Consider the following 288358-nt stretch of genomic DNA (forward strand, 5'->3'; position numbering starts at 1 on the left):
AATCTAATGCTACCCACCAAGTCTCAGTATGGGAGCCTGATTTTGTTTTACAGTCAAATGGAACATTGTTGATTCTTCTCCGAGGCTCATATTGAAAAGAGAAGGGGATGTTTTTCAAATAAAGCAGGGTGCAGGTTGTTGTTCGAACCACACTCGCAGTTTTCTCAGTGCAATATTTTGTTTTCAGTGTCTGACAACAAATGGCCACAAATCGGTCAATGGAGAAAGTGATGGTGAAGCACACAGAGCAGTCCATAGCAGCAAGTATCAGGATTGCAGTGACATTACACACAGGAAAGACAGTGGGTAATAAGAAAAGCGAAATCTCCACAGTATAGCATCAGTAACAATGAACATCAGATCGGCAGCTGCCATAAATACCAGATAGCGAGTAGTGCAAGGAGAAAGACCACAGTTTCTCTGGGAAAGGATTGCAATTGCCATCAAATTAACTGTGGAAGACAAATGGGAAAATACAGTGAATTACTGAGCAGACACTCCCCCAACCCAATCCAGGGAACAACAATAAGATTTTACCAGCAAACATCGTGGCAGTGTGTGAGTGGAAGTAGTGGGGTTGAGTGAGATTTAATTTTAAAATGTTCACACCCACCTCAGATTGTCCTCCAGCCCAGTCACTACAGAGATTATGGAGTTTGGACAAAGACTGAGCTCACAGTACCTCCTGGGAGAGCAGAATGAAGTCTGTGATGTTTGTTTGGTTGCAAGCTCACTATTTGAATGAGTGCAATACATTCTTAAAGATGTCATCTCGAAATCTGATGCAGAATCCCATCAGAAACCTTTCTCCCTCCTCAGTCATTATACTGGTAATTGGACTGTCGATTGGACTGTCAATAACAAAAACTCTTCCCTTCTCCCTGGATCAAGTCATTTCCTGAGAAAATTCGTAAAGCCATAGTACAGAGGGATCTGGGAGTGCTAGTTGAGGATTCTCTAAAGGTAAACATGCAGGTTGAGTCCGTGATTAAGAAAGCGAATGCAATGTTGTCAATTATCTCAAGAGGGTTGGAATATAAAAGCTCTGTTGTGCTACTGAGACTTTATAAAGTTCTGGTTAGGCCCCATTTGGAGTACTGTGTCCAGTTTTGGTCCCCACTCCTCAGGAAGGACATACTGGCACTGGAGTGTGTCCAGCGGAGATTCACACGGATGATCCCTGGAATGATAGGTCTAACATATGAGGAACGGCTGAGGATCCTGGGATTGTATTCATTGGAGTTTAGCAGATTAAGGGGAGATCTAATAGAAACGTACAAGATAATACATGGCTTGGAGAAGGTGGACGCTAGGAAATTGTTTCCGTTAGGCGAGGAGACGAGGACCCGTGGACACAGCCTTAGAATTAGAGGGGGTAAATTCAGAACAGAAATGCGGAGACATTTTTCAGCCAGAGAGTGGTGGGCCTGTGGAATTCATTGCCACAGGGTGCAGTGGAGGCTGGGACGCTAAATGTCTTCAAGGCAGAAATTGATAAATTCTTGATGTCACAAGGAATTAAGGGCAACGGGGAGAATGTGGGTAAGTGGAGTTGAAATGCCCATCAGCCATGATTGAATGGCGGAGTGGACTCGATGGGCCGAATGGCCTTACTTCCGCTCCTATGTCTTATGGTCTTATGGTCTTAGCATTGGACCAAATCCTAATTGCAGCCACAATAGGGCCAGGGAACAGGTAATCAGAACATGCATAAGATTTCAAACAAGAATAACAGAGCATGCAGGTCTCCCTTAGTGACAATGTGTGAATGTCACAACGCTGTGATATTTACAAAGCAGAGTTAACTTCTCGTGTCTGGCTACCCTTCTTCACAACTAACTTGCCTGATCTCTCCTCATACCCTCACACCGTATGAAACTGGAACAGATGACAGAACACTGAGATCAGAGAATGCTGCAGCAGCAGGGATGTTGGGAGTCTCTGTCAGTGGAGAATTGTACCGAGAATGCTGCTCAGTGAATTTCCGTCACTGTTCCAGTGTCTGGATAAGGCTGACCAATCAGTGAGCTGGAGACATTATTGTTCATAAGATAAAACCAGAGAGCAAATTAAAACAACTTCAGTTCTCATAAGTGAGAGATGATCTGTCCCTTCAGGCAGTTGACAAGCTCCTTGTTTGAGACTCTGAGCTGGTGCATTCCCAGAGACGGTGCCTTCTCCTGTGCGGATCTCCATGGGGAGATCGAGGTGACAGCGTTCCTCAGCTTTGTTGCTGTTTTTTCAAATTTCTGTCAATGAACAAACTAATTACAATAACAAGTTTAATCCAAAAATGAAGGAGTGTTGCTGCTCAGTACTTTGTAATGAAATAACAAAAACAGAATCTGGAACCTGCCATTGATAACACTGTCCACCCAAACACCCTGGGCCCCATCCCGAGATCATAAAATATTTCAACCAATGCCTCATCCGGAAGAGTTTATTCCAGTTTGAAATGATGTCTCAGAACTGTCCTTCTGCATTCTCGGGTAGGAGCTGCCCTCTTCAAACAAGAACATTTTACTCTGATTGAAATGGGAATCTTCTCACACACTGAATGTGTACATTGCTGCCAAGGTCAGGATTTATTCCCCATTCCCTATTTCCCAGGATCCGGCGTCACATGACGGACCAAGGGAGTAGAACACACTGCCTTTCCTGAGGGAAGGTGACTCAGTGAACACGTTGGGCTTCCTACAATGGAGACTGAGCTCTCTCTTAACATCACTGCCCAACTGCATAGACCACTGACCTCTCTGACCGTATTGTCACTGCCTATTCAGATACTTTACTGATTTCTCTGACCTTACTGTCACTGTCCAACCCGATACATCACTGACCTCTCTGACCTTACTGACACTCCCTATCCACATACATCACTCTAACATTGCAGCTACAACAGCTAACAAGGAAGGCAAATGGAATTTTGATCGTTGTTATGAAAGGAGTACAAAAGTTGGGAAGTGTAGCTGAAAGGATACAAGGCATTAGTGCAAACTCAGCTGGAAATTGCAAACAATGAGGCAAAAGTGAGGACAGCAGATGCTAGAGACTGAGGCTAGAGAAGAGTGGTGCTGGAAAAGCACAGCAGGGTCAGGCAGTATCTGAGGAGCAGGAAAATCAACGTTTCGGGCAAAAGTCCTTCATCGGTCATTCCTGATGAAGGGCTTTTGCCCGAAAGGTCGATTTCCTGCCCCTCGGATGCTGCCTGTCCTACTGTGCTTTTCCAGCACCACTCTAATCTAGACCGTGCATTGCAAACAATGTCTGTCTCTTTACATGTGAAAGGATATCATTGCATTGGAGGCTGTTCAGAGGAAGATCATGAGATAACTCCAGGGATGAAGATGTTGTCTTATTCCTCCTTCAAACAAGTTTAACAACTTGTCGATGTTCTTCATGAATGTGCCCAGGTGTCACGCAACACTAAAACGGTCAAACAGTCTGAACACAAGCCGATACCAATATAAACAGTCCCTTCTTCATTATGTAATTGTTACAATACCCTTTCAGTATGGACATACTACCTCGAATTCTATTTGGTCCCTTAAGCTTACAATCCTTCCCAAGTCCCACTCTCTCCCTGTCTCTCTCTCTCTCTTACACATATACACCCTCTCTCCCTCTCACTCTCTCCCTCTCTTTCTCTCTCTATCTCTCTCCATCTCTGGGTCTACAAAGCTGCTTTCTCTCTCTCTCTCTCTCTCGGTTCCCCCACCCCGCTCTCTCTCTCGCTCTCTGGATGGTCAGCTGGCTTCTGCCTTTTGCTGTGCTAGTTTCCTTGTGATGCCTCCAGAAGATTCAAGTTTTAGTAGCCAGTAGGCTGCTACCTTTTCCCCTTTTCAAATGGAAATATATTGATGCAATTTTACAAACCTAATTGTAAAACTTGGTTCGGTTTGTTGTCGGGGCAGCCAGCTGTTTGTACAAAAACCATTCGGTATATTGGTCAAACCGCTCATCATTCATCTGAGAAGGGATATCATAGAATCATAGAAGTGAATCATAGAATCTCTTCAGTGTGGAGGCAGGCCATTCAGCCCATTGAGTGCACACTGACCCTCTGAAGAGATTCTGGTTAATTGTCTTGGAGTGACCCTCCAGGTTGGTTACTAAGTGATTTCTAGCCTGATTCTCCATGGGCTGTCCCATGGTCTCCTGTTGATTGTCTGTGTTCAGTTCTTCTCGGGCTCGGTTAACTTGTTGGCTCAGGATCCTGAGTTTATTTTCCAAATTCGCCAAGTCAAGGCCATTGACCGGTGACACTCCTGCCCCGTGTGCTTTGGCCAGATCATTAAAGGGTTCCCTTCTCTTTGGTCAGTTAACTGCCGGTCTGGTTATTCCCACATATTTCCCTGTCCCTCATCCCGTTATCCCGTGGCTCAGTTGGGAATGCAATCATTTTAATGGTGAAGGACCCCACTCCAGTAACTGTAACCCTGATGTTATGATGAGGGTTGGTATTAGTCTGTGGTGAATGTTATTGAACAGGGTTTTCCCTGGGAGTTTAATGACTAGTCCATTGTGAGGGTCTGGTGAGGGAGGGACAAGCTGGAGGAGGAGACTTCACTCCTGGTCTCAGCCCGTTTTTAATTTTGTTCCCAAGGAATTCTCCCTGGCAGGCCTTCCCGGGACACCACTGTTCTCTAATTTATACACATGGACTGCTGTTCTCTGTATTTCACACATTGGCTGTTTTTCTTTGTATTATACACAGTGACTGTTGTTCCCTATATTAGACACAGGGACAGCTGTTCCTTATATGGGACACAGGGACTCATGTTCTCCATATTATACACAGGGACTGCTGTTCTCTGTGTTATACACAGGGACTGCTACTCTCTATCTTCTTCACTGTGGCTGCTGTTTTCTGTACTACACACAGGGACTCATGTTCTCTCTGTTATACGCAACGACGGCTGTTCTCCATAATAGACACAGGGACAGCTGTTGTCTATATTATACACAGGGACTGCTGTTCTCTGCATTATACACACGGACTGCTGTTCTCTATAACATACACAAGGACAGCCTTCACTCCTGGTCTCAGCCCGTTTTTATTTTTGCTCCCAAGGAATTCTCCCTGGCAGGCCTTCCCGGGACACTGCTGTTCTCTACTTTATACACACGGACTGCTGTTGTTTATATTATAAGCATGTACTGCTGTTCTCTACATTGTACACATTGGCTGATGTTCTCTGTACGACACACAGGGACTCATGTTCGCTATATTATTCGCAACGACTGCTGTTCTCTATAATGCATGCAGGGACAGCTGTTTTCTGTATTATACGCAGGTACTGCTGTTCTCAGTATTATACACAGGTACTGCTGTTCTCTGTATTATACACACGGACTGCTATTCTCTATATTATACACAGGGACTGCTATTCTCGATATTATACACAGGGACTGCTATTCTCTATATTATACACAGGGACTGCTATTCTCTATATTACACACAGGGACTGCTATTCTCTATATTATACACAGAGACTGCTATTCTCTGTATTATACACAGGGACTGCTATTCTCTATATTATACACAGGGACTGCTATTCTCTATATTATACACAGAGACTGCTATTCTCTATATTAGAAACAGGGACTGCTTTTCTCTGTATTATACACAGACTGCTATTCTCTATATTATACACAAGGACTGCTATTATCTATATTATACACAGGGACTGCTATTCTCTATATTATACACAGAGACTGCTATTCTCTATATTATACACATGGACTGCTACTCTCTATATTAAACACAGAGATTGCTATTCTCTATATTAGACACAGGGACTGCTAGCCTCTATATTATACACAGAGACTACTATTCTCTATATTATACACAGAGACTGCTATTCTATATAATATACACAGAGACTGCTATTCTCTATATTATACACAGGGACTGCTATTCTCTATATTATACACAGGGACTGCTATTCTCTATATTATACACAGAGACTACTATTCTCTATATTTATACACAGAGACTGCTATTCTCTATATTATACACAGGGACTGCTATTCTCTATATTAGACACAGGAACTGGTATTCTCTATAATATACACAGAGACTACTATTCTCTATATTAGACACAGGGACTGCTATTCTCTATATTATACACAGAGACTGCTATTCTCTATATTATACACAGAAATTACTATTCTTTATATTCGACACAGGGACTGCTATTCTCTATATTATACACAGAGACTGCAATTCTCTATATTATGCACAGAGACTACTATCCTCTATATTAGACACAGGGACTGCAATTCTCGATATTATGCACGGAGACTACTATCCTCTATATTAGACACAGGGACTGCTATTCTCTGTATTATACACAGAGACTGCTATTCTCTATATTATACACAGGGACTGCTATTCTCTATATTATACACAGAAACTACTATTCTTTATATTAGGCACAGGAACTGCTATTCTCTATATTATACACAGAGACTGCAATTCTCTATATTATGCACAGAGACGACTATCCTCTATATTAGACACAGGGACTGCTAATCGATATATTATACACAGAGACTGCAATTCTCTATATTATACACAGAGACTGCTATTCTCTATATTATACACAGGGACTGCTATTCTCTATATTATACACAGGGACTGCTATTCTCTATATTATACACAGAGACTACTATTCTCTATATCATACACAGGGTCTGCTAATCTCTATATTATACACAGAGACTACTATTCTCTATATTATACACAGAAACTATTATTCTTTATATTAGACACAGGGACTGCTATTCTCTATATTATACACAGAGACTGCAATTCTCTATATTATGCACAGAGACTACTATCCTCTATATTAGACACAGGGACTGCTATTCTCTATATTATACACAGAGACTGCTATTCTCTATATTATACACAGAGACTGCTATTCTCTATATTATACACAGAGACTGCTATTCTCTATATTAGACACAGGGACTGCTATTCTCTATATTATAAACAGAAGCCGCTATTCTCTCTATCAGACACAGGGACTGCTATTCTCTATATTATACTCAGAGACTGCTATTCTCTATATTATACACAGGGACTGCTATTCTCTAGATTGAACACAGAGACTGCTATTCTCTATTTTAGATACAGAGACTGCTATTCTCTATATTATACACAGAGACTGCTATTCTCCATATTATACACAGGGACTGCTATTCTCTATATTATACACAGAGACTGCAATTCTCTATATTATACACAGGGACTGCTATTCTCTATATTATACACAGGGACTGCTATTCTCTATATTATACACAGAGACTGCTATTCTCTATATTATACACAGAGACTGCTATTCTCTATATTATACACAGGGACTGCTGTTCTCTATATTATACACAGAGACTGCTATTCTCTGTATTATACACAGGGACTGCTATTCTCTATATTATACACAGAGACTGCTATTCTCTATATTATACACAGGGACTGCTATTCTCTATATTATACACAGAGACTGCTATTCTCTATATCAGACACAGGGACTGCTTTTCTCTGTATTATACACAGAGACTGCTATTCTCTATATTATACACAGGGACTGCTATTCTCTATATTATACACAGAGACTACTATTCTCTATATTATACACATGGACTGCTATTCTCTATATTAAACACAGAGACTGCTATTCTCTATATTAGACACAGGGACTGCTATCCTCTATATTATACACAGAGACTACTATTCTCTATATTATACACAGAGACTGCTATTCTCTATATTATACACAGAGACTGCTATTCTCTATATTATAAACAGGGACTGCTATTCTCTATATTATACACAGGGTCCGCTATTTTCTATATTATACACAGAGACTACTATTCTCTATATTATACACAGGAACTGCTATTCTCTATATTATACACAGAGAGTACTATTCTCGATATTAGACACAGGGACTGCTATTCTCTATATTATACACAGAGACTGCTATTCTCTATATTATTTTCAGAAACTACTATTCTTTAAATTAGACACAGGGACTGCTATTCTCTATATTGTACACAGAGACTGCAATTCTCAATATTATGCCCAAAGACTACTATCCTCTATATTAGACACAGAGACTGCTATTCTCTATATTATACACAGAGACTGCTATTCTCTATATTATACTCAGGGACGGCTATTCTCTATATTATACGCAGAGACTGCTATTCTCTATATTAGACACAGGGACTGCTATTCTCTATATTATACACAGAAGCCGCTATTCTCTCTATTCGACACAGGGACTGCTATTCTCTATATTATACACAGAGACTGCAATTCTCTACATTACACACAGGGACTGCTATTCTCTAGATTACACACAGAGACTGCTATTCTTTATTTTAGACACAGAGACTGCCATTCTCTATATTAGACACAGGAACTGCTATTCTCAATATTATACACAGAGACTACTATTCTCGATATTAGACACAGGGACTGCTATTCTCTATATTATACACAGAGACTGCTATTCTCTATATTATACACAGAAACTGCTATTCTTTATATTATACACAGAGACTGCAATTCTCAATATTATGCACAAAGACTACTATCCTCTATATTAGACACAGGGACTGCTATTCTCTATATTATACACAGAGACTGCTATTCTCTATATTATACACAGGGACTGCTATTCTCTATATTATACACAGAGACTGCTATTCTCTATATTAGACACAGGGACTGCTGTTCTATATATTATACACAGAAGCCGCTATTCTCTCTATTCGACACAGGGACTGCTATTCTCTATATTATCCACAGAGACTGCAATTCTCTATATTACACACAGGGACTGCTATTCTCTAGCTTAAACACAGAGACTGCTATTCTCTATTTTAGACACAGGGACTGCTATTCTCTATATTATACACAGGGACTGCTATTCTCTATATTATGTACAGAGACTGCTATTCTCTATATTAGACACAGAGACTGCTATTCTCCATATTATACACAGGGACTGCTATTCTCTATATTATACACAGGGACTGCTATTCTCTATATTATACACAGGGACTACTATTCTCTATATTATACACAGAGACTGCTATTCTCTGTATTATACACAGGGACTGCTATTCTCCATATTATACACAGAGACTGCTATTCTCTATGTTATACACAGGGACTGCTATTCTCTATATTATACACATGGATTGCTATTCTCTATATTAAACACAGAGACTGCTATTCTCTATATTAGACACAGGGACCGCTATCCTCTATATTATACACAGAGACTACTATTCTCTATATTATACACAGAGACTGCTATTCTCTATATTAAACACAGAGACTGCTATTCTCTATATTATACGCAGGGACTGCTATTCTCTACATTATACACAGGGACTGCTATTCTCTATATTATACACAGAGACTACTATTCTCTATATTATACACAGAGACTGCTATTCTCTATATTGTACACAGGGACTGCTATTCTCTATATTGTACACAGAGACTGCTATTCTCTATATTATACACAGGGACTGCTATTCTCTATATTATACACAGAGACTGCTATTCTCCATATTATACACAGGGACTGCTATTCTCTATATTATACACAGCGACTGTTATTCTCTATATTATACACAGGGACTGCTATTCTCTATATTATACACAGGGACTGCTATTCGCTATATTATACACAGAGACTGCTATTCTCTATATTATACACAGGGACTGCCATTCTCTATATTATACACATAGACTGCTATTCTCTATGTTATACACAGAGACTACTATTCTCTATATTAGACACAGGGACTGCTTTTCTCTGTATTATACACAGAGAGACTGGTATTCTCTATATTATACACAGGGACTGCTATTCTCTATATTATACACAGAGACTATAATCTCTATATTATACACAGGGACTGCTATTCTCTATATTAAACACAGAGACTGCTATTCTCTTTTTTAGACACAGCGACTGCTATTCTCTATATTATACACAGAGCCTACTATTCTCTATATTATACACAATGACTGCTATTCTCTATATTATACACAGAGACTGCTATTCTCTACATTATACACAGGGACTGCTATTCTCTATATTATACACAGGGACTGCTATTCTCTATTTTAGACACAGGAACTGCTATTCTCTATATTATACACAGAGACTACTATTCTCTATATGAGACACAGGGACGACTGTTCTCTATATTATACAGAGACTACTATTCCCAATATTGTACACAGAAACTACTATTTTTGATATTAGACACAGTGACTGCTATTCTCTATATTATACTCAGGGACAGCTTTCTTTATATTAGACACAGGGACTGCTGTTCTCTATATTATACACAGAGACTGCTATTCTCTATATTATACACTGAGACTGCTATTCTCTATATTATACTCAGAGACTGCTATTCTCTATATTATACACAGAAACTATTATTCTTTATATGAGACACAGGGACTGCTATTCTCTATATTATACACAGGGTCCGCTATTTTCTATATTATACACAGAGACTACTATTCTCTATATTATACACAGAGACTGCTATTCTCTATATTATGCACAGGAACTGCTATTCTCTATATTATACACAGAGACTACTATTGTCGATATTAGACACAGGGACTGCTATTCTCTATATTATACACAGAGACTGCTATTCTCTATATTATACACAGAAACTACTATTCTTTATATTAGACACAGGGACTGCTATTCTCCATATTGTACACAGAGACTGCAATTCTCAATATTATGCACAAAGACTACTATCCTCTATATTAGACACAGGGACTGCTATTCTCTATATTATACACAGAGACTGCTATTCTCTGTATTAGACACAGGGACTGCTATTCTCTCTATTATACACAGAAGCTGCTATTCTCTCTATTCGACACAGGGACTGCTATTCTCTATATTATACACAGAGACTGCAATTCTCTATATTACACACAGGGACTGCTATTCTCCAGATTAAACACAGAGACTGCTATTCTCTATTTTAGACACAGAGACTGCCATTCTCTATATTAGACACAGGAACTGCTATTCTCTATATTATACACAGAGACGACTATTCTCGATATTAGACACAGGGACTGCTATTCTCTATATTATACACAGAGACTGCTATTCTCTATATTATACACAGAAACTACTATTCTTTATATTAGACACAGGGACTGCTATTCTCTATATTATACACAGAGACTGCTATTCTCTATATTATACACAGGGACTGCTATTCTCTATATTATACACAGAGACTGCTATTCTCTATATTAGACACAGGGACTGCTATTCTCTATATTATACACAGAGACTGCTATTCTCTATATTATACACAGGGACTGCTATTCTCTATATTATACACAGAGACTGCTATTCTCTATATTATACACAGGGACTGCTATTCTCTATATTATACACAGAGACTACTATTCTCTATATAAGACACAGAGACTGCTATTCTCTATATTATACACAGAAACTACTATTCTTTATATTATACACAGGAACTGCTATTCTCTATATTATGCACAGAGACTACTATCCTCTATATTAGACACAGGGACTGCTAATCTCTATATTATACACAGAGACTGCAATTCTCTATATTATACACAGAGACTGCTATTCTCTATATTATACACAGGGACTGCTATTCTCTATATTATACACAGGGACTGCTATTCTCTATATTATACACAGAGACTACTATCCTCTATATTAGACACAGAGACTGCTATTCTCTATATTATACACAGAGACTGCTATTCTCTATATAAGACACAGGGACTGCTATTCTCTATATTATACACAGAAGCCGCTATTCTCTCTATCAGACACAGGGACTGCTCTTCTCTATATTACACTCAGAGACTGCTATTCTCTATATTATACACAGGGACTGCTATTCTCTAGATTGAACACAGAGACTGCTATTCTCTATTTTAGACACAGAGACTGCTATTCTCTATATTATACACAGAGACTGCTATTCTCTATATTATACACAGAGACTGCTATTCTCCATATTATACACAGGGACTGCTATTCTCTATATTATAAACAGAGACTGCAATTCTCTATATTATACACAGGGACTGCTATTCTCTATATTATACACAGGGACTGCTATTCTCTATATTATACACAGAGACTGCTATTCTCTATATTATACACAGAGACTACTATTCTCTATATTATACACAGAGACTGCTATTCTCTATATTATACACAGAGACTGCTATTCTCTATATTATACGCAGGGACTGCTATTCTCTATATTATACACAGGGACTGCTATTCTCTATATTATACACAGAGACTACTATTCTCTATATTATACACAGAGACTGCTATTCTCTATATTGTACACGGGGACTGCTATTCTCTATATTGTACACAGAGACTGCTATTCTCTATATTATACACAGGGACTGCTATTCTCTATATTATACACAGAGACTGCTATTCTCCATATTATACACAGGGACTGCTATTCTCTATATTATACACAGCGACTGTTATTCTCTATATTATACACAGGGACTGCTATTCTCTATAATATACACAGCGACAGCTATTCTCTATATTATACACCGAGACTGCTATTCTCTATATTATACACAGGGACTGTTATTCTCTATGTTATACACAGGGACTGCTATTCTCTATATTATACACAGAGACTGCTATTCTCTGTATTATACACAGGGATTGCTATTCTCTATATTATACACAGGGACTGCTATACTCTATATTATACACAGGGACTGCTATTCTCTATATTATACACAGAGACTGCTATTCTCTATATTATACACAGGGACTGCCATTCTCTATATTATACACATAGACTGCTATTCTCTATGTTATACACAGAGACTACTATTCTCTATATTAGACACAGGGACTGCTTTTCTCTGTATTATACACAGAGATGAAACTTTATTGCTGGAACAGCACAGCAGGTCAGGCAGCATCCAGGGAACAGGAGATTCGACGTTTCGGGCACAGGCCCTTCTTCAGGAATGAGCAGAGAGTGTTCAGCAGGAGAAGATAAAAGGTAGGGAGGAGGGACTTGGAGGAGGGGAGTTGGAAATGTGATAGGTGGAAAGAGGTCAAGGTGAGGGTGATAGGTCGGAGTAGGGTGGAGGCGGAGAGGTCAAGAAGAAGACTGCAGGTCAGGAAGGCGGTGCCGGGCTGGAAGGATCCGGCTGAGACAAGGTGGGGGGAGGGGGGATGAAGAAACTGGTGAAGTCCAAGTTCATCCCCTGCGGTTGGAGGGTTCCCAGTCGGAAGATAAGACGCTCCTCCTCCGACCGTCGGGTTGTTGTGGTTTGGCGGTGGATGAGTCCAATGACCTGCATATCCTCGGTGGAGTGGGAGGGGGAGTGCACAGAGAATGCTATTCTCTTTTTTAGACACAGCGACTGCTATCCTCTATATTATACACAGAGACTACTATTCTCTATATTATACACAGAGAGACTGGTATTCTCTATATTATACACAGGGACTGCTATTCTCTATTTTATACACAGAGACTATAATCTCTATATTATACACATGGACTGCTATTCTCTATATTAAACACAGAGACTGCTATTCTCTTTTTTAGACACAGCGACTGCTATCCTCTATATTATACACAGAGACTACTATTCTCTATATTATACACAGAGAGACTGGTATTCTCTATATTATACACAGGGACTGCTATTCTCTATTTTATACACAGAGACTATAATCTCTATATTATACACATGGACTGCTATTCTCTATATTAAACACAGAGACTGCTATTCTCTTTTTTAGACACAGCGACTGCTATCCTCTATATTATACACAGAGACTACTATTCTCTATATTATACACAGAGACTGCTATTCTCTATATTATACACAGAGACTTCTATTCACTATATTATACACAGGGACTGCTATTCTCTATATTATACGCTGAGACTGTTATTCTCTATATTAGAAACAGGGACTGCTATTCTCTATATTATACACAGAAGCCGCTATTCTCTCTATTCGACACAGGGACTGCTATTCTCTATATTATACACAGAGACTGCAATTCTCTACATTACACACAGGGACTGCTATTCTCTAGATTAAACACAGAGACTGCTATTCTCTATATTATACACAGGGACTGCTATTCTCTATATTATACACAGGGACTGCTATTCTCTATATTATACACAGAGACTACTATTCTCTATATTATACACAGGGACTGCTATTCTCTATTTTAGACACAGGAACTGCTATTCTCTATATTATACACAGAGACTACTATTCTCTATATGAGACACAGGGACGACTGTTCTCTATATTATAAAGAGACTACTATTCCCAATATTATACACAGAGACTACTATTTTTGATATTAGACACCGAGACTGCTATTCTCTATATGATACTCAGGGACTGCTTTCTCTATATTAGACACAGGGACTGCTATTCTCTATATTATACACAGAGACTGCTATTCTCTATATTATACACTGAGACTGCTATTCTCTATATTATACACAGAGACTGCTATTCTCTATATTATACACAGAAACTACTATTCTTTATATGAGACACAGGGACTGCTATTCTCTATATTATACACAGAGACTGCTATTCTCTATATTATACACAGGGACTGCTATTCTCTATATTATACACAGAGACTGCTATTCTCTATATTAGACACTGAGACTGCTATTCTCTATATTATACACAGAGACTGCTATTCTCTATATTATACACAGAAACTACTATTCTTTATATGAGACACAGGGACTGCTATTCTCTATATTATACACAGGGTCCGCTATTTTCTATATTATACACAGAGACTACTATTCTCTATATTATACACAGAGACTGCTATTCTCTATATTATACACAGGAACTGCTATTCTCTATATTATACACAGAGACTACTATTCTCGATATTAGACACAGGGACTGCTATTCTCTATATTATACACAGAGACTGCTATTCTCTATATTATACACAGAAACTACTATTCTTTATATTAGACACAGGGACTGCTGTTCTCCATATTGTACACAGAGACTGCAATTCTCAATATTATGCACAAAGACTACTATCCTCTATATTAGACACAGGGACTGCTATTCTCTATATTATACACAGAGACTGCTATTCTCTATATTAGACACAGGGACTGCTATTCTCTATATTATACACAGAAGCTGCTATTCTTTCTATTCGACACAGGGACTGCTATTCTCTATATTATACACAGAGACTGCAATTCTCTATATTACACACAGGGATTGCTATTCTCTAGATTAAACACAGAGACTGCTATTCTCTATTTTAGACACAGAGACCGCCATTCTCTATATTAGACACAGGAACTGCTATTCTCTATATTATACACAGAGACTACTATTCTCGATATTAGACACAGGGACTGCTATTCTCTATATTATACACAGAGACTGCTATTCTCTATATTTTGCACAGAAACTACTATTATTTATATTAGACACAGGGACTGCTATTCTCTATATTATACACAGAGACTGCTATTCTCTATATTATACACAGGGACTGCTATTCTCTATATTATACACAGAGACTGCTATTCTCTATATTAGACACAGGGACTGCTATTCTCTATATTATACACAGAAGCCGCTATTCTCTCTATTCGACACAGGGACTGCTATTCTCTATATTATCCACAGAGACTGCAATTCTCTATATTACACACAGGGACTGCTATTCTCTAGCTTAAACACAGAGACTGCTATTCACTATTTTAGACACAGGGACTGCTATTCTCTATATTATACACAGGGACTGCTATTCTCTATATTATGTACAGAGACTGCTATTCTCTATATTAGACACAGAGACTGCAATTCTCTATATTATGCACAGAGACTACTATCCTCTATATTAGACACAGGGACTGCTATTCTCTGTATTATATACAGAGACTGCTATTCTCTATATTATACACAGGGACTGCTATTCTCTATATTATACTCAGAGACTGCTATTCTCTATATTATACACAGGGACTGCTATTCTCTAGATTGAACACAGAGACTGCTATTCTCTATTTTAGACACAGAGACTGCTATTCTCTATATTATACACAGAGACTGCTATTCTCTATATTATACACAGAGACTGCTATTCTCCATATTATACACAGGGACTGCTATTCTCTATATTATACACAGAGACTGCAATTCTCTATATTATACACAGGGACTGCTTTTCTCTATATTATACACAGGGACTGCTATTCTCTATATTATACACAGAGACTGCTGTTCTCTATATTATACACAGAGACTGCTATTCTCCATATTATACACAGGGACTGCTGTTCTCTATATTATACACAGAGACTGCTATTCTCTGTATTATACACAGGGACTGCTATTCTCTATATTATACACAGAGACTGCTATTCTCTATATTATACACAGGGACTGCTATTCTCTATATTATACACGGAGACTGCTATTCTCTATATCAGACACAGGGACTGCTTTTCTCTGTATTATACACAGAGACTGCTATTCTCTATATTATACACAGGGACTGCTATTCTCTATATTATACACAGAGACTACTATTCTCTATATTATACACATGGACTGCTATTCTCTATATTCAACACAGAGACTGCTATTCTCTATATTAGACACAGGGACTGCTATCCTCTATATTATACACAGAGACTACTATTCTCTATATTATACACAGAGACTGCTATTCTCTATATTATACACAGAGACTGCTATTCTCTATATTATACACAGGGACTGCTATTCTCTATATTATACACAGGGTCCGCTATTTTCTATATTATACACAGAGACTACTATTCTCTATATTATACACAGAGACTGCTATTCTCTATATTATACACAGGAACTGCTATTCTCTATATTATACACAGAGAGTGCTATTCTCGATATTAGACACAGGGACTGCTATTCTCTATATTATACACAGAGACTGCTATTCTCTATATTATATGCAGAAACTACTATTCTTTATATTAGACACAGGGACTGCTATTCTCTATATTGTACACAGAGACTGCAATTCTCAATATTATGCACAAAGACTACTATCCTCTATATTAGACACAGGGACTGCTATTCTCTATATTATACACAGAGACTTCTATTCACTATATTATACACAGGGACTGCTATTCTCTATATTATACGCTGAGACTGTTATTCTCTATATTAGAAACAGGGACTGCTATTCTCTATATTATACACAGAAGCCGCTATTCTCTCTATTCGACACAGGGACTGCTATTCTCTATATTATACACAGAGACTGCAATTCTCTACATTACACACAGGGACTGCTATTCTCTAGATTAAACACAGAGACTGCTATTCTTTATTTTAGACACAGAGACTGCCATTCTCTATATTAGACACAGGAACTGCTATTCTCGATATTATACACAGAGACTACTATTCTCTATATTAGACACAGGGACTGCTATTCTCTATATTATACACAGGGACTGCTATTCTCTATATTATACACAGAGACTGCTATTCTCTATATTATACACAGGGACTGCTATTCTCTATATTATACACAGAGACTGCTATTCTCTATATTATACACAGAGACTGCAATTCTCAATATTATGCACAAAGACTACGATCCTCTATATTAGACATAGGGACTGCTATTCTCTATATTATACACAGAGACTGCTATTCTCTATATTATACACAGGGACTGCTATTCTCTATATTATACACAGAGACAGCTATTCTCTATATTAGACACAGGGACTGCTATTCTCTATATTATACACAGAAGCCGCTATTCTCTCTATTCGACACAGGGACTGCTATTCTCTATATTATCCACAGAGACTGCAATTCTCTATATTACACACAGGGACTGCTATTCTCTAGCTTAAACACAGAGACTGCTATTCTCTATTTTAGACACAGGGACTGCTATTCTCTATATTATACACAGGGACTGCTATTCTCTATATTATACACAGAGACTGCTATTCTCTATATTATACACAGAAACTACTATTCTTTATATGAGACACAGGGACTGCTATTCTCTATATTATACACAGAGACTGCTATTCTCTATATTATACACAGGGACTGCTATTCTCTATATTATACACAGAGACTGCTATTCTCTATATTAGACACTGAGACTGCTATTCTCTATATTATACACAGAGACTGCTATTCTCTATATTATACACAGAAACTACTATTCTTTATATGAGACACAGGGACTGCTATTCTCTATATTATACACAGGGTCCGCTATTTTCTATATTATACACAGAGACTACTATTCTCTATATTATACACAGAGACTGCTATTCTCTATATTATACACAGGAACTGCTATTCTCTATATTATACACAGAGACTACTATTCTCGATATTAGACACAGGGACTGCTATTCTCTATATTATACACAGAGACTGCTATTCTCTATATTATACACAGAAACTACTATTCTTTATATTAGACACAGGGACTGCTGTTCTCCATATTGTACACAGAGACTGCAATTCTCAATATTATGCACAAAGACTACTATCCTCTATATTAGACACAGGGACTGCTATTCTCTATATTATACACAGAGACTGCTATTCTCTATATTAGACACAGGGACTGCTATTCTCTATATTATACACAGAAGCTGCTATTCTTTCTATTCGACACAGGGACTGCTATTCTCTATATTATACACAGAGACTGCAATTCTCTATATTACACACAGGGATAGCTATTCTCTAGATTAAACACAGAGACTGCTATTCTCTATTTTAGACACAGAGACCGCCATTCTCTATATTAGACACAGGAACTGCTATTCTCTATATTATACACAGAGACTACTATTCTCGATATTAGACACAGGGACTGCTATTCTCTATATTATACACAGAGACTGCTATTCTCTATATTTTGCACAGAAACTACTATTATTTATATTAGACACAGGGACTGCTATTCTCTATATTATACACAGAGACTGCTATTCTCTATATTATACACAGGGACTGCTATTCTCTATATTATACACAGAGACTGCTATTCTCTATATTAGACACAGGGACTGCTTTTCTCTATATTATACACAGAAGCCGCTATTCTCTCTATTCGACACAGGGACTGCTATTCTCTATATTATCCACAGAGACTGCAATTCTCTATATTACACACAGGGACTGCTATTCTCTAGCTTAAACACAGAGACTGCTATTCACTATTTTAGACACAGGGACTGCTATTCTCTATATTATACACAGGGACTGCTATTCTCTATATTATGTACAGAGACTGCTATTCTCTATATTAGACACAGAGACTGCAATTCTCTATATTATGCACAGAGACTACTATCCTCTATATTAGACACAGGGACTGCTATTCTCTGTATTATATACAGAGACTGCTATTCTCTATATTATACACAGGGACTGCTATTCTCTATATTATACTCAGAGACTGCTATTCTCTATATTATACACAGGGACTGCTATTCTCTAGATTGAACACAGAGACTGCTATTCTCTATTTTAGACACAGAGACTGCTATTCTCTATATTATACACAGAGACTGCTATTCTCTATATTATACACAGAGACTGCTATTCTCCATATTATACACAGGGACTGCTATTCTCTATATTATACACAGAGACTGCAATTCTCTATATTATACACAGGGACTGCTTTTCTCTATATTATACACAGGGACTGCTATTCTCTATATTATACACAGAGACTGCTGTTCTCTATATTATACACAGAGACTGCTATTCTCCATATTATACACAGGGACTGCTGTTCTCTATATTATACACAGAGACTGCTATTCTCTGTATTATACACAGGGACTGCTATTCTCTATATTATACACAGAGACTGCTATTCTCTATATTATACACAGGGACTGCTATTCTCTATATTATACACGGAGACTGCTATTCTCTATATCAGACACAGGGACTGCTTTTCTCTGTATTATACACAGAGACTGCTATTCTCTATATTATACACAGGGACTGCTATTCTCTATATTATACACAGAGACTACTATTCTCTATATTATACACATGGACTGCTATTCTCTATATTCAACACAGAGACTGCTATTCTCTATATTAGACACAGGGACTGCTATCCTCTATATTATACACAGAGACTACTATTCTCTATATTATACACAGAGACTGCTATTCTCTATATTATACACAGAGACTGCTATTCTCTATATTATACACAGGGACTGCTATTCTCTATATTATACACAGGGTCCGCTATTTTCTATATTATACACAGAGACTACTATTCTCTATATTATACACAGAGACTGCTATTCTCTATATTATACACAGGAACTGCTATTCTCTATATTATACACAGAGAGTGCTATTCTCGATATTAGACACAGGGACTGCTATTCTCTATATTATACACAGAGACTGCTATTCTCTATATTATATGCAGAAACTACTATTCTTTATATTAGACACAGGGACTGCTATTCTCTATATTGTACACAGAGACTGCAATTCTCAATATTATGCACAAAGACTACTATCCTCTATATTAGACAAAGGGACTGCTATTCTCTATATTATACACAGAGACTTCTATTCACTATATTATACACAGGGACTGCTATTCTCTATATTATACGCTGAGACTGTTATTCTCTATATTAGAAACAGGGACTGCTATTCTCTATATTATACACAGAAGCCGCTATTCTCTCTATTCGACACAGGGACTGCTATTCTCTATATTATACACAGAGACTGCAATTCTCTACATTACACACAGGGACTGCTATTCTCTAGATTAAACACAGAGACTGCTATTCTTTATTTTAGACACAGAGACTGCCATTCTCTATATTAGACACAGGAACTGCTATTCTCGATATTATACACAGAGACTACTATTCTCTATATTAGACACAGGGACTGCTATTCTCTATATTATACACAGGGACTGCTATTCTCTATATTATACACAGAGACTGCTATTCTCTATATTATACACAGGGACTGCTATTCTCTATATTATACACAGAGACTGCTATTCTCTATATTATACACAGAGACTGCAATTCTCAATATTATGCACAAAGACTACGATCCTCTATATTAGACATAGGGACTGCTATTCTCTATATTATACACAGAGACTGCTATTCTCTATATTATACACAGGGACTGCTATTCTCTATATTATACACAGAGACAGCTATTCTCTATATTAGACACAGGGACTGCTATTCTCTATATTATACACAGAAGCCGCTATTCTCTCTATTCGACACAGGGACTGCTATTCTCTATATTATCCACAGAGACTGCAATTCTCTATATTACACACAGGGACTGCTATTCTCTAGCTTAAACACAGAGACTGCTATTCTCTATTTTAGACACAGGGACTGCTATTCTCTATATTATACACAGGGACTGCTATTCTCTATATTATACACAGAGACTGCTATTCTCTATATTATACACAGAAACTACTATTCTTTATATGAGACACAGGGACTGCTATTCTCTATATTATACACAGAGACTGCTATTCTCTATATTATACACAGGGACTGCTATTCTCTATATTATACACAGAGACTGCTATTCTCTATATTAGACACTGAGACTGCTATTCTCTATATTATACACAGAGACTGCTATTCTCTATATTATACACAGAAACTACTATTCTTTATATGAGACACAGGGACTGCTATTCTCTATATTATACACAGGGTCCGCTATTTTCTATATTATACACAGAGACTACTATTCTCTATATTATACACAGAGACTGCTATTCTCTATATTATACACAGGAACTGCTATTCTCTATATTATACACAGAGACTACTATTCTCGATATTAGACACAGGGACTGCTATTCTCTATATTATACACAGAGACTGCTATTCTCTATATTATACACAGAAACTACTATTCTTTATATTAGACACAGGGACTGCTGTTCTCCATATTGTACACAGAGACTGCAATTCTCAATATTATGCACAAAGACTACTATCCTCTATATTAGACACAGGGACTGCTATTCTCTATATTATACACAGAGACTGCTATTCTCTATATTAGACACAGGGACTGCTATTCTCTATATTATACACAGAAGCTGCTATTCTTTCTATTCGACACAGGGACTGCTATTCTCTATATTATACACAGAGACTGCAATTCTCTATATTACACACAGGGATAGCTATTCTCTAGATTAAACACAGAGACTGCTATTCTCTATTTTAGACACAGAGACCGCCATTCTCTATATTAGACACAGGAACTGCTATTCTCTATATTATACACAGAGACTACTATTCTCGATATTAGACACAGGGACTGCTATTCTCTATATTATACACAGAGACTGCTATTCTCTATATTTTGCACAGAAACTACTATTATTTATATTAGACACAGGGACTGCTATTCTCTATATTATACACAGAGACTGCTATTCTCTATATTATACACAGGGACTGCTATTCTCTATATTATACACAGAGACTGCTATTCTCTATATTAGACACAGGGACTGCTATTCTCTATATTATACACAGAAGCCGCTATTCTCTCTATTCGACACAGGGACTGCTATTCTCTATATTATCCACAGAGACTGCAATTCTCTATATTACACACAGGGACTGCTATTCTCTAGCTTAAACACAGAGACTGCTATTCACTATTTTAGACACAGGGACTGCTATTCTCTATATTATACACAGGGACTGCTATTCTCTATATTATGTACAGAGACTGCTATTCTCTATATTAGACACAGAGACTGCAATTCTCTATATTATGCACAGAGACTACTATCCTCTATATTAGACACAGGGACTGCTATTCTCTGTATTATATACAGAGACTGCTATTCTCTATATTATACACAGGGACTGCTATTCTCTATATTATACTCAGAGACTGCTATTCTCTATATTATACACAGGGACTGCTATTCTCTAGATTGAACACAGAGACTGCTATTCTCTATTTTAGACACAGAGACTGCTATTCTCTATATTATACACAGAGACTGCTATTCTCTATATTATACACAGAGACTGCTATTCTCCATATTATACACAGGGACTGCTATTCTCTATATTATACACAGAGACTGCAATTCTCTATATTATACACAGGGACTGCTTTTCTCTATATTATACACAGGGACTGCTATTCTCTATATTATACACAGAGACTGCTGTTCTCTATATTATACACAGAGACTGCTATTCTCCATATTATACACAGGGACTGCTGTTCTCTATATTATACACAGAGACTGCTATTCTCTGTATTATACACAGGGACTGCTATTCTCTATATTATACACAGAGACTGCTATTCTCTACATGATACACAGGGACTGCTATTCTCTATATTATACACGGAGACTGCTATTCTCTATATCAGACACAGGGACTGCTTTTCTCTGTATTATACACAGAGACTGCTATTCTCTATATTATACACAGGGACTGCTATTCTCTATATTATACACAGAGACTACTATTCTCTATATTATACACATGGACTGCTATTCTCTATATTCAACACAGAGACTGCTATTCTCTATATTAGACACAGGGACTGCTATCCTCTATATTATACACAGAGACTACTATTCTCTATATTATACACAGAGACTGCTATTCTCTATATTATACACAGAGACTGCTATTCTCTATATTATACACAGGGACTGCTATTCTCTATATTATACACAGGGTCCGCTATTTTCTATATTATACACAGAGACTACTATTCTCTATATTATACACAGAGACTGCTATTCTCTATATTATACACAGGAACTGCTATTCTCTATATTATACACAGAGAGTGCTATTCTCGATATTAGACACAGGGACTGCTATTCTCTATATTATACACAGAGACTGCTATTCTCTATATTATATGCAGAAACTACTATTCTTTATATTAGACACAGGGACTGCTATTCTCTATATTGTACACAGAGACTGCAATTCTCAATATTATGCACAAAGACTACTATCCTCTATATTAGACAAAGGGACTGCTATTCTCTATATTATACACAGAGACTTCTATTCACTATATTATACACAGGGACTGCTATTCTCTATATTATACGCTGAGACTGTTATTCTCTATATTAGAAACAGGGACTGCTATTCTCTATATTATACACAGAAGCCGCTATTCTCTCTATTCGACACAGGGACTGCTATTCTCTATATTATACACAGAGACTGCAATTCTCTACATTACACACAGGGACTGCTATTCTCTAGATTAAACACAGAGACTGCTATTCTTTATTTTAGACACAGAGACTGCCATTCTCTATATTAGACACAGGAACTGCTATTCTCGATATTATACACAGAGACTACTATTCTCTATATTAGACACAGGGACTGCTATTCTCTATATTATACACAGGGACTGCTATTCTCTATATTATACACAGAGACTGCTATTCTCTATATTATACACAGGGACTGCTATTCTCTATATTATACACAGAGACTGCTATTCTCTATATTATACACAGAGACTGCAATTCTCAATATTATGCACAAAGACTACGATCCTCTATATTAGACATAGGGACTGCTATTCTCTATATTATACACAGAGACTGCTATTCTCTATATTATACACAGGGACTGCTATTCTCTATATTATACACAGAGACAGCTATTCTCTATATTAGACACAGGGACTGCTATTCTCTATATTATACACAGAAGCCGCTATTCTCTCTATTCGACACAGGGACTGCTATTCTCTAGCTTAAACACAGAGACTGCTATTCTCTATTTTAGACACAGGGACTGCTATTCTCTATATTATACACAGGGACTGCTATTCTCTATATTATGTACAGAGACTGCTATTCTCTATATTAGACACAGAGACTGCTATTCTCCATATTATACACAGGGACTGCTATTCTCTATATTATACACAGGGACTGCTAAACTCTATATTATACACAGAGACTGCTATTCTCTATATTGTACACAGGGACTGCTATTCTCTATATTATACACAGGGACTGCTATTCTCTATATTATACATAGAGACTGCTATTCTCTGTATTATACACAGGGACTGCTATTCTCTATATTATACACAGAGACTGCTATTCTCTATGTTATACACAGGGACTGCTATTCTCTATATTATACACATGGATTGCTGTTCTCTATATTAAACACAGAGACTGCTATTCTCTATATTAGACACAGGGACCGCTATCCTCTATATTATACACAGAGACTACTATTCTCTATATTATACACAGAGACTGCTATTCTCTATATTATACACATAGACTGCTATTCTCTATGTTATACACAGAGACTACTATTCTCTATATTAGACACAGGGACTGCTTTTCTCTGTATTATACACAGACAGACTGGTATTCTCTATATTATACACAGGGACTGCTATTCTCTATATTATACACAGAGACTATAATCTCTATATTATACACATGGACTGCTATTCTCTATATTATACACATAGACTGCTATTCTCTATGTTATACACAGAGACTACTATTCTCTATATTATACACAGAGACTGCTATTCTCTATATTATACACAGAGACTGCTATTCTCTATATTATACACAGGGACTGCTATTCTCTATATTATACACAGGGACTGCTATTCTCTATATTATACACAGAGACTACTATTCTCTATATTATACACAGGGACTGCTATTCTCTATATTAGACACAGGAACTGCTATTCTCTATATTATACACAGAGACTACTATTCTCTATATGAGACACAGGGACGACTGTTCTCTATATTATACAGAGACTACTATTCCCAATATTATACACAGAGACTACTATTTTTGATATTAGACACAGAGACTGCTATTCTCTATATTATACTCAGGGACTGCTTTCTCTATATTAGACACAGGGACTGCTATTCTCGATATTATACGCAGAGACTCCTATTCTCTATATTATACACTGAGACTGCTATTCTCTATATTATACACAGAGACTGCTATTCCCTATATTATACACAGAAACTACTATTCTTTATATGAGACACAGGGACTGCTATTCTCTATATTATACACAGGAACTGCTATTCTCTATATTACACACAGAGACTACTATTCTCGATATTAGACACAGGGACTGCTATTCTCTATATTATACACAGAGACTGCTATTCTCTATATTATACACAGAAACTACTATTCTTTATATTAGACACAGGGACTGCTATTCTCCATATTGTACACAGAGACTGCAATTCTCAATATTATGCACAAAGACTACTATCCTCTATATTAGACACAGGGACTGCTATTCTCTTTATTATACACAGAGACTGCTATTCTCTATATTAGACACAGGGACTGCTATTCTCTATATTATACACAGAAGCTGCTATTCTCTCTATTCGACACAGGGACTGCTATTCTCTATATTATACACAGAGACTGCAATTCTCTATATTACACACAGGGACTGCTATTCTCTAGATTAAACACAGAGACTGCTATTCTCTATTTTAGACACAGGGACTGCTGTTCTCTATATTATACACAGAAGCCGCTATTCTCTCTATTCGACACAGGGACTGCTATTCTCTATATTATACACAGAGACTGCAATTCTCTATATTACACACAGGGACTGCTATTCTCTAGATTAAACACAGAGACTGCTATTCTCTATTTTAGACACAGAGACTGCCATTCTCTATATTAGACACAGGAACTGCTATTCTCTATATTATACACAGAGACTACTATTCTCGATATTAGACACAGGGACTGCGATTCTCTATATTATACACAGAGACTGCTATTCTCTATATTATACACAGAAACTACTATTCTTTATATTAGACACAGGGACTGCTATTCTCTATATTATACACAGAGACTGCTATTCTCTATATTATAGACAGGGACTGCTATTCTCTATATTATACACAGAGACTGCTATTCTCTATATTAGACACAGGGACTGCTATTCTCTATATTATACACAGAAGCCGCTATTCTCTCTATTCGACACAGGGACTGCTATTCTCTATATTATCCACAGAGACTGCAATTCTCTATATTACACACAGGGACTGCTATTCTCTAGCTTAAACACAGAGACTGCTATTCACTATTTTAGACACAGGGACTGCTATTCTCTATATAATACACAGGGACTGCTATTCTCTATATTATGTACAGAGACTGCTATTCTCTATATTAGACACAGAGACTGCTATTCTCCATATTATACACAGGGACTGCTATTCTCTATATTATACACAGGGACTGCTATTCTCTATATTATACACAGAGACTGCTATTCTCTGTATAATACACAGGGATTGCTATTCTCTATATTATACACAGAGACTACTATTCTCTATATTATACACAGAGACTGCTATTCTCTATATTATACACAGGGACTGCCATTCTCTATATTATACACATAGACTGCTATTCTCTATGTTATGCACAGAGACTACTATTCTCTATATTAGACACAGGGACTGCTTTTCTCTGTATTATACACAGAGAGACTGCTATTCTCTATATTATACACAGGGACTGCTATTCTCTATATTATACACAGGGACTGCTCTTCTCTATATTATACACAGAGACTGCTATTCTCTGTATTATACACAGGGACTGCTATTCTCTATATTATACACAGAGACTGCTATTCTCTTTGTTATACACAGGGACTGCTATTCTCTATATTATACACATGGATTGCTATTCTCTATATTAAACACAGGGACTGCTATTCTCTATATTATACACAGCGACTGCTATTCTCTATATTATACACAGGGACTGCTATTCTCTATATTATACACAGCGACTGCTATTCTCTATATTATACACCGAGACTGCTATTCTCTATATTATACACAGGGACTGCTATTCTCGATGTTATACACAGGGACTGCTATTCTCTATATTATACACAGAGACTGCTATTCTCTGTATAATACACAGGGATTGCTATTCTCTATATTATACACAGGGACTGCTATTCTCTATATTATACACAGAGACTACTATTCTCTATATTATACACAGAGACTGCTATTCTCTATATTATACACAGGGACTGCCATTCTCTATATTATACACATAGACTGCTATTCTCTATGTTATACACAGAGACTACTTTTCTCTATATTAGACACATGGACTGCTTTTCTCTGTATTATACACAGAGAGACTGCTATTCTCTATATTATACACAGGGACTGCTATTCTCTATATTATACACAGAGAGTATAATCTCTATATTATACACATGGACTGCTATTCTCGATATTAAACACAGAGACTGCTATTCTCTATATTAGACACAGCGACTGCTATCCTCTATATTATACACAGAGACTACTAAACTCTATATTATACACAGAGACTGCTATTCTCTATATTATACACAGGGACTGCTATTCTCTATATTATACACAGGGACTGCTATTCTCTATATTATACACAGAGACTACTATTCTCTATATTATACACAGGGACTGCTATTCTCTATATTAGACACAGGAACTGCTATTCTCTATCTTATACACAGAGACTACTATTGTCTATATTGGACACAGGGACTACTGTTCTCTATATTATACAGAGACTACTATTCCCAATATTATACACAGAGACTACTATTCTTGATATTAGACACAGAGACTGCTATTCTCTATATTATACTAAGGGACTGCTTTCTCTATATTAGACACAGGGACTGCTATTCTCTATATTATACACAGAGACTGCTATTCTCTATATTATACACTGAGACTGCTATTCTCTATATTATACACAGGGACTGCTATTCTCAATATTATACACAGAGACTGCAATTCTCCATATTATGCACAGAGACTACTATCCTCTATATTAGACACAGGGACTGCTATTCTCTATATTATACACCGAGACTGCTATTCTCTATATTAGACACGGAGACTGCAATTCTCTATATTATGCACAGATACTACTATCCTCTATATTAGACACAGGGACTGCTATTCTCTATATTATACACAGGGACTGCTATTCTCTATATTATACACAGAGACTGCTTTTCTCAATATTAGACACAGGGACTGTTATTCTCTATATTATACACAGAAGCCGCTATTCTCTCTATCAGACACAGGGACTGCTATTCGCTATATTATACTCAGAGACTGCTATTCTCTATATTATACACAGGGACTGCTATTCTCTAGATTGAACACAGAGACTGCTATTCTCTATTTTCGACACAGAGACTGCTATTCTCTATATTATACACAGGGACTGCTATTCTCTGTATTATACACAGAGACTGCTATTCTCCATATTATACACAGGGACTGCTATTCTCTATATTATACACAGAGACTGCTATTCTCTATATTATACACAGGGACTGCTATTCTCTATATTATACACAGGGACTGCTATTCTCTATATTATACACAGAGACTGCTATTCTCTATATTATACACAGAGACTGCTATTCTCTATATTATACACAGGGACTGCTGTTCTCTATATTATACACAGAGACTGCTATTCTCTGTATTATACACAGGGACTGCTATTCTCTATATTATACACAGAGACTGCTATTCTCTGTATTATACACAGCGACTGCTATTCTCTATATTATACACAGGGACTGCTATTCTCTATATTATACACAGCGACTGCTATTCTCTATATTATACAGAGACTGCTATTCTCTATATTATACACAGGGACTGCCATTCTCTATATTATACACATAGACTGCATTTCTCTATATTATGCACAGAGACTACTATCCTCTATATTAGACACAGGGACTGCTATTCTCTATATTATACACCGAGACTGCTATTCTCTATATTATACATAGAGACTGCAATTCTCTATATTATGCACAGATACTACTATCCTCTATATTAGACACAGGGACTGCTATTCTCGATATTATACACAGGGACTGCTATTCTCTATATTATACACAGAGACTGCTATTCTCTATATTAGACACAGGGACTGTTATTCTCTATATTATACACAGGGACTGTTATTCTCTATGTTATACACAGGGACTGCTATTCTCTATATTATACACAGAGACTGCTATTCTGTGTATTATACACAGGGATTGCTATTCTCTATATTATACACAGGGACTGCTATTCTCTATATTATACACAGGGACTGCTATTCTCTATATTATGCACTGAGACTGCTATTCTCTATATTGTACACAGGGACTGCTATTCTCTATATTGTACACAGGGACTGCTATTCTCTATATTTGACACAGGAACTGCTATTCTCTAAATGAAACACAGAGACTGCTATTCTCTATATTATACACAGGGACTGCTATTCTCTATATTATACACAGAGACTGCTATTCTCCATATTATACACAGGGACTGCTATTCTCTATATTATACACAGCGACTGCTATTCTCTATATTATACACAGGGACAGCTATTCTCTATATTATACACAGCGACAGCTATTCTCTATATTATACACAGGGACTGCTATTCTCTATATTATACACAGCGACTGCTATTCTCTATATTATACAGAGACTGCTATTCTCTATATTATACACAGGGACTGCCATTCTCTATATTATACACATAGACTGCTATTCTCTATGTTATACACAGAGACTAGTATTCTCTATATTAGCCACAGGGACTGCTTTTCTCTGTATTATACACAGAGAGACTGGTATTCTCTATATTATACACAGGGACTGCTATTCTCTATATTATACACAGAGACTATAATCTCTATATTATACACATGGACTGCTATTCTCTATATTGAACACAGAGACTGCTATTCTCTATATTAGACACAGCGACTGCTATCCTCTATATTATACACAGAGACTACTATTCTCTATATTATACACAGGGACTGCTATTCTCTATATTATGCACAGAGACTACTATTCTCTATATTATACACAGGGACTGCTATTCTCTATATTATACACAGAGACTACTATTCTCTATATTATACACATGGACTGCTATTCTCTATAGTAAACACAGAGACTGCTATTTTCTATATTAGACACAGGGACTGCTATCCTCTATATTATACACAGAGACTACTATTCTCTATATTATACACAGAGACTGCTATTCTCTATATTATACACAGAGACTGCTATTCTCTATATTATACACAGGGACTGCTATTCTCTATATTATACACAGGGACTGCTATTCTCTATATTATACACAGAGACTACTATTCTCTATATTATACACAGGGACTGCTATTCTCTATTTTAGACACAGGAACTGCTATTCTCTATATTATACACAGAGACTACTATTCTCTATATTATACACATGGACTGCTATTCTCTATATTAAACACAGAGACTGCTATTCTCTATATTAGACACAGGGACTGCTATCCTCTATATTATACACAGAGACTACTATTCTCTATATTATACACATGGACTGCTATCCTCTATATTATACACAGAGACTACTATTCTCTATATTATACACAGAGACTGCTATTCTCTATATTAGACACAGCGACTGCTATCCTCTATATTATACACAGGGACTGCTATTCTCTATATTATACACAGAGACTGCTATTCTCTATATTATACACAGGGACTGCTATTCTCTATATTATACACGGAGACTGCTATTCTCTATATCAGACACAGGGACTGCTTTTCTCTGTATTATACACAGAGACTGCTATTCTCTATATTATACACAGGGACTGCTATTCTCTATATTATACACAGAGACTACTATTCTCTATATTATACACATGGACTGCTATTCTCTATATTAAACACAGAGACTGCTATTCTCTATATTAGACACAGGGACTGCTATCCTCTATATTATACACAGAGACTACTATTCTCTATATTATACACAGAGACTGCTATTCTCTATATTATACACAGAGACTGCTATTCTCTATATTATACACAGGGACTGCTATTCTCTATATTATACACAGGGACTGCTATTCTCTATATTATACACAGAGACTACTATTCTCTATATTATACACAGGGACTGCTATTCTCTATTTTAGACACAGGAACTGCTATTCTCTATATTATACACAGAGACTACTATTCTCTATATGAGACACAGGGACGACTGTTCTCTATATTATAAAGAGACTACTATTCCCAATATTATACACAGAGACTACTATTTTTGATATTAGACACCGAGACTGCTATTCTCTATATGATACTCAGGGACTGCTTTCTCTATATTAGACACAGGGACTGCTATTCTCTATATTATACACAGAGACTGCTATTCTCTATATTATACACTGAGACTGCTATTCTCTATATTATACACAGAGACTGCTATTCTCTATATTATACACAGAAACTACTATTCTTTATATGAGACACAGGGACTGCTATTCTCTATATTATACACAGAGACTGCTATTCTCTATATTATACACAGGGACTGCTATTCTCTATATTATACACAGAGACTGCTATTCTCTATATTAGACACTGAGACTGCTATTCTCTATATTATACACAGAGACTGCTATTCTCTATATTATACACAGAAACTACTATTCTTTATATGAGACACAGGGACTGCTATTCTCTATATTATACACAGGGTCCGCTATTTTCTATATTATACACAGAGACTACTATTCTCTATATTATACACAGAGACTACTATTCTCTATATTATACACAGAGACTGCTATTCTCTATATTATACACAGAGACTACTATTCTCGATATTAGACACAGGGACTGCTATTCTCTATATTATACACAGAGACTGCTATTCTCTATATTATACACAGAAACTACTATTCTTTATATTAGACACAGGGACTGCTGTTCTCCATATTGTACACAGAGACTGCAATTCTCAATATTATGCACAAAGACTACTATCCTCTATATTAGACACAGGGACTGCTATTCTCTATATTATACACAGGGACTGCTATTCTCTATATTATACACAGGGACTGCTATTCTCTATATTATACACAGAGACTACTATTCTCTATATTATACACAGGGACTGCTATTCTCTATTTTAGACACAGGAACTGCTATTCTCTATATTATACACAGAGACTACTATTCTCTATATTATACACATGGACTGCTATTCTCTATATTAAACACAGAGACTGCTATTCTCTATATTAGACACAGGGACTGCTATCCTCTATATTATACACAGAGACTACTATTCTCTATATTATACACATGGACTGCTATCCTCTATATTATACACAGAGACTACTATTCTCTATATTATACACAGAGACTGCTATTCTCTATATTATACACAGAGACTACTATTCTCGATATTAGACACAGGGACTGCTATTCTCTATATTATACACAGAGACTGCTATTCTCTATATTATACACAGAAACTACTATTCTTTATATTAGACACAGGGACTGCTGTTCTCCATATTGTACACAGAGACTGCAATTCTCAATATTATGCACAAAGACTACTATCCTCTATATTAGACACAGGGACTGCTATTCTCTATATTATACACAGAGACTGCTATTCTCTATATTAGACACAGGGACTGCTATTCTCTATATTATACACAGAAGCTGCTATTCTTTCTATTCGACACAGGGACTGCTATTCTCTATATTATACACAGAGACTGCAATTCTCTATATTACACACAGGGATTGCTATTCTCTAGATTAAACACAGAGACTGCTATTCTCTATTTTAGACACAGAGACCGCCATTCTCTATATTAGACACAGGAACTGCTATTCTCTACATTATACACAGAGACTACTATTCTCGATATTAGACACAGGGACTGCTATTCTCTATATTATACACAGAGACTGCTATTCTCTATATTTTGCACAGAAACTACTATTATTTATATTAGACACAGGGACTGCTATTCTCTATATTATACACAGAGACTGCTATTCTCTATATTATACACAGGGACTGCTATTCTCTATATTATACACAGAGACTGCTATTCTCTATATTAGACACAGGGACTGCTATTCTCTATATTATACACAGAAGCCGCTATTCTCTCTATTCAACACAGGGACTGCTATTCTCTATATTATCCACAGAGACTGCAATTCTCTATATTACACACAGGGACTGCTATTCTCTAGCTTAAACACAGAGACTGCTATTCACTATTTTAGACACAGGGACTGCTATTCTCTATATTATACACAGGGACTGCTATTCTCTATATTATGTACAGAGACTGCTATTCTCTATATTAGACACAGAGACTGCAATTCTCTATATTATGCACAGAGACTACTATCCTCTATATTAGACACAGGGACTGCTATTCTCTGTATTATATACAGAGACTGCTATTCTCTATATTATACACAGGGACTGCTATTCTCTATATTATACTCAGAGACTGCTATTCTCTATATTATACACAGGGACTGCTATTCTCTAGATTGAACACAGAGACTGCTATTCTCTATTTTAGACACAGAGACTGCTATTCTCTATATTATACACAGAGACTGCTATTCTCTATATTATACACAGAAACTGCTATTCTCCATATTATACACAGGGACTGCTATTCTCTATATTATACACAGAGACTGCAATTCTCTATATTATACACAGGGACTGCTTTTCTCTATATTATACACAGGGACTGCTATTCTCTATATTATACACAGAGACTGCTGTTCTCTATATTATACACAGAGACTGCTATTCTCCATATTATACACAGGGACTGCTGTTCTCTATATTATACACAGAGACTGCTATTCTCTGTATTATACACAGGGACTGCTATTCTCTATATTATACACAGAGACTGCTATTCTCTATATTATACACAGGGACTGCTATTCTCTATATTATACACGGAGACTGCTATTCTCTATATCAGACACAGGGACTGCTTTTCTCTGTATTATACACAGAGACTGCTATTCTCTATATTATACACAGGGACTGCTATTCTCTATATTATACACAGAGACTACTATTCTCTATATTATACACATGGACTGCTATTCTCTATATTAAACACAGAGACTGCTATTCTCTATATTAGACACAGGGACTGCTATCCTCTATATTATACACAGAGACTACTATTCTCTATATTATACACAGAGACTGCTATTCTCTATATTATACACAGAGACTGCTATTCTCTATATTATACACAGGGACTGCTATTCTCTATATTATACACAGGGTCCGCTATTTTCTATATTATACACAGAGACTACTATTCTCTATATTATACACAGAGACTGCTATTCTCTATATTATACACAGGAACTGCTATTCTCTATATTATACACAGAGAGTGCTATTCTCGATATTAGACACAGGGACTGCTATTCTCTATATTATACACAGAGACTGCTATTCTCTATATTATATGCAGAAACTACTATTCTTTATATTAGACACAGGGACTGCTATTCTCTATATTGTACACAGAGACTGCAATTCTCAATATTATGCACAAAGACTACTATCCTCTATATTAGACACAGGGACTGCTATTCTCTATATTATACACAGAGACTTCTATTCACTATATTATACACAGGGACTGCTATTCTCTATATTATACGCTGAGACTGTTATTCTCTATATTAGAAACAGGGACTGCTATTCTCTATATTATACACAGAAGCCGCTATTCTCTCTATTCGACACAGGGACTGCTATTCTCTATATTATACACAGAGACTGCAATTCTCTACATTACACACAGGGACTGCTATTCTCTAGATTAAACACAGAGACTGCTATTCTTTATTTTAGACACAGAGACTGCCATTCTCTATATTAGACACAGGAACTGCTATTCTCGATATTATACACAGAGACTACTATTCTCTATATTAGACACAGGGACTGCTATTCTCTATATTATACACAGGGACTGCTATTCTCTATATTATACACAGAGACTGCTATTCTCTATATTATACACAGGGACTGCTATTCTCTATATTATACACAGAGACTGCTATTCTCTATATTATACACAGAGACTGCAATTCTCAATATTATGCACAAAGACTACGATCCTCTATATTAGACACAGGGACTGCTATTCTCTATATTATACACAGAGACTGCTATTCTCTATATTATACACAGGGACTGCTATTCTCTATATTATACACAGAGACAGCTATTCTCTATATTAGACACAGGGACTGCTATTCTCTATATTATACACAGAAGCCGCTATTCTCTCTATTCGACACAGGGACTGCTATTCTCTATATTATCCACAGAGACTGCAATTCTCTATATTACACACAGGGACTGCTATTCTCTAGCTTAAACACAGAGACTGCTATTCTCTATTTTAGACACAGGGACTGCTATTCTCTATATTATACACAGGGACTGCTATTCTCTATATTATGTACAGAGACTGCTATTCTCTATATTAGACACAGAGACTGCTATTCTCCATATTATACACAGGGACTGCTATTCTCTATATTATACACAGGGACTGCTAAACTCTATATTATACACAGAGACTGCTATTCTCTATATTATACACAGGGACTGCTATTCTCTATATTATACACAGGGACTGCTATTCTCTATATTATACATAGAGACTGCTATTCTCTGTATTATACACAGGGACTGCTATTCTCTATATTATACACAGAGACTGCTATTCTCTATGTTATACACAGGGACTGCTATTCTCTATATTATACACATGGATTGCTGTTCTCTATATTAAACACAGAGACTGCTATTCTCTATATTAGACACAGGGACCGCTATCCTCTATATTATACACAGAGACTACTATTCTCTATATTATACACAGAGACTGCTATTCTCTATATTATACACATAGACTGCTATTCTCTATGTTATACACAGAGACTACTATTCTCTATATTAGACACAGGGACTGCTTTTCTCTGTATTATACACAGACAGACTGGTATTCTCTATATTATACACAGGGACTGCTATTCTCTATATTATACACAGAGACTATAATCTCTATATTATACACATGGACTGCTATTCTCTATATTATACACATAGACTGCTATTCTCTATGTTATACACAGAGACTACTATTCTCTATATTATACACAGAGACTGCTATTCTCTATATTATACACAGAGACTGCTATTCTCTATATTATACACAGGGACTGCTATTCTCTATATTATACACAGGGACTGCTATTCTCTATATTATACACAGAGACTACTATTCTCTATATTATACACAGGGACTGCTATTCTCTATATTAGACACAGGAACTGCTATTCTCTATATTATACACAGAGACTACTATTCTCTATATGAGACACAGGGACGACTGTTCTCTATATTATACAGAGACTACTATTCCCAATATTATACACAGAGACTACTATTTTTGATATTAGACACAGAGACTGCTATTCTCTATATTATACTCAGGGACTGCTTTCTCTATATTAGACACAGGGACTGCTATTCTCGATATTATACGCAGAGACTCCTATTCTCTATATTATACACTGAGACTGCTATTCTCTATATTATACACAGAGACTGCTATTCCCTATATTATACACAGAAACTACTATTCTTTATATGAGACACAGGGACTGCTATTCTCTATATTATACACAGGAACTGCTATTCTCTATATTACACACAGAGACTACTATTCTCGATATTAGACACAGGGACTGCTATTCTCTATATTATACACAGAGACTGCTATTCTCTATATTATACACAGAAACTACTATTCTTTATATTAGACACAGGGACTGCTATTCTCCATATTGTACACAGAGACTGCAATTCTCAATATTATGCACAAAGACTACTATCCTCTATATTAGACACAGGGACTGCTATTCTCTTTATTATACACAGAGACTGCTATTCTCTATATTAGACACAGGGACTGCTATTCTCTATATTATACACAGAAGCTGCTATTCTCTCTATTCGACACAGGGACTGCTATTCTCTATATTATACACAGAGACTGCAATTCTCTATATTACACACAGGGACTGCTATTCTCTAGATTAAACACAGAGACTGCTATTCTCTATTTTAGACACAGGGACTGCTGTTCTCTATATTATACACAGAAGCCGCTATTCTCTCTATTCGACACAGGGACTGCTATTCTCTATATTATACACAGAGACTGCAATTCTCTATATTACACACAGGGACTGCTATTCTCTAGATTAAACACAGAGACTGCTATTCTCTATTTTAGACACAGAGACTGCCATTCTCTATATTAGACACAGGAACTGCTATTCTCTATATTATACACAGAGACTACTATTCTCGATATTAGACACAGGGACTGCGATTCTCTATAATATACACAGAGACTGCTATTCTCTATATTATACACAGAAACTACTATTCTTTATATTAGACACAGGGACTGCTATTCTCTATATTATACACAGAGACTGCTATTCTCTATATTATAGACAGGGACTGCTATTCTCTATATTATACACAGAGACTGCTATTCTCTATATTAGACACAGGGACTGCTATTCTCTATATTATACACAGAAGCCGCTATTCTCTCTATTCGACACAGGGACTGCTATTCTCTATATTATCCACAGAGACTGCAATTCTCTATATTACACACAGGGACTGCTATTCTCTAGCTTAAACACAGAGACTGCTATTCACTATTTTAGACACAGGGACTGCTATTCTCTATATTATACACAGGGACTGCTATTCTCTATATTATGTACAGAGACTGCTATTCTCTATATTAGACACAGAGACTGCTATTCTCCATATTATACACAGGGACTGCTATTCTCTATATTATACACAGGGACTGCTATTCTCTATATTATACACAGAGACTGCTATTCTCTGTATAATACACAGGGATTGCTATTCTCTATATTATACACAGGGACTGCTATTCTCTATATTATACACAGAGACTACTATTCTCTATATTATACACAGAGACTGCTATTCTCTATATTATACACAGGGACTGCCATTCTCTATATTATACACATAGACTGCTATTCTCTATGTTATGCACAGAGACTACTATTCTCTATATTAGACACAGGGACTGCTTTTCTCTGTATTATACACAGAGAGACTGCTATTCTCTATATTATACACAGGGACTGCTATTCTCTATATTATACACAGAGACTGCTATTCTCTGTATTATACACAGGGACTGCTATTCTCTATATTATACACAGAGACTGCTATTCTCTTTGTTATACACAGGGACTGCTATTCTCTATATTATACACATGGATTGCTATTCTCTATATTAAACACAGGGACTGCTATTCTCTATATTATACACAGCGACTGCTATTCTCTATATTATACACAGGGACTGCTATTCTCTATATTATACACAGCGACTGCTATTCTCTATATTATACACCGAGACTGCTATTCTCTATATTATACACAGGGACTGCTATTCTCGATGTTATACACAGGGACTGCTATTCTCTATATTATACACAGAGACTGCTATTCTCTGTATAATACACAGGGATTGCTATTCTCTATATTATACACAGGGACTGCTATTCTCTATATTATACACAGAGACTACTATTCTCTATATTATACACAGAGACTGCTATTCTCTATATTATACACAGAGACTGCTATTCCCTATATTATACACAGAAACTACTATTCTTTATATGAGACACAGGGACTGCTATTCTCTATATTATACACAGGAACTGCTATTCTCTATATTACACACAGAGACTACTATTCTCGATATTAGACACAGGGACTGCTATTCTCTATATTATACACAGAGACTGCTATTCTCTATATTATACACAGAAACCACTATTCTTTATATTAGACACAGGGACTGCTATTCTCCATATTGTACACAGAGACTGCAATTCTCAATATTATGCACAAAGACTACTATCCTCTATATTAGACACAGGGACTGCTATTCTCTTTATTATACACAGAGACTGCTATTCTCTATATTAGACACAGGGACTGCTATTCTCTATATTATACACAGAAGCTGCTATTCTCTCTATTCGACACAGGGACTGCTATTCTCTATATTATACACAGAGACTGCAATTCTCTATATTACACACAGGGACTGCTATTCTCTAGATTAAACACAGAGACTGCTATTCTCTATTTTAGACACAGGGACTGCTGTTCTCTATATTATACACAGAAGCCGCTATTCTCTCTATTCGACACAGGGACTGCTATTCTCTATATTATACACAGAGACTGCAATTCTCTATATTACACACAGGGACTGCTATTCTCTAGATTAAACACAGAGACTGCTATTCTCTATTTTAGACACAGAGACTGCCATTCTCTATATTAGACACAGGAACTGCTATTCTCTATATTATACACAGAGACTACTATTCTCGATATTAGACACAGGGACTGCGATTCTCTATAATATACACAGAGACTGCTATTCTCTATATTATACACAGAAACTACTATTCTTTATATTAGACACAGGGACTGCTATTCTCTATATTATACACAGAGACTGCTATTCTCTATATTATAGACAGGGACTGCTATTCTCTATATTATACACAGAGACTGCTATTCTCTATATTAGACACAGGGACTGCTATTCTCTATATTATACACAGAAGCCGCTATTCTCTCTATTCGACACAGGGACTGCTATTCTCTATATTATCCACAGAGACTGCAATTCTCTATATTACACACAGGGACTGCTATTCTCTAGCTTAAACACAGAGACTGCTATTCACTATTTTAGACACAGGGACTGCTATTCTCTATATTATACACAGGGACTGCTATTCTCTATATTATGTACAGAGACTGCTATTCTCTATATTAGACACAGAGACTGCTATTCTCCATATTATACACAGGGACTGCTATTCTCTATATTATACACAGGGACTGCTATTCTCTATATTATACACAGAGACTGCTATTCTCTGTATAATACACAGGGATTGCTATTCTCTATATTATACACAGGGACTGCTATTCTCTATATTATACACAGAGACTACTATTCTCTATATTATACACAGAGACTGCTATTCTCTATATTATACACAGGGACTGCCATTCTCTATATTATACACATAGACTGCTATTCTCTATGTTATGCACAGAGACTACTATTCTCTATATTAGACACAGGGACTGCTTTTCTCTGTATTATACACAGAGAGACTGCTATTCTCTATATTATACACAGGGACTGCTATTCTCTATATTATACACAGAGACTGCTATTCTCTGTATTATACACAGGGACTGCTATTCTCTATATTATACACAGAGACTGCTATTCTCTTTGTTATACACAGGGACTGCTATTCTCTATATTATACACATGGATTGCTATTCTCTATATTAAACACAGGGACTGCTATTCTCTATATTATACACAGCGACTGCTATTCTCTATATTATACACAGGGACTGCTATTCTCTATATTATACACAGCGACTGCTATTCTCTATATTATACACCGAGACTGCTATTCTCTATATTATACACAGGGACTGCTATTCTCGATGTTATACACAGGGACTGCTATTCTCTATATTATACACAGAGACTGCTATTCTCTGTATAATACACAGGGATTGCTATTCTCTATATTATACACAGGGACTGCTATTCTCTATATTATACACAGAGACTACTATTCTCTATATTATACACAGAGACTGCTATTCTCTATATTATACACAGGGACTGCCATTCTCTATATTATACACATAGACTGCTATTCTCTATGTTATACACAGAGACTACTATTCTCTATATTAGACACATGGACTGCTTTTCTCTGTATTATACACAGAGAGACTGCTATTCTCTATATTATACACAGGGACTGCTATTCTCTATATTATACACAGAGAGTATAATCTCTATATTATACACATGGACTGCTATTCTCGATATTAAACACAGAGACTGCTATTCTCTATATTAGACACAGCGACTGCTATCCTCTATATTATACACAGAGACTACTAAACTCGATATTATACACAGAGACTGCTCTTCTCAATATTATACACAGAGACTGCTATTCTCTATATTATACACAGGGACTGCTATTCTCTATATTATACACAGGGACTGCTATTCTCTATATTATACACAGAGACTACTATTCTCTATATTATACACAGGGACTGCTATTCTCTATATTAGACACAGGAACTGCTATTCTCTATATTATACACAGAGACTACTATTGTCTATATTGGACACAGGGACTACTGTTCTCTATATTATACAGAGACTACTATTCCCAATATTATACACAGAGACTACTATTCTTGATATTAGACACAGAGACTGCTATTCTCTATATTATACTAAGGGACTGCTTTCTCTATATTAGACACAGGGACTGCTATTCTCTATATTATACACAGAGACTGCTATTCTCTATATTATACACTGAGACTGCTATTCTCTATATTATACACAGGGACTGCTATTCTCTATATTATACACAGAGACTGCAATTCTCCATATTATGCACAGAGACTACTATCCTCTATATTAGACACAGGGACTGCTATTCTCTATATTATACACCGAGACTGCAATTCTCTATATTATGCACAGATACTACTATCCTCTATATTAGACACAGGGACTGCTATTCTCTATATTATACACAGGGACTGCTATTCTCTATATTATACACAGAGACTGCTTTTCTCAATATTAGACACAGGGACTGTTATTCTCTATATTATACACAGAAGCCGCTATTCTCTCTATCAGACACAGGGACTGCTATTCGCTATATTATACTCAGAGACTGCTATTCTCTATATTATACACAGGGACTGCTATTCTCTAGATTGAACACAGAGACTGCTATTCTCTATTTTCGACACAGAGACTGCTATTCTCTATATTATACACAGGGACTGCTATTCTCTGTATTATACACAGAGACTGCTATTCTCCATATTATACACAGGGACTGCTATTCTCTATATTATACACAGAGACTGCTATTCTCTATATTATACACAGGGACTGCTATTCTCTATATTATACACAGAGACTGCTATTCTCTATATTATACACAGAGACTGCTATTCTCTATATTATACACAGGGACTGCTGTTCTCTATATTATACACAGAGACTGCTATTCTCTGTATTATACACAGGGACTGCTATTCTCTATATTATACACAGAGACTACTATTCTCTATATTATACACAGGGACTGCTATTCTCTATATTATACACAAAGACTGCTATTCTCTATATTATACACAGCGACTGCAATTCTCTATATGATACACAGAGACTGCTATTCTCTATATTATACACAGGGACTGCTATTCTCTATATTATACACAGAGACTACTATTCTCTATATTATACACAGGGACTGCTATTCTCTATATTATACACAGAGACTGCTATTCTCTATATTATTCACAGGGACTGCTGTTGTCTGTGTTATTCACAGGGACTGCTATTCACTACCTTCTACACTGTGGCTGCTGTTCTCTGTACGACACACAGGGACGCATGTTCTCTGTATTATACGCAGCAACTGCTGTTCCCTCTAATGTAAGCAGGGACTGCTGTTTTCTGTATTAGTTACAGGCACTGCTTTTCTCTATATTAAACACAGGGATTGCGGCTCTCTATGTTGTACACATGGACAGCTGTTCTCTGTATTATACACAGTGTCACATATTCTCTATATTAAACACAGCATCTGCCGTTCTCTGTTCCATAGACAGGTAGATTATAGTCACATGGACAGCAGTTCTCTGTATTATTATACCCAGGGACAGCTGCTCTCTGCATTGTGCACAGGAGCTGCTGTTCTCTCTGTTGTATGCCGGGACTGCTGTACCCTTTATTATACACAGGGGCTCCAGTTCTCTATATTATACACATGAACATTTGTTCTCAGTATTATACACAGGGTCTCACGTTCTCTATATTAAATACAGCCTCTGCCATTCTCTGTTTCATAGACAGGCACTGCTTTATCTGGATTATACACAGTGACTGTAGTTCTCTACATTATAGACAGGGACTGTTGTTCTCTTCATTAAAGACAAGGACTGCTATTCTCTATATGAAACACAGAGACTGCTATTCTCTATATTATACACAGAGACTGCTATTCTCTATATTATACACAGAGACTGCTATTCTCTATATTATACACAGGGACGACTATTCTCCAGAATATACACAGGGACTGCTATTCTCTATATTATACACAGGGACTGCTATTCTCTATATTATACACAGAGACTGCTATTCTCTATATTATACACAGGGAGTGCTATTCTCTATATTAGACACAGGGACTGCTATTCTCTATATTAAACACAGAGACTGCTATTCTCAAAATTATACACAGGGACTGCTATTCTCTATATTATACCCAGAGACTGCTATTCTCTATCTTATACACAGAGACTGCTATTCTCTATATTATACACAGGGACTGCTATTCTCTATATTATACACAGTGACTGCTATTCTCTATATTATACAGAGGGACTGCTATTCTCTATATTATACACAGAGACTACTATTCTCTATATTAGACACAGGGACTGCTATTCTCTATACTATAGACAGAGACTGCTATTCTCCATATTATACACATGGATTGCTATTCTCTATATTAAACACAGGGACTGCTATTCTCTATATGATACACAGAGACTGCAATTCTCTATATTAGACACAGGGACTGCTATTCTCTATATTATACACAGAGACTACTATTCTCTAGATAAGACACAGTGACGGCTATTCTCTATATTATAGACAGAGACTGCTATTCTCTACATTATACACAGAGACTGCTATTCTCTATATTTTACACAGGAACTGATATTCTGTATATTAAACATAGGGACTGCTATTCTCTATATTATAGACCGAGACTGCTATTCTCTATATTATACACAGAGACTGCTATTCTCTATACTGGACACAGGGACTGCAATTCTCTATATTATACACAGAGACTGCTATTCTCTTTATTATACACAGGGACTGCAATTCTCTATATTATACACAGGGACTTCTATTCTCGATATCATACAGAGACTACTATTCTCTATATTATACACAGGGACTGCTATTCTCTATATTATACACGGAGACTGCTATTCTCTATATTATACACAGCGACTGCTATTCTCTATATGATACACAGAGACTGCTATTCTCTATATTGCACACAGGGACTGCTATTCTCTATATTTTATACATTGGCTGTTTTTCTTTGTATTATACACAGTGACTGTTGTTCCCAATATTAGATACAGGGACAGCTGTTCCTTATATGAGACACAGGGACTCATGTTCTCTATATTATTCACAGGGACTGCTGTTGTCTGTGTTATTCACAGGGACTGCTATTCTCTACCTTCTACACTGTGGCTGCTGTTCTCTGTACTACACACAGGGACGCATGTTCTCTGTATTATACGCAGCAAATGCTGTTCCCTATAATGTAAGCAGGGACTGCTGTTTTCTGTATTAGTTACAGGCACTGCTTTTCTCTATATTAAACACAGGGATTGCGGCTCTCTATGTTGTACACATGGACAGCTGTTCTCTGTATTATACACAGGGTCACATATTCTCTATATTAAACACAGCATCTGCCGTTCTCTGTTCCATAGACAGGTATATCATAGTCACATGGACAGCTGTTTTCTGTATTATACACAGGGACAGCTGTTGTCTATAACACGCAGCGACTCCAATGTACGCAGGTACTGTTGTTTTCTTTCTTAGACACATGGACTGCTGCACTCTTTATAAAACACAGGGATTGCTGTTCTTTATATTATACCCAGGGACAGCTGCTCTCTGAATTGTGCACAGGAGCTGCTGTTCTCTCTGTTGTATGCCGGGACTGCTGTACCCTTTATTATACACAGTGGCTCCAGTTCTCTATATTATACACATGAACATTTGTTCTCTGTATCATACACAGGGTCTCACGTTCTCTTTATTAAATACAGCCTCTGCCATTCTCTGTTTCATAGACAGGCACTGCTTTATCTGGATTATACACAGGGACTGCAGTTCTCTACATTATACACAGGGACTGTTGTTCTCTTCATTAAAGACAAGGACTGCTATTCTCTATGTTATACACAGAGACTGCTATTCTCTATATTATACACAGAGACTGCTATTTTCCATATTATACACAGAGACTGCTATTCTCTATATTATACACAGGGACTGCTCTTCTCTATAATATACACAGGGACTGCTATTCTCTATATTATACACAGGGAGTGCTATTCTCTATATTATACACAAGAACTGCTATTCTCTATATTATACACAGAGACTGCTATTCTCTATATTATACACAGAGACTGCTATTCTCTATGTTAGACACAGGGACTGCTATTCTCTATATTAGACACAAAGACTGCTATTCTCTATATTATACACATGAACATTTGTTCTCTGTATTATACACAGGGTCTCACGTTCTCTATATTAAATACAGCCTCTGCCATTATCTGTTTCATAAACAGGCACTGCTTTTTCTGGATTCTCCACAGAGACTACTATTCTCTATATTATACACAGGGACTGCTATCCTCTATATTATACACAGAGACTGCTATTCTCTATATTATACACAGGGACTGCTATTCTCTATATTATACACAAGACCTGCAATTCTCTATATTATACACAGAGACTGCTATTCTCTATATTATACACAGGGACTGCTATTTTCTATATTATTAACAGAGACTGCTATTCCCTATATTAGACACAGGGACTGCTATTCTCTATATTATACACAGGGACTGCTATTCTCTATATTATACACAGAGACTGCTATTCTCTATATTATAGACAGAGACTGCTATTCTCTATATTAGACACAGGGACTGGTATTCTCTATATTATACACAGAGACTGCTATTCTCTATATTATACACAGACACTACTATTCTTTATATTAGACACAGGGACTGCTATTTTCTATATTATACACAGAGACTGCTATTCCCTATATTAGACACAGGGACTGGTATTCTCTATATTATACACAGAGACTGCTATTCTCTATATTATACACAGAGACTACTATTCTCTATATTATACACAGAGACTACTATTCTCTATATTATACACAGAGACTACTATTCTCTATATTATACACAGGGACTGCTATTCTCTATATTAGACACAGGAACTGCTATTCTCTCTATTAGACACAGGGACTGCTATTCTCTATATTATACACAGAGACTGCAATTCTCTATATTACACACAGGGACTGCTATTCTCTAGATTAAACACAGAGACTGCTATTCTCTATTTTAGACAAAGAGACTGCAATTCTCTATATTAGACACAGGAACTGCTATTCTCTATATTATACACAGAGACTACTATTCTCGATATTAGATACAGGGACTGCTATTCTCTATATTATACACAGAGACTGCTATTCTCTATATTATACACAGAAACTACTATTCTTTATATTAGACACAGGGACTGCTATTCTCTATATTATACACAGAGACTGCTATTCTCTATATTATACACGGGGACTGCTATTCTCTTTATTATACACAGAGACTGCTATTCTCTATATTAGACACAGGGACTGCTATTCTCTATATTACCCACAGAGACTGCAATTCTCTATATTACACACAGGGACTGCTATTCTCTAGCTTAAACACAGAGACTGCTATTCACTATTTTAGACACAGGGACTGCTATTCTCTATATTATACACAGGGACTGCTATTCTCTATATTATGTACAGAGACTGCTATTCTCTATATTAGACACAGAGACTGCTATTCTCCATATTATACACAGGGACTGCTATTCTCTATATTATACACAGGGACTGCTATTCTCTATATTATACACAGCGACTGCTATTCTCTATATTATACACAGAGACTGCTATTCTCTATATTGCACACAGGGACTGCTATTCTCTATATTTTATACATTGGCTGTTTTTCTTTGTATTATACACAGTGACTGTTGTTCCCTATATTAGATACAGGGACAGCTGTTCCTTATATGAGACACAGGGACTCATGTTCTCTATATTATTCACAGGGACTGCTATTCTCTACCTTCTACACTGTGGCTGCTGTTCTCTGTACTACACACAGGGACGCATGTTCTCTGTATTATACGCAGCAACTGCTGTTCCCTATAATGTAAGCAGGGACTGCTGTTTTCTGTATTAGTTACAGGCACTGCTTTTCTCTATATTAAACACAGGGATTGCGGCTCTCTATGTTGTACACATGGACAGCTGTTCTCTGTATTATACACAGGGTCACATATTCTCTATATTAAACACAGCATCTGCCGTTCTCTGTTCCATAGACAGGTATATCATAGTCACATGGACAGCAGTTCTCTGTATTATACACAAGGACAGCTGTTTTCTGTATTATACACAGGGACAGCTGTTGTCTATAACACGCAGCGACTCCAATGTACGCAGGTACTGTTGTTTTCTTTCTTAGACACATGGACTGCTGCACTCTTTATAAAACACAGGGATTGCTGTTCTTTATATTATACCCAGGGACAGCTGCTCTCTGAATTGTGCACAGGAGCTGCTGTTCTCTCTGTTGTATGCCGGGACTGCTGTACCCTTTATTATACACAGTGGCTCCAGTTCTCTATATTATACACATGAACATTTGTTCTCTGTATCATACACAGGGTCTCACGTTCTCTTTATTAAATACAGCCTCTGCCATTCTCTGTTTCATAGACAGGCACTGCTTTATCTGGATTATACACAGGGACTGCAGTTCTCTACATTATACACAGGGACTGTTGTTCTCTTCATTAAAGACAAGGACTGCTATTCTCTATGTTATACACAGAGACTGCTATTCTCTATATTATACACAGAGACTGCTATTTTCCATATTATACACAGAGACTGCTATTCTCTATATTATACACAGGGACTGCTCTTCTCTATAATATACACAGGGACTGCTATTCTCTATATTATACACAGGGAGTGCTATTCTCTATATTATACACAAGAAATGCTATTCTCTATATTATACACAGAGACTGCTATTCTCTATTTTTTACACAGAGACTGCTATTCTCTATATTATACACAGAAACTACTATTCTTTATATTAGACACAGGGACTGCTATTCTCTATATTATACACAAGACCTGCAATTCTCTATATTATACACAGAGACTGCTATTCTCTATATTATACACAGAAACTACTATTCTTTATATTAGACACAAAGACTGCTATTCTCTATATTATACACATGAACATTTGTTCTCTGTATTATACACAGGGTCTCACGTTCTCTATATTAAATACAGCCTCTGCCATTATCTGTTTCATAAACAGGCACTGCTTTTTCTGGATTCTCCACAGAGACTACTATTCTCTATATTATACACAGGGACTGCTATCCTCTATATTATACACAGAGACTGCTATTCTCTATATTATACACAGGGACTGCTATTTTCTATATTATACACAAGACCTGCAATTCTCTATATTATACACAGAGACTGCTATTCTCTATATTATACACAGGGACTGCTATTTTCTATATTATTAACAGAGACTGCTATTCCCTATATTAGACACAGGGACTGCTATTCTCTATATTATACACAGGGACTGCTATTCTCTATATTATACACAGAGACTGCTATTCTCTATATTATAGACAGAGACTGCTATTCTCTATATTAGACACAGGGACTGGTATTCTCTATATTATACACAGACACTACTATTCTTTATATTAGACACAGGGACTGCTATTTTCTATATTATACACAGAGACTGCTATTCCCTATATTAGACACAGGGACTGGTATTCTCTATATTATACACAGAGACTGCTATTCTCTATATTATACACAGAGACTACTATTCTCTATATTATACACAGAGACTACTATTCTCTATATTATACACAGAGACTACTATTCTCTATATTATACACAGGGACTGCTATTCTCTATATTAGACACAGGAACTGCTATTCTCTCTATTAGACACAGGGACTGCTATTCTCTATATTATACACAGAGACTGCAATTCTCTATATTACACACAGGGACTGCTATTCTCTAGATTAAACACAGAGACTGCTATTCTCTATTTTAGACAAAGAGACTGCAATTCTCTATATTAGACACAGGAACTGCTATTCTCTATATTATACACAGAGACTACTATTCTCGATATTAGATACAGGGACTGCTATTCTCTATATTATACACAGAGACTGCTATTCTCTATATTATACACAGAAACTACTATTCTTTATATTAGACACAGGGACTGCTATTCTCTATATTATACACAAGACCTGCAATTCTCTATATTATACACAGAGACTGCTATTCTCTATATTATACACAGGGACTGCTATTTTCTATATTATTAACAGAGACTGCTATTCCCTATATTAGACACAGGGACTGCTATTCTCTATATTATACACAGGGACTGCTATTCTCTATATTATACACAGAGACTGCTATTCTCTATATTATAGACAGAGACTGCTATTCTCTATATTAGACACAGGGACTGGTATTCTCTATATTATACACAGACACTACTATTCTTTATATTAGACACAGGGACTGCTATTTTCTATATTATACACAGAGACTGCTATTCCCTATATTAGACACAGGGACTGGTATTCTCTATATTATACACAGAGACTGCTATTCTCTATATTATACACAGAGACTACTATTCTCTATATTATACACAGAGACTACTATTCTCTATATTATACACAGAGACTACTATTCTCTATATTATACACAGAGACTACTATTCTCTATATTATACACAGGGACTGCTATTCTCTATATTAGACACAGGAACTGCTATTCTCTCTATTAGACACAGGGACTGCTATTCTCTATATTATACACAGAGACTGCAATTCTCTATATTACACACAGGGACTGCTATTCTCTAGATTAAACACAGAGACTGCTATTCTCTATTTTAGACAAAGAGACTGCAATTCTCTATATTAGACACAGGAACTGCTATTCTCTATATTATACACAGAGACTACTATTCTCGATATTAGATACAGGGACTGCTATTCTCTATATTATACACAGAGACTGCTATTCTCTATATTATACACAGAAACTACTATTCTTTATATTAGACACAGGGACTGCTATTCTCTATATTATACACAGAGACTGCTATTCTCTATATTATACACGGGGACTGCTATTCTCTTTATTATACACAGAGACTGCTATTCTCTATATTAGACACAGGGACTGCTATTCTCTATATTACCCACAGAGACTGCAATTCTCTATATTACACACAGGGACTGCTATTCTCTAGCTTAAACACAGAGACTGCTATTCACTATTTTAGACACAGGGACTGCTATTCTCTATATTATACACAGGGACTGCTATTCTCTATATTATGTACAGAGACTGCTATTCTCTATATTAGACACAGAGACTGCTATTCTCCATATTATACACAGGGACTGCTATTCTCTATATTATACACAGGGACTGCTATTCTCTATATTACCCACAGAGACTGCAATTCTCTATATTACACACAGGGACTGCTATTCTCTAGCTTAAACACAGAGACTGCTATTCACTATTTTAGACACAGGGACTGCTATTCTCTATATTATACACAGGGACTGCTATTCTCTATATTATGTACAGAGACTGCTATTCTCTATATTAGACACAGAGACTGCTATTCTCCATATTATACACAGGGACTGCTATTCTCTATATTATACACAGGGACTGCTATTCTCTATATTATACACAGAGACTGCTATTCTCTATATTATACACAGGGACTGCTATTCTCTATATTATACACAGGGACTGCTCTTCTCTATATTATACACAGAGACTGCTATTCTCTGTATTATACACAGGGACTGCTATTCTCTATATTATACACAGAGACTACTATTCTCTATATTATACACAGAGACTACTATTCTCTATATTGTACACAGGGACTGCTATTCTCTATACTGTACACAGGGACTGCTATTCTCTATATTATACACATGGATTGCTATTCTCTATATTAAACACAGAGACTGCTATTCTCTATATTAGACACAGGGAGCGCTATCCTCTATATTATACACAGAGACTACTATTCTCTATATTATACACAGAGACTGCTATTCTCTATATTATACACAGAGACTGCTATTCTCTATATTATACGCAGGGACTGCTATTCTCTATATTATACACAGGGACTGCTATTCTCTATATTATACACAGAGACTACTATTCTCTATATTATACACAGAGACTGCTATTCTCTATATTGTACACAGGGAATGCTATTCTCTATACTGTACACAGGGACTGCTATTCTCTATATTAGACACAGGAACTGCTATTCTCTATATTATACACAGAGACTGCTATTCTCTATATTATACACAGGGACTGCTATTCTCTATATTAGACACAGAGACTGCTCTTCTCTACATTATACACAGCGACTGCTATTCTCTCTATTATACACAGAGACTGCTATTCTCTATATTATACACAGGGACTGCTATTCTCTATGTTATACACAGGGACTGCTATTCTCTATATTATACACAGAGACTGCTATTCTCTGTATTATACACAGGGATTGCTATTCTCTATATTATACACAGGGACTGCTATTCTCTATATTGTACACAGGGACTGCTATTCTCTATATTATACACAGGGACTGCTATTCTCTATATTATACACAGGGACTGCCATTCTCTATATTATACACACAGACTGCTATCCTCTATGTTATACACAGAGACTACTATTCTCTATATTAGACACAGGGACTGCTTTTCTCTGTATTATACACAGAGAGACTGCTATTCTCTATATTATACACAGGGACTGCTATTCTCTATATTATACACAGAGACTTTAATCTCTATTTTATACACATGGACTGCTATTCTCAATATTAAACACAGAGACTGCTATTCTCTATATTAGACACAGCGACTGCTATCCTTTATATTATACACAGAGACTACTATTCTCTATATTATACACAGAGACTGCTATTCTCGATATTACACACAGAGACTGCTATTCTCTATATTATACACAGGGACTGCTATTCTCTATATTATACACAGGGACTGCTATTCTCTATATTATACACAGAGACTACTATTCTCTATATTATACACAGGGACTGCTATTCTCTATATTAGACACAAGAACTGCTATTCTCTATATTATACACAGAGACTACTATTGTCTATATTAGACACAGGGACTACTGTTCTCTATATTATACAGAGACTACTATTCCCAATATTATACACAGAGACTAGTATTCTTGATATTAGACGCAGAGACTGCTATTCTCTATATTATACTCAGGGACTGCTTTCTCTATATTAGACACTGGGACTGCTATTCTCTATATTATACACAGAGACTGCTATTCTCTATATTATACACTGAGACTGCTATTCTCTATATTGTACACAGAGACTGCTATTCTCTAAATTATACACAGAAACTACTATTCTTTATATGAGACACAGGGACTGCTATTCTCTATATTATACACAGAGACTGCATTTCTCTATATTATGCACAGAGACTACTATCCTCTATATTAGACACAGGGACTGCTATTCTCTATATTATACACCGAGACTGCTATTCTCTATATTATACAGAGAGACTGCAATTCTCTATATTATGCACAGATACTACTATCCTCTATATTAGACACAGGGACTGCTATTCTCTATATTATACACAGGGACTGCTATTCTCTATATTATACACAGAGACTGCTATTCTCTATATTAGACACAGGGACTGTTATTCTCTATATTATACACAGGGACTGCTATTCTCTGTATTATACACAGGGATTGCTATTCTCTATATTATACACAGGGACTGCTATTCTCTATATTATACACAGGGACTGCTATTCTCTATATTATGCACAGAGACTGCTATTCTCTATATTGTACACAGGGACTGCTATTCTCTATCTTGTACACAGGGACTGCTATTCTCTATATTTGACACAGGAACTGCTATTCTCTATATTATACACAGAGACTGCTATTCTCTATATTATGCACAGGGACTGCTATTCTCTATATTATACACAGAGACTGCTATTCTCCATATTATACACAGGGACTGCTATTCTCTATATTATACACAGCGACTGCTATTCTCTATATTATACACAGGGACAGCTATTCTCTATATTATACACAGCGACAGCTATTCTCTATATTATACACCGAGACTGCTATTCTCTATATTATACACAGAGACTGTTATTCTCTATGTTATACACAGGGACTGCTATTCTCTATATTATACAGAGACTACTATTCCCAATATTATACACAGAGACTACTATTCTTGATATGAGACACAGAGACTGCTATTCTCTATATTATACTCAGGGACTGCTTTCTCTATATTAGATACAGGGACTGCTATTCTCCATATTATACACAGGGACTGCTATTCTCTATATTATACACAGCGACTGCTATTCTCTATATTATACACAGGGACTGCTATTCTCTATATTATACACAGCGACTGCTATTCTCTATATGATACACAGAGACTGCTATTCTCTATATTGCATTCAGGGACTGCTATTCTCTATATTTTATACATTGGCTGTTTTTCTTTGTATTATACACAGTGACTGTTGTTCCCTATATTAGATACAGGGACAGCTGTTCCTTATATGAGACTCAGGGACTCATGTTCTCTATATTATTCACAGGGACTGCTGTTGTCTGTGTTATTCACAGGGACTGCTATTCTCTACCTTCTACACTGTGGCTGCTGTTCTCTGTACTACACACAGGGACTGCTGTTCTCTGTGTTATACACAGGGACTGCTGTTCTCTATCTTCTACACTGTGGCTGCTGTTCTCTGTACTACACACAGGGACGCATGTTCTCTGTATTATACGCAGCGACTGCTGTTCCCTATAATGTAAGCAGGGACTGCTGTTTTCTGTATTAGTTACAGGCACTGCTTTTCTCTATATTAAACACAGGGATTGCGGCTCTCTATGTTGTACACATGGACAGCTGTTCTCTGTTTTATACACAGGGTCACATATTCTCTATATTAAACACAGCATCTGCCGTTCTCTGTTCCATAGACAGGTATATCATAGTCACATGGACAGCAGTTCTCTGTATTATACACAAGGACAGCTGTTTTCTGTATTATACACAGGGACAGCTGTTGTCTATAACACGCAGCGACTCCAATGTACGCAGGTACTGTTGTTTTCTTTCTTAGACACATGGACTGCTGCACTCTTTATAAAACACAGGGATTGCTGTTCTTTAAATTATACCCAGGGACAGCTGCTCTCTGAATTGTGCACAGGAGCTGCTGTTCTCTCTGTTGTATGCCGGGACTGCTGTACCCTTTATTATACACAGTGGCTCCAGTTCTCTATATTATACACATGAACATTTGTTCTCTGTATTATACACAGGGTCTCACGTTCTCTTTATTAAATACAGCCTCTGCCATTCTCTGTTTCATAGACAGGCACTGCTTTATCTGGATTATACACAGGGACTGCAGTTCTCTACATTATACACAGGGACTGTTGTTCTCTTCATTAAAGACAAGGACTGCTATTCTCTATATTATACACAGAGACTGCTATTCTCTATATTATACACAGAGACTGCTATTTTCCATATTATACACAGAGACTGCTATTCTCTATATTATACACAGGGACTGCTCTTCTCTATAATATACACAGGGACTGCTATTCTCTATATTATACACAGGGAGTGCTATTCTCTATATTATACACAAGAACTGCTATTCTCTATATTATACACAGAGACTGCTATTCTCTATATTATACACAGAGACTGCTATTCTCTATGCTAGACACAGGGACTGCTATTCTCTATATTAGACACAAAGACTGCTATTCTCTATATTATACACATGAACATTTGTTCTCTGTATTATACACAGGGTCTCACGTTCTCTATATTAAATACAGCCTCTGCCATTATCTGTTTCATAAACAGGCACTGCTTTTTCTGGATTCTCCACAGAGACTACTATTCTCTATATTATACACAGGGACTGCTATCCTCTATATTATACACAGAGACTGCTATTCTCTATATTATACACAGGGACTGCTATTCTCTATATTATACACAAGACCTGCAATTCTCTATATTATACACAGAGACTGCTATTCTCTATATTATACACAGGGACTGCTATTCTCTATATTATACACAGAGACTGCTATTCTCTATATTATAGACAGAGACTGCTATTCTCTATATTAGACACAGGGACTGGTATTCTCTATATTATACACAGAGACTGCTATTCTCTATATTATACACAGACACTACTATTCTTTATATTAGACACAGGGACTGCTATTTTCTATATTATACACAGAGACTGCTATTCCCTATATTAGACAGAGGGACTGGTATTCTCTATATTATACACAGAGACTGCTATTCTCTATATTATACACAGAGACTGCTATTCTCTATATTATACACAGAGACTACTATTCTCTATATTATACACAGAGACTACTATTCTCTATATTATACACAGGGACTGCTATTCTCTAGATTAAACACAGAAACTGCTATTCTCTATATTAGACACAGGGACTGCTATTCTCTATATTATACACAGGGAGTGCTATTCTCTATATTATACACAAGAACTGCTATTCTCTATATTATACACAGAGACTGCTATTCTCTATATTATACACAGAGACTGCTATTCTCTATGCTAGACACAGGGACTGCTATTCTCTATATTAGACACAAAGACTGCTATTCTCTATATTATACACATGAACATTTGTTCTCTGTATTATACACAGGGTCTCACGTTCTCTATATTAAATACAGCCTCTGCCATTATCTGTTTCATAAACAGGCACTGCTTTTTCTGGATTCTCCACAGAGACTACTATTCTCTATATTATACACAGGGACTGCTATCCTCTATATTATACACAGAGACTGCTATTCTCTATATTATACACAGGGACTGCTATTCTCTATATTATACACAAGACCTGCAATTCTCTATATTATACACAGAGACTGCTATTCTCTATATTATACACAGGGACTGCTATTCTCTATATTATACACAGAGACTGCTATTCTCTATATTATAGACAGAGACTGCTATTCTCTATATTAGACACAGGGACTGGTATTCTCTATATTATACACAGAGACTGCTATTCTCTATATTATACACAGACACTACTATTCTTTATATTAGACACAGGGACTGCTATTTTCTATATTATACACAGAGACTGCTATTCCCTATATTAGACAGAGGGACTGGTATTCTCTATATTATACACAGAGACTGCTATTCTCTATATTATACACAGAGACTGCTATTCTCTATATTATACACAGAGACTACTATTCTCTATATTATACACAGAGACTACTATTCTCTATATTATACACAGGGACTGCTATTCTCTAGATTAAACACAGAAACTGCTATTCTCTATATTAGACACAGGGACTGCTATTCTCTATATTATACACAGGGAGTGCTATTCTCTATATTATACACAAGAACTGCTATTCTCTATATTATACACAGAGACTGCTATTCTCTATATTATACACAGAGACTGCTATTCTCTATGCTAGACACAGGGACTGCTATTCTCTATATTAGACACAAAGACTGCTATTCTCTATATTATACACATGAACATTTGTTCTCTGTATTATACACAGGGTCTCACGTTCTCTATATTAAATACAGCCTCTGCCATTATCTGTTTCATAAACAGGCACTGCTTTTTCTGGATTCTCCACAGAGACTACTATTCTCTATATTATACACAGGGACTGCTATCCTCTATATTATACACAGAGACTGCTATTCTCTATATTATACACAGGGACTGCTATTCTCTATATTATACACACCACCTGCAATTCTCTATATTATACACAGAGACTGCTATTCTCTATATTATACACAGGGACTGCTATTCTCTATATTATACACAGAGACTGCTATTCTCTATATTATAGACAGAGACTGCTATTCTCTATATTAGACACAGGGACTGGTATTCTCTATATTATACACAGAGACTGCTATTCTCTATATTATACACAGACACTACTATTCTTTATATTAGACACAGGGACTGCTATTTTCTATATTATACACAGAGACTGCTATTCCCTATATTAGACACAGGGACTGGTATTCTCTATATTATACACAGAGACTGCTATTCTCTATATTATACACAGAGACTGCTATTCTCTATATTATACACAGAGACTACTATTCTCTATATTATACACAGAGACTACTATTCTCTATATTATACACAGGGACTGCTATTCTCTAGATTAAACACAGAAACTGCTATTCTCTATATTAGACACAGGGACTGCTATTCTCTATATTATACACAGAGACTACTATTCTTTATATTAGACACAGGAACTGCTATTCTCTATATTAGACACAGAGACTGCTATTCTCTATGTTATACACAGGGACTGCTGTTCTCTAAATTATACACAGAGACTGCTATTCTCTATACTATACACAGAGACTGGTATTCTCTATATTATACACAGAGACAACTATTCTCTATATTATACACAGGGACTGCTATTCTCTATAATATACACAGAGACTGCTATTCGCTATATTATACACAGGGACTGCTATTCTCTATATTATACTCAAGAACTGCTATTCTCTATATTATACACAGAGACTGCTATTCTCTATATTATACACAGGGACAGCTATTCTCTATAATATACACAGAGACTGCTATTCTCTATAATATACACAGAGACTGCTATTCGCTATATTATACACAGGGACTGCTATTCTCTATATTATACTCAAGAACTGCTATTCTCTATATTATACACAGAGACTGCTATTCTCTATATTATACACAGGGACAGCTATTCTCTATATTGTACACAGAGACTGCTATTCTCTATATTAGACACAGGGACTGCTATTCTCTATATTATACACAGAGACTGCTATTCGCTATATTAGACAAAGGGACTGCTATTCTCTATATTATACACAGGGACTTTCTATTCTCTATATTATACACAGGGACTGCTATTCTCTATATTACACACAGAGACTGCTATTCTCTATATTATACAGAGACTGCTATTCTCGAAATTCGGCACAGGGACTGCTATTCTCTATATTATACACAGAGACTGCTATTCTCTATATTATACACAGAGACTGTTATTCTCTATATTATACACAGAGACTGCTATTCTCTATATTATACACGGAGACTACTATTCTCGATATTATACACTGGGACTGCTATTCTCTATATTATACACAGAGACTGCTATTCTCTTTCTTCGACACAGGGACGACTATTCTCTATATTAAACACAGAGACTACTATTCTCAATATTATACACAGAGACTACTCTTCTTTTTATTAGACACAGGGACTGCTATTCTCTATATTATACACAGGGACTGCTATTCTCTATATTATACACAGGGACTGCTATTCTCTCTATTATACACAGAGACTACTATTCTCTATATTAGACACAGGGACTGCTATTCTCCATATGAAACACAGAGACTGCTATTCTCTTCTTTAGACAGACGGACTGCTATTCTCTATATTATACACAGAGACTGCTATTCTCTATATTATACACAGAGACTGGTATTCTTTATATTATACACAGAGACTGCTATTCTCTATATTATACACAGAGACTACTATTCTCTATATTAGACACAGGGTCTGCTATTCTCTATATTATACACAGAGACTGCTATTCTCTATGTTAGACATAGGGACTGCTATTCTCTATATTGTACACAGGGACAGCTATTCTCAACATTATACACAGAGACTACTATTCTTTATATTAGACACAGGGACTGCTATTCTCTATATTATACACAGGGACTGCTATTCTCTATATTATGCACAGAGACTGCTATTCTCTGTATTAGACACAGGGACTGCTATTCTCTATATTAGACACAGGGACTGGTATTCTCTATATTATACACAGGGACTGCTATTCTCTATATTATACACAGAGACTGCTATTCTCTATATTATACACAGAGACTACTACTCTCTATATTAGACCCAGGGTCTGCTATTCTCTATATTATACACAGAGACTGCTATTCTCTATATTATACACAGGGTCTGCTATTCTCTATATTATACACAGAGACTGCTATTCTCTATTTTATACACAGGGACTGCTATTCTCTATATTACATACTGGGATTGCTATTCTCTATATTACACACAGAGAATGCTAATCTCTATATTATACTCAGAGACTGCTATTCTCTATATTCGACACAGGGACTGCTATTCTCTATATAATACAGAGACTGCTATTCTCTATATTATACACAGAGACTGTTATTCTCTATATTATACACAGAGACTGCTATTCTCTATATTATACACGGAGACTACTATTCTCGATATTATACACAGGGACTGCTATTCTCTATATTAGACACAGGGACTGCTATTCTCTATATTATACACAGAGACTGCTATTCGCTATATTAGACACAGGGACTGCTATTCTCTATATTATACACAGGGACTGCTATTCTCTATATTATACACAGGGACTGCTATTCTTTATATTATACACAGAGACTGCTATTCTCTATATTATACACAGGGACTGCTATTCTCTATATTATACACAGGGACTGCTATTCTCTATATTAGACACAGGGACTGCTATTCGCTATATTATACACAGAGACTGCTATTCTCTGTATTATACACAGGGACTGCTATTCTCTATATTATACACAGAGACTGCTATTCTCTAAGTTATACACAGAGACTGCTATTCTCTATATTATACACAGCGACTGCTATTCTCTATATTATACACAGGGAATGCTATTCTCTATATTATACACAGGGACTGCTATTCTCTATATTAGACACAGGGACTGCTATTCTCTATATTATACACAGAGACTGCTATTCTCTGTATTATACACAGAGACTGCTATTCTCTATATTATTCACAGCGACTGCTATTCTCTATATTATGCACAGGGACTGTTATTCTCTATATGATACACAGAGACTGCTATTCTGTATATTATACACAGAGACTGCTATTCCCTATATTATACACAGAGACTGCTATTCTCTTTATTATACACAGGGACTGCTATTCTATATATTATACACAGAGACTACTATTCTCTATATTAGACACAGGGACTGCTATTCTCGATATTATACACAGAGACTGCTATTCTCTATATTAGACACAGGGACTGCTATTCTCTATATTATACACAGAGACTGGTATTCTCTATATTAGACACAGGGACTGCTATTCTCTATATTATACACAGAAACTGCTATTCTCTATATTAGACACAGGGACTGCTATTCTCTATATTATACACAGAGACTGGTATTCTCTATATTAGACACAGGGACTGCTATTCTCTATATTAGACACAGAGACTGCTATTCTCTATATTATACACAGGGACTGCTATTCTCTATATTATACACCGAGACTGCTATTCTTTATATTACACACAGAGACTGCCATTCTCTATATTATACACAGGGACTGCTATTCTCTATATTAGACACAGGGACTGCTCTTCTCTATATTATACACAGGGACTGCTATTCTCTATATTACACACAGGAACTGCTATTCTCTATATTATACACAGAGACTGCTATTCTCTATATTATTCACAGCGACTGCTATTCTCTATATTATGCACAGGGACTGTTATTCTCTATATGATACACAGAGACTGCTATTCTGTATATTATACACAGAGACTGCTATTCCCTATATTATACACAGAGACTGCTATTCTCTTTATTATACACAGGGACTGCTATTCTATATATTATACACAGAGACTACTATTCTCTATATTAGACACAGGGACTGCTATTCTCGATATTATACACAGAGACTGCTATTCTCTATATTAGACACAGGGACTGCTATTCTCTATATTATACACAGAGACTGGTATTCTCTATATTAGACACAGGGACTGCTATTCTCTATATTATACACAGAAACTGCTATTCTCTATATTAGACACAGGGACTGCTATTCTCTATATTATACACAGAGACTGGTATTCTCTATATTAGACACAGGGACTGCTATTCTCTATATTAGACACAGAGACTGCTATTCTCTATATTATACACAGGGACTGCTATTCTCTATATTATACACCGAGACTGCTATTCTTTATATTACACACAGAGACTGCCATTCTCTATATTATACACAGGGACTGCTATTCTCTATATTAGACACAGGGACTGCTCTTCTCTATATTATACACAGGGACTGCTATTCTCTATATTACACACAGAGACTGCTATTCTCTATATTAGACACAGAGACTGCAATTCCCTATTTTACACACAGAGACTGCTATTCTCGATACTATACACAGGGACTGCTATTCTCTATATTATACACAGAGACTACTATTCTCTATATTATACACAGGGACTGCTATTCTTTATATTATACACAGGGACTGCTATTCTCTATATTATATACAGAGACTACTATCCTCTATATTAGACACAGGAACTGCTATTCTCTATATTATACACAGAGACTGCTATTCTCTATATTATACACAGGGATTGCTATTTTCTATATTTTACACAGAGACTACTATTCTCTGTATTAGTCACAAGGACTGCTATTCTCTATATGAAACACAGAGACTGCTATTCTATATATTAGACAGACGGACTGCTATTCTCTACATTATACACAGAGACTGCTATTCTCAATATTATACACAGAGACTGGTATTCTCTATATTATACACAGGGACTGCTATTCTCTATATTATACACAGGGACTGCTATTCTCTATATTAGACACAGGGACTGCTATTCTCTATATTATACACAGAGACTGCTATTCTCTGTATTATACACAGGGACTGCTATTCTCTATATTAGACACAGGGACTGCTATTCTCTATATTATACACAGAGACTGCTATTCTCTTTCTTATACACAGCGACTGCTATTCTCTATATTATGCACAGGGACTGCTATTCTCTATATGATACACCGAGACTGCTATTCTGTATATTATACACAGAGACTGATATTCCCTATATTATACACAGAGACTGCTATTCTCTATATTATACACAGGGACTGCTATTCTATATATTATACACAGAGACTACTATTCTCTATATTAGACACAGGGACTGCTATTCTCGATATGACACACACAGACTGCTATTCTCTATATTACACACAGAGACTACTATCCTCTATATTAGACACAGGGACTGCTATTCTCTATATTATACACAGAGACTGCTATTCTCTATATTAGACACAGGGACTGCTATTCTCTGTATTATACACAGAGACTGCTATTCTCTATATTATACACATAGACTGGTATTCTCTATATTAGACACAGGGACTACTATTCTCTATATTAGACACAGAGACTGCTATTCTCTATATTATACACCGAGACTGCTATTCTTTATATTACACACAGAGACTGCCATTCTCTATATTATACACAGGGACTGCTATTCTCTATATTAGACACAGAGACTGCTATTCTCTATATTATACACAGGGACTGCTATTCTCTATATTACACACAGAGACTGCTATTCTCTATATTATACACCGAGACTGCTATTCTTTATATTACACACAGAGACTGCTATTCTCTATATTATACACAGAGACTGCTATTCTCTATATTATACACAGCGACTGCTATTCTGTATATTAGACACAGGGACTGCTATTCTCTATATTAGACACAGGGACTGCTATTCTCTATATTATACACAGAGACTGCTATTCTCTGTATTATACACAGGGACTGCTATTCTCTATATTATAGACAGAGACTGCTATTCTCTATATTATACACAGAGACTGCTATTCTCTATATTATACACAGCGACTGCTATTCCCTATATTATACACAGAGACTGCTATTCTCTTTATTATACACAGGGACTGCTATTCTCTATATTATACACAGAGACTGCTATTCTCTATATTATACACAGGGACTGCTATTCTATATATTATACACAGGGACTGCTGTTCTCTATATTATATACAGAGACTACTATCCTCTATATTAGACACAGGAACTGCTATTCTCTATATTATACACAGAGACTGCTCTTCTCTATATTATACACAGGGATTGCTGTTCTCTATATGAAACACAGAGACTGCTATTCTATATATTAGACAGACGGACTGCTATTCTCTCCATTATACACAGAGACTGCTATTCTCAATATTATACACAGAGACTGGTGTTCTCTATTTTATACACAGAGACTGCTATTCTCTATATTATACACAGAGACTGCTATTCTCTACATAAGACACAGAGAATGGTATTCTCTATATTATACACAGGGACTGCTATTCTCTATATTATACACAGTGACTATTGTTCTCTATATTATACACAGAGACTGGTAGTCTCTATATTATACACAGAGACTGCTGTTCTCTATATTATACACTGGGACTGCTATTCTCTATATTACACACAGAGAATGCTATTCTCTATATTAGACACAGAGACTGCTATTCTCTATATTAGACACAGGGACGAATATTCTCTATATTATACACAGAGACTACTTTTCTCAATACTATACACAGAGACTACTATTCTTAATATTAGACACAGGGACTGCTCTTCTCTATATTATACACAGGGACTGCTATTCTCTATATTATACTCAGAGACTGCTATTCTCTATATTAGACAGAGGGACTGCTATTCTCTGTATTATACACAGAGACTGCTATTCTCTATATTATACACATAGACTGGTATTCTCTATATTATACACAGAGACTGGTATTCTCTATATTATACACAGAGACTGGTATTCTCTATATTATACACAGGGACTCCTATTCTCTATATTAGACACAGAGACTGGTATTCTCTATATTAGACACAGGGACTGCTAATCTCTATATTAGACACAGGGACTGCTATTCTCTATATTATACACAGGGACTGCTGTTCCCTATTTTATACACAGAGACTGCTATTCTCTATATTATAGAACATAGAAGAATACAGCGCAGTACAGGCCCTTTGGCCCTCGATGTTGCGCCGATCCAAGCCCACCTAACCTATACTAACCCACTATCCTCCATATACCTATCCAATGCCCGCTTAAATGCCCATAAAGAGGGAGAGTCCACCACTGCTACTGGCAGGGCATTCCATGAACTTACGACTCGCTGAGTGAAGAACCTACCCCTAACTTCAGTCCTATATCTACCCCCCCTTAATTTAAAGCTATGCCCTCTTGTAATACCCGACTCCATACGCGGGAAAAGGTTCACTCTGTCAACCCTATCTAACCCCCTAATCATCTTGTACACCTCAATCAAGTCACCCCTAAACCGTCTTTTCTCTAATGAAAACAGCCCCAAGTGTCTCAGTCTTTCCTCATACGATCTTCCTTCCATACCAGGCAACATCCTGGTAAACCTCCTCTGCACCCGTTCCAGTGCCTCCACGTCCTTCCTATAGTATGGCGACCAAAACTGCACACAATATTCCAGATGCGGCCGCACCAGAGTCTTATACAACTGCATCATGACCTCAGGACTCCGGAACTCAATTCCTCTACCAATAAAAGCCAGTACGCCATATGCCTTCCTCACCGCACTATTTACCTGGGTAGCAACTTTCAGAGATCTGTGTACATGGACACCAAGATCCCTCTGCTCATCCACACTACCAAGTATCCGACCATTAGCCCAGTACCCCATCTTTTTGTTATTCTTCCCAAAGTGAATCACCTCACACTTAGCTACATTGAATTCCATTTGCCACCTTTCTGCCCAGCTCTGCAGCTTCTCGATATCCTGCTGTAACCTGCCACATCCTTCCTCACTGTCAACAACTCCTCCGACTTTCGTATCATCCGCAAACTTGCTCACCCAACCTTCTAACCCCTCTTCCAGGTCATTTATAAAAATGACAAACAGCAATGGTCCCAAAACAGATCCTTGCGGAACACCGCTAGTGACGGCACTCCATGAAGAAACTTTGCCATCAACTACTACCCTCTGTCTTCTTCCATCCAGCCAATTCCTAATCCAAACCTCCAACTCACCCTCAATGCCATATCTCCGTATTTTCTGCAGTAGCCTACCATGGGGAACCTTATCAAACGCCTTACTAAAATCCATATATACCACATCCACCGCTTTCCCCTCATCAACCTCCTTCGTCACCTTTTCAAAGAATTCAATAAGGTTTGTGAGGCACGACCTGCCCTTCACAAAACCATGCTGACTATCCTTGATCACATTATTCCTATCCAGATGTGCATAAATCCTATCCCTTACAATTCTCTCTAAGACTTTACCCACAACAGAAGTGAGACTCACCGGCCTATAGTTACTAGGGTTATCCCTACTCCCCTTTTTGAACAAGGGAACCACATTTGCTATCCTCCAGTCTTCTGGCACTACTCCTGTAGACAAAGAGGACATAAAAACCAAGGCCAATGGCTCTGCAATCTCCTCCCTTGCTTCCCAGAGAATCCGAGGATAAATGCCATCAGGCCCAGGGGACTTATCTATTTTCACTTTTTCCAGGATTTCCAACACCTCTTCTCTACATACCTCAAAGCCATCCATTCTACTTATTTGTGACTCAGTATTCGCATCGACGACAATGCCCTGTTCCTGAGTAAATACTGAAGAAAAGTATTCATTCAGTGTCTCCCCAATCTCTTCCGCCTCCACACGCAACTTCCCACTACTATCCTTGACTGGACCTATTCCTACCCTAGTCATTCTTTTATTCCTAACATACCTATAGAAAGCCTTAGGGTTTTCCTTAATCCTACCGACTAAGGACCTTTCATGTCCCCTCCTTGCTGCTCTTAGCTCTCTCTTCAGGTCCTTCCTGGCTACCCTATAACTCTCAATCGCCCCAATTGAACCTTCACGTCTCATCTTGAGATAGGCCGCCCTCTTCCATTTAACAAGGGATTCCAATTCCTTATTAAACCACGGCTCCCTCGCACGACCCTTTCCTCCCTGCCTGACAGATACATAATTATCAAGGACACTCAATAGTTGCTCCTTGAACAAGCTCCACATATCATTTACCCTCTTGCCTTGGAGTCTACTTTTCCAAGCCACACATCCTAAGTCATGCCTCACCGCATCATAATTTCCCTGACCCCAGCTATAACTCTTGCCCTGTAGTACACACTTATCCCTCTCCATCACGAGAGTAAAAATCACCGAATTATGGTCACTATCCCCAAAGTGCTCACCTACCTCGAATTCTAACACCTGGCCTGGTTCGTTACCCAGAACCAAATCCAGTATGGCCTCACCTCTTGTTGGCCTGTCTACATATTGTGTCAGGAAACTCTCCTGCACACATTGAACAAACACTGACCCATCTAACGAACTTGAGCTATAGCTTTCCCAATCAATATCAGGAAAGTTAAAGTCCCCCATAACAACCACCCTATTACTGTCACTCATCTCCTGAATCACCTTCCCTATCCTTTCTTCAATGATTCTAGGACTATTAGGAGGCCTGTAAAAGACTCCTAACAGGGTGACCTCACCTTTCCTATTCCTAACCTCAGCCCAAACTACCTCAGATGGCAAGTCCTCATCCATCGTCCTTTCCACCACTGTAATACTATCTTTGACAAGCAATGCCACACCTCCCCCTCTTTTACCCCCACCTCTGACCCTACTAAAACATTTAAATCCTGGAACCTGCAACAGCCAATCCTGTCCCTGTTCTAGCCATGTCTCCGTAATAGCCACAACATCGAAGTCCCAGGTACCAACCCACGCTGCAAGTTCACCTACCTTATTTTGTATACTTCTTGCATTGAAGTATACACACTTCAAGCCACTTTCCTGTTTACAGGCACCCTCCTTTGAAATTGATGCCATGTTCCTAACCTCCCTACACTCCAGGCCCTGCACCCTGGAGCTACAATCTGGGTTCCCATGCCCCTGCAGAGTTAGTTTAAACCCCCCCCCCAAGAGCACTAGCAAACCTCCCCCCAAGGATACTGGTGCCCCTCAGGTTCAGGTGTAGACCATCCTGTTTATAGAGGTCCCACCGTCCCCAGAAAGAACCCCAGTTATCCAAAAACCGGAATCCCTCCCTCCGGCACCATCCCTGTAGCCACGCATTTAAGTGTTCTCTTTCCCTATTCCTCGAATCTCTATCACGTGGCACGGGTAACAAACCAGAGACAACAACTCTGTTTGTTCTAACTCTGAGCTTCCAACCTAGCTCCCTGCAAGCCTGTCTAACATCCTCGGCACTCCTCCTACCTATGTCGTTGGTGCCAATATGGACCACGACTTCGGGCTGCTCCCCCTCCCCCTCCAGGACCCGGAAAACACGATCAGAGACATCACGTACCCTTGCACCTGGGAGGCAACATACCAAACGTGAGTCTCTCTCGTTCCCACAAAACCGCCTATCTGTGCCCCGAACTATCGAGTCCCCAATTACTACTGCTCTGCTCTTCTTCACCCTTCCCTTCTGAGTAACGGGGGCAGGCTCTGTGCCAGAGACCTGAGCCCCGTTACTTACCCCTGGTAAGTCGTCCCCCCCACAAGTAGCCAAAACGGTATACTTGTTCTTGAGGGGAACGGCCGCAGGGGGTCCCTGCACTGGCTGCTTCCTCCCAGTCCCCCTCACTGTCACCCATCTATCTGCCATCTTTGGAGTTACTACCTCCCTATAACTCTGATCTATGACCCCCTCTGCCTCCCGAATGATCCGAAGTTCATCCAACTCCAGCTCCAGTTCCCTAACACGGTCTTGGAGGAGCTGGAGATGGGTGCAATTCCTGCAAGTGTAATCGGCAGGGACGTCGATGGCATCCCTCACCTCATACAGGTTGCAGGAGGAATATTGCACTGCCTTCACTGCCATCCCTTCGCGCTTGTAAAGGGTGAAAAAACCTCCCCAGGTAAGCTTACAATAACTGCTTCCGGGTCTCGGCTGCCCCTCTGGTCGTCGTCACTTCCCCCTGGTGCTCCCGCTCTTTCTGTGAAGAGAGAGTGAAAGAGAAAAAAAAAACACCGCTGCCCGCTACCGGTAAGCACTTTTAAAACCAAACGGTCTTACCTTCGCTGCTGCTCGCACAGGAAATGCCTGCTGCTCGCACTGGAGACTACTATTCTCTATATTATACACAGGGACTGCTATTCTCTATATTATGCACAGAGACTGCTATTCTCTATATTATACACAGAGACTACTATCCTCTATATTAGACACAGCAACTACTATTCTCTATATTATACACAGGGACTGCTATTTTCTATATTTTACACAGAGACTACTATTCTCTATATTAGACACAGAGACTACTATTCTCTATATTAGACACAGCGACTGCTATTCTCTATATTATACACAGGGACAGCTATTCTCTATATTATACACAGAGACTGCTATTCTCTATATTAGACACAGGGACTGCTATTCTCTATATTATACTCAGGGACTGCTATTCTCGATATTATGCAAAGGGACTGCTATTCTCTATATTATACACAGAGACTGCTATTCTCTATATTATACTCAGGGACTGCTATTCTCGATATTATGCAAAGGGACTGCTATTCTCTATATTATACACGGAGACTACTATTCTCTATATTATACACAGAGACTGCTATTCTCTATATTATACACGGAGACTAGTATTCTCTATATTATACACAGAGACTGCTATTCTCTATATTATACACGGAGACTACTATTCTCTATATTATACACAGAGACTGCTATTCTCTATATTATACACGGAGACTAGTATTCTCTATATTATACACAGGGACTGCTATTCTCGATATTATACACAGAGACTGCTATTCTCTATATTATACACAGAGACTGCTATTCTCTATCTTAGACACAGGGACGACTATTCTCTATATTAAACACAGAGACTACTATTCTCAATATTATACACAGAGACTACTATTCTTTATATTAGACACAGGGACTGCTGTTCTCTATATTATACACAGGGACTGCTATTCTCTATATTATACACAGAGACAGCTATTCTCTATATTAGACACAGGGACTGCTATTCTCTATATTACACACAGGGACTGCTATTCTCTATATTATACACAGGGACTGCTATTCTCTCTATTATACACAGAGACTGCTATTCTCTATATTATACACAGGGACTGCTATTCTCTATATTATACACAGGGACTGCTATTCTCTATATTAGACACAGGGACTGCTATTCTCTATATTATACAAAGAGACTGCTATTCTCTGTATTATACACAGGGACTGCTATTCTCTATATTATACACAGAGACTGGTAGTCTCTATATTATACACAGGGACTGCTATTCTCTATATTATACACAGAGACTACTATTCTCTATATTAGACACAGGGACTGCTATTCTCTATTTTATACACAGAGACTGCTATTCTCTATATTATACACAGGGACTGCTATTCTCTATATGAAACACAGAGACTGCTATTCTCTACATTAGACAGACGGACTGCTATTCTCTATATTATACACAGAGACTGCTATTCTCTATATTATACACAGAGACTGGTATTCTCTATATTATACACAGAGACTGGTATTCTCTATATTAGACACAGGGTCTGCTATTCTCTATATTATACACAGGGACTGCTATTCTCTGTATTATACACAGGGACTGCTATTCTCTATATTATACACAGGGACTGCTATTCTCTATATTATACACAGAGACTGGTATTCTCTATATTATACACAGAGACTACTATTCTCTATATTAGACACAGGGTCTGCTATTCTCTATATTATACACAGGGACTGCTATTCTCTGTATTATACACAGGGACTGCTATTCTCTATATTATACACAGGGACTGCTATTCTCTATATTAGACACAGGGACTGCTATTCTCTATATTATACACAGAGACTGCTATTCTCTATATTATACACAGAGACTGCTATTCTCTATATTATACAGAGGGACTGCTATTCTCTTTATTATACACAGAGACTGCTATTCTCTATATTTTCCACAGGGACTGCTATTCTCTATATGATACACAGGGACTGCTATTCTCTATATTATACACAGAGACTGCTATTCTCTATATTATATACAGGGACTGCTATTCTCTATATTATACACAGGGACTGCTATTCTCTATATTATATACAGGGACTGCTATTCTCTATATTTTCCACAGGGACTGCTATTCTCTATATTATACACAGGGACTGCTATTCTCTATATTATACACAGAGACTGCTATTCTCTATATTTTCCACAGGGACTGCTATTCTCTACATTATACACAGGGACTGCTATTCTCTATATTATATTCAGGGACTGCTATTCTCTATATTATATACAGAGACTGCTATTCTCTATATTTTCCACAGGGACTGCTATTCTCTATATTATACAAAGGGACTGCTATTCTCTATATTATGCACAGAGACTGCTATTCTCTATATTTTCCACAGGGACTGCTATTCTCTATATTATACACTGGGACTGCTATTCTCTATATTATATGCAGGGACTGCTATTCTCTATATGAGACACAGAGACTGCTATTCTCTATATTATACTCAGGGACTGCTATTCTATATATTATACACAGAGACTACTATTCTCTATATTAGACACAGGGACTGCTATTCTCTTTATTATACACAGAGACTACTATTCTTTATATTAGACACAGGGACGAGTATTCTCTATATTATACACAGAGACTACTATTCTCAATGCTATACACAGAGACTACTATTCTTTATATTTGACACAAGGATTGCTATTCTCTATATTATATACAGGGACTGCTATTCTCTATTTTATACTCAGAGACTGCTATTCTCTATATTTTCCACAGGGACTGCTATTCTCTATATTATACACAGGGACTGCTATTCTCTATATTATACACAGGGACTGCTATTCTCTATATTATACACAGAGACTGCTATTCTCTATATTATACTCAGAGACTGCTATTCTCTATATTTTCCACAGGGACTGCCATTCTCTATATTATACTCAGAGACTACTATTTTCTATATTAGACACAGGAACTGCTATTCTCTAAATTCGACACAGGGACTGCTATTCTCTATATTATACACAGAGACTGCTATTCTCTATATTATACACAAGGACTGCTATTCTCTATATTATACTCAGAGACTGCTATTCTCTATATTTTCCACAGGGACTGCTATTCTCTATATTGTACACTGGTACTGCTATTCTCTATATTATACACAAAGACTGCTATTCTCTATATTATGCACAGGGACTGCTATTCTCTATATTTTACACAGGGACTGCGATTCTCTACATGAAACACAGGGACTGCTATTCTCTATATTAGACACAGGGACTGCTATTCTCTATATTATACACAGAGACTGCTATTCTCTATATTATACACAGGGACTGCTATTCTCTATATTATACACAGAGACTGCTATTCTCTATATTATACACAGGGTCTGCTATTCTCTATATTTTACACAGGGACTGCTATTCTCTATATTATACACAGGGACTGCTATTCTCTATATTAGACACAGGGACTGCTATTCTCTATATTATACACAGAGACTGCTATTCTCTATATTATACACAGGGACTGCTATTCTCTATATTATTCACAGAGACTGCTATTCTCTATATTATACACAGAGACTACTATTCTCTATATTAGGCACAGGGACTGCTATTCTCTATATTATACACAGAGACTGCTATTCTCTATATTAGACACAGGGACTGCTATTCTCTATATTATACTCAGAGACTGCTATTCTCTATATTATACACAGAGACTACTATTCTTTATATTAGACACAGGGACTGCTATTCTCTATATTATACACAGAGACTGCTATTCTCTATATTATACACAGAGACTACTATTCTCTATGTTAGACACAGGGACTGCTATTCTCTATATTATGCACAGAGACTGCTATTCCCTATATTATACACAGAGACTACTATTCTTTATATTAGACACAGGGACTGCTATTCTCTATATTATACACAGGGACTGCTGGTCTCGAAATTAGACACAGGAATTGCTGTTCTCTATAATAGACACAAGAACTGCTGTTCTCGATATTATACACATGTGCTGCTAATAGACAGATTGACTGCTGCTCTCTATACTATACATACGGACTGTTCTCTATATTAAAGACAGGGATTCATGTTCTCCGCATTATACAAAGTGACTGTTGTTCTCTATATTTTCACATGGACTGCTGTTCTCTGTATTAAACACAGGGAGAGCTGTTCTGTTTATTGTACGCAGAGACTGCTGTTCTCTATACTATGTCCTGCTGGTCTCGAGAATAGACAAAGCAACTGCTGTAACATATTATACGGAGTGACTGCTGATCTCTACATTATAGACAGGAACTGCTGATCTCTGCATTGTACACAGCTACTCCTGCTCTCTATATTATACACAGGGCCTGCTATTCTCTATATTATACACAGAGATTGTTATTCTCTATATTATACAAAGATACTGGTATTCTCTACATAAGACACAGAGACTGGTATTCTCTATATTATACACAGAGACTGCTATTCTCTATATTATACACAGAGACTATTGTTCTCTATATTAGACACAGGGACTGCTATTCTCTATATTATACACAGAGACTACTATTCTCTATATTAGACACAGGGACTGCTATTCTCAATGTTATACACAGGGACAGCTATTCTCTATATTATACACAGAGACTGCTATTCTCTATATTATACACAGAGACTGCTATTCTCTATATTATACACAGAGACTGCTATTCTCTATATTTTACACAGGGACTGCTATTCTCTATATTATATACAGGGAGTGCTATTCTCTATATTACACACAGAGAATACTATTCTCTATATTATACTCAGGGACTGCTATTCTCGATATTATGCAAAGGGACTGCTATTCTCTATATTATACACAGAGACTGCTATTCTCTATATTATACACGGAGACTACTATTCTCTATATTATACACGGGGACTGCTATTCTCTATATTATACACAGAGACTGCTATTCTCTATATTATACACAGAGACTGCTATTCTCTATCTTAGACACAGGGACGACTATTCTCTATATTAAACACAGAGACTACTATTCTCAATATTATAAACAGAGACTACTATTCTTTATATTAGACACAGGGACTGCTGTTCTCTATATTATACACAGGGACTGCTATTCTCTATATTATACACAGAGACTGCTATTCTCTATATTAGACACAGGGACTGCTATTCTCTATATTACACACAGGGACTGCTATTCTCTATATTATACACCGGGACTGCTATTCTCTCTATTATACACAGAGACTGCTATTCTCTATATTATACACAGGGACTGCTATTCTCTATATTATACACAGGGACTGCTATTCTCTATATTAGACACAGGGACTGCTATTCTCTGTATTATACAAAGAGACTGCTATTCTCTGTATTATACACAGGGACTGCAATTCTCTATATTATACACAGAGACTGCTGTTCTCTATATTATACACAGGGACTGCTATTCTCTATATTATACACAGAGACTACTATTCTCTATATTAGACACAGGGACTGCTATTCTATATTTTATACACAGAGACTGCTATTCTCTATATTATACACAGGGACTGCTATTCTCTATATGAAACACAGAGACTGCTATTCTCTACATTAGACAGACGGACTGCTATTCTCTATATTATACACAGAGACTGCTATTCTCTATATTATACACAGAGACTGGTATTCTCTATATTATACACAGAGACTGCTATTCTCTATATTATACACAGACACTACTATTCTCTATATTAGACACAGGGTCTGCTATTCTCTATATTATACACAGGGACTGCTATTCTCTCTATTATACACAGGGACTGCTATTCTCTATATTATACACAGGGACTGCTATTCTCTATCTTATCTCCAGGGACTGCTATTCTCTATATTTTCCACAGGGACTGCTATTCTCTATATTATACACAGGGACTGCTATTCTCTATATTATACACAGAGACTGCTATTCTCTATATTTTCCACAGGGACTGCTATTCTCTATATTATACACAGGGACTGCTATTCTCTATATTATAAACAGGGACTGCTATTCTCTATATTATATACAGAGACTGCTATTCTCTATATTTTCCACAGGGACTGCGATTCTCTATATTATACAAAGGGACTGCTATTCTCTATATTATGCACAGAGACTGCTATTCTCTATATTTTCCACAGGGACTGCTATTCTCTATATTATACACTGGGACTGCTATTCTCTATCTTATATACAGGGACTGCTATTCTCTATATGAGACACAGAGACTGCTATTCTCTATATTATACTCAGGGACTGCTATTCTCTATATTAGACACAGGGACTGCTATTCTCTATAATATACACAGAGACTGCTATTCTTTATATTAGACACAGGGACGAGTATTCTCTATATTATACACAGAGACTACTATTCTCAATGCTATACACAGAGACTACTATTCTTTATATTAGACACAAGGATTGCTATTCTCTATATTATATACAGGGACTGCTATTCTCTATATTATACTCAGAGACTGCTATTCTCTATATGTTCCACAGGGACTGCTATTCTCTATATTATACACAGAGACTGCTATTCTCTATATTATACACAGGGACTGCTATTCTCTATATTATACACAGAGACTGCTATTCTCTATATTATACTCAGAGACTGCTATTCTCTATATTTTCCACAGGGACTGCTATTCTCTATATTATACTCAGAAACTACTATTTTCTATATTAGACACAGGAACTGCTATTCTCTAAATTCGACACAGGGACTGCTATTCTCTATATTATACACAGAGACTGCTATTCTCTATATTATACTCAGAGACTGCTATTCTCTATATTTTCCACAGGGACTGCTATTCTCTATATTGTACACTGGTACTGCTATTCTCTATATTATACACAAAGACTGCTATTCTCTATATTATGCAAAGGGACTGCTATTCTCTATATTTTACACAGGGACTGCGATTCTCTACATTATACACAGGGACTGCTATTCTCTATATTTTACACAGGGACTGCGATTCTCTATATTATACACAGAGACTGCTATTCACTATATTATACTCAGAGACTGCTATTCTCTATATTTTCCACAGGGACTGCTATTCTCTATATTATACTCAGAAACTACTATTTTCTATATTAGTCACAGGAACTGCTATTCTCTAAATTCGACACAGGGACTGCTATTCTCTATATTATACACAGAGACTGCTATTCTCTATATTATACACAAGGACTGCTATTCTCTATATTATACTCAGAGACTGCTATTCTCTATATTTTCCACAGGGACTGCTATTCTCTATATTGTACACTGGTACTGCTATTCTCTATATTATACACAAAGACTGCTATTCTCTATATTATACTCAGAGACTGCTATTCTCTATATTTTCCACAGGGACTGCTATTCTCTATATTATACTCAGAAACTACTATTTTCTATATTAGACACAGGAACTGCTATTCTCTAAATTCGACACAGGGACTGCTATTCTCTATATTATACACAGAGACTGCTATTCTCTATATTATACACAAGGACTGCTATTCTCTATATTATACTCAGAGACTGCTATTCTCTATATTTTCCACAGGGACTGCTATTCTCTATATTGTACACTGGTACTGCTATTCTCTATATTATACACAAAGACTGCTATTCTCTATATTATACACAGGGACTGCTATTCTCTATATTTTACACAGGGACTGCGATTCTCTACATTATACACAGGGACTGCTATTCTCTATATTAGACACAGGGACTGCTATTCTCTATATTATACACAGAGACTGCTATTCTCTATATTATACACAGGGACTGCTATTCTCTATATTATACACAGAGACTGCTATTCTCTATATTATACACAGGGTCTGCTATTCTCTATATTTTACACAGGGACTGCTATTCTCTATATTATACACAGGGACTGCTATTCTCTATATTAGACACAGGGACTGCTACTCTCTATATTATACACAGAGACTGCTATTCTCTATATTATACACAGGGACTGCTATTCACTATATTATTCACAGAGACTGCCATTCTCTATATTATGCACAGAGACTACTATTCTCTATATTAGGCACAGGGACTGCTATTCTCTATATTATACACAGAGACTGCTATTCTCTATATTAGACACAGGGACTGCTATTCTCTATATTATACTCAGAGACTGCTATTCTCTATATTATACACAGAGACTACTATTCTTTATATTAGACACAGGGACTGCTATTCTCTATATTATACACAGAGACTGCTATTCTCTATATTATACACAGAGACTACTATTCTCTATGTTAGACACAGGGACTGCTATTCTCTATATTATGCACAGAGACTGCTATTCTCTATATTATACACAGAGACTACTATTCTTTATATTAGACACAGGGACTGCTATTCTCTATATTATACACAGGGACTGCTGGCCTCGAAATTAGACACAGGAATTGCTGTTCTCTATAATAGACACAAGAACTGCTGTTCTCGATATTATACACATGTGCTGCTAATAGACAGATTGACTGCTGCTCTCTATACTATACATACGGACTGTTCTCTATATTAAAGACAGGGATTCATGTTCTCCGCATTATACAAAGTGACTGTTGTTCTCTATATTTTCACATGGACTGCTGTTCTCTGTATTAAACACAGGGAGAGCTGTTCTGTTTATTGTACGCAGAGACTGCTGTTCTCTATACTATGTCCTGCTGGTCTCGAGAATAGACAAAGCAACTGCTGTAACATATTATACGGAGTGACTGCTGTTCTCTACATTATAGACAGGAACTGCTGATCTCTGCATTGTACACAGCTACTCCTGCTCTCTATATGATACTCAGGGCCTGCTGTTGTCCATATTATACACGGGGACTGCTGTTCTCTGTATTATACACAGCTGCTGCTTTTCTCTATATTATACACAGAGACTACTGTTCTCTACATTATACACAACAACTGCTGTTCTCTATGTTAGACACAGGTCCAGCTGCTGTCTATATTATACACAGGGACTGCTGTTCCCTGTATTATACATGGGGTCTGCTGTTCCCTGTATTATACACATGGTGTGCTGTTCTCTGCACGATACACAGGGACTGCTGTTCTCTGAATTAAACTTGGGGACTGCTGTTCTCTGTCTGATACACAGGTGCTGCTGTTCCCTGTATTTTACACAGGCTCTGCTATTCCCTGTATTATACACAGGTGCTGCTGTTCCCTGTATTATACACGGGGACTGCTCTTCCCTGTATTATACACAGGTGCTGCTGTTCCCTGTATTATAAACGGGGACTGCTGTTCCCTGTATTATACACAGTTGCTGCTGTTCCCTGTATTATACACGGGGACTGCTGTTCCCTGTATTATACACGGGTGCTGCTGTTCCCTGTATTATACACGGGGACTGCTATTCCCTGTATTATACATGGGTGCTGCTGTTCCCTGTATTGTACACGGGGACTGCTGTTCCCTGTATTATACCCAGGTGCTGCTGTTCCCTGTATTATACACAGTTGCTGCTGTTCCCTGTATTATACAAGGGGACTGCTGTTCCCTGTATTGGACACGGGGACTGCTGTTGCCTGTATTATACATGGGGACTGCTGTTCCCTGTATTATACACAGGTGCTGCTGTTCCCTGTATTATACAAGGGGACTGGTGTTCCCAGTATTGGACACGGGGACTGCTGTTCCCTGTATTATACACGGGGACTGCTGTTCCCTGTATTATACACGGGGACTGCTATTCCCTGTATTATACACGGGGACTGCTGTTCGCTGTATTATACACAGGTGCTGCTGTTCCCTGTATTATACACGGGGACTGCTGTTCCCTGTATTATACACAGGTGCTGCTGTTCCCTGTATTATACACGGGGACTGCTGTTCCCTGTATTATACACGGGGAATGCTGTTCCCTGTATTATGGACAGGTGCTGCTGTTCCCTGTATTATACACGGGGACTGCTGTTCCCTGTATTATACACGGGGACTGCTGTTCTTTTTATTATACACAGGTGCTGCTGTTCACTGTATGATACACGGGGACTGCTGTTCCCTGTATTATACACGGGGACTGCTATTCCCTGTATTATACACGGGGACTGCTGTTCCCTGTATTATACACGGGGACTGCTATTCCCTGTATTATACACGGGGACTGCTGTTCCCTGTATTATACACAGGTGCTGCTGTTCCCTGTATTATACACAGGGGCTGCTGTTCCCTGTATTATAGACATGGACTGCTGTTCACTGTATTATACACAGGGGCTGCTGTTCCCTGTATTATAGACATGGACTGCTGTTCCCTGTATTATACACGGGGACTGCTGTTCCCTGTATTATACACAGGTGCTTCTATTCCCTGTATTATACACGGGGACTGCTGTTCCCTGTATTATGGACAGGTGCTGCTGTTCCCTGTATTATACACGTTGACTGCTGTTCCCTGTATTATACACGGGGACTGCTGCTCCCTGTATTATACACAGGTGCTGCTGTTCCCTGTATTATACACGGGGACTGATGTTCCCTGTATTGTACACGGGGACTGCTGTTCCCTGTATTGTACACAGGGACTGCTGTTCCCTGTATTATACACGGGGACTGCTGTTCCCTGTATTATACACAGGGACTGCTGTTCCCTGTATTATACACGGGGACTGCTGGTCCCTGTATTATAGACAGGGACTGCTGTGCCCTGTATTACACACGGGGACTGCTCTTCCCTGTATTATACACGGGGACTGCTGTTCTCTGTATTATACACAGGTGCTTCTATTCCCTGTATTATACACGGGGACTGCTGGTCCCTGTATTATAGACGGGGACTGCTGGTCCCTGTATTATAGACGGGGACTGCTCTTCCCTGTATTATACACAGGGACTGCTGTTCCCTGTATTATACACGGGGACTGCTGTTCCCTGTATTATACACAGGTACTGCTGTTCCCTGTATTATACACAGGTGCTGCTGTTCCCTGTATTATACACGGGGACTGCTGTTCCCTGTAATATACACGGGAACTGCTGTTGCCTGTATTATGGACAGGTGCTGCTGTTCCCTGTATTATACACAGGTACTGCTGTTCCTTGTATTATACACGGGGACTGCTGTGCCCTGTATTATACACAGGGACTGCTGTTCCCTGTACTATACACGGGGACTGGTGTGCCCTGTATTATACATGGGGACTGCTGTTCCCTGTATTATACACAGGGTCTGCTGTTCCCTGTATTATACACGGGGACTGCTGTTCACTGTATTATACACGGGGACTGCTGTTCCCTGTATTATACACGGGGACTGCTATTCCCTGTATTATACACGGGTACTGCTGTTCCCTGAATTATACACGGGTGCTGCTGTTCCCTGTATTATGCACGGGTGCTGCTGTTCCCTGTATTATACACAGGGACTGCTGTTCCGTGTATTATACACAGGGACTGCTGTTCCCTGTATTATACACAGGTGCTGCTGTTCCCTGTATTATACACGGGGACTGCAGTTCCCTGTATTATACACAAGTGGTGCTATTCCCTGTACTGTACACGGGGACAGCTGTTTCCTGTATGAGACACGGGTGCTGCTGTTCCCTCTATTATACACGGGGACTGCTGTTCCCTGTATTATACACGGGGACTGCTGTTCCCTGTATTATACACAGGTGCTGCTGTTCCCTGTATTATACACAGGTGCTGCTGTTCCCTGTGTTATACACGGGTTCTGCTGTGCCCTGTATTATGCACGGGGACAGCTGTTCCCTGTATTATACACGGGGACTGCTGTTCCCTGTATTATACACGTGGACTGCTGTTCTTTGTAATTATACACGGGTGCTGCTGTTCCCTGTATTATACACGGGGACTGCTGGTCCCTGTATTATAGACGGGACTGCTGGTCCCTGTATTATAGACGGGGACTGCTGTGCCCTGTATTATACACGGGACTGCTCTTCCCTGTATTATACACGGGTGCTGCTGTTCCCTGTATTATACACGGGGACTGCTGGTCCCTGTATTATAGACGGGGACTGCTGTGCCCTGTATTATACACGGGGACTGCTGTTCCCTGTATTATACACGGGGACTGCTGTTCCCTGTATTATACACAGGGACTGCTGTTCCCTGTATTATACACGGGGACTGCTGTGCCCTGTATTATACACAGGGACTGCTGTTCCCTGTATTATACACGGGGACTGCTGTGCCCTGTATTATACACGGGGACTGCTGTTCCCTGTATTATACACAGGTGCTGCTGTTCCCTGTATTATACACGGGGTCTGCTGTTCCCTCTATAATACACAGGTGCTGCTGTTCCCTGTATTATACACGGGGACTGCTGTTCCCTGTATTATACACGGGGACTGCTGTTCACTGTATTATACACGGGGACTGCTGTTCCCTGTATTATGGACAGGTGCTGCTGTTCCCTGTATTATACACGGGGACTGCTGTTCCCTGTATTATACACGGGGGCTGCTGTTCCCTGTATTATTCACGGGGACAGCTGTTCTTTTTATTATACACAGGTGCTGCTGTTCACTGTATGATACATGGGGACTGCTGGTCCCTGTATTATAGACGGGACTGCTGGTCCCTGTATTATAGACGGGGACTGCTGTGCCCTGTATTATACACGGGACTGCTCTTCCCTGTATTATACACGGTTGCTGCTGTTCCCTGCATTATACAAAGGTGCTGCTGTTCCCGGTATTATACACAGGTGCTGCTGTTCCCTGTATTATACACGGGGACTGCTGTTCCCTGTATTATACACGGGGACTGCTGTTCCCTGTATTATACACGGGAACTGCTGTTGCCTGTATTCTGGACAGGTGCTGCTGTTCCCTGTATTATACACGGGGACTGCTGTTCCCTGTATTATACACGGGGACTGCTGTTCCCTGTAGTCTACACAGGTGCTGCTGATCCCTGTATTATACACGGAGACTGCTGTTCTTTGTAATTATACACGGGTGCTGCTGTTCCCTGTATTATACACGGGGACTGCTGGTCCCTGTATTATAGACGGGACTGCTGGTCCCTGTATTATAGACGGGGACTGCTGTGCCCTGTATTATACACGGGACTGCTCTTCCCTGTATTATACACGGGTGCTGCTGTTCCCTGTATTATACACGGGGACTGCTGGTCCCTGTATTATAGACGGGGACTGCTGTGCCCTGTATTATACACGGGGACTGCTGTTCCCTGTATTATACACGGGGACTGCTGTTCCCTGTATTATACACAGGGACTGCTGTTCCCTGTATTATACACGGGGACTGCTGTGCCCTGTATTATACACAGGGACTGCTGTTCCCTGTATTATACACGGGGACTGCTGTGCCCTGTATTATACACGGGGACTGCTGTTCCCTGTATTATACACAGGTGCTGCTGTTCCCTGTATTATACACGGGGTCTGCTGTTCCCTGTATAATACACAGGTGCTGCTGTTCCCTGTATTATACACGGGGACTGCTGTTCCCTGTATTATACACGGGGACTGCTGTTCACTGTATTATACACGGGGACTGCTGTTCCCTGTATTATGGACAGGTGCTGCTGTTCCCTGTATTATACACGGGGACTGCTGTTCCCTGTATTATACACGGGGGCTGCTGTTCCCTGTATTATTCACGGGGACAGCTGTTCTTTTTATTATACACAGGTGCTGCTGTTCACTGTATGATACATGGGGACTGCTGGTCCCTGTATTATAGACGGGACTGCTGGTCCCTGTATTATAGACGGGGACTGCTGTGCCCTGTATTATACACGGGACTGCTCTTCCCTGTATTATACACGGTTGCTGCTGTTCCCTGCATTATACAAAGGTGCTGCTGTTCCCGGTATTATACACAGGTGCTGCTGTTCCCTGTATTATACACGGGGACTGCTGTTCCCTGTATTATACACGGGGACTGCTGTTCCCTGTATTATACACGGGAACTGCTGTTGCCTGTATTCTGGACAGGTGCTGCTGTTCCCTGTATTATACACGGGGACTGCTGTTCCCTGTATTATACACGGGGACTGCTGTTCCCTGTAGTCTACACAGGTGCTGCTGATCCCTGTATTATACACGGAGACTGCTGTTCTTTGTAATTATACACGGGTGCTGCTGTTCCCTGTATTATACACGGGGACTGCTGGTCCCTGTATTATAGACGGGACTGCTGGTCCCTGTATTATAGACGGGGACTGCTGTGCCCTGTATTATACACGGGACTGCTCTTCCCTGTATTATACACGGGTGCTGCTGTTCCCTGTATTATACACGGGGACTGCTGGTCCCTGTATTATAGACGGGGACTGCTGTGCCCTGTATTATACACGGGGACTGCTGTTCCCTGTATTATACACGGGGACTGCTGTTCCCTGTATTATACACAGGGACTGCTGTTCCCTGTATTATACACGGGGACTGCTGTGCCCTGTATTATACACAGGGACTGCTGTTCCCTGTATTATACACGGGGACTGCTGTGCCCTGTATTATACACGGGGACTGCTGTTCCCTGTATTATACACAGGTGCTGCTGTTCCCTGTATTATACACGGGGTCTGCTGTTCCCTGTATAATACACAGGTGCTGCTGTTCCCTGTATTATACACGGGGACTGCTGTTCCCTGTATTATACACGGGGACTGCTGTTCACTGTATTATACACGGGGACTGCTGTTCCCTGTATTATGGACAGGTGCTGCTGTTCCCTGTATTATACACGGGGACTGCTGTTCCCTGTATTATACACGGGGGCTGCTGTTCCCTGTATTATTCACGGGGACAGCTGTTCTTTTTATTATACACAGGTGCTGCTGTTCACTGTATGATACATGGGGACTGCTGGTCCCTGTATTATAGACGGGACTGCTGGTCCCTGTATTATAGACGGGGACTGCTGTGCCCTGTATTATACACGGGACTGCTCTTCCCTGTATTATACACGGTTGCTGCTGTTCCCTGCATTATACAAAGGTGCTGCTGTTCCCGGTATTATACACAGGTGCTGCTGTTCCCTGTATTATACACGGGGACTGCTGTTCCCTGTATTATACACGGGGACTGCTGTTCCCTGTATTATACACGGGAACTGCTGTTGCCTGTATTCTGGACAGGTGCTGCTGTTCCCTGTATTATACACGGGGACTGCTGTTCCCTGTATTATACACGGGGACTGCTGTTCCCTGTAGTCTACACAGGTGCTGCTGATCCCTGTATTATACACGGATACTGCTGTTCCCTGTATTATTCACGGGGACTGCTGTTCTTTTTATTATACACAGGTGCTGCTGTTCACTGTATGATACACGGGGACTGCTGTTCCCTGTATTATACACGGTTGCTGCTGTTCCCTGCATTATACAAAGGTGCTGCTGTTCCCTGTATTATACACGGGAACTGCTTTTCCCTGTATTATACACGGATGCTGCTGTTCCCTGCATTATACAAAGGTGCTGCTGTTCCCTGTATTATACACGGGGACTGCTGTTCACTGTATTATACATAGGGACAGCTGTTCCAAATATTATACACGGGGACTGCTGTTCCCTGTATTATACACGGGGACTGCTGTTCCCTGTATTATACACGGGGACTGCTGTTCCCTGTAATATACAAGCGTGCTGCTGTTCTCTGTATTATACACGGGGACTGCTGATCCCTGTATTATACACGGGGACTGCTGTTCCCTGTATTATACACGGGGACTGCTGTTCCCTGTATAATAGACAGGTGCAGCTGTTCACTGTGTTATACACGGGGACTGCTGTTCCCTGTATTATACACGGGGACTGCTGTTCCCTGTATTATACACAGGGACAGCTGTTCCCTGTATTATAAACAGGTGCTGCTGTTCTCCGTATTATACACGGGGACTGCTGTTCCCTGTATTATACACGGGGACTGCTATTCCTGTATTATACTCGGGGACTGCTGTTCCCTGTATTATACACAGGTGCTGCTGTTCCCTGTATTGTACACGGGGACTGCAGTTCCCTGTATTATACACAGGTTCTACTGTTACCTGTAGTATACACAGGTGCTGCTGTTCCCTGCATTATACACAGGGACTGCTGTTCCCTGTATTATACACGGGTGCTGCTGTTCCCTGCATAAGACAAAGGTGCTGCTGTTCCCTGTATTATACACGGGGACTGCTGTTCCCTGTATTATACACGGGGACTGCTGTTCCCTGTATTATACACGGGGACTGCAGTGCCCTGTATTATACACGGGGACTGCTGCTCCCTTTATTATACACAGGTGCTGCTGTTCCCTGTATTATACACGGGGACTGCTGTGCCCTGTATTATACATGGGGACTGCTGTTCCCTGTATTATACACAGGTGCTGCTGTTCCCTGTATTATACACAGGTGCTCCTGTTCCCTGTATTATACACAGGGATTGCTGTTACCTGTATTATACACGGGGACTGCTGTTTCCTGTATTATACACGGGTACTGCTGTTCCTTTTTTTATACACAGGTTCTACTGTTCCCTTTATTATACACAGGTGCTGCTGTTCCCTGTATTATTCACGGGGACTGCTGTTCCCTGTATTATAATTGGCGACTGCTGTTCCCTGTATTAGACACGGGGACTGCTGTTCCCTGTATTATACACGGGGACTCCTGTTCCCTGTATTATACACGGGTGCTGCTGTTCCCTGCATTAAACAGGGGTGCTGCTGTTCCCTGCATTCTACACGGGTGCTGCTGTTCCCTGTATTATACACAGGTGCTGCAGTTCCTTGTATTATACACGGAGACTGCTGTTGCTGTATTATACACGGAGACTGCTGTTGCCTGTATTATACACAGGAACTACTGTTCCCTGTATTATACACAGGTGCTGCTGTTCCCTGTATTATACACGGGGACTGCTGTTCCCTGTATTATACACAGGTGCTGCTGTTCCCTGTATTATACACGGGGACTGCTGTTCCCTGTATTATACACTGGGACTGCTGCTCCCTTTATTCTACACTGGGACTGCTGCTCCCTTTATTCTACACAGGTGCTGCTGTTCCCTGTATTATACACGGGGACTGCAGTTCCCTCTATTGTACACGGGGAGTGCTGCTCCCTGTATTATACACGGGGACTGCTGTTCCCTGTATTATACTCGGGGACTGCTGTTCCCTGTATTATACACGGGGACTGCTGTTCCCTGTATTATAATCGGGGACTGCTGTTCCCTGTATTATACACAGGGACTGCTGTTCCCTTTATTATACACAGGTGCTGCTGTTCCCTGTATTATACACAGGAACTGCTGTTCCCTTTATTATACACAGGGACTGCTGTTCCCTTTATTATACACGGGGACTGCTGTTCCCTTTATTATACACAGGTGCTGCTGTTCCCTGTATTATACACAGGAACTGCTGTTCCCTTTATTATACACAGAGACTGCTGTTCCCTTTATTATACACAGGTGCTGCTGTTCCCTGTATTATACACGGGGACTGCTGGGCCCTGTATTAAACACGGGGACTGCTGTTCTCTGTATTATACACGGGGACTGCTGTTCCCTGTATTATACACAGGCGCTGCTGTTCCCTGTATTACACACAGGGACTGCTGTTCCCTTTATTATACACAGGTGCTGCTGTTCCCTGTATTATACACGGCAACTGCTGTTCCTGTATCATACTCGGGGACTGCTGTTCCCTGTATTATACACGGGGACTGCTGTTCCCTGTCTTATGCACGGGGACTGCTGTTCCTGTATCATACACGGGGACTGCTGCTCCCTGTATTATACACAGGTGCTGCTGTTCCCTGTATTATACTCGGGGACTGCTGTTCCCTGTATTATACACAGGTGCTGCTGTTCCCTGTATTATACTCGGGGACTGCTGTGCCCTGTATTATACACGGGGACTGCTGTTCTCTGTATTATACATAGGGACTGCTGTTCCCTGTATTATACACAGGTGCTGCTGTTCCCTCTATTATACACGGGGACTGCTGTACCCTGTATTATACACGGGGACTGCTGTTCCTGTATTATACACAGGTGCTGCTGTTCCCTGTATTTTTCACGGGTGCTGCTGTTCCCTGTATTATACACAGGTGCTGCTGTTCCCTGTATTATACACGGGGACTGCTGTTCCCTGTATTATACACCATTGCTGCTGTTCCCTGTATTATACACGGATGCTGCTGTTCCCTGTGTTATACACGGGGACTGCTGTCCCCTGTATTATACACAGGTGCTGCTGTTCCCTGTATTATACACGGGGACTGCTGTTCCCTGTCTTATACACGGGGACTGCTGTTCCCTGTATTATGGACAGGTGCTGCTGTTCCCTGTATTATACACGGATGCTGCTGTTCCCCGTTTTATACACAGGTGCTGCTCTTCCCTGTATTATACACAGGGACTGCTGTTCCCTGTATTATACACGGTGACGGCTGTTCCCTGTATTATACACAGGTGCTGCTGTTCCCTGTATTATACACGGGGACTGCTGTTCCCTGTATTATACACAGGTGCTGCTGTTCCCTGTATTCTACACGGGGACTGCTGTTCCCTGTATTATACACGGGGACTGCTGTTCCCTGTCTTATACACGGGGACTGCTGTTCCCTGTATTATGGACAGGTGCTGCTGTTCCCTGTATTATACACGGATGCTGCTGTTCCCCGTTTTATACACAGGTGCTGCTCTTCCCTGTATTATACACAGGGACTGCTGTTCCCTGTATTATACACAGGGACTGCTGTTCCCTGTATTATACACGGTGACGGCTGTTCCCTGTATTATACACAGGTGCTGCTGTTCCCTGTATTATACACGGGGACTGCTGTTCCCTTTATAATACACAGGTGCTGCTGTTCCCTGTATTATACACAGGGACTGCTGTTCCCTGTATTATACACGGTGACTGCTGTTCCCTGTATTATGGACAGGTGCTGCTGTTTCCTGTATTATACACTGGTGCTGCTGTTCCCTGTATTATACACACGTGCTGCTGTTCCCTGTATGATACACAGGGACTGCTGTTCCCTGTTTTCTGGACGGGGACTGCTGTTCCCAGTACTATACACGGGGACTGCTGTGCCCTGTATTATACACGGGGACTGCGGTTCCCTGTATTATACACAGGTGCTCCTGTTCCCTGTATTATACACAGGGACTGCTGTTCCCTGTATTCTACACAGGGACTGCTGTTCCCTGTATTATACACGGGGACTGCTGTTCTCTTTATTATACACATGTTCTGCTGTTCCCTTTATTATACACAGGGACTGCTGTTCCCTGTAGTATACACGGTGACTGCTGTGCCCTGTATTATACACGGTGACTGCTGTTCCCTGTATTATACACAGGGACTGCTGTTCCCTGTATTATACACAGGGACTGCTGTTCCCTGTATTATACACGGGGACAGATGTTCCCTGTATTAAACATAGGTGCTGCTGTTCCCTGTATTATACACAGGGACTGCTGTTCCCTGTATTATACACGGGGACTGCTGTTCCCTGAATTATACGCAGGGACTGCTGTTCCCTGTATTATACACAGGTGCTGCTTTTCCCTGTACTATACACGGGGATTGCTGTTCCCTGTATTATACACAGGGACTGCTGTTCCCTGTACTTTCCACGGGGACTGCTGTTCCCTTTATTATACACGGGGACTGCTGTTCCCAGTATTATACACAGGGACTTCTGTTCCCTGTTTTATAGACAGGTGCTGCTGTCCCCTGTATTATACACAGGGACTGCTGTTCCCTGTATTATACACGGGGACTGCTGTTCCCTGAATTATACACAGGGACTGCTGTTCCTTGTATTATACACAGGTGCTGCTGTTCCCTGTATTATACACAGGTGCTGCTGTTCCCTGTACTATACACAGGGACTGCTGTTCCCTGTATTATACACGTGGACTGCTGTTCCCTGTATTATACACGGGGACTGCTGTTCCCTGTATTATACACAGGGACTGCTGTTCCCTGTATTATACACAGGTGCTGCTGTTCCCTGTATTATACACGGGGACTGCTGTTCCCTGTATTATACACAGGTGCTGCTGTTCCCTGTATTATACACAGCGACTGCTGTTACCTGTAATATTAAACACAGGTGCTGCTGTTCCCTGTATTATACACGGGTGCTGCTGTTCCCTGTATCATACACGGGGACTGCTGTTCCCTGTATTATAGACAGGTGCTGCTGTTCCCTGTATTAGAGACAGGGACTGCTGTTCCCTGTATTATACACGGGGACTGCTGTTCCCTGTATTATACACGGGGACTGCTGTTCCCTGTATTATGCACAGGTGCTGCTGTTCTCTGTATTATACACGGGGACTGCTGTTCCCTGTATTATACACAGGTGCTGCTGTTCCCTGTATTATACTCGGGGACTGCTGTTCCCTCTATTATACACGGGGACTGCTGTACCCTGTATTATACACGGGGACTGCTGTTCCTGTATTATACACAGGTGCTGCTGTTCCCTGTATTTTTCACGGGTGCTGCTGTTCCCTGTATTATACACAGGTGCTGCTGTTCCCTGTATTATACACGGGGACTGCTGTTCCCTGTATTATACACCATTGCTGCTGTTCCCTGTATTATACACGGATGCTGCTGTTCCCTGTGTTATACACGGGGACTGCTGTCCCCTGTATTATACACAGGTGCTGCTGTTCCCTGTATTATACACGGGGACTGCTGTTCCCTGTCTTATACACGGGGACTGCTGTTCCCTGTATTATGGACAGGTGCTGCTGTTCCCTGTATTATACACGGATGCTGCTGTTCCCCGTTTTATACACAGGTGCTGCTCTTCCCTGTATTATACACAGGGACTGCTGTTCCCTGTATTATACACGGTGACGGCTGTTCCCTGTATTATACACAGGTGCTGCTGTTCCCTGTATTATACACGGGGACTGCTGTTCCCTGTATTATACACAGGTGCTGCTGTTCCCTGTATTCTACACGGGGACTGCTGTTCCCTGTATTATACACGGGGACTGCTGTTCCCTGTCTTATACACGGGGACTGCTGTTCCCTGTATTATGGACAGGTGCTGCTGTTCCCTGTATTATACACGGATGCTGCTGTTCCCCGTTTTATACACAGGTGCTGCTCTTCCCTGTATTATACACAGGGACTGCTGTTCCCTGTATTATACACGGTGACGGCTGTTCCCTGTATTATACACAGGTGCTGCTGTTCCCTGTATTATACACGGGGACTGCTGTTCCCTTTATAATACACAGGTGCTGCTGTTCCCTGTATTATACACAGGGACTGCTGTTCCCTGTATTATACACGGTGACTGCTGTTCCCTGTATTATGGACAGGTGCTGCTGTTTCCTGTATTATACACTGGTGCTGCTGTTCCCTGTATTATACACACGTGCTGCTGTTCCCTGTATGATACACAGGGACTGCTGTTCCCTGTATTATAGACGGGGACTGCTGTTCCCAGTACTATACACGGGGACTGCTGTGCCCTGTATTATACACGGGGACTGCGGTTCCCTGTATTATACACAGGTGCTCCTGTTCCCTGTATTATACACAGGGACTGCTGTTCCCTGTATTCTACACAGGGACTGCTGTTCCCTGTATTATACACGGGGACTGCTGTTCTCTTTATTATACACATGTTCTGCTGTTCCCTTTATTATACACAGGGACTGCTGTTCCCTGTAGTATACACGGTGACTGCTGTGCCCTGTATTATACACGGTGACTGCTGTTCCCTGTATTATACACAGGGACTGCTGTTCCCTGTATTATACACAGGGACTGCTGTTCCCTGTATTATACACGGGGACAGATGTTCCCTGTATTAAACATAGGTGCTGCTGTTCCCTGTATTATACACAGGGACTGCTGTTCCCTGTATTATACACGGGGACTGCTGTTCCCTGAATTATACGCAGGGACTGCTGTTCCCCGTATTATACACAGGTGCTGCTTTTCCCTGTACTATACACGGGGATTGCTGTTCCCTGTATTATACACAGGGACTGCTGTTCCCTGTACTTTCCACGGGGACTGCTGTTCCCTTTATTATACACGGGGACTGCTGTTCCCAGTATTATACACAGGGACTTCTGTTCCCTGTTTTATAGACAGGTGCTGCTGCCCCTGTATTATACACAGGGACTGCTGTTCCCTGTATTATACACGGGGACTGCTGTTCCCTGAATTATACACATGGACTGCTGTTCCTTGTATTATACACAGGTGCTGCTGTTCCCTGTATTATACACAGGTGCTGCTGTTCCCTGTACTATACACAGGGACTGCTGTTCCCTGTATTATACACGTGGACTGCTGTTCCCTGTATTATACACGGGGACTGCTGTTCCCTGTATTATACACAGGGACTGCTGTTCCCTGTATTATACACAGGTGCTGCTGTTCCCTGTATTATACACAGCGACTGCTGTTACCTGTAATATTAAACACAGGTGCTGCTGTTCCCTGTATTATACACGGGTGCTGCTGTTCCCTGTATCATACACGGGGACTGCTGTTCCCTGTATTATAGACAGGTGCTGCTGTTCCCTGTATTAGAGACAGGGACTGCTGTTCCCTGTATTATACACGGGGACTGCTGTTCCCTGTATTATACACGGGGACTGCTGTTCCCTGTATTATGCACAGGTGCTGCTGTTCTCTGTATTATACACGGGGACTGCTGTTCCCTGTATTATACACGGGGAGTGCTGTTCCCTGTATTATACACAGGTGCTGCTGTTCCCTGTACTATCGACAGGTGCTGCTGTTCCCTGTATTATACACAGGTGCTGCTGTTCCCTGTATTATACACGGGGACTGCTGTTCCCTGTATTATACACGGGTGCTGCTGTTCCCTGTATTATACACGGGGACTGCTATTCCCTGTATTATACACAGGTGCTGCTGTTCCCTGTATTATACACGGGTGCTGCTGTTCCCTGTACTATACACGGGGACTGCTGTTTCCTGTATTATACACAGGTGCTCCTGTTCCCTGTATTATACACTGGACTGCTGTTCCCTGTATAATACACATGTGCTGCTGTTCCCTGTATTATACACAGGTGCTGCTGTTCCCTGTATTATACACAGGGACTGCTGTTCCCTGTACTATACACGGGGACTGCTGTTCCCTGTCTTATACACGGGGACTGCTGTTCCCTGTATTATACACAGGTGCTGCTGTTCTCTGTATTATACACAGGGACTGCTGTTCCCTGTATTATGCACAGGTGCTGCTGTTCCCTGTATTATACACGGGGACTGCTGTTCCCTGTACTATACACAGGGACTGCTGTTCCCTGTACTATACACGGGGACTGCTGTTCCTGTATTATACACAGGTGCTGCTGTTCCCTGTATTATGCACAGGTGCTGCTGGTCCCTGTACTATACACGGGGACTGCTGTTCCCTGTATTATACACAGGTGCTGCTGTTCTCTGTATTATACACGGGGACTGCTATTCTCTGTATTATGCACAGGTGCTGCTGTTCCCTGTACTATACACAGGGACTGCTGTTCCCTGTATTATACACGGGGACTGCTGTTCCCTGTATTATACACAGGTGCTGCTGTTCTCTGTATTATACACGGGGACTGCTATTCTCTGTATTATGCACAGGTTCTGCTGTTCCCTGTACTATACACAGGGACTGCTGTTCCCTGTATTATACACGGGGACTGCTGTTCCCTGTATTATACACAGGTGCTGCTGTTTCCTGTATTATAGACAGGGCCTGCTGTTCCCTGGATTATACACGGGTGCTGCTGTTCTCTGTATTTTTCAGGGGTGCTGCTGTTCCCTGTATTATACACGCGTGCTGCTGTTCCCTGTATTATACACGGGGACTGCTGTTCCCTGTATTATACACAGATGCTCCTGTTCCCTGTATTATACACTGGGACTGCTGTTCCCTGTATTATACACTGGGACTGCTGTTCCCTGTATTATACACGGGGAATGCTGTTCCCTGTATTATACACAGGGACTGCTGTTCCCTGTATTATACACGGGGACTGCTGTTCCCTGTATTATACACGGGTCCTGCTGTTCCCTGTATTATACACAGGGACTGCTGTTCCCTCTATTATACACGGGGACTGCTGTTCCCTGTATTATACACGGGGACTGCTGTTCTCTGTATTCTACACAGGTGCTGCTGTTCCCTGTATTATACACGTGTGCTGCTGTTCCCTGTATTATACACGGGGACTGCTGTTCCCTGTATTATACACGGGGGCTGCTGTTCCCTGTATTATACACAGGTGCTGCTGTTCCCTGTATTATACACAGGGACTGCTGTTCCCTGTATTATACACGGGGTCTGCTGTTCCCTGCATTGTCAGCCGGGACTGTTTTTGTCTATATTATACACAGGGACAGCAGTTCTATCTTTTGTACGGGGGTACTGCTGTATTCTTTATTATACACAGGAGCTTCGGATCTTTATATTATACACATGAACAGCTGTTCTCGGTGCTATACACGGGACCTGCAGTTCGCTATATTGTACGGGGGACTGCTGCACTCTTTATTATACACAGGGGCTGCGGTTCTCTGTATTATATACATGCACAGCTGTTCTCTGAATTATACACAGGGTCTCATGTTCTCTGTACTAAACACAGCAATCTGCCGTTCTCTGTTTCATAGACAGGTACTGCTGTTCTCTATATTAGTGCTGGATTATACACAGGGATTGCAGTTCTCTACATTATACATAGGTATTTTTGTTCTCTTCATTAAAGATAAGGACTGCTATTCTCTATATTGTACACAGGGACTGCTGTTCTACATATTAGACATGGGAATTTCTGTTCTTTATATTAGACATGGGAACTGCTGTTCTCTATATTAGACACAAGGACTGCTGTTCTGTTTATTGTACACAGGGACTGCTGTTCTCTGTAAACATGGGAACTGTTGTGCTCTATATTATACACAGGGACAGCTGTTGTTTTATTGTACACAGAGACTGCTGTTCTCGATACTACACCCTGCTGTTCTCAAAAATTGACACAGCGGCTGCTGTAATATATATTATATGGAGTGACTGCTGTTCTTTGTATTACACACAGGGACTACTGTTCTCTATGTCATATACATGCGCTGCTAAAAGATAGAGGGACTACTATTCTCTGTATTATACATAGGAACTGCTCTCTATATTAGACACGGGGACTCATGTTCTCTGCATTATACAACGTGACTGCTGTTCTCTATATTTTCACAGGGACTGCTGTTCTGTATACTATACCCTGCTGTTTTTTTTAGATTAGATTAGATTACAGTGTGGAAACAGGCCCTTCGGCCCAACAAGTCCACACCGACCCGCCGAAGCGAAACCCACCCATACCCCTACATTTACCCCTACCTAACACTACGGGCAATTTAGCATGGCCAATTCACCTGACCCTGCACATTTTTGGACTGTGGGAGGAAACCGGAGCACCCGGAGGAAACCCACGCAGACACGGGGAGAACGTGCAAACTCCACACAGTCAGTCGCCTGAGGCGGGAATTGAACCCGGGTCTCTGGCGCTGTGAGGCAGCAGTGCTAACCACTGTGCCACCGTGCCGCCCAGGGTCGCGCACTATAGACCGGTGAGCCTGACGTCAGTTGTGCGCAAGTTATTGGAGAGAATCCTAAGGGGTAGGATTTACACACATCTGGAAAAGCAAGGGCTGACTAGGGATAGTCAATGTGGCTTTGTGCATGGGAAATCATGTCTCACAAGCTGGATTGAGTCTTTTGAAGAGTCAACAAAGAGGATTGATGAAGGCTTTGACAAGCTCCCTCATGGTGGCCTGGTGAGCAAAATTTGGTCAGAAGGAAGACAGGGAAATCTAGCCATTTGGATACACAACTGGCTTGAAAGTAGAAGACAGATGGTGGTGGTGGTGGTGGTGGTGGAAGCTTGCTTTTCAGACTGAAGCCCTGTGACCAGTGGGGTGCCACAGGGATTGGTGCTGAGTTCACTGCTTTGTGTCATTTATATAAATTATATGGATGTGAGCAAAGGAGGTACAGTTAGTAAGTTTGCAGATGAAACCAAAGTTGGAGGTGGAGTGGACAGCGGTGACGGTTACCTCAGAGTAAAGCAGGATCTTGATCAGATGGGTCGATGGGCTGAGGAGTGGCAGATGAAGTTTAATTTTGGTAAATGAGAGGTACTGCACTTTAGAAAGGAAAATCAGGACTGCGTTTATACACTTCATGTTAAGGTCCTGGGGAGTGTCCAATGAGACCTTGGAACACGGTTCATAGTTCCTTGAAAGGGGAGTCGCAGATGGATAGGATAATGAAGAAGGTGTTTAGTATGTTTTCCTAAGTGGGACAGAGCACTGAATATAGTAGTTGGGAGGTCATATTGCAGTTGTGCAGGACATTGGTTGGACCACTTTTGGATTATTGTGTTGCAATTCAGGCTTTCTTCCTCTTTGAAGCATGTTTTGAAACTTGAAAGGTTTAGAAAATACATGGGAACTAATGTTCTCTGCAATATGCACAGGATCTGCTCTTCTCTATAATACAGACAGGGACAGCTACTCTCTGCAATACACACAGGGACTTCTGTTTCATATACTCCGAAATTGCTGTTTAGCATAGCATACACAGGGACTGCTGTTCACTGCAATATAGAGAGTAAATGCTATTCTGTATAATCTAATATTGCAGGTCAGGCGATGATCCAGTGACCCAGTGATGGACTGCTAATCCAGAGACCCAGGTAATGTGCTGGGGACCCAGATTCAAATCCTGCCATGGCAGATGGTGGAATTTGAATTCTAGAAAAATCTGTAAGTATGAGAGGAATCATGGCCATGAATCCATTGCTGATTGTTGGAAAAACCCAACTTGTTCTGGAATGGCTTTTAGGGAAGGAAATTGCCATCTTTACCTGGTCTGGTCTCCATGTTTTTCCAGACCCACAGCAATGTGGTGGAATCTTAACTGCTCTTTGCACCATTCGGGATGGGCAATAAATGCTGGCCGTGTCAGCAACACCCTCATCCCAGAAATGAATAAAAAAGATAACATTTAACAAACTAGAACAGAGACAATGTGCCAAACTCTGCACTGTAACATGACACTGATTACTACCTGAGGTCCTGTGGGGTGTAAATTGTGGAATTTATATGGAATAATTTTGTTCAAAAAGTGTGGAGCTGGAAAAACACAGCCAGTCAGGCAGCATCCGAGGAGGAGGAGAGTCGATGTTTCCATCCTAAGCTCTTCCTCAAGACCATCTGTCCTTTTCCAGCACCACACTTTTTGACACTGATCTCCAGCATCCGCAGTCCTCACTTTCTCCCAGCATAATTTTGTTGGTGTTTTTTTCTGTGTCTCTGAAGTTAACAGTATTTCTGTAATTGTGGTGATTTCTTAAAAGGACAGGTGTCAAAGCTGGGCTGTAGAATGGATGGGTTTTGTGCACGAATGAATGTTGATTAAAGCTAAGCTGTTATGTCTCAAAGTCAAACAAATTTGAACTTTTCGAAAGAGATTCACTGAACTCACCAAATTTCTAGCCACTCTGTTTAAGCTGAATTTCAAAGGCAACAAAAGTGATCAACTTTACCCCAAACTGTAATCCCAGCATTTCAAGCAAACTATGTCAGTAATATTGCTCACATACAGGTGGAAACCTGTTCCATTGTTTTGAAAACAAAAGGAGTTGAAGCTTTTGATATGAAATGGGAAGATGAAGCTGATTGGCTAGCTCATCATTACCATGGAGATGTAGCAAAAACAGTTAGCTGTCAATCTTAACTCTCAGACCAGATAGGTGGACTCTGATTGGTCAGGGTGTCACTATGGGGATACAGCAGAGTTTGGTTGTCTCCATGATGCCTTTCTCATCAAAGAAGTACAATGTCTGTCAAAATTCCTTTTGCCGACATGACCCAGAGTCCTGTGGAATTATATTTGTTGCTTCTAACTCATGCACAGATGCATCCAGCTGTTGATCTTGAATTCGTTTCCAGTTTAACTCTTTGAATAATTCAGGTTATTGAATCAAATGATTTCCAAAGCAGAATCACTTCTCATGAGGCTGACAAGCATGGGCTGGTTGAGCACAGGCAGCTTGCTGCCAGCAGAGAATGATCAAATGGACATGTTTTCTGACACAGTCCATCAGTTGTCAGGATGTAGGGCCGACATATCCGGCATCCCACCAGCACCAAAACCCATGTAATGTTATTCATTTGTGACTCACCTGTTGGCTTTGTGTGTGAAGGTGGTAACCTGCCTAATGGTGCCAACGATAGAATTTGTTCTCACGGTTCACTGCACCCACCAAGTATGGGTTTCCCTAGACACACAGAATCGATGTCCCTTTTCTGTCCTATCATATCTGTTACTGAGTCTGCACAGCCTGAATTGGCTGAATGCTTTGTGAAACTATGAAAATCATGTTTAAATGAGTTCTCCACATGCTCAGTGAAGGATTCCTTCACCATCACGGAGACCCTATGAGAGCGACATTCTGAGAGTGATAACATGCCCAAGTGCTCTTTCAACATTGCCAGCTTATTTATCAGTATACAGCTCAAACAAGCCATTAAAATTCGTACATACCACTTGTGTCTGATTCAGTGTTCATCAAACATCATTTCTTTTTTTCCTTTCTGGTGGCATCGTGGCTTCGTGGTTAACACAGCGCCAGGGTCCTGGGTTCAATTCCAGCCTTGGGTAACTGTCTGTGTGAATATTCTCCCTGTCTCTTTGCATATTCTCCCAGATCTGCATGGGTTTCCTCATACAATCCAAAGATGTGCAGGTTAGGTGAATTGGCTGTGCTCATAGTGTGCAGGTTAGGTGCGTTAGTCTGGGATAAATGTAGAGTAATAGGAGAATAGGTCTGGGTGGCCTACTCTCTGGAGGACTGGTGTGGTCGTCTTGGGCTGAGGGGCGTGTTTCCACATTGTAGGGAGTCTATGATACACATGAACTGAGCACCTTGTGTTGTTGACTTCAGTTCCAATAACAACTTGTATGACCAAACAGATGGTGTTACCATGGGAGATTCTTGAGGGTAAACTCTTCCTAACATCTTTATTGGTAACCACGCAAAACACATCTTTGATGGCATGATACCTCGCCTCTATCTGCTTGCATATCTTCAACATGTAGATGACATGTTTGCGAAATTTGAATCTGCATTCAAGAGTTTCTTTTTTAAGCTCGATGATTGCCACCTTATGCTAAAATTCACCACTGAAACGGAGTAGCCTTTCCTTGATACATTCATTGAGAAATCAGCCAAATTGGTTTTAAACTCCGATTACTGAAAGCCGACATTCACTGGTCAGCATACATGTTAGGGTTCCTACAGTTCCCCAAGATCAACTTGTGGGGACCTTCCTGAATACGGTCCTCACCATCTTCTCACTGTGTGGCCTTGACACTGAGATAGAGCCTATCAAAACTAGTTCTTGTGCTAACAGATTCCCAGAGGAAATCATCACTCATTGTACATCATAAAAACCCATGAAAGGGCCTGTCTTCACCACTTTGACACTGTGCAGTGCCTTATCTCATTTATTATCTGGGAAGGGAAATGTCACAGAATTATAGAATCATCGAGTCCAACAGCATAAAGGCAGCACGTTCGGCCCATACTGGTCTAGGATGGCCAGAAAATTACATCCACACTAACCTAATTTCCTCGCACTTGGCCCATGTCCTTCTAAACCTTTATTCTCCATGTATTTGTTGAAATGCCTTTTAAACGTTGTTAATGTACCCACCTCAAATACTTCTATAGAACATAGAACATAAAACAATACAGCACAGAACAGGCCCTTCGGCCCACGATGTTGTGCCGAACATTTGTCCTAGCTTAAGCACCCATCCATGTACCTATCCAATTGCCGCTTAAAGGCCACCAAAGATTCTGACTCTGCCACTCCCACAGGTAGCACATTCCATGCCCCCACCACTCTCTGGGTAAAGAACCTACCCCTGACATCCCCCCTATACCTTCCACCCTTCACCTTAAATTTATGTCCCCTTGTAACACTCTGCTGTACCCGGGGAAAAAGTTTTTGACTGTCTACTCTATCTATTCCTCTGATCATCTTATAAACCTCTATCAAGCAACCCCTCATCCTTCGCCATTCCAATGAGAAAAGGCCGAGCACTCTCAACCTATCCTCGTACGACCTATTCTCCATTCCAGGCAACATCCTGGTAAATCTTCTCTGCACCCTCTCCAAAGCTTCCACATCTTTCCTAAAGTGAGGCGACCAGAACTGCACACAGTACTCCAAATGTGGCCTAACCAAGGTCCTGTAAGCTGCAACATCACCTCACGACTCTTGAATTCAATCCCTCTGCTAATGAACGCTAATACACCATGGGCCTTCTTACAAGCTCTATCCACCTGAGTGGCAACTTTCAAAGATCTATGAACATAGACCCCAAGATCCCTCTGCTCCTCCACCTTACTAAGAACCCTACCGTTAACCCTGTATTCCGCATTCTTATTTTTGCTTCCAAAATGGACAACCTCACACTTGACAGGGTTGAACTCCATCTGCCACTCCTCAGCCCAGCTCTGCATCATGTCTAAGTTCTACTGGTCACTTATTCCATATACATACTACCCTCTGTGTAAAAATGTTTCCCCCAGGTTCCCTGTTATTCTTTCCCCTCTAACCTTAAACTGATGCCCTCTACGCCTCGATTCCCCATCCCTGGGAAACAGACTGAGTTAATTCACCTTCTCCATGCCTCTCATGATCTTACACACTTCTATAAAATCCCCCTCAGTCTCCTGCACTATAAAGAAAACAGCCCTCGTTTGTCCAATGTCTCCCCATAACTCCGTGCCCTGGGTCCTGGAAACATCTTTGTAAAATTCCTCTGCACTCTTTACACTTTAATACCATCCTTCCTATAGCAAAGTGATAAAAACTGAACTCCGTGACTCCCTCGTCAGGTCCACACTCCCCACCAACCCAACCTCCACTCCTGGCACCTTCCTCTGCAACCGCAAGAAATGCAAAACGTCCGCCCACACCTCCCTCCTTACTTCCCTCCAAGGCCCCAAGGGACACTTCCATATCCGCCACAAATTCACCTGCACCTCCACACACATCATCTATTGCATCCGCTGCACCCGATGTGGCCTCCACTATATTGGGGAGACAGGCCACCGACTTGCGGAACGTTTCAGAGAACACCTCTGGGACACCTGGACCAACCAACCCAACCACCCGGCAGCCCAACACTTTAACTCCCCCTCCCACTCCACCAAGGACATGCAGGTCCTTGGACTCCTCCATCGCCAGACCATATCAACACGACGGTTGGAGGAAGAGCGCCTCATCTTCTACCTGGGAACCCTCCAACCACAAGGGATGAACTCAGATTTCTCCAGTTTCCTCATTTCCCCTCCCCCCACCTTGTCTCAGTCAAATCCCTCGAACTCAGCACCGCCTTCCTAACCTGCAATCTTCTTCCTGACCTCTCCGCCCCCACCCCACTCCGGCCTATCACCCTCACCTTGACCTCCCTCCACCTATCACATTTCCAACGCCCCTCCCCCAAGTCCCTCCTCCCTACCTTTTATCTTAGCCTGCTGGACACACTTTCCTCATTCCTGAAGAAGGGCTTATGCCCAAAACGTCGATTCTCCTGTTCCTTGGATGCTGCCTGACCTGCTGCGCTTTTCCAGCAACACATTTTAAGCTCAGATAATAACTGAATACAGTATTCCAAGTATGACCTCACCAATGTCCTGTTCAAGTGCAAAATACCTTCCCAACTTCTCTGCTCAGTGCCCTGACTAATGAAGGCCAGTGTGCCAAAAGCCTTCTTCATTGCCCTCTCGAACTGTGACTCCGCTTTCAAAGAATCGTGCACCTGAACTCCATGATCCCTCTGTTCCACTACAATCCTTAAGACCATAAGACCATAAGACATAGGAGTGGCCCTACTATTCACCATGAAACTCCGACCTTGTTTTGAATTTTGTCAAAATGCAAGACCTGACACTTCTCTGTGTTAAACTCCATTTGCCATTTCTTGGCCCACTTCCCCAGCTGATCGAGGTCCTGCTGCAGTTTTTGATCACCATCCTCAATGTCTACCATAAAGCCTATTTTATTATCATCTGTAAACTTACTAATCATGCTTTATACATTCTCATACAATCATTGATATCGATAGCAAATGGCAATGAGCTGAACACCGAACCCCGAGGCACTCCACAGGCCTCCAGTCTGACAAGCATCCTTCCACTATTACCCTCTGCTTCCTACCATCAAGCCAATTGTGGATCCAATTTGACAGATCTCCCTACATTCCATGCGATCTAACCTTCCAGAGCAGCCTACCATGTGGAATCTTACCAAAGATCTTTCTGAAATCCATATAGACTATGTCTACTGACCTGCCCTCATCAATCTTCCTGGTCACTTTATCAAAGATCTCTAACAAATTTCGGAGGCATGACCTCCCACTCACAAAGCCATTCTGGCTACCTCTAATCAAACCTTATCGTTCCAAAAGCCTCTCAGGATCTTCTCTATAGACCTTACCTACCACAGATGTTCAGCTTACAGGTTATAGTTCCAATGTTTCCCTTTGCAGCCCTTCTTGAATAAGGGCAGAACATTCACTACCCTCCAGTCTTCCAGGACCTTCCCTGTGGGTAACGATAATGGAAATCTATCAGCCAGGGCCCGCGCAATTTCTTCTCTCGCCTCTTGCAGGAAGGCGTCTCAAACATTTGTACTCCAGCAGAATTGTAATCTAGCACAATCTGTAACCTCATGGTCTGACATATCCTCCACTCAATCATTTCATTCATGAAGTTGCCAAGAAGAGAAAATCTTGTGGGACTGCAGGAATCTGAATATGTACGCTGACCAATGAATAGGAGTTGAGAAATAATTTGGCTGATTTCTCAAAGAATACATCAAGGAAAGGGGACTCCATTTCAGTGGTACATTTCAGCATAAGATGGAGATTGTAGAGCTTTATAAAGAAATACTTCAATGCAGATTCAAATATTGCAAACATACCATCTACTGTACATGTTGGAAATATGCAAGGGATAGAATCTAATTATCATGTCATCGAAGATGTGTTATGCATGGTTACAGAAAAAGATGTTGGAAAAGCTGGACCTCAAGAACATCCCATGGGAATACCATCTATTTGGGCAGACATGTTGTCATTGGAATCGGAGTTAACTACACAAGGCGTCAAGTTCATGATTTTGCTGAACTCAGACACAAGAGGTACATCTAGATTTCAATGGCTTATTTGATTTGTATGCTGATAAATAAGCTGGCAATGTTGCTACGTTAGCACATGGGTATGTTATCGCTCTCAATATGTGTCTCTTATATGGTCTGAGTGAACATAAAGGAATCCTTCACTGTACATGTGGGAAACTCATTTAGACATGATTGCAACAGTTTCACAAAGCATCAGCCAATTCAGGCTGTGCAGACTCAGCCACAGATATGATAGGATGGAAAAAAGACAGCAATTTTGTGTGTCTGGGTAACCCATACTTGGTGGATGCAGTGAACTGTGAGAACAAATTCTACCATATACATCATATACACAAGTCTAAGAAGTGATTCAGAAATGAACAACATGACATGTGTTTTGGTGTTGGTGGGATGCCAGGTATGTCAGCCCTACATCCTGGCCACTGGTGGACCGTGTCAGAAAACATGTCCCTTTGATCATTCTCTGCTGGCAGCAAGCTGCCCATGCTCAACCAGCCCATGCTTGTAAGCCTCATTAGAAGTGATTCTGATCTGGTAATCATTTATTAAATAATCTGAACTATGCTATGAGTTAAACTGGAAACCAATTCAAGATCAACAGCTGAGATGACAGCTTGAAGGATTTGTGCATGAATTAGAAGCAACAAATATAATTCCACAGGACCCTGGTTCATGTAGGCAAAAGGAATTTTCATAGACATTGCATTTCTTTGATAAGAAAGGCATCATGGAGACAGCCAAACACTGCTGTATCCCTGTGAGAGGTAATTTAGGTTTAAACTTTAAGATGTGCCTGGAGCACGGACTGGTCTATAATAAAAGATAAAACTTTTGTTTCTTTTCTAGAACATTTTATATACTCAAAAGTAGAATAGTTTAAATTGTGCAGAATGCTGACAATTTGTGAACAGAGTAAAAACAAGCAGGCTAGTTTAAATTGTGCAGAATGCTGACAATTTGTGAGCAGAGTAAAACAAACAGGCCCTTGATTAATAAACCATTGACACAGGAGGGAAGGATGAGTCCTTGACTGATAAGACTCCAGGATGGGGGAACGACTTGAGACATCTGTTTCAAATTAAAGCCTTTGACTGATAAGACTACAGGGTGAGAAAAACAACAAACTTTGGAGACTCTGGAGCCTTTTGTTGCAGACTTTGTGATAAAAATAATGATGTTTTTAAGAATGTGAACCTCATGGCTTGTTGGAGCCAAGGAGAGGAGGGACTTGTGCTGTATATAATGGGAGACTTTGTAAGCCTCAGCGTGCCTTTTCTTTAAGGGTGCCCGACTCTGCAGACTTGACTTGTTAATAAAACTTTGTTTTCCTGAATTTGTCTAGAGCGATTATTGAGAAGCGATTTTCGTTTCTAACAACTTGGGGGCTCGTCATCTGGGATCAACACTCCGGCCGCAAGGGGAGTTGAGGAAGGATATCGGAGAAGGTGCACCCTGCTGAGTTCAGCAGTCCCTGATTCCTTGCTTGTCGCCCCGCGCGGCTTGAGCGAGTGATATCCGGGAGGCTCAGGAAAACAAAGGAGGGGTGTACCCGAGGCAGTGGGGACGGTTAACGATCGAGTAATTTCGGTGCACCGAACCCAGGTAAGACAAAACTTGCGGGGACCGTGTTTCCGGAGGACTGGGGACCTACGGGGTGCCTGTGGATTTTTTTTCTACAGAGACGTGGGACTCAGGAATCTAGAGACCGGGGCTCGCCTGTGAGGGATTTTGCAGAGACCGTGTTTGAGGAGGAACGTGTACCTACGGGGTGCCTGTGATTTGTGACACAGAGACGTAGGACACAGGAATCCAAAGACCGGGGGTGCCTGCAAAGGAACCTGGGCGATCACGGGACTGAAGGTCCGGGAATTGGCTACATTGTGATAGATTATCACGGGAAAAATACAAAGTCCTCGGAAATGGGAAATAAGGGATCTAAGGTGATTAAGGGAAAGGTAGGCTTAAACAGGGACAATGACACATACCCCGGGGTACCTGACGATAGTCCGTTAGGGAGAATGCTAAATAATTGGGATCAGGGTGGAAGAAAGGGAAAATCTAAAAGGAAGATGGTAAAATACTGTCAAAAGTGGTCCCAGAAACCTATTCAGGGCGACTCAGTGTGGTGGCCTAGATTCGGTACTGACGAAGACTGGGTCCGGCAAGCCCTCATTTTATATGTCAATTCAAAACCTGATGTTAATCTGGAAGAAAGTGATTATGCCCTTTGTTGGCTGCCGGTTACGATATCTTGCCAAATGCAGGTAACTAATAAAGACTCGAAAGGGCAGAAAGAATGGGACCCTTTAGATCACTTACCGCCGCCCTACGTGACCCCGTCTGCCCCACAGAATGTTCCTTCGGGTGACGACGATTCAGGGGAAGGGGAAGAAAATGGGGAGGAATCACAAACTACCTCAGGGGTACAGACCAGATCTCAAGCTGAAAAGGGTCACAGACAAAACCCTGTCTCGATTGCAAGAATGAATCCACTCCGGGAAGTGCCCATGGGGGGCGAGGAAGGAAGGACGGGATATGTGAACGTTCCCTTGACGAGTACTGAAGTACGGAATTTCAGGAGGGAGATGAAGGGTCTACTAGAGGACCCCATGGGACTTGCTGAACAATTGGATCAGTTCCTGGGTCCGAATACTTACACGTGGGAAGAGATGTGTTCCATCATGAAAACATTGTTCTCTAGCCAGGAGCGTCAGATGATACGACAAGCTGCGCTCTTGGTCTGGGAGAGAGAGGGGGGAGAAGGAGGGGAGCAGAAGTTTCCCCTCACCGACCCCGAGTGGGATAAGAACACGGAGGGAGGACGGCGCAACATGAGAGACATGCGGGAATATTGGATAAAAGGAATAAGACACGCAGCCCCGAAGGGGCACAATTTTACCAAGGCCTTTGGTAATCATCAAAACCCGGAGGAAACCCCTACGGACTTCCTAGACAGGATTAGGAAGAATTTGCAGCAGTTTGCTGGGGTGGACCCTGAGACGGACGTGGGGCAACAACTCATACGGGTAGAGTTTGTATCAAAAGGCTGGCCGGACATACGAAAGAAGTTAGAGAAAATGGATGATTGGGATAGTAAATCTTTAAGTGAACTACTACGGGAGGCGCAAAAGGTGTTTGTGAGAAGGGACGATGAGAAGCAAAGGAAGGCGACAAAGATAATGATGCAAACGGTGCAACAAATGACAGCTGGAAGAAAGGAAAAGGGAGAGCCGTGGCAGAAACAGGAAAGGGGAGAGTCGTGGCAAGAGCAGAGGAAAAGAGAACCATGGCCGGAACAAAGGAAGAGTGGAGGAACGCGAGACCGCGACAGGGAAACGAAGAGGACACTCAGATGTTACTATTGTAATGAAGAGGGACATTTTAAACGGGAGTGCTCCCGCTACAAGCGGGAGGTGAGGCCGTACGCCCTGATGGAGGAAGATTAGGGAGGTTGGGGGTTCCTACCCTTGGGGCAAAAGGACTATCGACAGGAACCCCTGGTAAACTTGAAAGTAGGGCCCCAAGGATCGGAGATCACATTTATGGTGGACTCGGGAGCCGAAAGATCGAGTATAATCCAAATACCCCCCGGCACCCGAGCAGGAGGAAAAGTTATGGGGGTATCTGGAATTAGAGGACAGAAATTACAAGTCCCAGTGGTGGAGGACGTGGAAATTGGGTATGAAAACAGAACTACTAAACGAGACCTCTTTCTACTGCCATCGGCGGGGTTTAATTTGTTAGGAAGAAACTTGCAGGTCAAACTAGGGATCGGAACGGTACCAAATAACGGGGAAATGGTGGTAAGGTTGTTCGCCCTCACCGAAGAAGACGATCAACAAATAGACCCGGAAGTATGGTACCGAGAGGGGAACAGAGGGGGTCTAAACATCAAACCTCTCCAAATCACCATGTTACCAGGAAGAGGCCCGGTAAGAAGGAAACAATACCCGATTGCTATGGAAGGACGGGAGGGGTTACAACCTGTGATAGAAAGATTCATCACAGATGGACTATTGGAGGAATGCATGTCCCCTTTCAATACTCCAATACTCCCTGTGAGGAAGCCGGACGGGACATATAGGCTGGTGCAAGACTTGCGGGGGTTGAATGAAGTAGTCCAGGCTAGATACCCGGTGGTACCTAATCCCTACACGTTAATGAGTAAAATTCCCCCCGAACATGAATGGTTCAGCGTAATAGATCTGAAGGATGCTTTCTGGAGTTGCCCCCTTGACGAAGAAAGTCGGAACCTTTTTGCCTTTGAATGGGAGAATCCCTTCTCAGGACGAAAGCGACAGTTAAGATGGACGGTCTTGCCGCAGGGATTCACGGAGTCACCCAATTTGTTTGGACAAATACTGGAGCAGATCTTAGGAGGATTTCCGTGTAACATGGAGAATCAATTGCTCCAATATGTCGATGATCTCTTACTCTCAGGACCAAGAGAAGAGGAGGTACGAGCACACACCGTTGCCCTGCTGAACTTCCTGGGGAAACAGGGTCTACGCGACTCCAGGACAAAACTCCAGTTTGTGGAGCAAGAAGTAAGATATCTGGGTCATCAAGTCAGTAAGGGGCACCGCCGTATCACGCCAGAACGAATATCAGGGATTACGGGTATGCCAATACCCAGGACGAAGAAGGAAGTCAGACAATTCCTGGGACTAGTAGGGTATTGCCGGATATGGATTGAAAGTTACACCACTTTAGTAAAATTTTTGTACGACAAACTGGGACAAGAAGGACAAAAGGTGGACTGGTCAGATGAGGAGGAGCAGCGATTTAATATTATTAAAAGTAAACTGATTCGAGCTCCGGTATTGGCTTTACCCACCCTGAAGGAACCGTTCCAGTTATATGTTAATAGCGCCGGCGGAATTGCCCAGGGTGTGCTTACTCAGCTGCGGGCAGGGAAACGTCAGCCGGTTGCATTTTTGTCAAAAATGTTAGACCCTGTGTCATGTGGATGGCCGACCTGTATACAGGCAGTGGCAGCTACGGCAATGTTAGTAGAAGAGGCCCGAAAACTTACCTTTGGAGGAAGGATCACAGTATACTCCCCACATTCGGTTAGTACCATACTGGCTCAAAAGGCTCACCGCTGGTTAACAGACTCCCGCATCCTGAAGTATGAGACGATTTTGATGACCGGGAACGATCTCAATTTTGCAAAAGATCTCAGTTGCAACCCAGCCCAGTTTCTGTACGGACGTCCTGCAGACGGGGAACAGGAGCATGATTGTGTGGAATTTGTGGACTTGCAGACCAAGAGCCGAGAGGACCTGCAAGAAGCCCCGCTGGGTGAGGGACAGGAACTGTATATCGACGGGTCCTCCCGGTGCATCAGTGGAGTACGATATAGTGGCTATGCTGTCATAGATGGTGCAACGAAACGGGCGATTGAGTCCGGACGACTGCCCGGGAAGTGGTCAGCCCAATCCTGTGAGTTGTACGCCCTCCAGAGGGCCCTGAAGTTGTTGGAAGGGAAAGTGGGGACCATATATACTGACTCAAAGTATGCATACGGAGTCGTTCATACTTTCGGGAAAATCTGGAAAGAGCGAGGATTGATAACTTCCCGGGGAAAAGAATTAGCTCACGAACAAATGATCAGCCTAACGTTGGAAGCCCTGGCGTTACCTACGGAACTTGCAGTAGTCCATGTACCCGGTCACCAGAAGGGGTCGACACCGGAAGCGGTGGGAAACCGGCTGGCAGACGAGGAAGCCAAGCGGGCAGCGGTCGAAAAATCCGTCCAATTGTTAACGTTAATACCGTTGAGGGAAGGGCTCGCTAAACAACCCGTCTTCACCCAGGGGGAGATTGATAAAATGGATCAATTAGGTGCCCGGCTAGATACTAACGGGAAGTGGACGGTTCCTGATGGGAGACAAGTACTGAACAAACAGATCACCCGAGGTATTCTGCACCGATTACACCATCAGACCCACTGGGGGGTGCAAGCCATGTGTGACACAATCCTGAGAGACTATGTATGCAGGGGGATGTACACATTAGCCCAACAAGAGGTAGTCGGATGCCCCACTTGCCGGCGTATTAATCAGAAGGCCATGCGTTCTATGCCAGCCGGTGGTCAGCCCCTAGCGATTAGGCCATTTCAGAGGATCCAAGTCGACTTTACAGAATTACCCCCAGTACAGAGATGGAAATATCTGCTAGTAATAGTAGACCATTTCACTCACTGGGTAGAGGCTTTCCCAACTGCCAAAGACGATGCACCAACCGTGGCCCGACTGTTGTTAGAGAACATAATCCCGAGATATGGCATAATGGAATCTATCGACTCCGACTGCGGGACGCATTTTATTTCTAAGCTACACCATTTGATCTGTACTACCCTGGGTATCCAATGGAAATTCCACGCACCCTGGCATCCTCAGAGTTCGGGTCGAGTTGAGAGAATGGATGGCACGCTTAAGACCCAATTGACTAAGCTGATGTTAGAAACTAAGTTACCCTGGCCAAAGTGCCTGCCCATTGCCCTATTGCGGATACGTACGGCACCTCGCCGAGATGTCGGGGTTTCCCCCTATGAAATGCTGTTCGGATTACCGTATTGGAGTAAGGTTGATGGATGTCCCACTCTACAAGGGGGGGATGTATTTATCCGAACCTATTTACTGGCCTTATCCCGTTCTTTTGCAGAACTCCGGAGGAAAGGTCTCCTGGCTCAGACTCCGCCGCTCGACTTCCTCCTGCATAAGGTGGAGCCCGGAGATTGGATACTTGTTAAGACCTGGAAGGCCGAAAAGCTCCAGCCGCGGTGGGAAGGACCGTTCCTGGTTCTGTTAACAACTGAAGCAGCTGTTCGGACGAAAGAAAAAGGGTGGGTCCACGCATCAAGGATAAAGGGGCCTGTTCCGCCTGAAGAAGAAAGCACCTGGACATGCGAGCAAGGGGACAAGCCATTGTCGGTAAAACTGAAAAGACAGCAATAATGAACTCTACTTGGACTGTATTGGTGGGGATATTGATCAGTTTACTCCTGTATGTGGGGGAGGGTGAGGGGAGATGTGACAAATGTCGAACTACAGTAAGACTTGGGATTCGAATCTATTCGGGATCATTTGTGTCCCATTCCTATGTGGACGATAGGTGTTACGATGTGAGTGCACGCCATGAATGTTGGGAGGATGGGAGACCCTATTATCAGGTATATAATAAAGGATACGGTGGCAAAATCCATGGATTACCTATAAATGACCGCTGGGTGTGTATTAGCAAAACTGGGAGGTGGGACCTATCCTCCGTGTTGCTCAGGGAGCAGGTTGACAGAGTCAAGGAGACCAAGATACAGATCCCTGATCGGGGGTTGGGGAAAGAGCAAGACCGACAGGGAACGGTCGTGCTCCCTAAAGTGCCATCTGTATACGAAGAGGTAGAAGGACAGATTGAACTCCCTGATGTTACACAAAACCTGTTTATTGATCTCACCTCTAGAATAGCCACTGTTTTAAATGTTAGCAATTGCTGGGTCTGTGGGGGGCCGCATATGTCGGAACAATGGCCGTGGACTGGTCAAAGCTTAGACATAGGGGAATTGCTGCAAACCACTTGGACTCATGACAACGACAGAAAAAGCCAGGGGTGGAGACTGACAAACAGCCCTGAGGGCCAGTTCTGTATTGAAGGCAAGGGGACCGTGAAGGTAGGGATTAGCCCCTGTCAGAATATATTGGATGCAACCACGCGAGTATGGTGGCCTGAGAATATTGCTTGGTACATTGCAAACCGAGATCATCAAAATTGCATTCGGTTACGTTCTGATTCCTCCTCTTACGAGCTAAGTGCTGACCCTCCCGATGGCATGAAAAGAGTGTGGAGCGGTGGTTGTCAGGGGAATCAATGCTGGAATAATCCTGTCCAGACTCTGCCACGGGGTCAACAATCCGAATACTGGAATTGCTGTGGTCCTGGTCCTTATGAGGGCGTCCCTGGGGTAAAGGAGTTGTGGGATGACGTTGTGAGGCAGGGAGGGCCTGCTCCAGATGGCCTATTTTGGATATGCGGTAATCAGGCATATTCCAAACTGCCCATGGGATGGGCTGGAGTATGCTTCCTGGGTCTAATAAGACCTGAATTCTTCCTATTACCCCGGGAGGAAGGCGATGATTTGGGAGTTAAACTCTTTGACTCCCTGCGTAGGTCGCCAAGGGATATCCAAGTCGGTGATTGGGGGGATGAGTGGCCACCGGCCGGGATTATTGAATACTACGGGCCGGCTATGTGGGCACAGGACGGATCATGGGGATATCGTACTCCTATCTATATGTTAAATCGAATTATCAGGCTCCAAGCAGTCGTAGAGGTCATTACTAACCGGACTGCCCTGGCCCTAGAGTTGTTGGCTAAGCAGCAGGAACAGATGAGGGCTGCTATATATCAAAACCGACTTGCCTTGGATTATCTGTTGGCCTCGGAGGGGGGTGTGTGCGGGAAATTTAACCTGACAAACTGCTGTCTAGAAATTGACGATAATGGTAAAGCGGTTTTGAAAATTTCCGATGAAATTCGGAAATTGGCCCATGTGCCAGTATAATCTTGGCGTCCTCTTAGTGGCATCGGATGGTGGGATGGTCTCCTAGGTGGTAGCTGGTGGCGCACGGCGTTGCTGGTGGTTGGGGGAGGCATGATTCTTCTTCTCGTATTACCCTGCCTAACTCCCTGTATTCAGTTTTTAATTCAGAAAAATATTTCCCGACTCCAGGCAGTGGTGGTTCCACAGCATGGGACGCGGGAACTTAAAGTGATGTTGCTGCGAAAGACCAAGGATTTCCCGGGCCCTTGAGGGAGGGGGGGCTTATCTTGGTCAGGCACATCTTAAAGAAAGAAAAGGGTGGAATTGTGAGAGGTAATTTCGGTTTAAACTTTAAGATGTGCCTGGACCACAGACTGGTCTATAATAAAAGACAAAACTTTTGTTTCTTTTCTAGAACATTTTATATACTCAAAAGTAGAATAGTTTAAATTGTGCAGAATGCTGACAATTTGTGAGCAGAGTAAAAAAAACAAACAGGCCCTTGATTGATGAAACCATTAACACAGGCGGGAAGGATGAGTCCTTGACTGATAAGACTCCAGGATAGGGAAACGACTCGAGAGACATCTGTTATAGATTGATAAGACCGCTAGCACAGACAGAGAAGAATAAGTCTTTGACTGAGAAGACTACAGGGTGAGAAAAACAACAACTTTAGAGACTCTGAAGACATTTGTTGCAGACTTTGTGATAAGAGTGTAAATTGGAGAATAATGATGTTTTTAAGAATGTGAACCTCATGGCTTGTTGGAGCCAAGGAGAGGAGGGACTTGTGCTGTATATAATGGGAGACTTTGTAAGCCTCAGCGCGCCTTTTCTTTAAGGGTGCCCGACTCTGCAGACTTGACTTGTTAATAAAACTTTGTTTTCCTGAATTTGTCTAGAGCGATTATTTAGAAGCGATTTTCGTTTCTAACACAGACTTGGTGGGTGTAGTGAACCGTGAGAACAAATTCTATCGTTGGCATCATTAGGCAGGTTACCACCTTCACACACAAAGCCAACAGGTGAGTCACAAATGAATAACATTACATGGGTTTTGGTGCTGGTGGGCTGCCGGATATGTCGGCCCTACATCCTGACAACTGATGGACTGTGTCAGAAAACATGTCCATTTGATCATTCTCTGCTGGCAGCAAGCTGCCTGCGCTCAACCAGCCCATGCTTGTAAGCCTCATTAGAAGTGATTCTGCTTTGGAAATCATTGATTCAATAATCTGAATTATTCTAAGAGTTAAACTGGAAACCAATTCAAGATCAACAGCTAGATGCATCTGTGCATGAGTTAGAAGCAACAAATATAATTCCACAGGACTCTGGGTCATGTCGGCAAAAGGAATTTTGACAGACATTGTACTTCTTTGATGAGAAAGGCATCATGGAGACAACCAAACTCTGCTGTATCCCCATAGTGACACCCTGACCAATCAGAGTCCACCTATCTGGTCTGAGAGTTAAGATTGACAGCTAACTGTTTTTGCTACATCTCCATGGTAATGATGAGCTAGCCAATCAGCTTCATCTTCCCATTTCATATCAAAAGCTTCAACTCCTTTTGTTTTCAAAACAATGGAACAGGTTTCCACCTGTATGTGAGCAATATTACTGACATAGTTTGCTTGAAATGCTGGGATTACAGTTTGGGGTAAAGTTGATCACTTTTGTTGCCTTCGAAATTCAGCTTAAACAGAGTGGCTAGAAATTTGGTGAGTTCAGTGAATCTCTTTCGAAAAGTTCACATTTGTTTGACTTTGAGACATAACAGCTTAGCTTTAATCAACATTCATTCGTGCACAAAACCCATCCATTCTACAGCCCAGCTTTGACACCTGTCCTTTTAAGAAATCACCACAATTACAGAAATACTGTTAACTTCAGAGACACAGAAAAAAACACCAACAAAATTATGCTGGGAGAAAGTGAGGACTGCGGATGCTGGAGATCAGTGTCAAAAAGTGTGGTGCTGGAAAAGGACAGATGGTCTTGAGGAAGAGCTTTGGATGGAAACATCGACTCTCCTCCTCCTCGGATGCTGCCTGATTGGCTGTGTTTTTCCAGCTCCACACTTTTTGAACAAAATTATTCCATATAAATTCCACAATTTCCCCCCCACAGGACGTCAGGTAGTAATCAATGTCATGTTACAGTGCAGAGTTTGGCACATTGTCTCTGTTCTAGTTTGTTAAATGTTATCTTACTTATCCATTTGTGGGATGAGGGTGTTGCTGACACGGCCAGCATTTATTGCCCATCCCGAATGGTGCAAAGAGCAGTTAAGATTCCACCACATTGCTGTGGGTCTGGAAAAACATGGAGACCAGACCAGGTAAAGATGGCAATTTCCTTCCCTAAAAGCCATTCCAGAACAAGTTGGGTTTTTCCAACAATCAACAATGGATTCATGGCCATGATTCCTCTCATACTTACAGATTTTTCTAGAATTCAAATTCCACCATCTGCCATGGCAGGATTTGAATCTGGGTCCCCAGCACATTACCTGGGTCTCTGGATTAGCAGTCCATCACTGGGTCACTGGATCATCGCCTGACCTGCAATATTAGATTATACAGAATAGCATTTACTCTCTATATTGCAGTGAACAGCAGTCCCTGTGTATGCTATGCTAAACAGCAATTTCGGAGTATATGAAACAGAAGTCCCTGTGTGTATTACAGAGAGTAGCTGTCCCTGTCTGTATTATAGAGAAGAGCAGATCCTGTGCATATTGCAGAGAACATTAGTTCCCATGTATTTTCTAAACCTTTCAAGTTTCAAAACATGCTTCAAAGAGGAAGAAAGCCTGAATTGCAACACAATAATCCAAAAGTGGTCCAACCAATGTCCTGCACAACTGCAATATGACCTCCCAACTACTATATTCAGTGCTCTGTCCCACTTAGGAAAACATACTAAACACCTTCTTCATTATCCTATCCATCTGCGACTCCCCTTTCAAGGAACTATGAATCGTGTTCCAAGGTCTCATTGGACACTTCCCAGGTCCTTACCATTAAGTGTATAAACGCAGTCCTGATTTTCCTTTCTAAAGTGCAGTACCTCTCATTTACCTAAATTAAAATTCACCTGCCACTCCTCAGCCCATCGACCCATCTGATCAAGATCCTGCTTTACTCTGAGGTAACCGTCACCGCTGTCCACTCCACCTCCAACTTTGGTTTCATCTGCAAACTTACTAACTGTACCTCCTTTGCTCACATCCATATAATTTATATAAATGACACAAAGCAGTGAACTCAGCACCAATCCCTGTGGCACCCCACTGGTCACAGGGCTTCAGTCTGAAAAGCAAGCTTCCACCACCACCACCACCACCACCATCTGTCTTCTACTTTCAAGCCAGTTGTGTATCCAAATGGCTAGATTTCCCTGTCTTCCTTCTGACCAAATTTTGCTCACCAGGCCACCATGAGGGAGCTTGTCAAAGCCTTCATCAATCCTCTTTGTTGACTCTTCAAAAGACTCAATCCAGCTTGTGAGACATGATTTCCCATGCACAAAGCCACATTGACTATCCCTAGTCAGCCCTTGCTTTTCCAGATGTGTGTAAATCCTACCCCTTAGGATTCTCTCCAATAACTTGCGCACAACTGACGTCAGGCTCACCGGTCTATAGTGCGCGACCCTGGGCGGCACGGTGGCACAGTGGTTAGCACTGCTGCCTCACAGCGCCAGAGACCCGGGTTCAATTCCCGCCTCAGGCGACTGACTGTGTGGAGTTTGCACGTTCTCCCCGTGTCTGCGTGGGTTTCCTCCGGGTGCTCCGGTTTCCTCCCACAGTCCAAAAATGTGCAGGGTCAGGTGAATTGGCCATGCTAAATTGCCCGTAGTGTTAGGTAGGGGTAAATGTAGGGGTATGGGTGGGTTTCGCTTCGGCGGGTCGGTGTGGACTTGTTGGGCCGAAGGGCCTGTTTCCACACTGTAATCTAATCTAATCTAAAAAAAACAGCAGGGTATAGTATACAGAACAGCAGTCCCTGTGAAAATATAGAGAACAGCAGTCACGTTGTATAATGCAGAGAACATGAGTCCCCGTGTCTAATATAGAGAGCAGTTCCTATGTATAATACAGACAATAGTAGTCCCTCTATCTTTTAGCAGCGCATGTATATGACATAGAGAACAGTAGGCCCTGTGTGTAATACAAAGAACAGCAGTCACTCCATATAATATATATTACAGCAGCCGCTGTGTCAATTTTTGAGAACAGCAGGGTGTAGTATCGAGAACAGCAGTCTCTGTGTACAATAAAACAACAGCTGTCCCTGTGTATAATATAGAGCACAACAGTTCCCATGTTTACAGAGAACAGCAGTCCCTGTGTACAATAAACAGAACAGCAGTCCTTGTGTCTAATATAGAGAACAGCAGTTCCCATGTCTAATATAAAGAACAGAATTTCCCATGTCTAATATATAGAACAGCAGTCCCTGTGTACAATATAGAGAATAGCAGTCCTTATCTTTAATGAAGAGAACAAAAATACCTATGAATAACGTAGAGAACTGCAATCCCCGTGTATAATCCAGCACTAATATAGAGAACAGCAGTACCTGTCTATGAAACGAGAACGGCAGATTGCTGTGTTTAGTACAGAGAACATGAGACCCTGTGTATAATTCAGAGAATAGCTGTGCATGTATATAATACAGAGAACCGCAGCCCCTGTGTATAATAAAGAGTGCAGCAGTCCCCCGTACAATATAGCGAACTGCAGTTTCCGTGTATAGCACCGAGAACAGCTGTTCATGTGTATAATATAAAGATCCGCAGCTCCTGTGTATAATAAAGAATACAGCAGTACCCCCGTACAACAGATAGAACTGCTGTCCCTGTGTATAATATAGAGAAAAGCAGTCCCGGCATACAATGCAGGGAACAGCAGTCCCCGTGTATAATACAGGGAACAGCAGTCCCCGTGTATAATACAGGGAACAGCAGTCCCTGTGTATAATACAGGGAACAGCAGCACCTGTGTATAATACAGGGAACAGCAGTCCCTGTGGATAATACATGGAACAGCAGTCCCCGTGTATAATACAGGGAACAGCAGCACCTGTGTATAATACAGGGAACAGCAGTCCCTGTGGATAATACATGGAACAGCAGTCCCTGTGGATAATACAGGGAACAGCAGCACCAGTGTATAATACAGGGAACAGCAGTCCCTGTGGATAATACAGGGAACAGCAGTCCCCGTGTATAATACATGGAACAGCAGTCCCCATGTGTAATACAGGGAACAGCAGTCCCCGTGTATAATACAGGGAACAGCAGCACCTCTGTATAATACAGGGAACAGCAGTCCCTGTGTATAATACAGGGAACAGCAGCAACTGTGTATAATACAGGGAACAGCAGCCCCTGTGTCTAATACAGGGAACAGCAGTCCCTGTGTATACTACAGGGAACAGCAGTCCACGTGTATAATACAGGGATCAGCAGTGCCCGTGTGTAATACAGGGAACAGCAATCCCCGTGTATAATACAGGGAACAGCAGTCCCCGTGTATAATACAGAGAAGAGTAGCACCCGTCTATAATACAGGGAACAGCAGTCCCCGTGTATAATACAGGGAACAGCAGTCCCCGTATATAATACAGGGAACAGCAGTCCCTGTGTATAATACAGACAATAGCAGCAACTGTGTATAATACAGGGAACAGCAGCCCCTGTGTATAATACAGAGAACAGCAGTCCCCGTGTATAATACAGGAAACAGCAGTCCCCGTGTATAATACAGGGAACAACAGTCCCCGTGTATAATACAGGGAACAGCAGCACCTGTGTATAATACAGGGAACAGCAGTCGCCGTGTATAATACAGGGAACAGCAGTCCCCGTGTATAATACAGGGAACAGCAGTCCCCGTGTATAATACAGGGAACAGCAGTCCCTGTGTATAATACAGGGAACAGCAGTCCCCGTGTATCATGCAGGGAACAGCAGCCCCTGTGTATAATACAGGGAACAGCAGTACCCGTGTATAATACAGGGAACAGCAGTCCCCGTGCATAATACAGGGAACAGCAGTCCCCGTGTATAATACAGGGAAAAAAGTGCCCATGTATAATACAGGGAACAGCAGTCCCCGTGTATAATGAAGGGAACAGCAATCCCCGTGTATAATACAAGGAACAGCAGCACCTGTGTATAATACAGGGAACAGCAGTCCCCGTGTACAATACAGGGAACAGAAGTCCCTGTGTATAATACAGGGAACAGCAGCACCTGTGTATAATACAGGGAACAGCAGTCCCCGTGTATAATACAGGGAACAGCAGTCCCCGTGTATAATACAGGGAACAGCAGTCCCCGTGTATAATACAGGGAACAGCAGTCCCCGTGGACAATACAGGGTTCAGCAGTCCCCGTGGACAAGACAGGGAACAGCAACACGTGTGTATAATACAGGGAACAGCAGCACCTGTGTATAATACAGGCAACCGCAGTCACCATGTATAATACAGGGAACAGCAGCACCTGTCTATAATACAGGGAACAGCAGTCCCCGTGTATATTACAGGGAACAGCAGTCCCCGTGTATAATACAGGGAACCGCAGTCCCCGTGTATAATACAGGGAACAGCAGCACCTGTGTATAATACAGGGAACGGAAGTCCCTGTGTATAATACAGGGAACGGAAGTCCCTGTGTATAATACAGGGAACAGCAGTCCCCGTGTATAATACAGGGAACAGCAGTCCCCGTGTATAATACAGGGAACAGCAGCACCCGTGTATAATACAGGGAACAGCAGTCCCCGTGTATAATACAGGGAACAGCAGCACCTGTGTATAATACAGGGAACAGCAGTCCCCGTGTATAATACAGGGAACAGCAGTCCCCGAGTATAATACAGGGAACAGCAGTCCCCGTGTATAATACAGTGAACAGCAGCACCTGTGTATAATACAGGGAACCGCAGCGCCCGTGTATAATACATGGAACAGTAGTCCACGTGTATAATACAGGGTACAGCAGCACCTGTGTATAATACAGGGAACAGCAGCACCCATGTATAATGCAGGGAACAGCAGTCGACGTGTATAATACAGGGTACAGCAGCACCTGTGTATAATACAGGGAACAGCAGCACCCGTGTATTATACAGGGAACATCAGCACCTTTGTACAAAGCAGGGAACAGCAGCACCCGTAAATAATACAGGGTACAGCAGCACCTGTGTATAATACAGGGTACAGCAGCACCTGTGTATAATACAGGGAACAGCAGCACCCGTGTATAATACAGGGAACAGCAGTCCCCGTGTATAATATAGGGAACAGCAGCAACTGTGTAAACTACAGGGAACAGCAGTCCCTGTGTATACTGCAGGGAACAGCAGCACCTATGTATAATACAGGGAACAGCAGTCCCTGTGTATAATACAGGGAACAGCAGCACCTTTGTATTAAACAGGGAACAGCAGTCACTGTGTATAATCCAGGGAACAGCAGTCCCCGTGTATAATACAGGGAACAGCTGTCCCCGTGTATAATACAGGGAACAGCAGTCCCCGTATATAATACAGGGAACAGCAGTCCCTGTGTATAATACAGACAATAGCAGCAACTGTGTATAATACAGGGAACAGCAGCCCCTGTGTATAATACAGAGAACAGCAGTCCCCGTGTATAATACAGGAAACAGCAGTCCCCGTGTATAATACAGGGAACAACAGTCCCCGTGTATAATACAGGGAACAGCAGCACCTGTGTATAATACAGGAAACAGCAGTCCCCGTGTATAATACAGGGAACAGCAGTCCCCGTGTATAATACAGGGAACAGCAGTCCCTGTGTATAATACAGGGAACAGCAGTCCCCGTGTATCATGCAGGGAACAGCAGCCCCTGTGTATAATACAGGGAACAGCAGTACCCGTGTATAATACAGGGAACAGCAGTCCCCGTGCATAATACAGGGAACAGCAGTCCCCGTGTATAATACAGGGAAAAAAGTGCCCATGTATAATACAGGGAACAGCAGTCCCCGTGTATAATGAAGGGAACAGCAATCCCCGTGTATAATACAAGGAACAGCAGCACCTGTGTATAATACAGGGAACAGCAGTCCCCGTGTACAATACAGGGAACAGAAGTCCCTGTGTATAATACAGGGAACAGCAGCACCTGTGTATAATACAGGGAACAGCAGTCCCCGTGTATAATACAGGGAACAGCAGTCCCCGTGTATAATACAGGGAACAGCAGTCCCCGTGTATAATACAGGGAACAGCAGTCCCCGTGTATAATACAGGGAACAGCAGTCCCCGTGGACAATACAGGGTTCAGCAGTCCCCGTGGACAAGACAGGGAACAGCAACACGTGTGTATAATACAGGGAACAGCAGCACCTGTGTATAATACAGGCAACCGCAGTCACCATGTATAATACAGGGAACAGCAGCACCTGTCTATAATACAGGGAACAGCAGTCCCCGTGTATATTACAGGGAACAGCAGTCCCCGTGTATAATACAGGGAACCGCAGTCCCCGTGTATAATACAGGGAACAGCAGCACCTGTGTATAATACAGGGAACGGAAGTCCCTGTGTATAATACAGGGAACAGCAGTCCCCGTGTATAATACAGGGAACAGCAGCACCCGTGTATAATACAGGGAACAGCAGTCCCCGTGTATAATACAGGGAACAGCAGCACCTGTGTATAATACAGGGAACAGCAGCACCTATGTATAATACAGGGAACAGCAGTCCCCGTGTATAATAGAGGGAACAGCAGTCCCTGTGTATAATACAGTGAACAGCAGCACCTGTGTATAATACAGGGAACCGCAGCGCCCGTGTATAATACATGGAACAGTAGTCCACGTATATAATACAGGGAACAGCAGCACCCATGTATAATGCAGGGAACAGCAGTCGACGTGTATAATACAGGGTACAGCAGCACCTGTGTATAATACAGGGAACAGCAGCACCCGTGTATTATACAGGGAACATCAGCACCTTTGTACAAAGCAGGGAACAGCAGCACCCGTAAATAATACAGGGTACAGCAGCACCTGTGTATAATACAGGGTACAGCAGCACCTGTGTATAATACAGGGAACAGCAGCACCCGTGTATAATACAGGGAACAGCAGTCCCCGTGTATAATATAGGGAACAGCAGCAACTGTGTAAACTACAGGGAACAGCAGTCCCTGTGTATACTGCAGGGAACAGCAGCACCTATGTATAATACAGGGAACAGCAGTCCCTGTGTATAATACAGGGAACAGCAGCACCTTTGTATTAAACAGGGAACAGCAGTCACTGTGTATAATCCAGGGAACAGCAGTCCCCGTGTATAATACAGGGAACAGCTGTCCCCGTGTATAATACAGAGAACAGCAGCACCTGTGTATAATACAGGGAACAGCAGTCCCCGTGTATAATACAGGGAACAGCAGCCCCTGTGTATAATACAGGGAACAGCAATCCCCGTGTATAATACAGGGAACAGCAGCCCCTGTGTATAATACAGGGAACAGCAGTCCCCGTGTATAATACAGGGAACAGCAGTCCCCGTGTATAATACAGGGAACAGCAGTCCCCGTGTATAATACAGGGAACAGCAGTCCCCGTGTATAATACAGGGAACAGCAGCACCTGTGTATAATACAGGGAACAGCAGCACCTGTGTATAATACAGGGAACAGCAGTCCCCGTGTATAATACAAGGAACAGCAGTCCCCGTGTATAATACAGGGAACAGTAGTCCCCGTGTATAATACAGGGAACAGCAGCACCTGTGTATAATACAGGGAACAGCAGCACCTGTGTATAATACAGGGAACAGCAGTCCCTGTGTATAATACAGGGAACAGCAGTCCCAGTGAGAAATACAGGGAACAGCAGTCTCTGTGTATAATACAGGGAACAGCAGCACCTGTGTATAATACAGGGAACAGCAGTCTCTGTGTGTAATACAGTGAACAGCAGCACCTGTGTATAATACAGGGAACAGCAGTCCCAGTGAGAAATACAGGGAACAGCAGTCCCCGTGAATAATAAAGTGAACAGCAGCACCTGTGTATAATACAGGGAACAGCAGCACCTGTGTATAATACAGGGAACAGCAGTCCCCGTGTATAATACAGGGAACAGCAGCACCAGTGTTTCTACAGGAAACAGCAGCACCCGTGTATAATACAGGGAACAGCAGTCCCCGTGTATAATACAGGGAACAGCAGTCCCCGTGTATAATACAGGGAACAGCAGCACCTGTGTATAATACAGAGAACAGCAGTCCCCGTGTATAATACAGGCAACAGCAGCACTTGTGTATAATACAGGGAACAGCAGTCCCTGTTTATAATACAGGGAGCAGCAGCACCCGTGTATACTACAGGGAACAGCAGTCCCCGTGTATAATACAGGCAACAGCAGCACTTGTGTATAATACAGGGAACAGCAGTCCCTGTTTATAATACAGGGAGCAGCAGTCCCCGTGTATAATACAGGGAACAGCAGTCCCCGTGTATAATACAGGCAACAGCAGCACTTGTGTGTAATTCAGGGAACAGCAGTCCCTGTGAATAATACAGGGAACAGCAGTCCCCATGTATAATACAGGGAACAGCAGCACGCGTGTATAATACAGGGAACAGCAGCACCTGTGTGTAATTCAGGGAACAGCAGTCCCTGTGTATAATAAAGGGAACAGCAGCACCCGTGTATACTACAGGGAACAGCAGTCCCCGTGTATCATACAGGGAACAGCAGCACCTGTGGAAATACAGAGAACAGCAGCACCTGTGTATAGTACAGAGAACAGCAGTCCCCGTGTATAATACAGGGAACAGCAGTCCCCGTGTATAATACAGGGAACAGCAGTCCCCGTGTATAATACAGGGAACAGTAGCACCTGTGTATAATACAGGGAACAGCAGTCCACGTGTATAATACAGGGTACAGCAGCAGCTGTGCATAATACAGGGAACAGCAGTCCCTGTGTATAATACAGGGAACAGCAGTCCCCGTGTATAATACAGGGAAGAGCAGTCCACGTGTATAATACAGGGCACAGCAGCACCCGTGTATAATACAGGGAACAGTAGCACCTGTGTATAATACAGGGAACAGCAGTCCACGTGTATAATACAGGGTACAGCAGCAGCTGTGCATAATACAGGGAACAGCAGTCCCTGTGTATAATACAGGGCACAGCAGTCCCCGTGTATAATACAGGGAACAGCAGTCCCCGTGTATAATACAGGGAACAGCAGTCCCCGTGTATAATACAGGGAACAGTAGCACCTGTGTATAATACAGGGAACAGCAGTCCACGTGTATAATACAGGGTACAGCAGCAGCTGTGCATAATACAGGGAACAGCAGTCCCTGTGTATAATACAGGGAACAGCAGTCCCAGTGTATAATACAGGGAACAGCAGTCCCCGTGTACAATACAGGGAACAGCAGCACCTGTGTATCATACAGAGAACAGCAGTCCCCGTGTATAATACAGGGAACAGCAGTCCCCATGTATAATACAGGGAACAGCAGCACGTGTGTATAATACAGGGAACAGCAGCACCTGTGTGTAATACAGGGAACAGCAGTCCCTGTGTATAATACAGGGAACAGCAGTCCCCGTGTATAATACAGGGAACAGCAGTCCCCGTGTATAATACAGGGAACAGTAGCACCTGTGTATAATACAGGGAACAGCAGTCCACGTGTATAATACAGGGTACAGCAGCAGCTGTGCATAATACAGGGAACAGCAGTCCCTGTGTATAATACAGGGAACAGCAGTCCCCGTGTATAATACAGGGAAGAGCAGTCCACGTGTATAATACAGGGCACAGCAGCAGCTGTGTATAATACAGGGAACAGCAGTCCCAGTGTATAATACAGGGAACAGCAGTCCCCGTGTACAATACAGGGAACAGCAGCACCTGTGTATCATACAGAGAACAGCAGTCCCCGTGTATAATACAGGGAACAGCAGTCCCCATGTATAATACAGGGAACAGCAGCACGTGTGTATAATACAGGGAACAGCAGCACCTGTGTGTAATACAGGGAACAGCAGTCCCTGTGTATAATACAGGGAACAGCAGTCCCCGAGTATAATACAGGGAACAGCAGCACCCGTGTATACTTCAGGGAACAGCAGTCCCCATGTATCATACAGGGAACAGCAGCACCTGTGTGTAATACAGGGAACAGCAGTCCCTGTGTATAATACAGGGAACAGCAGCACCCGTGTATAATACAGGGAACAGCAGCACCTGTGCATAATACATGGAACAGCAGCACCTGTGTATAATACAGGGAACAGCAGTCCCTGTGTATAATACAGGGAACAGCAGTCCCCGTGTATAATACAGGGAACAGCAGCACCTGTGTATAATACAGGGAACAGCAGTCCCTGTGTATAATACAGGGAACCGCAGAAACTGTATAATACAGGGAACAGCAGCCCCTGTGTATAATACAGGGAACAGCAGTCCCTGTGTATAATACAGGGAACAGCAGTCCCCGTGTATAATACAGGGATAAGCAGTGCCCGTGTGTAATACAGGGAACAGCAATCCCCGTGTATAATACAGGGAACAGCAGTCTCCGTGTATAATACAGAGAACAGCAGTCCCCGTCTATAATACAGGGAACAGCAGTCCTCGTCTATAATACAGGGAACAGCAGTCCCTGTGTATAATACAGGGAACAGCGGCAGCTGTGCCCAATACAGGGAACAGCAGTCCCCGTGTATAATACAGGGTACAGCAGCAGCTGTGTATAATAGAGGGTACAGCAGCAGCTGTGTATAATACAGGGAACAGCAGTCCCCGTGTATAATACAGGGAACAGCAGCAACTGTGTATAATAGAGAGAACAGCAGCACCTGTGTATAGTACAGAGAACAGCAGTCCCCGTCTATAATACAGGGAACAGCAGTCCTCGTCTCTAATACAGGGAACAGCAGTCCCTGTGTATAATACAGGGAACAGCGGCAGCTGTGCCCAATACAGGGAACAGCAGTCCCCGTGTATAATACAGGGAACAGCAGTCCCCGTGCATAATACAGGGTACAGCAGCAGCTGTGTATAATAGAGGGTACAGCAGCAACTGTGTATAATACATGGAACAGCAGTCCCCGAGTGTAATACAGGGAACAGCAGTCCCCGTGTATAATCCAGGGAACAGCAGCACGTGTGTATAATACAGGCATCAGCAGCACCTGTGTATAATACAGGGAACAGCAGCAACTGTGTATAATACAGGGAACTGCAGTCCCCGTGTATAATACAGGGAACAGCAGTCCCCGTGCATAATACAGGGAACAGCAGCACCTGTGTATAATACAGGGAACAGCAGCACCCATGTATAAGACAGGGAACAGCAGTCCCCGTGTATAATACAGGGAACAGCAGCACGTTTGTATAATGCAGGGAACAGCAGCACCCGTGTATAATACAGGGAACAGCAGCACCTGTGTATAATACAGCGAACAGCAGTCCCCGTGTATAATACAGGGAACACCAGCACCTGTGTATAATACAGGGAACAGCAGCACCCGTGTATAATACAGGGAACAGCAGTCCCCGTGTATAATACAGGGAAAAGCAGTCCCCGTGTATAATACAGGGAACAGCAGCACCTGTGTATAATACAGCGAACAGCAGTCCCCGTGTATAATACAGGGAACACCAGCACCTGTGTATAATACAGGGAACAGCAGCACCTGTGTATAACACAGGGAACAGCAGTCCCCGTGTATAATACAGGGAAAAGCAGTCCCCGTGTATAATACAGGGAACACCAGCACCTGTGTACAATACAGGGAACAGCAGCACCCGTGTTTAATACTGGGAACAGCAGCACCCGTGTATAATGCAGGGAACAGCAGTCCCCGTTTATAATACAGGGAACAGCTGTCCCCGTGTATAATACAGGGAAAAGCAGTCCCCGTGTATAATACAGGGAACAGCAGCTCCCGTGTATAATACAGGGAAGAGCAGTCCCCGAGTATAATACAGGAACAGCATTCCTCGTGTATAATACAGAGAACAGCAGTCCCTGTGTATAATACAGAGAACAGCACACCCTGTGTATAATACAGGGAACAGCAGTCCCCATGTATAATACAGGGAACAGCAGTCCCTGTGTATAATATAGACAGCAGCTGGACCTGTGTCTAACATAGAGAACAGCAGTTGTTGTGTATAATGTAGAGAACAGTAGTCTGTGTGTATAATATAGAGAAAAGCAGCAGCTGTGTATAATACAGAGAACAGCAGTCCCCGTGTATAATATGGACAACAGCAGGCCCTGAGTATCATATAGAGAGCAGCAGTAGCTGTGTACAATGTAGAGATCAGCAGTTCCTGTCTATAATGTAGAGAACAGCAGTTACTCCGTATAATATGTTACAGCAGTTGCTTTGTCTATTCTCGAGAACAGCAGGATATAGTATAGAGAACAGCAGTCTCCGCGTACAATAAACAGAACAGCTCTCCCTGTGTTTAATACAGAGAACAGCAGTCCATGTGAAAATATAGAGAACAACAGTCACTTTGTATAATGCGGAGAACATGAATCCCTGTATTTAATATAGAGAACAGTCCGTATGTATAGTATAGAGAGCAGCAGTCAATCTGTCTATTAGCAGCACATGTGTATAATATGGAGAACAGCAGTTCTTGTGTCTATTATAGAGAACAGCAATGCCTGTGTCTAATTTCGAGACCAGCAGTCCCTGTGTATAATATAGAGAATAGCAGTCCCTGTGTCTCATATAAAGAATAGTAGTCTCTGCGTATAATATAGAGAATAGCAGTCTCTGTGTATAATATAGAGAATAGCAGTCCCTGTGTCTAACATAGAGAATAGCAGTCTCTGTGTATAATATAGAGAATAGCAGTCCCTGTGTATAATATAGAGAAAAGCAGTCCCTGTATCTAATATAAAGAATAGTAGTCTCTGTGTATAATATAGAGAATAGCAGTCTCTGAGTATAAAATAGAGAATAGCAGTCCCTGTGTCTAAAATAGAGAATAGCAGTCTCTGTGTATAATATAGAGAATAGCAGTCCCTGTGTATAATATAGAGAAAAGCAGTCCCTGTATCTAATATAAAGAATAGTAGTCTCTGTGTATAATATAGAGAATAGCAGTCTCTGTGTATAATATAGAGAATAGCAATCCCTGTGTCTAATATAGAGAAGAGTAGTCGCTGTGTATAATATAGAGAATAGCAGTCTCTGTGTCTAATATAGAGAATACTAGTCCCTGTGTATAATATAGAGAATAGCAGTCTCTGTGTATAATATAGAGAATAGCAGTCCCTGTGTCTAACATAGAGAATAGTAGTCTCTGTGTATAATATAGAGAATAGCAGTCCCTGTGTATAATATAGAGAATAGCAGTCCCTGTGTCTAATATAAAGAATAGTAGTCTCTGTGTATAATATAGAGAATAGCAGTCTCTGTGTATAATATAGTGAATAGCAGTCCCTGTGTCTAATATAGAGAAGAGTAGTCCCTGTGTATAATATAGAGAATAGCAGTCTCTGTGTCTAATATAGAGAATACTAGTCTCTGTGTATAATAGAGAATAGCAGTCTGTGTGTATTATATAGAGAATAGCAGTCCCTGTGTCTAATTTAGAGAAGAGTAGTCTCTGTGTATAATATAGAGAATAGCAGTCTCTGTGTCTCATATAGAGAATACTAGTCTCTGTGTATAATATAGAGAATAGCAGTCCCTGTGTATAATATAGAGAATAGCAGTCCCTGTGTCGAATATAAAGAATAATAGTCTCTGTGTATAATATAGAGAATAGCAGTCTCTGTGTATAATGTAGAGAATAGCAGTCCCTGTGTCTAATATAGAGAAGAGTAGTCTCTGTGTATAATATAGAGAATAGCAGTCTCTGTGTCTAATATAGAGATTACTAGTCCCTGTGTATAATATAGAGAATAGCAGTCTCTGTGTATAATATAGAGAATAGCAGTCCCTGTGTCTAACATAGAGAATAGTAGTCTCTGTGTATAATATAGAGAATAGCAGTCCCTGTGTATAAAATAGAGAATAGCAGTCCCTGTGTCTAATATAAAGAATAGTAGTCTCTGTGTATAATATAGAGAATAGCAGTCTCTGTGTATAATATAGAGAATAGCAGTCCCTGTGTCTAATATAGAGAAGAGGAGTCTCTGTGTATAATATAGAGAATAGCAGTCTCTGTGTCTAATATAGAGAATACTAGTCTCTGTGTACAATATAGAGAATAGCAGTCTCTGTGTATAATATAGAGAATAGCAGTCCCTGTGTCTAATATAGAGAAGAGTAGTCTCTGTGTATAATATAGAGAATAGCAGTCTCTGTGTATAATATCGAGAATAGCAGTCCCTGTGCCTAATATAAAGAATAGTAGTCTCTGTGTGTAATATAGAGAATAGCAGTCCCTGTGTCTAATATAAAGAATAGTAGTCTCTGTTCATAATATAGAGAATAGCAGTCTCTGTGTATAATATAGAGAATCGCAGTCCCTGTGTCTAACATAGAGAATAGTAGTCTCTGTGTATAATATAGAGAATAGCAGTCCCTGTGTATAATATAGAGAATAGCAGTCCGTGTGTCTAATATAAAGAATAGTAGTCTCTGTGTATAATAGAGAATAGCAGTCTGTGTGTATAATATAGAGAATAGCAGTCCCTGTGTCTAATTTAGAGAAGAGTACTCTCTGTGTATAATATAGAGAATAGCAGTCTCTGTGTCTCATATAGAGAATACTAGTCTCTGTGTATAATATAGAGAATAGCAGTCTCTGTGTATAATATAGAGAATAGCAGTCCCTGTGTCTAATATAAAGAATAGTAGTCTCTGTGTATAATATAGAGAATAGCAGTCTCTGTGTATAATATAGAGAATAGCAGTCCCTGTGTCTAATATAGAGAAGAGTAGTCTCTGTGTATAATATAGAGAATAGCAGTCTCTGTGTCTAATATAGAGAATACTAGTCCCTGTGTATAATATAGAGAATAGCAGTCACTGTGTATAATATAGAGAATAGCAGACCCTCTGTCTAATATAAAGAATAGTAGTCTCTGTGTATAATATAGTGAATAGCAGTTCCTGTGTCTAATATAGAGAATAGCAGTCCCTGTGTATAATCTTGAGAATAGCAGTCCCTGTGTCTAATATAGAGAATAGCAGTCCCTGGGTGTAAAAAAGAGAATAGCAGTCTCTGTGTATAATATAGAGAATAGCAGTCCCTGTGTCTAATATAGAGAATAGCCATCTCAGTGTATAATATAGAGAATAGCAGTCCTGTGTCTAATATAGAGAATAGCAGTCTCTGTGTCTAATATAGAGAATAGCAGTCCCTGTGTATAGTATAGAGAATAGCAGTCCCTGTGTATAATATAGAGAATAGCAGTCTCTGTGTATAATATAGAGAATAGCAGTCCTTGTGTCTAATATAGAGAATAGCAGTCTCTGTGTATAATATAGAGAATAGCAGTCTCTGTGTATAATATAGAGAATAGCAGTCCCTGTGTCTAATATAGAGAATGGCAGTCCCTGTGTATAATATAGAGAATAGCAGTCTCTGTGTATAATATAGAGAATAGCAGTCCCTGTGTATAATATAGAGAATAGCAGTCTCTGTGTATAATATAGAGAATAGCAGTCCCTGTGTATAATATAGAGAATAGCATTCCCTGTGTATAATATAGAGAATAGCAGTCCTTTTGTATAACATAGAGAATAGCAGTCTCTGTGTATAATATAGAGAATAGCAGTCCCTGTGTATAATATAGAGAATAGCAGTCTCTGTGTATAATATAGAGAACAGCAGTCCCTGTGTCTAATATAGAGAATAGCAGTCTCTGTGTATAATATAGAGAATAGCAGTCCCTGTGTATAATATAGAGAATAGCAGTCTCTGTGTATAATATAGAAAATAGTCGTCCCTATGTCTCATATAAAGAATAGTAGTCTCTGTGTATAATATAGAGAATAGCAGTCTCTGTGTATAATATCGAGAATAGCAGTCCCTGTGTCTAATATAGAGAATAGCAGTCCCTGAGTATAATGTAGAGAATAGCAGTCCCTGTGTCTAATATAGAGAATAGCAGTCCCTGTGTATAATATAGAGAATAGCAGTCTCTGTGTATAATATAGAGAATAGCAATCCTTGTGTCTAATATAGAGAATAGCAGTCTCTGTGTATAATATAGAGAATAGCAGTCTCTGTGTATAATATAGAGAATAGCAGTCCCTGTGTCTAATATAGAGAATAGCAGTCCCTGTGTATAATATAGAGAATAGCAGTCTCTGTGTATAATATAGAGAATAGCAGTCCCTGTGTATAATATAGAGAATAGCATTCCCTGTGTATAATATAGAGAATAGCAGTCCTTTTGTATAACATAGAGAATAGCAGTCTCTGTGTATAATATAGAGAATAGCAGTCCCTGTGTATAATATAGAGAATAGCAGTCTCTGTGTATAATATAGAGAATAGCAGTCCCTGTGCCTAATATAGAGAATAGCAGTCTCTGTGTATAATATAGAGAATAGCAGTCCCTGTGTATAATATAGAGAATAGCAGTCTCTGTGTATAATATAGAGAATAGCGGTCCCTGTGTATAATATAGAGAATAGCAGTCCCTGTGTCTAATATAGAGAATAGCAGTCTCTGTGTTTAATATAGAGAATACCAGTCCCAGTGTATAATATAGAGAATAGCAGTCCCTGTGTATAATATAGAGAATAGCAGTCCCTGTGTCTAATATAAAGAATAGTAGTCTCTGTGTATAATATAGAGAATAGTAGTCTCTGTGTATAATATAGAGAATAGCAGTCCCTGTGTCTCATATAGAGAATAGCAGTCCCTGTGTATAATATAGAGAATAGCAGTCTCTGTGTATAATATAGAGAATAGCAGTCCCTGTGTCTAATATAGAGAATAGCAGTCCCTGTGTATAATATAGAGAATAGCAGTCTCTGAGTATAATATAGAGAATAGCAGTCCTTGTGTCTAATATAGAGAATAGCAGTCTCTGTGTCTAATATAGAGAATAGCAGTCTCTGTGTATAATATAGAGAATAGCAGTCTCTGTGTATAATATAGAGAATAGTCGTCCCTATGTCTAATATAAAGAATAGTAGTCTCTGTGTATAATATAGAGAATAGCAGTCTCTGTGTATAATATCGAGAATAGCAGTCCCTGTGTCTAATATAGAGAATAGCAGTCCCTGAGTATAATGTAGAGAATAGCAGTCCCTGTGTCTAATATAGAGAATAGCAGTCCCTGTGTATAATATAGAGAATAGCAGTCTCTGTGTATAATATAGAGAATAGCAATCCTTGTGTCTAATATAGAAAATAGCAGTCTCTGTGTATAATATAGAGAATAGCAGTCCCTGTGTCTAACATAGAGAATAGTAGTCTCTGTGTATAATATAGAGAATAGCAGTCCCTGTGTATAATATAGAGAATAGCAGTCCCTGTGTCTAATATAAAGAATAGTAGTCTCTGTGTATAATATAGAGAATAGCAGTCTCTGTGTATAATATAGAGAATAGCAGTTCCTGTGTCTAATATAGAGAAGAGGAGTCTCTGTGTATAATATAGAGAATAGCAGTCTCTGTGTCTAATATAGAGAATACTAGTCTCTGTGTACAATATAGAGAATAGCAGTCTCTGTGTATAATATAGAGAATAGCAGTCCCTGTGTCTAATATAGAGAAGAGTAGTCTCTGTGTATAATATAGAGAATAGCAGTCTCTGTGTATAATATAGAGAATAGCAGTCCCTGTGCCTAATATAAAGAATAGTAGTCTCTGTGTGTAATATAGAGAATAGCAGTCCCTGTGTCTAATATAAAGAATAGTAGTCTCTGTTCATAATATAGAGAATAGCAGTCTCTGTGTATAATATAGAGAATCGCAGTCCCTGTGTCTAACATAGAGAATAGTAGTCTCTGTGTATAATATAGAGAATAGCAGTCCCTGTGTATAATATAGAGAATAGCAGTCCGTGTGTCTAATATAAAGAATAGTAGTCTCTGTGTATAATAGAGAATAGCAGTCTCTGTGTATAATATAGAGAATAGCAGTCCCTGTGTCTAATTTAGAGAAGAGTAGTCTCTGTGTATAATATAGAGAATAGCAGTCTCTGTGTCTCATATAGAGAATACTAGTCTCTGTGTATAATATAGAGAATAGCAGTCTCTGTGTATAATATAGAGAATAGCAGTCCCTGTGTCTAATATAAAGAATAGTAGTCTCTGTGTATAATATAGAGAATAGCAGTCTCTGTGTATAATATAGAGAATAGCAGTCCCTGTGTCTAATATAGAGAAGAGTAGTCTCTGTGTATAATATAGAGAATAGCAGTCTCTGTGTCTAATATAGAGAATACTAGTCCCTGTGCATAATATAGAGAATAGCAGTCTCTGTGTATAATATAGAGAATAGCAGACCCTCTGTCTAATAGAAAGAATAGTAGTCTCTGTGTATAATATAGTGAATAGCAGTTCCTGTGTCTAATATAGAGAATAGCAGTCCCTGTGTATAATCTTGAGAATAGCAGTCCCTGTGTATAATATAGAGAATAGCAGTCCCTGTGTCTAATATAGAGAATAGCAGTCTCTGTGTATAATATAGAGAATAGCAGTCTCTGTGTATAATATAGAGAATAGCAGTCTCTGTGTATAATATAGAGAATAGCAGTCTCTGTGTATAATATAGAGAATAGCAGTCCCTGTGTATAATATAGAGAATAGCAGTCTCTGTGTATAATATGGAGAATAGCAGTCCCTGTGTCTAATATAGAGAATAGCCATCTCAGTGTCTAATATAGAGAATAGCAGTCCTGTGTCTAATATAGAGAATAGCAGTCTCTGTGTCTAATATAGAGAATAGCAGTCCCTGTGTATAGTATAGAGAATAGCAGTCCCTGTGTATAATATAGAGAATAGCAGTCTCTGTGTATAATATAGAGAATAGCAATCCTTGTGTCTAATATAGAGAATAGCAGTCTCTGTGTATAATATAGAGAATAGCGGTCCCTGTGTATAATATAGAGAATAGCAGTCCCTGTGTCTAATATAGAGAATAGCAGTCTCTGTGTTTAATATAGAGAATACCAGTCCCAGTGTATAATAAAGAGAATAGCAGTCCCTGTGTATTATATAGAGAATAGCAGTCCCTGTGTCTAATATAAAGAATAGTAGTCTCTGTGTATAATATGGAGAATAGCAGTCTCTGTGTATAATATAGAGAATAGCAGTCCCTGTGTCTAATATAGAGAATAGCAGTCCCTGTGTATAATATAGAGAATAGCAGTCTCTGTGTACAATATAGAGAATAGCAGTCCTTGTGTCTAATATAGAGAATAGCAGTCTCTGTGTATAATATAGAGAATAGCAGTCTCTGTGTATAATATAGAGAATAGCAGTCCCTGTGTCTAATATAGAGAATAGCAGTCCCTGTGTATAATATAGAGAATAGCAGTCCCTGTGTCTAATATAGAGAATAGCAGTCTCTGTGTATAATATAGAGAATAGCAGTCCCTGTTTATAATATAGAGAATAGCAGTCTCTGTGTATAATATAGAGAATAGCAGTCCCTGTGTCTAATATAGAGAATAGCAGTCTCTGTGTAGAATATAGAGAATAGCAGTCTCTGTGTATAATATAGAGAATAGCAGTCCCTGTGTATAATATAGAGAATAGCAGTCCCTGTGTATAATATAAAGAATAGCAGTCTCTGTGTATAATATAGAGAATAGTCGTCCCTATGTCGAATATAAAGAATAGTAGTCTCTGTGTATAATATAGAGAATAGCAGTCTCTGTGTATAATATCGAGAATAGCAGTCCCTGTGTCTAATATAGAGAATAGCAGTCCCTGAGTATAATGTAGAGAATAGCAGTCCCTGTGTCTAATATAGAGAATAGCAGTCCCTGTGTATAATATAGAGAATAGCAGTCTCTGTGTATAATATAGAGAATAGCAATCCTTGTGTCTAATATAGAGAATAGCAGTGTCTGTGTATAATATAGAGAATAGCAGTCTCTGTGTATAATATAGAGAATAGCAGTGTCTGTGTATAATATAGAGAATAGCAGTCCCTGTGTATAATATAGAGAATAGCAGTCTCTGTGTATAATATAGAGAATAGCAGTCCCTGTGTATAATATAGAGAATAGCAGTCTCTGTGTATAATATAGAGAATAGCAGTCCCTGTGTATAATATAGAGAATAGCATTCCCTGTGTATAATATAGAGAATAGCAGTCCTTTTGTATAACATAGAGAATAGCAGTCTCTGTGTATAATATAGAGAATAGCAGTCCCTGTGTATAATATAGAGAATAGCAGTCTCTGTGTATAATATAGAGAATAGCAGTCCCTGTGCCTAATATAGAGAATAGCAGTCTCTGTGTATAATATAGAGAATAGCAGTCCCTGTGTATAATATAGAGAATAGCAGTCCCTGTGTATAATATAGAGAATAGCAGTCGCTGTGTATAATATAGAGAATAGCAGTCTCTGTGTATAATATAGAGAATAGCAGTCCCTGTGTATAATATAGAGAATAGCAGTCCCTGTGTATAATATAGAGAATAGCATTCCCTGTGTATAATATAGAGAATAGCAGTCCTTTTGTATAACATAGAGAATAGCAGTCTCTGTGTATAATATAGAGAATAACAGTCCCTGTGTATAATATAGAGAATAGCAGTCTCTGTGTATAATATAGAGAATAGTAGTCCCTGTGTCTAATATAGAGAATAGCTGTCTCTGTGTATAATATAGAGAATAGCAGTCTCTGTGTATAATATAGAGAATATTCGTCCCTCTGTCTTATATAGAGAATAGCAGTCCCTGTGTATAATATAGAGAATAGCAGTCTCTGTGTGTAATATAAAGAATAGCAGTCCCTGTGTATAATATAGAGAATAGCATTCCCTGTGTATAATATAGAGAATAGCAGTCCTTTTGTATAACATAGAGAATAGCAGTCTCTGTGTATAATATAGAGAATAGCAGTCCCTGTGTATAATATAGAGAATAGCAGTCTCTGTGTATAATATAGAGAATAGCAGTCCCTGTGTCTAATATAGAGAATAGCAGTCTCTGTGTATAATATAGAGAATAGCAGTCCCTGTGTATAATATAGAGAATAGCACTCCCTGTGTATAATATAGAGAATAGCAGTCTCTGTGTATAATATAGAGAATAGTCGTCCCTATGTCTAATATAAAGAATAGTAGTCTCTGTGTATAATATAGAGAATAGCAGTCTCTGTGTATAATATCGAGAATAGCAGTCCCTGTGTCTAATATAGAGAATAGCAGTCCCTGAGTATAATGTAGAGAATAGCAGTCCCTGTGTCTAATATAGAGAATAGCAGTCCCTGTGTATAATATAGAGAATAGCAGTCTCTGTGTATAATATAGAGAATAGCAATCCTTGTGTCTAATATAGAGAATAGCAGTGTCTGTGTATAATATAGAGAATAGCAGTCTCTGTGTATAATATAGAGAATAGCAGTCCCTGTGTCTAATATAGAGAATAGCAGTCCCTGTGTATAATATAGAGAATAGCAGTCTCTGTGTATAATATAGAGAATAGCAGTCCCTGTGTATAATATAGAGAATAGCAGTCTCTGTGTATAATAGAGAATAGCAGTCTCTGTGTATAATATAGAGAATATTCGTCCCTCTGTCTAATATAGAGAATAGCAGTCCCTGTGTATAATATAGAGAATAGCAGTCTCTGTGTGTAATATAAAGAATAGCAGTCCCTGTGTATAATATAGTGAATAGCATTCCCTGTGTATAATATAGAGAATAGCAGTCGCTGTGTATAATATAGAGAATAGAAGTCTCTGTGTATAATATAGAGAATAGCAGTCCCTGTGGAAAATATAGAGAATAGCATTCCCTGTGTATAATATAGAGAATAGCAGTCCTTTTGTATAACATAGCGAATAGCAGTCTCTGTGTATAATATAGAGAATAGCAGTCCCTGTGTATAATATAGAGAATAGCAGTCTCTGTGTATAATATAGAGAATAGCAGTCCCTGTGTCTAATATAGAGAATAGCAGTCTCTGTGTATAATATAGAGAATAGCAGTCCCTGTGTATAATATAGAGAATAGCAGTCCCTGTGTATAATATAGAGAATAGCAGTCGCTGTGTATAATATAGAGAATAGCAGTCTCTGTGTATAATATAGAGAATAGCAGTCCCTGTGTATAATATAGAGAATAGCATTCCCTGTGTATAATATAGAGAATAGCAGTCCTTTTGTATAACATAGAGAATAGCAGTCTCTGTGTATAATATAGAGAATAGCAGTCCCTGTGTATAATATAGAGAATAGCAGTCTCTGTGTATAATATAGAGAATAGCAGTCCCTGTGTCTAATATAGAGAATAGCAGTCTCTGTGTATAATATAGAGAATAGCAGTCCCTGTGTATAATATAGAGAATAGCACTCCCTGTGTATAATATAGAGAATAGCAGTCTCTGTGTATAATATAGAGAATAGTCGTCCCTATGTCTAATATAAAGAATAGTAGTCTCTGTGTATAATATAGAGAATAGCAGTCTCTGTGTATAATATCGAGAATAGCAGTCCCTGTGTCTAATATAGAGAATAGCAGTCCCTGAGTATAATGTAGAGAATAGCAGTCCCTGTGTCTAATATAGAGAATAGCAGTCCCTGTGTATAATATAGAGAATAGCAGTCTCTGTGTATAATATAGAGAATAGCAATCCTTGTGTCTAATATAGAGAATAGCAGTGTCTGTGTATAATATAGAGAATAGCAGTCTCTGTGTATAATATAGAGAATAGCAGTCCCTGTGTCTAATATAGAGAATAGCAGTCCCTGTGTATAATATAGAGAATAGCAGTCTCTGTGTATAATATAGAGAATAGCAGTCCCTGTGTATAATATAGAGAATAGCAGTCTCTGTGTATAATATAGAGAATAGCAGTCCCTGTGTATAATATAGAGAATAGCATTCCCTGTGTATAATATAGAGAATAGCAGTCCTTTTGTATAACATAGAGAATAGCAGTCTCTGTGTATAATATAGAGAATAGCAGTCCCTGTGTATAATATAGAGAATAGCAGTCTCTGTGTATAATATAGAGAATAGCAGTCCCTGTGCCTAATATAGAGAATAGCAGTCTCTGTGTATAATATAGAGAATAGCAGTCCCTGTGTATAATATAGAGAATAGCAGTCTCTGTGTATAATATAGAGAATAGCGGTCCCTGTGTATAATATAGAGAATAGCAGTCCCTGTGTATAATATAGAGAATAGCATTCCCTGTGTATAATATAGAGAATAGCAGTCCTTTTGTATAACATAGAGAATAGCAGTCTCTGTGTATAATATAGAGAATAGCAGTCCCTGTGTATAATATAGAGAATAGCAGTCCCTGTGTCTAATATAGAAAATAGCAGTCCCTGTGTATAATATAGAGAATAGCAGTCTCTGTGTATAATATAGAGAATATCAGTCCCTGTGTATAATATAGAGAATAGCAGTCTCTGTGTATAATATAGAGAATAGCAGTCCCTGTGTATAATATAGAGAATAGCATTCCCTGTGTATAATATAGAGAATAGCAGTCTCTGTGTATAATATAGAGAATAGCAATCCTTGTGTCTAATATTGAGAATAGCAGTGTCTGTGTATAATATAGAGAATAGCAGTCTCTGTGTATAATATAGAGAATCGCAGTCCCTGTGTCTAATATAGAGAATAGCAGTCCCTGTGTACAATATAGAGAATAGCAGTCTCTGTGTATAATATAGAGAATAGCAGTCCGTGTGTATAATATAGAGAATAGCAGTCTCTGTGTATAATATAGAGAATAGCAGTCCCTGTGTATAATATAGAGAATAGCATTCCCTGTGTATAATATAGAGAATAGCAGTCCTTTTGTATAACATAGAGAATAGCAGTCTCTGTGTATAATATAGAGAATAGCAGTCCCTGTGTATAATATAGAGAATAGCAGTCGCTGTGTATAATATAGAGAATAGCAGTCTCTGTGTATAATATAGAGAATAGCAGTCCCTGTGTATAATATAGAGAATAGCATTCCCTGTGTATAATATAGAGAATAGCAGTCCTTTTGTATAACATAGAGAATAGCAGTCTCTGTGTATAATATAGAGAATAGCAGTCCCTGTGTATAATATAGAGAATAGCAGTCTCTGTGTATAATATAGAGAATAGCAGTCCCAGTGTCTAATATAGAGAATAGCAGTCTCTGTGTATAATATAGAGAATAGCAGTCCCTGTGTATAATATAGAGAATAGCAGTCCCTGTGTATAATATAGAGAATAGCAGTCTCTGTGTATAATATAGAGAATAGTCGTCCCTATGTCTAATATAAAGAATAGTAGTCTCTGTGTATAATATAGAGAATAGCAGTCTCTGTGTATAATATCGAGAATAGCAGTCCCTGTGTCTAATATAGAGAATAGCAGTCCCTGAGTATAATGTAGAGAATAGCAGTCCCTGTGTCTAATATAGAGAATAGCAGTCCCTGTGTATAATATAGAGAATAGCAGTCTCTGTGTATAATATAGAGAATAGCAATCCTTGTGTCTAATATAGAGAATAGCAGTGTCTGTGTATAATATAGAGAATAGCAGTCTCTGTGTATAATATAGAGAATAGCAGTCCCTGTGTCTAATATAGAGAATAGCAGTCCCTGTGTATAATATAGAGAATAGCAGTCTCTGTGTATAATATAGAGAATAGCAGTCCCTGTGTATAATATAGAGAATAGCAGTCTCTGTGTATAATATAGAGAATAGCAGTCCCTGTGTATAATATAGAGAATAGCATTCCCTGTGTATAATATAGAGAATAGCAGTCCTTTTGTATAACATAGAGAATAGCAGTCTCTGTGTATAATATAGAGAATAGCAGTCCCTGTGTATAATATAGAGAATAGCAGTCTCTGTGTATAATATAGAGAATAGTAGTCCCTGTGTCTAATATAGAGAATAGCAGTCTCTGTGTATAATATAGAGAATAGCAGTCTCTGTGTATAATATAGAGAATATTCGTCCCTCTGTCTAATATAGAGAATAGCAGTCCCTGTGTATAATATAGAGAATAGCAGTTTCTGTGTGTAATATAAAGAATAGCAGTCCCTGTGTATAATATAGAGAATAGCATTCCCTGTGTATAATATAGAGAATAGCAGTCGCTGTGTATAATATAGAGAATAGCAGTCTCTGTGTATAATATAGAGAATAGCAATCCTTGTGTCTAATATAGAGAATAGCAGTGTCTGTGTATAATATAGAGAATAGCAGTCTCTGTGTATAATATAGAGAATAGCAGTCCCTGTGTCTAATATAGAGAATAGCAGTCCCTGTGTATAATATAGAGAATAGCAGTCTCTGTGTATAATATAGAGAATAGCAGTCCCTGTGTATAATATAGAGAATAGCAGTCTCTGTGTATAATAGAGAATAACAGTCTCTGTGTATAATATAGAGAATATTCGTCCCTCTGTCTAATATAGAGAATAGCAGTCCCTGTGTATAATATAGAGAATAGCAGTCTCTGTGTGTAATATAAAGAATAGCAGTCCCTGTGTATAATATAGAGAATAGCATTCCCTGTGTATAATATAGAGAATAGCAGTCGCTGTGTATAATATAGAGAATAGAAGTCTCTGTGTATAATATAGAGAATAGCAGTCCCTGTGTATAATATAGAGAATAGCATTCCCTGTGTATAATATAGAGAATAGCAGTCCTTTTGTATAACATAGCGAATAGCAGTCTCTGTGTATAATATAGAGAATAGCAGTCCCTGTGTATAATATAGAGAATAGCAGTCTCTGTGTATAATATAGAGAATAGCAGTCCCTGTGTCTAATATAGAGAATAGCAGTCTCTGTGTATAATATAGAGAATAGCAGTCCCTGTGTATAATATAGAGAATAGCAGTCCCTGTGTATAATATAGAGAATAGCAGTCTCTGTGTATAATATAGAGAATAGTCGTCCCTATGTCTAATATAAAGAATAGTAGTCTCTGTGTATAATATAGAGAATAGCAGTCTCTGTGTATAATATCGAGAATAGCAGTCCCTGTGTCTAATATAGAGAATAGCAGTCCCTGAGTATAATGTAGAGAATAGCAGTCCCTGTGTCTAATATAGAGAATAGCAGTCCCTGTGTATAATATAGAGAATAGCAGTCTCTGTGTATAATATAGAGAATAGCAATCCTTGTGTCTAATATAGAGAATAGCAGTGTCTGTGTATAATATAGAGAATAGCAGTCTCTGTGTATAATATAGAGAATAGCAGTCCCTGTGTCTAATATAGAGAATAGCAGTCCCTGTGTATAATATAGAGAATAGCAGTCTCTGTGTATAATATAGAGAATAGCAGTCCCTGTGTATAATATAGAGAATAGCAGTCTCTGTGTATAATATAGAGAATAGCAGTCCCTGTGTATAATATAGAGAATAGCATTCCCTGTGTATAATATAGAGAATAGCAGTCCTTTTGTATAACATAGAGAATAGCAGTCTCTGTGTATAATATAGAGAATAGCAGTCCCTGTGTATAATATAGAGAATAGCAGTCGCTGTGTATAATATAGAGAATAGCAGTCTCTGTGTATAATATAGAGAATAGCAGTCCCTGTGTATAATATAGAGAATAGCATTCCCTGTGTATAATATAGAGAATAGCAGTCCTTTTGTATAACATAGAGAATAGCAGTCTCTGTGTATAATATAGAGAATAGCAGTCCCTGTGTATAATATAGAGAATAGCAGTCTCTGTGTGTAATATAGAGAATAGCAGTCCCTGTGTCTAATATAGAGAATAGCAGTCTCTGTGTATAATATAGAGAATAGCAGTCCCTGTGTATAATATAGAGAATAGCAGTCCCTGTGTATAATATAGAGAATAGCAGTCTCTGGGTATAATATAGAGAATAGTCATCCCTATGTCTAATATAAAGAATAGTAGTCTCTGTGTATAATATAGAGAATAGCAGTCTCTGTGTATAATATCGAGAATAGCAGTCCCTGTGTCTAATATAGAGAATAGCAGTCCCTGAGTATAATGCAGAGAATAGCAGTCCCTGTGTCTAATATAGAGAATAGCAGTCCCTGTGTATAATATAGAGAACAGCAGTCTCTGTGTATAATATAGAGAATAGCAATCCTTGTGTCTAATATAGAGAATAGCAGTGTCTGTGTATAATATAGAGAATAGCAGTCTCTGTGTATAATATAGAGAATAGCAGTCCCTGTGTCTATTATAGAGAATAGCAGTCCCTGTGTATAATATAGAGAATAGCAGTCTCTGTGTATAATATAGAGAATAGCAGTCCCTGTGTATAATATAGAGAATAGCAGTCTCTGTGTATAATATAGAGAATAGCAGTCCCTGTGTATAATATAGAGAATAGCATTCCCTGTGTATAATATAGAGAATAGCAGTCCTTTTGTATAACATAGAGAATAGCAGTCTCTGTGTATAATATAGAGAATAGCAGTCCCTGTGTATAATATAGAGAATAGCAGTCTCTGTGTATAATATAGAGAATAGTAGTCCCTGTGTCTAATATAGAGAATAGCAGTCTCTGTGTATTATATAGAGAATAGCAGTCTCTGTGTATAATATAGAGAATATTCGTCCCTCTGTCTAATATAGAGAATAGCAGTCCCTGTGTATAATATAGAGAATAGCAGTCTCTGTGTGTAATATAAAGAATAGCAGTCCCTGTGTATAATATAGAGAATAGCATTCCCTGTGTATAATACAGAGAATAGCAGTCGCTGTGTATAATATAGAGAATAGCAGTCTCTGTGTATAATATAGAGAATAGCAATCCTTGTGTCTAATATAGAGAATAGCAGTGTCTGTGTATAATATAGAGAATAGCAGTCTCTGTGTATAATATAGAGAATAGCAGTCCCTGTGTCTAATATAGAGAATAGCAGTCCCTGTGTATAATATAGAGAATAGCAGTCTCTGTGTATAATATAGAGAATAGCAGTCCCTGTGTATAACATAGAGAATAGCAGTCTCTGTGTATAATATAGAGAATAGCAGTCCCTGTGTATAATATAGAGAATAGCAGTCTCTGTGTATAATAGAGAATGGCAGTCTCTGTGTATAATATAGAGAATATTCGTCCCTCTGTCTAATATAGAGAATAGCAGTCCCTGTGTATAATATAGAGAATAGCAGTCTCTGTGTGTAATATAAAGAATAGCAGTCCCTGTGTATAATATAGAGAATAGCATTCCCTGTGTATAATATAGAGAATAGCCGTCGCTGTGTATAATATAGAGAATAGCATTCCCTGTGTATAATATAGAGAATAGCAGTCCTTTTGTATAACATAGAGAATAGCAGTCTCTGTGTATAATATAGAGAATAGCAGTCCCTGTGTATAATATAGAGAATAGCAGTCTCTGTGTATAATATAGAGAATAGCAGTCCCTGTGTCTAATATAGAGAATAGCAGTCTCTGTGTATAATATAGAGAATAGCAGTCCCTGTGTATAATATAGAGAATAGCAGTCCCTGTGTATAATATAGAGAATAGCAGTCTCTGTGTATAATATAGAGAATAGTCGTCCCTATGTCTAATATAAAGAATAGTAGTCTCTGTGTATAATATAGAGAATAGCATTCCCTGTGTATAATATAGAGAATAGCAGTCCTTTTGTATAACATAGAGAATAGCAGTCTCTGTGTATAATATAGAGAATAGCAGTCCCTGTGTATAATATAGAGAATAGCAGTCTCTGTGTATAATATAGAGAATAGCAGTCCCTGTGTCTAATATAGAGAATAGCAGTCTCTGTGTATAATATAGAGAATAGCAGTCCCTGTGTATAATATAGAGAATAGCAGTCCCTGTGTATAATATAGAGAATAGCAGTCTCTGTGTATAATATAGAGAATAGTCGTCCCTATGTCTAATATAAAGAATAGTAGTCTCTGTGTATAATATAGAGAATAGCAGTCTCTGTGTATAATATCGAGAATAGCAGTCCCTGTGTCTAATATAGAGAATAGCAGTCCCTGAGTATAATGTAGAGAATAGCAGTCCCTGTGTCTAATATAGAGAATAGCAGTCCCTGTGTATAATATAGAGAATAGCAGTCTCTGTGTATAATATAGAGAATAGCAATCCTTGTGTCTAATATAGAGAATAGCAGTGTCTGTGTATAATGTCGAGAATAGCAGTCTCTGTGTATAATATAGAGAATAGCAGTCCCTGTGTCTAATATAGAGAATAGCAGTCCCTGTGTATAATATAGAGAATAGCAGTCTCTGTGTATAATACAGAGAATAGCAGTCCCTGTGTATAATATAGAGAATAGCAGTCTCTGTGTATAATATAGAGAATAGCAGTCCCTGTGTATAATATAGAGAATAGCATTCCCTGTGTATAATATAGAGAATAGCAGTCCTTTTGTATAACATAGAGAATAGCAGTCTCTGTGTATAATATAGAGAATAGCAGTCCCTGTGTATAATATAGAGAATAGCAGTCTCTGTGTATAATATAGAGAATAGCATTCCCTGTGTCTAATATAGAGAATAGCAGTCTCTGTGTATAATATAGAGAATAGCAGTCCCTGTGTATAATATAGAGAATAGCAGTCTCTGTGTATAATATAGAGAATAGCGGTCCCTGTGTATAATATAGAGAATAGCAGTCCCTGTGTCTAATATAGAGAATAGCAGTCTCTGTGTTTAATATAGACAATAACAGTCCCAGTGTATAATAAAGAGAATAGCAGTCCCTGTGTATAATATAGAGAATAGCAGTCCCTGTGTCTAATATAAAGAATAGTAGTCTCTGTGTATAATATAGAGAATAGTAGTCTCTGTGTATAATATAGAGAATAGCAGTCCCTGTGTCTCATACAGAGAATAGCAGTCCCTGTGTATAATATAGAGAATAGCAGTCTCTGTGTATAATATAGAGAATAGCAGTCCCTGTGTCTAATATAGAGAATAGCAGTCCCTGTGTATAATATAGAGAATAGCAGTCTCTGTGTATAATATAGAGAATAGCAGTCCTTGTGTCTAATATAGAGAATAGCAGTCTCTGTGTATAATATAGAGAATAGCAGTCTCTGTGTATAATATAGAGAATAGCAGTCCCTGTGTCTAATATAGAGAATAGCAGTCCCTGTGTATAATATAGAGAATAGCAGTCTCTGTGTATAATATAGAGAATAGCAGTCCCTGTGTATAATATAGAGAATAGCAGTCTCTGTGTATAATATAGAGAATAGCAGTCCCTGTGTATAATATAGAGAATAGCAGTCTCTGTGTATAATATAGAGAATAGCAGTCCCTGTGTCTAATATAGAGAATAGCAGTCTCTGTGTATAATATAGAGGTTACCAGTCTCTGTGTATAATATAGAGAATATTCATCCCTGTGTATAATATAGAGAATAGCAGTCTCTGTGTATAATATAGAGAATAGCAGTCCCTGTGTATAATATAGAGAATAGCAGTCTCTGTGTATAACATAGAGAATAGCAGTCCCTGTGTCGAATATAGAGAATAGCAGTCTCTGAGTATAATATAGAGAATAGCATTCTCTGTGTGTAATATTGAGAACAGCAGTCCCAGTATGTAATATAGAGAATAGCAGTCCCTGTGTATAATATAGAGAATAGCAGTCTCTGTGTATAATATAGAGAATAGCAGTCCCTGTGTATAATATTGAGAATAGCTGTCACTGTGTCTAATATAGAGAATAGCAGTCTCTGTGTATAATATAGAGAATAGCAGTCTCGATGTATAATATAGAGAATAGCAGTCCATGTGTATAATATAGAGAATAGCAGTCCCTGTGTCTAATATAGAGAATAGCAGTCTCTGTGTGTAATATAGAGAATAGCAGTCCCTGTGTATAATATAGAGAATAGCAGTCTCTGTGTATAATATAGAGAATAGCAGTGTCTGTGTATAATATAGAGAATAGCAGTCTCTGTGTATAATATAGAGAATATTCATCCCTGTGTCTAATATAGAGAATAGTAGTCTCTGTGTATAATATAGAGAACAGCAGTCCCTGTGTCTATTATAGAGAATAGCAGTCCCTGAGTATAATGTAGAGAATAGCAGTCTCTGTGTATAATATAGAGAATAGCAGTCCCTGTGTCGAATATAGAGAATAGCAGTCTCTGAGTATAATATAGAGAATAGCATTCTCTGTGTGTAATATTGAGAACAGCAGTCCCAGTATGTAATATAGAGAATAGCAGTCCCTGTGTATAATATAGAGAATAGCAGTCTCTGTGTATAATATAGAGAATAGCAGTCCCTGTGTATAATATTGAGAATAGCTGTCACTGTGTACAAAAAAGAGAATAGTAGTCCCTGTGTCTAATATAGAGAATAGCAGTCTCTGTGTATAATATAGAGAATAGCAATCCTTGTGTCTAATATAGAGAATAGCAGTGTCTGTGTATAATATAGAGAATAGCAGTCTCTGTGTATAATATAGAGAATATTCATCCCTGTGTCTAATACAGAGAATAGCAGTCCCTGTGTATAATATAGAGAATAGCAGTCCCTGTGTATAATATAGAGAATAGCAGTCTCTGTGTATAATAGAGAATAGCAGTCTCTGTGTATAATATAGAGAATATTCGTCCCTCTGTCTAATATAGAGAATAGCAGTCCCTGTGTATAATATAGAGAATAGCAGTCTCTGTGTGTAATATAAAGAATAGCAGTCCCTGTGTATAATATAGAGAATAGCATTCCCTGTGTATAATATAGAGAATAGCAGTCGCTGTGTATAATATAGAGAATAGCAGTCTCTGTGTGTAATATAGAGAATAGCAGTCCCTGTGTCTAATATAGAGAATAGCAGTCTCTGTGTATAATATAGAGGTTACCAGTCTCTGTGTATAATATAGAGAATATTCATCCCTGTGTCTAATATAGAGAATAGTAGTCTCTGTGTATAATATAGAGAACAGCAGTCCCTGTGTCTATTATAGAGAATAGCAGTCCCTGAGTATAATGTAGAGAATAGCAGTCTCTGTGTATAATATAGAGAATAGCAGTCCCTGTGTCGAATATAGAGAATAGCAGTCTCTGAGTATAATATAGAGAATAGCATTCTCTGTGTGTAATATTGAGAAGAGCAGTCCCAGTATGTAATATAGAGAATAGCAGTCCCTGTGTATAATATAGAGAATAGCAGTCTCTGTGTATAATATAGAGAATAGCAGTCCCTGTGTATAATATTGAGAATAGCTGTCACTGTGTCTAATATAGAGAATAGCAGTCTCTGTGTATAATATAGAGAATAGCAGTCTCGATGTGTAATATAGAGAATAGCAGTCCCTGTGTATAATATTGAGAATAGCTGTCACTGTGTCTAATATAGAGAATAGCAGTCTCTGTGTGTAATATAAAGAATAGCAGTCCCTGTGTATCATCTAGAGAATAGCATTCCCTGTGTATAATACAGAGAATAGCAGTCGCTGTGTATAATATAGAGAATAGCAGTCTCTGTGTATAATATAGAGAATAGCAATCCTTGTGTCTAATATAGAGAATAGCAGTGTCTGTGTATAATATAGAGAATAGCAGTCTCTGTGTATAATATAGAGAATAGCAGTCCCTGTGTCTAATATAGAGAATAGCAGTCCCTGTGTATAATATAGAGAATAGCAGTCTCTGTGTATAATATAGAGAATAGCTGTCCCTGTGTATAATATAGAGAATAGCAGTCTCTGTGTATAATAGAGAATGGCAGTCTCTGTGTATAATATAGAGAATATTCGTCCCTCTGTCTAATATAGAGAATAGCAGTCCCTGTGTATAATATAGAGAATAGCAGTCTCTGTGTGTAATATAAAGAATAGCAGTCCCTGTGTATAATATAGAGAATAGCATTCCCTGTGTATAATATAGAGAATAGCAGTCGCTGTGTATAATATAGAGAATAGCATTCCCTGTGTATAATATAGAGAATAGCAGTCCTTTTGTATAACATAGAGAATAGCAGTCTCTGTGTATAATATAGAGAATAGCAGTCCCTGTGTATAATATAGAGAATAGCAGTCTCTGTGTATAATATAGAGAATAGCAGTCCCTGTGTCTAATATAGAGAATAGCAGTCTCTGTGTATAATATAGAGAATAGCAGTCCCTGTGTATAATATAGAGAATAGCAGTCCCTGTGTATAATATAGAGAATAGCAGTCTCTGTGTATAATATAGAGAATAGTCGTCCCTATGTCTAATATAAAGAATAGTAGTCTCTGTGTATAATATAGAGAATAGCATTCCCTGTGTATAATATAGAGAATAGCAGTCCTTTTGTATAACATAGAGAATAGCAGTCTCTGTGTATAATATAGAGAATAGCAGTCCCTGTGTATAATATAGAGAATAGCAGTCTCTGTGTATAATATAGAGAATAGCAGTCTCTGTGTCTAATATAGAGAATAGCAGTCTCTGTGTATAATATAGAGAATAGCAGTCCCTGTGTATAATATAGAGAATAGCAGTCCCTGTGTATAATATAGAGAATAGCAGTCTCTGTGTATAATATAGAGAATAGTCGTCCCTATGTCTAATATAAAGAATAGTAGTCCCTGTGTCTAATATAGAGAATAGCAGTCCCTGAGTATAATGTAGAGAATAGCAGTCCCTGTGTCTAATATAGAGAATAGCAGTCCCTGTGTATAATATAGAGAATAGCAGTCTCTGTGTATAATATAGAGAATAGCAATCCTTGTGTCTAATATAGAGAATAGCAGTGTCTGTGTATAATGTCGAGAATAGCAGTCTCTGTGTATAATATAGAGAATAGCAGTCCCTGTGTCTAATATAGAGAATAGCAGTCCCTGTGTATAATATAGAGAATAGCAGTCTCTGTGTATAATATAGAGAATAGCAGTCCCTGTGTATAATATAGAGAATAGCAGTCTCTGTGTATAATATAGAGAATAGCAGTCCCTGTGTATAATATAGAGAATAGCATTCCCTGTGTATAATATAGAGAATAGCAGTCCTTTTGTATAACATAGAGAATAGCAGTCTCTGTGTATAATATAGAGAATAGCAGTCCCTGTGTATAATATAGAGAATAGTAGTCTCTGTGTATAATATAGAGAATAGCATTCCCTGTGTCTAATATAGAGAATAGCAGTCTCTGTGTATAATATAGAGAATAGCAGTCCCTGTGTATAATATAGAGAATAGCAGTCTCTGTGTATAATATAGAGAATAGCGGTCCCTGTGTATAATATAGAGAATAGCAGTCCCTGTGTCTAATATAGAGAATAGCAGTCTCTGTGTTTAATATAGACAATAACAGTCCCAGTGTATAATAAAGAGAATAGCAGTCCCTGTGTATAATATAGAGAATAGCAGTCCCTGTGTCTAATATAAAGAATAGTAGTCTCTGTGTATAATATAGAGAATAGTAGTCTCTGTGTATAATATAGAGAATAGCAGTCCCTGTGTCTCATACAGAGAATAGCAGTCCCTGTGTATAATATAGAGAATAGCAGTCTCTGTGTATAATATAGAGAATAGCAGTCCCTGTGTCTAATATAGAGAATAGCAGTCCCTGTGTATAATATAGAGAATAGCAGTCTCTGTGTATAATATAGAGAATAGCAGTCCTTGTGTCTAATATAGAGAATAGCAGTCTCTGTGTATAATATAGAGAATAGCAGTCTCTGTGTATAATATAGAGAATAGCAGTCCCTGTGTCTAATATAGAGAATAGCAGTCCCTGTGTATAATATAGAGAATAGCAGTCTCTGTGTATAATATAGAGAATAGCAGTCCCTGTGTATAATATAGAGAATAGCAGTCTCTGTGTATAATATAGAGAATAGCAGTCCCTGTGTATAATATAGAGAATAGCAGTCTCTGTGTATAATATAGAGAATAGCAGTCCCTGTGTCTAATATAGAGAATAGCAGTCTCTGTGTATAATATAGAGGTTACCAGTCTCTGTGTATAATATAGAGAATATTCATCCCTGTGTATAATATAGAGAATAGCATTCTCTGTGTATAATATAGAGAATAGCAGTCCCTGTGTATAATATAGAGAATAGCAGTCTCTGTGTATAATATAGAGAATAGCAGTCCCTGTGTCGAATATAGAGAATAGCAGTCTCTGAGTATAATATAGAGAATAGCATTCTCTGTGTGTAATATTGAGAACAGCAGTCCCAGTATGTAATATAGAGAATAGCAGTCCCTGTGTATAATATAGAGAATAGCAGTCTCTGTGTATAATATAGAGAATAGCAGTCCCTGTGTATAATATTGAGAATAGCTGTCACTGTGTCTAATATAGAGAATAGCAGTCTCTGTGTATAATATAGAGAATAGCAGTCTCGATGTATAATATAGAGAATAGCAGTCCATGTGTATAATATAGAGAATAGCAGTCCCTGTGTCTAATATAGAGAATAGCAGTCTCTGTGTGTAATATAGAGAATAGCAGTCCCTGTGTATAATATAGAGAATAGCAGTCTCTGTGTATAATATAGAGAATAGCAGTGTCTGTGTATAATATAGAGAATAGCAGTCTCTGTGTATAATATAGAGAATATTCATCCCTGTGTCTAATATAGAGAATAGTAGTCTCTGTGTATAATATAGAGAACAGCAGTCCCTGTGTCTATTATAGAGAATAGCAGTCCCTGAGTATAATGTAGAGAATAGCAGTCTCTGTGTATAATATAGAGAATAGCAGTCCCTGTGTCGAATATAGAGAATAGCAGTCTCTGAGTATAATATAGAGAATAGCATTCTCTGTGTGTAATATTGAGAACAGCAGTCCCAGTATGTAATATAGAGAATAGCAGTCCCTGTGTATAATATAGAGAATAGCAGTCTCTGTGTATAATATAGAGAATAGCAGTCCCTGTGTATAATATTGAGAATAGCTGTCACTGTGTACAAAAAAGAGAATAGTAGTCCCTGTGTCTAATATAGAGAATAGCAGTCTCTGTGTATAATATAGAGAATAGCAATCCTTGTGTCTAATATAGAGAATAGCAGTGTCTGTGTATAATATAGAGAATAGCAGTCTCTGTGTATAATATAGAGAATATTCATCCCTGTGTCTAATACAGAGAATAGCAGTCCCTGTGTATAATATAGAGAATAGCAGTCCCTGTGTATAATATAGAGAATAGCAGTCTCTGTGTATAATAGAGAATAGCAGTCTCTGTGTATAATATAGAGAATATTCGTCCCTCTGTCTAATATAGAGAATAGCAGTCCCTGTGTATAATATAGAGAATAGCAGTCTCTGTGTGTAATATAAAGAATAGCAGTCCCTGTGTATAATATAGAGAATAGCATTCCCTGTGTATAATATAGAGAATAGCAGTCGCTGTGTATAATATAGAGAATAGCAGTCTCTGTGTGTAATATAGAGAATAGCAGTCCCTGTGTCTAATATAGAGAATAGCAGTCTCTGTGTATAATATAGAGGTTACCAGTCTCTGTGTATAATATAGAGAATATTCATCCCTGTGTCTAATATAGAGAATAGTAGTCTCTGTGTATAATATAGAGAACAGCAGTCCCTGTGTCTATTAAAGAGAATAGCAGTCCCTGAGTATAATGTAGAGAATAGCAGTCTCTGTGTATAATATAGAGAATAGCAGTCCCTGTGTCGAATATAGAGAATAGCAGTCTCTGAGTATAATATAGAGAATAGCATTCTCTGTGTGTAATATTGAGAAGAGCAGTCCCAGTATGTAATATAGAGAATAGCAGTCCCTGTGTATAATATAGAGAATAGCAGTCTCTGTGTATAATATAGAGAATAGCAGTCCCTGTGTATAATATTGAGAATAGCTGTCACTGTGTCTAATATAGAGAATAGCAGTCTCTGTGTATAATATAGAGAATAGCAGTCTCGATGTATAATATAGAGAATAGCAGTCCATGTGTATAATATAGAGAATAGCAGTCCCTGTGTCTAATATAGAGAATAGCAGTCTCTGTGTGTAATATAGAGAATAGCAGTCCCTGTGTATAATATAGAGAATAGCAGTCCCTGTGTATAATATAGAGAATAGCAGTCTCTGTGTATAATATAGAGAATAGCAGTCTCTGTGTATAATATAGAGGTTACCAGTCTCTGTGTATAATATAGAGAATATTCATCCCTGTGTCTAATATAGAGAATAGTAGTCTCTGTGTATAATATAGAGAACAGCAGTCCCTGTGTCTATTATAGAGAATAGCAGTCCCTGAGTATAATGTAGAGAATAGCAGTCTCTGTGTATAATATAGAGAATAGCAGTCCCTGTGTCGAATATAGAGAATAGCAGTCTCTGAGTATAATATAGAGAATAGCAGTCCCTGTGTCTAATATAGAGAATAGCAGTCCCTGTGTATAATATAGAGAATAGCAGTCTCTGTGTTTCATATAGAGAATAGCAGTCCCTGTGTATAATATTGAGAATAGCTGTCACTGTGTACAAAAAAGAGAATAGTAGTCCCTGTGTCTAATATAGAGAATAGCAGTCTCTGTGTATAATATAGAGAATAGCAGTCTCTGTGTATAATATAGAGAATAGCAATCCTTGTGTCTAATATAGAGAATAGCAGTGTCTGTGTATAATATAGAGAATAGCAGTCTCTGTGTATAATATAGAGAATAGCAGTCCCTGTGTCTAATATAGAGAATAGCAGTCCCTGTGTATAATATAGAGAATAGCAGTCTCTGTGTATAATATAGAGAATAGCAGTCCCTGTGTATAATATAGAGAAGAGCAGTCTCTGTGTATAATATAGAGAATAGCAGTCCCTTTGTATAATATAGAGAATAGCAGTCCCTGTGTATAATATAGAGAATAGCAGTCTCTGTGTGTAATATAAAGAATAGCAGTCCCTGTGTATAATATAGAGAATAGCATTCCCTGTGTATAATATAGAGAATAGCAGTCCTTTTGTATAACATAGAGAATAGCAGTCTCTGTGTATAATATAGAGAATAGCAGTCCCTGTGTATAATATAGAGAATAGCAGTCTCTGTGTATAATATAGAGAATAGCAGTCCCTGTGTCTAATATAGAGAATAGCAGTTTCTGTGTATAATATAGAGAATAGCAGTCCCTTTGTATAATATAGAGAATAGCAGTCCCTGTGTATAATATAGAGAATAGCAGTCTCTGTGTATAATATAGAGAATAGTCGTCCCTATGTCTAATATAAAGAATAGTAGTCTCTGTGTATAATATAGAGAATAGCAGTCTGTGTATAATATCGAGAATAGCAGTCCCTGTGTCTAATATAGAGAATAGCAGTCCCTGAGTATAATGTAGAGAATAGCAGTCCCTGTGTCTAATATAGAGAATAGCAGTCCCTGTGTATAATATAGAGAATAGCAGTCTCTGTGTATAATATAGAGAATAGCAATCCTTGTGTCTAATATAGAGAATAGCAGTGTCTGTGTATAATATAGAGAATAGCAGTCTCTGTGTATAATATAGAGAATAGCAGTCCCTGTGTCTAATATAGAGAATAGCAGTCTCTGTGTATAATATAGAGAATAGCAGTCTCTGTGTATAATATAGAGAATAGCAGTCACTGTGTATAATATAGAGAATAGCAGTCTCTGTGTATAATATAGAGAATAGCAGTCCCTGTGTATAATATAGAGAATAGCATTCCCTGTGTATAATATAGAGAATAGCAGTCCTTTTGTATAACATAGAGAATAGCAGTCTCTGTGTATAATATAGAGAATAGCAGTCCCTGTGTATAATATAGAGAATAGCAGTCTCTGTGTATAATATAGAGAATAGTAGTCCCTGTGTCTAATATAGAGAATAGCAGTCTCTGTGTATAATATAGAGAATAGCAGTCTCTGTGTATAATATAGAGAATATTCGTCCCTCTGTCTAATATAGAGAATAGCAGTCCCTGTGTATAATATAGAGAATAGCAGTCTCTGTGTGTAATATAAAGAATAGCAGTCCCTGTGTATAATATAGAGAATAGCATTCCCTGTGTATAATATAGAGAATAGCAGTCGCTGTGTATAATATAGAGAATAGCAGTCTCTGTGTATAATATAGAGAATAGCAATCCTTGTCTCTAATATAGAGAATAGCAGTGTCTGTGTATAATATAGAGAATAGCAGTCTCTGTGTATAATATAGAGAATAGCAGTCCCTGTGTCTAATATAGAGAATAGCAGTCCCTGTGTATAATATAGAGAATAGCAGTCTCTGTGTATAATATAGAGAATAGCAGTCGCTGTGTATAATATAGAGAATAGCAGTCTCTGTGTATAATAGAGAATAGCAGTCTCTGTGTATAATATAGAGAATATTCGTCCCTCTGTCTAATATAGAGAATAGCAGTCCCTGTGTATAATATAGAGAATAGCAGTCTCTGTGTGTAAGAAAAGAATAGCAGTCCCTGTGTATAATATAGAGAATAGCATTCCCTGTGTATAATATAGAGAATAGCAGTCGCTGTGTATAATATAGAGAATAGCAGTCTCTGTGTATAATATAGAGAATAGCAGTCCCTGTGTATAATATAGAGAATAGCATTCCCTGTGTATAATATAGAGAATAGCAGTCCTTTTGTATAACGTAGAGAATAGCAGTCTCTGTGTATAATATAGAGAATAGCAGTCCCTGTGTATAATATAGAGAATAGCAGTCTCTGTGTATAATATAGAGAATAGCAGTCCCTGTGTCTAATATAGAGAATAGCAGTCTCTGTGTATAATATAGAGAATAGCAGTCCCTGTGTATAATATAGAGAATAGCAGTCCCTGTGTATAATATAGAGAATAGCAGTCTCTGTGTATAATATAGAGAATAGTCGTCCCTATGTCTAATATAAAGAATAGTAGTCTCTGTGTATAATATAGAGAATAGCAGTCTCTGTGTATAATATCGAGAATAGCAGTCCCTGTGTCTAATATAGAGAATAGCAGTCCCTGAGTATAATGTAGAGAATAGCAGTCCCTGTGTCTAATTTCGAGAATAGCAGTCCCTGTGTATAATATAGAGAATAGCAGTCTCTGTGTATAATATAGAGAATAGCAATCCTTGTGTCTAATATAGAGAATAGCAGTGTCTGTGTATAATATAGAGAATAGCAGTCTCTGTGTATAATATAGAGAATAGCAGTCCCTGTGTCTAATATAGAGAATAGCAGTCCCTGTGTATAATATAGAGAATAGCAGTCTCTGTGTATAATATAGAGAATAGCAGTCCCTGTGTATAATATAGAGAATAGCAGTCTCTGTGTATAATATAGAGAATAGCAGTCCCTGTGTATAATATAGAGAATAGCATTCCCTGTGTATAATATAGAGAATAGCAGTCCTTTTGTATAACATAGAGAATAGCAGTCTCTGTGTATAATATAGAGAATAGCAGTCCCTGTGTATAATATAGAGAATAGCAGTCTCTGTGTATAATATAGAGAATAGCAGTCCCTGTGTCTAATATAGAGAATAGCAGTCTCTGTGTATAATATAGAGAATAGCAGTCCCTGTGTATAATATAGAGAATAGCAGTCTCTGTGTATAATATAGAGAATAGCGGTCCCTGTGCATAATATAGAGAATAGCAGTCCCTGTGTCTAATATAGAGAATAGCAGTCTCTGTGTTTAATATAGAGAATACCAGTCCCAGTGTATAATAAAGAGAATAGCAGTCCCTGTGTATAATATAGAGAATAGCAGTCCCTGTGTCTAATATAAAGAATAGTAGTCTCTGTGTATAACATAGAGAATAGTAGTCTCTGTGTATAATATAGAGAATAGCAGTCCCTGTGTCTCATATAGAGAATAGCAGTCCCTGTGTATAATATAGAGAATAGCAGTCTCTGTGTATAATATAGAGAATAGCAGTCCCTGTGTCTAATATAGAGAATAGCAGTCCCTGTGTATAATATAGAGAATAGCAGTCTCTGTGTATAATATAGAGAATAGCAGTCCTTGTGTCTAATATAGAGAATAGCAGTCTCTGTGTATAATATAGAGAATAGCAGTCTCTGTGTATAATATAGAGAATAGCAGTCCCTGTGTCTAATATAGAGAATAGCAGTACCTGTGTATAATATAGAGAATAGCAGTCTCTGTGTATAATATAGAGAATAGCAGTCCCTGTGTATAATATAGAGAATAGCAGTCTCTGTGTATAATATAGAGAATAGCAGTCCCTGTGTATAATATAGAGAATAGCAGTCTCTGTGTATAATATAGAGAATAGCAGTCCCTGTGTCTAATATAGAGAATAGCAGTCTCTGTGTATAATATAGAGGTTACCAGTCTCTGTGTATAATATAGAGAATATTCATCCCTGTGTATAATATAGAGAATAGCAGTCTCTGTGTATAATATAGAGAATAGCAGTCCCTGTGTCTATTATAGAGAATAGCAGTCCCTGAGTATAATGTAGAGAATAGCAGTCTCTGTGTATAATATAGAGAATAGCAGTCCCTGTGTCGAATATAGAGAATAGCAGTCTCTGAGTATAATATAGAGAATAGCATTCTCTGTGTGTAATATTGAGAACAGCAGTCCCAGTATGTAATATAGAGAATAGCAGTCCCTGTGTATAATATAGAGAATAGCAGTCTCTGTGTATAATATCGAGAATAGCAGTCCCTGTGTATAATATTGAGAATAGCTGTCACTGTGTCTAATATAGAGAATAGCAGTCCCTGTGTATAATATTGAGAATAGCTGTCACTGTGTACAAAAAAGAGAATAGTAGTCCCTGTGTCTAATATAGAGAATAGCAGTCTCTGTGTATAATATAGAGAATAGCAGTCTCTGTGTATAATATAGAGAATAGCAATCCTTGTGTCTAATATAGAGAATAGCAGTGTCTGTGTATAATATAGAGAATAGCAGTCTCTGTGTATAATATAGAGAATAGCAGTCCCTGTGTCTAATATAGAGAATAGCAGTCCCTGTGTATAATATAGAGAATAGCAGTCTCTGTGTATAATATAGAGAATAGCAGTCCCTGTGTATAATATAGAGAATAGCAGTCTCTGTGTATAATAGAGAATAGCAGTCTCTGTGTATAATATAGAGAATATTCGTCCCTCTGTCTAATATAGAGAATAGCAGTCCCTGTGTATAATATAGAGAATAGCAGTCTCTGTGTGTAATATAAAGAATAACAGTCCCTGTGTATAATATAGAGAATAGCAGTCGCTGTGTATAATATAGAGAATAGCAGTCTCTGTGTGTAATATAGAGAATAGCAGTCCCTGTGTCTAATATAGAGAATAGCAGTCTCTGTGTATAATATAGAGAATATTCATCCCTGTGTCTAATATAGAGAATAGTAGTCTCTGTGTATAATATAGAGAATATTCATCCCTGTGTCTAATATAGAGAATAGTAGTCTCTGTGTATAATATAGAGAACAGCAGTCCCTGTGTCTATTATAGAGAATAGCAGTCCCTGAGTATAATATAGAGAATAGCAGTCCCTGTGTCTAATATAGAGAATAGCAGTCCCTGTGTATAATATAGAGAATAGCAGTCTCTGTGTATAATATAGAGAATAGCAGTCCCTGTGTATAATATAGAGAATAGCAGTCTCTGTGTATAATAGAGAATAGCAGTCTCAGTGTATAATATAGAGAATATTCGTCCCTCTGTCTAATATAGAGAATAGCAGTCCCTGTGTATAATATAGAGAATAGCAGTCTCTGTGTGTAATATAAAGAATAACAGTCCCTGTGTATAATATAGAGAATAGCAGTCGCTGTGTATAATATAGAGAATAGCAGTCTCTGTGTGTAATATAGAGAATAGCAGTCCCTGTGTCTAATATAGAGAATAGCAGTCTCTGTGTATAATATAGAGGTTACCCGTCTCTGTGTATAATATAGAGAATATTCATCCCTGTGTCTAATATAGAGAATAGTAGTCTCTGTGTATAATATAGAGAACAGCAGTCCCTGTGTCTATTATAGAGAATAGCAGTCCCTGAGTATAATGTAGAGAATAGCAGTCTCTGTGTATAATATAGAGAATAGCAGTCCCTGTGTCGAATATAGAGAATAGCAGTCTCTGAGTATAATATAGAGAATAGCATTCTCTGTGTGTAATATTGAGAACAGCAGTCCCAGTATGTAATATAGAGAATAGCAGTCCCTGTGTATAATATAGAGAATAGCAGTCTCTGTGTATAATATAGAGAATAGCAGTCCCTGTGTATAATATTGAGAATAGCTGTCACTGTGTCTAATATAGAGAATAGCAGTCTCTGTGTATAATATAGAGAATAGCAGTCTCGATGTATAATATAGAGAATAGCAGTCCATGTGTATAATAAAGAGAAGAGCAGTCCCTGTGTCCAATATAGAGAATAGCAGTCTCTGTGTGTAATATAGAGAATAGCAGTCCCTGTGTATAATATAGAGAATAGCAGTCTCTGTGTATAATATAGAGGTTACCAGTCACTGTGTATAATATAGAGAATATTCATCCCTGTGTCTAATATAGAGAATAGTAGTCTCTGTGTATAATATAGAGAACAGCAGTCCCTGTGTCTATTATAGAGAATAGCAGTCCCTGAGTATAATGTAGAGAATAGCAGTCTCTGTGTATAATATAGAGAATAGCAGTCCCTGAGTATAATATAGAGAATAGCAGTCCCTGTGTATAATATAGAGAACAGCAGTCTCTGTGTATAATACAGAGAATAGCAGTCCCTGTGTATAATATTGAGAATAGCTGTCACTGTGTACAAAAAAGAGAATAGTAGTCCCTGTGTCTAATATAGAGAATAGCAGTCTCTGTGTATAATATAGAGAATAGCAGTCTCTGTGTATAATATAGAGAATAGCAATCCTTGTGTCTAATATAGAGAATAGCAGTCCCTGTGTATAATATAGAGAATAGCAGTCTCTGTGTATAATATAGAGAATAGCAGTCCCTGTGTCTAATATAGAGAATAGCAGTCCCTGTGTATAATATAGAGAATAGCAGTCTCTGTGTATAATATAGAGAATAGCAGTCCCTGTGTATAATATAGAGAATAGCAGTCTCTGTGTATAATATAGAGAATATTCGTCCCTCTGTCTAATATAGAGAATAGCAGTCCCTGTGTATAATATAGAGAATAGCAGTCTCTGTGTGTAATATAAAGAATAGCAGTCCCTGTGTATAATATAGAGAATAGCATTCCCTGTGTATAATATAGAGAATAGCAGTCGCTGTGTATAATATAGAGAATAGCAGTCTCTGTGTGTAATATAGAGAATAGCAGTCCCTGTGTATAATATAGAGAATAGCAGTCTCTGTGTATAATATAGAGGTTACCAGTCTCTGTGTATAATATAGAGAATATTCATCCCTGTGTCTAATATAGAGAATAGTAGTCTCTGTGTATAATATAGAGAACAGCAGTCCCTGTGTCTATTATAGAGAATAGCAGTCCCTGAGTATAATGTAGAGAATAGCAGTCTCTGTGTATAATATAGAGAATAGCAGTCCCTGTGTCGAATATAGAGAATAGCAGTCTCTGAGTATAATATAGAGAACAGCATTCTCTGTGTGTAATATTGAGAACAGCAGTCCCAGCATGTAATATAGAGAATAGCAGTCCCTGTGTATAATATGGAGAATAGCAGTCTCTGTGTATAATATAGAGAATAGCAGTCCCTGTGTATAATATTGAGAATAGCTGTCACTGTGTACAAAAAAGAGAATAGTAGTCCCTGTGTCTAATATAGAGAATAGCAGTCTCTGTGTATAATATAGAGAATAGCAGACCCTGTCTATAATATAGAGAATAGCAGTCGCTGTGTATAATATAGAGAATAGCAGTCTATGTGTGTAATATAGAGAATAGCAGTCCCTGTGTCTAATATAGAGAATAGCAGTCTCTGTGTATAATATAGAGGTTACCAGTCTCTGTGTATAATATAGAGAATATTCATCCCTGTGTCTAATATAGAGAATAGTAGTCTCTGTGTATAATATAGAGAACAGCAGTCCCTGTGTCTATTATAGAGAATAGCAGTCCCTGAGTATAATGTAGAGAATAGCAGTCTCTGTGTATAATATAGAGAATAGCAGTCCCTGTGTCGAATATAGAGAATAGCAGTCTCTGAGTATAATATAGAGAATAGCATTCTCTGTGTGTAATATTGAGAACAGCAGTCCCAGTATGTAATATAGAGAATAGCAGTCCCTGTGTATAATATAGAGAATAGCAGTCTCTGTGTATAATATAGAGAATAGCAGTCCCTGTGTATAATATTGAGAATAGCTGTCACTGTGTCTAATATAGAGAATAGCAGTCTCTGTGTATAATATAGAGAATAGCAGTCTCGATGTATAATATAGAGAATAGCAGTCCATGTGTATAATAAAGAGAAGAGCAGTCCCTGTGTCCAATATAGAGAATAGCAGTCTCTGTGTGTAATATAGAGAATAGCAGTCCCTGTGTATAATATAGAGAATAGCAGTCTCTGTGTATAATATAGAGAATAGCATTCTCTGTGTGTAATATTGAGAACAGCAGTCCCAGTATGTAATATAGAGAATAGCAGTCCCTGTGTATAATATAGAGAATAGCAGTCTCTGTGTATAATATAGAGAATAGCAGTCCCTGTGTATAATATTGAGAATAGCTGTCACTGTGTACAAAAAAGAGAATAGTAGTCCCTGTGTCTAATATAGAGAATAGCAGTCTCTGTGTATAATATAGAGAATAGCAGTCTCTGTGTATAATATAGAGAATAGCAATCCTTGTGTCTAATATAGAGAATAGCAGTCCCTGTGTATAATATAGAGAATAGCAGTCTCTGTGTATAATATAGAGAATAGCAGTCCCTGTGTCTAATATAGAGAATAGCAGTCCCTGTGTATAATATAGAGAATAGCAGTCTCTGTGTATAATATAGAGAATAGCAGTCCCTGTGTATAATATAGAGAATAGCAGTCTCTGTGTATAATATAGAGAATATTCGTCCCTCTGTCTAATATAGAGAATAGCAGTCCCTGTGTATAATATAGAGAATAGCAGTCTCTGTGTGTAATATAAAGAATAGCAGTCCCTGTGGATAATATAGAGAATAGCATTCCCTGTGTATAATATAGAGAATAGCAGTCGCTGTGTATAATATAGAGAATAGCAGTCTCTGTGTGTAATATAGAGAATAGCAGTCCCTGTGTATAATATAGAGAATAGCAGTCTCTGTGTATAATATAGAGGTTACCAGTCTCTGTGTATAATATAGAGAATATTCATCCCTGTGTCTAATATAGAGAATAGTAGTCTCTGTGTATAATATAGAGAACAGCAGTCCCTGTGTCTATTATAGAGAATAGCAGTCCCTGAGTATAATGTAGAGAATAGCAGTCTCTGTGTATAATATAGAGAATAGCAGTCCCTGTGTCGAATATAGAGAATAGCAGTCTCTGAGTATAATATAGAGAATAGCATTCTCTGTGTGTAATATTGAGAACAGCAGTCCCAGTATGTAATATAGAGAATAGCAGTCCCTGTGTATAATATGGAGAATAGCAGTCTCTGTGTATAATATAGAGAATAGCAGTCCCTGTGTATAATATTGAGAATAGCTGTCACTGTGTACAAAAAAGAGAATAGTAGTCCCTGTGTCTAATATAGAGAATAGCAGTCTCTGTGTATAATATAGAGAATAGCAGACCCTGTGTCTAATATAGAGAAGAGTAGTCTCTGTGTATATTATAGAGAATTGCAGTCTCTGTGTATAATATAAAGAATACCAGTCTCTGTGCATAATATAGAGAATAGCAGTCTCTGTGTATAATATAGAGAATAGCAGTCCCTGTGTCGAGTTTAGAGAATAGCAGTCTCTGAGTATAATATAGAGAATAGCAGTCTCTGTGTATAATATAGAGAATAGCAGGCACTGTGTATAATAGAGAATAGCAGTCTCTGTGTATAATATAGAGAATATTCGTCCCTCTGTCTAATATAGAGAATAGCAGTCCCTGTGTATAATATAGAGAATAGCAGTCTCTGTGTGTAATATAAAGAATAGCAGTCCCTGTGTATAATATAGAGAATAGCATTCCCTGTGTATAATATAGAGAATAGCAGTCGCTGTGTATAATATAGAGAATAGCAGTCTCTGTGTATAATATAGAGAATAGCAGTCTCTGTGTATAATATAGAGAATAGCAGTCACTGTGTATAATAGAGAATAGCAGTCTCTGTGTATAATATAGAGAATATTCGTCCCTCTGTCTAATATAGAGAATAGCAGTCCCTGTGTATAATATAGAGAATAGCAGTCTCTGTGTGTAATATAAAGAATAGCAGTCCCTGTGTATAATATAGAGAATAGCATTCCCTGTGTATAATATAGAGAATAGCAGTCCCTGTGTCTAATATCGCGAATAGCAGTCTCTGTGTATAATATAGAGAATAGCAGTCCCTGTGTATAATATAGAGAATAGCAGTCCTTGTGTATAATATCGAGAATAGTAGTCTCCGTGTATAATATAGAGAATACCAGTCTCTGTGTATAATATAGAGAATAACAGTCTCTGTGTATAATGTAGAGAATAGCAGTCTCTGTGTATAATATAGAGAATAGCAGTCCCTGTGTCGAATATAGAGAATAGCAGTCTCTGAGTATAATATAGAGAATAGCATTCTCTGTGTGTAATATTGAGAACAGCAGTCCCAGTATGTAATATAGAGAATAGCAGTCCCTGTGTATAATATAGAGAATAACAGTCTCTGTGTATAATATAGAGAATAGCAGTCCCAGTGTATAATATCGAGAATAGTAGTCTCCGTGTATAATATAGAGAATAGCAGTCTCTGTGTATAATATAAAGAATAACAGTCTCTGTGTATAATATATAGAAGAGCAGTCTCTGTGTCTAATATAGAGAATAGCAGTCTCTGTGTATAATATAGAGAATAGCAGTCTCGATGTATAATATAGAGAATAGCAGTCCATGTGTATAATATAGAGAATAGCAGTCCCTGTGTCTAATATAGAGAATAGCAGTCTCTGTGTGTAATATAGAGAATAGCAGTCCCTGTGTATAATATAGAGAATAGCAGTCTCTGTGTATAATATAGAGGTTACCAGTCTCTGTGTATAATATAGAGAATATTCATCCCTGTGTCTAATATAGAGAATAGTAGTCTCTGTGTATAATATAGAGAACAGCAGTCCCTGTGTCTATTATAGAGAATAGCAGTCTCTGTGTATAATGTAGAGAATAGCAGTCTCTGTGTATAATATAGAGAATAGCAGTCCCTGTGTCGAATATAGAGAATAGCAGTCTCTGAGTATAATATAGAGAATAGCATTCTCTGTGTGTAATATTGAGAACAGCAGTCCCAGTATGTAATATAGAGAATAGCAGTCCCTGTGTATAATATAGAGAATAGCAGTCTCTGTGTATAATATAGAGAATAGCAGTCCCTGTGTATAATATTGAGAATAGCTGTCACTGTGTACAAAAAAGAGAATAGTAGTCCCTGTGTCTAATATAGAGAATAGCAGTCTCTGTGTATAATATAGAGAATAGCAATCCTTGTGTCTAATATAGAGAATAGCAGTCCCTGTGTATAATATAGAGAATAGCAGTCTCTGTGTATAATATAGAGAATAGCAGTCCCTGTGTCTAATATAGAGAATAGCAGTCCCTGTGTATAATATAGAGAATAGCAGTCTCTGTGTATAATATAGAGAATAGCAGTCCCTGTGTATAATATAGAGAATAGCAGTCTCTGTGTATAATATAGAGAATAGCAGTCTCTGTGTATAATATAGAGAATAGCAGTCCCTGTGCCTAATATAGAGAATAGCAGTCTCTGTGTATAATATAGAGAATAGCAGTCCCTGTGTATAATATAGAGAATAGCAGTCTCTGTGTATAATATAGAGAATAGCGGTCTCTGTGTATAATATAGAGAATAGCAGTCCCTGTGTCTAATATAGAGAATAGCAGTCTCTGTGTATAATATAGAGAATAGCAGTCCCTGTGTATAATATAGAGAATAGCAGTCCCTGTGTATAATATAGAGAATAGCAGTCCTTTTGTATAACATAGAGAATAGCAGTCTCTGTGTATAATATAGAGAATAGCAGTCCCTGTATATAATATAGAGAATAGCAGTCTCTGTGTATAATATAGAGAATAGCAGTCCCTGTGTCTAATATAGAGAATAGCAGTCTCTGTGTATAATATAGAGAATAGCAGTCCCTGTGTATAATATAGAGAATAGCAGTCCCTGTGTATAATATAGAGAATAGCAGTCTCTGTGTATAATATAGAGAATAGTCGTCCCTATGTCTAATATAAAGAATAGTAGTCTCTGTGTATAATATAGAGAATAGCAGTCTCTGTGTATAATATCGAGAATAGCAGTCCCTGTGTCTAATATAGAGAATAGCAGTCCCTGAGTATAATGTAGAGAATAGCAGTCCCTGTGTCTAATATAGAGAATAGCAGTCCCTGTGTATAATATAGAGAATAGCAGTCTCTGTGTATAATATAGAGAATAGCAATCCTTGTGTCTAATATAGAGAATAGCAGTGTCTGTGTATAATATAGAGAATAGCAGTCTCTGTGTATAATATAGAGAATAGCAGTCCCTGTGTCTAATATAGAGAATAGCAGTCCCTGTGTATAATATAGAGAATAGCAGTCTCTGTGTATAATATAGAGAATAGCAGTCCCTGTGTATAATATAGAGAATAGCAGTCTCTGTGTATAATATAGAGAATAGCAGTCCCTGTGTATAATATAGAGAATAGCATTCCCTGTGTATAATATAGAGAATAGCAGTCCTTTTGTATAACATAGAGAATAGCAGTCTCTGTGTATAATATAGAGAATAGCAGTCCCTGTGTATAATATAGAGAATAGCAGTCTCTGTGTATAATATAGAGAATAGCAGTCCTTGTGTCTAATATAGAGAATAGCAGTCTCTGTGTATAATATAGAGAATAGCAGTCCCTGTGTATAATATGGAGAATAGCAGTCTCTGTGTATAATATAGAGAATAGCAGTCCCTGTGTATAATATTGAGAATAGCTGTCACTGTGTACAAAAAAGAGAATAGTAGTCCCTGTGTCTAATATAGAGAATAGCAGTCTCTGTGTATAATATAGAGAATAGCAGACCCTGTGTATAATATAGAGAATAGCAGTCGCTGTGTATAATATAGAGAATAGCAGTCTATGTGTGTAATATAGAGAATAGCAGTCCCTGTGTCTAATATAGAGAATAGCAGTCTCTGTGTATAATATAGAGGTTACCAGTCTCTGTGTATAATATAGAGAATATTCATCCCTGTGTCTAATATAGAGAATAGTAGTCTCTGTGTATAATATAGAGAACAGCAGTCCCTGTGTCTATTATAGAGAATAGCAGTCCCTGAGTATAATGTAGAGAATAGCAGTCTCTGTGTATAATATAGAGAATAGCAGTCCCTGTGTCGAATATAGAGAATAGCAGTCTCTGAGTATAATATAGAGAATAGCATTCTCTGTGTGTAATATTGAGAACAGCAGTCCCAGTGTATAATATAGAGAATAGCAGTCCTTGTGTATAATATAGAGAATAGCAGTCTCTGTGTATAATATAGAGAATAGCAGTCCCTGTGTATAATATTGAGAATAGCTGTCACTGTGTCTAATATAGAGAATAGCAGTCTCTGTGTATAATATAGAGAATAGCAGTCTCGATGTATAATATAGAGAATAGCAGTCCATGTGTATAATAAAGAGAAGAGCAGTCCCTGTGTCCAATATAGAGAATAGCAGTCTCTGTGTGTAATATAGAGAATAGCAGTCCCTGTGTATAATATAGAGAATAGCAGTCTCTGTGTATAATATAGAGAATAGCATTCTCTGTGTGTAATATTGAGAACAGCAGTCCCAGTATGTAATATAGAGAATAGCAGTCCCTGTGTATAATATAGAGAATAGCAGTCTCTGTGTATAATATAGAGAATAGCAGTCCCTGTGTATAATATTGAGAATAGCTGTCACTGTGTACAAAAAAGAGAATAGTAGTCCCTGTGTCTAATATAGAGAATAGCAGTCTCTGTGTATAATATAGAGAATAGCAGTCTCTGTGTATAATATAGAGAATAGCAATCCTTGTGTCTAATATAGAGAATAGCAGTCCCTGTGTATAATATAGAGAATAGCAGTCTCTGTGTATAATATAGAGAATAGCAGTCCCTGTGTCTAATATAGAGAATAGCAGTCCCTGTGTATAATATAGAGAATAGCAGTCTCTGTGTATAATATAGAGAATAGCAGTCCCTGTGTATAATATAGAGAATAGCAGTCTCTGTGTATAATATAGAGAATATTCGTCCCTCTGTCTAATATAGAGAATAGCAGTCCCTGTGTATAATATAGAGAATAGCAGTCTCTGTGTGTAATATAAAGAATAGCAGTCCCTGTGGATAATATAGAGAATAGCATTCCCTGTGTATAATATAGAGAATAGCAGTCGCTGTGTATAATATAGAGAATAGCAGTCTCTGTGTGTAATATAGAGAATAGCAGTCCCTGTGTATAATATAGAGAATAGCAGTCTCTGTGTATAATATAGAGGTTACCAGTCTCTGTGTATAATATAGAGAATATTCATCCCTGTGTCTAATATAGAGAATAGTAGTCTCTGTGTATAATATAGAGAACAGCAGTCCCTGTGTCTATTATAGAGAATAGCAGTCCCTGAGTATAATGTAGAGAATAGCAGTCTCTGTGTATAATATAGAGAATAGCAGTCCCTGTGTCGAATATAGAGAATAGCAGTCTCTGAGTATAATATAGAGAATAGCATTCTCTGTGTGTAATATTGAGAACAGCAGTCCCAGTATGTAATATAGAGAATAGCAGTCCCTGTGTATAATATGGAGAATAGCAGTCTCTGTGTATAATATAGAGAATAGCAGTCCCTGTGTATAATATTGAGAATAGCTGTCACTGTGTACAAAAAAGAGAATAGTAGTCCCTGTGTCTAATATAGAGAATAGCAGTCTCTGTGTATAATATAGAGAATAGCAGACCCTGTGTCTAATATAGAGAAGAGTAGTCTCTGTGTATATTATAGAGAATTGCAGTCTCTGTGTATAATATAAAGAATACCAGTCTCTGTGCATAATATAGAGAATAGCAGTCTCTGTGTATAATATAGAGAATAGCAGTCCCTGTGTCGAATTTAGAGAATAGCAGTCTCTGAGTATAATATAGAGAATAGCAGTCTCTGTGTATAATATAGAGAATAGCAGGCACTGTGTATAATAGAGAATAGCAGTCTCTGTGTATAATATAGAGAATATTCGTCCCTCTGCCTAATATAGAGAATAGCAGTCCCTGTGTATAATATAGAGAATAGCAGTCTCTGTGTGTAATATAAAGAATAGCAGTCCCTGTGTATAATATAGAGAATAGCATTCCCTGTGTATAATATAGAGAATAGCAGTCGCTGTGTATAATATAGAGAATAGCAGTCTCTGTGTATAATATAGAGAATAGCAGTCTCTGTGTATAATATAGAGAATAGCAGTCACTGTGTATAATAGAGAATAGCAGTCTCTGTGTATAATATAGAGAATATTCGTCCCTCTGTCTAATATAGAGAATAGCAGTCCCTGTGTATAATATAGAGAATAGCAGTCTCTGTGTGTAATATAAAGAATAGCAGTCCCTGTGTATAATATAGAGAATAGCATTCCCTGTGTATAATATAGAGAATAGCAGTCCCTGTGTCTAATATCGCGAATAGCAGTCTCTGTGTATAATATAGAGAATAGCAGTCCCTGTGTATAATATAGAGAATAGCAGTCCTTGTGTATAATATCGAGAATAGTAGTCTCCGTGTATAATATAGAGAATACCAGTCTCTGTGTATAATATAGAGAATAACAGTCTCTGTGTATAATGTAGAGAATAGCAGTCTCTGTGTATAATATAGAGAATAGCAGTCCCTGTGTCGAATATAGAGAATAGCAGTCTCTGAGTATAATATAGAGAATAGCATTCTCTGTGTGTAATATTGAGAACAGCAGTCCCAGTATGTAATATAGAGAATAGCAGTCCCTGTGTATAATATAGAGAATAACAGTCTCTGTGTATAATATAGAGAATAGCAGTCCCAGTGTATAATATCGAGAATAGTAGTCTCCGTGTATAATATAGAGAATAGCAGTCTCTGTGTATAATATAGAGAATAACAGTCTCTGTGTATAATATATAGAAGAGCAGTCTCTGTGTCTAATATAGAGAATAGCAGTCTCTGTGTATAATATAGAGAATAGCAGTCTCGATGTATAATATAGAGAATAGCAGTCCATGTGTATAATATAGAGAATAGCAGTCCCTGTGTCTAATATAGAGAATAGCAGTCTCTGTGTGTAATATAGAGAATAGCAGTCCCTGTGTATAATATAGAGAATAGCAGTCTCTGTGTATAATATAGAGGTTACCAGTCTCTGTGTATAATATAGAGAATATTCATCCCTGTGTCTAATATAGAGAATAGTAGTCTCTGTGTATAATATAGAGAACAGCAGTCCCTGTGTCTATTATAGAGAATAGCAGTCTCTGTGTATAATGTAGAGAATAGCAGTCTCTGTGTATAATATAGAGAATAGCAGTCCCTGTGTCGAATATAGAGAATAGCAGTCTCTGAGTATAATATAGAGAATAGCATTCTCTGTGTGTAATATTGAGAACAGCAGTCCCAGTATGTAATATAGAGAATAGCAGTCCCTGTGTATAATATAGAGAATAGCAGTCTCTGTGTATAATATAGAGAATAGCAGTCCCTGTGTATAATATTGAGAATAGCTGTCACTGTGTACAAAAAAGAGAATAGTAGTCCCTGTGTCTAATATAGAGAATAGCAGTCTCTGTGTATAATATAGAGAATAGCAGTCTCTGTGTATAATATAGAGAATAGCAATCCTTGTGTCTAATATAGAGAATAGCAGTCCCTGTGTATAATATAGAGAATAGCAGTCTCTGTGTATAATATAGAGAATAGCAGTCCCTGTGTCTAATATAGAGAATAGCAGTCCCTGTGTATAATATAGAGAATAGCAGTCTCTGTGTATAATATAGAGAATAGCAGTCCCTGTGTATAATATAGAGAATAGCAGTCTCTGTGTATAATATTGAGAATAGCTGTCACTGTGTACAAAAAAGAGAATAGTAGTCCCTGTGTCTAATATAGAGAATAGCAGTCTCTGTGTATAATATAGAGAATAGCAGTCTCTGTGTATAATATAGAGAATAGCAATCCTTGTGTCTAATATAGAGAATAGCAGTCCCTGTGTATAATATAGAGAATAGCAGTCCCTGTGTATAATATAGAGAATAGCAGTCTCTGTGTATAATATAGAGAATAGCGGTCTCTGTGTATAATATAGAGAATAGCAGTCCCTGTGTCTAATATAGAGAATAGCAGTCTCTGTGTATAATATAGAGAATAGCAGTCCCTGTGTATAATATAGAGAATAGCAGTCCCTGTGTATAATATAGAGAATAGCAGTCCTTTTGTATAACATAGAGAATAGCAGTCTCTGTGTATAATATAGAGAATAGCAGTCCCTGTATATAATATAGAGAATAGCAGTCTCTGTGTATAATATAGAGAATAGCAGTCCCTGTGTCTAATATAGAGAATAGCAGTCTCTGTGTATAATATAGAGAATAGCAGTCCCTGTGTATAATATAGAGAATAGCAGTCCCTGTGTATAATATAGAGAATAGCAGTCTCTGTGTATAATATAGAGAATAGTCGTCCCTATGTCTAATATAAAGAATAGTAGTCTCTGTGTATAATATAGAGAATAGCAGTCTCTGTGTATAATATCGAGAATAGCAGTCCCTGTGTCTAATATAGAGAATAGCAGTCCCTGAGTATAATGTAGAGAATAGCAGTCCCTGTGTCTAATATAGAGAATAGCAGTCCCTGTGTATAATATAGAGAATAGCAGTCTCTGTGTATAATATAGAGAATAGCAATCCTTGTGTCTAATATAAAGAATAGCAGTGTCTGTGTATAATATAGAGAATAGCAGTCTCTGTGTATAATATAGAGAATAGCAGTCCCTGTGTCTAATATAGAGAATAGCAGTCCCTGTGTATAATATAGAGAATAGCAGTCTCTGTGTATAATATAGAGAATAGCAGTCCCTGTGTATAATATAGAGAATAGCAGTCTCTGTGTATAATATAGAGAATAGCAGTCCCTGTGTATAATATAGAGAATAGCATTCCCTGTGTATAATATAGAGAATAGCAGTCCTTTTGTATAACATAGAGAATAGCAGTCTCTGTGTATAATATAGAGAATAGCAGTCCCTGTGTATAATATAGAGAATAGCAGTCTCTGTGTATAATATAGAGAATAGCAGTCCTTGTGTCTAATATAGAGAATAGCAGTCTCTGTGTATAATATAGAGAATAGCAGTCCCTGTGTATAATATGGAGAATAGCAGTCTCTGTGTATAATATAGAGAATAGCGGTCCCTGTGTATAATATAGAGAATAGCAGTCCCTGTGTCTAATATAGAGAATAGCAGTCTCTGTGTTTAATATAGAGAATACCAGTCCCAGTGTATAATAAAGAGAATAGCAGTCCCTGTGTATAATATAGAGAATAGCAGTCCCTGTGTCTCATATAGAGAATAGCAGTCCCTGTGTATAATATAGAGAATAGCAGTCTCTGTGTATAATATAGAGAATAGCAGTCCCTGTGTCTAATATAGAGAATAGCAGTCCCTGTGTATAATATAGAGAATAGCAGTCCCTGTCTATAATATAGAGAATAGCAGTCCTTGTGTCTAATATAGAGAATAGCAGTCTCTGTGTATAATATAGAGAATAGCAGTCTCTGTGTATAATATAGAGAATAGCAGTCCCTGTGTCTAATATAGAGAATAGCAGTCCCTGTGTATAATATAGAGAATAGCAGTCTCTGTGTATAATATAGAGAATAGCAGTCCCTGCGTATAATATAGAGAATAGCAGTCTCTGTGTATAATATAGAGAATAGCAGTCCCTGTGTATAATATAGAGAATAGCAGTCTCTGTGTATAATATAGAGAATAGCAGTCCCTGTGTCTAATATAGAGAATAGCAGTCTCTGTGTATAATATAGAGAATAGCAGTCCCTGTGTATAATATAGAGAATAGCAGTCTCTGTGTATAATATAGAGAATAGCAGTCCCTGTGTCTAATATAGAGAATAGCAGTCTCTGTGTATAATATTGAGAATAGCAGTCCCTGTGTTTAATATAGAGAATAGCAGTCTCTGTGTATAATATAGAGAATAGCGGTCCCTGTGTATAATATAGAGAATAGCAGTCCTTGTGTATAATATAGAGAATAGCATTCCCTGTGTATAATATAGAGAATAGCAGTCCTTTTGTATAACATAGAGAATAGCAGTCTCTGTGTATAATATAGAGAATAGCAGTCCCTGTGTATAATATAGAGAATAGCAGTCTCTGTGTATAATATAGAGAATAGCAGTCCCTGTGTCTAATATAGAGAATAGCAGTCTCTGTGTATAATATAGAGAATAGCAGTCCCTGTGTATAATATAGAGAATAGCAGTCCCTGTGTATAAGATAGAGAATAGTCGTCCCTATGTCTAATATAAAGAATAGTAGTCTCTGTGTATAATATAGAGAATAGCAGTCTCTGTGTATAATATCGAGAATAGCAGTCCCTGTGTCTAATATAGAGAATAGCAGTCCCTGAGTATAATGTAGAGAATAGCAGTCCCTGTGTCTAATATAGAGAATAGCAGTCCCTGTGTATAATATAGAGAATAGCAGTCCCTGTGTATAATATAGAGAATAGCAATCCTTGTGTCTAATATAGAGAATAGCAGTGTCTGTGTATAATATAGAGAATAGCAGTCTCTGTGTATAATATAGAGAATAGCAGTCCCTGTGTCTAATATAGAGAATAGCAGTCCCTGTGTATAATATAGAGAATAGCAGTCTCTGTGTATAATATAGAGAATAGCAGTCCCTGTGTATAATATAGAGAATAGCAGTCTCTGTGTATAATATAGAGAATAGCAGTCCCTGTGTATATTATAGAGAACAGCATTCCCTGTGTATAATATAGAGAATAGCAGTCCTTTTGGATAACATAGAGAATAGCAGTCTCTGTGTATAATATAGAGAATAGCAGTCCCTGTGTATAATATAGAGAATAGCAGTCTCTGTGTATAATATAGAGAATAGCAGTCCCTGTGTCTAATATAGAGAATAGCAGTCTCTGTGTATAATATAGAGAATAGCAGTCCCTGTGTATAATATAGAGAATAGCAGTCTCTGTGTATAATATAGAGAATAGCGGTCCCTGTGTATAATATAGAGAATAGCAGTCCCTGTGTCTAATATAGAGAATAGCAGTCTCTGTGTTTAATATAGAGAATACCAGTCCCAGTGTATAATAAAGAGAATAGCAGTCCCTGTGTATAATATAGAGAATAGCAGTCCCTGTGTCTAATATAAAGAATAGTAGTCTCTGTGTATAATATAGAGAATAGTAGTCTCTGTGTTTAATATAGAGAATAGCAGTCCCTGTGTCTCATATAGAGAATAGCAGTCCCTGTGTATAATATAGAAAATAGCAGTCTCTGTGTATAATATAGAGAATAGCAGTCCCTGTGTCTAATATAGAGAATAGCAGTCCCTGTGTATAATATAGAGAATAGCAGTCTCTGTGTATAATATAGAGAATAGCAGTCCTTGTGTCTAATATAGAGAATAGCAGTCTCTGTGTATAATATAGAGAATAGCAGTCTCTGTGTATAATATAGAGAATAGCAGTCCCTGTGTCTAATATAGAGAATAGCAGTCCCTGTGTATAATATAGAGAATAGCAGTCTCTGTGTATAATATAGAGAATAGCAGTCCCTGTGTATAATATAGAGAATAGCAGTCTCTGTGTATAATATAGAGAATAGCAGTCCCTGTGTATAATATAGAGAATAGCAGTCTCTGTGTATAATATAGAGAATAGCGGTCCTTTTGTATAACATAGAGAATAGCAGTCTCTGTGTATAATATAGAGAATAGCAGTCCCTGTGTATAATATAGAGAATAGCAGTCCCTGTGCCTAATATAGAGAATAGCAGTCTCTGTGTATAATATAGAGAATAGCAGTCCCTGTGTATAATATAGAGAATAGCAGTCTCTGTGTATAATATAGAGAATAGCGGTCTCTGTGTATAATATAGAGAATAGCAGTCCCTGTGTCTCATATAGAGAATAGCAGTCTCTGTGTATAATATAGAGAATAGCAGTCCCTGTGTATAATATAGAGAATAGCAGTCCCTGTGTATAATATAGAGAATAGCAGTCTCTGTGTATAATATAGAGAATAGCAGTCTCTGTGTATAATATAGAGAATAGCAGTCCCTGTGTCTAATATAGAGAATAGCAGTCTCTGTGTATAATATAGAGAATAGCAGTCCCTGTGTATAATATAGAGAATAGCAGTCCCTGTGTATAATATAGAGAATAGTCGTCCCTATGTCTAATATAAAGAATAGTAGTCTCTGTGTATAATATAGAGAATAGCAGTCTCTGTGTATAATATCGAGAATAGCAGTCCCTGTGTCTAATATAGAGAATAGCAGTCCCTGTGTATAATATAGAGAATAGCAGTCTCTGTGTATAATATAGAGAATAGCAGTCTCTGTGTATAATATAGAGAATAGCAGTCCCTGTGTCTAATATAGAGAATAGCAGTCTCTGTGTATAATATAGAGAATAGCAGTCCCTGTGTATAATATAGAGAATAGCAGTCCCTGTGTATAATATAGAGAATAGTCGTCCCTATGTCTAATATAAAGAATAGTAGTCTCTGTGTATAATATAGAGAATAGCAGTCTCTGTGTATAATATCGAGAATAGCAGTCCCTGTGTCTAATATAGAGAATAGCAGTCCCTGAGTATAATGTAGAGAATAGCAGTCCCTGTGTCTAATATAGAGAATAGCAGTCCCTGTGTATAATATAGAGAATAGCAGTCCCTGTGTATAATATAGAGAATAGCAATCCTTGTGTCTAATATAGAGAATAGCAGTGTCTGTGTATAATATAGAGAATAGCAGTCTCTGTGTATAATATAGAGAATAGCAGTCCCTGTGTCTAATATAGAGAATAGCAGTCCCTGTGTATAATATAGAGAAGAGCAGTCTCTGTGTATAATATAGAGAATAGCAGTCCCTGTGTATAATATAGAGAATAGCAGTCTCTGTGTATAATATAGAGAATAGCAGTCCCTGTGTCTAATATAGAGAATAGCAGTCTCTGTGTATAATATAGAGAATAGCAGTCCCTGTGGAGAATATAGAGAATAGCAGTCTCTGTGTATAATATAGAGAATAGCGGTCTCTGTGTATAATATAGAGAATAGCAGTCCCTGTGTCTAATATAGAGAATAGCAGTCTCTGTGTTTAATATAGAGAATACCAGTCCCAGTGTATAATAAAGAGAATAGCAGTCCCTGTGTATAATATAGAGAATAGCAGTCCCTGTGTCTCATATAGAGAATAGCAGTCCCTGTGTATAATATAGAGAATAGCAGTCTCTGTGTATAATATAGAGAATAGCAGTCGCTGTGTCTAATATAGAGAATAGCAGTCCCTGTGTATAATATAGAGAAAAGCAGTCTCTGTGTATAATATAGAGAATAGCAGTCCTTGTGTCTATAATATAGAGAATAGCAGTCTCTGTGTATAATATAGAGAATAGCAGTCCCTGTGTCTAATATAGAGAATAGCAGTCCCTGTGTATAATATAGAGAATAGCAGTCTCTGTGTATAATATAGAGAATAGCAGTCCCTGTGTATAATATAGAGAATAGCAGTCTCTGTGTATAATATAGAGAATAGCAGTCCCTGTGTCTAATATAGAGAATAGCAGTCTCTGTGTATAAGAGAGAATAGCGGTCCTTTTGTATAACATAGAGAATAGCAGTCTCTGTGTATAATATAGAGAATAGCAGTCCCTGTGTATAATATAGAGAATAGCAGTCTCTGTGTATAATATAGAGAATAGCAGTCCCTGTGCCTAATATAGAGAATAGCAGTCTCTGTGTATAATATAGAGAATAGCAGTCCCTGTGTATAATATAGAGAATAGCAGTCTCTGTGTATAATATAGAGAATAGCGGTCCCTGTGTATAATATAGAGAATAGCAGTCCCTGTGTCTAATATAGAGAATAGCAGTCTCTGTGTTTAATATAGAGAATACCAGTCCCAGTGTATAATATAGAGAATAGCGGTCCCTGTGTATAATATAGAGAATAGCAGTCCCTGTGTCTAATATAGAGAATAGTAGTCTCTGTGTATAATATAGAGAATAGCAGTCCCTGTGTCTCATATAGAGAATAGCAGTCCCTGTGTATAATATAGAGAATAGCAGTCTCTGTGTATAATATAGAGAATAGCAGTCCCTGTGTCTAATATAGAGAATAGCAGTCCCTGTGTATAATATAGAGAATAGCAGTCTCTGTGTATAATATAGAGAATAGCAGTCCTTGTGTCTAATATAGAGAATAGCAGTCTCTGTGTATAATATAGAGAATAGCAGTCTCTGTGTATAATATAGAGAATAGCAGTCCCTGTGTATAATATAGAGAATAGCAGTCTCTGTGTAAAATATAGAGAATAGCAGTCCCTGTGTATAATATAGAGAATAGCATTCCCTGTGTATAATATAGAGAATAGCAGTCCTTTTGTATAACATAGAGAATAGCAGTCTCTGTGTATAATATAGAGAATAGCAGTCCCTGTGTATAATATAGAGAATAGCAGTCTCTGTGTATAATATAGAGAATAGCAGTCCCTGTGTATAATATAGAGAATAGCAGTCTCTGTGTATAATATAGAGAATAGCGGTCCCTGTGTATAATATAGAGAATAGCAGTCCCTGTGTCTAACATAGAGAATAGCAGTCTCTGGGTTTAATATAGAGAATACCAGTCCCAGTGTATAATAAAGAGAATAGCAGTCCCTGTGTATAATATAGAGAATAGCAGTCCCTGTGTCTAATATAAAGAATAGTAGTCTCTGTGTATAATATAGAGAATAGTAGTCTCTGTGTATAATATAGAGAATAGCAGTCCCTGTGTCTCATATAGAGAATAGCAGTCCCTGTCTATAATATAGAGAATAGCAGTCTCTGTGTATAATATAGAGAATAGCAGTCCCTGTGTCTAATATAGAGAATAGCAGTCCCTGTGTATAATATAGAGAATAGCAGTCTCTGTGTATAATATAGAGAATAGCAGTCCTTGTGTCTAATATAGAGAATAGCAGTCTCTGTGTATAATATAGAGAATAGCAGTCTCTGTGTATAAGATCGAGAATAGCAGTCCCTGTGTCTAATATAGAGAATAGCAGTCCCTGTGTATAATATAGAGAATAGCAGTCTCTGTGTATAATATAGAGAATAGCAGTCCCTGTGTATAATATAGAGAATAGCAGTCTCTGTGTTTCATATAGAGAATAGCAGTCCCTGTGTATAATATAGAGAATAGCAGTCTCTGGGTATAATATAGAGAATAGCAGTCCCTGTGTCTAATATAGAGAATAGCAGTCTCTGTGTATAATATAGAGAATAGCAGTCCCTGTGTATAATATAGAGAATAGCAGTCTCTGTGTATAATATAGAGAATAGCAGTCCCTGTGTCTAATATAGAGAATAGCAGTCTCTGTGTATAATATAGAGAATAGTGGTCCCTGTGTATAATATAGAGAATAGCAGTCCCTGTGTCTAATATAGAGAATAGCAGTCTCTGTGTTTAATATAGAGAATACCAGTCCCAGTGTATAATATGGAGAATAGCAGTCCCTGTGTGTAATATAGAGAATAGCAGTCCCTGTGTCTAATATAAAGAATAGTAGTCTCTGTGTATAATATAGAGAATAGTAGTCTCTGTGTATAATATAGAGAATAGCAGTCCCTGTGTCTCATATAGAGAATAGCAGTCCCTGTGTATAATATAGAGAATAGCAGTCTCTGTGTATAATATAGAGAATAGCAGTCCCTGTGTATAATATAGAGAATAGCAGTCTCTGTGTATAATATAGAGAATAGCGGTCCCTGTGTATAATATAGAGAATAGCAGTCCCTGTGTCTAATATAGAGAATAGCAGTCTCTGTGTTTAATATAGAGAATACCAGTCCCAGTGTATAATATAGAGAATAGCAGTCCCTGTGTATAATATAGAGAATAGCAGTCCCTGTGTCTAATATAAAGAATAGTAGTCTCTGTGTATAATATAGAGAATAGTAGTCTCTGTGTATTATAAAGAGAATAGTCGTCCCTATGTCTAATATAAAGAATAGTAGTCTCTGTGTATAATATAGAGAATAGCAGTCTCTGTGTATAATATAGAGAATAGCAGTCCCTGTGTATAATATAGAGAATAGCAGTCCCTGTGTATAATATAGAGAATAGCAGTCTCTGTGTATAATATAGAGAATAGCAGTCTCTGTGTATAATATAGAGAATAGCAGTCCCTGTGTCTAATATAGAGAATAGCAGTCTCTGTGTATAATATAGAGAATAGCAGTCCCTGTGTATAATATAGAGAATAGCAGTCCCTGTGTATAATATAGAGAATAGTCGTCCCTATGTCTAATATAAAGAATAGTAGTCTCTGTGTATAATATAGAGAATAGCAGTCTCTGTGTATAATATCGAGAATAGCAGTCCCTGTGTCTAATATAGAGAATAGCAGTCCCTGTGTATAATATAGAGAATAGCAGTCTCTGTGTATAATATAGAGAATAGCAGTCTCTGTGTATAATATAGAGAATAGCAGTCCCTGTGTCTAATATAGAGAATAGCAGTCTCTGTGTATAATATAGAGAATAGCAGTCCCTGTGTATAATATAGAGAATAGCAGTCCCTGTGTATAATATAGAGAATAGTCGTCCCTATGTCTAATATAAAGAATAGTAGTCTCTGTGTATAATATAGAGAATAGCAGTCTCTGTGTATAATATCGAGAATAGCAGTCCCTGTGTCTAATATAGAGAATAGCAGTCCCTGAGTATAATGTAGAGAATAGCAGTCCCTGTGTCTAATATAGAGAATAGCAGTCCCTGTGTATAATATAGAGAATAGCAGTCCCTGTGTATAATATAGAGAATAGCAATCCTTGTGTCTAATATAGAGAATAGCAGTGTCTGTGTATAATATAGAGAATAGCAGTCTCTGTGTATAATATAGAGAATAGCAGTCCCTGTGTCTAATATAGAGAATAGCAGTCCCTGTGTATAATATAGAGAAGAGCAGTCTCTGTGTATAATATAGAGAATAGCAGTCCCTGTGTATAATATAGAGAATAGCAGTCTCTGTGTATAATATAGAGAATAGCAGTCCCTGTGTCTAATATAGAGAATAGCAGTCTCTGTGTATAATATAGAGAATAGCAGTCCCTGTGGAGAATATAGAGAATAGCAGTCTCTGTGTATAATATAGAGAATAGCGGTCCCTGTGTATAATATAGAGAATAGCAGTCCCTGTGTCTAATATAGAGAATAGCAGTCTCTGTGTTTAATATAGAGAATACCAGTCCCAGTGTATAATAAAGAGAATAGCAGTCCCTGTGTATAATATAGAGAATAGCAGTCCCTGTGTCTCATATAGAGAATAGCAGTCCCTGTGTATAATATAGAGAATAGCAGTCTCTGTGTATAATATAGAGAATAGCAGTCGCTGTGTCTAATATAGAGAATAGCAGTCCCTGTGTATAATATAGAGAAAAGCAGTCTCTGTGTATAATATAGAGAATAGCAGTCCTTGTGTCTATAATATAGAGAATAGCAGTCTCTGTGTATAATATAGAGAATAGCAGTCCCTGTGTCTAATATAGAGAATAGCAGTCCCTGTGTATAATATAGAGAATAGCAGTCTCTGTGCATAATATAGAGAATAGCAGTCCCTGTGTATAATATAGAGAATAGCAGTCTCTGTGTATAATATAGAGAATAGCAGTCCCTGTGTCTAATATAGAGAATAGCAGTCTCTGTGTATAAGAGAGAATAGCGGTCCTTTTGTATAACATAGAGAATAGCAGTCTCTGTGTATAATATAGAGAATAGCAGTCCCTGTGTATAATATAGAGAATAGCAGTCTCTGTGTATAATATAGAGAATAGCAGTCCCTGTGCCTAATATAGAGAATAGCAGTCTCTGTGTATAATATAGAGAATAGCAGTCCCTGTGTATAATATAGAGAATAGCAGTCTCTGTGTATAATATAGAGAATAGCGGTCCCTGTGTATAATATAGAGAATAGCAGTCCCTGTGTCTAATATAGAGAATAGCAGTCTCTGTGTTTAATATAGAGAATACCAGTCCCAGTGTATAATATAGAGAATAGCGGTCCCTGTGTATAATATAGAGAATAGCAGTCCCTGTGTCTAATATAGAGAATAGTAGTCTCTGTGTATAATATAGAGAATAGCAGTCCCTGTGTCTCATATAGAGAATAGCAGTCCCTGTGTATAATATAGAGAATAGCAGTCTCTGTGTATAATATAGAGAATAGCAGTCCCTGTGTCTAATATAGAGAATAGCAGTCCCTGTGTATAATATAGAGAATAGCAGTCTCTGTGTATAATATAGAGAATAGCAGTCCTTGTGTCTAATATAGAGAATAGCAGTCTCTGTGTATAATATAGAGAATAGCAGTCTCTGTGTATAATATAGAGAATAGCAGTCCCTGTGTATAATATAGAGAATAGCAGTCTCTGTGTAAAATATAGAGAATAGCAGTCCCTGTGTATAATATAGAGAATAGCATTCCCTGTGTATAATATAGAGAATAGCAGTCCTTTTGTATAACATAGAGAATAGCAGTCTCTGTGTATAATATAGAGAATAGCAGTCCCTGTGTATAATATAGAGAATAGCAGTCTCTGTGTATAATATAGAGAATAGCAGTCCCTGTGTCTAATATATAGAATAGCAGTCTCTGTGTATAATATAGAGAATAGCAGTCCCTGTGTATAATATAGAGAATAGCAGTCTCTGTGTATAATATAGAGAATAGCGGTCCCTGTGTATAATATAGAGAATAGCAGTCCTTGTGTCTAATATAGAGAATAGCAGTCTCTGTGTATAATATAGAGAATAGCAGTCTCTGTGTATAAGATCGAGAATAGCAGTCCCTGTGTCTAATATAGAGAATAGCAGTCCCTGTGTATAATATAGAGAATAGCAGTCTCTGTGTATAATATAGAGAATAGCAGTCCCTGTGTATAATATAGAGAATAGCAGTCTCTGTGTTTCATATAGAGAATAGCAGTCCCTGTGTATAATATAGAGAATAGCAGTCTCTGGGTATAATATAGAGAATAGCAGTCCCTGTGTCTAATATAGAGAATAGCAGTCTCTGTGTATAATATAGAGAATAGCAGTCCCTGTGTATAATATAGAGAATAGCAGTCTCTGTGTATAATATAGAGAATAGCAGTCCCTGTGTCTAATATAGAGAATAGCAGTCTCTGTGTATAATATAGAGAATAGTGGTCCCTGTGTATAATATAGAGAATAGCAGTCCCTGTGTCTAATATAGAGAATAGCAGTCTCTGTGTTTAATATAGAGAATACCAGTCCCAGTGTATAATATGGAGAATAGCAGTCCCTGTGTGTAATATAGAGAATAGCAGTCCCTGTGTCTAATATAAAGAATAGTAGTCTCTGTGTATAATATAGAGAATAGTAGTCTCTGTGTATAATATAGAGAATAGCAGTCCCTGTGTCTCATATAGAGAATAGCAGTCCCTGTGTATAATATAGAGAATAGCAGTCTCTGTGTATAATATAGAGAATAGCAGTCCCTGTGTATAATATAGAGAATAGCAGTCTCTGTGTATAATATAGAGAATAGCGGTCCCTGTGTATAATATAGAGAATAGCAGTCCCTGTGTCTAATATAGAGAATAGCAGTCTCTGTGTTTAATATAGAGAATACCAGTCCCAGTGTATAATATAGAGAATAGCAGTCCCTGTGTATAATATAGAGAATAGCAGTCCCTGTGTCTAATATAAAGAATAGTAGTCTCTGTGTATAATATAGAGAATAGTAGTCTCTGTGTATTATAAAGAGAATAGTCGTCCCTATGTCTAATATAAAGAATAGTAGTCTCTGTGTATAATATAGAGAATAGCAGTCTCTGTGCATAATATCGAGAATAGCAGTCCCTGTGTCTAATATAGAGAATAGCAGTACCTGAGTATAATATAGAGAATGGCAGTCTCTGTGTGTCATATAGAAAATAGCAGTCCCTGTATATAATATAGAGAATAGCAGTCCCTGTGTATAATATAGAGAATAGCAGTCTCTGTGTATAACTTAGAGAATAGCAGTCCCTGTGTATAATATAGAGAATAGCAGTCTCTGTGTGTAATATAGAGAATAGCAGTCCCTGTGTATAATGTAGAGAATAGCAGTCCTTGTGTCTAATATAGAGAATAGCAGTCTCTGTGTATAATATAGAGAATAGCAGTCTCTGTGTATAATATAGAGAATAGCAGTCCCTGTGTATAATATAGAGAATAGCAGTCTCTATGTATAATTTAGAGAATTGTCGTCCCTATGTCTAATATAAAGAATAGTAGTCTCTGTGTATAATATAGAGAATAGCAGTCTCTGTGTATAATATCGAGAATAGCAGTCCCTGTGTCTAATATCGAGAATAGCAGTCCCTGAGTATAATGTAGAGAATAGCAGTCCCTGTGTCTAATATAGAGAATAGCTGTCCCTGTGTATAATATAGAGAATAGCAGTCTCTGTGTATAATATAGAGAATAGCAATCCTTGTGTCTAATATAGAGAATAGCAGTCTCTGTGTTTCATATAGAGAATAGCAGTCTCTGTGTATAATATAGAGAATAGCAGTCCCTGTGTCTAATATAGAGAATAGCAGTCCCTGTGTATAATATAGAGAATAGCAGTCCCTGTGTATAATATAGAGAATAGCAGTCTCTGTGTATAATATAGAGAATAGCAGTCTCTGTGTATAATATAGAGAATAGCATTCCCTGTGTATAATATAGAGAATAGCAGTCCTTTTGTATAACATAGAGAATAGCAGTCTCTGTGTATAATATAGAGAATAGCAGTCTCTGTGTATAATATAGAGAATAGCGGTCCCTGTGTATAATATAGAGAATAGCTGTCCCTGTGTCTAATATAGAGAATAGCAGTCTCTGTGTATAATATAGAGAATAGCAGTCCTTGTGTATAATATAGAGAATAGCAGTCTCTGTGTATAATATAGAGAATAGCGGTCCCTGTGTATAATATAGAGAATAGCAGTCCCTGTGTCTAATATAGAGAATAGCAGTCCCTGTGTATAATATAGAGAATAGCAGTCTCTGTGTATAATATAGAGAATAGCAGTCCCTGTGTATAATATAGAGAATAGCAGTCTCTATGTATAATATAGAGAATTGCAGTCTCTGTGTCTAATATAGAGAACAGCAGTCCCTGTGTATAATATAGAGAATAGTAGTCTCTGTGTATAATATACAGAATAGCAGTCCCTCTGTCTCATATCGAGAATAGCAGTCCCTGTGTATAATATAGAGAATAGCAGTCCCTGTGTCTAATATAGAGAATAGCAGTCCTGTGTCTAATATGGAGAATAGCAGTCTCTGTGTCTAATATAGAGAATAGCAGTCCCTGTGTATAGTATAGAGAATAGCAGTCCCTGTGTCTAATATAGAGAATAGCAGTCTCTGTGTATAATATAGAGAATAGCAGTCCCTGTGTATAATATAGAGAATAGCAGTCTCTGTGTATAATATAGAGAATAGCGGTCCCTGTGTGTAATATAGAGAATAGCAGTCCCTGTGTCTAATATAGAGAATAGCAGTCTCTGTGTATAATATAGAGAATAGCAGTCCCTGTGTATAATATAGAGAATAGCATTCTCTGTGTATAATATAGAGAATAGCGGTCCCTGTGTATAATATAGAGAATAGCAGTCCCTGTGTCTAATATAGAGAATAGCAGTCCCTGTGTTTAATATAGAGAATACCAGTCCCAGTGTATAATATAGAGAATAGCAGTCCCTGTGTATAATATAGAGAATAGCAGTCCCTGTGTCTAATATAAAGAATAGTAGTCTCTGTGTATAATATAAAGAATAGTAGTCTCTGTGTATTATAAAGAGATTAGTCGTCCCTATGTCTAATATAAAGAATAGTAGTCTCTGTGTATAATATAGAGAATAGCAGTCTCTGTGTATAATATCGAGAATAGCAGTCCCTGTGTCTAATATAGAGAATAGCAGTCCCTGAGTATAATATAGAGAATAGCAGTCTCTGTGTGTAATATAGAAAATAGCAGTCCCTGTATATAATATAGAGAATAGCAGTCCCTGTGTATAATATAGAGAATAGCAGTCTCTGTGTATAACTTAGAGAATAGCAGTCCCTGTGTATAATATAGAGAATAGCAGTCTCTGTGTGTAATATAGAGAATAGCAGTCCCTGTGTATAATATAGAGAATAGCAGTCCCTGTGTCTAATATAGAGAATACCAGTCTCTGTGTATAATATAGAGAATAGCAGTCTCTGTGTATACTATAGAGAATAGCAGTCCCTGTGTCCAATCTAGAGAAGAGCAGTCTCTGTGTATAATATAGAGAATAGCAGTCCCTGTGTATAATATCGAGAATAGTAGTCTCTGTGTAGAATAAAGAGAATAGCAGTCCCTGTGTATAATATAGAGAATACCAGTCTCTGTGTATAATATAGAGAATAGCTGTCCCTGTGTCTAATGTAGAGGATAGTAGTCTCTGTGTATAATATAGAGAATAGCAGTCTGTGTGTAAAATATAGAGAATAGCAGTCCCCGTGTCTAATATAGAGAATAGCAGTCTCTGTGTATAATATAGAGAATAGCAGTCCCTGTGTCTAATATAGAGAATAGTAGTCTCTGTGTATAATATAGCGAATAGCAGTCCCTGTGTCTCATATAGAGAATAGCAGTCCCTGTGTATAATATAGAGAATAGCAGTCTCTGTGTATAATATAGAGAATAGCAGTCCCTGTGTCTAATATAGAGAATAGCAGTCCCTGTGTATAATATAGCTAATAGCAGTCTCTGTGTATAATATAGAGAATAGCAGTCCCTGTGTATAATATAGAGAATAGCAGTCTCTATGTATAATATAGAGAATTGCAGTCCCTGTGTCTAATATAGAGAATAGCAGTCCCTGTGTATAATATAGAGAATAGTAGTCTCTGTGTATAATATACAGAATAGTAGTCCCTCTGTCTCATATCGAGAATAGCAGTCCCTGTGTATAATATAGAGAATAGCAGTCCCTGTGTCTAATATAGAGAATAGCAGTCCTGTGTCTAATATAGAGAATAGCAGTCTCTGTGTCTAATATAGAGAATAGCAGTCTGTGTGTAAAATATAGAGAATAGTCGTCCCTATGTCTAATATAGAGAATAGCAGTCCCTGTGTATAATATAGAGAATAGCAGTCTCTGTGTATAATATAGAGAATAGCAGTCCCTGTGTATATATAGAGAATAGCAGTCTCTGTGTGTAATATAGAGAATAGCCGTCCCTGTGTATAATAGAGAGAATAGCAGTCCCTGTGTCTAATATAGAGAATACCAGTCTCTGTGTATAATATAGAGAATAGCAGTCTCTGTGTAGTATATAGAGAATAGCAGTCCCTGTGTCTAATCTAGAGAATAGCAGTCTCTGTGTATAATATAGAGAATAGCAGTCCCTGTGTCTAATATAGAGAATAGCAGTCTCTGTGTATAATATGGAGAATAGCAGTCCCTGTGTATAATGTAGAGAATAGCAGTCTCTGTGTATAGTATAGAGAATAGCATTCCTTGTCTTTAATGAAGAGAACAACAGTCCCTGTGTATAATGTAGAGAACTGCAGTCCCTGTGAATAATCCAGATAAAGCAGTACCTGTCTATGAAACAGAGAATGGCAGAGGCTGTGTTTAATATAGAGAACGTGAGACCCTGTGTATAATACAGAGAACAAATGTTCATGTGTATAATATAGAGAACTGCAGCCCCTGTGTATAATAAACGGTACAGCAGTCCCGGCGTACAACAGAGAGAACAGCAGCCCCTGTGCACAATATCATGGGCGGCACGGTGGCACAGTGGTTAGCACTGCTGCCTCGCAGCGCCAGAGACCCGGGTTCAATTCCCGCCTCAGGCGACTGACTGTGTGGAGTTTGCACATTCTCCCCGTGTCTGCGTGGGTTTCCTCCGGGTGCTCCGGTTTCCTCCCACAGTCCAAAGATGTGCAGGTCAGGTGAATTGGCCATGTTAAATTGTCCGTAGTGTTAGGTAAGGGTTAAATGTAGGGGTGGTTTGCGCTTCGGCGGGTCGGTGTGGACTTGTTGGGCCGAAGGGCCTGTTCCCACACTGTAAAGTAATCTAATCTAATCTAAACAATACAGAGAGCAGCTGTCCCTGGGTATAATATAAAGAACAGCAATCCCTGTGTTTTATAAAGAGTGCAGCAGCCCATGTGTCTAATATAGAAAACAACAGTACCTGCGTACATTAGAGTCGCTGCGTGTTATAGACAACAGCTGTCCCTGTGTATAATACAGTGAACAGCTGTCCTTGTGTATAATACAGAGAACTGCTGTCCATGTGACTATAATATATCTGTCTGTGGAACAGAGAACGGCAGATGCTGTGTTTAATATAGAGAATATGTGACCCTGTGTATAATACAGAGAACAGCTGTCCATGTGTACAACATGCAGAGCCGCAATCCCTGTGTTTAATATAGAGAAAAGCAGTGCCTGTAACTAATACAGAAAACAGCTTTCCCTGCTTACATTATAGGGAACAACAGTCGCTGCGTATAATACAGAGAACATGCATCCCTGTGTGTAGTACAGAGAACAGCAGCCACAGTGTAGAAGATAGAGAACAGCAGTCCCTGTGTATAACACAGAGAACAGCAGTCCCTGTGAATAATATAGAGAACATGAGCCCCTGTGTCTCATATAAGGAACAGCTGTCCCTGTATCTAATATAGGGAACAACAGTCACTGTGTATAATACAAAGAAAAACAGCTAATGTATAAAATATAGAGAATAGCAGTCCCTGTGTGCAATATATAGGGCCTGCCGGGCTGAGATGAGGAGTGAAGGCTGTCCTTGTGTATAATACAGAGAACAGCAGTCCCTGTGTATAATATAGACAACAGCTGTCCCTGTGTCTATTATAGAGAACAGTCGTCGTTGCGTATAATATAGAGAACATGAGTCTCTGTGTGTAGTACAGAGAACAGCAGCCACAGTGTAGAAGATAGAGAATAGCAGTACCTGTGTATTATGTAGAGAACATGAGTCCCTGTGTCTCATATAAGGAACAGCTATCCCTGTGTCTAATATAGGGAACAACAGTCACTGTGTATAATACAAAGAAAAACAGCCAATGTGTACAATATAGAGAACAGCAGTCCATGTGTATAAAGTAGAGAACAGCGGTGTCCCGGGAAGGCCTGCCAGGGAGAATTCCTTGGGAACAAAATTAAAAACGGGCTGAGACCAGGAGTGAAGGCTCCTCCTCCAGCTTGTCCCTCACTCATCAGACCCTCACAATGGACTAGTCATGAAACTCCCAGGGAAAACCCTGTTCAATAACATTCACCACAGACTAATACCAACCCTCATCATAACATCAGGGTTACAGTTACTGGAGTGGGGTCCTTCACCATTAAAATGATTGCATTCCCAACTGACCCACGGGATAACGGGATGAGGGACAGGGAAATATGTGGGAATAACCAGACCGGCAGTTAACTGACCAAAGAGAAGGGAACCCTTTAATGATCTGGCCAAAGCACACGGGGCAGGAGTGTCACCGGTCAATGGCCTTGACTTGGCGAATTTGGAAAATAAACTCAGGATCCTGAGCCAACAAGTTAACCGAGCCCGAGAAGAACTGAACACAGACAATCAACAGGAGACCATGGGACAGCCCATGGAGAATCAGGCTAGAAATCACTTAGTAACCAACCTGGAGGGTCACTCCAAGACAATTAACCAGAATCTCTTCAGAGGGTCAGTGTGCACTCAATGGGCTGAATGGCCTGCCTCCACACTGAAGGGATTCTATGATTCACTTCTATGATTCTATGATATCCCTTCTCAGATGAACGATGAGCGGTTTGACCAATATACCGAATGGTTTTTGTACAAACAGCTGGCTGCCCCGACAACAAACCGAACCAAGTTTTACAATTAGGTTTGTAAAATTGCATCAACATATTTCCATTTGAAAAGGGGAAAAGGTAGCAGCCGACTGGCTACTAAAACTCGGATAGGTGGTCAACTTAGCCAACAGCAAGAAATTCTGGGTATATTGGACAAGTAAAACTCTCCAGTCATAAAACCCACACACCAGTCACACCAGTGAACACAGCAGCCAGTTGGTAATGACACCAGCATAATATGAAAGGTGACAGTTATCCTGGACAGGCACATCCCCAACAACTTACTCACCGAACAGTGGAGGACCTGAACAGAAAGGCACCAGGTCCTGCTACACAAAGAAACAAACAGTATCAAGCCATCCAAATGATTGGCAAAGTTTCAAAATATTGACCAATTCTCCTGAGTGGCCAGAATTATACAAAGTTCCAGAAAACCATCCAAAACCTACAAAAACAGGGTTCACCTGCAGATCGATTCTTTGAATCTTCTGGAGGCATCACAAGGAAACCAGCACAGCAAAAGGCAGAGGCCAGCTGACCATCCAGAGAGAGAGAGAGAGCGGGGTGGGGGAACCGAGAGAGAGAGAGAGAGAAAGCAGCTTTGTAGACCCAGAGATGGAGAGAGATAGAGAGAGAAAGAGAGGGAGAGAGTGAGAGGGAGAGAGGGTGTATATGTGTAAGAGAGAGAGAGAGACAGGGAGAGAGTGGGACTTGGGAAGGATTGTAAGCTTAAGGGGCCAAATAGAATTCGAGGTAGTATGTCCATACTGAAAGGGTATTGTAACAATTACATAATGAAGAAGGGACTGTTTATATTGGTATCGCCTTGTGTTCAGACTGTTTGACCGTTTTAGTGTTGCGTGACACCTGGGCACATTCATGAAGAACATTCGACAAGTTGTTAAACTTGTTTGAAGGAGGAATAAGACAACATCTTCATCCCTGGAGTTATCTCATGATCTTCCTCTGAACAGCCTCCAATGCAATGATATCCTTTCACATGTAAAGAGACAGACATTGTTTGCAATGCACAGTCTAGATTAGAGTGGTGCTGGAAAAGCACAGTAGGACAGGCAGCATCCGAGGGGCAGGAAATCGACCTTTCGGGCAAAAGCCCTTCATCAGGAATGACCGATGAAGGGCTTTTGCCCGAAACGTTGATTTTCCTGCTCCTCAGATACTGCCTGACCCTGCTGTGCTTTTCCAGCACCACTCTAATCTAGACTCAGATATCCAGCATCTGCTGTCCTCACTTTTGCCTCATTGTTTGCAATTTCCAGTTGAGTTTGCAGTAATGCCTTGTATCCTTTCAGCTACACTTCCCAACTTTTGTGCTCCTTTCATAATAACGATCAAAATTCCATTTGCCTTCCTTGTTAGCTGTTGTAGCTGCAATGTTAGAGTGATGTATGTGGATAGGGAGTGTCAGTAAGGTCAGAGAGGTCAGTGATGTATCGGGTTGGACAGTGACAGTAAGGTCAGAGAAATCAGTAAAGTATCTGAATAGGCAGTGACAATACGGTCAGAGAGGTCAGTGGTCTATGCAGTTGGGCAGTGATGTTAAGAGAGAGCTCAGTCTCCATTGTAGGAAGCCCAACGTGTTCACTGAGTCACCTTCCCTCAGGAAAGGCAGTGTGTTCTACTCCCTTGGTCCTACATGTGACGCCGGATCCTGGGAAATAGGGAATGGGGAATAAATTCTGACCTTGGCAGCAATGTACACATTCAGTGTGTGAGAAGATTCCCATTTCAATCAGAGTAAAATGTACTTGTTTGAAGAGGGCAGCTCCTACCCGAGAATGCAGAAGGACAGTTCTGAGACATAATTTCAAACTGTAATAAACTCTTCCGGATGAGGCATTGGTTGAAATATTTTATGATCTCGGGATGGGGACCAGGGTGTTTGGGTGGACAGTGTTATCAATGGCAGGTTCCAGATTCTGTTTTTGTTATTTCATTACAAAGTACTGAGCAGCAACACTCCTTCATTTTTGGATTAAACTTGTTATTGTAATTAGTTTGTTCATTGACAGAAATTTGAAAAAACAGCAACAAAGCTGAGGAACGCTGTCACCTCGATCTCCCCATGGAGATCCGCACAGGAGAAGGCAGCGTCTCTGGGAATGCATCAGCTCAGAGTCTCAAACAAGGAGCTTGTCAACTGCCTGAAGGGACAGATCATCTCTCACTTATGAGAACTGAAGTTGTTTTAATTTGCTCTCTGGTTTTATCTTATGAACAATAATGTCTCCAGCTCACTGACTGGTCAGCCTTATCCAGACACTGGAACAGTGACGGAAATTCACTGAGCAGCATTCTCGGTACAATTCTCCACTGACAGAGACTCCCAACATCCCTGCTGCTGCAGCATTCTCTGATCTCAGTGTTCTGTCATCTGTTCCAGTTTCATACGGTGTGAGGGTATGAGGAGAGATCGGGCAAGTTAGTTGTGAAGAAGGGTAGCCAGACACGAGAAGTTAACTCTGCTTTCTCTCCCACAGATGCTGCCGGTCCTGGTGAGCATTTCTGTTTTTGTTACACATATGCAGCCTGTTTTGGGGAGAATTTTAAAGGTTGAGGGGTAATCTGTGCAACGTCCTACAAAGTATTAACAGGAAAAGACAGGAAAAGATGAATTATTTTCACAGTTGGACATTTAGAACAAGGAGCATAATCTGAGAATGTGGGCCAGGATGTTCAGGAGAGATATTCGTCAGTTTTCTACACTGAAAAGGTGGGAGGGGGTTAGAGTTCTCTTCCACAAACTGCAGTTGTTAAGTTTAAATCAAAGATAACATTTGTTTTATGGCGAAACAAAGGAAATGAGGAATATGCCCCCCATTTTGATTTGTAAAGCTCAGTCTAACACTCACCCCATCTGAAAACTCTCTCCTCCTCACAGTCTGCGGTCAGGAGATTCATATCTCAACAGTTTGCCCTCCTGATCCATGTATACAGAAACAAATCGATGTGTTGATTTAGAGTGTAAATATCACAGCGTTGTGACATTCACATATTGTCACTAAGGGAGACCTGCATGCTCTGCTAAACTGTGCAGAGTATTCTTGTTTGAAATCTGATGCATGTTCTGATGACCTGTTCCCTGGCTGCAATTAGGATTTGGTCCAATGCTAAGAGCAGGAAATGACTTGATCCAGGGAGAAGGGGAGAGGTTTTGTTATTGATAGTCCAATCGATAGTCCAATTGCCAGTATAATGACTGAGGAGGGAGAAAGGTTTCTGATGGGATTCTGCATCAGATTTAGAGATGACATCTTTAAGAATGTATTGCACTCATTCAAATAGTGAGCTTGCAACCAAACAAAAATCACACACTTCCTTCTGCTCTCCTAGGAGGGACTGTGAGCTCAGTCTTTGTCCAAACTCCATAATCTCTGGAGTGACTGGGCTGGAGAACAATCTGAGGTGGGTGTGAACATTTTAAAATTAAATCTCACTCAACCCCAACCACTTCCACTCACACTGCCACGATGTTTGCTGGTAAAATCTTATTGTTGTTCCCTGGATTGGGTTGGGGGAGTTTCTGCTCAGTAATTCACTGTATTTTCCCATTTGTCTTCCACGGTTAATTTGATGGCAATTGCAATCCTTTCCTAGGGAAACTGCGGTCTTTCCCCTTGCACTACTCGCTATCTGGTATTTATGGCAGCTGCCGATCTGATGGTCATTGTTACTGATGCTATACTGTGGAGATTTCGCTTTTCTTATTACCCACTGTCTTTCCTGTGTGTAATGTCACTGCAATCCTGATACTTGCTGCTATGGACTGCTCTGTGTGCTTCACCATCACTTTCTCCTTTGACCGATTTGTGGCCGTTTGTTGTCAGACACTGAAAACAAAATATTGCACTGAGAAAACTGCGAGTGTGGTTCGAACAACAACCTGCACCCTGCTTTATTTGAAAAACATCCCCTTCTCATTTCAATATGAGCCTCGGAGAAGAATCAACAATGTTCCATTTGACTGTAAAACAAAATCAGGCTCCCATACTGAGACTTGGTGGGTAGCATTAGATTGGTTTGATCCAGTTTTGACCCTTTTACTGCCATTCGCTTTGATTCTGTTGCACAATGCTCTGACAGTCAGACACATTTTAGTGACCAGTTGAGTCCGGAAGAGGCTGAAGGGTGAGAGCAAAGGAAAGAATCACAGAGATCCAGAGATGGAGAGCAGAAGGAAGGCTGTGGTTTTGCTCTTCACCATCTCTGGCAGCTTCATCTTCCTGTGGTTAATTACTGTTGAAGATTTCTTATATAATGCCATTCAAGGAATCAATACCATCGACTTCTCACCTTTTCTGTATCACTTGAGGAAAGCTGGTTACATGCTGCAGCTCCTAAGTTGTTGCATAAACACATTTATTTACACAGCAACATTGTCTGGGATCAGAGTGAAGATCAGTATGACAGTTAGTGTCACACGATTTCCCTGCGTTGTGAATAAATGGAACTCCTCAGCGAAGCTGTCAGAAGTGTCCTATTATTTCCAGACCATGAATTGATTTTCTTCATTCACTTGTGAAATACGGTTGTTGCTGGCTGGGTCACCATTTATTACCCATCCCTAATTGCCCCTTGAGAATGTGGTGGTGAGGTGTGTTCTTACTGCAGTCCATGTGCTGTTGGATGACAAACAATGTCCTTAGGGAGGGAATTCCAGGAATCTGATCCAGCGACAGTGAATAATCAGTGACATATTTCCAAGTCAGGATGGTGAGTGGTTTGGAGTGGAACGTGCAGGGGATGGTGTTTAGATTAGATTAGATTACTTACAGTGTGGAAACAGGCCCTTCGGCCCAACAAGTTCACACCGACCCGCTGAAGCGCAACCCACCCATACCCCTACCTTTACCCCTTACCTAACACTACGGGCAACTTAGCATGGCCAATTCACCTGACCTGCACATCTTTGGACTGTGGGAGGAAACCGGAGCACCCGGAGGAAACCCACGCAGACACGGGGAGAATGTGCAAACTCCACACATTCAGTTGTCTGAGGCGGGAATTGAACCCGGGTCTCCGGCGCTGTGAAGCAGCAGTACTAACCACTGTGCCGCCCTCATGTTCCCATGTGTCTGCTGGCCTTGTCCTTTTAGATAGAAATGGTCATGGATGTGAGGATCTTTGGTGAACGCCTGCACTGCATCTTGTAGATGGTACACACTGCTGATGTGACTGTCAGTGGTGGTAGTAGTGCATGTTTGACAATCAAGTGGCTGCTTTATCCTGGATGGTGTCAAACTTCTTGAATGTTGTTGGAGCTGACCCCTCATCCAAGCAACTGTGGAGTATTGTATCACATCCCTGACAGGAGTCTTTATCCCTGTGCAAGGAGAGAGTTGAGTTGGGAACCTTTGGATTCCCCATTATCGCACAATCCAATGAAATTGGGCAGGAAAATGGAATTACCCATTGGGTAACTCCTATCAACTTGCAACCTTCTGTAAGTCTCCATCAAAATGAAATCCTTCGCAGGGTTCTGAAGAAATTAAATAGAAGAGTTGATCAGAAAAAGACCATTAAATACATGATCTCACTGCTCGGTAACAATTCAAGTCCCCATGCTAATGTGACAAACAGCCAACTCCTTATGCATCACTGTCCAAACCAATGACCACTTCAATCTAAAAGGACAAGGGCAGCAGATACATGGGAACACCAGCCCCAGCACATTCCCCTCCAAGCCACTCACCATCCTGACTTGGAAATATGTAACTGATCATTCACTGGTGATGGGTCAAAATCCTGGCAGTCCCTCCCTGAGGACATTGTGGATCACAAGATTCAGTCAGTGAGGGAGAGACGGAGAGCAGTAGCTCACAGCAAAATCCTAACCAACAGTACCATCCATGCACACAAAAAAACACACACACACAGAAACGCATTCACATACAGAGAGACAAAGAAACACACACACACACACACACACACACACACACACACACACACACACACACACACACACCTGCTGTGATGAGGATTGCAATTGAACTGAGGTCCCTCAGTGTGGAACATGCTCAGTGGGTAAATACCATGCTCCCTCTGCAATGTGGAAATTATGTATCTTTGAGCAGTATTCCTGACATTACACACATTAAGTAGAGTGTTTCCATTGCAGTTGTATCCAGACATCTCTGACTGAACCATTTCAGGAGGAGACAGAGTGAATTTAATTGTACTTTTTGCAGCTTACAATGTTTATTGGTGTACCCTCACAATTTCGAAATGAGAAAAGATTCAAAGGTGGAGAGGATCAGACCAGCACTGAGCATGTTCATTTCCTTCTCTTCATTTATCAGGGACAATATTTCAAGGGATCAGGCAAAATTGCTTTGTCTCTCCAAAGACATTCTTTCAAGAAGGAAACATATGTGCAATGTGAGAGATTCATAATCTTTGATGTTTTCTCCAAAACAAATCTGCTGCTTGTGCACTGCTGTGGGTGTCCAACAGTATCACCCCTTCTGTCTCTCCATGTAGAGTAATAGAATCATAGAGATGTACAGCACAGAAACAGATCCTTCAGTCTAATCCGTCCATGCTGACCAGATGTCCCAACCCAATCTAGTTCTGCCTGCCAGCACCCAGCCTATATCCCTCCAAACCCTTCCTATTCATATACCCATGCAGATGCCTTTTAAATGTTGCAATTGTACCAGCCTCCACCACTTCCTCTGGCAGCTCATTCCATACATGTGACACCCTCTGTGTGAAAACATTGACCTTAGGTCTCTTTTATATCATTCCCCTCTCACGCTAAACCTATGCCCTTTAGTTCTGGACTCCCCCACTCCAAGGTAAAGTCTTTGTCTATTTATCCTATCCATGTCCCTCATGATTTTATAGACCTCTATAAGGTCACCCCTCAGCCTCTGATGCTCCAGGGAAAACAGCCTCAGCCTGTTCAGCCACTCCTCATCGCTTAAATCCTCCAACCATGGCAATGTCCTTGTACATCTTTTCTGAACCCCTGCACGTTTCACAGCATCGTTCCAATAGGAAGGAGTCCAGAATTGCACACAATATTCCAACAGTGGTCTAACCAATGTCCTCTACAGCCGCAACATGACCTCCCAACTCCCGGACTCATTACTCTGACGAATAAAAGAAAGCATACCAAACGCCTTCTTCGCTATCCTAACTACCTGCGACTCCACTTTCATCTCTTCCTTCTTCTCTCCAGTGTGAAAAGCCCTTGTTCACTGAACCTCTCTCATAAAACAAGCTCTCAAAATAAAGCAGCATCATTGTAAATCTCCTCTGCATCCTCTCTAAAACATTCCCATGCTTCCTTAATGAGGCGACCAGAACTAGATAGCATATTCCAAGTAAAGAGGATCCATAAACTAAACAAACAGTTCTTCCTGGCCATATCGGAAATCAAAGAGGATCCATAAACTAAACAAACAGTTCTTCCTGGCCATATCGGAAATCAAAGAGGATCCATAAACTAAACAAACAGTTCTTCCTGGCCATATCGGAAATCAAAGAGGATCCATAAACTAAACAAACAGTTCTTCCTGGCCATATCGGAAATCAAAGAGGATCCATAAACTAAACAAACAGTTCTTCCTGGCCATATCGGAAATCAAAGACCTCTACTATTCCAAGTATAGTTTACCTTGTGTTTTATAGAGCTGCAGCGAAAGCTTGTGGAGCTTAAACTCAATCACCCTGCTCAAGAACGCCAAAATACCATACACCTTCTTAACAACTCAACTTGTATTGCAAGTTTCAGGAGTCAATAAACATGGACGTAAGTTCAAACTGTTCCTTAACACAGCCAAGAATTCTGTCTTTAAACCCGTATTCAGCATTCAAATTCGACCTACGAAAACGAATAACTTCGCATTTAACCAGGTTGAATTCCATCTGCCACTTCTCATCAAGGCTCTGCATTCCGACAATGTCGTGTTGTAGCCTGCAACAGGCTCGAAACTATCTAAATTACCACCGACCTTTGTGTCATTGGCAAATGCACTAATACTGCCTTCCACTTCTTCATCCAACTCTTTGACAAAAAGTGTAAAGAGCAGAGGCCCAAGAACAGATCCCGCTATTCACCGACCTCCAGGTGGAATACTTTCTATCCACTAACATTCGCTGTCATCTTTCAGCCAGGCAATTCTCTATCCAGGCAGCCAAATTTCCCTTTATCCCGGACCTTCTAACTGTTTAAATCAGCTTGCTGTGGGCAAACATACCAAATGCCTTATTGAAATCAGTCTTTTATCGAGCATACAATACTCGACCTTCCCCAAATTGTCTCGTCACATTCTCAAAGCGCACAATAAGACTTGTGAGGCATGACATGCCTCTCACGGGTCCATGCTGGCTATCTTCAACGAAACTTTATCGTTTTTTTTTCAAATAGTCATGAATCCTGTATTTCAGAATCCTTTCCATTACCTTGCTCACCACAGACGTACAACTAACTAGTCTGTAATTACCAGGACTTTCCCCATTCCCTTTGTTGAACATTCGCCTCATTCGCCTCCCTCCAATCAGCTGGTACCACTCACGTCAAATGTGCATCCTTCCCGTCAGAATTTTGGCATTCCATTCCTACCCATTCTACAACTGTGTTCTTCTCCGATCTCTAGCTCTTGTTGTCATACCCCTGTCAAACCAGTTTTAATCCTTCCGAAGTGCTCGAGCAAATCTCCTGTCGAGGAGGTGCTGCAAAAGTGGATGCCACTAATCCCACAAGGCAAGTTTTTAAAGGAAAAATGTAAATTCTCTGAAGCCCCCGGTCCTCGCTGTTAATGCCCCCACCACCGCGGTAAAACTGCAGATCTCACAAGGTAAGTTTTTAAAGAAGGAATTATATTCCCAGTGGCATCCCGGTTCTCGCTCTCAATGTTCCCGTTTCTGCTACAAAATGTCACTTCCACAAGTACCCTGGGATGGAGATTAACGGGCCCTGTGGATTTATCCACCTTCAATCTCCTCAATCTTCCAAAAGTATTGGTATCCCTCTGTTCCTCCCTTTCACGGAATGTTGCATTCTGCAAAATTTATGGCGTGTGCTTTGTGTCCTCTTTTGCGAAGACAGAACAAAGTTATGAATTCAATTCTCAACCACCTCTTTGTCCACTATTACTGTACATGTTCCTGCATTTCTGCCTTCAGTGGACCTACATTTGTCTTCATTAATTCTTTTCTCTTCACGTAAATTAGTATCAGTCTTTACGTTCCTGCAAATGTACTTCCATACTACATTTCCTCTTCTTCATAAGTTGCTTCGTCCTTCTTTGCTGAACTTTAACTGTTCCCAATCTGCAAGCATTTTATTGGACAATCTATATGCTTCTTCTTTGGATCGGATGCTATCTTTACTTTCCTTTTTATATCAGGGATTGCCCTCTTACAAATTTTGCTTTTGTGCTGGGTAGGAAAATATAGTTGCTGAAGTTCCCTCATACGTTCCTTCAACGTTTACCATTTTCTGCCCACTGTTTTCCATTTGAGTAACTCTCCCTAATCTGTCAGGACCAGTTCAACCTTAATGTCATTGAGCTTGAACTTTACTAAGATGTTGCATCCTTGTCTCTAAGTCAAGTATCTCACCTTCTATCTTGATAAAGTAAGAATGTCATGTTATGGTCGCTTATTGCCAAGGGCTCTTGCATAGCTAGATTGGCAATGATTCCCTTATCATCCAGTCTAAAATAGCCTGCTCTCTATTTGGCTCCTCCACATGTTGGTCAAGAAAACCATCCCGTACCCACTTCGTCCTCTATGGCTTTGTAACTAATTTGATTTTCCCAATGCATGTGCAGATTAAAATGACCCATGATCACCAATATTCCCTTATAACGTCAATCTCTAATGTCCTGTTCAATCCCATTTCCAAAACAAGACATATATTTCCAAATATGCCACCCAATAATGTATTCTGTTGCTTGGTATTTCTCAACTCAACTGAACCCATTCAGACTCCACATTGCCAGAGTTAATGTCCTTTCTCACTATTGTGTTATTATATCCTTAACCAGCAAAGCCACTCCACCACCCTTTCCTTTTTGCATGTCCTTCCTGAGTACTCTGAGACATTCAGCTCCTATCCCTGGTCAATCTGCAGCCGTGTCTCCTTAATCCCAATTGTAACATACTTGTTTATGACTCGTGGTGTCAATGTCCCGTCAAACCCATATCTCCCACACCAATCTTTCAGCTGTGCGTTTACCAATTTAATTTTGTTGACTCTGTGCCAATTAGTTAGTGCGTCAAGTAGTAACTCAGAGATCATTGTCTTTTTGGTTCTAACTTTTAATTTACCTCCCAGCTAGTCATATTCCCTTTACACAACCGCTGTACTAGTTTTATGTCATTGGCATCTACTCCAAGTTCTCTCTGCAGCCGAGATGAGATATCCCGAAACCTCTGAACACTGGACACTGGTCACAGAGAACAGTGTATTTGCCACTAACAAGACTATCACCAATAACAATGAAATTTTCCTTCTCTCCCGTCAATTACGCCAAGGTGCTGCGGTCCGTTGTCTCATTGGCCATGCAGTCCCCATTCCGGTAACACAGGAAGTAAGACTAGAGAGGCTGAATGACCTCACCATCCCTCTGTAATTGTCCCGAGACATTAAATGACGTAGCAACCTGTGGATTATGGGCAACTGGCACACGGTATCTAATGGAGGTCCCTGCCCTTCTCTGTTACAGAATCTCAAACAGCACAATGTACTCCAGGTGTCCCTCAGTAACAGGTCGTAATGCAGCAGTAACACTTCTCTATGTTTTGATTTTTTTCCCTCTGCAAAATGTACCAACATTCCAGCTTTCCACCTGGAATAGGTTAGTGTGGAGTGAATGGGTTCTTCCTATCGCTCTGCAACATGGACATGGGAACAGAACTTCTTCCTTCTGTTCATGAGTAGCAATCTCAATGCTCTGAATGATGTCTCAAGATTATGAAAGGATCTGATAACACGGCTTTTAAAATGGCAGCAGCATTACTTAAAGTTAATAAATATTGTTGCCCTAGTTCAGGGTCTCGAGAAATTTCCCCACCAGTCATTTTATGCCGCTGCTCTGTCATTATACCCTTCTCGGCTTTTATAAACGGGTAACACACGCAAAACTGCAGTATTCTGGCATTATTTCTACATACAAGGACAAAAAAAACTTTAAAAATTTTAAAGATTTATGGTCCATCCCTCGAAGCCCCTCACAAATTCCATCCAGAATGAATAAATAGTTCCTTTTATTGTGACATGAAAAGTGATGTAAGGAAGGATTAAACGATACTGCTTGTTTGGTGACAGTGATTAATGTCAATCTCAACGCATTCTAATTATTCAACTGAACATTTCCATCTATCAATAATAAATGCGCGATGATAAAATATACTATCCTACAGTCTGAGTAGGAGCATCACCGACAGCACTAACAGGGGTCAGCAGTTCCAGAAAATGGAGGAAGAGAGGTCAGAATCTGAGAACAAAATACTGGAACGTTAATACGTTCGATCAGGATCGGAGAGAGGTCGTTTAAAATATTACAACAATGGACAGGGGTTAGTATGGAATAATTTGTTTCTTTTTACATTTTGTGATCAATTGTCAATACAATCGTCGATAAGACTTGTACTTTTGATTATTCTGTAATCTTATTAATGTCAAAACGCATGGCGCTGAAAGAAACAGCAGGTCAGGTGGCATCCGAGGAGCAGGAGAGTTAACGTTTCAGGCAGAAGCTCATTCCTGATGAAGGGAGTTCTGCCGGAGGCATCAATTATCCTACTTCTCAAAAAAAACAACCGTCCTTCGGTGTTTTTTCAACACTACACTATTTCACTCAGATCTGCATTCGCCTTCCACATTGCCTCAATTCGCACACTTGTTTGTGCTGGTTTGTGGTCAATTTGTAGGTTATACTAGTCCACTTCTTCTCGGTTTTATCTGTTCTGTGGTCAGCAAGCTGTACTGCATCTAGCTGTGTAACTATCTGGTGTTTTTCTGCAGTCAGTGCAGCCAGCAATGTACTGTTCACCTCCTTTCATTCACACACCTCCTGAGACAACACACAGAACATGGTCAACACAATCGTCTCCTGGGAGACATTGCTGATTTGCTTGAGAAACCTCCATTTTTCTCGAATGGAAGGGATCAGGATCGTTGAGAGCGAATGAGAAATACTCAGAAGTGACTTACAAACTGGCATTTAGTCAAAAGGTTCAGAGTGATTTATGAAGAGACTGTTAAAAATCACAAAACACCATGTTATAGTCCAATATGTCTGTTTGAAAGGACAAGCTTTCACAGCTCTGCTCTTTAATCAGGTAACATAGAACATAGAACATAGAACATTACAGCGCAGTACAGGCCCTTCAGCCCTCAATGTTGCGCCGCCCTGTCATACTAATCTGAAGCCCATCCCACCTACACTATTCCATGTGCGTCCATTTGCCTGTCCTGTGGCGAATTAAATGCACTTAAACTTGGCGAATCTACTACCGATGCAGGCAAAGCATTCCATACCCTTACTACTCTCTGAGTAAAGAAACTACCTCTGACATCTGTCTTATACCTATCTCCCCTTACTTTAAAGTTGTGTCCCCTTGTGTTTGCCGTTCCCATACTTGGAAAAAGGCTCTCCCTGTCCACCCTATGTAACCCTCTGATTATCTTGTATGTCTCTATTAAGTCACCTCTCAACCTTCTTCTCTCGAACGAGAACAGCCTCAAGGCCCTCAGCCTTTCATCGTAAGACATTCCTTCCATACCAGGCAACATCCTAGCAAATCTCCTCTGCACCCTCTCCAAAGCCTACACATCCTTCTTATAATGCGGTGACCAGAACTGTATACAATACAGTGTGGCCGTATCAGAGCTTTGTAACAGCTGCAGCATAACCTTCTCGTTCCGGAACTCAATCCCTCTATTAATAAAGGCCAAAACACTGTATTAACAACCCTGTCAATCTGGGTGGCAACTTTCAGGGATCTGTATACATGGACACCGAGATCTCTCTGCTCATCTGCACCCCCAAGAATCTTACCATTTTTAGCCCAGGACTTCACATTCCGATTACTCCATCCAAAGTGTATCACCTCACACTTGTCCACATTAAACTCCATTTGCCACCTCTCAGCCCAGCTCTGCATCCTATCTATGTCTCTCTGCAACCTACTACATGCTTCGTCACTATCCACAACTCCACCGACCTTAGTGTCGTCCGCAAATTTACTAACCCACCCTTCTAAGCCCTCATCCAGGTCATTTATAAAAATGATGAACAGCAATGGACCCAACACCGACCCTTGCAGTACGCCGCTAGTAACTGGACACCAAGATGAACATGTTCCATCAACTACAACCCTCTGTTTTCTTTCAGCAAGCCAATTACTGATCCAAACTGTTATGTCTCCCACAATCCCATTCCTCCACATTTTGTATAATAGCCTACTGTGGGGAACCTTATCGAACGCCTTGCACCACATCCATATACACCACATTAACCGGTTTACTCTCATCCACCTGCTTGGTCACTTTGTCAAAAAACGCAATAAGATTCGATAGGCACGACCTACCCTTCACAAAACCGTGCTGACTGCCCCTGATCAGGTTATTCTTTTCTAGATGGTTATAAATCCTATCTCTTCTAACCTTTTCCAACACTTTACCAACAACTGAAGTGAGACTCACTGGTCTGTAATTACAGGGTTGTCTCTACTACCCTTTTTGAACGAGGGAACCACATTTGCTATCCTCCAGTCCTCAGGCACGATTCCTGTAGATAATGATGACTTGAAGATCAATGCCAGAGGCTCGGCAATCTCTTCCATTGTTTCCCAGAGGATCCTAGGATAAATCCCATCCCGAATGGGGCAGGATCATAGTACATAGTATTTATGTGTGCACATGTGTGTGTGCTTGATGGAGTGTGTGCACGAGTGAAACGGAGTATATGCATTTGAGAGAGCGTGCCATGTGAGTCTCTCAGAAAATTTTGAATGTAATAGGCTTGGAGATATAACCTAACATAAATGTATTAGGGTCAGTGTTAGGAAGAAGTCAACCAGGTTTCTTTAACCTGCTAAAGTTGGTAAGTTTATGACTAAAGCAAACTTGCTCAACAATAATGGAAAATGAAGAATAGTTTCGATATTGCGAGTATGAACATAAATATTTCCCTTTTACAAACACTGACACGCACACGTATAACAATCTCGAAATGAAAATCTCTGCAGAGTGTTAACTTGAAAGAATTGCGACTTTGACCAGATATTAGTTGAATTTGTGAGAAAAGCAAAAATGAGAGATTATCCAAATTGTGATTTTGCCTCTGCGGTTATTCTGCTCCCACAAACTGCAGGCAATGGGATTTCTTCCGGGGACAGTTCAATTTAGCTGAATTCTCTTTACATCTGGCAATGGAGAGGTTCCAATGAATTCTCGTCAGGAATCATTCAGGATTGCTATAGATAACTGAAAGGTTTATAAATTGCACACATTATTCTGAGGAGGAACACGGAAAGAGAGTGGAACCAAAAGGTCACTGTTTCTCAGTAAGGTTACCTTGTGATTACAATCCCTACAGTATGCAAACAGGTGCTTCAGCCCAACAAGTCTACACCAAACCTCCGAAGATTAACCCATTCAGACCTATTTGCCTACCCTATATGTACCACTAACTAATGTACCTAATACTATGGGGAATTGAGCATGGCCAATTCAGTTGACCTGCATATCTTTGCATTGTAGGAGGAAACCGGAGCAACCAGAGGAAAACCAGGCCAGCACGTTCGTTTCCCTGTGTGAGGTGAATCACACATAATATTCAACAACCCCAAAGTGGGCGATATGAGGGCTGCTGGAACATGGCTCGAACTGTATGGGTCCGTCAAATTCACTGCTGTTGTTGCTCACGGAGACATTTCCTTTACCAAAAAATGTCCCACTTGACGTGAAGATATGTTCATATGTATCCATGTAATTTCAAATAAAACATTTATTATTCTTCTCAATATCTGTAGTTAAAGGAATGTGTCTTACGCTCCCCTAGTTTTATTTTCCTATATAAGCGGAAATGGCCATCTCCTCAAGCTCTTATATTGTCAAAATCGTTCATTCTGAATCCTAAACAGTTAATCTATGATAATGCCATCATCACAGCACAGAGTAAACAGAAAGATTTTCAAAGGTTTCAGTTTATGGTATCAGAACTGCAAAGTGCCTCCGATCTGCTCTCAGATATGTCTTGCACAAATGATTAAAACATCTCTAGGATCCTGCCTGTCACCGTTTTCAAGAAGCAACGTCATTCCATTGTAGTTTGATTCAATGATTTCATTGACTGAAATCGTTAAGATTGACACATTGAATGAATGAGAGAAGCTCTCTCATTGAATTAACACGTGCAGTTTGGTTCATGGAGTGAATGTGTGCAGTTTGATTGAGACAGTGTGTTTAGCTTGTGACATTGAGAGAATGAGAGTAGCTGAATTCATTGAATTGACAAATGCTGTTTGCTTCATGAACTAAATGTGTGCAATTTGTTTGATTGAATCAATGCGGTAAGCTTGAGGCATTGTACGAAAGTGAGTACCTCTACTCTTTGAATTGACAAGTGCAGCCTCTTTCATTGAATGAACGTGTGCAGCTTCATTCACTAAAAAAGCCTGTTAAGTTTGTTTCATTGAAACATTGAATAACGTTTGATTCATTGAATGAATCATTAAAGTTTGATTCAATGATTCTATGAATACAGTTTGTTTCATTGAATGAAATCGTTAAGCTTGACACATTGAATGAATGAGAGAAGCCCGACACATTGAATTAACAAGTGCAGTTTGGTTCGTGGAGTTAAAGTGCAGTTTGGTAGAGACAATGCGTGAAACGTGTGATATTGAATGAATGAGAGTAGTTGTATTCATTGAATTGACAAGTGCAGCCTCCTTCATTGAATCAACGTGTGCAGTTTAGTTCACTAAATAAGGGAGATAGGCTTGCTCCATTCAAACAAGGAATAAGGTTTGATGCATTGAATCAATGATTGTAGTTTGATTCAATGAATGCAGCTTGTTTGATTGAATGACAGCGTTTCGCCTGACCCATTGAATGAATGAGAGAAGCTCTACTCATTGAATTAAGACTCAATGATTGCTGTTTGTTTCAATGTTTGAATGAAAGCAGTTAAATTCACTCCATACTTGAGTGAAGTCTGTATAATTAAATCAATGAATCAATTTGCTTCTTTGAATCAATGATTGAAATATGAATCAATGAAGGAATGAATGCAGGTTGTTTCATTGAATGGAAGCGTTCAGCTTGGGGCATTGAATGAATGAGAGAAGCTCTACTCATTGAATTAAGACGTGCAGTCTATATCATTGAATGAATGCGTGCAGTTGGTTTCCTTGAATTAATGCGTTTTGCTCGGAACATTTAATTAAAGGCAGGCGCTCCACTCTTTGAATTAAGACGTGCCAGTGTATTTCATTGAATGAATCGATGCAGCTTGATTCACGAGGTGTATGAGATAAGTTTGTTTGATTGAATGAAAGCGTTAAGCTTGACACATTGAATGAATGAGAGAAGCTCTACAGATTGAATTAACACGTGCAACTTGGTTCATGGAGTGAATGAGCACAGTTGGATTGAGACAATGTGTTAAGCTTGTGACATTGAATGAATGAGAGTAGCTGTATTCATTAAATTGACAAATGCAGTTTGCTTCATGGAATAAATGTGTGCAATTTGTTTGATTGAATCAATGCATTAAACTAGTGGCATTGTACGAATGATAACTCATGGAATTATCATGTGCAATCCCTTTCATTGAATGAACGAGTGCAGTAGGATTCACGAAATAAGTGAGTTATGGTTGTGCCATTGAAACAAGGAATATGGTTTGATTCATTGAATCAATGATTGTAGTTTGATTCAATGATTCAAAACATTAAGTGAAAACGGTGAGCTTGACACATTGAATGAATGAGAGAAGCCCTACTCATTGGATTAATACGTTCAGTTAGGTTCATGTCGTGAACGTGTGCAATTTGATACAGACAATGCGTGAAAGTTGGACCATTGAATGAATGAGAGAACCTCTACTCATTGGATTAAGACGTGCAGTCGGTATCATTGAATGAATGCGTGCAGTTTGTTTCAATGAATGAATGCGTTTTGCTCGTCGCATTGAATGAATGGCCGGAGCCATTCAACTCTTTGAATGAAGACTTGCAGTGTATTTCATTGAATGAATGAGTGAAGTTTGATTCACGAAGTGTATGAGATAAGTCTGCTTAATTGACTTAAAACCTTTTAGCTTGACACATTGAATGGATGAGAGAAGCTCTACTCATTGAATTAACACCTGCAGTTTGGTTCATGGAGTGAATGTGCGCAGTTTGATTGACACAATGCGTGAAACGTGTGCCGTTGAATGAATGAGAGTTGCTCGACTCATTCAATTGTCAAGTGCAGTCTCAATGAAAGAACGTGTGCAGATTGATTCACTAAATAGGTGATTTTAGTTTGTTTCATTGAAACATTGAATAACGTTTGATTCATTGAATCAATCATTAAAGTTTGATTCAATCATTCAATGAATGCAGTTTTTTTCATTGAATTAAAGCGTTAAGATTGACACATTGAATGATTGAGAGAAGCTCTACTGATGGAATTACCACGTTCAGTTTGGTTCATGGAGTGAATGTGTGCAGTATGATAGAGACAATACGTGAAACTTGTGCCATTGAGTAAATGAGAGTAGCTGTATTCGTTGAATTGACAAGTGCAGCCTCTTTCATTGAATGAACGTATGCAGTTTCGTTCACTAAATAAGGGAGATAGGTTTGTTCCATTGAAACAAGGAATTAGGTTTGATTCATTGAATCAATGATTGTATATTGATTCAATGAATGCAGTTTGTTTCATTGAATGAAAGCGTTTCGCCTGACCCATTGAATAAATGAGAGAAGCTCTACTCATTGAATTAAGAAGTGCAGTCTGTATCATTGAACAGATGAGTGCAGTTTTCTCCATTGAATGACTGCATTTTGCTCGTGGCATTGAATGAATGGCCGGAGCTCTGCTCTTTTAATTAAGACATACAGTGCATGTCATTGAGTGAATGGGTGCAGTTTGATTCACGAAGTAAATGAGTTAAGTTTGTTTGATTGAATCCATTAATACTGTTTGATTCATTGACTCAATGATTGCAGTTTGATTCAATGAGTGAATGAATGCAGTCGGTTTCATTGAATGAAAGTGCTAAGCTCGAGACATTGAATAAACAAGAAAAGCTGTACTTATTGAATTAACACGTGCAAGTCTGTTTCATTTCATGAATGTATGAAGTTTGTATCATTGAATGAATGAGCGCAGTTTCTTTCATTGAATGAATGGCAAAAGCTAGATTCATTGGAATAGGACTTGCAGTATTCCTCATCGAATGGATGTTTGCAGTTTGATTCATTAATTGTACGAACGGAGTTAAATTCACTCCACAAATGAGTGAAGATTGTACAATTAAATCAATGAATTACATTTGATTCTTTGAATCAACGATTGAAATATGAATCAGTGAATGAATGCAAGTTGTTTCATTGAATTAAAGCGTTCAGCTCGATGCATTGAATGAAAGAGAAAAGCTCTCCTCATTGAATGAACACGTGCAGTTTGTTTCATGCACTAAATGTGTGCAGTTTGTTTGATTGAATCAATGCGTTAAGCTTGCGGCTTTGAACGGATGAGAGAACGTCGACTCATTGAATTATCATGTGCAGTCTGTTTCATTGAATGAATGAGTGCAGTTGGATTCACTAAATAAGTGAGTTACGATTTGGCATGTGCAGCCTCTTTCATTGAAATGAACGTGTGCACTTTCATTCACTAAATAAGCGTGTTAAGTTCATTTCATTGAATGAATGAGAGTAGCTGTATTCATTGAAATGACAAATGCACTTTGCTTCATGGTCTAAATGTGTGCAATTTGTTTGATTGAATCAATGCGTTAAACTAGTGGCATTGAACGAATGAGAGTACCTCGACTCATTGAATTAACATGTGCAGTCTGTTTCATTGAATGAATGAGTTGCAGTAGGAGTCACAAAATAAGCGAGTTACGTTTGTTCCATTGAAACAAGGAATATGGTTTGATTCATTGAATCAATAATCGTAGTTTGATTGAATGATTCAATGAATGCAGTTTGTATAATTGAATGGAAGCTTTGAGCTTGACACATTGAATGAATGAGAGAAGCTCTCTCATTGAACTAACACATGCAGTTTGGTTCATGGAGTGAATGTGTGCAGTTTGATTGAGACAATGTGTGAGGCTTGTAACATTGAGAGAATGAAGGTAGCTGTATTCATTGAATTGACAAATGTTGTTTGCTTCATGAACTAAATGTGTGCAATTTGTTTGATTGAATCAATGCGGTAAGCTTGAGGCATTGAATGAAAGAGAGTACCTCTACTCTTTGAATTGACAAGTGCAGCCTCTTTCATTGAATGAACGTGTGCAGCTTCATTCACTAAAAAAGTCTGTTAAGTTTGTTTCATTGAAACATAGAATAACGTTTGATTCATTGAATGAATCATTAAAGTTTGATTCAATGATTCAATGTGTTTTATTGTTTTTCATGTGTTTCATGTGATTCAGTTTATTGAATGAAATCGTTAAGCTTGACACATTGAATGAATGAGAGAACCCCGACACATTGAATTAACAAGTGCAGTTTGGTTCGTGGAGTTAACATGTGCAGTATGGTAGAGACAATGCGTGAAACGTGTGCTATTGAATGAATGAGAGTAGGTGTATGTGCAGTTTTGTTCACTAAATAAGGGAGATCGGTTTGCTCCATTCAAACATGGAATAAGGTTTGATGCATTGATTGTAGTTTGATTCAATGATTCAGTGAATGCAGCTTGTTTGATTGAATGAAAGCGTTTCGCCTGATCCATTGAATGAATGAGAGAAGCTCTACTCATTGAATTAAGACTCAATGATTGCTGTTTGTTTCAATGTTTGAATGAAAGCAGTTAAATTCACTCCATACTTGAGTGAAGTCTGTATAATTAAATCAATGAAACAATTTGCTTCTTTGAATCAATGATTGAAATATGAATCAATGAAGGAATGAATGCAGGTTGTTTCATTGAATGGAAGCGTTCAGCTTGGGGCATTGAATGAATGAGAGAAGCTCTACTCATTGAATTAAGACGTGCAGTCTATATCATTGAATGAATGCGTGCAGTTGGTTTCCTTGAATTAATGCGTTTTGCTCGGAACATTTAATTAAAGGCAGGCGCTCCACTCTTTGAATTAAGACGTGCCAGTGTATTTCATTGAATGAATCGATGCAGCTTGATTCACGAGGTGTATGAGATAAGTTTGTTTGATTGAATGAAAGCGTTAAGCTTGACACATTGAATGAATGAGAGAAGCTCTACAGATTGAATTAACACGTGCAACTTGGTTCATGGAGTGAATGAGCACAGTTGGATTGAGACAATGTGTTAAGCTTGTGACATTGAATGAATGAGAGTAGCTGTATTCATTAAATTGACAAATGCAGTTTGCTTCATGGAATAAATGTGTGCAATTTGTTTGATTGAATCAATGCATTAAACTAGTGGCATTGTACGAATGATAACTCATGGAATTATCATGTGCAATCCCTTTCATTGAATGAACGAGTGCAGTAGGATTCACGAAATAAGTGAGTTATGGTTGTGCCATTGAAACAAGGAATATGGTTTGATTCATTGAATCAATGATTGTAGTTTGATTCAATGATTCAAAACATTAAGTGAAAACGGTGAGCTTGACACATTGAATGAATGAGAGAAGCCCCACTCATTGGATTAATACGTTCAGTTTGGTTCATGTCGTGAACGTGTGCAATTTGATACAGACAATGCGTGAACGTTGTGCCATTGAATGAATGAGAGAAGCTCTACTCATTGAATTGACAAGTGCAACCTCTTTCATTGAATGAACGTGTGCAGTTTTGTTCATTAAATAAGGGAGTTAGTTTTGTTCCATTGAAAAAAAGGAATTAGTTTTGATTCATTGAAGCAATGATTGTAGTTTGATACAATGATTCAATGGATGGAGTTTGTTTCATTGAATGAAAGCGTTAAGCTTGACCCATTGAATGAATGAGAGAAGCTCTACTCATTGCATTAAGACGCAGTATGTAACATTGAATAAATGAGTGCAGTTTGCTCCATTGTATGAATGCGTTTTGCTCGTGGCATTGAATGAATGGAGCTTTGCTCTTTTAACTAAGACATACAGTACATTTCATTGAATGAACGTGTGCAGTTTCTTTCATTGAATGAATGGCAAAAGCTAGATTCATTGGATTTGGACTTGCAGTGGTCCTCATCGAATGAATGTTTGCAGTTTATTTCATGAATTGCATGAATGCAGTTAAATTCACTCCACAAATGAGTGAAGTTTGTACAATTAAATCAATGAATTACATTTGATTATTTGAATCAATGATTGAAATATGAATCAATGAATGAATGCAGGTTGTTTCATTGAATTAAAGCGTTAAGCTCAAGGCATTGAATGAAAGAGAAAAGCTCTAGTCATTGAATGAACACGTGCAGTTTGTTGCATGGACTAAATGTGTGCAGTTTGTTTGATTGAATCAATGCGTTAAGCTTGCAGCTTTGAACGGATGAGAGAACCTATACTAATTGAATTATCATGTGCAGTCTGTTTCATTGAATGAATGAGTGCAGTAGGATTGACTAAATAAGTGAGTTACGTTTATTCCATTGAAACAAGGAATATGGTTTCTTTCATTGAATCAATAATCGTAGTTTGAATGAATTATTCAATGAATGCAGTTTGGATAATTGAATGGAAGATTTGAGCTTGACACATTGAACGAATGAGAGAAGCTCTACACATTGAATTAACACCTGCAGTTTGGTTCATGGAGTGAAAGTGTGCAGTTTGATTGACACAATGCGTGAAACGTGTGCCTTTGAATGAATGAGTTGCTCGACTCATTGAATTGTCAAGTGCAGTCTCAATGAAAGAACGTGTGCAGATTGATTCACTAAATAGGTGATTTTAGTTTGTTTCATTGAAACATTGAATAACGTTTGATTCATTGAATCAATCATTAAAGTTTGATTCAATCATTCAATGAATTCAGTTTTTTTCATTGAATTAAAGCGTTAAGATTGACACATTGAATGATTGAGAGAAGCTCTACTGATGGAATTACCACGTTCAGTTTGGTTCATGGAGTGAATGTGTGCAGTATGATAGAGACAATACGTGAAACTTGTGCCATTGAGTAAATGAGAGTAGCTGTATTCGTTGAATTGACAAGTGCAGCCTCTTTCATTGAATGAACGTATGCAGTTTCGTTCACTAAATAAGGGAGATAGGTTTGTTCCATTGAAACAAGGAATATGGTTTGATTCATTGAATCAATGATTGTAGATTGATTCAATGAATGCAGTTTGTTTCATTGAATGAAAGCGTTTCGCCTGACCCATTGAATGAATGAGAGAAGCTCTACTCATTGAATTAAGAAGTGCAGTCTGTATCATTGAATAGATGAGTGCAGTTTTCTCCATTGAATGACTGCATTTTGCTCGTGGCATTGAATGAATGGCCGGAGCTCTGCTCTTTTAATTAAGACATACAGTGCATGTCATTGAGTGAATGGGTGCAGTTTGATTCACGAAGTAAATGAGTTAAGTTTGTTTGATTGAATCCATTAATACTGTTTGATTCATTGACTCAATGATTGCAGTTTGATTCAATGAGTGAATGAATGCAGTCGGTTTCATTGAATGAAAGTGCTAAGCTCGAGACATTGAATAAACAAGAAAAGCTGTACTTATTGAATTAACACGTGCAAGTCTGTTTCATTTCATGAATGTATGCAGTTTGTATCATTGAATGAATGCGTGCAGTTTCTTGCATTGAATGAATGGCAAAAGCTAGATTCATTGGAATAGGACTTGCAGTGTTCCTCATCGAATGGATGTTTGCAGTTTGATTCATTAATTGCACGAACGGAGTTAAATTCACTCCACAAATGAGTGAAGTTTGCACAATTAAATCAATGAATTACATTTGATTCTTTGAATCAACGATTGAAATATGAATCAGTGAATGAATGCAAGTTGTTTCATTGAATTAAAGCGTTCAGCTCGATGCACTGAATGAAAGAGAAAAGCTCTCCTCATTGAATGAACACGTGCAATTTGTTTCTTGCACTAAATGTGTGCAGTTTGTTTGATTGAATCAATGCGTTAAGCTTGCGGCTATGAACGGATGAGAGAACCTCAACTCATTGAATTATCATGTGCAGTCTGTTTCACTGAATGAATGAGTGCAGTAGGATTCACTAAATAAGTGAGTTACGTTTGTTCCATTGAAACAAGGAATATGGTTTGATTCATTGAATCAATAATCGTAGTTTGATTGAATGATTCAATGAATGCAGTTTGTATAATTGAATGGAAGCTTTGAGCTTGACACATTGAATGAATGAGAGAAGCTCTCTCATTGAATTAACACGTGCAGTTTGGTTCATGGAGTGAAAGTGTGCAGTTTCATTGAGACATTGCGTGAAACTTGTTGCATTTAATGAAAGACCGTAGCTCTAGTCATTGATTTGGCAAGTGCAGCCTCTTTCATTGAATGAACGTGTGCAGTTTCATTCACTAACTAAGCATGTAAAGTTCAATATTCATTGAAACATTCAATAACGTTTGATTAATTAAATCAATCATTAAAGTTTGAATCAATGAATGCAGTTTGTTTCATTGAATCAAAGCGCTAAGCTTGACACATTGACTGAAGGAGAGTCGCTCTACTCATTAAATTGCGACGTGCAGCCTCTTTCATTGAATGAACCTGTGCAGTTTCATTCACGAATTAAGTGTGTTATGTTTGTTTCATTGAAACATTGAATAACGTTTGATTCACTGAATCAATCATTAAAGTTTGATTCAATGAATCAAGAATGCAGTTTGTTTCATTGAATGAAAGCGTTTCGCCTGACCCATTGAATGAATGAGAGAAGCTCTACTCATTGAATTCAGAAGTGCAGTCTGTATCATTGAATAGATGAGTGCAGTTTTCTCCATTGAATGACTGCATTTTGCTCGTGGCATTGAATGAATGGCCGGAGCTCTGCTCTTTTAATTAAGACATACAGTGCATGTCATTGAATGAATGGGTGCAGTTTGATTCACGAAGTAAATGAGTTAAGTTTGTTTGATGGAATCCATTTATACTGTTTGATTCATTGACTCAATGATTGCAGTTTGAATGAATGCAGTCAGTTTCATTGAATGAAAGTGCTAAGCTCGAGACATTGAATAAACAAGAAAAGCTGTACTTATTGAATTAACACGTGCAAGTCTGTTTCAATTCATGAATTTATGCTGTTTGTATCATTGAATGAATGAGCGCAGTTTCTTTCATTGAATGAATGGCAAAAACTAGATTCATTGGAATAGGACTTGCAGTGTTCCTCATCGAATGGATGTTTGCAGTTTGATTCATTAATTGTACGAACGGAGTTAAATTCACTCCACAAATAAGTGAAGATTGTACAATTAAATCAATGAATTACATTTGATTCTTTGAATCGACGATTGAAATATGAATCAGTGAATGAATGCAAGTTGTTTCATTGAATTAAAGCGTTCAGCTCGATGCATTGAATGAAAGAGAAAAGCTCTCCTCATTGAATGAACACGTGCAGTTTGTTTCATGCACTAAATGTGTGCAGTTTGTTTGATTGAATCAGTGCGTTACGCTTGCGGCTTTGAACGGAAGAGAGAACCTCAACTCATTGAATTATCATGTGCAGTCTGTTTCATTGAATGAATGAGCGCAGTAGGATTCACTAAATAAGTGAGTTACGATTTGGCATGTGCAGCCTCTTTCATTGAAATGAACGTGTGCACTTTCATTCACTAAATAAGCGTGTTAAGTTCATTTCATTGAACGAATGAGAGTAGCTGTATTCATTGAAATGACAAATGCACTTTGCTTCATGGACTAAATGTGTGCAATTTGTTTGATTGAATCAATGCGTTAAACTAGTGGCATTGAACGAATGAGAGTACCTCGACTCATTGAATTAACATGTGCAGTCTGTTTCATTGAATGAATGAGTTGCAGTAGGAATCACAGAATAAGCGAGTTACGTTTGTTCCATTGAAACGGTGTGACTCATTGAATCAATAATCGTAGTTTGATTGAATGATTCAATGAATGCAGTTTGTATAATTGAATGGAAGCTTTGAGCTTGACACATTGAATGAATGAGAGAAGCTCTCTCATTGAATTAACACATGCAGTTTGGTTCATGGAGTGCAAGTGTGCAGTTTCATTGAGACATTGCGTGAAACTTGTGGCATTTAATGAATGGCCTTCGCTCTACTCATTAATTTGGCAAGTGCAGCCTCTTTCATTGAAATGAACGTGTGCACTTTCATTCACTAAATAAGCATGTTAAGTTTGTTTCATCGAAACATTGAATAACGTTTGATTCATTAAATCACTCATTAAAGTTTGAATCAATGAATGCAGTTTGTTTCATTGAATCAAAGCGCGAAGCTTGACACATTGACTGAAGGAGAGTCGCTCTACTCATTGAATTGCGACGTGCAGCCTCTTTCATTGAATGAACCTGTGCAGTTTCATTCACTAATTAAGTGTGTTATGTTTGTTTCATTGTAACATTGAATAACGTTTGATTCACTGAATCAATCATTAAAGTTTGATTCAATGAATCAAGAATGCAGTTTGTTTCATTGAGTGAAAGCGTTAAGCTTGACACATTGAACGAATGAGAGAAGCTCTACTCATTGAATTAACACGTGCTGTTTGGTTCTTGGAGTGAATGTGTGCAGTTTGATTGAGACAATGTGTGAAGCTTGTGACATTGAATGAATGAGTAGCTGTATTCATTGAAATGACAAACGCAGTTGGCTTCATGAAGTAGATGAGAGCAATTTGTTTGATTGAATCAATGCGTTAAGCTTGTGGCATGGAACGAATGAGAGAACCTCAACTCACTAAATTATCATGTGCAGTCTGTTTCATTGAATGGACGAGTGTAGTAGGAGTCACTAAGTAAGTGAGTTATGGTTGTTCAATTGAAACAAGGAATATGGTTTGATTCATTGAATCAATGATTGTAGATTGATTCAATGATTCAATGAATGCAGTTTGTTTAATTAAATGAAAACGGTGAGCTTGACACATTGAATGAATGAGAGAAGCTCTACTTATTGAATTAAGACGTGCAGTCTGTATCATTGAATGAATGCGAGCAGCTTGTTTCATTGAATGAATGCGTTTTGCTCGTGGCATTGAATGAATGGCAGGAGCCATTTAACTCTTTGAATGAAGACTTGCAGTGTATTTCATTGAATGAATGAGTGAAGTTTGATTCACGAAGTGTATGAGATAAGTCTGCTTAATTGACTTACAGCTTTTAGCTTGACACATTGAATGGATGAGAGAAGCTCTACTCATTGAATTACCACGTGCAGTTTGGTTCATGGAGAGAATGTGTGCAGTATGATAGAGACAATACGTGAAACTTGTGCCATTGAGTAAATGAGAGTAGCTGTATTCGTTGAATTGACAAGTGCAGCCTCTTTCATTGAATGGACGTATGCAGTTTCGTTCACTAAATAAGGGAGATAGGTTTGTTCCATTGAAACAAGGAATTAGGTTTGAATCATTGAATCAATGATTGTAGATTGATTCAATGAATGCAGTTTGTTTCATTGAATGAAAGCGTTTCGCCTGACCCATTGAATGAATGAGAGAAGCTCTACTCATTGAATTAAGAAGTGCAGTCTGTATCATTGAATAGATGAGTGCAGTTTTCTCCATTGAATGACTGCATTTTGCTCGTGGCATTGAATGAATGGCCGGAGATCTGCTCTTTTAATTAAGACATACAGTGCATGTCATTGAGTGAATGGGTGCAGTTTGATTCACGAAGTAAATGAGTTAAGTTTGTTTGATTGATTCCATTTATACTGTTTGATTCATTGACTCAATGATTGCAGTTTGATTCAATGAGTGAATGAATGCAGTCGGTTTCACTGAATGAAAGTGCTAAGCTCGAGACATTGAATAAACAAGAAAAGCTTTACTTATTGAATTAACACGTGCAAGTCTGTTTCATTTCATGAATTTATGCTGTTTGTATCATTGAATGAATGCGTGCAGTTTCTTGCATTGAATGAATGGCAAAAGCTAGATTCATTGGAACAGGACTTGCAGTGTTCCTCATCGAATGGATGTTTGCAGATTGAACGGAGTTAAATTCACTCCACAAATGAGTGAAGTTTGTACAATTAAATCAACGAATTACATTTGATTCTTTGAATCAACGATTGAAATATGAATCAGTGAATGAATGCAAGTTGTTTCATTGAATTAAAGCGTTCAGTTCGATGCATTGAATGAAAGAGAAAAGCTCTCCTCATTGAATGAACACGTGCAGTTTGTTTCATGCACTAAATGTATGCAGTTTGTTTGATTGAATCAACGCGTTACGCTTGCGGCTTTGAACGGATGAGAGAACCTCAACTCATTGAATTATCGTGTGCAGTCTGTTTCATTAAATGAATGAGTGCAGTAGGATTCACTAAATAAGTGAGTTACGCTTTGGCATGTGCAGCCTCTTTCATTGAAATGAACGTGTGCACTTTCATTCACTAAATAAGCGTGTTAAGTTCATTTCATTGAATGAATGAGAGTAGCTGTATTCATTGAAATGACAAATGCACTTTGCTTGATGGTCTAAATGTGTGCAATTTGTTTGATTGAATCAATGCGTTAAACTAGTGGCATTGAATGAATGAGAGTACCTCGACTCATTGAATTAACATGTGCAGTCTGTTTCATTGAATGAATGAGTTGCAGTAGGATTCACAAAATAAGCGAGTTACGTTTGTTCCATTGAAACGCGGAATATGGTGTGATTCATTGAATCAATAATCGTAGTTTGATTGAATGATTCAATGAATGCAGTTTGTATAATTGAATGGAAGCTTTGAGCTTGACACATTGAATGAATGAGAGAAGCTCTCTCATTGAATTAACACATGCAGTTTGGTTCATGGAGTGAAAGTGTGCAGTTTGATTGAGACATTGCGTGAAACTTGTGGCATTGAATGAAAGGCCGTCGCTCTACTCATTAATTTGGCAAGTGCAGCCTCTTTCATTGAAATGAACGTGTGCACTTTCATTCACTAAATAAGCGTGTTAAGTTTATTTCATCGAAACATTGAATAACGTTTGATTCATTAAATCACTCATTAAAGTTTGAATCAATGAATGCAGTTTGTTTCATTGAATCAAAGCGCGAAGCTTGACACATTGACTGAAGGAGAGTCGCTCTACTCATTGAATTGCGACGTGCAGCCTCTTTCATTGAATGAACCTGTGCAGTTTCATTCACTAATTAAGTGTGTTATGTTTGTTTCATTGTAACATTGAATAACGTTTGATTCACTGAATCAATCATTAAAGTTTGATTCAATGAATCAAGAATGCAGTTTGTTTCATTGAGTGAAAGCGTTAAGCTTGACACATTGAACGAATGAGAGAAGCTCTACTCATTGAATTAACACGTGCTGTTTGGTTCTTGGAGTGAATGTGTGCAGTTTGATTGAGACAATGTGTGAAGCTTGTGACATTGAATGAATGAGTAGCTGTATTCATTGAAATGACAAACGCAGTTGGCTTCATGAAGTAGATGAGAGCAACTTGTTTGATTGAATCAATGCGTTAAGCTTGTGGCATGGAACGAATGAGAGAACCTCAACTCACTAAATTATCATGTGCAGTCTGTTTCATTGAATGGACGAGTGTAGTAGGAGTCACTAAGTAAGTGAGTTATGGTTGTTCAATTGAAACAAGGAATATGGTTTGATTCATTGAATCAATGATTGTAGATTGATTCAATGATTCAATGAATGCAGTTTGTTTAATTAAATGAAAACGGTGAGCTTGACACATTGAATGAATGAGAGAAGCTCTACTTATTGAATTAAGACGTGCAGTCTGTATCATTGAATGAATGCGAGCAGCTTGTTTCATTGAATGAATGCGTTTTGCTCGTGGCATTGAATGAATGGCAGGAGCCATTTAACTCTTTGAATGAAGACTTGCAGTGTATTTCATTGAATGAATGAGTGAAGTTTGATTCACGAAGTGTATGAGATAAGTCTGCTTAATTGACTTACAGCTTTTAGCTTGACACATTGAATGGATGAGAGAAGCTCTACTCATTGAATTACCACGTGCAGTTTGGTTCATGGAGAGAATGTGTGCAGTATGATAGAGACAATACGTGAAACTTGTGCCATTGAGTAAATGAGAGTAGCTGTATTCGTTGAATTGACAAGTGCAGCCTCTTTCATTGAATGGACGTATGCAGTTTCGTTCACTAAATAAGGGAGATAGGTTTGTTCCATTGAAACAAGGAATTAGGTTTGAATCATTGAATCAATGATTGTAGATTGATTCAATGAATGCAGTTTGTTTCATTGAATGAAAGCGTTTCGCCTGACCCATTGAATGAATGAGAGAAGCTCTACTCATTGAATTAAGAAGTGCAGTCTGTATCATTGAATAGATGAGTGCAGTTTTCTCCATTGAATGACTGCATTTTGCTCGTGGCATTGAATGAATGGCCGGAGCTCTGCTCTTTTAATTAAGACATACAGTGCATGTCATTGAGTGAATGGGTGCAGTTTGATTCACGAAGTAAATGAGTTAAGTTTGTTTGATTGATTCCATTTATACTGTTTGATTCATTGACTCAATGATTGCAGTTTGATTCAATGAGTGAATGAATGCAGTCGGTTTCACTGAATGAAAGTGCTAAGCTCGAGACATTGAATAAACAAGAAAAGCTTTACTTATTGAATTAACACGTGCAAGTCTGTTTCATTTCATGAATTTATGCTGTTTGTATCATTGAATGAATGCGTGCAGTTTCTTGCATTGAATGAATGGCAAAAGCTAGATTCATTGGAACAGGACTTGCAGTGTTCCTCATCGAATGGATGTTTGCAGTTTGAACGGAGTTAAATTCACTCCACAAATGAGTGAAGTTTGTACAATTAAATCAACGAATTACATTTGATTCTTTGAATCAACGATTGAAATATGAATCAGTGAATGAATGCAAGTTGTTTCATTGAATTAAAGCGTTCAGTTCGATGCATTGAATGAAAGAGAAAAGCTCTCCTCATTGAATGAACACGTGCAGTTTGTTTCATGCACTAAATGTATGCAGTTTGTTTGATTGAATCAACGCGTTACGCTTGCGGCTTTGAACGGATGAGAGAACCTCAACTCATTGAATTATCGTGTGCAGTCTGTTTCATTGAATGAATGAGTGCAGTAGGATTCACTAAATAAGTGAGTTACGCTTTGGCATGTGCAGCCTCTTTCATTGAAATGAACGTGTGCACTTTCATTCACTAAATAAGCGTGTTAAGTTCATTTCATTGAATGAATGAGAGTAGCTGTATTCATTGAAATGACAAATGCACTTTGCTTGATGGTCTAAATGTGTGCAATTTGTTTGATTGAATCAATGCGTTAAACTAGTGGCATTGAATGAATGAGAGTACCTCGACTCATTGAATTAACATGTGCAGTCTGTTTCATTGAATGAATGAGTTGCAGTAGGATTCACAAAATAAGCGAGTTACGTTTGTTCCATTGAAACGCGGAATATGGTGTGATTCATTGAATCAATAATCGTAGTTTGATTGAATGATTCAATGAATGCAGTTTGTATAATTGAATGGAAGCTTTGAGCTTGACACATTGAATGAATGAGAGAAGCTCTCTCATTGAATTAACACGTGCAGTTTGGTTCATGGAGTGAAAGTGTGCAGTTTGATTGAGACATTGCGTGAAACTTGTGGCATTGAATGAAAGGCCGTCGCTCTACTCATTAATTTGGCAAGTGCAGCCTCTTTCATTGAAATGAACGTGTGCACTTTCATTCACTAAATAAGCGTGTTAAGTTTATTTCATCGAAACATTGAATAACGTTTCATTCATTAAATCACTCATTAAAGTTTGAATCAATGAATGCAGTTTGTTTCATTGAATCAAAGCGTTAAGCTTGACACATTGACTGAAGGAGAGTCGCTCTACTCATTGAATTGACACGTGCAGCCTCTTTCTTTGAATGATCGAGTGCAGTTTGATTCACTGAATAATTGAGTTAAGTTTGTTTCATTCATGCAATGGATTACATTTGATTCATTGAATCAATTATTGTAGTTTGATTCAATGATTTCATTGAATGAAATCGTTAAGCTTGACTCATTGAATGAATGAGAGAAGCTCTACGTATTGAATTAAGACTGTATCATTGAATGAATGCGTGCAGTTTATTTCATAGAATGAATGTGTTTTGCTCGTGGCATTGAATGAATAGCAGGAGCGCTCCTCTGAATTAAGACGTGCAGTGTGTTTCATTGAATGAATGGGTGCAGTTTGCTTCACGAAGTGTACGAGTTAAGTTTGTTTAATTGAATCGATTAATACTGTTTGATTCATTAACTCAATGATTGCAGTTTGATTCAATGATTGAATGTATGCAGTTGGTTTCATTGAATGAAAGTGTTAAGCTCGAGATATTGAATGAAAGAGAAAAGCTCTACTCATTGAATGAACACGTGCAGATTGCTTCATGGAATAAATATGTGCAGTTTGTTTGATTGAATAAATGCGCTAAGCTTGTGTCATTGAACGAAAGCGACTATCTCTACTCATTAGATTCTCTCGCGCAGTCTGTTTCATTGAATGAACGAATGCAGTTTGATTAACTAAATAAGTGAGCTACGTTTGTTTCATTCAGACAATGAATAACGTTTGATTGATTGAATCAATGATTGAAGTTTGATTCAATGTTTTAATGAATGTAATTTGTTGCATTGAATGAAATCATTAAGCTTGACACATTGAATAAATGGGAGAATCTCTACTCATTGAATTAAAATGTGCAGACCGTATTATTGAATAAATGCGTGCAGCTTGTCTCATTGAATGAATGCGTTTTGCCCGTGGCATTGAATGAATGGCAGGGGCTCTACTCTTTGAATAAAGTCGTGCAGTGCATTTCATTGAATGAACGATGCAGTTTGATTCACGAAGTAAATGAGTTAAGTTTGCTTGATTGAATCGATTATTACTGTTGGAGTCGTTGACTCAATGATTGCAGTTTGATTCAATGATTGAATGAAGGCAGTTGGCTTCAGTGAATGAAACGTTTTGCCCGTGGCATTGAATGAATGGCAGGAGCTCTACTCTTTGAATTAAGACGTGCAGTGTGTTTCATTGAATGAATGGGTGCCGTTTGATTCACGAAGTGTATGAGTTAAGTTCGTTTGATTGAATCGATTAATACTCTTTGATTCGTTGACTCGATTGCAGTTTGACTCAATGATTGAATGAATGCAGTTGGTTTCGTTGAATGAAAGCGTTAAGCTCGAGACATTGAATAAACGAGAAAAGCTGTACTCGTTGAATTAACACGTGCAGTCTGTTTCACTGAATGAACGCGTGCAGTTTCTTTCATTGAATGAATGGCAAAAGCTCGCTTCAATGGATTAGCACTTGCCGAGCGGTTCCATAATGTACCTGTACTGTGCTGTTATGTTCTGTGTTCTGTTATTCTAAATTCCTTTATTAGCCGAGCAGTTCCATCATGTGCCTGTGTTGCGCTTTAAATATCCTATGTTCAATGAGTCTAATTGCCTTTAGTAGTCGAGAGATTCGACAAAGGACTCTGTAATGTTCTATGTTGTATTGGTCTAATGTCCACTATTAGCCGAGTGTATCCAGAATGGGTCTGTACTGTGCTGTAATTCTCTACGTTCTATGAATCTATATATCTTTATTAGCCGAGCGGTTCCCTAAAGGACGTGTAATGCTGTGTGTTGTATGAGTCTGACTTCCTTTATTAGCCGAGCTGTTCCATAAATGGCCTGTATCGCTCTGTAATGCTGTTTGTTCTCTAACTCTGACTTCCTTTATTAGCCGAGCGTTTATAAAGGACCTGTATTGCGCTGTAATGTTCTATGTTGTATAGGTCTAACATCCGGTCAGAACCGAGTGGTATAATGCTGCGTGTTCTGAGACTCTAACTTCCTTTATTAACCGAATGGTACCATAAAGGGCCTGTACTGCGCTGTAATGCTGTATGTTGTATGAGTCTGACTTCCTTTATCAGCCTAGCTGTTCCATAAATGGCCTGTACCGCTCTGTAATGCTGTTTGTTCTCTGACTCAGACTTCCTTTATTAGCCGAGCGGTTCCATAATTGACCTGTAATGTGCTATGTTGTATTGGTCTAATGTCCGGTATTACCCGTTCAGTTCCCTAAAGCACATGTCCTGCGCTGTAATGCTGTGTGTTCTTTGAGTCTGACTTCCATTATTAGCTGAGCTGTTCCATAAATGGCCTGTACTACGCTGTAATGTTGTTTGCTCTCTGACTCTGACTCTGACTTCCTTTTATTAGCCAAGCGGTTCCATAAAGGACCTGTACTGCGCCGTAATGTTCTATGTTGGCTTGGTCTAATGTCCGGTATTGGCCAAGCCAACATTGTTCTATTTTCTGGATTAGTGGTGCTGGAAGAGCACAGCAGTTCAGGCAGCATCCGAGGAGCAGTAACATCGACGTTTCGGGCAAAAGCCCTTCATCAGGAATACAGGCAGAGAGCCTGAAGGGCGGAGAGATAAATGAGAGGAGGGTGGGGGTGGGGAGAAAGTAGCATAGAGTACAATAGGTGAGTGGGGGAGGGGATGAAGTAAATGTGGCTGTGGTAGCGAGTTGTTTCAGGACATGGTTGAAGAGCATCAGGGCAGAGGAAATGACCTGGGAGTTGCAGTGGGAGAGGGACTCCCTGAGATTCTTGTAGAGAGAGGAGGAAAACTTCAAGGCAGGCATCCTTGCGAGAGGATTCGCAGTAGGGTTAAAATCAACTAGGTAAAAACAATGGTTTCCAGCATCTGCAGTCATTGTGTTTACCCTGTAATGTCCTATGTTATATTGGTCTAATGTTGTACTAGCTGTGTGGTTCCATAAAGGGCCTGTAATGTGCTGTAACGTTCTATGAATCTATATTCCTTTATTAGCCGAGCGTTTCCCTAAAGGGCCTGTACTGCGCTGTAAATACTCTATGTTCAATGAGTCTAAATGCCTTTAGTAGAACAAGAACACATTACAGTGTGGAAACAAGTCCACACCGACCCGCCGAAGCGAAACCCACCCATACCCCTGCATTTACCCCTTACCTAACACTACGGGCAATTTAGCATGGCCAATTCACCTGACCTGCACATCTTTGTGACTGTGGGAGGAAACCGGAGCACCTGGAGGAAACCCATGCAGACACGGGGAGAACGTGCAAACTCCACACAGTCAGTCGCCTGAGGCGGGAATTGAACCCGGGTCTCAGGCGCTGTGAGGCAGCAGTGCTAACCACTGTACCACCGTGCCGCCCAGCGATTCCACAAAGGATCTGTACTGCCTTGAAATCCTCTATGATCTTTGATTCTATATTCCTGTATTGGCCAAGTGGTTCCATAAAGGGTCTGTAATGCGCTGTAATGCTGTATGTTCTATGAATCTAACTTCCTTTATTAGTCGAGCGGTTCGATCAAGGGGCTGTACTGTACTGTCATGTTCAATGTTGTATTGCTCTAATGTCCGGTATTGGCCGAGTGGTTCCCTAAAGAACATGTACTGCGCAATAATGTTGTATTTTGTATTGGTCTAACATCCGGTAAGAACCGAGCGGTGTAGTGCTGTATGTTCTGAGACTCTAACTTCCCTTATTAGCCAAGCGGTTCCACCAAGGGCCTGTACTGCGCTGTAATGTTCTATGTTGTATTGGTCTATGGTCCGGTATTAGCCGAGTGGTACCATAAAGGTGCCTGTACTGCGCTGTATGCTTTGTTCTGTGACTCTGACTTCTTTTGTTAGCCGAGCGGTTCCATCAAGGCGCTGTACTGTGCTGTCATGTTCTATGTTTTATTGGTCTAATATCTGGTATGAGCCAAGTGTATCCATAATGGGTCTGTACTGTGTTGTAATTCTCTACGTTCTATGAATCTATATTCCTTTATTAGCCGAGCGGTCCCATAAAGGAATTGTACTGCGCTGTAATGTGCTATGTTGTATTAGGGCGCATGGTATTGTGTACAATGTCGAGAACAGCAGTCCCTGTATATAATATAGAGAGCACCAGATGCTGTGTCTAATATAAAGAACATGAAACCCTGTTTTAATAAAGAGAACAGCTGTCCCTGTGTTTATTATAGAGAACAGCAGTCCCTGTGTACCATATAGAAAACACGAGTCACTGTGTATAATATAGAGAGCAGCAGATGCTGTGTCTAATATAAAGAACATGAATCCCTGTTTTAATAAAGAGAACAGCTGTCCCTGTGTACAATATAGAGGACAGCTATCCCTGTGTATAATATAGAGAACAGCTATCCCTGTGTGTAATATTGAGAGCAGAAGTCCCTGTGCATGATATAGAGAACAACAGTCATTGTGTCTATTTAAGAGCTCAGCAGACCCTATGTACAATATAGAGATCAGCAGTCCCTCTGTATGTTTTAGAGAACAGCAGTGCCTGTGCATTATTTAAAGAACAGCAGTCCCTGTTTGCAATTGTACACAGAGATAGCTGTTCTCTATATTATACACTGTGACTCATATTCTCTACATTGTACACAGGGACTGGTGTTGTCTATATTATACCCAGACACTGGTGTTCTCTATATGATACACAGGCACGACGGTTCTCTTCATTAAACACATAAGTCATGTTCTTTATATTAGATGCAGTGTCTGCTGTTCTCTATATTATACACAGGGACTGCTGTTCTCGACATTGTACACAGAGAGTGCTTTTCTCTAGATTATACATATGGACTGCTATCCTCTATATTAGTTACAGGGACTGCTGTTGTCTATATTATACACAGGTACAGCTATTCTCTATATTATACACAGGGGCTGCTGTTCCCTACATTATACACAATAACTGTGACTCCCTATGTTAGATACAGGGACAGCTGTTCCCTATATGAGACACAGAGACATCTGCTCTCTATATTATACGCAGGCAGTGCTGTTCTTGAAAATAATCACAGAAACTGCTGTTCTTTATACTGTACACAGGGACTGCTGTTCTTGACATTGTACACAAAGACTGCTTTTCTCTATATTGTACACAGGGATTGTTGGACTCTATATCATACACAGGGATGGCTGTTCTCTATATTTTACACATAGTTGGCTGTTCTCTTTATTAAACACAGCGAGTCATGTTGTTTCTATTAGACACAGCGTCTTCTGTTCTCTATATTAGACGCAGGGACTGTTGTTGTCTATATTATACACAGGTACAGCTATTCTCTTTATTATACACAGTGACTGTTGTTCCTTGTATTAGACACAGGGGCAGCTGTTTCCTTAATGTGACACAGAGACTGCTATTCTTTACATTATACACAGGCAGTGCTGTTCTCGATAATAATCACAGAAACTGCTGTTCTCTATATTACACACGGGACTGCCGTTCTCTTTATTAAACACAGGGACTGCTGTTTTCAACATTGTACACAGAGACTGCTGTTTTCTTTGTTGTACAGATGGACTGTTGTTCTCTATATTATGTACAGAGATTGCTGTTTTCTGTATTATACACAGGGACAGCTGTTGTCTATATTATACACAGGTACAGCTATTCTCTATATTATACACAGGGGCTGCTGTTCTCTAGATTATTCATATGGACTACTGTCCTCTATACAAGACACAGGAAATGCTCCTCTCTATATTATACATATGAACTGTTCTCTATATTTTACAAAAGGACTGCTGTTCTTTACATTGTGCACAGGCACTGTAGTTCTCTAAAATATATACAGGGAATGCTATCATCTATATTTTCCACAGGTAGTGCTGCTCTCTATATTACGCACAGGGATAACTGTTCTCTATATTATACACATGAACTGCTGTTGTCCATATTACACACAGGGAGGGCTGTTCTCTTTTACTAAACAAAGAGAGTCATTTTCTTTATATTAGACACAGCGTTTGCTGTTTTATACACAGGAACTCCTGTTTTCGACATTGTACACAGAGAGTGCTTTTCTCGATATCATACATATGGACTGCTATCCTCTATATTAGTTACAGGGGCTGCTGTTGTCTATATTATACACAGGGACTGTTGTTCCCAATATTAGACACAGGGACTGCTGTTCCCAACAGGAGACACAGGGACCACTGTTCTCTACATGATACACAGGCAGTGTTGTTCTCAAAAATAGTCATAGAAGCTGCTGTTCACTTTCTTATACACAGGGACTGCTGTTCACTGTATTATCAAGAGGGATTGCTGTTCTTTATATTATTCAAAGGGACTGCTGTTTTCTGTATGAAACAGAGGGACTGTTGTTCTCTATATTATACAAATGAACTGCTGTTTTCAATATTGCACACAGGGATTGCTGTTCTTTATAAAATGTATAGGCAATGCCATTCTCTAAAATAGAGGGATAGTTGTTCTCCATATTATGCACAGGCCCTGCTGTTCTCTAAAATAGACACAGTGACTGTTGTTCTCTATAATATACACAAGGATCGCTGTTCTTCATATTGTACAAAGGCTCCACTGATCACTTTTTTTATCCACAGGGATTGCTGTTCTCTATATTGTACACAGGGGCTGCTGTTCTCTCTTGTACATGGGTGCTGTTGTTCTGTATAATTGAGATAAGGAAAGCTGTTCTCCATATTTTACACAGGTAATGCTGTTCTCTATATTACACAGATGGACTTCTGCTCTCTATAATCTACACAAGGACAAGTGTTCTCTATATTGTACACAGCGACTGGTGTTCTTTATATTATTCACAGGGATTGCTGTTCTCTTTATTAAACACATGGACTGTTGTTCTCTATATTAAACACAGGGACTGCTGTTCTCTATATTATATGTCGGGACGGCTGTTCTCTGCACTGTACACAGGGACTGCTGTTCCCTACAATTTACGCACGACCACTGTCCTCTACATTTAACACAGGTTGTTCTTTACAATACACTCAGGTACAGCTGATCACCACATTATACGCATCATCTGCTGTTCTCTACATGAGACGCGGGATCTGTTGTTCTCCCCAAGAAACACACGGACGACTGTTCTCCACAGTTATGGAGTTCAACCTGGATAAATGCGAGGTGTGCATTTTGAAAGTTGAGTACAGGATTAAGGATAGGATTCTTGGCAGTGTAGAGGAACAGAGGGATCTTGGTGTGCAGGTACATAGATCCCTTAAAATGGCCACCCAAGTGGACAGGGTTGTTAAGAAAGCATATGGTGTTTTGGCTTTCATTAACAGGGGGATTGAGTTTAAGAACTCGTCATCCTGGGAGCAGATGCGGCAGAGATGAAGGAATTGGGAGAATGGGATGGCGTTTTTACAGGGGGCAGGGTGGGAGGAGGTGTAGTCCAGGTAGCTGTGGGTGTCGGTCGGTTTGTAGTAGATGTCCGTGTTGATTCGGTCGCCTGAGATAGAAATAGAAAGGTCGAGGAAGGGGAGGGAGGAATCTGAGACTGTCCAGGTGAATTTGAGGTCAGGGTGGAAGGTGTTGGTGAAGTGGATGAACTGTTCAACCTCCTCGTGGGAGCACGAGGCGGCGCCGATACAGTCATCGATGTAGCGGAGGAAAAGGTGGGGGTTGGGGCCAGTGTAGTTGCGGAAGATGGACTGTTCCACATATCCTACGAAGAGGCAGGCATAGCTGGGGCCCATGCGGGTGCCCATGGCTACTCCTTTCGTTTGGAGGAAGTGGAAGGATTGGAAAGAGAAGTTGTTCAGGGTGAGGACCAGTTCAGTCAGTCGAAGTATAGAAGGGATGTCAGAGGTGGGTTCTTTACACAGAGAGTTGTGAGAGCATGGAATGCGTTGCCAGCAGCAGTTGTGGAAGCAAGGTAATTGGGGACATTTAAGAGACTGCTGGACATGCATATAGTCACAGAAATTTGAGGGTGCATACATGATGGTCATTGGTCGGCACAACATTGTGGGCTGAAGGGCCTGTTCTGTGCTGTACTGTTCTATGTTCTATGTTCTATTTGAAACAGGGACTGCTGTTTTCGACATTTTTCTCAGGGTTTGTTGTTCTATTTATGATACACAGTGACTGTTGTTCTCTATATTATGCACAGGCACTGCTGTTCACTAAATGAGACACAGGGACTGCTGTTCTCTACAATGTACTCAAGGACTAGTGTTTCACCAGATCATACACAGTGACTACTGTTCTCTACATTGTACACATTATGCACAGCCACAGGTGTTCTCTAAAATAGGCATGGACTGCTGTTCTCTGTATTATGTACAGGCTCTCTGTTCTCTAAAATAGACACAGGGACTGCTGTTCTCTATATTACACACAGAGATTGGTGTTCTCCATATGGTACACAGGTATAGCTGTTCCCTACCTGAGCACAGGATCTGCTGCTCACTTTCTTAAACCCGGGGAATGCTGTTTTCTATATTATGCACAGCCACTGGTGTTCTCTAAAATAGATACAGGGACTTGTTCTCTATATTATACACAGAGATTGCTGTTCTCCATATGGTGCACAGGGATAGCTGTTCTCCATATTGTGCACAGGATCTGCTGATCTCTATATTATGCGCAGGCACTGCTGTTCTCTAAAATAGATACAGGGACTGCTGTTATCTATATTATACACAGTGACTGCTGTTCTTATTATTACACACAGGGACTGCTCTTCCCTACAATGCACGCATGACCACAGTTCTCTACATTTTACACAGGGACCACTGTTCTCTACCATACACTCAGGGACAGAGGTTTTCCACAACATACCCAGGAACTACTGTTCTCCACATTATAATCAGGGACTGCTGTTTTCTACATTATTCACGGGGGTTGCTGTTCTATATATTATGCACAGTGACTGTTGTTTTTTATATTATTCACAGGCAGGGACAAGTGTTCCCTATATTATACACAGTGACTGCTGTTCTCGATATTATACTCAGGGATTGCTGTTCTCTTTATTAAAAACAGGCACTTCTGTTCTCTGCACTGTACACAGCGACTGCTCTTCCCAACAATGTATGCAGGACCTCTGTTCTCTACATTTTACAAAAGGACTAAAATTCTCGTCCATATGCTCAGGGACAGCTGTTCTCTATATTATATGTATCGACTGCTGTTCTCTAGATGAGACACAGCATCTGCTTTTCTCCACAATTTACACAGGGATTACTGTTCTCCACATTATAAACAGGGTTTGCTGTTCTCTATATATTGCACAGTGATTGCTGTTCTTGAAAATAGACACAGGGACTGCTGTTCTCTATTTACACTGGGACTGCAGTTCTCTATAGTATATGCACGGACTGCGGCTCTCTATATTATACACAGGTATACCTGTTCTCTATATTATTCACATTGACTCAACTACTCTACATTGTGCACAAGGACTGCTGTTTTCTATAGTATACACAGGTACTGGTGTTCTCTTTAATAAACACAGGGACGGCTGTTCTCTTTATTATACACTGCGACTGCTGTTCTCAATATTAGACACAGGGACTGCTGTACTCTATATTATACACAGGGACTGCTGTTCTTTCCATTGCACACAGGATTGCTGTTCTCAATATTGTACATAGGAACTTGTGTTCTCTCTATTATGCACAGGGACTGCTGTTCTCCATATTGCACATAGAGACTGATGTTCTCTATAATAGACATGGGGACCGGTGTTCTCTGTATTACACACAGGAACTACTGTTCTGGATAATAGACACAGGGACTGCTGTTCTCTCCATTATACACAAGACTGCTTCTCTGTATAATAAACACAGAGACTGTCATTCTCTCTATCATACACAGGGACTGCTCTTCTCTTAATTAAACGCAGGGACAGCGGTTCTCTATAATATTCTGAGGCTAGTGTTCCCCACAATGTACAGAGGCACTGCTATTTCCTACACTGCACCAATGGACTGCTGTTCTCTACATTGTACACAGTGACTGCTGTTCTCTGCATTGTGCACAGGGACTGCTGTTCTCTATTGTATAAACAGGAACTGTTCGCTGTGTTATAAACAGGGACTGCTGTTTTCTGTATTGTACAGAAGGACTGCTATTCTCTACATTCTGCATAGGGACTGCTGTTCTGTGGAATAGACACAGGTTCTCTATTTTATACAAGCTGTTCTCTATTTTATACAAGTCTGCTGTTCTCTATAATAGATTCAGTGGCTGCTTACTCTATATTACACACAGTTTCTGCTGTTCTCTGAAGTGTACAGAAGGACTGCTGTTCTCCACATGATACATAAGGATTACTGTTCACTACAATATACACAAGGACTATTGTTCTCCACATTGTATCCAGAAACAGTTATTTTATACATTACAAACAGGGAGCGCTGTTCCCTATATTAGACATAGGGTCTGCTATTCTCTTAACTGTACACAGGGACTGCTGGTCTCTGCAATGAACACAAGGTCGACTGTTCTCCACATTGTACAAAGAAACAGCTATTTTATACGTTACAAAATAGGATTGCTGTTCCCTATATTAGACATAGGGACTGCTGTTTTCTGTATCATATACATAGTTTGCTGTTCTCCATATTATACACAGGGAATGCTAATCTCTTTGAAACACAGGCAATGTTGTGCTCTATAATAGATACAAGGACTGTTGTTCTCCATATTATGCATAGGTAACGCACAGGGACACCTGCTCTCTATAATGCATAGGTAAGACACAGGGACTCCTGCTCTCTATCATATACACAGGGACACATTTTCTCTCTATTATACACAGGGACTGCTGTTCTCCGTATTATACAGTGTGTGTGCTGTTCTCTACATTGGAGATTGCTAACCTCTTCAATGTACGCAGGATCGCTGTTCTTGACATTCTGTACTGCTCTTTATTAACAGGGAATGCTGTTCTCTACCAGACACTCAGGGACAGCTGTTCTCTCCACTATAGACGGGGATTGCTGTTTCCCACATTAGACACAGGGTCTGCTGTTCTCCACAATATACACAGGGACGACTGTTTTCCACTTTAGAAACAGGGACTGCTATTTTCTCCATTATTCTCAGGGCTCGCTGTTCTCTATATTACACACAGGGACTGCTGGTCCGGATATGAGACCCAAGGACTGCTATTCTCTATGTTCTACACAGCAACTGTTGTTTTCTACATGAGACACGGGATCTGCTGTTCTCTACAATATACACAGGGACAAATGTTCACCACATTAGAAACAGGACTGCTGTTTTTCACATTATTGTCAGGGTTTGTTGTTCTTTTTACGATACACAGTGACTGTGGTTCTCCATATTGTACACAGGGACTGCTGTTCTCCATATTGTACACAGGGGCTGCTTTTCTTATATTGTACACAGGGGCTGCTGTTCTCTCTTGTACATGGGCGCTGTTGTTCTGTATAATTGACATAAGGAATGCTGTTCTCCATATTTTATACAGGTAATGCTGTTCTCTATATTACACAGAGGGACGTCTGCTCTCTATAATCTACACAAGGACAAGTGTTCTCTATATTATACACAGGGATTGCTGTTCTGTTTATTAAACACAATGACTGCTGTTCTCTATATTATATGTCGGACGGCCGTTCTCTGCACTGTACACAGTGTTCCCTACAATGTACGCAGGACCACTGTCCTCCACATTTAACATAGGTACTACTATTCTTTACAATACACTCAGGTACAGCTGTTTACCACATTATACAGCACCGTCTGCTGTTCTCTACATGAGACATAGGATCTGATGTTCTCCACAATATACACATGGACTGTTCTCCACATTAGAAACAGGGACTGCTGTTTTCTACATTTTTCTCAGGGTTTGTTGTGCTATTTATGACACACAGTGACTGCTGTTCTCTATATTATACACACGGACTGCTGCTCTGTATACTATACGCAGGGATACTTGTTCTCTATATTCTACGCAGGGACTCATGTCCACTATATTGTGCACAGAGACTGCTTTTTTTTGTAATATACCCAGGCACTGGTGTTCTCTTTATTAGACACAGGGAAGGCTGTTCTCTTCATTAAACACAGGGATTCAAGTTCTGTACATTATACAAAGCGACTGCTGTTCTCTGTATTATACACAGGGATTGCTGTTCTCTATATTATGCACAGTGAGTGCTGTTGTCTACATAATATGTAGGGACTGCTGACCTCTACAATGTACGCAGGACCGCTGTTTCCTACATTTTACACAGGGACTACTGTTCTCTACCAGACACTCAGGGACAGCTGTTCTCGACATGAGAGACAAGATCTACTGTTCTCTACAGTATGCGCAGGCACTACTGTTCTCCACATTGGAAACAGGGACTGCTGTTCGAAGTTTGTGAGAAGATTTGTAGCTCGGGTGCTCGTTGTTGTGGTTCTGTTTGCCGAGCTGGGAATTTGTGTTGCAGACGTTTCGTCCCCTGTCGAGGTGACATCCTCACTGCTTGGGAGCCTCCTGTGAAGCGCTTTGCCGGAGGAAAGATCACAGAAGCGCTTCACAGAAGGCTCCCAAGCACTGAGGATGTCCGTTGTTCTCTATGTTATACACAGGGACAGCTGTTCTCAGTATTGTACACAGGATTTGCTGATCTCTATAATATATTCATGCACTGCTGTTCTCTGAAATAGAAACAGGGACTGCTGTTCTTTAAATTGTACACAGGGTTAGCTGTTCTGTGTTTATACACAGTGACTCATGTTCTCTATATTATACACAGGGATTGTTGTTCTCCATATTGTACAAAGGCTCTGTTTTCTCTCTTATACACAGGGAGTGCTGTTAACTTTTTTATACACAGGAATTGCTGTTCTCTATATTGTACACAGGGACTGCTGTTCTCTCTCATACACGTGTACGGTTGTTCTGTATAGTTGACACAAGGACTGATGTTCTCCATATTACCTCCATACTCAGGTAAAGCTGTTCTCTATATTACACAGACGGACTCCTGGTCTCCATAATATACACAGGAGAAAGTGAGGACTGCAGATGCTGGAGATCAGAGCTGAAAAATGTGTTGCTGGAAAAGCGCAGCAGGTCAGGCAGCATCCAAGGAGCAGGAGAATCGACATTTCGGTTCCTGAAGAAGGGGCTTATGCCTGAAACATTGATTCTCCTGTTCCTTGGATGCTGCCTGACCTGCTGCGCTTTTCCAGCAACACATAGTATACACAGGGAAAAGTGTTCTCTATATTATACACAGCGACTGCTGTTCTCTGTATCATGAACAGGGATTGCTGTTCTCTTTATGAAACACAGGGACTGCTGTTCTCCATATTATAGATCGGGACGGCTGTTCTCTACTCTGTACACAGGGATTGATCGTCCCTACAATGTACACAGGACTGCCGGTCTCTACATTTTACACATGGACTAATGTTCTCTACCATACACTCATTGACAGCTGTTCTTTACACTATACACATCGACTTCTGTTCTCTACATGAGACACAGTTCTCCACAATATACACAAGGACTGATGTTCTCCACATTATAAAGAGGCACTGTTCTTTTCTACATTATTCATAGGGTTTTCTGTTCTCTATATTTTACATAGGGACTGCTGTTTTATATATTATGCACAGTGACTGCTCTTCTTTATATTATTCACAGGCACTGCTGTTCTCTAAAATAGACACAGGGACTGCTGCTCTCTATATTATACACATGGACTGCTGCTCTTTATATAGGTGTACCCGTTCTTTGTATTATTCACAGTGACTCAACTACTCTATTTTGTGCACAGGGACTGCTGTTTTCTATAGTGTACACATGGAACTGGTGTTCTCTTTATTATACACTGGGACTGTTGTTCTCTGTATTAGACACAGGGACTACTGTACTCAATATTATACACAGGAATTGCTGTTCTTTCCATTGCACACAGGGATTGCTGTTCTTGACATTGTACACAGGAACTGGTGTTCTCTTTATTGTGCACAGGGACTGCTGTTCTCCATATTGTTGACAGGGACTGATGTTCTCTATAATAGACACAGCGACCGGTGTTCTCTGTATTATACACAGGAACTACTGTTCTCTATAATAGACACAGGGACTGCTCTTCTCTCCATTATACACAGGACTGCTCCTCTGTATAATAAACACAGAGATTGTCATTCTCTCTGTCATACACAGGGACTGCTCATCTCTATATTAAACACAGAGACAGCTGTTTTCTATATTATGTTCACAGACCAGTGTTTTCCACATTGTACACAGGAACTGCTGTTTTATACATTACACACGGGTTCTGCTGTTCCCTTTATTTTGTTCTCTTTATTAAACACAGGGATTGCTGTTCTCGACATTGTGCACATAGACTGCTTTTCTCTATATTATACATGGGGACTGCTGTATTATACAGATGGAATGCTGTTCTTTATATTATACATAAGGGTGGCTGTTCTCTTTATTAAACTCAGGGATTCAAGTTCCTTTTATTAGACACAGCATCTGCTGTTCTCTATATTATTCACAGGACTGCCATTCTCAACACTGTACACAGAGAGTGCTTTTCTCTATATTGCACACAGTGACTGTGGTTCTCTGGATTAGACATATGGACTGCTGTTCTCTATATAAGACACGGGGAATGTTCTTCTCGGTATTATACGCGTGAACTGTTGGTCTCTATATTTTACACAGGCACTGCTGTTTATTATATTGTGCACAGCACTGCTGCTCTCTATAATACACACACACTAGTGTTCTCTATATTACACACAGGCACTGCTGTTCTCTAAAGTAGACAGATGGACTGCTGTTCTCTGCATTGCACAGAGGACCTTTTGTTCTCTAAAATAGCCACAGTGACTGTTGTTCTCTGTATTATACACAGGGAGTGCTGCTCTCTATATTATACACAGTTACTCATGTTCCCTATATTGTACATAGGGAATGCTGTTCTCCATACTGTACACAGGGAATGCTGTTCTCTATATTATACACGGGATGGCTGTTCTCTGTATTAAACACAGGGATTCATGTTCTTTATATTAGACACAGAATCTGCTGTCTCTATATTATACACAGGCACTGCTGTTCTTGGCAATGTACACAGAGAGTGCTTTTCTCTATTTTATACATAGTGACTGCTGTTTCTCTAGATTATCATATGGACCGCTGTTCTTTATATTGTGCACAGGCACTGCTGTTCTCTAAATTAGACACAGGGACTGCTGTCCTCTATATTATACACAGGGACTGCTGCTCTCGATGTTACGCACAGGGATAGCTGTTCTGTATATTATACACAGTGACTCATATTCTCTATTTTGTACACAGGGACTGCTGTTCTCTATATTACACCCAGACACTGGTGTTCTCTATATTATACACAGGGACTGCTGTTCTCTTCATTAAACACAGGAAGTCATGTTCTTTATATTGTGCACAGGCACTGCTGTTCTCTAAAATAGACACAGGAACTGCTGACCTCTATATTATACACAGGGACTGCTGCTCTCGATATTATAGACAGAGATAGATGTTCTCTATATTATATGCAGTGATTCATATTCTCTATATTGTACACAGACACTGGTGCTCTCTGTATTCTTCATTAAACACAGGGAGTCTTGTTCTTTATATTAGACACAGAGTCTGCTGTTCTCTATATTATGCACAGGGACTGCTGTTCTTTATATTAAGCACAAGCATTGTTGTTCTCTGAAATTGACACAGGGACTGCTGTTCTCTATATTATACACAGAGACTGCTGTTCTCATTATTAAACACAGGGACTGCTATTTTCTGCATTATTCAGAGGGAGTACTGTTCTCTATATTATACATATGAACTGCGGTTGTCTATATTGCACACAGGGACTGCTCTTCTTTATATATTGCACTGGCACTGCTGTTCGCTAAAGTAGACAGACGGACTGCAGTTCTCTATATTATACACAGAGACTGCTGCTTTCTATATTACACGCAGGAATGGCTTGTCTCTATATTATACACAATGACTTATGTCCTTTATATTGTATACAGGGACTGCTGTTATCTATATTATACACAGACACTAGTGTTCACCATATTATACACAGTGACAGCTGTTCTCTTTTTTTAAAACACAGTGATGCATGTTCTTTATATTATTCACATCATCTGCTGTTCTCTATATTATACACAGGGACTGGTGTTCTCTGGATAAATCATATGAACTGCTGTTCTCCATATTATACACAGGGACTGCTGTTCCCCATATTATACAAAAGGACTGCTGTTGTTTATATTATGCACAGGCACTGCAGTTCTCTGAAATTGACACAGAGACTGCTGTTCTCTATATTATATACAGAAACTGCTGTTTTCCTTACGATACACGGGGGCTGCTGGTCTCGACACAGTACACAGAGAGTGCTTTCCTCTGGATTACACATCTGGACAGCTGTCCTCGATATTAGACACAGGGACTGCTGTTGTCTATATTATACGCAAGAACAGCTATTCTCTTCATTATTCCCAGTGAATTTTGTTCCCTGTATTAGACACAGGAAATGCACAGGCACTACTGTTGTCAAATATAAAGAGGGACTGCTGTGCTCTATATTATACACAGGGACTGCTGTTCTCGACATTGTACACAGAGAGTGCTTTTTTCTCGATGATACATTTGGACTGCTGCTCTCTATACTACACACAGGACTGCTTTTCTCTATATTATACACAGGGACTGCTGTTTTCTGTATTATACAGACGGACTGCAATTCTCTACGTTATACACAGAGTCTGCTGCTCTCTACATTACGCACAGGAATGGCTTGTCTCTATATTATACACAATGACTTATGTCCTTTATATTGTATACAGACACTAGTGTTCTCCATATTATACACAGCGACAGCTGTTTTCTTTTTTAAACACAGTGATGCATGTTCTTTATATTATTCACATCATCTGCTGTTCTCTATATTATACACAGGGAATGATGTTCTCAACATTGTGCACAGCGAGTGCCTTTCTCCATATTATACACAGTGACTGCTGTTCTCTGGATATTACATATGAACTGCTGTTCTCTATATTATACACAGGGACTGCTGTTCTCTATATATTGCACAGGGATAACTGTTCTCTATATTACACAGGTTAACACATATTCCCTATATTGTACACAGGGATGGCTGTTCTCTATATTACACACGTTAACACATATTCCCTATATTGTACACAGGGATAACTGTTCTCTATATTACACACGTTAACACATATTCCCTATATTGTACACAGGGATGGCTGTTCTCTATATTACACACGTTAACACATATTCCCTATATTGTACACAGGGATAACTGTTCTCTATATTACACACGTTAACACATATTCCCTATATTGTACACAGGGATGGCTGTTCTCTATATTACACACGGTAACACATATTCCCTATATTGTACACAGGGATGGCTGTTCTCTATATTACACACGGTAACACATATTCCCTATATTGTACACAGGGATAACTGTTCTCTATATTACACACGTTAACACATATTCCCTATATTGTACACAGGGATGGCTGTTCTCTATATTACACACGGTAACACATATTCCCTATATTGTACACAGGGATGGCTGTTCTCTATATTACACACGGTAACACATATTCCCTATATTGTACACAGGGATGGCTGTTCTCTATATTACATATGGTAACACATATTCACTATATTGTACACAGGGATGGCTGTTCTCTATATTACACACGGTAACACATATTCCCTATATTGTACACAGGGATGGCTGTTCTCTATATTACACACGGTAACACATATTCCCTATATTGTACACAGGGATAACTGTTCTCTATATTAGACATGGGAACTGCTGTTCTCTATATTATACACAGGGACTGCTTTTCTCTATATCTTGCACAGGGATAACTGTTCTCTATATTACACACGTTAACACATATTCCCTATATTGTACACAGGGATAACTGTTCTCTATATTACACACGTTAACACATATTCCCTATATTGTACACAGGGATAACTGTTCTCTATATTACACACGGTAACACATATTCCCTATATTGTACACAGGGATGGCTGTTCTCTATATTACACACGTTAACACATATTCCCTATATTGTACACAGGGATGGCTGTTCTCTATATTACACACGGTAACACATATTCCCTATATTGTACACAGGGATAACTGTTCTCTATATTACACACGTTAACACATATTCCCTATATTGTACACAGGGATGGCTGTTCTCTATATTACACACGGTAACACATATTCCCTATATTGTACACAGGGATGGCTGTTCTCTATATTACACACGGTAACACATATTCCCTATATTGTACACAGGGATGGCTGTTCTCTATATTACATATGGTAACACATATTCCCTATATTGTACACAGGGATGGCTGTTCTCTATATTACACACGGTAACACATATTCCCTATATTGTACACAGGGATGGCTGTTCTCTATATTACACACGGTAACACATATTCCCTATATTGTACACAGGGATAACTGTTCTCTATATTAGACATGGGAACTGCTGTTCTCTATATTATACACAGGGACTGCTTTTCTCTATATCTTGCACAGGGATAACTGTTCTCTATATTACACACGTTAACACATATTCCCTATATTGTACACAGGGATAACTGTTCTCTATATTACACACGTTAACACATATTCCCTATATTGTACACAGGGATAACTGTTCTCTATATTACACACGGTAACACATATTCCCTATATTGTACACAGGGATGGCTGTTCTCTATATTACACACGTTAACACATATTCCCTATATTGTACACAGGGATAACTGTTCTCTATATTACACACGTTAACACATATTCCCTATATTGTACACAGGGATGGCTGTTCTCTATATTACACACGTTAACACATATTCCCTATATTGTACACAGGGATAACTGTTCTCTATATTACACACGTTAACACATATTCCCTATATTGTACACAGGGATGGCTGTTCTCTATATTACACACGGTAACACATATTCCCTATATTGTACACAGGGATGGCTGTTCTCTATATTACACACGGTAACACATATTCCCTATATTGTACACAGGGATAACTGTTCTCTATATTACACACGTTAACACATATTCCCTATATTGTACACAGGGATGGCTGTTCTCTATATTACACACGGTAACACATATTCCCTATATTGTACACAGGGATGGCTGTTCTCTATATTACACACGGTAACACATATTCCCTATATTGTACACAGGGATGGCTGTTCTCTATATTACATATGGTAACACATATTCCCTATATTGTACACAGGGATGGCTGTTCTCTATATTACACACGGTAACACATATTCCCTATATTGTACACAGGGATAACTGTTCTCTATATTACACACGGTAACACATATTCCCTATATTGTACACAGGGATGGCTGTTCTCTATATTACACACGGTAACACATATTCCCTATATTGTACACAGGGATGGCTGTTCTCTATATTACACACGTTAACACATATTCCCTATATTGTACACAGGGATAACTGTTCTCTATATTACACACGGTAACACATATTCCCTATATTGTACACAGGGATAACTGTTCTCTATATTACACACGTTAACACATATTCCCTATATTGTACACAGGGATGGCTGTTCTCTATATTACACACGGTAACACATATTCCCTATATTGTACACAGGGATGGCTGTTCTCTATATTACACACGGTAACACATATTCCCTATATTGTACACAGGGATAACTGTTCTCTATATTAGACATGGGAACTGCTGTTCTCTATATTATACACAGGGACTGCTTTTCTCTATATCTTGCACAGGGATAACTGTTCTCTATATTACACACGTTAACACATATTCCCTATATTGTACACAGGGATAACTGTTCTCTATATTACACACGTTAACACATATTCCCTATATTGTACACAGGGATAACTGTTCTCTATATTACACACGGTAACACATATTCCCTATATTGTACACAGGGATGGCTGTTCTCTATATTACACACGTTAACACATATTCCCTATATTGTACATAGGGATAACTGTTCTCTATATTACACACGTTAACACATATTCCCTATATTGTACACAGGGATGGCTGTTCTCTATATTACACACGTTAACACATATTCCCTATATTGTACACAGGGATAACTGTTCTCTATATTATACACGGTAACACATATTCCCTATATTGTACACAGGGATGGCTGTTCTCTATATTACACACGTTAACACATATTCCCTATATTGTACACAGGGATAACTGTTCTCTATATTACACACGTTAACACATATTCCCTATATTGTACACAGGGATGGCTGTTCTCTATATTACACACGTTAACACATATTCCCTATATTGTACACAGGGATAACTGTTCTCTATATTACACACGTTAACACATATTCCCTATATTGTACACAGGGATGGCTGTTCTCTATATTACACACGGTAACACATATTCCCTATATTGTACACAGGGATAACTGTTCTCTATATTACACACGTTAACACATATTCCCTATATTGTACACAGGGATAACTGTTCTCTATATTACACACGTTAACACATATTCCCTATATTGTACACAGGGATAACTGTTCTCTATATTACACACGTTAACACATATTCCCTATATTGTACACAGGGATAACTGTTCTCTATATTACACACGGTAACACATATTCCCTATATTGTACACAGGGATAACTGTTCTCTATATTACACACGTTAACACATATTCCCTATATTGTACACAGGGATAACTGTTCTCTATATTACACACGTTAACACATATTCCCTATATTGTACACAGGGATAACTGTTCTCTATATTACACACGTTAACACATATTCCCTATATTGTACACAGGGATAACTGTTCTCCATATTACACACGTTAACACATATTCCCTATATTGTACACAGGGATAACTGTTCTCTATATTACACACGTTAACACATATTCCCTATATTGTACACAGGGATGGCTGTTCTCTATATTATACACGTTAACACATATTCTCTATATTGTACACAGGGATGGCTGTTCTCTATATTACACACGGTAACACATATTCCCTATATTGTACACAGGGATAACTGTTCTCTATATTACACACGTTTACACATATTCCCTATATTGTACACAGGGATGGCTGTTCTCTATATTACACACGTTAACACATATTCCCTATATTGTACACAGGGATAACTGTTCTCTATATTACACACGGTAACACATATTCCCTATATTGTACACAGGGATGGCTGTTCTCTATATTACACACGGTAACACATATTCCCTATATTGTACACAGGGATAACTGTTCTCTATATTACACACGGTAACACATATTCCCTATATTGTACACAGGGATGGCTGTTCTCTATATTACACACGGTAACACATATTCCCTATATTGTACACAGGGATAACTGTTCTCTATATTACACACGGTAACACATATTCCCTATATTGTACACAGGGATGGCTGTTCTCTATATTACACACGTTAACACATATTCCCTATATTGTACACAGGGATGGCTGTTCTCTATATTACACACGTTAACACATATTCCCTATATTGTACACAGGGATGGCTGTTCTCTATATTACACACGTTAACACATATTCCCTATATTGTACACAGGGATGGCTGTTCTATTCATTTAACACAGAGATTAGTGTTCTTTATATTAGACACAGCATCTTCCATTCTCCATATTGTACACAGGGACTGCTGTTCCCCATATTGTATACAGGGACTGCTGTTGTTTATATTATGCACAAGCACTGCAGTTCTCTGAAATCGACACAGAGACTGCTGTTCTCTATATTATATACAGAAGCTGCTGTTTTCTGTATGATACACAGGGGCTGCTGTTTTCGACACTGTACACATTGTGGATTACACATCAGGACAGCTGTCCTCGATATTAGATACAGGGACTGCTGGTGTCTATATTATGCACTGGTACAGCTGTTCTCCATATTATTCCCAGTGAATGTTGTTCCCTGTATTAGACACAGGGACTGCTGTTCTCTATATTATACACAAGACTGCTTTCTCTACATTATACACAGGGACTGCTGTTTTCTGTATCATACAGTTGGACTACTGTTTTCTATATTATACACAAGGATCACTGATTTCTTTATTAAATACTGGGATTCTTTTTTTGTATTAGACACAGCATCTGCTGTTCTCTATTTTTTCACAGGATCTGGTGTTCACCATATTGTACACAGGGACTGCTGTTCTCTGTCTTATAAGGACTGCTGTTCTCTATATTATACGAATGAACTGCTATTGTCTATATTACACACAGGGACTGCTGTTCTTTATATAATGCACAGGCACTACTGTTGTCAAATACAGAGGGACTGCTGTTCTCTATATTATACACAGGGACAGCTGTTCTCAACATTGTGCATAGAGAGTGCTTTTCTCTCAATGATAAATTTGGACTGCTGTCCTCTATATTAGACACAGGGACTGCTGTTGTCTATACGAGACACAGAGACTGATGTTCTCTACATTATGCACAGGCAGTCCTGTTCTCAAAAATAACCACAGAAACTGTTGTTCTCTATATTATAGCTGAAAATGTGTTGCTGGAAAAGCGCAGTAGGTCAGGCAGCATCCAAGGAGCAGGAGAATCGACGTTTCGGGCATGAGCCCTTCTTCAGAAATGAGGAGAGTGTGCCAAGCAGGCTAAGATAAAAGGTAGGGAGGAGGGACTTGGGGGAGGAGCGTTGGAAATGCCATAAGGTGGAAGGAGGTTAAAGTGAGGGTGATAAGGTGAGGGTGATAGGCCAGAGTGGGGGTGGGGGCGGAGAGGTCAGGAAGAAGATTGCAGGTTAGGAAGGTGGTGTCGAGTTCGAGGGTTGGGACTGAGACAAGGTGGGGGGAGGGGAAATGAGAAAACTGGAGAAATCTGAGTTCATCCCTTGTGGTTGGAGGGATCCTCGGCGGAAGATGAGGCGCTCTTCCTCCAACCGTCATGTTGCTATGGTCCGGTGATGGAGGAGTCCAAGGACCTGCATGTCCTTGGTGGAGTGGGAGGGGGAGTTGAAGTGTTGAGCCACGGGGTGGTTGGGTTTGTTGGTCCGGGTGTCCCAGAGGTGTTCTCTGAAACGTTCCGCAAGTAGGCGGCCTGTCTCCCCAATATAGAGGAGGCCATATCGGGTGCATCGGATGAAATAAATAATGTGTGTGGAAGTGTAGGTGAATTTGTGGCAGATGTGGAAGGATCCCTTGGGGCCTTGGAGGGAGGTGAGGGGGGAGGTGTGGGCGCAAGTTTTGCATTTCAGCGGTTGCAGGGGAAGGTGTCAGGAGTGGAGGTTGGGTTGGAAGCGGATGTGGACCTGACGAGGGAGTCATGGAGGGAGTGGTCTTTTTGGAACACTGATAGAGGAGGGGAGGGAAATATATACTTGGTGGTGGGGTCCGTTTGGAGGCGGCGGAAATGACGACAGATGATACAGTGTATATGGAGATTGGTGGAGTGGTAAGTGAGGACCAGTGGGGTTTTGTCTGGTGGCGATTGGAGGGGCGGGGCTCAAGGGCGGAGGAGCGGGAAGTGGAGGAGATGTGGTGGAAAGCATCATCGACCACATCTGAGGGGAAATTGCGGTCTTTGAAGAAGGAGGCCATCTGTGTTGTTTGGTATTGGAACTGGTCCTCCTGGGAGCAGGTGCAGCAGAGACGAAGGAATTGGGAATATGGGATGGTATTTTTACAGGGTGCAGGGTGCTGTTGTTCTGTATAATTGACAGAAGGACTGTGGTTCCCTATATTATACACAGGGAAGGCTGTTCTCTGTATTACGCAGAGGGATTCCTGCTCTCTATAATATACACAGGGACACATGTTCTCTATATTATACACAGCAACTGCTGTTCTCTGCATGAAACACAGGGACTGCTGTTCTATATTATACACAGAGATTGCTGTTCTCTTTATTAAAGACAGTTACTGCTGTTCTTTTATATTATATGTAGGACTACTTTTCTCCACACTGTACACAGGGACTGCTCTTCCCGAAAGTTTTTGAAGGGCCATTGTTTTCTACTGCTTACACAGGGACTACCGTTCTCTACCATACACTCAGGGACAGCTGTTCTCTATATGATACACAGCGACTGCTGTTCTTCACATGAGATACAGGATCTGCTCTCCTCCACAACATACACAGGGACTATTGTTCTCAATATTATAAACAGGGACTGTTGTTTTCTACATTATTCACAGGGTTTGCTGTTCTCTATATTTTACACAGTGACTGCTGTTCTCTATATTAAACAGAGGGATTGCTGCTCTTTTTATTAAACACAGGGACAGCTGTTCTCTATATTGTACATAGTGACTACTGTTCATTATATTATATACAGGAACTGCTGCTCTCTACATTATACATAGGGATACCTGTTTTCTATATTGTACACACTGACTCATGTTCTCTATATTGTGCACAGGAACTGCTGTTTTCTGTATTATTCACCGGCACTGGTGTTCTCTTTATTATACACAGGGTTGACAGTTCTCTCTGTTATACACAGGGATTCAAGTTCTGCATTTTGTACACAGAGACTGCTCTTCTCTATATTATACACAGGGACTCTATCTTATACACTGGGACTGCTGTTCTCCATATTAGACAGAGACTACTCTTCCCTTTATGAGACAGAGCGACTACTGTTCTCTATATTAAACAGAGGGATTGCTGCTCTTTTTAGTAAACACAGGGACTACTGTTCTCTGCCATACACTAAGGGACAGCTGTTCTCTACATTATACACAGCGACTGCTGTTCATCACATGAGACACAGGATCTGCTCTTCTCCACAGCATACACAGGGACTACTGTTCTCCATATTATAAACAGGGACTGTTGTTTTCTACATTATTCACAGCTGTACTCTGCATTGTACACAGTGACTACTGTTCATTATATTATGTACAGGGACTGCTGTTCTCTGAATTATACACAGGGACTGCTGTTCTCTGAATTATACACAGGGACTGCTGTTCTCTGTATTATACACAGTGTCTGCTATTGTACATATATTTTCTATATTGTACACAGTGACTCATGTTCTCTATATTATACACAGGGACTGCTGATCTCTACATTATACACAGGGATACCTGTTTTCTATATTGTACACAGTGACTCATGTTCACTATATTGTGCACAGGGACTGCTGTTTTCTATATTATATACAGGCACTGGTGTTCTCTTCAATATTAGATTAGATTAGATTACAGTGTAGAAACAGGCCCTTCGGCCCAACAAGTCCACACCGACCCGCCGAAGCGAAACCCACCCATACCCCTACATTTACCCCTTACCTAACACTACGGGCAATTTAGTATGGCCAATTCACCTGACCCTGCACATCTTTGTGATGTGGGAGGAAACCGGAGCACCCGGAGGAAACCCACGCAGACACGGGGATAATATACACAGGGATGACAGTTCTCTCTATTATACACAGGGATTCAAGTTATGTATTTTGCACACAGAGACTGCTATTCTCTATATTATACACAGGAACTCTATCTTATACACTGGGACTGCTGTTCTCCATATTAGACACAGGGACTGCTGTTCTTTCTATTGTGCACAGGGACTGATGTTCTCTCTATTGTGTACAGGGACTGATGTTCTCTGTATTATACACAGGGACTGCTGCTCTCTATATTATACACAGGAATATCTGTTCTCTATATTGTACACAGTGACTCATGTTCTATATATTGTGCACAGGGACTGCTGTGTTCTATATTTTACACAGGCACTAGTGTTCTCTTTATTGTACACAGCGACTGCTGTTCTCTATATTATACACAGGGACTCTATCTTATAGATTGGGACTGCTGTTCTCCATATAAGACACTGGGACTGCTGTTCTTTCCATTGTGAACAGGGACTGATGTTCTCTCTATTATACACAGGGACTGCTGCTCACTGTATTATACATGGGGACTGCTGTTCTCCATGTTGTACATGGGGACTGATGTTCTCGATAATAGACACAGAGACTGCTGTTCTCTATATCATACTCACGGATGGCTACTCATTATATTATACACAGTGACTTTGTCCCCTACAATGAACACAGGCACTACCGCTCTCTATGTTGTACACATGGGCTGTTGGTCTCAACATTGTACACAGGTACTGCTGTTCTCTGCATGTGTGCAGGGACTGCAGTTCTCTATATTATACACAGGGAATGCTGTTCTGTCTAATAGACACAGGAACAGCTGTTTTCTAAAGTATATACAGGGATTACCATTCTGTATAACAGACACAGGAACTGCTGTTCTCTATATTATATTCAGGGACTGCTCTTCCCTACATTATACAGAGGGACTACTGTTCTCTATAATAGACATAGGGACTGCTGTTCTCTATATTATACTCAGGACTGCTCTTCTGTGTAATAAGACTGTTGTTTTTGCGATCATACATAGGCACTGCTGTTCTCTATATTATACTCAGAGATTACTGTTCTCCACCATGTACCGAGGCACTGCTGTTCTCTGCGCTGCACACATGGACTGCTGTTTTCCACGTTGTACGCAGTTACTGCTGTTCTCTGCATGGTGCGCTGGAACTACTGTTCTCTATTATACAACAGGGATTGTTGTTCTCTATGTGATACACAGGGACTGTAGATCTCTGTATTGTACAGAGGTATGGCTGTTTTGTGGAATATAGACAGGTACAACTGTTGTCTATTTTGTACACAGGGACAGCTGTCCTCTATATTACACACAGAGACTGCTGTTCTCTATAGTGTACAGAGGGACTGCTGTTCTCTACATTATACACAGGAACGGCTGTTCCTTACATGAGACTCAGGGAATGTTATTTTTAATATTATACAAAGGAACTGTTGCTCCCTACATGAGACACAGGGATTGCTGTTCTCTCCATTATACACAGGGAATGCTATTTTATCTGTTAGAAACAGGGATTTCTGTTCTCTATATTATACATGGAACCTGCTGTTCCCAACATTAAACACGGGGTTTACTGTTCTCTATTTTCTCTACACATGGACTGCTATTCCTGAGATTAGACACAGGAACTGATGTTCGCTACATGAGACACAGGGATTGCTGTTGTCGACATTATGCACAGGGTATGCTGTTCACTTTTTTATACACAGGGACTGCTGTCCTCTCTATTGCTGTTCTCAATTATACACGGGCACTGTTGTTCTGCATAATTTACACAAGGACTGCTATACTCCATATTATATATATAGGTAAGGCTGTTCTCTATATTACACAGAGGGACACCTGCCCTCTATAATATACACAGGGACACGTGTAACATAGAACAGTACAGCACAGAACAGGCACTTCAGCCCACGATGTTGTGCCGACCACTGATCCTCATGTATGCATCCTCAAATTTCTGTGACCAGATGCATGTCCAGGAGTCTCTTAAATGTCCCCAATGACCCTGCCTCGACAACTGCTGCTGGCAACGCATTCCGTGATCTCACAACTCTCTGTGTAAAGAACTCGCCTCTGACATCCCCTCTAAACTTCCCTCCAACCAGCTTAAAACTATGACCCCTCGTGTTAGTCATTTCTGCCCTGGGAAATAGTCTCTGTCTATTGACTCTATCTATGCCTCTCATTATCTTGATTAGATTAGATTTGATTAGATTAGATTACATTACGGTGTGGAAACAGGCCCTTCGGCCCAACAAGTACACACCGACCCGCCAAAGCGCAACCCACCCATATCCCTTACCCCTTCCTCCGGAGCACCCGGAGGAAACCCACGCAGACACAGGGAGAACGTGCAAACTCCACACAGTCAGTCGCCTGAGTCGGGAATTGAACCCGGGTCACTGGCGCTGTGAGGCAGCAGTGCTAACCACTGTGCCACCGTGCCACCCACCGTGCTATCTTGTATACCTCAATTAGGTCCCCTCTTCTCCTCCTTTTCTCCAATGAAAAAAGACCGAGCTCAGTCAACTTCTCCTCATAAGATAAGCCCTCCAGTCCAGACAGCATCCTGGTAAACCTCCTCTGAACCCTCTCCAAAGCATCCACATCTTTCCTATAATAGGGCGACCAGAACTGGACGCAGTATTCCAAGTGTGGTCTAACCAAGTTTTATAGAGCTGCAACAAGATCTCACGACTCTTAAACTGAATCCCCCTGTTAATGAAAGCCAAAACACCATATGCTTTCTTAACAACCCTGTCCACTTGGGTGGCCATTTTAAGGGATCTATGTACCTGCACACCAAGATCCCTCTGTTCCTCCACACTGCCAAGAATCCTATCCTTAATCCTGTACTTAGCTTTCAAATACGACCTTCCAAAATGCATCACCTCACATTTATCCAGGTTGAACTCTATCTGCCACCTCTCAGCCCATCTCTGCATCCTGTTAATGTCCCGCTGCAGTCTACAGTAGCCCTCTATACTGTCAACGACACCTCCAACCTTCGTGTTGTCTGCAAACTTGCTGACCCATCCTTCAATCCCCTCATCCAAGTCATTAATAAAAATTACAAACAATAGAGGCCCAAGGACAGAGCCCTGTGGAACACCACTCACCACAGACTTCCAGGCAGAATATTTTCCTTCTACTACCACTCGCTGTCTTCTGTAGGCCAGCCAATTCTGTATCCAGTTCTGAATCCCATTCCTCCTGACCTTCTGAATGAGCCTACCATGGGGAACCTTATCAAATGCCTTGCTGAAGTCCATATACACCACATCGACAGTTCGACTCTCATCAACTTTTCTAGTCACATCGTCAAAGAACACGATAAGGTTTGTGAGGCATGACCTGCCCCTCACAAAGCCGCGTTGACTGTATTTAATCAAGCCATGCTCTTCCAGATGGTCATAAATCCTATCCCTCAGAATCCTTTCTAACACCTTGCAGATGACAGACGTGAGACTTACTGGTCTGTAATTGCCGGGGATTTCCCTATTTCCTTTCTTGAAGAGAGGAATTACATTTGCCTCTCTCCAGTCCTCAGATACGACTCCGGTGGAGAGCGAGGATTCAAAGATCTTCGCAAGTGGCGAAGCACTTGCTTTTCTCGTTTCCCAAAGCAGCCGAGGACAAATCTGGTCCGGGCCTGGCGACTTGCCAATCTCAAAGTTTGACAAAATTTTCAACACAGCAGCTTCCTCTATCTCTATCCATTCCAGCATGCACACCTGCTCTTCAAAGGTTTCATTCACTACAAAGTTCGTTTATTTCGTAAAGCCAGAAGCAAAAAACTCATTTAGGGTTTCCCCTACCTTCTCAGACTCCACACACAAATTCCCTATGCTATCCCTGATCGGCCCTACCCTTTCTTTGACCATTCTCTTATTCCTCACGTAAGTGTAAAATGCTTTTGTGTTCTCCCTAATCCGTTCTGCCAAGCCTTTCTCGTGCCCCCTCCTGGCTCTCCTCAGACCATTTTTAAGCTCCTTTCTCACCTTCCTGTAATCCTGTAGAGCTGAGCTTGACCCTAGCTTCCTCCACCTTATGTAAGCTACCTTCTTCCTTTTGACGAGAAGCTCCACCGCTTTCATCATCCAAGGTTTCTTTATCTTACCACTTCTTGCCTGTCCCAGTGGGACATATTTATTCATCACTCACAACAACTGTTCCTTAAACAGTCTCCACATGTCTATAGTACCTTTCCCATGGAACAATTGCTCCCAATCCATGCTTCCTAACTCATGTCTAATCGCATCATAATTTCCTCTTCCCCAATTAAATAACCTCCCATTTTGCCTAATCCGCTCCTTCTCCATAGCTATGTTGAATGTGAGGCAGTTGTGAGGCAGTTGTGGTCACTATCACCAAAATGCTCTCCTAACTCAAGATCTGATATCTGCCCCAGCTCGTTTCCAAGCACTAAGTCTAGAATGGCCTCTCCCCTCGTCGGCCTGTCAATATACTGAGTAAGGAAACCCTCCTGAACACACCTTACAAAAACAGCTCCATTTAAATCTTCTGATCGAAGGAGGTTCCAATCAATATTGGGAAAGTTAAAGTCACCCATTACCACAACCCTGCTATGTCCACACTTTTCCAAAATCTGCCGACCTATGCTTTCTTCCATCTCCCTGCTGCTATTGGGGGGGGGGGGGGCTGTAGTAAACCCCTAAAGAGGTGACTGCTCCCTTGCTGTTCCCTAATTTCCACCCATACTGACTCGGTAGGCAGATCTTCCTCGACAATGGAAGCTTCTGTAGCTGTGATACCCTCTCTGATCAGTAGTGCTACACCCCCTCCTCTTTTTCCCCCCTCCCTATTCTTTTTAAATGCTCCAAGCCCTGGAACATCCAGCAACCATTCCTGCCCCTGAGAAACCCATGTCTCTGTTATGGCCACAACATCATAGCACCAGGTACTGATCCATGCTCTAAGTTCGTCACTTTTATTCCTGATACTCCTTGCGTTAAAGCAAACACACTTTAACTGATCCCTTGGTTCCTTCACAGGAAAATCCTTCCCACTAGCTGGTCTACCTCTTGCTATTGCCTCAACTGCATCAACTCTCACCTCAGGTTCCCACCCCCCCTGCCATACTAGTTTAAACCCTCTCGAACTACTCAAGCAAACCTTCCATCCAGGCCATTGGTCCCCTTCCAGTTCAGATGCAACCCGTCCTTCTTGTACAGGTCCCACCTTCCCCAGAAGGCATCCCAATTATCTACATATCTGAAGCCCTCCCTCCTACACCAGCTGCACAGCCACGTATTAAGCTGCGCCCGCTCCCTGTTCCTCGCCTCGCTATCTCGTGGCACCGGTAGTAAACTAGAGAAACTACTCTGTTCGTCCTGCTTTGCAGCTTCCATCCTCACTCCCTGAAATCACTTTTTATATCTTCGATCCTTTTCCTGGCTGTATCATTAGTGCCAATATGTAACAAGATTTCTGGCTGTTCGCCCTCCCCTTTTAGAACCTTATACACCCGATCGGAGACATCCCAGACCCTGGCACCAGGGAGGCAACATACCTTCCGGGAATCCCGATCCTGACCACAAAATCTCCTGTCGATTCCCCTAACTATCGAGTCCCCTACCACGAGTACTTTTCTATTCTGCCCCCTTCCCTTCTTTGCCACAGTGTCAGGCTCAGTGCCAGAGAACTGACTGCTATGGCTTTCCTCTGGTAGGTCATCCCCCCCCAGCAGTATCCAAAACGGTATACTTATTGCTGAGGGGAATGTCCACAGGGGATCTCTGCACTGTCTGACTGTCCCCTTTCCTCCCCCTAACTGTATCCTTGTCCTGAGCCTTAGGAGTGACCAACTCCCGGTAACTCCTCTCAATTACCCCCTCAACCTCCCGAATGATCCGAGTTCATCCAGCTCCAGCTCCAATTCCCTAACACGGTTTTCAAGAAGCTGGAGTTGGGTGCACTTCCCACAAATGTAGCCAGCGGAGACGCATGTTCTCTATATTATACACAGCGACTACTGTTCTCTATACTATACACATGGATTGCTGTTCTCTTTATAAATCACAGGGACTGTTGTTCTCTATGCTATAAACAGGAACTGCTGTTCTTTTTATTAAATATATGGACTGCTGTTCTCTATACTTTATGAAGAGATTGCTGTTCTCTACACTGTACACAGGGACTGCTCTTCCCTACAATATATGCAGGACGACTGTTCTCTACATTTTACGCAGGGACAATTGGTCACTACACTATATGCATCGACTACTGTTCTCTACATGAGACACAGGATCTGTTGTTCTCCAAAATATCCACACAGACTACTGTTCTCCACATTATAAAAGGGGACTGCTGTATTCTACATTATTCACTGAGTTTGCTATTCTCTATATTATACAAAAGCACTGCTGTTCTACATATTATGCACAGAGACTGCTGTTCCCTAAATGAGACACAGGGATTGCTGTTCCCTATATTAAACACAGGGACTGCTGCTCTCTTTCTTTAACACAGGAACTGCTGTTCTATATATTATGCACAGTGACTGCTAATTTCTATATTAGACACAGGAACTGCTGTTCCCATTATTAAACACACGGACTGCTGTTCCCATTATTATACATAGGGTCTTCTGTTTTCTATATTATGCACAGGGCTGCTGCTCTCCATATTGTACACATATTGACTGCTGTTCTCTCTTATTCACGGGCACTGTTGTCCTCTATTATAGACATAGAGTGCTGTTCTCCATATACACAGGTAAGGCTGTTCTCTATATTACACGCGTGAACTCCTGCTCTCTATTGTATACACAGGGACACGTTCTCTATATTATACACAGTGAATGCTGTTCTCTATATTATATGCAGGGACTGTTTATCTCTTTCTGAAATGCAGGGATTGTTGTTCTCTATATTTTACACATGGATTGCTGATCTTTTTCTTAAATACATGGACTGCTGTTCGCTATATTATATGAACTGTACACAGGGACTGCTCTTCCCTCCAGTGTACGCAGGACTGCTGTTCTCTACATTCTAAACGCCTGTTTATTAAACACAGGGACTGTTGTTCTCTATTATATGGGGGGAACTGCTGTTCTCAACAATGTACTCAGGACTGTTGGTCTCTACATTTTACAGAGGAACTACTGTTCTCAACCAGACACTCAGGGACAGCTGTTCTCTGTATTACACACACCGACTGCTGTTGTCCACATTGTACACAGGGACTGCTGTTTAGATTAGATTACGTACAGTGTGAATACAGGCCTTTCGGGCCAACAAGTCCAACCGACCTGCCGAAGCGCAACCCACCCATTCCCCTACATTTACTTCTTTACCTAACATTACGGGCAATTTAGCATGGCCAATTCACCTGACCTGCACATCTTTGAACTGTGGGAGGAAACCGGAGCCCCCGGAGCCCACACAGACACAAGGAGAATGTGCAAACTCCACACAATCAGTCGCCTGAGTTGGGAATTGAACCCGGGTCTCTGGCGCTGTGAGGCAGCAGTGCTAACCACTTTGCCACCGTGCCGCCTACATTGTTCTTTATATTATACACAGTGAACCACGTTCTGTGTTATTCACAGGGACTGTTGTACGCTATGTTGTACGCAAGCACTGCTGTTCACTACATTGCACACACGAGCTGCTGTTTTCTACATTGTATGCAGTCACCGCTGTTCTCTGTGTTAGACACAGACACTGCTGTTTTCTACATTATATACGGGGACTTTTGTCCTGTATACCAGGCACAGAGGCTGCTGTATTCCACACTATACATGTGGACTGCTGTTCTCTTTATTAAACACTGTGACTGCTATTCTCTATAATGTACATAGGAGCTGCTGTTCTCTATCTTATACACAGGTACTGCTATTCTCTATGTTGCACACAGGGACTGCTGTTCTTTGTATTATACACAGGGACTCATGTTCTCTATATTATACACAGGGACTCATGTTCTCCATGCTATACAAAGGGACTGCTGTTCTCTACAATCTCCACAGGCACTGCTGTTCACTACATTGCATACTTGGGCTGATGTTCTCTACATTGTGTGCTGTGACTGCTGTTCTCTGCTGTGAATGCAGGGTCTGCTGTTCCCTATGTTATACATAGGGGCAGTTATTCTCCATATTATACACAGGGACTGCTGTTCTGCACATGACATACAGGATCTGCTGTTCTCCACATTATACACAGAGACTGCAGTTCTCCACCATACACTCAGGGACTGCTGTTCTCTATATGCGATGCAGGGACTGCTATTCTCTGCAATATAGACAGGAACAACTGTTCTACAGGTTATACATGTAGACTGCTGTTTTCTACATGATACACAGGGACTGCTATTCTCTATATTATATACAGGGACTGCTGTTCTCTATATTAGACACAGGGGTTGCTATTCACCATATGATACAGACTGGTGAGGAAGGTTAGATGTCATGGAATACAGGGAAAATTCACTATTTGGATACAGAACTAGCTCAAAGGTAGAAGACAGAGGGTGGTGGTGGAGGGTTGTTTTTCAGACTGGAGGTCTGTGACCAGCGGAGTGCCATAAGGATCGGTGCTGGGTCCTCTACTTTTCATCATTTATATAAATGATTTGGATGTGAGCATTAGTGGTACAGCTAGTAAGTTTGCAGATGACACCAAAATTGGAGGTGTAGTGGACAGTGAAGACGGTTACCTCAGATTACAACGGGATGTTGATCAGATGGGCCAGTGGACTGAGACGTGGCAGATTGCATTTAACTTAGATAAATGTGAGGTGCTGCATTTTGGGAAAGCAAATGTTAGCAAGATTTATACAAAAATGGTAAGATCCTAGGGAGTGTTGCAGAACAAAGAGACCATGGAGTGCAGGCTCATAGCTCCTTGAAAGTGGAGATACAGGTAGAGAGGCTGGTGAAGGCGGTGCTCGGTATACTTTCCTTTATTGGTCATACAATTGAGTCCAGAAGTTGGGAGGTCATGTTGCAGCTGTACAGGACATTGGTTAGGCCACTGTTGGAATACTGTGTGCAATTCTGGTTTCCTTTGTGTAAAGGGGCTGCTGTTCTCTATATTATACACAGGGTCTTCTGTTCTTTACATTGCATGAAGGGGCTGCTGTTGTCAACATTGTATACTGAGACTGCTTTTCTCTACAATATACGCAGTCACTGCTGTTCTCTACATGTTCTCAGGGACTACTGTTCACTATTTTATCCATAGGGACTGCTGTTCACTATGTTATACACAGGGACTGCTGTTCCCTGTATTATACATGGGGACTGCTGTTCTCTATATTAGACATAGGACTGCTGCTCTATCTATTGTAAACAGGAACAGGTGTTCTTTATATTCTCTACAAGGACTCATGTTCTCTACATTACACAAAGTGATTGCTGTTCTCTGTATTAAACACAGGGACTACTGTTCTTTATATTATACACAGCTACTGCTGTTCTCCATATTGTACACAGGCACTCCTGTTCTCAAGAATGCATACAGGGACTGCTGTTCTCAACAATGCACACAGGGACTGCTGTTCTCTATATTGTACACAGGAACAGTTTTTCTCTATAATATATGCAGGGACTGTTGTTCTCTATCACATACATAGGGACAGCTGCTGTCTAGATTATACACAGGGACTCATGTTCTCTCTTTTAGACACTGCTGGCTTCATTAGTAAACACAGGGACTGCTGTTCTACATATTACACACATGGATTGCTGTTCTTATCATTAAACACAGGGATTGCTCTTCTCCAGATTGTACACAGGGAATGCTGTTTTCTGTATTATACATAGGGTCTGCTGTTCTCTATATCCTACATGGGACTGTTGTTCTCTCTTATAAACAGGCACCGTTGTGTTCGATAAGAACTGCCGTTCTCCATAATATATAAAGGTAAGGCTATTCTCTATATTCCACACAGGGACTCCTGCTCTCTATAATATACACAGGTACACATGTTCTTTATATTCCACACAGGGACTCCTGCTCTCAATAATATACACAGGTACACATGTTCTTTATATTCCACACAGGGACTCCTGCTCTCTATAATATACACAGGTACACATGTTCTTTATATTCTACACAGGGACTGCTGTTCTTTTTATGAAACACAGGGACTGATGTTCTCTATATTATAAACAGGGATTGCTGTTCTCTTTATTAAACACAGGGACTGCTGTTATTTATATTGTATATAAAGACTGCTGTTCTTAAAGTATGGTGGACCGCTGTTCTCTACATTCTAAACTGCTGTTTGTTAAACATAGAAACTGCTGTTCTCTATATTACACACAGGGAATGCTATTTCCTACATGAGACACAGGGACTGCTGTCATCTATATTACACACAGGGACTGCTGTTCTCCATATTCTACAATGGGACTACTATTCTCTATATTATGCACAGGCACTGCTGTTCTTTAAAATAGGCACAGGGACTGCTGTTCTCCATATTATACACAGGGAGTACTGTTCTCTAAAATAGGCACAAAGACTGCTGATCTCTATATTTTACACAGGGATAACTGTTCACTTTTGTATATACTGGAACTACTGTTCTCTGTATAGTACACAGGGACTGCTGTTCTCTCTTATACATGGGCACTATTGTTCTGTAAAATTGACACAAGGACTGCTGTTCTCCATATTATACACAGTGACAGCTGTTCTCTATATGAAACACAGGGATTGGTGTTCTCTATGTTATACATAGGTTTTTCCATTCTCTTTATTAAACACAGGGACTGCTGTTCTCCATATTATATGTAGAGACTGTTGTTCTCTTCACTGTGCACAGGGACTGCTCTTCCCTACAATGTACACAGGACCACTGTTCACTACATTTTACACAGGGACTACTGTTCTCTACCATACACTCAGGGAAAGCTGGTCTCTACATTATATGCAGCGACTGCTGTTATCTCCATGAGACAATGAACCTGCTGTCCTCCAAAATATACGCAGGGCCTACTGTTCTATATATTATGCACAGTGGCTGCTGTTCTCCATATTAAATATAGTGAATGCTGTTCCCTATTTGAGACACAGGGACTGCTGTTCTCTATATTGTACACAGGCACTGCTGTTCTTTATATATTACACAGAGACTGCTGTTCTCATTATTAAACACAAGGACTGCTTTGCTCGACATTGTACACAGAGACTGCTTTTCTCCATATTGTACACAGGGACTGCTGATCTCTATTATACACAGGGACTGCTGTTCTGTATATTATACACAGGGACTGCTGTTTTCTGTATTATGCAGAGGGACTGCTGTTCTCTCTATTATACAGATGAACTGCTGTTGTCTATGTTGCACACAGGGACTGCTGTTCTTTATATTGTGCACAGGCACTGCTGTTCTCTAAAATAGACACAGGGACTGCTTTCTTTATGTTATACATAGTCACTGGTGTTCTCCATATTATACACAGGGACGGCTACTCTCTTCATTAAACACAGGGATTCATATTCTTTATATTAGACACAGCGTCTGCTGTTCTCAATATTATATGCAGGGATTGTTGTTCTCAACATTGTACACAGAGAGTGCTTTTCTATAGATTATACATATGGACTGCTGTCCTCTATATTAGACACAGGGACTGCTGTTGTCTATATTATACACAGGGACTGCTGCTTGATATGTTATAAACAGGGACAGCTGGTCTCTATTATACACAAGGACTCAGGTTCTCTTCATTTCACAAAGTGACTGCTGTTCTCTGTATTATGCATAGGGACTACTGTTCTCTGTATTATACACAGGGACTGTTGTTCTCCAGAATACACGCAGGCACTGTTGTTCTCTATATTGTATACACGGACAGCTTTTCTCTATCGTATTCACAGGAACTGCTGTTCTCTGTCATATATAGGGACAGCTGCTCTCTATATTATATACAGGAACTCATGTTCTCTATTTTAGAGCTGAAAAATGTGTTGCTGGAAAAGCGCAGCAGGTCAGGCAGCATCCAAGGAGCAGGAGAATCGACGTTTCGGGCATAAGCCCTTTAAGGCTGTTTTCATTATTAAACACAGGGACTGCTGTTCTCCATATTGTACACAGGGAATGCTTTTCTCTGTATTGTACATAGATGCTGTTCTCTGTATTGTACCCAGGGACTGCTGTTCTCTCTTATACATGAGCACTGTTGTCCTCTATAATAAACACAAGGACTGCTGTTCTCCATTTTATACACAGTTAAGGTTGTTCTCTATCTTACACACAGCGGATCCTGCTCTCTATGATATAGAGCTGAAAAATGTGTTACTGGAAAAGCGCAGCAGGTCAGGCAGCATCCAAGGAGCAGGAGAATCCATGTTTCGGGCATAAGCCCTTCTTCAGGAACATAGTGAATGCTGTTCCTATATGAGACACAGGGACTGCTGTTCTCTATATTGTACACAGGGACTGCTGTTCTTTATATTATGCACAGGGACTGCTTTTCTCTATGTATACACAGAAGCCCTGAAGAAGGGCTTATGCCCGAAACTTCGATTCTCCTGCTCCTTGGATGCTGTTCTCGATATTATACGTAGGTACTGCAGTTTTCTACAATGTACGCAGGACCGTTGTTTTCTGCATTTTACACAGGGACTGCTGGGCTCTAACACACAATCAGGGACTACTGTTCTCTACATTATACACAGTGACTGCTGTTCTCTGCATGACACACAGGATCTGCTGTTCTCTACAATATGCTGAACGACTAGTGTGCACCAGATCATACACAGCAACTGCTGTTTTCCACATTATTTTCAGGGTTTGTTGTTCTCTTTATGATATAGAGTGACTGCTGTTCTCTATATTGCGCAGCGTCTGCTGCTCTCTTGATTATGCACAGGGACTACTGTTCTCTATATTATGCACAAGCACTGGCATTCTCTCAATTTGGCACAGGGGCTGCTCTTCTCTACATGAAACACAGGGATAGCTGTTCTCTATATTTTACACAGGGTCTGCTGTTCTCTACCCCACACAGAGGCGGTGCTGTTCTCTACTTATATGCAGTGACTGCTGTTCTTTACATGAGGCACAGGGACTGCTGTTCTCTACAATATGCTCAAGGACGAGTGTTCACCAGATCATACACAGGGATTGTTCTTCTCTACATTATAACCAGGGACGGCTGTTCTTTATATTTTACACAGTGACTGCTGTTATTTTCATGATGCTCAGGAATTGCTGTTCTCGATATTATGTACAGGGAGTTTGTTCACTTTATTAAACACAGGGACTTCTGTTCTTCATATTATGCACAGGTAAAGCTCTTCTCTATTTTCTACACAGGGAGTCCTGCTCTCTACATTATACATAAGGACAGCTGTTCTCTATCATATACACATGGACTGCTGTTCTCTATATTATGCACAGGGACAGCTGTGCTCTTTATTAAACACAGGGATTCAAGATGTTTATATTATACAGCGTGATGGCTTTCTCTATCTTATACACAGTGCTGTTCTCTTTTGCAGCCCCTCTGTTGCAGCCCCTCTGTTGCAGCCCCTCTGTTTCTCGCCCTCTGTTTCAGCCCACTTTGAGTGCGAGCAGCAGCTAAGGTAAGACAGTTTGTTTTAAAATTACTTACCGGTAGCGGGCAGCGGTGGTTTTTTTTCTCTCTTTACAGAAAGAGCGGGAGCAGCAGGGGGAAGTGACGAAGACCGGAAGGGCAACCGGGAAGGTTTTTTTTCCCTTAAAAAGCGTGCAGGAGAGGGGGCGGACGACTTACCAGGGGTAAGTAACGGGGCTTAGGCCTCTGGCACGGAGCCTGTCCCCGTTACTCAGAAGGGAAGGGTGGAGAAGAGCAGAGCAATAGTAATTGGGGACTTGATAGTTCGGGGCACAGATAGGCGGTTTTGTGGGTACGAGAGAGAGACTCACGTTTGGTATGTTGCCTCCCAGGTGCAAGGGTACGTGATGTCTGTGATCGTGTTTTCTGGGTCCTTAAGGGGAGGGGGAGCAGCCCGAAGTCGTGGTCCACATTGGCACCAATGACATAGGTAGGGGGAGCGCTGAGGATGTTAGGCAGGCTTTCAGGGAGCTAGGTTGGAAGCTCAGAGTTAGAACGAACAGAGTTGTTGTCTCTGGTTTGTTACCCATGCCACGTGATAGAGAGTCGAGGAATAGGGAGAGAGAACAGTTAAATGCGTGGCTACAGGGATGGTGCAGAAGGGAGGGATTCTGGTATTTGGATAACTGGGGTTCTTTCTGGGGAAGGTGGGACCTCTATAAACAGGATGGTCTGCACCTGAACCTGAGGGGCACCAGTATCCTTGGTGGGAGGTTTGCTAGTGCTCTTGGGGGGGGGTAAACTAACTCTGCAGGGGCATGGGAACCCAGACTGTAGCTTTAGGGTGCAGGACCTGGAGTGTAGGGAGGTTAGGAACATGGCATCAATTTCAAAGGAGGGTGTGTGTAAACAGGAAAGTGGCTTGAAGTGTGTATACTTCAATGCAAGAAGTATACGAAATAAGGTAGGTGAACTTGCAGCGTGGGTTGGTACCTGGGACTTCGATGTTCTGGCTATTACGGAGACATGGGTAGAACAGGGACAGGATTGGCTGTTGCAGGTCCCAGGGTTTAAATGTTTTAGCAGGGTCAGAGGTGGGGGTAAAAGAGGGGGAGGTGTGGCATTGCTTGTCAAAGACCGTATTACAGTGGTGGAAAGGACGATGGATGAAGACTCGCCATCTGAGGTAGTTTGGGCTGAGGTTAGGAATAGGAAAGGTGAGCTCACCCTGTTAGGAGTTTTTTACAGGCCTCCTAATAGTCCTAGAAACGTAGAAGAAAGGATTGCGAGGATGATTCAGGAGAAGAGTGAAAGTAATCCGGTGGTTGTTATGGAGGACTTTAACTTTCCTGATATTGATTGGGAAAGCTATAACTCAAGTTCGTTAGATGGGTCAGTGTTTGTCCAATGTGTGCAGGAGGGTTTCCTGACACAATATGTAGATAGGCCAACAAGAGGTGAGGCCATACTGGATTTGGTTCTGGGTAATGAACCAGACCAGGTGTTAGAATTAGAGGTAGGTGAGCACTTTGGGGACAGTGACCATAATTCGGTGACTTTTACTCTAGTGATGGAGAGGGATAAGTGTGCACTACAGGGCAAGAGTTATAGCTGGGGTCAGGGAAATTATGATGCGGTGAGGCATGACTTAGGATGTGTGGCTTGGAAAAGTAAGCTTCAAGGCAAGGGCGTAATTGATATGTGGAGCTTGTTCAAGGAGCAACTATTGAGTGTCCTTGATAAGTATGTACCTGTCAGGCAGGGAGGAAAGGGTCGTGTGAGGGAGCCGTGGTTTAATAAGGAATTGGAATCCCTTGTTAAATGGAAGAGGGCGGCCTATGTAAAGATGAGGCGTGAAGGTTCAATTGGGGCGATTGAGAGTTATAAGGTAGCCAGGAAGGATCTGAAGAGACAGCTAAGAGCAGCAAGGAGGGGACATGAAAGGTCCTTAGTTGGTAGGATTAGGGAAAACCCTAAGGCTTTCTATAGGTATGTCAGGAATAAAAGAATGACTAGGGTAGGAATAGGTCCAGTCAAGGATAGTAGTGGGAAGTTGCGTGTGGAGGCTGAAGAGATTGGGGAGACACTGAATGAATACTTTTCGTCAGTATTCAATCAGGAACAGGACATTGTTGTCGATGTGAATACTGAGTCACAATTAAGTAGAATGGATGGCTTTGAGGTATGTAGAGAAGAGGTGTTGGAAATTCTGGAAAGGGTGAAAATAGATAAGTCCCCTGGGCCTGATGGCATTTATCCTAGGATTCTCTGGGAAGCAAGGGAGGAGATTGCAGAGCCATTGGCCTTGATTTTTATGTCCTCGTTGTCTACAGGAGTAGTGCCAGAAGATTGGAGGCTAGCAAATGTGGTTCCCTTGTTCAAGAAGGGGAGTAGGGATAACCCTAGTAACTATAGGCCGGTGAGTCTCACTTCTGTTGTGGGCAAAATCTTCGAGAGAATTGTAAGGGATAGGATTTATGAACATCTGGATAGGAATAATGTGATCAAGGATAGTCAGCATGTTTTTGTGAAGGGCATGTTGTGCCTCACAAACCTTATTGAATTCTTTGAGAAGGTGACTAAGGAGGTGGACGAGGGGAAAGCAGTAGATGTGGTGTATATGGATTTTAGTAAGGCGTTTGATAAGGTTCCCTATGGTAGACTACTGCAAAAAATACAGAAGTATGGCATTGAGGGTGAGTTGGAGGTTTGGATTAGGAATTGGCTGGCTGGAAGAAGACAGAGGGTAGTAGTTGATGGCAAAGGTTCATCTTGGAGTGCCGTCACTAGCGGTGTTCCGCAAGGATCTGTTTTGTGACCATTGCTGTTTGTCATTTTTATAAATGACCTGGAGGTGGGGCTAGAAGGTTGGGTGAGCAAGTTTGCTAATGATACGAAAGTCGGAGGAGTTGTAGACAGTGAGGAAGGATGTGTCAGGTTACAGCGGGATATAGATAAGCTGCAGAACTGGGCAGAAAGGTGGCAAATGGAGTTCAATGTAGCTTAGTGTGAGGTGATTCACTTTGGTAAGAATAATAAAAAGATGGGGTACTGGGCTAACGGTCGGATACTTGGTAGTGTGGATGAGCAGAGGGATCTTGGTGTCCATGTACACAAATCTTTGAAAGTTGCCACCCAGGTAAATAGTGCGGTGAAGAAGGCATATGGCGTACTGGCTTTTATTGGTAGAGGAATTGAGTTCCGGAGTACTGAGGTCATGTTGCAGTTGTATAAGACTCTGGTGCGGCCGCATCTGGAGTATTGTGTGCAGTTTTGGTCGCCATACTATAGGAAGGATGTGGAGGCACTGGAACGGGTGCAGAGGAGGTTTACCAGGATGTTGCCTGGTATGGTAGGAAGATCATATGAGGAAAGGCTGAGGCACTTGCGGTTGTTTTCATTGGAGAAAAGAAGGTTTAGGGGTGACTTGATAGAGGTGTACAAGATGATTAGGGGTTTAGATAGGGTAGACAGTGAGAATCTTTTTCCATGTATGGAGTCAGCTATTACGAGGGGGCATAGCTTTAAATTAAGGGGGGGTAGGTATAGGACAGATGTTAGGGGTAGGTTCTTTACTCAGCGAGTCGTGAGTTCATGGAATGCCCTGCCAGTAGCAGTGGTGGACTCTCCTTCATTATGGGCATTTAAGCGGGCATTGGATAGGTATATGGAGGATAGTGGGCTAGTGTAGGTTAGGTGGGCTTGGATCGGCGCAACATTGAGGGCCAAAGGGCCTGTACTGCGCTGTATTCTTCTATGTTCTATGTTCTATGTTCTCTCTGTTTCTCGCCCTCGGTTTCTTGCCCTCGGTTTCTTGCCATCGGTTTCTCGCCCTCGGTTTCTCGCCCTCGGTTTCTCGCCCTCGGTGGCCACCCCCTCGGTGGCCGCCCCCTCTGTTTCGCCCCTTCTGTTTCAGCCCCCTCTGTTTCAGCCCCCTCTGTTTCAGCCCCCTCTGTTTCTCGCCCTCTGTTTCTCGCCCTCTGTTTCTCCGCCCTCTGTTTCTGCCCCCCTCTGTTTCTGCCCCCCTCTGTTTCTCCCCCTCTGTTTCTCGCCCTCTGTTTCTCGCCCTCTGTTTCTCGCCCCCTCTGTTTCTCGCCCCCTCTGTGGCCGCCCCCTCTGTGGCCGCCCCCTCTGTGGCCGCCCCCTCTGTGGCCGCCCCCTCCGTGGCCGCCCCCTCTGTGGCCGCCCCCTCTGTTTCTCGCCCTCTGTGGCAGCCCCTCTGTTTCTCGCCCCATGTTTCTCGCCCCATGTTTCTCGCCCTCTGTTTCTCGCCCTCTGTTTCTTGCCCTCTGTGGCAGCCCCTCTGTTTCTCGCCCTCTGTTTCTCGCCCCCTCTGTTTCTCGCCCCCTCTGTTTCTCGCCCCCTCTGTTTCGCCCCCTCTGTTTCGCCGCCTCTGTTTCGCCCCCTCTGTTTCTCGCCCCCTCTGTTACCCGCCCTCTGTTTCTAACCCTCTGTGGCAGCCCCTCTGTTTCTCACCCTCTGTTTCTCGCCCTCTGTTTCTCGCCCCCTCTGTTTCAGCCCCCTCTGTTTCAGCCCCCTCTGTTTCTCCCCCTCTGTTTCTCCCACTCTGTTTCTCCCACTCTGTTTCTCCCACTCTGTTTCTCCCCCTCTGTTTCTCGCCCTCTGTTTCTCGCCCCCTCTGTTTCAGCCCCCTCTGTTTCTCGCCCCCTCTGTTTATCGCCCCCTCTGTTTCAGCCCCCTCTGTTTCAGCCCCCTCTGTTTCAGCCCCCTCTGTTTCTCCCCCTCTGTTTCTCCGCCCTCTGTTTCTCGCCCTCTGTTTCTCGCCCTCTGTTTCTCGCCCTCTGTTTCTGCCCCCCTCTGTTTCTCCGCCGTCTGTTTCAGCCCCCTCTGTTTCTCCCCCTCTGTTTCTCCGCCCTCTGTTTCTCGCCCTCTGTTTCTCCCCCTCTGTTTCTCGCCCTCTGTTTCTCGCCCTCTGTTTCTCGCCCTCTGTTTCTCGCCCTCTGTTTCTGCCCCCCTCTGTTTCTCCACCCTCTGTTTCTCCCCCTCTGTTTCTCCCCCTCTGTGGCCGCCCCCTCTGTGGCCGCCCCCTCTGTGGCCGCCCCCTCTGTGGCCGCCCTCTCTGTGGCCGCCCCCTCTGTGGCCGCCCCCTCTGTTTCGCCCCCTCTGTTTCGCCCCCTCTGTTTCGCCCCCTCGGTTTCTCGCCCCTCTGTTTCGCCCCCTCTGTTTCTCGCCCCTCTGTTTCTAGCCCCCTCTGTTTCGCCCCCTCTGTGGCAGCCCCTCTGTTTCTCGCCCTCTGTTTCTCGCCCCCTCTGTTTCTCGCCCCCTCTGTTTCTCGCCCCCTCTGTTTCTCGCCCTCTGTTTCTCGCCCTCTGTTTCTGCCCCCTCTGTTTCTGCCCCCTCTGTTTCTGCCCCCTCTGTTTCTGCCCCCTCTGTTTCTCGCCCTCTGTGGCAGCCCCTCTGTTTCTCGCCCCCTCTGTTTCTCGCCCCCTCTGTTTCTCGCCCTCTGTTTCTTGCCCTCTGTGGAAGCCCCTCTGTTTCTCGCCCTCTGTTTCGCGCCCTCTGTTTCGCGCCCTCTGTTTCGCGCCTTCTGTGGCAGCCCCTCTGTTTCTCGCCCCCTCTGTTTCTCGCCCCCTCTGTTTCTCGCCCTCTGTTTCTTGCCCTCTGTGGAAGCCCCTCTGTTTCTCGCCCTCTGTTTCGCGCCCTCTGTTTCACCGCCCTCTGTTTCACCGCCCTCTGTTTCACCGCCCTCTGTTTCTCGCCCTCTGTTTCTCGCCCTCTGTTTCTCGCCCTCTGTTTCTCGCCCTCTGTTTCTCCCCCACTGTTTCGCCCCCTCTGTTTCGCCCCCTCTGTTTCGCCCCCTCTGTTTCGCCCCCTCTGTGGCAGCCCCTTCTGTGGCAGACCCCTCTGTGCCAGCCCCTCTGTTTCTCGCCCTCTGTTTCTCGCCCTCTGTTTCTCGCCCTCTGTTTCTCCCCCTCTGTTTCTCCCCCTCTGTTTCTCCCCCTCTGTTTCTCCCCCTCTGTTTCTCCCCCTCTGTTTCGCCCCCTCTGTGGCAGCCCACTCTGTGGCAGCCCCCTCAGTGGCAGCCCCTCTGTTTCTCGCCTTCTGTTTCTCGCCCTCTGTTTCTCCCCCTCTGTTTCACGCCCTCTGTTTCTCGCCCCTCTGTTTCACGCCCTCTGTTTCACGCCCTCTGTTTCTCGCCCTCTGTTTCTCCCCCTCTGTTTCACGCCCTCTGTTTCTCGCCCTCTGTTTCTCGCCCTCTGTTTCTCGCCCTTTGTTTCTCCCCCTCTGTTTCTCCCACTCTGTTTCTCCCCCTCTGTTTCTCCCCCTCTGTTTCTCCCCATCTGTTTCTCCCCCTCTGTTTCTGCCCCCTCTGTTTCTCGCCCTCTGTTTCTCGCCCTCTGTTTCTCGCCCTCTGTTTCTCGCCCTCTGTTTCGCCCCCTCTGTTTCGCCCCCTCTGTTTCGCCCCCCTCTGTTTCTCCCCCTCTGTTTCTCCCCCTCTGTGGCAGCCCCCTCTTTTTCGCCCCCTCTGTTTTGCCCCCTCTGTTTCGCCCCCCTCTGTTTCGCCCCCTCTGTTTCGCCCCCCTCTGTTTCTCGCCCTCTGTTTCTCGCCCTCTGTTTCGCCCCCCTCTGTTTCGCCCCCCTCTGTTTCGCCCCCTCTGTTTTGCCCCCTCTGTTTCGCCCCCCTCTGTTTCGCCCCCTCTGTTTCGCCCCCCTCTGTTTCTCCCCCTTTGTTTCACGCCCTCTGTTTCACGCCCTCTGTTTCTCCCCCTCTGTTTCTCCCCCTCTGTTTCTCCCCCCTCTGTTTCTCCTCCTCTGTTTCTCCCCCTCTGTTTCTCCCCCTCTGTTTCGCCCCCCTCTGTTTCGCCCCTCTCTGTTTCGCCCCCCTCTGTTTCGCCCCCCTCTTTTTCTCCCCCTCTGTTTCGCCCCCTCTGTTTCTCGCCCTCTGTTTCTCGCCCTCTGTTTCTCCCCCTCTGTTTCGCCCCCTCTGTTTCTCCCCCCTCTGTTTCGCCCCCTCTGTTTCTCCCCCCTCTGTTTCTCCCCCCTCTGTTTCGCCCCCTCTGTTTCGCCCCCTCTGTTTCGACCCCCCCCGTTTCGCCCCCCTCTGTTTCGCCCTCCTCTGTTTCGCCCTCCTCTGTTTCGCCCCCCTCTGTTTCGCCCCCCTCTGTTTCTCCCCCTCTGTTTCTCGCCCTCTGTGGCAGCCCCCTCTGTGGCAGCCCCTCTGTTTCTCACCCTCTGTTTGTCGCCCTCCTTTTCTCGCCCTCTGTTTCGCCCCCTCTGTTTCTCGCCCCCTCTGTTTCTCGCCCTCTGTTTCTCGCCCCCTCTGTTTCTCGCCCCCTCTGTTTCTCGCCCCCTCTGTTTCTCGCCCCTCTGTTTCTCGCCCTCTGTTTCTCGCCCTCTGTTTCTGCCCCCTCTGTTTCTGCCCCCTCTGTTTCTCGCCCTCTGTGGCAGCCCCTCTGTTTCTCGCCCCCTCTGTTTCTCGCCCCCTCTGTTTCTCGCCCTCTGTTTCTCATCCTCTGTTTCTGCCCCCTCTGTTTCTCGCCCTCTGTGGCAGCCCCTCTGTTTCTGCCCCCTCTGTTTCTCGCCCTCTGTGGCAGCCCCTCTGTTTCTCGTCCTCTGTTTCTCGCCCTCTGTTTCGCACCCTCTGTTTCTCGCCCTCTGTTTCTCGCCCTCTGTTTCTCGCCCTCGGTTTCTCCCACTCTGTTTCGCCCCCTCTGTTTCGCCCCCTCTGTTTCGCCCCCTCTGTTTCGCCCCCTCTGTTTCGCCCCCCTCTGTTTCGCCCCCTCTGTGGCAGCCCCCTCTGTGGCAGCCCCTCTATTTTTCGCCCTCTGTTTCTCGCCCTCTGTTTCTCGCCCTCTGTTTCGCCCCCTCTGTTTCTCGCCCTCTGTTTCTCGCCCTCTGTTTCTCGCCCTCTGTGGCAGCCCCTCTGTTTCTCGCCCTCTGTTTCGCCCCCTCTGTTTCGCCCCCTCTGTTTCGCCCCCTCTGTTTCGCCCCCTCTGTTTCTCGCCCTCTGTTTCTCGCCCTCTGTTTCGCCCCCTCTGTTTCGCCCCCTCTGTGGCAGCCCCCTCTGTGGCAGCCCCCTCTGTGGCAGCCCCCTCTGTGGCAGCCCCTCTGTTTCTCCCCCTCTGTTTCTCGCCCCTCTGTTTCTCGCCCCTCTGTTTCTCGCCCCTCTGTTTCTCCCCCTCTGTTTCTCACCCCTCTGTTTCTCGCCCCTCTGTTTCTCGCCCCCTCTGTTTCTCGCCCTCTGTTTCTTGCCCTCTGTGGAAGCCCCTCTGTTTCTCGCCCTCTGTTTCGCGCCCTCTGTTTCACCGCCCTCTGTTTCACCGCCCTCTGTTTCACCGCCCTCTGTTTCTCGCCCTCTGTTTCTCGCCCTCTGTTTCTCGCCCTCTGTTTCTCCCCCACTGTTTCGCCCCCTCTGTTTCGCCCCCTCTGTTTCGCCCCCTCTGTTTCGCCCCCCTCTGTTTCGCCCCCTCTGTGGCTGCCCCCTCTGTGGCAGCCCCTCTGTTTCTCGCCCTCTGTTTCTCGCCCTCTGTTTCTCGCCCTCTGTTTCTCCCCCTCTGTTTCTCCCCCTCTGTTTCTCCCCCTCTGTTTCGCCCCCTCTGTGGCAGCCCACTCTGTGGCAGCCCCCTCAGTGGCAGCCCCTCTGTTTCTCGCCTTCTGTTTCTCGCCCTCTGTTTCTCCCCCTCTGTTTCACGCCCTCTGTTTCTCGCCCCTCTGTTTCACGCCCTCTGTTTCACGCCCTCTGTTTCTCGCCCTCTGTTTCTCCCCCTCTGTTTCACGCCCTCTGTTTCTCGCCCTCTGTTTCTCGCCCTCTGTTTCTCGCCCTTTGTTTCTCCCCCTCTGTTTCTCCCACTCTGTTTCTCCCCCTCTGTTTCTCCCCCTCTGTTTCTCCCCATCTGTTTCTCCCCCTCTGTTTCTGCCCCCTCTGTTTCTCGCCCTCTGTTTCTCGCCCTCTGTTTCTCGCCCTCTGTTTCTCACCCTCTGTTTCGCCCCCTCTGTTTCGCCCCCTCTGTTTCGCCCCCCTCTGTTTCTCCCCCTCTGTTTCTCCCCCTCTGTGGCAGCCCCCTCTTTTTCGCCCCCTCTGTTTTGCCCCCTCTGTTTCGCCCCCCTCTGTTTCGCCCCCTCTGTTTCGCCCCCCTCTGTTTCTCGCCCTCTGTTTCTCGCCCTCTGTTTCGCCCCCCTCTGTTTCGCCCCCCTCTGTTTCGCCCCCTCTGTTTTGCCCCCTCTGTTTCGCCCCCCTCTGTTTCGCCCCCTCTGTTTCGCCCCCCTCTGTTTCTCCCCCTTTGTTTCACGCCCTCTGTTTCACGCCCTCTGTTTCTCCCCCTCTGTTTCTCCCCCTCTGTTTCTCCCCCCTCTGTTTCTCCTCCTCTGTTTCTCCCCCTCTGTTTCTCCCCCTCTGTTTCGCCCCCCTCTGTTTCGCCCCTCTCTGTTTCGCCCCCCTCTGTTTCGCCCCCCTCTTTTTCTCCCCCTCTGTTTCGCCCCCTCTGTTTCTCGCCCTCTGTTTCTCGCCCTCTGTTTCTCCCCCTCTGTTTCGCCCCCTCTGTTTCTCCCCCCTCTGTTTCGCCCCCTCTGTTTCTCCCCCCTCTGTTTCTCCCCCCTCTGTTTCGCCCCCTCTGTTTCGCCCCCTCTGTTTCGACCCCCCCGTTTCGCCCCCCTCTGTTTCGCCCCCCTCTGTTTCGCCCTCCTCTGTTTCGCCCTCCTCTGTTTCGCCCCCCTCTGTTTCGCCCCCCTCTGTTTCTCCCCCTCTGTGGCAGCCCCCTCTGTGGCAGCCCCTCTGTTTCTCGCCCTCTGTTTGTCGCCCTCCTTTTCTCGCCATCTGTTTCGCCCCCTCTGTTTCTCGCCCCCTCTGTTTCTCGCCCTCTGTTTCTCGCCCCCTCTGTTTCTCGCCCCCTCTGTTTCTCGCCCCCTCTGTTTCTCGCCCCTCTGTTTCTCGCCCTCTGTTTCTCGCCCTCTGTTTCTGCCCCCTCTGTTTCTGCCCCCTCTGTTTCTCGCCCTCTGTGGCAGCCCCTCTGTTTCTCGCCCCCTCTGTTTCTCGCCCCCTCTGTTTCTCGCCCTCTGTTTCTCATCCTCTGTTTCTGCCCCCTCTGTTTCTCGCCCTCTGTGGCAGCCCCTCTGTTTCTGCCCCCTCTGTTTCTCGCCCTCTGTGGCAGCCCCTCTGTTTCTCGTCCTCTGTTTCTCGCCCTCTGTTTCGCACCCTCTGTTTCTCGCCCTCTGTTTCTCGCCCTCTGTTTCTCGCCCTCGGTTTCTCGCCCTCGGTTTCTCCCACTCTGTTTCGCCCCCTCTGTTTCGCCCCCTCTGTTTCGCCCCCTCTGTTTCGCCCCCTCTGTTTCGCCCCCTCTGTTTCGCCCCCTCTGTTTCGCCCCCTCTGTTTCGCCCCCCTCTGTTTCGCCCCCTCTGTGGCAGCCCCCTCTGTGGCAGCCCCTCTATTTTTCGCCCTCTGTTTCTCGCCCTCTGTTTCTCGCCCTCTGTTTCGCCCCCTCTGTTTCTCGCCCTCTGTTTCTCGCCCTCTGTTTCTCGCCCTCTGTGGCAGCCCCTCTGTTTCTCGCCCTCTGTTTCGCCCCCTCTGTTTCGCCCCCTCTGTTTCGCCCCCTCTGTTTCGCCCCCTCTGTTTCTCGCCCTCTGTTTCTCGCCCTCTGTTTCTCGCCCTCTGTTTCGCCCCCTCTGTTTCGCCCCCTCTGTGGCAGCCCCCTCTGTGGCAGCCCCCTCTGTGGCAGCCCCCTCTGTGGCAGCCCCTCTGTTTCTCCCCCTCTGTTTCTCGCCCCTCTGTTTCTCGCCCCTCTGTTTCTCGCCCCTCTGTTTCTCCCCCTCTGTTTCTCACCCCTCTGTTTCTCGCCCCTCTGTTTCTCGCCCCTCTGTTTCACGCCCTCTGTTTCACGCCCTCTGTTTCTCGCCCTCTGTTTCACGCCCTCTGTTTCTCCCACTCTGTTTCTCCCACTCTGTTTCTCCCCCTCTGTTTCTCCCCCTCTGTTTCTCCCCCTCTGTTTCTCCCCCTCTGTTTCTCCCCATCTGTTTATCCCCCTCTGTTTCTCCCCATCTGTTTCTCCCCCTCTGTTTCTCGCCCTCTGTTTCTCGCCCTCTGTTTCGCCCCCTCTGTTTCGCCCCCTCTGTTTCTCCCCCTCTGTTTCTCCCCCTCTGTTTCTCGCCCTCTGTTTCGCCCCCTCTGTTTCGCCCCCTCTGTTTCTCCCCCTCTGTTTCACGCCCTCTGTTTCACGCCCTCTGTTTCACGCCCTCTGTTTCTCGCCCTCTGTTTCGCCCCCTCTGTTTCGCTCCCTCTGTGGCAGCCCCCTCTGTGGCAGCCCCCTCTGTGGCAGCCCCCTCTGTGGCAGCCCCTCTGTTTCTCCCCCTCTGTTTCTCGCCCCTCTGTTTCTCGCCCCTCTGTTTCTCGCCCCTCTGTTTCTCCCCCTCTGTTTCTCACCCCTCTGTTTCTCGCCCCTCTGTTTCTCGCCCCCTCTGTTTCTCGCCCTCTGTTTCTTGCCCTCTGTGGAAGCCCCTCTGTTTCTCGCCCTCTGTTTCGCGCCCTCTGTTTCACCGCCCTCTGTTTCACCGCCCTCTGTTTCACCGCCCTCTGTTTCTCGCCCTCTGTTTCTCGCCCTCTGTTTCTCGCCCTCTGTTTCTCCCCCACTGTTTCGCCCCCTCTGTTTCGCCCCCTCTGTTTCGCCCCCTCTGTTTCGCCCCCCTTTGTTTCGCCCCCTCTGTGGCAGCCCCCTCTGTGGCAGCCCCTCTGTTTCTCGCCCTCTGTTTCTCGCCCTCTGTTTCTCGCCCTCTGTTTCTCCACCTCTGTTTCTCCCCCTCTGTTTCTCCCCCTCTGTTTCGCCCCCTCTGTGGCAGCCCACTCTGTGGCAGCCCCCTCAGTGGCAGCCCCTCTGTTTCTCGCCTTCTGTTTCTCGCCCTCTGTTTCTCCCCCTCTGTTTCACGCCCTCTGTTTCTCGCCCCTCTGTTTCACGCCCTCTGTTTCACGCCCTCTGTTTCTCGCCCTCTGTTTCTCCCCCTCTGTTTCACGCCCTCTGTTTCTCGCCCTCTGTTTCTCGCCCTTTGTTTCTCCCCCTCTGTTTCTCCCACTCTGTTTCTCCCCCTCTGTTTCTCCCCCTCTGTTTCTCCCCATCTGTTTCTCCCCCTCTGTTTCTGCCCCCTCTGTTTCTCGCCCTCTGTTTCTCGCCCTCTGTTTCTCGCCCTCTGTTTCGCCCCCTCTGTTTCGCCCCCTCTGTTTCGCCCCCCTCTGTTTCTCCCCCTCTGTTTCTCCCCCTCTGTGGCAGCCCCCTCTTTTTCGCCCCCTCTGTTTTGCCCCCTCTGTTTCGCCCCCCTCTGTTTCGCCCCCTCTGTTTCGCCCCCCTCTGTTTCTCGCCCTCTGTTTCTCGCCCTCTGTTTCGCCCCCCTCTGTTTCGCCCCCCTCTGTTTCGCCCCCTCTGTTTTGCCCCCTCTGTTTCGCCCCCCTCTGTTTCGCCCCCTCTGTTTCGCCCCCCTCTGTTTCTCCCCCTTTGTTTCACGCCCTCTGTTTCACGCCCTCTGTTTCTCCCCCTCTGTTTCTCCCCCTCTGTTTCTCCCCCCTCTGTTTCTCCTCCTCTGTTTCTCCCCCTCTGTTTCTCCCCCTCTGTTTCGCCCCCCTCTGTTTCGCCCCTCTCTGTTTCGCCCCCCTCTGTTTCGCCCCCCTCTTTTTCTCCCCCTCTGTTTCGCCCCCTCTGTTTCTCGCCCTCTGTTTCTCGCCCTCTGTTTCTCCCCCTCTGTTTCGCCCCCTCTGTTTCTCCCCCCTCTGTTTCGCCCCCTCTGTTTCTCCCCCCTCTGTTTCTCCCCCCTCTGTTTCGCCCCCTCTGTTTCGCCCCCTCTGTTTCGACCCCCCCCGTTTCGCCCCCCTCTGTTTCGCCCTCCTCTGTTTCGCCCTCCTCTGTTTCGCCCCCCTCTGTTTCGCCCCCCTCTGTTTCTCCCCCTCTGTTTCTCGCCCTCTGTGGCAGCCCCCTCTGTGGCAGCCCCTCTGTTTCTCGCCCTCTGTTTGTCGCCCTCCTTTTCTCGCCCTCTGTTTCGCCCCCTCTGTTTCTCGCCCCCTCTGTTTCTCGCCCTCTGTTTCTCGCCCCCTCTGTTTCTCGCCCCCTCTGTTTCTCGCCCCCTCTGTTTCTCGCCCCTCTGTTTCTCGCCCTCTGTTTCTCGCCCTCTGTTTCTGCCCCCTCTGTTTCTGCCCCCTCTGTTTCTCGCCCTCTGTGGCAGCCCCTCTGTTTCTCGCCCCCTCTGTTTCTCGCCCCCTCTGTTTCTCGCCCTCTGTTTCTCATCCTCTGTTTCTGCCCCCTCTGTTTCTCGCCCTCTGTGGCAGCCCCTCTGTTTCTGCCCCCTCTGTTTCTCGCCCTCTGTGGCAGCCCCTCTGTTTCTCGTCCTCTGTTTCTCGCCCTCTGTTTCGCACCCTCTGTTTCTCGCCCTCTGTTTCTCGCCCTCTGTTTCTCGCCCTCGGTTTCTCCCACTCTGTTTCGCCCCCTCTGTTTCGCCCCCTCTGTTTCGCCCCCTCTGTTTCGCCCCCTCTGTTTCGCCCCCTCTGTTTCGCCCCCTCTGTTTCGCCCCCCTCTGTTTCGCCCCCTCTGTGGCAGCCCCCTCTGTGGCAGCCCCTCTATTTTTCGCCCTCTGTTTCTCGCCCTCTGTTTCTCGCCCTCTGTTTCGCCCCCTCTGTTTCGCCCCCTCTGTTTCTCCCCCTCTGTTTCACGCCCTCTGTTTCACGCCCTCTGTTTCACGCCCTCTGTTTCTCCCCCTCTGTTTCTCCCCCTCTGTTTCACGCCCTCTGTTTCTCCCCCTCTGTTTCTCGCCCTCTGTTTCGCCCCCTCTGTTTCGCCCCCTCTGTTTCGCCCCCTCTGTTTCTCCCCCTCTGTTTCACGCCCTCTGTTTCACGCCCTCTGTTTCTCCCCCTCTGTTTCTCCCCCTCTGTTTCATGCCCTCTGTTTCACGCCCTCTGTTTCACGCCCTCTGTTTCGCCCCCCTCTGTTTCGCCCCCCTCTGTTTCGCCCCCCTCTGTTTCGCCCCCCTCTGTTTCTCCCCCTCTGTTTCTCGCCCTCTGTGGCAGCCCCCTCTGTGGCCGCCCCCTCTGTGGCCGCCCCCTCTGTGGCCGCCCCCTCTGTTTCTCCCCCTCTGTTTCGCCCCCTCTGTTTCTCGCCCTCTGTGGCAGCCCCTCTGTTTCAGCCCCTCTGTTTCAGCCCCTCTGTTTCAGCCCCTCTGTTTCTCGCCCTCTGTTTCTCGCCCTCTGTGGCAGCCCCTCTGTTTCTCGCCCCTCTGTTTCTCGCCCCTCTGTTTCTCGCCCCTCTGTTTCTCGCCCCTCTGTTTCTCGCCCTCTGTTTCTCGCCCAAAGATTAGATTAGATCAGATTTCCTACAGAGTGGAAACAGACCCTTCGGCCCAACAAGTCCACACCAACCCTCAGAAGAGTAACCCACCCAATCCCATTTCCCTCTGACGAATGCACCTAACACTATGGGCAATTTAGCATGGCCAATTTACCTGACCTGCACATCTTCGGACTGTGGGAGGAAACCGGAGCACCTGGACGAAACCCACACAGACACAGGGAGAGTGTGCAAACTCCACACAGACGCCCAAGGCTGGGATCGAACCTGGGACCTGGTGCTGTGAGGCAGCAGTGCCAACCACTGAGCCACCGTAGACTAACCTACATACCTTACATTGTACTGTCATCCATGTGCCTGTCCAAGAGTCACTTAAATTTCCCTCTTTACCTGACTCGACGACCACCGCTAGCTGTGCATTCCACACACCCACGAGCCTCTGTATAATGAACCTGCCTCTGACAGCTCCCCTAGACCTTCCTCCAATCACCTTAAAATTGACCTTGTGGCAGCCATTTCCGCCCTGGGAAAACGTCTCTGTCTATCCACTCTGTCTATGCCTCTCATCATCTTGTACACCTCTATCAAGACACCTCTCATCCTTCTTTGCTCCAATAATAATAGTCCTAGCTCTCTCAGCTTTTCTTCATAAGTCATTCCATCCAGTCCAGGCAGCATCCTGATAATGCACCCCCGCTAAAGCTTCCAAATCCTTCCTGCAATGAGGTGGCCAGAACTGAACACAATATTCCTAGTGCGGTCTAACTATGGCTCCACAGAGCTGGTGCATTAACCTCGCAGCTCTTAAATTCCATACCCCTGCTAATGAAAGCCAACTCACTATACATAACAACCCTATGAACTTGGGTGGCAAATTTGAGGGATCTATGGACGTGTACCCCAAGATTCCTCTGCTCCTCCACACTGCCAAGTACCTTGCCAATTAAACCTGTAGTCTGCATTCAAATTCCAACTCCCAAACGGAATCACTCCTCACTTTTCCAGGTTGAGCTCCATCTGCCACTTCTCAGCTCAGCTCTCCATCCTGTCAGTCTCCTGTTGCAAACTACAACAGCCCTCCACACGATCTACAACTCCAAAAATGCTTGTGCCATCGGCAAAATTACTAAACCACCCTTCTATTCACTCATCCAAATCATTCTTAAAGATCACAAACAGCAGAGGTCCCAGAACCAATCCCTACAGAACACCACTGGTCACCGAGCTCCAGACTGAATACTTTCCATAAAATACCACCAATCCAGATTTCCTGAAGAAGGGCTTATGCCCGAAACGTCGATTCTCCTTTTCCTTGGATGCTGCCTGACCTGCTGCACTTTTCCAGCAACACATTTTCAGCTCAGATTTCCTGGTATCCCATATACACCATATCCAATACTCTACCTTCACCAATATGTTTTGTCACATCCTAAAATCACATAATAAGGCTTGCGAGGCATGACCTGTCCCACACAAAAACATGCTGACTACCTCGACTCAAGCTATGTTTTTCCAAATAATCATACATTCCGTCTCTCAGAGCCCTGTCCAATAATTTGCCCACCACCAATGTGAGACTGACTGGTCTGTAAATCCCAGGGTAATCCCTATTCATTTTCTTGAACAAGGGAATAAAATTTTAATCCCTCCAATCATGTGGTACTATTCCAGTGGACAGTAGCCATCGATGCAGACATCTTTTCGCTTACTTCCTGTAGTCAGGGTATAATGCGATTCAGCAAGAATTAGGATGCATAGAATAGGGTAGCAAAATGCAGGGGATGCAGACAATGGAAATATGGAACTAGTTTAAGGGACAGATATGGTGTGCCCTTCATACGTATGTCCCTGTCAGGCAGGGAGGAAGTGATAAAGGAAGGGAACTGTGGTTTACTTCAGAAATTGCATCTCTTGTTAAGCAGAAGAAGGAGGCCTATGTGTTGATGAAGCAAGATGATTCAAATGAGGTGATGGAGAGGTACAGATCAGCTCGAAAGGATTTAAAGAGTGAGTTAAGAATAGCAAAGAGAGGACGCGAGCAGTCTTTAGCAAATAGAAGAAAGGAGAACCCTAAAGCTTTCTGTAGGTATGTGAGGAATAAAAGAATGACTAGGGTAGGAATAGGGCCAGTCAAAGACAAAAGTGGGAAGTTGAGTGTGGACCCTGTGGAGATCGGAGAGGTGCTAAACGAACATTTCTCATCGACTTTCACTCAGGAAAAGGAGACTATTGTAGGGGAGAAGAATGAGGTGCGAGATATTAGACTGGAAAGGATCGAGGTTAGTTACACACAGGTGTTATCAATTCTAGAAGGAGTGAAAGTAGACAAGTCCCCTGGGCCGGATGGGATTTATCCGAGGATTCTCTGGGAAGCTAAGGAGGAGATAGCAGAGACGTTTTCTTTGATGTTTGAGTCGTCATTGTCTACAGGTTCAGTACCAGAGGACTGGAGAATTGCAAATGTTGTGCCCTTGTTCAAGAAGGGCAGTCGAGATGGTCCAGGTAATTATAGACCAGTGAGCCTTACTTCTGTTTAGGAAAGGTTCTGGAAAGGATTATAAGAGATAAGATTTATAATCATCTAGCAAGCAACGATTTGATTTCAGATAGTCAACATGTTTTCGTCAAGTGCAGGTCGTGTCTCACAAACCTCATTGAGATTTTTGAGAAGGTGACCAAGCATGTAGATGAGGGTAGGGCAGTTGATGTGGTATACATGGACTTCAGTAAAGCCTTTGATAAGGTTCCATGTGGTAGGCTGTTGGAGAAAATGCAGAGGCATGGGATTGAGGGTGATTTAGCAGTTTGGATTAGAAACTGGCTTTCTGAAAGAAGGCAGCGAGTGGTGGTTGATGGAAAATATTCAGCCTGGAGTCTGGTTACTAGTGGTGTGCCACCAGGATCTGCTTTTGGGACCACTGCTGTTTGTCATTTCTATAAATGACTTAGACGCAGGCATAGGTGGATTGATTAGTAAATTTGCAGATGACACTGAAGTCGATGGAGTAGTGGACAGTTTGGAAGAATGTTACAGGTTGCAGAGGGACTTGGATAAACTGCTGAATTGGGCTGAGAGGTGGCAAATGAAATTCAATGCAGCAAAATGTAAGGTTGGGAAGAATAGCAGGAAGGCAGAGTATTGGGTCAATAGAAAGATTCTTGGTAATTTGGAAGTGCAGAGGGATCTTGGAGTCCATATACATAGATCCCTGAATGTTGCCACCAACGTTAATAGTGTTGTTAAGAATGCATACACTGTGTTAAGTTTCATTGGTAGCGGGATTGTGTTCCGGAGCTGCAATATGATGCTGCAACTATACAAAACGCTAATGCGGCCACACATGGAATATTGTGTACAGTTCTGCTCGCCATATTTCGGGAAGTATGTGGAAGATTGGAAAACGTGCAGAGAAGATTTACCAGGATGTTGCCTGGTCTGGAGGGAAGGTCTTGTGAGGAAAGGTTGAGACACGTGGGTTTGGAAAGAAGGCTAAAAGGGGATTTGATAGAGACATACAAGATGATCAGAGGATTAGATAGCGTAGACAGTGAAAGTCTTTTTCCTCGGATGATGACATCAGCTTGTACGAGGGGGCATAACTACAAATTGAGGGGTGATAGATTTAAGACTGATGTCAGAGGCAGGTTCTTTATGCAGAGAGTGGGAAGAGGATAATTGTTATTCTGGGAAATGAGTTCATTACCTTCGCTGGAGATCAGTGACATATTGAGACTCTGTAAATATTTCATATTTGAGGTGTCTTGTGGATGAGTGTATCTTGATTCCCAGTGCAATGTTCCCATTATGTCTGTGACACTAAACTTAATGCAATGTGGTATATTACCAGCAATCCCGTGCACATTCATTTTGTTTCCCGTGAGGCATGTTATCAAAATCCTTCTCGTAATCCAAATTCACCACATCCACTGCTTCACTACGTCAACTCTGTCAGTAACATCTCAGCTTTCTTTTCATCACAATTGTGTGCTGCCTCTGTTGAATCTGAGAATCTTTTTCTTCTTGCCAAATAATCACTTGCTCTCTAATAAATGCAGGACCTTCCCAGCTGCAGAGATCAGGTTTACAAATCTGCATTTTACATCGTTGTACATCCTCCTTCAGTAAACAACAAAATCACAGTGCTAAATGAGACAGATCTAGCAAGTCAAGACTGGGCATCCATGAGGCACTGTGGGCCATCAGCAGCAGCAGAAATGTACTCCAGCACTCATGGCCCGGCATATCCCCCACACAACTATTACCATCAAGCCAGGGGATCAACACTGGTTCAATGGAGAGGGCAGGAGGGCGTGGCAGGAGCAGCACCAAGCATTCCTTATGATGAGACGTCAATCTAGTGAAGCCATGAATCAGGACTACTTGCGTGCCAAACAGCAAAAGCAGCAAGTGACTGCAGAGCTAAGCAATCCCACAACCAACAGATCAGATCTAAGCTCTGCACTCCTGCCACATCCAGTCGCAAATGGTTTTGGGCGATTAAACGACTCAGTGGAGGAGGAGGCTCCACAAATATCCCAATCCTCAATGATGGAGGAGCCCAGCACATCACTGCAAAATATAAGGCTTTTGCAGCAATCTTCAGCCAGAAGTGCCGAGAGGATAATCCATCTCGACCTCCTCCAGTGGTCCCCAGCATTACAGATACCAGTCTTCAGCTAACTCAATTCACTCCACGTGATATCCAGAAATGGTTGGAGACCCTGGATACTGCGAAGGCTATGGGTCCTGTCAAAATTCCAGCAATAGTGCTGAAGACTTGTGCTCCAGAAATTGCCACCCCCCCTTGTGAAACTGTTCCAGTACAGCTACAGCACTATCATCTACCCGACAATGTGGATAATTGCCTAAGTGTGTCTTGGACATAAAAACTAGGACAAATCCAACCTGGCTAATTACCACCCCACAGTGGTTAGCACTGCTGCTTCACAGCTCCAGAGACCCGGGTTCAATTCCCGCCTCAGGCGACTGACTGTGTGGAGTTTGCACGTTCTCCCCGTGTCTGCGTGGGTTTCCTCCGGGTGCTCCGGTTTCCTCCCACAGTCCAAAGATGTGCAGGTCAGGTGAATTGGCCATGCTAAATTGCCCGTAGTGTTAAGTAAAAAGGGGTACATGTAGGGATATGGGTGGGTTGCGCTTCGGCGGGTCGGTGTGGACTTGTTGGGCCGAAGGGCCTGTTTCCACACTGTAATGTAATCTAATCTAATCGGTCTACTCTCGATCATCAGGAAAGTGATGGAAGGTGTCACCAACAGGGCTATCAAGCAGCACCTGCTCAGCAATAGCCTGCTCAGTGTTGCCCAGTTTGGGTCCCACCAGGGTCAGTCAGCTCCTGACCTCATTACAGCCTTGGTTCAAACATGGACAAAAGAGCTGAACTCCAGAGGGGAGGGGAGAGGGACAGCCCTTGACATTAAGGGTGCATTCGACCGAGTGTGGCATCAAGGAGCCCTAGCAAAACTAGTATCAATGGGTATCAGGGGGCAAACTCTCTGGTGGCAGGAGTCATACCTGGCACGCAGGAAAATGGTTGTGCTTGTTGGAGGTCAGTCATCTCAGGACATCTCTTCAGGACTTCTTCAGGGTAGTGACCTCAGCCCAACCATTTTCTTCTGCTTCATCAATCACCTTCCCTCCATGATAAGGTCAAAAGTGGGGATTTTCGCTGATGATTGTACAATGTTCAGCATCATTCATATCTGCTCAGATACTGAAGCAGTCCGTGTTCAACTGCAACAAGATCTAGACAATGTCCAGGCTTAGGCTGACAAGTGGCAAGTAACATTTGTGCCATGCAAATGCCAGGCTATGACCATCACCAACAAGAGACAATCTAACTCCTGACCATTGACATTCAATAGTGTTTCCAAACTCAATACCCACTATCTACAGCTTTGGGTTTACTATTGATGAGAAACTCAACTGGCCTCACCACGTAAATACAGTAGCGACATGAGCAGGTTGGAAGCTGGTTATACTCATCACCAGACATCCCAAAACCTGTCCACCATCTCCAAGGCACAAGTCAGGACTATGACGGAATACGTCCCTACTTACTTGGATGGGTACAGTCCTAACAACACTCAAGAAGCTTAACACCATCCAGGACAACACAACCCGCTTGATCAGCGCTTCATCCACACGCATCCACCCCCTCCACCACCAACACTGAGTAGCTACTATCTACAAAATGCACTGCAGAAATTCCTCAGACAACACCTTCCAAATCCACGAACACTCCCATCCCGAAGGACAAGGACATGGGAACACCACCACCTTCAAGTTCCCATCCAAGTCACTCACCACACCAAATATATTGCCCTTCCTCCACTGTCGCTGGGTCAAGATCCTGGAATTCCCTCCCTCAGGGCATTGTGCGTTATCACACAACACACGGACTACAGCAGTTCATGAAGGCAGCTCACCCTCACCTTCTCAAGGAGCAAGTAGGGATGGCGCAATAATACTGTGGCCAGCCAGCGACAGCCACATTCCTCAAAATGAATTTTTTTAAAAATTCCTTCACGCCGAGGATCACTCCATCGATCGTTCAGCTTCCTGATCGCTCCCTCGATCATCCATCCAGAGAATCATTCCCTCAATCATCCATGCAGAGGATCACTCTCTCGATCATCCATGCAGAGGATCACTCCCTCAGTGCTTCACTGGAATTGAACAATGACACTCAATGGACAATATCAAATCCAACTAAAAAAGTGACAGAGACAGGGATAGAGAAAGGGTCAGAGAGAGGGAGAGAGTGACAGAGGCGGAGGGAGAAGTGTGAGTCAGGTAGAGACAAGAGTCCAATTTGTGACACTCACAGATTGCTGATTCTATGAAACTGCGGACTCCCTCCTTGTTCATTCTCTGATATTTCAGTTCTGTTACATCACTGACACTCTAAATAAAACACAGCTGTCCGCCAGCAAGTGTGTTCCGACAGTGTGGCAATAATTCAGCAAAGGTCTTCCTGAAATGTAACGCTGTCTCAGCGCTGACCCTCCGACATTGTGGCACTTGCTCAGCATTGACCATCTGACAGTGCAGCTTTCCCTCAGAATTTACCCTCTGACAATGCAGCATTCCCACAGTCCTGACCCTCTGACAGTGCAGCCGTCCATCAGCACTGACCTTCCGACAGTGCAGCACTCTCTCAGCATTGACCCTCCAACAGTGCGGCACTCCCTCAGTTCTGACCCTCCGACAGTGTGGCACTCCCTCAGTACTGACCCTCCGACAGTGCAGCACTCCCTCAGTACTGACCCTCTGACAGTCAGCGCTCCCTCAGCACTGACCGTCTGACAGTGCTGCAGTCTCTCAGTACTGACCCTCGGCTGGTGAGGTACTGCCTCAGCACTGACCCACTGACGGTGCGGCCATCCCTCAGTACTGACCCTCTGACAATGCTGCACTCCCTCAGTATTGAATGCACTGACAATGCTGCAGGCTGATTATGCAGAACAGCACTGGGGTAGGTCCCAGTGTTTGTGAACTCTCTGACACACCAATGTTCTCTCTGTGCTCTGAGACTTTAGCTCTCATGCAATGCTGCATCTTTACGCAGATAGATATATGGAGATAGATTTCAGAAGCCCACGTGAAGGAGGATCAACGTGTCCTTGTACATTCATCATGACCGAATGCAAGTCACTTTCAATCGTTAGTGGAATGTAGGCATTGATTGCAGGAAATTTGATTTTCAAATCATCGTCCAGCCATCTGCACTGAGCCCAGCTGGAGTCTTGTGCACTGTGTTCATTGGTGAAGAAGGATATGCTTATCATTGGGAGTTTTTCATAGATTATCTGCATAGATTATTTGATGCGCAAATTTAAATCCTGCACAACAGGTTGTATCTCTTGGACAATGAGTCATTAGTGATGTGAGAATCGACAAGTGGTTTTGATGGAAACGTTGATCTGACTGGATGATAAATGCATTTAGCTTAAAGGACATCTACCTGGGTCACTGATCAGCATTCCTGTGTACATTGTATCGAACATAAGAACTAGGAGAATGAGTAGGCCATTCAGCCTCTCAAATCTGCCCACCATTTGATACTATCCTCATCTTGGTATGAACCCCCGCTCTCTATAGCCATTCAATCCATTACTCATTAAAATCTGTCTGTCTCTAGCTTAAACTTACTCAATGTCCCAGCGTCCACCACACTCTGGGGTACTGAATTCCTTTGTCAGAGGTCATTTCTCTTCATCTCTGTGTTACATCTGCCGCCCTTAAGCTTGTCCTTAAGCTATGACCTCTTGTTTTAGATTGCCCAACAAGAAGAAACATCCTCTCCATGTCTACTTTGTCAATTCTCCTTACTATCATCTGTACTTCAGTTAGATCGCCTCTCATTCTTCTAAACTCCAGAGAGTATTGACCTAAACTGTTCAATCTCTCTTCAAAAGCCAGATGCCATATCTGTGGAATCAATCTGGTGAACCTCCTCTGAGCTGCCTCCAATGCAATTGCATCCCTCCTCAAGTAAGGAGAACAAAACTGTCCACAATACTCCAGGTACGGCCTTGCACTTTTGCAGCAACACTTGCCTCCTTTGATACACTATTCCTTGGCAATAAATGCCAAAATTCCAAGTTCCTTCTTTATTAGCTGTTGGTTTTGCAAACTACCTTTCTGTGGTTCATGCACAAGAACACCCAGATCCCTCCATCCTGAAGCATTCTGAAGTTTCTCTCTATTTTGATAATCACTTGTCATTCTAATTTTCATACCAAAATAGATTACCTTAACCACCTTAAACTTCGTCTGCTACAGTTTTGCCCATCACCTAACCTATCCACATCCATTTTTTAAATTTCTCATTTCTTCATTGCAACTTACTTTCCCACCTATTTTAATGTAACATGCAAACTTGGCTCTGGTACATTCTATCTCCAATTAAAGTCATTCATCACTGAATCCGGTAGCACCCCACTAAATACATTTTGTCAGCCAGAAAAAAAGACCCATTTACCCACAGTCTCTTCAATATTTCCCAACAATTGAATCTCTGACTCAGGGGGATAATTTTGAACGATAGTATATCTGTACCCAGAATACAAGGGTTCTGCGTTCGTCGGTACAACTCTCATTGGACAGATGTAAACCCTCCCGAAATGATCCTTAGTTCTTTATCCATGTATCATTTCACTGAACTTCTTTTACTTTATAACCTTAGTGGCCTGTGTATCTGGATCCCCAGGACTGCAGTGACAATCCGAAAAGCATGAGGAAGCACTACACCGGGTCTGGAATCGCGCTATTCCAATTCAGTGGAACTAACCCACACTGGGATCGGGGTTCCCTTTCAACAATCGACGCAACTTTGTGTGTGTGTGTGTTTGTAAGTGTGAGAGCTTGTGCATGTGCGTGTGTCTGAAAGTAAGAGTATGTGTGTTTGTAAGCGTGCGTGCTTATTGGTGTGTGTGTAAGAAAATCAGCAACCCCTGAATCGATCGCTGTTGGCAAACTTGGACCATATTCAACAACCTTCTAATATTATTAGAGGACCTACGGCCCCTTATAAAGCCTGTCTGGTCCTCTTTAATAATATGGGGCAACACCCTTTCCAATCTCAGCGCCAGGATCTTGGACAGAATCTTGAAATCTGAATTTAATAGAGAGATCGGCCTGTATGAGGCACAGTCCTAACGAACTTTCCCCTTCTTAAGAATTAAGGAAATATTAGCTTCTCTCAAAGATGGTGGTAGGCGTTCATGCATATAGGAGTGATTGTACATCTCCAACATCGGCCCTGACAGAATCCCTATAAACTCCTTATAAAACTCACCCGGAAGACCATCAGGGCCAGGCGCTTTCCCACTCTGAAGTTGTCTCGCTGCCTCCTGTATGTCCTGAACTGTCAAGGGGGCATTAAGGAGAGAGGAGAAAGTGAGTTCTGCAGACGCTGGAGATCAAAGCTGAAACTTTATTGCTGGAACAGCACAGCAGGTCAGGCAGCATCTAGGGAACAGAAGATTCGACGTTTCGGGCACATGCCCTTCTTCAGGAATGAGCAGAGAGTGTTCAGCAGGAGAAGATAAAAGGTAGGGAGGAGGGACTTGGAGGAGGGGCGTTGGAAATGTGATAGGTGGAAAGAGGTCAAGGTGAGGGTGATAGGTCGGAGTAGGGTGGAGGCGGAGAGGTCTGAAGAGCTTCTGTGCAGAGGAGATGACCTGGGGTGTGCAGTGAGAGAGGGACTCACTGAAATCTTTATAGAGAGAGGCAGAGAGCTTCTTCAAGGAAGGCATCCTTGTAAGAGGATTCGCAGTAGGTTGAAATCTTCGAGGAGAAAGTGAGGTCCTCACCTTGACCTCTTTCCACCAATCACATTTCCAACGCCCCTCCTCCAAGTCCCTCCTCCCTACCTTTTATCTTCTCCTGCTGAACACTCTCTGCTCATTCCTGAAGAAGGGCATGTGCCCGAAACGTCGAATCTCCTGTTCCCTAGATGCTGCCTGACCTGCTGTGCTGTTCCAGCAATAAAGTTTCAGCTTTGATCTCCAGCGTCTGCAGACCTCACTTTCTCCTCGAAGATTTCAACCTACTGCAAATCCTCTTACAAGAAGCTCTCTGCTTCTCTCTATAAAGATTTCAGTGAGTCCCTCTCTCACTGCACACCCCAGGTCATCTCCTCTGCACAGAAGCTCTTCAGACCTCTCCGCCTCCACCCTACTCCGACCTATCACCCTCACCTTGACCTCTTTCCACCTATCACATTTCCAACGCCCCTCCTCCAAGTCCCTCCTCCCTACCTTTTATCTTCTCCTGCTGAACACTCTCTGCTCATTCCTGAAGAAGGGCATGTGCCCGAAACGTTGAATCTTCTGTTCCCTAGATGCTGCCTGACCTGCTGTGCTGTTCCAGCAATAAAGTTTCAGTATTAAGGAGAGAGGCCTGTTCCAAGGTTACACCTGGGAGGTCCAGGTTCTTAAAAAAAGGTCTCCATTTTAGCCCTCCTGTCCTCGCAACCTTCAGACTGATACAATTCAGCGTAAAAACTCCGAAAAGCCTCATTAATCTTTTTAGCATCGTATGTAAGGACCCCGGCGCTGTCTCTAATGTCAGTAATGGATTGGGGTGCACGCTTTTTCCCAGTCAGGTATGCTAAACACTTCCCTGGCCTATCTCCACATTCGGATAGCCTTTGTCTAGCAAAAGCAAGTTCTTTCTTTGCTTTTGTGTCAGCATTGAATTCAAGGCAGCCCAGAGGGCCGTGATCCACTGTAGCTCAGTCATCGAAGGCTGCGCAAAATGTGCTGCCTTGGCGGCTTTCAACCACATCTCAAGTAGATGCTGCTGTTCCTCCTTTTATCGTTTCCAGCTAGCTGAATAGGAAATAGCTAATCCCCTAGAAAAGGCCTTAGCATCGATGGACTAATAGCCGTGCCTGAGCTGATCGTCAAAATTTGGAATCCTCATGGAGAAAAGGGTCCAAACGCCAGTGCCGCAAACCTAGCCCCTCACTCTTGGCCTTAACCTCCAAATATACCTTTGCTTGATCAGAGATAGCTATATTCCCAATTTTACAACCCATAATCGAATCCAGAAGGGCCGAGGTAGCCAGAAAGAGGTTAATCCTTGTGTGACATTTATGTGGATTTGCAAAAAAGGTGAAGTCCCTGCTGGTAGGGTGAAGACATCTCCAAATATCCACCAGCCCCAACTCCTCGCATAAGTCAACCACCTGCCTGGCCTGCGAAAAAATATTTGTGGGCCCTCAAGGCAACCTGTCCACTCTCGGATCCAAAAGACAATTAACATCGCCCCCCCCCCCCCCCCCCCCCCCCCCCCCCACCCCCTCCCTATAATAATGTGCGGTGTTCCAAATGCAATTAACTTGGAGAAAGCACTAATCAAAAATTTGAGATGAAGAGCTGGAGGACAGTAGACATTTAAAATGCGATATTCCTCCCCATGTAACAGGGCTTTAACTATCATAAATCGGCCCTGCTCATCTTTCACCTGCTCGAATAATGTGAACGGAAGCATTTTCTGGATAAGTACCACCACTCTCCCCTACTTTTAGTAGTTAAGGCTGAAAAGAATACCCGGTCATACCCCCCTGTTGTAATTTCAGGTGTTCCCCATCATCAAGATGGGTCTCCTGCAACAAAGCGATATCTACCCTTTCCCTCCTAAGGCTGGAAATCCCTTTTTTTTCCTTTTAACAGGCGAATGGCTTCCCTTAATGTTCCAGGTGCACCATATAATAAGACACTTACCCATATCCCCTTTCAGAGACCCTTGAACCCCTTGGACGGAGAACCCTGCTTACAAAGCGCTGAGCATAAATAAATAAAGACACATAGAATCGAAAAACTATATATACAAAAACTGCTCTATCACAACTATAAACAACTATTACTGCCAAAAACCTACAAAGAAAACCAACTATAAAACTTTGAATGGAAGACTCTTCCCCCTGCCCATAGGGGGCACTCACTATACCCATCCCTTCCTTCACAGCTCCTTCAAACCCGGACTATGTCCCACTGTTAGGCCAGAAAAAAAAACAAGGAGATGATTCTTAAAACACCATAAAAAAGACAAAGTCAGGATGAGCACTCCACCCATCCCTGGCTTCATGTCACTCCTACTTGTGACTAAAAGAGAAACAGAACAAACAAAAAAGGGGAAAGACAACAAAGAACTTTCACAAAATTTCCCATCAGAAAATCCAGTTATTAAAAAAAAGGAACAACTTATTCCAATATCTTTTCCCCCCTTTCCAAAAAGGAAATTATGAGGGAAAAGAAAGGAATTTTAAAAAAGGAAGGGAAAACATGGGGAAAGATAGAAAAGAGAACAAACATTAATCGTATTCTTCAGGCCAATCCATCCATTTAAAAGTGTCCACAAAGTTTTTAGCTTTATCCGCTGAGTCAATTGTATAAACTGAGTCCTCGTGGCTGAAACGAAGTACTGTGGGGTATCTCGTGGAGGTTCCTCAGCCTCTTTTTAACTTCATCAAAGGACTTCCTCTTTTGAATTGGAGCTGCAGAGAAATTCTGGAAAGACATGATTTTTTACCTATTGTACAGCAGTGCCTGCTGATCGTTTCCCAGGGATCTGGAAGCTTCTATGACTTTTTGCTTGTCCTAATATGAGTGGAAGTGCACTAGGACCGAGCGGGGGCGCTGCACTGGGCCTGACCTGTGCACTGTAACCCGATAAGCCCTTTCAATTTTCGAGGTCGTCGATACGATTTTGCAAAGCCCGCAACTCTCGCTTCAGCATCTGGATCCGACTGGAGGAGGACTCTATCTCAGCTTCCGAGGCCTGAGATCGACCCTTCACCTCCTCCAGCCACTCCCCAATGCCCTAGATCTCCGGCTCATGCTTCTGCAGCATGGATGCGATAGGTTGGACCTGGGCACGAATCTCCCCACGGATCTCTTCAATCGCAACCCCAAATTTCAAGGTAAGTCTCTCCATCGCCGCAGCCAATTCCTGTGCATCTGTCAGGTCCCTGGGGGGTTCAGGAGAGGCTGCTGCTGCTGCAGTCTCTGGTGGGATAAGTGCTGCAGGGGAATGTCCTCCCTGCTGCTGTTTGCTTGCATCTTTTCCGTTTGGCATCCTTCCCATTCCCAAATATTAACAAATATGTCTTCTGTAAGGTTTTAAACTAATAATTCCACCACATAAGTTGGCCAGGGATGGTAAAAAAAACACCAGTATGCCTTGGCTGTTAGGCAGTTCGACAGAATCGCCGCCATCTTGCCGAGTCAAAAGGGTCATCTTATTGAACCCATTTGGAGTGACGCTATCGAACTGTGGTTTGCAGGGTTATGTGCATCTCCACCAATAAAACCAATGTGTGTTTTTGTTTGTGAACTTGTGTGTGCATCTGTGTGCAGCTTTTTAAAAATCAGAATGTTACCAGTCGATCCATACATTGTCATCTCATACCTGTTAACTTGTGATTAGCATTTACTTACCTGCAATAAGTATTAATTCTTGTCAAGTCCAGGGAAAGTGTCAGAGTTCAGGGATTGCTTTCTGCGAACTTGATATCAGCCGAAAGGTGGTTTGTGGATTTGCGTACTTTGATTAAAGGATTAATATTTGTGATCATTCCCCAGCCCACCCTCAGTGTAATGGGGTATATGGCTCAGCGCACTTTCCAAAGTAAGGTCTTACAATGTGAATCAATGAAAATCCATCATGTGGGGAAATAGATCACCCATGCTGTTTCCCATCTTCTCCTTCAGGGATTGCTTTCACTCATTTACTCGCCCATTTACTGCCAGGGTATTGTAACTCAAGGTCAGGGATAAATGTGGCTTTTATGGAATTGGGATAAGACCACTCACCTCTTGGCTGCTTCTCTCCATTTATTTATTTTTTTAAAGAATCGAGCAATTGGTGCAACCAAAGTGTCCTTGACCTGCTGCCTAAACTTGGATAGTGTTGCCAAATACGTAAAGGCACTTGTGCAAGAACGAACATTCCTCAGAATAAGTGCAATGTCTCGACATATTTTGATAGCTTCAGTTAGATAATCTCTCCTCACACGATAACGTACGACATTTATAATGTAGCCCATCCATAGAAGTACAAAACTGCCGGAAATAGTGAAGAGTAAAGTAATTGACGTTCTTCTATTCTCTATCTCAAGGTCACTGTGGTTCTCTCCTTTATTCTGACCCCTCAGTCCCTTGCGGACTCGACTAACGAATAAAATGTGCTTGACTGTCAGAGTGTTGAGTAGCAGAATTAATACAAATGGGAGCAAAGGGGTTATAAGCTTGTGAAACAAGTCATGCCTCTCCACCCTGCCTCAGTCAAATAGATTTCCTTAGGCTTACTTTCTAAGGGATATTGTTGACTATGTACGGAGGTTTATATTTAAAGTAGATAGGCACATTTTTAATGCAGGTTGTTGCAAGAATCACCGTGCAGTTGTGTCAGTGCAATATTTTGTTTTCTGCTTATGGCAAAAACAAGGACACAAATCAATTAAAGGAGAAAAAGACAGTGAACCAGACAGAAGAGACAGAAGAGAAAGCATACAAAAATGACACATGGCAATGAGATTCAGGAAAGAGTCCTGTGAAGCATATAAGGTAGTAGTTTGCTTCTGGATGGTGTTAGTGATAGTAGACAGTAGATCCATCGTTGATATGACAACGAAGTAGTGAGTGGTGCAGGTGGAGAGGCCACACTTTACACGGGAAAGAAAATCACAATCGCAAGTAAGTTAATTGTGTGGGTGAGAGAATTCAAAAGTAAATGGGAAGTTGTTGATCAAAAATATTCACGTGTCACCTACAAAACGGGATGGAAGGAGTTTGGCTTCACCTGACATACCTCTGAGATGTAGAGGTTGGCTGGTGATTCACAGATATTAATGATCCACAATTGTATCTTGGACTCCAGCTGGATTAAAGATTATTTTAATGAAGCCAAAGATCTCCATTAAGATTCGATTTATAAGTTTCACTCTTTTAGGACAATCAGACAGAACATCATGCACAAAGTGAGTGATTGCAGCAGAATCCCCTCTCCCATCATCACTGCCAGATTTCAGTTCCTGCACAGAATTATTCTCACCATTCTGTATCAAGCATCTGAGCAGTTTTCCAATCTTATCTCAGCTTGCTTTTGAACACTCTTCAAGCTTGGACCTGAGCTGGAAATCTGTGATGTGAGCACAATGAGAAATAAAAAAGCTTATGAGGGATTTGGAAAAGCTGCATGACAGCTCTAAAATGATGTGAATACATGTGAGGTTGCACACTTTGTTCAGAGAAACATAGCTATCGAGGTTTCTTTTCTTAAATTGTGAGAAATCAGTTTGTGTTATTTATATATGAATTGTGACTGATTTTTATGTATTAATATTATTTATTTTAACTTTTGAATATCAGATTAATGGCATTTGGATATGCATCGAAGTTTTGTGATGGGATGGAAAAGTAATTACATTGTTATCGTTAGGGTGGCTCAGTTGTCAGCACTACTGCCTCACGGGGTCCTGGGTTCAATTCCAGCTCTTGGTGACTGCGTGGAGTTTGTACATTCTACCTGTGTCTGTATGAGCTTCCTCCAGGTTCTCCGCTTCCCGCCCCCCGGTCCAGTCCAAACTTGTGCTATTTATGTGGATTGATCATGCTAAATTGCTCATCTTGCCTGGGGATATGCAGGCTAGTCGGAGTAGCCATGGGAAATGCAGGCTTACAGGAATAGGGGTTGGTCTGGGTGGGTGTGCTCTTTCGAGGGTGTGTGGACTGTTGGGAATCTGACAAAAGTGTAATTAAATAATAATAGCAGTTGTCATAGAGTTGTTAACTGCTCTGTTAATAGATATTTCGTTATACTGAGCTAGTTAAAACAGTGGGTCAAACCTCATATTCTCAACTCAACCATGAATGACAAGGAATACAAAATATTTCGCTTTACTTCAAAGGACACCATGCTGAACTCAAAAGCAAGCAAGCTCTCTGATGAAGGATATTTTTCAGCGCAGTTCAGATCATAAATTGCTTCAGTGAAAGAGGATAGTTAGTGCACAATAAAACCCGAATGAACTGTGGATGCTGTAAATCGAAACAAAAATAATAATTGCTGGAAAAGCTCAGCAGGTCTGGCAGCATCTGTGGAGTGAAATCAGAGTTAACTTTCGGGTCCAGTGATCCTTCCTCACATCAATTAGTGCACATTCCAGTCCAGGAGATTGTTCGAATTCTGCAGATTATTAAAAGACCAATAATCATAACGTTGGGAGCACTTCCTGGGACCTGAAAACATTAATTTTAAGAGGAACCTATGTCACATTTAAGAATGCAAGATCCAAGAGTTTCTGGAATTGATCAGCGGTATAATGGCGAATGTTATTGTACAGGTTTTAAAGTGGATTTGAATCTTGCAAAAAGTATTCTGAGGGGAAAGAATATGACAATAGAGTATTAAAATTATTTCACAAAAACGAACCTGAGAATTAGTAGCTCGATTAGAAACAGAACTGGAAGGATGATTTTGTCCAAGGAATAAACGTGAGAGAAATTAATAAACGTTCAATTTCGAAGAGGGAGCTCTGAAATTGCGATGTCACACGTCGTCCCAGTTAAGATAAAGTTTAATTTAATGAGACTTTATTTGGCAGAAAAAGACCGAGAGAGGGAAATACAAAGGCTCAAATGGACAGAGGAAGAGAAGAAACTACAATGTGAAAACAAAAACCACATAGATTTAGGGAAACTTGAAATCAAAACAGAGGATAAAGAGGAATAGAGGTTAATGGCAAATGCGATGGAATTTAAGAGGCTCAAACATCAAGGAGACAAAGAAAGTAGACCACAGGATTTGACAAAGAACAAAAACATAAAGGAAAGAGGAAATGGGAGCAGGCGGAATTTTCTGAATCCAATGAAGGATTTGATTTAACTAAAGCTTAAATCTTAATTTATTGCCTGCATCTATGAAGGATGGAGTCAACATACTGTCACATCTTCTGTACCCTGATGGATAATCCCAGAACTCATTGTACGGGTTTGGGGATACAGCTCTGATCATTAATGCACAGTGGGAGCAGTTCCTCACTGACAGATAATTCCAGTCATGCATGGTCGAGAGCGGTGTCATATCCTGTCTGAGCGGGTTAATCAGGCAAACGTCAAGTCTCTGTTCAGAGAGTTTCTGCTGGTGGTAATGATACAGAATGCAGCGTTACACTAAACACAATGACTTGGAAAACTGAGTCCAGTGGAAAAAAACTGCAGAGATTATTCAGGGTGTTTAATGCCACAACGAAATATTATTGCTGTGATCTCTGTACAATATTGATGACTGGATCGGCATGCAATATTCTCGGGAGCACGTAAATACGTGAGATCAGCTCATTCTAATCATCACACAATTGGAATGATGACAGTCATTTACCAGGAAGACCAATAATCCCAAGGATTGTGTCAGATAATTTCAATAT

Source organism: Chiloscyllium plagiosum, unplaced genomic scaffold (assembly GCF_037043375.1).
Source record: "Chiloscyllium plagiosum isolate Xiang-an unplaced genomic scaffold, Cpla_swu_hap1 HiC_scaffold_53X, whole genome shotgun sequence".
Taxonomy (NCBI): Eukaryota; Metazoa; Chordata; class Chondrichthyes; order Orectolobiformes; family Hemiscylliidae; genus Chiloscyllium; species Chiloscyllium plagiosum.